Source organism: Leucopleurus acutus, assembly GCF_964270905.1.
Source record: "Leucopleurus acutus genome assembly, chromosome: 2".
NCBI classification, from domain to species: domain Eukaryota; kingdom Metazoa; phylum Chordata; class Mammalia; order Artiodactyla; family Delphinidae; genus Leucopleurus; species Leucopleurus acutus.
In genome coordinates, this window is record NC_139143.1 from 111,951,501 (window position 1) to 112,239,858 (window position 288,358).

General features: G+C 38.3%; 2 protein-coding genes and 2 pseudogenes across 13 annotated transcripts; 3 read left to right on the forward strand and 1 right to left on the reverse strand.

The window, feature by feature from the left end:
* Positions 1-13,369: 13,369 nt before the first annotated feature.
* On the forward strand, positions 13,370-221,258 carry EVI5 (ecotropic viral integration site 5). Of its 9 annotated transcripts, none has more exons than XM_082834512.1 (20): positions 13,370-13,555; positions 66,244-66,473; positions 86,291-86,480; positions 87,137-87,361; positions 88,180-88,254; positions 91,920-92,045; positions 93,957-94,100; positions 95,072-95,161; positions 95,267-95,364; positions 109,966-110,026; positions 119,900-119,953; positions 121,800-121,832; positions 122,389-122,535; positions 140,712-140,846; positions 144,312-144,452; positions 145,617-145,775; positions 153,576-153,722; positions 163,199-163,294; positions 189,742-189,837; positions 217,202-221,258. In XM_082834512.1, exons 2-20 carry the CDS (start codon positions 66,325-66,327, stop codon positions 217,511-217,513), a joined length of 2,478 nt encoding a protein of 825 aa, XP_082690638.1. In that variant the 5' UTR covers positions 13,370-13,555; positions 66,244-66,324; the 3' UTR covers positions 217,514-221,258. The 9 variants fall into 9 exon arrangements, 8 of the variants coding, with proteins under 8 accessions (XP_082690638.1, XP_082690639.1, XP_082690644.1 ...); XM_082834513.1 differs by having other exon boundaries at positions 140,754-140,846; XM_082834518.1 differs by lacking the exon at positions 217,202-221,258 and adding an exon at positions 198,463-198,602.
* On the reverse strand, positions 18,894-20,052 carry LOC309974410 (small ribosomal subunit protein mS38-like; annotated as a pseudogene). The gene has a single exon. The product of its transcript is annotated as a small ribosomal subunit protein mS38-like (transcript).
* A 23,055-nt stretch (positions 221,259-244,313) lies between the features above and the next one.
* Positions 244,314-251,387, forward strand: GFI1 (growth factor independent 1 transcriptional repressor; the record flags this gene model as incomplete). 2 transcript variants are annotated; one of them, XM_082832888.1, is made up of 6 exons in its annotated part: positions 244,314-244,437; positions 244,748-244,930; positions 246,553-247,034; positions 247,156-247,293; positions 248,338-248,503; positions 251,209-251,387. In XM_082832888.1, the coding sequence occupies 6 exons, from the start codon at positions 244,314-244,316 to the stop codon at positions 251,385-251,387; spliced, it is 1,272 nt and encodes a 423-aa protein (XP_082689014.1). The 2 variants fall into 2 exon arrangements, with proteins under 2 accessions (XP_082689014.1, XP_082689015.1); XM_082832889.1 differs by having other exon boundaries at positions 244,314-244,428.
* Positions 251,388-276,108: 24,721 nt separating this feature from the next.
* Positions 276,109-278,052, forward strand: LOC309974417 (putative RNA-binding protein Luc7-like 2; annotated as a pseudogene). The gene is made up of 3 exons: positions 276,109-276,356; positions 276,473-276,650; positions 276,820-278,052. The product of its transcript is annotated as a putative RNA-binding protein Luc7-like 2 (transcript).
* The last annotated feature ends 10,306 nt before the right edge of the window (positions 278,053-288,358 follow it).

A 288,358-nucleotide genomic window follows, 5' to 3' on the forward strand; every position in this document is an offset into this window, starting at 1 on the left:
ACAAACAGAGATGAACAATACAATAACTTAAATGAAAAATATACTAGAAGGAATCAATAGCAGAATAACTGAGGCAGAAGAATGGATAAGTGACCTGGAAGACAGAATAGTGGAATTCACTGCTGCGGAAAAGAATAAAGTCCAAAGAATGAAAAAAAATGAAGACAGCCTAAGAGACCTCTGGGACAGCATTAAATGCAACAACATTCACATTATAGGGGTCCCAGAGGGAGAAGAGAGAGAGAAAGGACCCGAGAAAATATTTGAAGAGATTATAGCCAAAAACTTCCCTAACATGGGAAAGGAAATAGCCACCCAAGTCCAGGAAGCACAGAGAGTCCCATAGAGGATAAACCCAAGGAGAAACACACTGAGACAATCAAATTGGCAAAAACTAAAGACAAAGAAAAATTATTGAAAGCAGCAAGGAAAAAATGACAACATACAAGGGAACTCCCATAAGGTTAACAGCTGATTTCTCAGCAGAAACTCTACAAGCCAGAAGGGAGTGGCATGATATATTTAAAGCGATGAAAGCGAAGAACCTACAACCATGATTGCACTACCCAGCAAGGATCTCATTCAGATTCCATGGAGAAATCAAAAGCTTTGCAGACAAGCAAAAGCTAAGACAATTCAGCACCACCAAACCAGTTCTACAACAAATGCTAAAGGAACTTCTCTAAGTGGGACACACAAGAAAAGAAAAGGACCTACAAAAACAAACCCAAAGGGACTTCCCTGGTGGTGCAGTGGTTAAGAATCTGCCTGCCAACACAGGGGACACGGGTTTGATCCCTGGTCCGGGAAGATCCCACATGCTGTGGAGCAACTAAGCCCATGCTCCACAACTACTGAGCCTGTGCTCTAGAGCCCACGAGCCACAACTACTGAGCCCACATGCTGCAACTACAGAAGCCTGCTCACTTAGAGCCCATGCTACCACAACCAGAAGCCCACGCACAGCAATGAAGAGTAGTCCCTGCTCCCCGAAACTAGAGAAAGTGCGTGCGCAGCAAAAAAGACCCAACACAGCAAAAATAAATAAATTTACTAAAAAACAAAAAAAAGAACAATTAAGAAAATGATAATAGGAACATACATATCAATAATTACCTTAAACATGAATGGATTAAATGCTCCAACCAAAAGACACAGGCTTGCTGAATGGATACAAAAATAAGACCCATCTATATGCTGTCTACAAGAGACCCACTTCAGGCCTAGGGACACATACAGACTGAAAGTGAGGGGATAGAAAAAGATATTCCATGCAAATGGAAATCAAAAGAAAGCTGGAGTAGTAATACTCATATCAGATAAAATAGACTTTAAAATAAAGAATGTTACAAGAGACAAGGAAGGACACTACATAATGATCAAGGGATCAATCCGAGAAGAAGATATAACAATTATAAATATATATGCACCCAACATAGGAGCACCTCAATACATAAGGCAACTGTTAACAGCTATAAAAGACGAAACTGAGAGTAACACAATAATAGTGGGGGACTTTAACACCTCACTTACACCAATGGACAGATCATCCAAACAGAAAATTAATAAGGAAACACAAGCTTTAGATGACACAATAGACCAGATAGATTTAATTGATGTTTACAGGACATTCCATCCAAAAAACAGCAGATTACACTTTCTTCTCAAGTGCGCACGGAACATTCTCCAGGATAGATCACATCTTGGGTCACAAATCAAGCCTCAGTAAATTTAGGAAAATTGAAATCAAATTAAGCATCTTTTCTGACCACAATGCTACGAGATTAGAAATCAATTACAGGGAAAAAAACCGTAAAAAACACAAACACATGGAGGCTAAACAATACATTACTAAATAACCAAGAGATCGCTGAAGAAATCAAAGAGGAAATCAAAAAATACCTAGAGACAAATGACAATGAAAACACGATGATCCAAAACCTATGGGATGCAGCAAAAGGAGTTCTAAGAGGGAAGTTTATAGCTATACAAGCCTACCTCAAGAAACAATAAAAATCTCAAATAAACAGCTAACCTTACACCTAAAGGAACTAGAGAAAGAAGAGCAAACAAAACGTAAAGTTAGCAGAAGGAAAGAAATCATAAAGATCAGAGCAGAAATAAATGAAATAGAAACAAAGAAAATAATAGCAAAGATCAATAAAACTAAAAGCTGGTTCTTTAAGAAGATAAACAAAATTAATAAACCATTAGCCAGACTCATCAAGAAAAAGAGGGAAAGGACTCAAATCAATAAAGTTAGAAATGAAAAAGGAGAAGTTACAACAGACACTGCAGAAATACAAAGCCTCCTTAAGAGACTACTACAAGCAACTCTATGCCAATAAAATGGACAACCTGGAAGAAATGGACAAATTCTTAGAAAAGTATAACCTTCCAAGACTGAACCAGGAAGAAATAGAAAATATGAACAGACCAATCACAAGTAATGAAATTGAAACTGTGATTAAAAATCTTCCAACAAATATAAGTCCAGGATCAGATGGCTTCACAGGTGAATTCTATCAAACATTTAGGAAGAGCTAACACCCATCCTTCTCAAACTCTTCCAAAAAAATTGCAGAGGAAGGAACACTCCCAAACTCATTCTATGAGGCCACCATCACCCTGATACCAAAACCAGACAAAGATACTACAAAAAAAGAAAATTACAGACCAATACCATTGATGAATATAGATGTAAAAATCCTTAACAAAATACTAGCAAACAGAATCCAACAACACATTAAAAGGATCATACACCATGATCAGGTGGGATTTATCCCAGGGATGCAAGGATTCTTCAATATATGCAAATCAATCAGTGTGATACACCGTATTAACAAATTGAAGAACAAAAACCATATGACCATCTCAATAGATGCAGAAAAAGCTTTTGACAAAATTCAACACCCATTTATGATAAAAACTCTCCAGAAAGTGGGCATAGAGTGAAACTACCTCAACATAATAAAGGCCATATATGACAAACCCACAGCAAACATCATTCTCAATGGTGAAAAACTGAAAGCATTTCCTCTAAGATCAGGAACAAGACAAGGATGCCCACTCTCACCACTATTATTCAAAATAGTTTTGGACGTCCTAGCCATGGCAATCAGAGAAGAAAAAGAAATAAAAGGAATACAAATTGGAAAAGAAGAAGTAAAACTGTCACTGTTTGCAGATGACATGATACTATACATAGAGAATCCTAAAGATGTCACCAGAAAACTACTAGAGCTAATCAATGAATTTGGTAAAGTAGAAGAATACAAAATTAATGCACAGAAATCTCTTGCATTCCTATACACTAATGATGAAAAATCTGAAAGAGAAATTAAGGAAACACTCCCATTTACCACTGCAAGAAAAAGAATAATATACCTAGGAATAAACCTACCTAGGGAGACAAAAGACCTGTGTGCAGAAAATTATAAGATACTGATGAAAGAAATTAAGGATGATACCAACAGATGGAGAGATATACCATGTTCTTGGATTGGAAGAATCAATATTGTGAAAATGACTATACTACCAAAAGCAATCTACAGATTCTATTGAATCCCTATCAAATTACTAATGGCATGTTTTACAGAACTAGAACAAAAAATCTTAAAGTTTGTATGGAGACACAAAAGACCCTGAATAGCCAAAGCGGTCTTGTGGGAAAAACACGGAGCTGGAGGAATCAGACTCCCTGACTTCAGACTATACTACAAAGCTACAGGAATCAAGACAATATGGTACTGGCACAAAAACAGAAATATAGATCAATGGAACAGTATAGAAAGCCCAGAGATAAACCCATGCACTTATGATCAACTAGTCTATGACAAAGGAGGCAAGGATATACAATGGAGAAAAGATAGTCTCTTCAATAAGTGGCGCTGGGAAAACTGGACAGATACATGTAAAACTATGAGATTAGAACACTCCCTAACACCATACACAAAAATAAACTCAAAATGGATTTGAGACCTAAATGTAAGACCAGACACTATAAAACTCTTAGAGGAAAACATAGGAAGAACACTCTTTGACATAAATCACAGCAAGATCTTTTTTGATCCACTTCCTAGAGTAATGGAAATAAAAACAAAAATAAACAAATGGGACCTAATGAAACTTAAAAGCTTTTGCACAGTAAAGGAAACCATAAACAAGACCAAAAGGCAACCCTCAAAATGGGAGAAAATATTTGCAAACGAATCAATGGACAAAGGATTAATCTCCAAAATATGTAAACAGCTCATGCAACTCAATATTAAAAAAACAAACAACCCAATCCAAAAATGGGCAGAAGACCTGAATAGACATTTCTCCAAAGAAGACATACAGATGGCCAAGAAGCACATGAAAAGCTGCTCAGCATCACTAATTATTAGAGAAATGCAAATCAAAACTACAATGAGGTATCACCTCACACCAGTTAGAATGGGCATCATCAGAAAATCTACAAACAACAAATACTGGAGAGGGTGTGGAGAAAAGGGAACCCTCTTGCAGTGTTGGTGGGAATGTAAATTGATACAGCCACTATGGAGAACAGTATGGAGGCTCCTTAAAAAACTAAAAATAGAATTACCATATGACCCAGCAATCCCACTACTGGGCATATACCCAGAGAAAACCATAATTCAAAAAGACACATGCGCCCCAATGTTCATTGCAGCACTATTTACAATAGCCAGGTCATGGAAGCAACATAAATGCCCATCGACAGACGAATGGATAAAGAAGATGTGGTACATATATACAATGGAATAGTAGTCAGCCATAAAAAGGAACGAAATTGGGTCATTTGTGGAGACATGGATGGATCTAGAGACTGTCATACAGAGTGAAGTAAGTCTGAAAGAGAAAAACAAATATCGTATATTGACGCATATATGTGGAACCTAGGAAAATGGTACAGATGAACCGGTTTGCAGGGCAGAAATTGAGACACAGATGCAGAGAACAAACCTATGGACACCAAGGGGGGAAAGCGGTGGGGGGTGTTGTTGTGATGAATTGGGAGATTAGGATTGACATGTATACACTGACGTGTATCAAATGGATGACTAATAAGAACCTGCTGTATAAAAAAATAAATAAAATAAAATTCAAAAAGAAAACCCAAAACAGGCCAGGCATTAAGGCAAAAAAGATTTAGAAGGGGGAAAAAAAGAAAAAGAAAAATCAGAGCAACAGAGGCTTAGGAAAGGGAGGATTGACTGGAACCAGGGATTGTATATCTTCAGGATGCTCTCCATTTCATTTTTAGTTTTCTGAGAATAGCCAGGATCTCTGGGTTCAAATCCCTAGGGCTTCATAATGAGAGGGCAAAGGGACTTTACTTTTGCAGCTCTGGTTTGAAAAATTCTAGGTGAGGACTCTCCCAGTCTTACCTCCTTGACCCAGTTACTATGGTCAGAGGGTTAAGGTAATGTGATTGGTTTAGCTTGTGTCAGGTGCCTATAATTGTTCATAGAAGATGGAAGGGGATGTGGACAAATAAAAATTGTACAACTCCCTGGCCAGGTTAGGTAACCCCCATACCGTATGTTCCCGCCATACTATATGTCCATATAATAGAACATATCAGTATTGTCCATTTATTTGTTCACATGTCTGTCTTCTACTCCAGACCATACATTCTTAAACTAAAGTCTGAACACAGGTACTACATTTTGTAACTCCAGACGACACAGGTTTTGTAGTGAAGACAGAGTTATGCTTGTATTTTTGCTTTTCATTTTTCTGTCACTGTGACTTTGGACCAGCCAGAGCTTCCTCAACTTTTAAATGGGTCTAATGATGGCTGCCTCATTTAGAAGCACATTATATTATTGCTGACATGTTGTAGGAGCTGAGAATGTTAGTTACTATCCTTCCTGTTAGGAAAGTGCCTGACACAATTGTATGTCCTTAATACCTTTATGAATGAATGATTGAATGAATAAATAAATGAAGCATTCTTAGTGATTTGCTTGGGTTCACTTGTAAATGAGGACAATAATAGGGTTATGGTGAAGATTAAGTGAGATGATAGATAAAAAGTGCTTCCATAGCCCAGTTCACGGAGAATGGAGTATCTCCATTTAGATTTCTCTCACAAGGTGCATCACTTGCCTTTGTATTTCATAGAAACTCTCAATTAATAGTCCTGAATAACACAAATGCAATACCTATTAATAGAACACAAAAGCCTGCAGTATTCCAAAACCTCAGTTAAAGAGTTAAAAAAAAACCCAAAGGGTAAGTTGTACCAAGTTAGTAATTTTGTCTAATGTCAAATTCAAGTGCTGAAACCACCTAATATATAGAAGCTTCTAACTAATGCCTCAGACTGGGCACCCCCAAACACAGTAACAATTAGTATACAATTGTCATTCTGAGACCAATCAATTCATTGAAGGAAGGAAAGTGAAAGAAAGAAAAGGGAGGGATGGAGGAATAAAAGAAGGAAAGGTGGAAGAAAAACAAAATCAATTAGCACTCATGCCCAGAAAGCTTTGTTTATTGCATTCCTAGTCCTCCACATTCTCAGCTTCCCCTAAGGATACTACCTAGCAAATGTACAGGGTGGAACTGAAAGGGTGTTAGGTGGGTGGATCCCCGTGGCAAAGTCTTGTAAACACTCCCTATGAGTCAGCTATAAATTCAATTCAAATCCCCAGTCTCCCTGTCTCTGCTTATCATGGTTACCACCAAAATGACTTCTGCCTTTAGAAACCCTAATAGGAAACAGGTAAATGTCTAACAATGTTCGATTTTACATTAAAACTTATAAAAATGTAGTTACTGTGCAGAAGATATTTTGTTACTGAGTTAGGGTTAATATACCTTCCTTAATCTTCAAATCACAGGAACAGCTGTGAACATTTCAGTTTTATTTTGAGAATGTTATCTCATTGTATTGCGGCCATTTGAGTGAGGAACAAAAATTTATGAAGGGTTAGGTTTAATTCCATACCTGTAAGAAAGATTATTTTAGTAAGTGCCTTTTGTAATTCGATACCATTTCTCTCCTTGCTGTAATTGGCAGCTGGTTATCTTTTTTGAATGTGCTTTCTCAGAGGAGACAATGTGTCTGTATGGGTTTCAAATTTCTCACGTGGAGAAAAAGATTAGCTGAGGAAAATGCTGGTTACCAGCATTTGGTCCTAATGTTGATGGCTGTATGGCCTTTCAGTGATGACTTCAGCAGTGGTTGCTTCCCAGTCCTGTTTAGGAGCACAGGACATAATAAAAACTAAATTAATTTTACCATAAAGTAGCACCTTCCTAATGTAGTTTCCCAATTTCCTTTTTGGTAGAGGTGGGGACAGAGTACTAATTAACATTAGCTAAAGTTTGTACTTTACTGTTATTAGACAATTTTCACATGAAATAATACATCCATTGTTGGCAACTCTTATCCTTATTTGTCTGATGAAGAAACTGAAGCTTACAGAGGTCAAAGGCCAAACAATTAGCAGGTGGTAGAGTCAGGAGTTTTCTACTTAAGAGTCTGTTTAAAATCTATTTAAAATTTTTTGCGTGTTGGTGCTTTGTGGCTTTGGATAATAGCAATTACCATTCTTTGAATGCTTATTTTGTGCCTTGCATATATTATTTCATTTAATTCAACACTTACATAGATACTTTTATTATCTCCAGTTTATAGACGAGAAGATTGGAGCTCAGTGAGGTTAAACACACTTTTGGCAAGCACACTTGAAATTTTAGGTCACAATCTAGTCACATGCATTAATTTGGAGGTTACTAGTTCCCAGATAATTGGATAGATTAGAATTGCTACTATAGTTGCACTAAATTTTGTCTTGCGGTAAAACAGATATTTCAGACAGTCAAGAAAAGAATAGACTTCTCCTCTGGTGGTAGCACTCTACTGATGTCCCATTTTGGTGGCACAATTTCAAAAGCTGTTGTTGGGTTGATAATGCGAATGTCTGATATCACACATAGAAATGATGTCCAACCTCTAGAGCCCGAGAGCAGGTTCTTTACCACAACTGTGGCAGATATTGTCCCTACCTGACCACAAACGCCAAGAGATGGCAATAGAGGTGTGTTCCTCTTAACAAACAATGTTTGTGTCTTGCAAACAACAGAATGCAGTGGAGGTGAAGTGGTGACGTTAAAGCCATTCTTACAAACTCGGTATAAGGAGAGGCCACAGTTTTTGCACTTGAGTGGCTTTTGGATTTGTGCTGTGGAAAGCATTGAGCCGAGTGAAATAAGCTTTCACTATTTCGTTGTGAGCCTTCAGTTTTCAAGGCAAAAAAAATCTGAATATTAGCTGGAGGTCACAATGGAGTGTTGTTTCTCCTTTTTCTAGAATAGTTCTGCCAAGAGAACTTTCTGATGGATGGACATGGTCTATGTGTGCTGCCCTAGTAACAAGCAGCCACATGTGGCTATTATTAAGCACTTGAAAGGTGTGAGCGCGACTGAGAAACTGAAATTTTAATTTAAGTTTAAATGTAAATAGTCACATGTGACCAGTGGCTGATGTATTGGACAGTGCAATCCTAGAATGTAACCGAGATGCCCTGGTTCTCTCTGGAAGCTCCAGATGCCAGCTGCTCAAAGTGAGAGTGGACAGTGAGTTTGACTCCACTGGTGAGTTCCTTTTCTGTACTCTGGGTAGTTTTTGCCTCTCAGGGGAATGCCTCCCTTGCCTTTCCTTTCTGTGAGCAATGAGGCTCACATGGCTGACTTATAAAACACTTTTGGCAGTTGAGAGCACTGTGTTCTGATACTTAACCCTTGCCTGGTTTAGAGGGGATTAGAGCTCAGACCCTCCTTCTGTTCCCCTCCTGGACAGTGAAACAAATCAATGATAAGGGTGTGTGGTATTAGAACATAGGGAATCTTGAATTGCTAACTGAATTTGCCTCATACTCAACTGTCTCTGAGGAGGGTGCCCCTGCCCACTGCCCCCATACTTCCTCTATCTCCTACTCTAGTTTCAGGGTGTGAACACCCGAGGGCAGAAAGTTGGAGCAGAGGCAGTGTTGGTGTGGAATTCACACAGTGGGATTTCACTTTCGCGAGTGCTCAAGCACTTGGGAGAAGTTAGAATTAGCTATTTCTCTGGTTAGAATTAGCTTTAATGTTAATTTTATTATTTATTTATACAAATTTTATTTATTAAAAATAAAAATTTTAATTTTTCAGTAAAATAAATGTGCAAGCTCTTTCATCAAATAAATTGGAAAGTCAGAGCTAATGGCAGAAGCTTCTCTCCTCAGGCCCATGACCTCATTAGAGATAGTACATCTCAGGCACTTAGCACAATGGTACTGATTATTTGGATTATTTAGAATATTTTTTATATATATGTACAATTTGTACCAATTAAAAATGTGTAATTTGTACCAATAAAATTAACACCAAGCTTGTTCTTTATCATTCATTCAAAATACATTGAACAGCTACTATGCAAAGTGCTGGGGCAACTGAATAGTCTAAGACAAAATATGATTTCAGTCATTGCAAAGCTCTTGATCTGGTGGGTAAGTAATATAAACCACTTCTGACATTAGACGGACTGATTTCAAAGCCCTGCCCCACCATTTTCCATTTGTATAAATGGGGGCAAGTTACATGGTATTTACTAAGTGTCAATTTTCTCATATGCAAGGGGGTTATAATGATATCTGCCTCATGAGGATAGTATGAGGCTTAAAAGAAATTATGTATGTATAGCCCTTAGCCAATACTCACACAGAGAGTGCTCAACCGTGTGTTAGCTTATTTGTTTTAAAATGAAGTATAATTGACTCAGGATATTATATTAGTTTCAGGTGTACAGCATAGCGATTTGATATTTTTGTTATGAAACGATCATCACAATAAGTCTAGTTACAGTCTGTCACCAAAGTTATCACAACATTATTGACTATATTCTCTACATTACATTCCCATGACTTATCTATTTTATAACTGGACATTTTTACCTCTTAATCCCCTTAACCTATTTTACCCAATCCTCCACCCCCTTGGTGACCACCAGTTTGTTCTCTGTATCTTTGAGTCTGTTTCTATTTTGTTATTTGTTTGTTTTGTTTTTCAGAGTCCACATGTAAGAGAAAACATATGATATTTGTTTTTCTCTGCCTGACTTATTTTACTTAGCATACATACCCTCTAGGTACTTCCATGTTGTTGCAAATGGCAAGATTTCATTCTTTTTTATGCCTAATATTCCATTGTGTATATATACACCATATATTTATCCATTCACCTTCTGATGAACTCTTAGGTTGCTTCCGTATCTTGGCTATTACAAATAATCCTGCAGTGAACTTTGGGGTACACATATCTTTTTTACCTTTTTTTTTTTTTTTGGCTGTGCCGCAAGGCTTGCAGGATCTTAGTTCCCCGACCAGGGATCGAACCCATGCTCCCTGCAGTGGAAGCACGGAGTCCTAACCACTGGACTGCCAGGGAATTCCCTGCACATATCTTTTAAAATTAGTGTTTTCATTTTCTTCAGATAAATACCCAGAAGTGAAATTGCTAGATTGTATGTAGTTCTATTTTCAATTTTTTGAGGAATCTCCATACGATTTTCCATATGGCTGCACCAATTTACATTCTCACCAATAGTGTGCTACTGATTTGAGTACTTGAACTCTCTAATCAATAGAAATTGATAAGAGGCCAGACAAGAAATTCAGGCAAGTTACTGGGGCTCCTGGTGCAGCATGAGGGAGCAAAACAAGTAACAGGTGCTCTTACTCACTCCTAGGGGTCAGGGGGCAAGCTGGTTCCCTTGGGCAGGAGGCATAACTTAGGTGGTCTGTCCACCCCCTTGGTGGTGCTATGTGCAGGGGTCCTGCATAGTACCCTGCTTCTGTTCCTGGCATCTCAGAAACAGCAGTTCGTTTGTGGCCTTTTTGTATTGTGTCCTAACTGCCCCAACTGCACATGTGCACAGTTATTTTTAGTCCCTTATAGTTTCTTTGTATTCTGTTGCTCAAGGAAACATTTGTGCAGGTGCAAGCACTTTAGTAAAGGGTCCCAGGTCCCAGCCTAGCTCAAGTGTGGGAGGATTTTATGACCCAGAAATTTCTCTCATACACCTTCCCAGCCAATTTCCGGCCAGAGGCAACCAGTTACAATTTTTTTTCGTAGAATTTCAAATAAATAGAATCATAGAGTATGCACTCTTTTGTGTCATTTATTTATTTTCAAGTAGGTAATATATTCACATGGCTTTAAGTTAAGAAGGTATACAAAAGGGCAGGCAGTCTCCTTCCCAGCCCTGACTCCCAAACATTCAATCTTCCTCCCTTGAAGCAAAAATTATTATTAGATTCATGTGGGCCCATCCCATAGCTATCATTATTAATTCAGGGCTTTACACAGGTACTTGAGAACTCAGTTTTAAAGGTTACCCAAAGGATCTTCTGACAGCCCAGCTAAAACAATATAAAATCAGTTTAAAAATAACTGGAGTTCTTTTTAGACTCTGATTCCGAATGTCAGATTGTGACATTTTACCTATCTATGACTTAGGTAACCTTCAAGCCATATCTAGTTCAAGTTCTGGCATCCTATGATTCTCATTTATTGATGAAACAAAAAAATATTGAACAAATATGGAAATACAACCATGAACCAAAGAAAACCAAGCTCCTGGCCTTATTGATGTAATTAGTCCAGTGGGGGAGGGGAAACAAAAATTCACCAAAATAATCATATAATTACAGTCTCAGTGTCATGTGATAGGAATGGACCAGGATAGGGAAGTGTGAAGATGCTTCTCAGAGGTAGAGACTAGAGGTGTGGTTAGAAGGATGAGGATTGGAAGAGCCTACTAGGCACAAAGGAAAGCATATGCAGGTCTGTGGAGGGAGAAAACTGAGGAATTGGAAGAGGCCAGTCTGGCTGGAACAGAGAAAGGATGGAATGTGGTCTGAGCAGTGAGAAGAGGTGGAGAGGTGGGCAGGCCACCAGACCATGCAGGTTAGTTAAGAGGTTTTGTCTAAGGAAGTGGGAGGCCATTGAAGTGGTACATGCTGGGAAGATAAAAGATCACACAGCCATTTGTGTGGAGAAGAGATTAGAGAGGGGCTAGAGGACATGAGGGTAAACCAATTAGAGACTAAATTTGTAGCCCTCCCAGGCCCCTGGCCCTCCCAGACAAAGGGAGTTTGGACTAGGGTGGTGATGCAGGAGATGGTAGAGGACAGATTCAAGGAAATTTTGGGATGTAAAATATATAGAATTTGCTGATAGATGGAATATAGGAAGGAAAGGTAGATTAACAAAATGTCTCTTAGCTTCCTATACAAGATGGATTCAGTTGCAATGAAACTGTTAGTTGAAATTACTTTAAATAATGGCATAATCTGAAGTTATGCAAAATTTTGCCTCAGATGCAATTTCAAGTTTTTAGCTGGGTGGAGAGCATGGCTCTACTTCCTATTTCTGGTATTTCTTAATCTTGTTTTTTAAAAAAATAGAGGATTTTTCTTTTTCTGAAATACTTATTACAGTGGAACCCCTTCTGGAGATTATAAATTTAAATTAGGTAATAACCAGGACTATCTAATTTCTAGGCAATTTTTTTTGTGCTAATTACTATCATTTTGTCACTTCTAAATGTATAATGAAAGTAATTTACATTGCCTTTGTTATTATTATTGTTATTTTTTGCCTGTTTTTCCTGGGATTAGACCGGAATTAGTAGGTTGTTTCTGTTCTTAAGTACTTTCCTTCTAAGAATTTCTTCGTTGATATTGGATGACTGCCCGGCTGGACCTCACATATTTGTGCCCATGTCCCTGCCGGACTCCGCATAAATCCAATGTGTCGAGACGACTGATGGTAGAGTGATTTGCAATCACAAGTGCCATTTACACGTTAATTATTGTTTTTGGGAGTGACCAGGTCACCTCTCGAGGAAGCACGGACGGCCTTTCGAAGGTTGCGCGTCTGCATCCCGTGGCCGCGACCTGGCGACATGCGCATAAGCAGTGCAGCAATGCGAGGCCCGCAGCCTTAAGCGCGGGGTCGCTTCGGGGCGGGGGTAGTGTCTGGTGCAGCTCTTACAGGCAAGGGGCGGTTCCAGAGACTGGGGAAGTCAGCAATTTGTGGGTCCGACCGCTGGAACTTTGAAAGAGAGGCGGAGGAACAAGCGGGAGTTCCCCGCCCCCGTTCCCCACGGTCCAATCCCTTCGGCTTGTTTTCTCAGCCGGCCCGCCCGTCCCCTAACCTGCTCGAACCCATTAAGCGCTAGGGCGGCCCGGTCTCTTTAAGGCCCTCCCGCGCCTGCGCCTTGAGCCTTCCTGACGCGGCCGGGCCGGACCCGGGAGGAGCCGGCGGCGAGCACAGTAGGGGTTGGGTGGTAGTTGAAACCGCGGCGGTGCGGGGGGAGTGGGTCAGCGTCTGAGGCGGCCCCGAGCTCCTGAGTGAGCGCGGCGCTCAAGAGGGGGCGCGAACAGCGGACGGCGGAGCCGGGAGAGAGGCCGAGGCGCTGAGACGCGGCGGCGCGGCTGCCGGCTGGATGGGAAGTTAATGTTTACGGCGGAGTCCACCCAGCGTTTCCAAGGTGAGGGGCGCCGCGCCAGGCCGGGCGGGCCGCGAGCCCGGGTTCCGCGGGGCGCACAGCCGGGCCGAGGCGCGGCGAGTGGGGGCCGCCAACCAAACTTGCGGCGCGAGCGGGGCGGGCGCGCCCAGCCCCCCGGGGCCTAAGTTCCCTGTGGTCGCTGCAACCCTCCTACCGTGGGCGCTGGGGAAGAAACTCTGCCGCGGGACTTCCAGTGGAGTCCCGGGGAGGTGGAGGGACTAGGCAGCTTCGGGAGCGCTTCCTCGTAAATTCTGTGGGGGAATACTGACTCTTCACCCCCGCCCTCGAGGCCAGGAGTCTGTTCCTTCTGGGTGACCTGATGGGGCGAGACCGTCCGCGCCTCTTGCAAAGTTGGCGTCTTTATTTGGCCTCGGGGATTCTGCGCAAAGCCGTGTCTCCAGGCAGGTGATGGGCGAGCCAGGTGTGCTAGATGACGCCCAAGGATGCACTTGGGGAGCGTTTGTAGCCATCACTGAATCACCTTATGACTAGCGGGGCAAGCCTCAAATTAACCACAGCATTTCCGGTAGGTTGGATTGTGGTGTTGGTGTTTGCTTTAGAGTTGCTGTGATTTCTTTGTGGCTTCATTTTTGTCTTTTGGGCTACACAAATCAACTCAGCTGGCATTCTCTCACCGAAGAGTTAACCAAAACTTTTGGAATGGTTTCTTCACTTTCCTATCTGTTGTTGTTAGAGGTGATTTCAAAAAGTAGCATTTTCTTGCAAAGATTTCTTTGGGTTACAGTGTAGAATAACAGACTCCTTTTATTGCTGAAAGAAATCCGGTGCTTCGTGAAGATCAAGAAAAGTTATCTGTTCATAGTTTTTACCTTTGTTCTGGGTTGAAATGTGTTAGCAGCTTTTTTTGTTTTGTTTTTTAAAAAAATTTTATTAATAAACTTTCGGCTGTTTACCAGAAGCTCCTTTTCTATTCTAAATGCTAGTGTTAATGTCTCTGAGAAATTTGTGTCAAAGAAATCTTAGAAAACTTATTGTAGTATAATATATTTTAAAAAGTGCACAATCTTGAGTATGCAGGTAAAGAATTTTTACTAAGTATACTATCACAGATCAAGAAACAGAACATTGCTAGGTTGAGGTTTATGTCTAGGAGTGGAACTCTTGGTTTATGAGGTATGTAAATGATAAAACTTTAGCATTAGATACAGTTGAACATTTTCCCAGTGTGCTACCAATTATCAGGGAATGGTATTCCATTTACCTCATATCCTTGCTAATGCTTGTCAGTTTAAAAAATTTTTGCTATTTTGGTAAAAGTGTAGTAATATATGTGTGGTCTTATTTACATTTTTCTGATGATTGTGGTTGGGTATCTTTTGTTGGCCATTTATATGTCGTCTTTTGTGAAGTGCCTGTTAAGTCTCACTATTATTTTTTTTAATTGGTCTGTAATTCTTTATTCTGGATATGAGTTCTGTGTGTGTGTGTGTGTATACACATCTGTCTTCCATGAGTCCTTTCTGGACTTAATCTTTTTCCACTCTGTATGTTGCCTTTTCACTCTTTTAATGGCCTTTTTTTGATGACTGGAAATTGTTATTTTTTTTCTTTTTTTTTTTTGCGGTACGCGGGCCTCTCACTGTTGTGGCCTCTCGCGTTGCGGAGCACAGGCTCCAGACGCGCAGGCTCAGCGGCCATGGCTCACGGGCCCAGCCGCTCCGCGGCACGTGGGATCTTCCCCGACCGGGGCACGAACCCATGCCCCTGCATCGGCAGGCGGACTCTCAACCACTGCGCCATCAGGGAAGCCCGGAAATTGTTAATTTTAATGAAATATACTTAATCCTTCCCTTTATGATTACTGCTTTTTGTGCCCTTATTTAAGAAATCTTTGCCTAGCCTAAGAATATGGAGATATTTCCCCATGTTACTGTACAGAAGTTTTATTTTGTTTTACTTTTCGTATTTAAGATGTACGATTTACAGTAAATTCCAGATGGATTGTAGGGGTCCAGCTTCACTTTATACCATATGGGTATCTATTTGACCCAGCACCATTTACTGAATATACCATCGTTGCCCTTCTGCACTGTGTGACACTTTTTCATAAATCAGGTGACTGTATAAGTGTGGATCTGTTTCTGGACAGTATTCTGTTTCATCGGTCTATTTGTTATCCTTGCACCAATATCACTATCAACTGATGTAACTTTATAATAAGCTCTGATATCTGTTGTTCATGTATATATATATATATATATATATATATATATATATTTTTTTTTTTGGCTATGCTGGGTGTTAGTTTCCTCACGCGGGCTCCTCGCTGTGGGCTTCTCTCTAGGTGTGGCGTGTGGGTTTAGTTGCCCTGTGGGATCTTAGTTCCCCCATCAGGGATCGAACCCGCATCCCCTGCATCGGAAGGTGGATTCTTAACCACTGGACCACCAGGGAGGTCCCGATGGTTGTTCCTATTTTGTTCTTTAAGATTGTCTGGGCAGTTCTTGGGTCTTAGAGTTTCCACATAAATTTCAGAATCTTGTCCATTGCTACAAATTTTGGAAATAGAGAATTGACATCTTAACAATATTGAGTTTTCCAGTTTATGAACATGGTATATTTCTCCACTTATTTATGTCTTTTAAAATTTCTCTAATATTTTGTAGTTTTCTGTATAAAAGTCTTCCACATCTTTTTTTAAAATTATTTACTTTTGGCTGTGTTGGGTCTTCATTGCTGCACATGGGCTTTCACTAGTTGCCGTGAGCAGGGGCTACTCTACGTTGCGGTGTGCAGTCTTCTCATTGAGGTGGCTTCTCTTGTTGCGGAGCACAGGCTCTAGGCGTGCGGGCTCAGTAGTTGTGGCTCATGGGCTCTAGAGCGCAGGCTCAGTAGTTGTGGCGCACGGGCTTAGTTGCTCCGCAGCATGAGGGATCTTCCCGGACCAGGGCTCGAACCCGTGTCCCCTGCATTGGCAGGTGGATTCTTAAGCACTGTGCCACCAGGGAAGTCCCACATCTTTTCTTATTTATTCTTAGGTATTTGTTTTTTAAAATATTATTGTAAGTGATATTTTAAAACATTTGTGGCCAGTATATAGAAATACAGCTGATTTAGGGGGGTGGGGAGAGTGGCTCTGGGATTATTTTGAAACAAATCCCAGATGTCATTTCATCAATAAATCCTAAATCTTTAATTGTCCCTTCAAGACCTAGTCCAAATTACACCTTGTATGCTCTAGTTTTCCAAGGTTTTAAAATCTCTTCTTGTATGTTATCTCCAGTGTCTGGGACCAATTAAAGATTTATAGAGTGTTTAACATGGAGTGTAACTGTGTTAGGCTCTGGGGATATGAAGCTGATTAAGATGCTGCCCCTGCCTTTAAGAAGTTGAGAGTCTAAGAGGAGTTGCAGAAATTCAGAAGACCTTTATCCTCCACTAGGAGAAGTGCTGTGATGAAAATTGGTTTGGCTGCATGCAAAAGGGGCATTTAAATCCAAGTGTGGGGCACGTACTGTGCCTGGCTCCCGGTGTTCTGAGAGCTGCACGGAGGAATTGGGCTGTGGGTGAGGGCTGCTGTTACCGCGCATACTTCTGCATTATTCCTTGGCTTTCAGCCTTGAGCCTCGCTCCACTCTTCTTGAGTCTGGAGTCTCTCCAAGTCACTGTTTCCAGAGAATAAATTTATGAGAGGATGTGAATAGTGGAGGAGGGAAACTGGAGGTCCATGTACAGACTTTACCAGACTTTAAACCACTCACCTGCTCTTCAGCCCCATACTTCTTCCCCACTGACTATATCCCCCGAGACTCTCAAGGGCTGAGCCTTCTGGGGCTCTGTGAGCGAGGCACATCAGCCCGTTGACCATATTCCCTTGTGCAGGCCTGTAGGTTTAGCTTCCCATCCTCTACTCAGTTACTTATTCCTCAGTTACTTACGGCATCTATGAAACAAGAAAAAGTCTCTTTTCTTGTTTCATAGATGCCATATCTCTCTTACCTACCTGAGATTGTTAAAGACAGTTTCTTTAAGCTTTCTTTTTCCTTGCATAGCTTGTTTCCTCCAAGTTACTTTTTTTCTGTTTGGTATAGTCTCAGCAGTAGACGCCCTCTTCAGAGGTCTGATAATCCTCCTTGGTTGTTTGCTTGTGACTGAGGGACCAAATACATCAGGTAGCAGTACTTTTTAAAAATTTAAGTGTGATTGCACACCGTAAAATATATAGATTTTAAGTGTATAGTTTGATGATTTTGCTGTGTGTACACCTGTGTAATGAACACAAGGTACAGAGCATAGTGAAACCCCTAGAAAATTCCTTCATATCCCTTCTATCTTCCCCACTCCTTGCCCAGAGGCAACCACTATTCTGATTTCTGTCTACATAGATTAGCACCAGTATTTTCTAAAGTTGCCCAGGTGATTCCAGTGTGTGGTCAGGATTGAAATCATTGGTTTGGGTGGGCTGTTTGAGGCTCTCTCCAGTGTCTGTCTTTCCGTTTGTCCTGGTCAGATTTCCCAGAGAGTATCCCAGTTTTCTGCTTGGAGGCCAGAGGTCTAGTTGCCGGTGGTCTGGGAACTCAGGAAAAGAGGGCTGGGTAATGAGCCATAGAGCATTTAATATGAAGGGACATACAATTTGCCTCTTTTTGTTAGGATACCTTCATCTTCCGCCATGTGTGATTTACCCTTTTTAGAGAATAAATCTCTAACCTGCTGCCTCATTGAGGTTGGGTCACTCAGCAACTTGGGAGAGGCATGGGCTCTAGGTTTCTAACTGTTCAAACAGCTTTCACCTGATCCTTTCTTTCTTTAGTCTCCCTTCCCCCTCTGTGTTCTGGCAGTTCCTGAACCCTTTGAGGATTCTGTAGCGCAGAGTGGGTTTGTTCTTAGTTGTCAGCACTGCTGTCTTATAATTTGTCTTTGACCAAATCAGTTGTCACTCATCCATCTTTCCAGCTTCCAAAATTTCGTTGCTGTTGTTTCTTCCATTCCCTCAATCCTTATGGTTTGTGTCCTAAAAACAGAACAAAACAACAGCAACATTTTCTTTATCTTGTTTTAGTAGGGTTTCGTGAGGGAGCAAAATTAGATGTGTGGGTTCAGTCTGCAGTCTTAACGTGCAAGTCCCTCATCTGCTTTCCATTCATCATACAAAAATGTGCTGCCATCTGCCCACCACTGTTTTCTCCTCCCTGTGGGGTTGTAGCTGTTAAAATTTCTTTACTGTTATCTACATAGAATGTTAGGAGGGAGAGCACTTAAATGTTGGATCAAACTGTAATTTCTCTAGAAACCTCTAAATTCTTTTGAGAAGTTTACATTGTCCCAGAATCTTACAATCTCAGGATTGGAAATGATTTTAAAGATAAGCCAGCTTAGTGAGCTATTTGATACTTTCTGTAGTGGGAAACTCGCTATAAAGAGAGAAATGACTGGAGAAACAGAGTGGGCTGTGGACCTCTGCAGTGGGTCTGGAAATCAATATGTGCGTTAAACATTTAATATTGAAAGAACAAATAATAGATCTTGCATATTTGTAACACAGAAATTATCAAAAAGTCATGGTGGTTTTGTTATTTTAATCAATAATTCTTAAATCCAGCTACTGTCATGGGTGGGAGGTAATACTTAGAATTTTTTTTGTTTTTTTTGTTTTTTGTTTTTAGCTGAGTTCTCTGAATACTTATTACAACGGGTCATCAGCAGTAATAGGGGTACGGGAGAGAGATAGGAGATGCATTTGCCCCTCAGGTAGATCTTGGGGGTCTGCCAGCCTGTGGGGGTTTCCTTCAGGCCCGCCTTCCACCAGATGCGCTTCAGGTCTCTCTTGAACTTGATTTGCTGCCGTTTCAGGCGTCCTTCCTTGACTTTCCGCGGTAGGTACTGGGTCCTCTTGACCAGCTTGCGGTACTTGCGATGATTCATCTTGTACTGGCAGATCTTGAGTGTGTTTTTGCTCTGCATCTGGGGTGCATCCCAGACCTCCTTACCCTACTGCTCGACCCCTTCTCCCACCTGGCTGGGCGGACACTCAGAGTTGGGCTGGAGACACAGTCCCTGGGACCCCAGCGTCCAGTCTGGGCAGGAGGTAGCCAGCTCTCCAGGTCAGCCAGCTCTCCAGGTCAGCCAGCTCTCCAGGGGGCTGATGGATATATTCCTGCACAGCAGCATCTCCTCAAGCTCCAGATGGACCCGTCTGCCAGGGAGGGAGGCAGCACCACTTGGGCCTGTTGGTTGCGTGCTGTAGCGAGGCCTGCAGGCATGCCTGCCCAGCACCCCTGAGACAGGCCAGGACCCACTGCAGCCTACCCGGGAACAGCCCTGAGCAGCTGGGAAGTGAGGCGCACCAGGAGCAAGGTCTGTGTGTGGCGGCGGCCCCAGGTGCTCAGTGGAGCCTCCGTGAGCCTCAGCTTCACCCTGAGGTGCCCACTGCGTGGGTGGTGTGGACTCTCAAGTCCCAGGTCCCTAGCCCAGCCGGCAGCAGCTGCCTCTGCTGTCCCTGGTGCCCGCGGCCTCATGCTGACCCTACCCAGACACTGCTGGGAGACTGACCATTCTGCTGCCCAGTATTTTTTGTTTTGAGAAAAAGATTATATTCCAGAAAAAATTGAAAAGTATTGCTAAAGTTGTAGAAATCTTATAGTTAACGTAAACTGGTAAATTAATTAGAACCACCCATTAAAGCCTCTCTGTTAAGCTCCTCTGATAACTTTGTTATGCTTTGCACTCCTTTTTTCTTTAAAACACTAAGTATGTTTCCAAATGCTCTTTGAGATAAGCGTTTTTTATCATAAAGTTCATGATGAAATGAAAATATTATTCTCAATATAATTTGTTTTTTCTTAGGCTAAATTTATAAAATTTTATGTGTTTACCTTTATATTGTGTCCATCCTTATCTGTGTTACAGTATCCTTTTACATTTAAGATTTATGCTAGATAGTGAGTGGGTTTTTTTGTTATTTTCTGTAATGCCCTTATTTAGCCCTTTGTTACTCTTCATATTAATTTTGGACAAGTTACATAAAATATAAAAGTCTTCTTGTCACTGCACACAGTTTTATATGTTTGCATATAAAATTCAAGCTATCAATTAAAGATAACATTGGCAGTTATTACTATCTGTTTTGGCGGTATGATAGTCCTTCCTCATTGGAAATATGTAGGTTAATTAATGTGTGTTTTGTGGCTAGAAGCTGTTGACTGTGGCCTCATATGTTTGCTCAGAAAGGGTCACCCAATTTCTCATAATTGTAAGTTGCCTGGTGTGTTTATTTGTTGCCATTCCCAGATGTTTATTACTGTCTCTGTACTTCATGAGAGCATTCCCTGCCTGTGCTGTTGGCAGTTTATTGTTTAAGTGGCCAGACAATGTGGGTTTAGTGCTTGTTAATTGTTCTTTGTACTAATCCAACTGCTCACAATTGTACTTTGAAAAATGTTCCCTAAAGCTGGTTAAACTGGCTATTATCTGGGTCTTCATTGTTGGTTTTGCTATTCATTGTCTTTTGGGTTCATGATTAGGGCTCTCTCCTTAAGGAACTGCTAGCTCCTGTGTTCTTGGAAGGAACCTTGATAGAGATAGGAGCAGAATGGTTTTATTATGGACCATTGCTCTTTTTGTTTTTCATAAGAAAGTGTAAGCACTGATAGGGAAGTGAAGATGGAGATTTTGTCTTACCTTTGAATTGGTATTCAAATGATTAGTTGCTGTATTTGGCTTGATACAGATCTTTTGCTATGTTAAAAATGAATCCAGCATTCTCATAAATTATGCTAGTAAGTTTGTTAGAACAATGTTAACAGATACTGGATAGGAACTTCCCTGGTGGTCCAGAGGTTAAGACTCTCTGCTCCCAGTGCAGGGGCCTGGGTTTGATCCCTGGTCAGGAAACTAGATCCCACATGCCACAACTAAAGATCCCGCACATAGCAATGAAGATCCTGCCTGCTGCAGCTAAGACCCGGCGCAGCCAAATAAATAAATAAATATTAGAAAAAAACATACTGGATAAAAGTTTCACTTGAATGAACCACTGTATAATATGATATTTGAATGAGATACATAAGAGAAAGAAGAAAAATTTAATATCTTCAAGTATACCAGAATCAGGATAGTTTAGAAGACTGAGCCAGAATTTGCTGGTGAGGAGGTAGACCTTGAAGTAAATTGAGAACGAATCTTAGGGAGTAATCTCATGAAAAGTGTAATGCCTTTAAACATTTAATTTAAAATACATGTAAGAGAGGAGCACAAAGACTCAACTTGGCTGCTTTTTTGAAAATGTGGAGAAGCTTCTTTTCTGCTGCTGGATGAACAGGGTTATAAATGTTGTCAAGCATTTAACACACGAGATCAGAAAACGGAGTCAGTAAATGATCTAGAAATTTAATGAAGTTATGAACATTGTCAGTAAGTCAGTAAGAACCACCAAAGGTAACACATATATAGCATCTCCTATGTGTCAAGCATAATGATAGGTACTGGGAAGACAACGGTGATCAATACTACATAGACAAAAATCTTTGCTTTCACAAAATTTATAAACCAGGGGAACACACAGTTGGTATAGTCTTGTTTCTTTACTTTTTTTTTTTCTGGCCATGCTGTGCAGCTTGTGGGATCTAAGTTCCTTGACCAGGGATTGAACCTGGCTCCAGCAGTGAAAGCACTGAGTCCTAACCACTAGACCACCAGGGACCACTGCAGACCAGGGTAATTAAGTGATTAATTTGTCTTAAATCTTGAGGGGTTTTTTTTGTTTAAATTGAAGTATAATTGATTTTCAATGTGTCAGTTTCAGGTGTACAGTGAAGTGATTCAGTTATACTGAATCTATTCTTTTTCTTTATAGGTTATTACAAGATATTGAATATAGTCCCCTGTACTCTACAGTAGGTCTTTATTGTTTATCTGTTTTATATACAGTAGTGTGTATCTGTTAATCCCAAACTCCTATTTATCACTCCCCCCCTTTCCTCTATGTCTGTGAGTCTGTTTCTGTTTTGTAAATAAGTTCATTTGTATCATTTTTTTGATTCCACATGTGATATTATATGATATTTGTCTTTCCTTGTCTGATTTTACTTCACATATTATGATTATCTCTAGGTCCATCCATGTTGCTGCAAGTTATTTTATTCTTTTTTATGGCTAATATTCCTTTGTATGTGTGTATACCACATCTTTATCCATCCATTTGTCGATGGACATTTAGTTTGCTTCCATATCTTGGTTATTGTAAATAGTGCTGCTGTGAACATTGGGGTGCATGTATCTTTTCAAATTAGAGTTTTCGTCTTGTCTGAATATATGCCCAGAAGTGGGATTGCTGGATCATATGGTAATTCTTTTTTTTTAATTAAATTTTTATTTATTCATTTGGTTGTGCCGGGTCTTAGTTGCAGCCCACTGGCTCCTTAGTTGTGGCTTGCCAGCTCCTTAGTTGTGGCATGCAAACTCTTATTCGTGGCATGCATATGGGATTTAGTTCCCTGACCAGGGATGGAACCTGGGCCCTCTGCATAGGGAGCATGGAGTCTTAACCACTGTGCCACCATGGAAGTCCCTCATATGATAATTCTATTTCAGTTTTTTAAGGAACCTCCATACTGTTCTCCATAGTGGCTGTACCAATTTACATTCCCACCAACAGTATAGGAGTGTTCTCTTTTCTCCACACCCTCTCCAGCATGTTATTTGTAGACTTTTTGGTGATGACCATTCTGACAGGTGTGAGGCTTTTTAAATAATTAGTATGGAAAAATGCTGAGTGAAGTAAAAGTTTTAAATTTCAATATTTGTTTTAAAAAATTTTGAGGTAAAGATTACGTATAGTGAAATGAACTTAACTCTACAATTGAATGAATTTTGTCGAATGTGTACTCCTGTGTTAATCTCTCCCTCCCCAGTAATCCCACATGGTTCCTTTAGTCAGTTCCTGTTCTGCTGTCTTTTACCACAGATTCGTTTTTCATGTTCTTGAACTTCACCTAATAGAATAGTAGAATTAGTGTGTATTCTTTTCTGGCTGGCGTCTTTTGTTCAACATAATGTTTTGAAATTCATCCATGTTAATGCTCCTTTCAGTAGTTCTTTTTAACTGGTGTATAGTAATAACATTGTATAACAATAACACAGTTTGTTTATCCCTTTTCCCATTAGGCTGTTATGAAAGCTGTTATGAACACATAGCTATTAGTCTTCTTATAGACATACATTTTCGTTTCTCTTGGATAAATAACTAGTGGTGGACTTACTGGTTCATAGAGTGGATGTATGTTTAACTTTAGAAGACATTGCCAAACAGTTTTCCCAAGGGAATATATCATGTTACATTGCAACCAGCAGTCTGTGAAAGGTCTGCTTGAGTGACAAATCAGACTTGAGTTTCAGAAAGACTGTGCTGGTACAGTGGGGTATGAGACTTGAGATAGGGAACACACACAGTTAAGTAATACAATTGAAAATTGATGTATTCTTGTTCTAAGGAATTGATAGGGAGGGAGAGACTTACAGATTCTGGAGCCTGTGGTATGTGGGGTGAGGATAAGGCAGGGGTCAGGTGATCCCCATGCATCTGCCATAGGCTGTTGGATATTGGTGTGTCAGTCATTAACAGAGAGAATACAGTGGAGGAGTAGATTTTAGAGGGAAGAGGGAGAAGTAAATCTGTTATGTTTGTAAGTAGTAATAAAAGGAAGTAGCAAAAGGAAGTAGATTAAATAACTGTGTATAGTGAGGAGAAGGCCCAGGATGGAATTGGAATTTTGGGGACCATTGACATATAAGAAATGAGCTGATGACGAGAAGTCTGCAAAGGAGCCGAAGGAGTGAGTAGCCACCACAGAAGGGAAACCAGGGAAGTGATTTAACAAACTGAAAGAATAGAACTTTGAAAAAGGAGGGAGGGGCTTGAATGTTGTTAATGTGAGTAAAAAATAAGTGTAGCCTTTCTGGAGGTTAACTTTTTTTTATTATTTGACCCAATAGTTGCACTTTGTGGAATAACTTCTAGAGAAACAGACAAATGTGGAAAGGTATCACACACACATACACAGAGTATTATATAGTTTTCTATTGCTGCTGTAACAAATTAGTACAAACTTAGTGGCTTAAAACAAAAATATAGTCTCTTATAGTTATGGAGGCCAGAAGTCTCAAATGTTTCACTGGGCTAAAGTCAAGGTATTGACCCAGCTGGTTCCTGGGGTAGAATCTATTTTCTTGCCTTTTCCAGTTGCATTCCTTGTATTCCTTGCATTGCATTCCTTGATCCCTTCCTCCATTTTCAAAGTCAACTGCATAGCATCTTCTGATGGGCCCAACCCAAATAGTTCAGGATAATCTCCTCATCACAAAATCCTTCCCTTAATCACCTCTGCCAAGTCCCTTTTACAATTTAAGGTAACATTCACAGGTTCTGTGTTTTATGATGTGCTCTTTAGGAGGCCGTTAATTAGTCTACCACATAATACTAACAAGGACAGAAGATCAAAGTACATTAAATTAAATTCTCAAAAATGTATAGTATGATCTGATTTTTTTTGGCTGCACCAGGCAGGGCATGCGGGATCTTAATTCCCTGACCGGGGATTGAACCTGTGCCCCCTGCAGTGGAAGCATGGAGTCTTAACCGCTGGACCACCAGGGAAGTCCCCAAGTATGATCTAATTTTTGTGAACTTAAAAAAAATACATATACCTGTATATTACCATATGTATAGAAATCTTAATATATACTGTACAGCTAACAGTGGCTGTCTTTGAGAGTGGGATTACAGAGTACTCAAACTTTTCCATTTTTTTCTGTGGTATTTCAATTCTTAACATGTATTTGCTAATCAGAAAAATAAAAAATAAATAACAGGAAAAGTACTGTATGGGTCACATGTTACAGAGAGGTCTGCAAGTAAGATAAGGACTATGAAGCATTTACTGGATTTAGCACGAAGAGGCTGTTGGTGAGTGACCTTGGTAAATGTGGTTTTAGTAAAATGGTATGGTAGAAGCCACATTGCAGTGAAAAAGTGGGAGGTGAAGAAGGGAAGAATGAAAGCTAAAGCTATCTGTCCAGTTGCTTAGCTATGGGGGAGGGACCATACTGTGAGACAGGGGGTACTTAGTGGGCTGTAAGGTCCAGCGAGAGAGCTAAATATGGCAGAGCAGCCTGTTTAAAAGTTGAGAGCAGAAACTGGGAAGAAGAGAGAGACCACCTGAGTTCCAGGATAATTCACAGAGCGCGAGGCCTGTCTTCTGACTTCACACAGAAGACCCACTTACCTGTGGCAGGTGAGACTAGAGAGGTGTGGATATGGGCAGTAGTTAAGTTTATAACATTTTCGTTTTCTTTAATATTATCAGATTTAAAAAAAAACACACCTCTTGTAGTCCTAAATGCTTCTTTGGCATTTTGTTAAAGTCCAAAGTTATTGTGTACCTGTGTTAATTTAGTCTTGCTAATGTACTCTCATTTTGTTGGTTTCTGATTATTCCTGTAGCCTCATAGTATATGAGTATATGAGGTTCAGGGAATGAGACCTTAGTTTTCTAGTGCAACGTTTTGAGGACTCCTCCCCCCCGTTATTATTGAAACTAATAATTGCATAAAAATCTGCTTATATGAGTTTATCAATTTTCTCTTGACTCTACAGTGTCACAACAGGAAAACATTAGAGGTACCATTCACTCCAACCTTTTTTTAAGTTCCTGACAAGGAAACAAGGTTTAAAAAATTTAAATAACTTGTGAAGGCCTTACGCACCCTGTCAAAAGAACATGGTACTTTACCTTGCTGATATGCTGAGGACCTTTCAAAAAATTATTATTTCGTTGATACTATATTTCTGCCAGGATTTCCTGAGTTTTCATGTGTCCTTCTATCCAATTCCAATTAACATACATTTTCCACCTCTTAATTTCATCACTCTTCTTTCACCAGTATCAGTGTAATTAAATTAATTAAAATGACAATTTAAAATACAGTTTTTAAGGCCTTGCCATGATCTGTGCATTATTTACCTATTTGGAGAATTATGTTGAAGATTCCTAGTGACATTTTAGGATTTTTCAGAACTGTGGCAGTTCATTTTGTTTGTTTGTTTGTTTTTGTTTTTTTTTTTGCGGTACGCGGGCCTCTCACTGTTGTGGCCTCTCCCTTTGCGGAGCACAGGCTCGGGATGCGCAGGCTCAGCGGCCATGGCTCACGGGCCCAGCCGCTCCGCGGTATGTGGGATCTTCCCGGACCGGGGCACGAACCTGTGTCCCCTGCATCGGCAGGCGGACTCTCAACTACTGCGCCACCAGGGAAGCCTGGCAGTTCATTTTTATTTCACACTGGGTATGGGGTGATGGTGCTTAACACACTTCTTGACACAGTGCTTGATGTATTGTGTATATTAAAAATTTGCATAATATGTGATATATTTTAAGAGGTACTTGTTCAGAATTTGTGCTTTTTTTGGATTAGATTAAGACCTAAGGAAACAGGTATTTTAGTACTCTTGCTGCTGCCAGGAAAAAAATTGTGTAGATATGCCTTTTTTTTTTTTTTTTAAATAATTTTCTCTTTGTAACAGTGGAAGGTTGAGGTCAGGGGACAGGCTTATTAGCTCCTTATTCATGAACTTGAACACCTGGGCTATAGCAATTTTAGGTGCAGCTCAAATTATCAAATTTTTTAATAAGTTTATTTACTTATTTTTGGCTGTGTTGGGTCTTCGTTGCTGCATGGGGGCTTTCTTTAGTTGCGGCGAGCGGGGGCTACTCTTCTTTGTGGTGCGTGGGTTTCTCATTGCAGTGGCTTCTCCTGTGGTGGAGCACGGCCTATAGGCGTGCGGGCTTCAGTAGTTGTGGCTCTTGGGCTCAAGAGTGCAGGCTCAGTAGTTGTGGTGCACGGACTTAGTTGCTCCACGACATGTAGGATCTTCCTGGACCAGGGATCGAACTCGTGTCCCCTGCATTGGCAGGTAGATTCTTAACCACTGCGTCACCAGGGAAGTCCTTCATTTTCAAATATAATTTTCATCTCATTATTTTAGTTAATTGAATTGCTTAAGTAGGTAATCAGATTGGTTTTGGGCAGGTCCTATCTGTCTGTCAGAATCCTTAGTCATGACATGTTCTGACGTTCTGTGTTTTTACTTTTGTGTTCTTCTGTTTTAGCTCACCTTCCTATCAATGATTTATACTTGTCAGGATGTTTTTGTTTTAGGGCTTAATGTTTAGTATCCTGGTTCCATGGTTTATTAGCTAATGGATTCTTGGGCAAGTTGTTTAACCTCTATAAACTTCAGTAAAATCTGTCTCAGGATTATTGTGAGGATTAAATAAGATAATGAATGTAAGTGTTGTCGAAGTGCCTGGTACATAGTAAAACTTACAGTAGATGATGGTGGTAGCAGCAGCAATAGTATATCACTGTGTACAAAGTTTTCCTTTTCTTTCTTTTTTTTTTAAAATTAAAGTGTAGTTGATTTACAATGTTGTGTTAGTTGCAAGTTTTCCTTTTCTGAAATTTTGTTCTAGAGGTAGGAAGGATCAGAGAGAGATGAATATATGCTGTATGCCTATAGAAAATAAATTAACTCAGAGAAATTTGTTGTATAGACATCTAAAGGAAGAAGACTTGTCAGCAGTGTTACCCTTATTTCCTGTTTTTTTCCCTTTCAGTGTAATGCCAGTTTGCTGTTTTTTCTATTCCTGTTGAAGCCAGTGCTCTGTATCTTTCTCTTCTTCCATCTGACAACTGTTAACTTAAAAAGTGAAAGACAGGGCTTCCCTGGTGGCACAGTGGTTGAGAGTGGTTGAGTGGCAGGCGGCACGGGTTCATGCCCCGGTCCAGGAGGATCCCACATGCCGCGGAGCGGCTAGGCCTGTGAACCATGGCCGCTGAGCCTGCGCGTCCAGAGCCTGTGCTCCGCAACGGGAGAGGCCACAACAGTGAGAGGCCTGCGTACTGGAAAAAAAAAAAAAAAAAAGTGAAAGACATAATTTGCAGTTCTTCTCTGAGGATATTTATAGACTGTATTTTAAAATCTGCATTCCATATTTATTGATAATACTCAAAACATGCAAGACACTGCTATTTATATAATAATGTTGTTTATTCCCATGTTTGCAGAGTTGGAATAACACTTCCTTATAACCTGCTTAAAAGATTGAAGATAGATATTACATTTGCCCCAAGCTTAAATCCTACTGGGACAACGTTGAGTATAAATAATTTTTTTTTTTTTTTTGCTTTCTACATGTTTATTCAGTTGTATACCAAGATTTTTATGGGTTCAAAATTTCCAACACCTTGAAGAATGTTGAAGTAACGGTGTGTACAGATAATTATTTTTTATATTTATATTGGCATAGACCATTTTGAAATTTGATCATATATTTTAGATATACTTCTAAGTTTGATACGTTTGCTATTTATTTTGGAAGCAAATAAGAAAAGCTCTCTCTGGACCCATTTGGCATTACAAACACTTAGGCAAATAGCCACTAAAAAAGTATGATGCTGTAAGTTGGTGAGTTTTCTGGGCTTGTAATCTTGTGTAATCAGTCAGAGTTGTAGTTTAAATAATGGTCCCAGAGATACAATTTCCTGTCACTCATCTACTGGCCGATTTCCCCATAAATTTATGGGTTCGTATAAAACTTCCTGTGAAACTTGAGATGCTCCTAATAATCTGTTTCAGACTAAGTATAAATAGTTAAAAAAACATGATGTAGTTGGAAGAACTCAGATACCTATAGAATTATCCATCTATTTTTTTCAGCCAACTTTTGTTGTTGAGTTTCTAGAATACACTGGGTTCTGTGCTAGGCATTAAGGAGGGCAAAGTAATACCTTCTCTTTGGTCAGAACAAAAAGAAGATGCTGTTTCAGGCTATAACTCTGCTCCCTTCTCAGTATTGCTCCTAACCTGCAATCCTGACCTTAGTAATGATTTGTTAATATGTTACTTAAGCATTGTTGCTTTCTCCCTTTTATTTCCTTCTTGTATATTTTTCAGATTAGAAATATGAAGTCTGTCATGATGAAGGACTCCAAAATTTGGAAAAATCAGAAGTATAAATAATTTAAAAACCATAAAGTTGGGACTTCCCCGGCAGTCCGGTGGTTAAGACTCTGTGCTTCCACTGCAGGGGGCACGGGTTTGATCCCTGGTGGGGGAACCAAGATCCCACATGCTGCGTGGAAAACCCATGAAGTTAATGTCTTATATTCTGTTCTATTGTGGTAATTGCTGTTGGCAGCTTCTGTTGCTGTTTTTTTTATAGTCCTTTTCTGGCTTTCCAGCCAGAGCAAACTATTAAAAGTCTATTTGGCATTTGTATGCCGGTGTTCATAGCAGCATTATTCACAGCCAAAAGTTGGAAACAACCCAAAATGTCCATCAACAGATGAATGGATAAACATCAGAGGAGTAGAGTTCTTCCTTCCTTCTTTTTTTCCTTTCTGTCTTCCAGCCTTAAATATACCAAGTTTTTCATGGGCTCAGAATTTCTAACACCTTGAAGAATGTGAGAAGTATATGTATATAATAGAATCTTATTTAGCCATAAAAAGGAATGAAGTTCTGATACATGGTGCAGTGTGGATGAGCATTGAAAACATTATGCTGAATGAAATAAGCCATGACACAAAAAGACAAATATTGTATGTATGATTTTACTTATAAATCTAGAATAGGTAAATTCATAAAAATCAGAAAGTAGTTTAGAGGTTACCTGAGGCTGTGGAGAAAGGAATGGATACAAAGTTTCTGTTTGGGGTGATGAAAATGTTTTGGAAATAGACAGTGGTGATGGTTGTACATCACTGTGAATGTAATTAATTCCAACGAATTGTACACTTAAAAATTGTTACAATGGCATGTTTTTATGTTCTATATATTTTACCCCAATTAGGAAACAGGCTGTTTGGAACCTGCAAGAGGCTTGTGGCTAGTTCACAGTTTTACTTCTAAGTGAGGCTGAGGTCTTGCTCATTCATGCTTCCCTTGTTCATGCTCCATTGTTTTTGAAAAAAAAAGACCAGCACTGATTGAGTGGTGTTTCTGGATGATTCATTTTTCTTCATGATTTTCTTTTTCTTTCCTTTTTTCCATAAATATGGATATTTATGGATATTTCCATAAATATCCATAAATATGGATCACTTATAAGGAAAATATCCATAAATAAGATTTATTTTAAGAACAAAATCAGGGGACTTCCCCGGTGGCACAGTGGTTAAGGATCCTCCTGCCAGTGCAGGGGACACAGGTTCTATCCGTGGTCTGGGAAGATCCCACATGGCGTGGAGCAACTAAGCCCGTGCGCCACAACTACTGAGCCTGCGCTCCAGAGCCTGTGAACCACAACTACTGAAGCCCGCGCGCCTAGAGCCTGTGCTCCGCCACAAGAGAAGCCACTGCAATGAGAAGCACGTGCACTGCTACGAAGAGTAGCCCCTGCTTGCCACAACTAGAGAAAGCCTGCATGCAGCAGCGAAGACCCAATGCAGCCAATAAATAAATAAATGAATGAATGAATGAATAAATAAATAAATAAATAAAAACAAAATCAAGTCAGAAAATATTTATCTTCTTTGGCTTACTATATAGTATTCTTTTCTTTCTCTTATCCTTTATCTCTTCTTGATCATCTTTCACTTTTTTTGCATGTATGTATCATTCCTTAATTTTACAGTTTTTAATATAACCAAATTGGAGATAATTGTTAAAAGAAGGGATTCTTCCCATCCCCAAATTCACTACTATAACACTGAGTTTCTTGGTTTTTAATTTTAATGTATTTTTTCTGTTCTCTTCTTGCTTATATCTTTGTTCTAATAAGAATTTATATATAATTTGAGTTTTTTTCATTTTTTGCTGCATTAGCCTTCTGCATGTGGTCTGCCTTATTATCTTCCTAACCATGTTTTTAAAACAAAGTTACAACTTCCAGTTTCTAGTCCAACATGGAAGTTGCCACTTCCTGTTAACAACAGGTAAAAAAGCTGAACAAACTGAAAAATCAACAGTTCTTAGATTCAGCAGGGAGGTGAGGTCACAGGACAAAGCACCGCCCCCTGAATTGGAAAGACTGACGGCAGATACAGAGAATTACAACTTAGTGGAGAGAAACCTGTGAGTTGAAACCGCTGTGGGAACCAGTGGTAGGGAAGGGAAACCTGAACTACTGATGAATTGCTGCAGGCTCAGTGTGGACAAGTCAGAAATAAAAACTCCAGGGGGACCCAGTTATTGGGTGCCCGCACACTTCTGTGAATTTTGCCTCCAGGAACTTGGCCACGTTCTCATAATGAATATCAGAGAAAAATCCCCTCTTGCGTCCAGCTGCGGGAAGGAAAAGGAAGTATTTTGAAATACTCCAGCGTATTCTGTTCTTAACAAGGTCTGCCCTTAGGAGAAACTACTTAACCAGAGCCTCACCTGCTGGGGTTTGATCAGAGCCTAACTGACCTGGGGGAAATAAGCAATTCTGGCCTAGTATAGCCATTTTGTGCCACAGGAGGGGAGTGGAGTGATGGGAGAGGCCGATGACTGAGAAGCACATGTAAAGTTCAGAGTTTAGAGATACAGGCTCACTGAAAGACTAAGATCTAATCATAGGACTATAAAATGCTTCCCTGCCCTCCACACCTTACTACCACATTATTAAAGGCCTATTTACAGTAGTTCCTTTACACAGTACATCATAACTATCAAAAAAAAAATTACAAGACATACTCAAAGACAAAAAACAGTTTGAAGAGAGAGTGCAAGCATCAGAACCAGACAGAGATATGGTAGGGATGTTGGAATTATGGGACAAAAGAAGAATTTTATTTATTTATTTTTTGCGGTATGCGGGCCTCTCACTGTTGTGGCCTCTTCCCTTGCGGAGCACAGGCTCCGGACACGCAAGCTCAGTGGCCATGGCTCACGGGCCCAGCCGCTCCGCGGCATGTGGGATCTTCCTGGACCGGGGCACGACCCCATGTCCCTTGCATCGGCAGGCAGACTCTCAACCACTGTGCCACCAGGGAAGCCCCAAAAGAAGAATTTAAAGCAATTATGATTAAGATGCTAAGGGCTCTAATGGATAAAATAGGTAGCTGACAAGAACAGATGGGCAATGTTAGCAGAGGGTGGAAATTCTAAGAAAGAACCAAAAAGAAATGCTAGAGATCAAAAACATTGTAACAGAAATGAAGAATGCCTTTGGTTGGGCTTATTAGTAGACTGGATATGCCTCAGGAAAGAATCTCTGAGCTTAAGAATAGCTAGATAGAAACCACCAAAACTGAAAAGCAAAGAGGAAAAAAGACTGAAAAAACAGAACAGAATATCCAAAAACTGTGGGACAACTACAGAAGGTGTAATACATGAGTAATGGGAATTCCAGAAGGAGAAGAAAGAAAAGAACAGAAGAAATAGTTGAAACATTAATGACTGAGAATTGCCCCAAATTAATGTCAGATACCAAATCATAGATCCAGGAAGCTCAGAGAGAACCAAGCAGAGTAAGTGCCCAAAAGACTGCACCTAAGCACACCATTTTCAAACTACAGAAAATCAAAGATTAAAAAAAAAATCCTGAAAGAAGCCAGAGGGAAAAAACACCTTACCTATAGAGAAGCAATTATAAGAGTTACACCCAACTTCTCAGAAGCCATGTGAGCAAGAAGAGAGTAGAGTGAAATACTTAAAGTGCTGAGAAGAGGAAAAAACACCAGCCTAGAAATCTGTGCCTTGCAGTATTATCCTTCAGAAGTGAGGGAGAAATAAAGACTTTCTCAGTCAAACAAAAATTAAGAGAATTTGTTGCCAGTAGACCTGCCTTGCAAGAAAAGTTAAAATAAATTCTTTAGAGAGAAGGGTTGTAATATAGGTCAGAAACTCATACCTTACTTCCTTACGTCAAGTAAGGAAGAGTAAGGAAATGGGAAAAAGGAATAAGTGATGGTAAAATAAAAACTTTAGTTTTTTTCTTCTCATTGATCTAATAGATAAGTTTGTTCAAGATAGTAATGTCAACTGTGATTTCATTATGTATACTTATGTATATATGTGTGCTATGCATAAGTTCAATGAATAAGACCAGTGAAACAAGGGCACAGGGGGGACGATATATGATTATTTTGTTACTATAAGGTACTTACACTACCCATGAAGTGGTGTAGTGTTATTTGAAAGTGGAATTGGATTACCTGTAATTGTATATTGCAGACTCTAAGGCAACCACTAGGAAAAGTGTAAAAAAAAGAAAAAGTATAACCAATATATAAGAAAGGAGAGAAAATAGAATCATGTAAAATCTCTTAAAACCATGGAAGGCAGAAGAAGAGTGGAAGACAAAAATAGGAACAAAGAACAAGGAAGGGCAACAAATAGGAAACAGTAACAAATTTGGTAGATGTTAGTCCAGCTATGTCAGTAGTCACTTTGAACATCAGTGGTCTAAATGCACAAATTAAAAGACAAAGACTGGTAGAGTGGATCAAAAAACAAGATTCAACTATGTTGTCTACAGGAAATCCCCTTAAAATATAAAGACACATATAGATAGGGGATTAAGAGGTACAGACTACTATGTGTACAGTAAATAAGCTACAGGCATATATTATACAGCACAGTGGATGACTACAGCCAATATTTTATAGTAACTAAGTGGAGTATAACCTTTAAAAATTGTGAATCACTGTTGTATACCTGGAACTCATATAATATTGTAAATCAACTATACCTCAATTAAAAAAAACATAGATTAAAAGGAAATGGATGGAGTGGGCTTCCCTGGTGGCACAGTGGTTAAGAATCTGCCTGCCAATGCAGGGGACACAGGTTCGAGCCCTGGTCCGGGAAGATCCCACATGCTGTGGAGCAACTAAGCCTGTGCACCACAACTACTGAGCCTGCACTCTAGAACCCGCGAGCCACAGCTACTGAAGCCTGCGCACCTAGAGCCCGTGCTCCGCAACAAGAGAAGCCGCCGCAATGAGAAGCCTGTGCACCACAACGAAGAGTAGCCCCCACTCGCTGCAACTAGAGAAAGCCCGCGCCTGGCAATGAAGACCCAACGCCAAAAAAAAAAAAAAAAAAAAAAGTAAATGGATGGAGAAATATATAAAAGGTACAACATTGCTAACATTAATTAAAGCAGGAATAGCTATATTAATTTCAGACAGATTTCAGACCAAGGAATATTTTCAGGGATAGTGAGGGGAATTACGTAATGATAGAGGGATCAGTTCATTAAGAAGACATACCAATCCTTAATATGTATGCACCTAAAGCAGGGTATCAGACTATGTGAGGCAGAAACTGATAGAATGCAGGGAGAAGTAGATGAATCCATTATCACAGCTGGAGAGTTTAATACCCCTCTATCAGAAATGGACACATTCAGCAGACAGTGAGGACACAATTGAACTCAACAGCACCATCAAATCAACTAACTAGAATGGACATCTTATACTACTTCATCCAACAACAGAGTGCATAGTCTACTGAAGGTCACATGGAACATTCATCAAGACAGACTACATTCTACATTCTAGATCATAAAACCAATTTTTTTCTTTATTGTTTTTTTGGCTGCGTTGGGTCTTCGTTGCTGCGTGTGGGCTTCCTCTAGTTGTGGCAAGCGGGGGCTACTCTTTGTTGTGGTGCGTGAGCTTCTCAATGCGGTGGCTTCTCCTGTTGCTGAGCACGGGCTCTAGGTGTGCGGGCTTCAGTAGTTGCAGCATGCAGGCTCAGTAGTTGCAGCACGTGGGCCCTAGAGTGCAGGTTTCAGTAGTTGTGGTGCGTGGGCTCAGTAGCGGTGCGCAGGCTCTAGGGTGCATGGGCTTCAGTAGTTGTGGTGTGCAGGCTTAGTAGTTGTGGCTCACAGGCTCTAGAGTGCAGGCTCAGTAGTTGTGGCGCACGGTCTTAGTTGCTCTGTGGCATGTGGGATCTTCCTGGACCAGGGTTCAAACCCGTGTCCCCTGCATTGGCAGGCGAATTCTTAACCACTGCGTCACCAGGGAAATCCTCAATTTCTTAAAAGACATGATCTGTCCAAACTCACACAAGAATAGACAATTTCTTTTTTATTATTATTTATCCTTTTTTACTTTTTTGGCCGTGCCACGCGGCATGTGGGATCTTAGTTTAGTTCTCTGACCAGAGATTGAGCCCGTGCCCCCTGCAGTGGAAGCATGGAGTCTTAACCACTGGACTGCCATGGAAGTCCCAAGAATAGACAATTTCTATTAAAGAAATTGAATCGATAATTAATAACTTTCCAGAACAGAAAGCACTAGGCCCAGACAGGTTCACTGGTGAATTCTACCAAACTCAGTATTTTAAGAAGGTCAGCTCTTCCCAACTTGATCTGTAGATTCAGTGCAATCCCAATCAAAATCCCAGCAAATTATCTTGTTGATATTGACAGACTGATTCTAAAATTTATAGGGAGAGGCAGAAGATCCAGAATAGTCAACACTGCTGAAGGAGAAGAAGAAAGCTGGAAGACTAACACTACTCAACTTCAAGATATACTATAAAGCTACAGTAATCAAGACAGTATGGTGGGGGGGGGAGGGATAAATTGGGAGATTGGGATTGACATATACACTCTACTATATATAAAATAGATAACTAATAAGGACCTACCGTATAGCACAGGGAACTCTACTCAGTACTCTGTAGTGACCTTATATGGGTAAAGAATCTAAAAAAGAGTGGATATATGTATGTGTATAACTGATTCACTTTGCTCTACAGCAGAAACTGACACACATTATAAATCAACTATACTCCAATAAAAATTTTAAAAATTTGTTTTTTCTAAAGGGAGAAAGGAAGGAGGTGATGAGGTCATACAGACAAACTCTAAATGATGACTGGGGGGAGAAAAAAAAAGACAGTATGATGGATAAACAACAAGGTCCTACTGTATAGCCCAGGAAACTATATTCAATGTCCTGTGATAAACCATAATGGAAGAGAATATGAAAAAGAGTGTATATCTGTATGTATGATTGAATCATTTTGCTGTATAGGAGAAATTAACACAACATTGTAAATCACTTAAATACTTAAAAAAAGTATGATATTGATTAAAGAATAGATATATAGCTCAATGGAATGAAATAGAGAGCCCAGAAGTAGTCACACATAAATATAGTCAATAGTCAACGATTTTTGACAAGGGAACAAAGGCAATACAATGGAGAAAAGATAGTCATTTCAACAAAAGGTGTTGGAGCAACTAGGCATCCACATGCAAAAAATAAATAAACAAATAAAAAAGACTTAGGTACAGACCTTACATTCTTCACAAAAATTAATTCAAAACGGATCACAGACCTAAATGTAAAAGGCAAAACTATAAAACTCCTAGAGGATAATATGGTAGAAAATAGGTCACCCAAGTAGGTGACCTTGGGTTTGGTGACTTTTTAGATGCAACACCAAAGGCACAATCCATGAAAAAAAGAATTCATACCTGAATTTCATTAAAATTAAAAATTTCTGCTTGTGAAAGACACTGTAAAGAGAATGAAAAGGCAAGACACAGACTGGGAGAAAATATTTTCTAAAGACATATCCGATAGTGAAACCACACTCCTACTCAGATGGGACTCAAACCTAGCCAAAACTCAAATTGGAACTTGAACCCATGGGCTGGCACTCGAACCCACTGTCTTTTAATTAAAACTGCTCACCTGGTGTCAGGACTTTCTGAAGCTCAGGTTCTTTTGTCTCTATGCAGAGAGAATTTGGCGAGAGGCAAAGTGATAGTAGAGTGAGTTTATTAGCACAGGACGCTTTTGCAAGCAAGGGAGTGCAGTCTGGAGAACAAAGAGGGCTACGTTTTTATAATCAAAGAAAAAGTGGGGAGGGAGAAGACCACCTTCTTCCTTATTCTTGGGTAAGGAATTATATCAAGGCTTATATCATTAGTTCCTCCTTTGACCCTATATGGTCTAACCAACACAGTCATGGCGCTATTTAAATCATATGTATATTAGCAGAAGGGTAGTAACATATACTAAAATATGATAATTCATCTCAGGTTTCATTATAATGTCCCCTTTCACCTATATTCTTGTCCTGGCTACATGCAGAGATGCTACTCTTCAAGGACCATTAACTCTGACTTCATGTAACGAGATTCAGACCCCTTATCTATTGTGTTTTGTTTTAACCATCAGGATTTGTGGCTTGAATGTGCCTGGTCTTCTTTCAAGGTGGTGTAGATTGTTGCTAGGTTACTGGATTCTTGAGTGGTCATTAGCTTACATGAGTCTCCCAAAACTCCCTTAAAATTCCCTGTCTTTAATCCCCTAGTGGGATTTTTATTTTTAAAAATTTATTTATTTGTTTATTTTTGGATGCACTGGGTCTTTGTTGTTGGCTCTTCGTTGCTGTGCGCAGGCTTTCTCTAGTTGCGGCGAGTGGGGGCTACTCTTCGTTGAGGTGCGTGGGCTTCTCATTGCGGTGGCTTCTCTTGTTGTGGAGCACAGGCTCTAGATGTGCAGGCTTCATTAGTTGTGGCACGTGGGCTCTAGAGCACAGGCTCAGCAGTTGTGGCGCACGGGCTTAGTTGCTCTGTGGCATGTGGGATCTTCCCCGACCAGGGCTCGAACCCGTGTACCCTGCATTGGCAGGCAGATTCTCAACCACTGCGCCACCAGGGAAGCCCCACCTAGCAGGATTTTTAAATGAGCTATTTAATTATCCTACTTTATCCCTATCATCACTAATGGACTGTTACCCCAAATATTCAGAGGATTCTTAAAACTCAACAGTAAGAATACAACACGATTAAAAAAAGGACCAAAGACCTTATCAGACACCTCACCATATGTACAGATGGCAAAAAGCATATGAAAAAAAAAACACATATGAAAAGATGCTCCACATCGTATGTCATCTGGGAAGTGCAAATTAAAACAGCTATAAAATATTACCATATTCCTATTGGAATAGCCAAAAATCTAGAACACTGACAACATCAAATGCTGTCAAGGATACGGAGCAACAGGAACTCTCATTCATTAATTGTGGGAATGCAAAATGGTACAGCCACTTTGGAATACAGTTTGTCCAGTTTTTACAAAACTTAAACATTCTCTTACCACACAGTCCAGAAGTTGTGCTCCTTAGTGTTTACCCAAAGGATTTGAAAAGTTGAAAAATGTCCACACAAAACCTGCACACAGATGTTTATAGCACCTTTATTCATAATTGCTAAAACTTGCAAACAACCAAGATACCCTTAGTAGGTGAATGGATAAGTAAACTGTGGTACATCCAGACAATGGAATATTATTCAGCATTAAAAAGAAATGAGCTATCAAGCCATGCAAAGACATGGAGGAAACTTAAATACCTATTACTGAGTAAAAGAAGCCAGTCTGAAAAGGCTACACACAGTAGGAGTCCAACTATATGACATTCTAGAAAAGGCAAAACTATGGAGACAGTAAAAGGATCAGAGGTTGCCAGGCATTGGGAGGAGGGATGAGATGAAGAGGCAGAGCACAGAGGACTTTTAGGGCAGTGCAACCACTCTGTATAATACAGTTGGACTTCTTTATCCTTGGATTTCTCATTCATGGATTTGGCCAACTACAGATCAAAAATATTCGGAAAAAATTCCGGAAAGTTCCAAAAACCAAAACTCGAATTTGCCTCAGCTCAGCAACTGTTTACATAGAATTTACATTGTATTAGGTATTATAAATAATGTAAAGATGGTAAAGTATACGGGAGGATATGTGTAGGTTATATCCAAATAGTATGCCATTTTATATAAGGGAATTGAGCATCCACGGATTTTGGTTTCCATGCGGGGTTCCTGGAACCAATCCACTGTGGATACCGAACTTATCTTTATGCATTTGTCCAAACCCATAGAGTGTACAACACCAAGAGTGTACCCTAATGTAAATGATGAGAATGACAAGAATGGGAATAATGGAGTGGGAGGAATACAGATCAGCTAGGATCTTCTGTCTGTGTGACCAAAGCCATTCAAAAATACCTTTGAACCCTTTACTTCTCCCCAAAGCTGCAGAATTAGTTGCCCCTCTTACTTGTTTCTGTGTTATCTTATATATACTTTTCTGTGGCCTTTGTCACATTGTGTTATAGTTGTTTCCATGTTTGTCTCCTCACACTCCATGGATGGTGCTACTTGAGGACAGGGCAAGACAGGAACCATATGTCATATTCCTCTCCCCCTCAGTGCCTAGCCCTATACCTATGCTTAGTAAATATTTGTTGAGTAAAATTGATAGGGTTTTTGTGGAGGTAAAGAAGTTAGAAGGAATATTAAATTCCTGAAGCTGAGATAGCCAGGTTTTTGAGTTATTGTTAACTTGTATAAAACACCCTGTTTCTTGTGAAGAGTAGTCACAGTAAGCTTCTGAACTACTGTTACTTTGGCTGTAGGAGTTTGGCACTGATTTTGAAGTCTTGGCGTTTGTCTTCTATTTTGTTATTGTTCTCTGGGGCTTGGGTTAGGAGAAAATGTTTTCTGTAGAAGATTTTGATTTCAGACTCCTTCTGGGCGTATTAACTGAAGGTAAATTTTTTCTTTTCATTTTTCAAAATATGAAAGAATTATAAAAGACCCAAAGGGGCCTTTCAGTTGAGGATTTTGCTGATGGTGTCACAGGAGGCAGTTCTTAGCTACATCCTAATGGAGTATTTTTATTTATAGATTTTGGAGACACAGTATATTACCACAGAGGGTAATATACCTAATTTTAGGACATCTGGGTTTGAGTTTCACTTTTAGTATTTATTTGTAAGTGTGAGCCTCTCTGAACTTATCTTCTTATTTGGAAAAATTCTTGATTTCATTTTCATGAACTCTAGCACCCCCTGCCAAATAACAACAAAATGCCCATTTCTCTGGTTTCAGTAAATGGTACAATCAATTGCTCAAGTCAGGATAGAATGTACTCTTGATTCTTCTTTCGCCCTCATTCTCTCTATCCACTTCATCAGGAAGTCATTTTGTTTCCACCTCCACAAAATTATTTTGCATACATCTATTTTCTTTGTCTCTGCTATCCCATAATAACTTAAATCTTAATTCTTACCTAGATTTCTGTAACAGTTTCCTGCCTAGTCTCCCTACTTCTGCTCTTGCTTCTCTATAATTTGTTTACATAGGAGAATACTTTTTTTTTTTTTTCCGGCCATGCTGTGTGGCATGAGGGATCTTAGTTCCCTGACCAGGGATAGAACCTGTGCCGCCTGCATTGGGTGCATGAAGTGTTAACCACTTGATCGCCAGGGAAGTCCCAGGAGATTACTTTTTTATAAAATAGAAAAGACCATATTATTCTTCACATGTTTAAAATCTTAAATGACTCTCAGTCATACTCCAGATAGAGTCCAAATTCCTTTCTTATAAGATCCTTACCAACTGGGCCCTGGTTGACTTTTCTAATTTCATCTTTCTGCACTTCCCGTTAAACTACTATGCATTAGGCATAATGATCTCCTCTTAGTTCTAACCTGTGCTATTCAGTATGGAGGCCACTAGCCATGTGTAACTGTTGAGCACTTGAACTGTGACTAGTCTGAATTGAGATGTGCTATATAAAGTATACACTGAATTTCAGACTTAGTATTAAAGAAAGAATGTAAAATATTTCATTAAATGTTCATTTTCTGTTGAAATAATGTTTTAGATATATTTGGGTTAAATAAAAGATATAATTTCACTTGCTTTTACTTTTTAAAGTATAGCTACTAGAAAATTTTAAATAACTAATGTGGCTTGCATTTGGCTCACCTTATATTTCTGTTGATATTTCTGTTGATAGATACCCCTTATCTAACCCACTGAGTTTTTAAATTACTCAGGGCCTTTGTACATGTCGTTGCTTTCTTTGCCTAGCCCGCTGTGTAGCTGGCTTCTTCTTGCTCATCTAGGAGATCTTAACTTAAATATTGCCTCCTAAGAAAGGCAGTCTTTAAATGCCCTATCAAATTAAGTTCTAGTTTGTTGCTCTCATGCCATATATCCTTCCCTGCATTTGTTTGTTCACTATTTGTCTGACTTCTTAACTAGTTCCATCAGGGTAAAGAACATGTCTCTCTTGTTTATGACTACATATTCATGTATATTCATCAACCAGTAAAGTGCTTTTTCAGAGTAGGTTCTAAATAATTACTTGTCAAAGGAGTAATACTGGAATACCTTCTTCTCAGATCTGTTGTAAGATCAAATCTGTGAAAATATCTTGTAAAGGGCTGTACCAGTGTTATATGTAGAGAAGCGGAAGAAATTGGTCCTTAAATGTGCTGAGATTATCAGAATACAACTCAGTATTCTAGTCAGTATACAGGTATCACTTTTGCTAACTTAAGAATAAAATTCTTTAAGAAATTACTTCCAAAGGAAGAATTCTTGTCAAAAAGAAAATTTAATTTGATTTTGTTCTTCAGTAATTTCACAGCTATGTATTTGTATTTAAGAAAATAAAGGTTAACTAACGTAGTTTGTAACATATTGATTATAAGCCCGTGAATAGCAGCAGAGATCTGGAGAAGAATGATAATTACTTTTTAAACTCTTAGAGATGGGGAAAGGAAAGGAGCAAGATTTAAGTATAATTTCAAAATAGGTAGTTAGTTTAAACCTCTGTAAAAGCTTAGGATATAGGTGGGGAGAACATCACGAGCCTTTTAAATAGCAGTAATAGCAGTGGTAGCAGCAGCAGCAGAGGCAGTAGAGGTAGCACTAATGTAGTAATAGTGGCAAAAATTTGAGTGCCTACTATGCCAGGTAGCCTTCTAAGTCTATAAAAACATAACGAAAACCATAGGAGATATGCTTATTAACCCAGTTTTTCAGATGAGGCATCAAGTGGTAAAACAAATTGCCCAAGGTCACACAGCAACACCTGGGTACAGAGTTTGTATTTGATCTAGCATAGAGTAAAAAGAGAAGTGGCCAAAGATGGATTTGTAGAGGACAACATCGGATAAAGCATAGAAAGGATCCAGGAAAAAAGATACCTGAGAAGTAGAAGGAAAAACCTAAGGACATGCCGTCATAAAAGCTATGGGAAGAGAGAGAAGAAAAAAGAAAGATTGTTAGTATGAAAATAGCTGCATTTATTGAGTGCTAGGTATATGCCAAGTGCTTTGTTTACATTTTATTTATTACTATTATCCCTATTTATAGATAAGAAGCTGAGGCTTATGTCAGTATTAAGTAGAGGAGCTGGTGTTGAACTCAGGCCTTTAACGTCAAAGCCCAGGTGCCCAATCTCTAAGCCGTCCTGCTTTGCAACAATATGAGGGTTTGTAGAAAGTAGTGATTAAATTGGGAGGAAAGGTAAAATTAGAAAGCCAGCCCAAGAAGTACAGTAACTGAGTAATAAGAGTTTAAGAGAGATATTGTCAAAGAAACAAATTAGGAAAACTTCCCAGAACAAAGGATATGAATTTCTAAATTAAAAGGGCCCATCTGGGACTTCCCTGGTGGTCCAGTGGTAAAGAATCCGCCTTGCAATGCAGGGGACGCGGGTTCGATCCCTGCTCAGGGAACTAAGATTCTACATGCTGCAGGGCAACTAAGCCTGCGTGCCACAACTACTGAGCTTGCGCGCCTCAACTAGAGCCCACAAGCCGCAAACTACAGAGCCCACATGCTCTGGAGCCTGTGCGTCACAACTAGAGAAGAGAAAACCCTCACACCACAACTAGAGAGAAGCCCACGCACCACAATGAAGATCCCGCATGCCTCAACTAAGATCCCGCATGCCGCAACTAAGACCCGATGCAGACAAAAATAAATAAATAGATTAAAAAAATAAATCTTTAAAAAAAAATTGAAAGGACCCGTCATAGTGCTAAGCACAATGGATGGAAAAAAGATTTGTGTCAAGGCATTTCATTGCAAACTTTTACAACTAAGGAGCCAAAGAAGAGTTGGAGAAGTTCCCAGAGATGAAGGGAAAATGGGTTATTAATAAAATTAGAGTGATTACAGACTCTTCAATAAGAATAGTGAAAGGTAAAAGGCAACTGAGGGCAATATCTTCAAAAATCTCGAAAAATTATTTCTAATGTAGTTTGCAGTGCAGCCAGATTTTGAAGTGTGAGAGTAGAATATATTTTTTTCATGTATGCAGTGTCTCAAATTTACCTCTCGCTCAATCCCTCTCAGGAAGCTTTTGAAGGCGTTAACCCACCAAAATGAGAGTATGTACCAAGAAAAAGGAAGACAGGATTTAGGAAACAGATTATCCAAGCCAAGTGCAAGGTGGATCACACTGAAGGGAAGTCCCTGGAGGACAATTGTATACCAGGTGTGAGAGCAAACAGTCCAGAATGGAGCAGGTCAGGTTTCAGAATGGACATGTTCAAAAATTGATAACACGTGATAAATGTGTTGTGGAGGCTTATAAAATTGGATGAATTGGGGAACAAATTAGGCATGAATTAATAATATGTACATATAAAGCTAAATAAAATTAAAGCATTTGTTAACTCAAGGGAATGTAAAAAGTTGGGCTAAGAAAGTAAAACTAATCACAGCACACTTCATAGAATAGCTGTGACTTAAGTTACATAGTCATGTTAATGTATACACAGAATCTTGATCCAACCGAAAGTATGTTTTAATTATATAGGGATGGTGAGATGTAAGGAGCGTGTGTTATGGTGGGCAAGGAATGGATGGTATGGGTGATGCGGAAGAGAACTAAATTGTCCGTTTTTTCATAGTGAGAGGTCAATAGATAAATTGTTTAAAAGTTTCTTTTTGGTCATAGGCCTCATATAACTGGTAAAAAATTTTAAGTAAGGGGAAAAGGCAGTGATGAAGCAGACATTAGCTGAAGGAAGACCCGGTATTCTTATTACTGCATCTGTGGATTACGTGAACCTTAAAGCTATTTGCAAAATTTTGTCTATATGAGCATGAAGTTCTCAAAGGGATTTGTGACCCTAAAATGTCCAAACTTATGCCTTAGTAAGAGAGGTGTAGGGGATGATACGGTGATGGTGTTATTTTTCAGCATGCTCATAAGATGTGGTTGTTTTGGTGTTGATTCTGTTTTTGAGCTGGGGCTACTCTTGGTTGCGGTGCTGTGAGCTTATTTCCATCTGGGTCGACTTTGGTGGCTTGACTGAGCATTTTTTTAAAAAAATTATTTTTATTTATTTGCTTGTGGCTGCATTGGGTCTTCATTGCTGAGTGTGGGCTTTCTCTACTTGCGCCGAGCAGGGGCTACTCATCGTTGCGGTGCGCGGGCTTCTTGTTGTGGTGGCTTCTCTTGTTGCAGAGCACGGGCTCTAGGCACGTGGGCTTCAGTAGTTGTGGCACGTGGGTTCAGTAGTTGTGGCTTGCGGGCTCTAGAGCGCAGGCTCAGTAGCTGTGGTGCCCGGGCTTAGTTGCTCCGCAGCATGTGACATCTTCCCAGACCAGGGCTCAAACCCGTGTTCCCTGCATTGGCAGGCTGATTCTTAACCACTGTGCCACCAGGGAAGTCCCCTTGATTGAGCATTTTAAGTAAAGAGACTTCAAGAGCAGTTCTGTGAACCTGAATTGGTATGGGTATTTGGAAATTTGAGGCTGTGGGCCCAGTTTTAGCAGGAGGTATATGGCATATGATAAGTTTGGATATGCATTTTAATGATAATTTGAGTGATTAGCAAACTACTTTATTTCTTAATGCTTTCATGTGCTCTAAATAGGGAGGGAGTTTTCCCCTAGTAGCTGTCTGATGTCAGCATGATTTAGCTAATTAAAATGAATAGTCATTATATGTACTAGTTATTACTCTCCCATTTATTATATATATAACTTACTCTTTACTGCACAGACATTTCTTGAATATCTTCTTTATGATAGACACAGTCTTTGGTACTAGGGCTATAGAGATATTCAAGACACAGTCTCTATTTTGGGGGAAGTCAAGTAGCAGATGAAACTGAGAAAAACCTTACTGAGAACTTATGACTGCTCAGGCTTCATTGTTCACATTATAGAATGGTTGCCTTTTAAAAAGTTGGAAATGATCGGGCTTCCCTGGTGGCGCGGTGGTTAAGAATACGCCTGCCAGTGCAGGGGACACGAGTTTGATCTGGCCCAGGAGGATCCCACATGCCGCAGAGCAACTAAGCCCGTGCGCCACACCTACTGAGCCTGTGCTCTAGAGCCCGTGAGCCACAACTACTGAGCTCACCTGCCACAACCACTGAAGCCTGTGTGCCTAGAGCCCGTGCTCTGCAACAAGAGAATCCACGACAATGAGAAGCCTGCACACTGCAACGAAAAGTAGCCCCTGCTTGCCGCAACTAGAGAAAGCCCGCGCACAGCAACGAAGACCCAACACAGCCAAAAATAAAAACAAATAAATAAATAAATTTATTTTTAAAAAATGTTAGAAATGATATGGTGTATTGGCAGGTAGAAGGGGTACCTTGTTCTGAAGTAAGAGACAAAGATGTTTTGAGGTGAGTAGAGAAGTAAATGAGGAACATAATATTAGACCACTTCTGCTTCATCAAGGTGAGGCCATTTGCTTGGGAATGTCTAAAGAACCAGATGGTGAGGCAAGCTGGGGAAAGACATGAAGATAGGAAGATAGGAGATTTGATTAGAGGTGAGGAAGGTTGTCAAGCATTGTCTGCATCATAATCTGGTCTTTTTTTTGCGGTACGCGGGCCTCTCACTGTTGTGGCCTCTCCCGTTGCGGAGCACAGGCTCCGGACGCGCAGGCCCAGCGGCCATGGCTCACGGGCCCAGCCGCTGCACGGCACGTGGGATATTCCCGGACCGGGGCACGAACCCGTATCCCCTGCATCGGCAGGCGGACTCTCAACCACTGCGCCACCAGGGAAGCCCATAATCTGGTCTTTTTTATTTTATGGAGAAATTTGTCTGACCTAAATTTTGTTGTTGTATATACAATATAATACTAATTTTTATTGAAAATACATCAACTATGGAATAAAATATATCCAGTATTAATAGTACTGACCTGAATTTTTTTTTGTGGCTGTACTGCGTGGCTTGTGGGATCTTAGTTCCCGAACCAGGGATTGAACCTGGGCCCTTGGCAGTGAGCACACAGAGTCCTAACCACTGGAATTCCAGCACCAGGGAATTCCCTGACCTGAATTTTTAAAACAACTTTCTGCATATGTAATTCACATACTATACAATTCACCCATTTAAAGTGTACAATTCAATGGCTTTTAGTGTATTCACAGGTATGTGCAACCATTGTCATAGTCAATTTTGAAACATTTTCATCACCTCAAAAAGAAACCTTGTGCCCTTTAGCTATCACTCCCTGTCCCTGCATCCTCCTTAGCACTGTGCAATCATTAATCAACTTTCTGTCTATAGGTAATGCCTAGACATCTCATATAAATGGAGTCATTATATGTGGTATTTTGTGACTGGCTTCTTTTACTTAGCATAATGTTTTCAAGATTAATTTATGTTATAGACTGTATTAGTACTTCATTCCTTTTTTAGCTGCGACCTATTTTTTTTTAATTTATTTATTTTAGTTTTGGCTGTGTTGGGTCTTCGTTTCTGTGCGAGGGCTTTCTCTAGTTGTGGCGAGCGGGGGCCACTCTTCATCGCGGTGCGCGGGCCTCTCACTGCCTGCGACCTATTTTTTTAAATGTAAATTTAATTGAAATTGCTTATGCCTGGACTTCCTGGTGGTCTAGTGGCTAAGACTCTGTGCTCCCAATGTAGGGGGCCTGGGTATGATCCCTGGTCAGGGAACTCGATTCTGCATGCTGCAGCCAAGAGTTCACATGGCGCAAGTAAAAAGATCCCGCATGCCGCAACAAAGATCGCGCACACGCCAATGAAGATCCTGTGCGCTGCAACTGAGACCCGGTGCAGCTAAGTGAATGAACGAATGAATAAATAAATAAATCTGTTGATGCCATTGAACTAAGCTCTTTTGGATTTTTTTTTTTTTTTTTTTTTTTTGTGGTACGCGGGCCTCTCACTGTTGTGGCCTCTCCCGTTACGGAGCACAGGCTCCGGACGCACAGGCTCAGCGGCCATGGCTCACGGGCCCAGCCGCTCTGTGGCATGTGGGATCTTCCCGAACTGGGGCACGAACCCGTGTCCCCAGCATTGGCAGGCGGACTCTCAACCACTGCGCCACCAGGGAAGCCCTCTTTCGGATATTTTTACTGAAAGATTTCTCTTCTATTTTAGTCACTTGTTTTAGTTAAAATATAAATATTTACAATTAAATCTTCAAACTAATTATATCCTATATTACTCAAAAAAACAAGATTCCTATTTCAAGAGAATAGCCTACTTGTTAAACAGAAGGCTTCCTTGAATATCTTATTTCTTGGCATTGCTTTAACATACTAATCAAAATGCCATTTTAATAGCAGTGAAAAAGTAATGACATGATTTCAGTGCATTTGACTATGAGGTGCAAATCAATGATACATTTTTCTAACTTAATTAAATGCTGTTCTCTCAGGCCTTTGGAGCATTAATATAATTTTCTGGTTCTACTATTTACTTATATTTTCCTAGTATACTGTCCTTGTACCTACTCACAGCATACTACAGCCATGTAAAAAGATGATTTTTCTCAATTATGTGCGTCCTCCATTCTCTCATAAACAAAAACAAGTGCAGTAAGAAGTCTTTAATAATATACTATACTGCAACTTCCTGGCTTTATTTTAAGCATTATTAAATATTTTAATTTTATTTTGTGAGTTATAGCTGTGTAACAAGCCCCCATAAAACTAGTGGCTTAGAAACAGTCATCTTAGTATGTCTGTAGATTCTTTGGGTCAGGAATTTGGACAGAGCCTTATGGAGAGAGCTTGTCTCTGCTTCATAATGCTTGTGAAGCTGAGAAGCTGGGAAGACCCTTCATCTAGGGCCTTGAATTATTTGATCATGTATCCACACTCATGTCTGGTGGTTGATGATGGGACCTCGGCGGGGCTGTTAGCCAGAATAACTACATACGGTCTTTGTGTGGGCTAGTTTAGGCTTCTCAACAGCATGGTGTCTGGGTTCCAAGACTGAGCCTCAGTAATGACTTCGTTAAATAAATAAATTTAAAAAAACATCTTTATTGGAATATAATTGATTTACAATAGTGTGTTAGTTTCTGCTTTATAACAAAGTGAATCAGCTGTACCTATACATATATCCCCATATCTCCTCCCTCTTGCATCTCCCTCCCACTCCCCCTATCCCACCCCTCTAGGTGGTCACAAAGCACCGAGCTGATCTCCCTGTGCTATGTGCCTGCTTCCCACTAGCTAGCTATTTTACATTTGGTAGTGTATATATGTCCATGCCACTCTCTCACTTCGTCCCAGCTTACCCTTGCCCCTTTCCGTGGCCTCAAGTCCATTCTCTACGTCTGTCTTTATTCCTGTCCTGCCCCTAGGTTCTTCAGAGCCTTTTTTTTTTTTAGATTCCATATATATGTGTTAGCATACGGTATTTGTTTTTCTCTTTCTGACTTACTTCACTCTGTATGACAGTCTTCCATGTCCTGGCTATTGGAAATAGAGCTGCAATGCACATTGTGGTACATGACTCTTTTTGAATTATGGTTTTCTTAGGGTATACGCCCAGTAGTGAGATTGCTGGGTCGTATGGTAGTTCTGTTTTTAGTTTTTAAGGAACCTCCATACTTTTCTCCATAGTGGCTGTATCAATTTACATTCCCACCAGCAGTGCAAGAGGGTTCCCTTTTCTCCACACCCTCTCCAGCATTTATTGTTTGTAGATTTTTTGATGATGGCCATTCTGACTGGTGTGAGTTGATACCTCATTGTAGGTTTGATTTGCATTTCTCTAATGATTAGTGATGTTGAGCATCCTTTCATGTGTTTGTTGGCAATCTGTATATCTTCTTGGGAGAAATGTCTGTTTAAGTCTTCTGCCCATTTTTGGTTTGGGTTGTTTGTTTTTTTGTTATTCAGCTGCATGAGCTGCTTGTAAAGTTTGGAGATTAATCCTTTGTCAGTTGCTTCATTTGCAAATATTTTCTCCCATTCTGAACGTTTTCTTTTTGTCTTGTTTATGGTTTTCTTTGCTGTGCAAAAGCTTTTAAGTTTCATTAAGTCCCATTGGTTTATTTTTGTTTTTATTTCCATTTCTCTAGGAGGGGGGTCAAAGAGGATCTTGCTGTGACTTATGTCATAGAGTGTTCTGCCTATATTTTTCTCTAAGAGTTTTATAGTGTTTGGCCTTACATTTAGGTCTTTAATCTATTTTGAGTTTATTTTTGTGTATGGTGTTAGGGAGTGTTCTAATTTCATTCCTTTATGTGTAGCTGTCCAGTTTTCCCAGCACCACTTACTGAAGAGGCTGTCTTTTCTCCATTGTATATTTTTGCCTCCTTTATCAAAAATAAGGTGACCATATGTGCATGGGTTTATCTCTGCACTTTCTATTCTGTTCCATTGATCTGTATTTCTGTTTTTGTGCCAGTACCATACTGTCTTGATTACTTGATTACTGTAGCTTTGTAGTATAGTCTGAAGTCCAGGAGCCTGATTCCTCCAGCTCCATTTTTCTTTCTCAAGATTGCTTTGGCTACTCAGTGTCTTTTATGTTTCCATACAAATTACGAATTTTTTTTGTTCTAGTTCTGTGAAAAATGCTGGTGGTAGTTTGATAGGGATTGCATTGAATCTGTAGATTGTTTTGGGTAGTATAGTTATTTTCACAGTGTTGATTCTTCCAATCCAAGAACATGGTATATCTCGCTATCTGTTTGTATCATCTTTAATATCTTTCATCAGTGTATTTATAGTTTTCTGCATACAGGTCTTTTGTCTCCTTAAGTAGGTTTATTCCTAGGTATTTTATTCTTTTTGTTGCAGTGGTAAATGGGAATGTTTCCTTAATTTCTCTTTTAGATATTTCATCATTAGTGTATAGGAATGTCAGAGATTTCTGTGCATTAATTTTGTATCCTGTTATTTTACCAAATTCATTCATTAGCTCTAGTAGTTTTCTGGTAGCATATTTAGGATTCTCTATGTATAGTATCATGTCATCTGCAAACAGTGACAGCTTTACTTTTTCTTTTCCAATTTGGATTCCTTTTATTCCTTTTTCCTCTCTGATTGCTGTGGCTAAAACTTCCAACACCATGTTGAATAATAGTGGTGAAAGTGGACAACCTTGTCTTGTTCCTGATCTTAGAGGAAACAGTTTCAGTTTTTCACCATTGAGAATGATGTTGGCTGTGGGTTTGTCATTATGGCCTTTATTATGTTGAGGTAAGTTCCTTCTAGCCTACTTTCTTTAGGGTTTTTATCATAAATCGGTGTTGAATTTTGTCGAAAGCTTTTTCTGCATCTGTTGAGATGATCATATGTTTTTTCTCCTTCAGTTTGTTAATAAGGTTTATCACATTGATTGATTTGCATATATTGAGGAATCCTTGCATTCCTGGGATAAACCCCACTTGATCATGGTGTATGATCCTTTTAATGTGCTGTTGGATTCTGTTTGCTAGTATTTTGTTGAGGATTTTTGCATCTCTGTTCATCAGTGATATTGGCCTGTAGTTTTCTTTCTTTGTGACATCGTTGTCTGGTTTTGGTATCAGAGTGAGGGTGGCCTCGTAGAATGAGTTTGGAAGTGTTCCTCCCTCTGCTGTAGTTTGGAAGAGTTTGAGAAGGATAGGTGTTAGCTCTTCTCTCAATGTTTGATAGAATGTGGCTGTGAAGCCTTCTGGTCCTGGGCTTCTGTTTGTTGGAAGAATTTTAATCACAGTCTCAATTCAAGTGCTTATGATTGGTCTGTTTATATTTTCTGTTTCTTCCTGGTTCAGTCTCAGAAGGTTGTGCTTTTCTAAGAATTTGTCCATTTCTTCCAGGTTGTCCATTTTATTGGTATAAAGTTGCTTGTCATAGTCTCTTAGGATGTTTTGTATTTCTGCAGTGTCGTAACTTCTTTTTCATTTCTAATTCTATTGATTTGAGTCCTCTCCCTTTTTTTCTTGATGCGTCTGGCTAATGGTTTATCAATTTTGTTTATCTTCTCAAAGAACCAGCTTTTAGTTTTATTGATCTTTGCTGTTGTTTCCTTAATTTCTTCTTCATTTATTTCTGATCTGATCTTTATGATTTCTTTCCTTCTGCCAACTTTGGGTTTTTTTTGTTCTTCTTTCTTTAATTGCTTTAGGTATAAGGTTAGGTTGCTTATTTGGGATGTTTCTTGTTTCTTGAGGTAGGATTGTATTGCTATAAATTTCCCTCTTAGAACTGCTTTTGCTGCATCCCATAGGTTTTGGGTCACTGTGTTTTCATTGTCATTTGTTTCTAGGTATTTTTTGATTTCCTCTTTGATTTCCTCAGTGATCTTTTGGTTATTTAGTAGTGTATTGTGTAGCCTCCATGTGTTTGTATTTTTTTACAAATTTTTTCCTGTAATTGATATCTAGTCTCAAAGCGTTGTGGTCGGAAAAGATACTTGATAAGATTTTAATTTTCTTAAATTTACCAAGGCTTGATTTGTGACCCAAGGTATGATCTGTCCTGGAGAATGTTCCATGAGCACTTGAGAAGAAGGTATATTCTGTTGTTTTGGGATGGAATGTCCTATAAATATCAGTTAAGTCCATCTTGTTTAATATATGATTTAAAGCTTGTGCTTTCCTTATTTATTTTCATTTTGGATGATCTGTCCATTGGTGACAGTGGGGTGTTAAAGTCCCCTGCTATGATTGTGTTACTGTCGATTTCCCCTTTTATGGCTGTTAGCATTTGCCTCATGTATTGAGGTGCTCCTATGTTGGGTGCATAAATATTTACAATTGTTATATCTTCTTCTTGGATTGATCCCTTTATCATTATGTAGGGTCCTTCTTTGTCTCTTGTAATAGTCTTTATTTTAAAGTTTGTTTTGTCTGATATGAGGATTGGTATTCCAGCTTTCTTTTGATTTCCATTTGCATGGAATATGTTTTTCCATCCCCTCACTTTCAGTCTGTATGTATCCCTAGGTCTGAAGTGGGTCTCTTGTAGACAGCATATATACAGGTCTTGTTTTTGTATCCATTTAGCCAGTCTGTGTCTTTTGGTTGGAGCATTTAATCCATTTATATTTAAGGTAGTTATTGATATGTATGTTCCTATTACCATTTTCTTAATTGTTTTGGGTTCGTTATTGTAGGTCTTTTCCTTCTCTTGTGTTTCCTGCCTAGAGAAGTTCCTTTAGCATTTGTTGTAAAGCTGGTTTGGTGGTGCTGAATTCTCTTAGCTTTTTGCTTGTCTGTAAAGGTTTCAACTTCTCCATGGAATCTGAATGAGATCCTTGCTGGGTAGAGTAATCTTGCTTGTAGGTTTTTCCCTTTCATCACTTTAAATATGCCCTGCCACTGTCTTCTGGCTTGCAGAGCTTCTGCTGAAAGATCAGCTGTTAAGCTTATGGGGATTCCCTTGTGTATTATTTGTTATTTTACCCTTGCTGCTTTTAATATTTTTCTTTGTATTTAAGTTTTGATAGTTTGATTAGTGTGTGTCTTGGTGTGTTTCTCCTTGGATTTATCCTGTATGGGACTCTCTGTGCTTCCTGGACTTGATTGACTATTTCCTTTCCCATATTAGGGAAGTTTTCAACTATAATCTCTTCAGATATTTTCTCAGTCCCTTTCTTTTTCTCTTCTTCTTCTGGGACCCCTATAATTTGAATGTTGGTGCGTTGAACGTTGTCCCAGAGGTCTCTGAGATTGTCCTCAATTCTTTTCATTCTTTTTTCTTTATTCTGCTCTGCGGTAGTTATTTCCACTATCTTATCTTCCAGGTCACTTATCCGTTCTTCTGCCTCAGGTATCTGCTATTGATTTGTTCTAGAGAATTTTTAATTTCATTTATTGTGTTGTTCATCATTGTTTGTTTGCTGTTTAGTTCTTCTGGGTTCTTGTTAAACGTTTCTTGTATTTTCTCCATTCTGTTTCCAAGATTTTGTATCATCTTTACTATCATTACTCTGAATTCTTTTTCAGGTAGACTGCCTGTTTCCTCTTCATTTGTTTGGTCTGGTCGGTTTTTACCTTGCTCCTTCATCTGCTGTGTATTTCTCTGTCTTCTCATTTTGCTTAACTCACTGTGTTTGGGGTCTCCTTTTCGCAGGCTTCAGGTTCGTAGTTCCCGTTGTTTCTGGTGTCTGCTTCCAATGGCTAAGGTTGGTTCAGTGGGTTGTGTAGGCTTCCTGGTGGGGGGGGGCTGGTGCCTGTGTTCTGGTGGATGAGGCTGGATCTTGTCTTTCTGGTGGGCAGGACCGTGTCTGGTGGTGTGTTTTGGGGTGTCTGTGATCTTATTATGATTTTAGGCAGCCTCTCTGCTAATGGGTGAGGTTGTGCTCCTGTCTTGCTAGTTGTTTGGCATGCGGTGTCCAGCACTGGAGCTTTTTGCTCATTGAGTGGAGCTGGGTCTTAGTGTTGAGATGGAGATCTCGGGGAGATCTTTTGCCATTTGATATTACATGGGGCCAGGAGGTCTCTGGTGGACCAGTGTCCTGAACTCCGCTTGGCTCTCCCACCTCAGGGGCTCAGGCCTGACACCCAGCCAGAGCACCAAGACCCTGTCAGCCACACGGCTCAGAAGAAGAGTGAGAAAAAGAAAGAAAGAAGAAATAAGTAAATAATATAACATAAGTTATTAAAATGGAAAAAATTGTTAAAATAAAAAAATTAAAAAGTAATTAAAAAAGAGAGAAGAGAGCAACCATACCAAAAAACAAATCCACCAATGATAACAAGCGCTAAAATCTATACTAAAAAAACAGAAACAAAAATGATAGTCAGAACCCTAGGACAAATGGCAAAAGCAAAGCTATACAGACAAAGCCACAGAAAGAAGCATGCACATAACACACTCACAAAAAGCGAAAAAGGAAAAAAAATATATATATATTTAAAAGAAGGCAGAGAGCAACCAAATCAGTAAACAAATATACCAGTGATAATAAGCTCTAAATACTAAACTAAAATAAACATTAAACCAGAAACAAATTATATTCAGGAAGGAAACTGCAAGCCTACAGTTGCTCCCAAAGTCCACTGCCTTAATTTTGGATGATTCATTGTCTATTCAGGTATTCCACAGATGTAGGGTACATCGAGTTGACTGTGGACATTTAATCCACTACTCTTGAGGTTGCTGGGAGAAATTTCCCTTTCTCTTCTTTGTTTGCTCAGCTCCTGTGGTTCAGCTTTGGATTTGGCCCCGCCTCTGCGTGTAGGTTGCCTCATGGCATCTGTTCCCCGCCCAGACAGGACGGGGTTAAAGGAGCAGCTGATTAGGGGGCTCTGGCTCACTCAGGCCCGGGCAAGGTCTGCGGCAGAGGGCAGCATGACGTAGCAACAGCCTGAGGCACACCGTGGATTCTCCTAGGGAAGTTGTCCCTGGATCATGGGACCCTGGCAGTGGCAGGCTGCACCCGCTCCCAGGAGGGGAGGTGTGGATAGTGACCTGTGCTTGCACACAGGCTTCCTGGTGGCTGCAGCAGACCAAGAAGCAGACGGTCTCATGCCCGTCTCTGGTGTCCACGCTGATATCCACGGCTCGCGCCCGTCTCTGGAGCTTGTTTTGGCAGTGCTCTGGATTCCCTCTCCTCGCGCACCCCGAAACGATGGTCTCTTGCCTCTTAGGCAGGTCCAGAGTTTTTCCCGGACTCCCTCCTGGCTAGCTGTGGTGCGCTAACCTCATTCAGGCTGTCTTCACGCAGCCAACCCCAGTTCTCTCCCTGGGATCTGGCCTCTGAAGCCTGAGCCTCAGCTCCCAGCCCCCACCTGCCCCGGCGGGTGAGCAGACAAGCCTCTCAGGCTGGTGAGTGCTGGTCCGCAGCGATCCTCTGTGCAGGAGTCTCTCCACTTTGTCCTTTGCACCCCTCTTGCTGTGCTCTCCTCCGTGGCTCTGAAGCTTCCCCCTTGCCCACCCCCTGTCTCTGCCAGTGAAGGGGCTTGCTAGTGTGTGGAAACTTTTCCTTTTTCACAGCTCCCTCCCCGAGGTGCAGGTCCCATCCCTAATCTTTTGTCCCTGTTTTTCCTTTTTTCTTTTGCCCTACCCTGGTAGGTGGGGAGTTTCTTGAGTTTTGGGAAGTCTGAGGTCTTCTGCCAGCATTCAGTAGGTGTTCTATAGGAGTTGTTCCACGTGTAGCTGTAGTTTTGATGTATTGTGGGGAAGAAGGTGATCTCCATGTCTTACTCCTCCGCCATCTTGAAGGCGTCCCCCAACTCAACTATTTAACAAAAAATTTTTGTTTTATTTTTTGGCCGTGCTGTGTGGCATGTAGGATCTCAGTTCACAGACCAGGGATTGAACCCGTGCCCCCTGCATGGGTTGCACGGAGTCTTATCCTCTGGTCTGCCAGGGAAGTCCCTATTTGTAGACTTTTTGATGATGTATGTCATCGTGGTTTTGATTTGCATGTCTCTAATAATTAGCAATGCTGAGCATCTTTTCATGTGCCTGTTAGCCATCTGTATGACTTCTTTGGAGAAATGTCTAATCAGATCTTCTGCTCATTTTTTGATTGGGTTGGGTTTTTTGTTTTTTCAACTTTGAGTTGTATGAAGCTATTTGTGTATTTTGGATATTAACCTCTTGTCGTTCACATCATTTGCAAATACTTTCTCCCATTCCATAGGTGTTCTTTTTGTTTGGTCAGTGGTTTCCTTTGCTGTGCAAAAGCTTCTAAAGTTTAATCAAGTTACATTTGTTTATTTTTGCTTTTATTTCTTTTGCCTTAGGAGAGTGCCACAAGAAAATACTGCTACGATTTATGTCGAAGAGTGTTTCTTCTGGGAGTTTTATGGTTTCAGGTCTTATATTTGAGTTTATTTTTGTGTATGGTATGAAGGAATGTTCTAACCTCATTGTTTGACATGTGGCTGTTCAGTTTTCCCAGGATCACTGTTGAACAAACTGTCTTTTCTCCATAGTATATTCTTGCCTCCTTTGTCATAGTTTAATTGACCGTAGGTGCATGGGTTTATTTCTGGACTCTCTATTCTATTCCATTGATCTATGTGTCTGTTTTTGTGCCAGTACCGTTCTGTTTTGATTACTGTACACATAGCTTTGTTCTTAAGTCATCAAGAGGATTCATGAAAAGTAGAGAGTAGTCTCTTTGACCTATTATACTCTTTTTGGTGACAATATGAATATATATGAAATATTCTTTTTATTTTGTAAGGAACTAAGAGGCAGTACATCTAAATGGTTAATAATGTAACAATATAAGGACAGTATGACACGTATACCATAGGGTTGGAGGTTAAATTAGGTGATATCATCAAGTATCTGAGTATAAGCACTCAGTAAATATTAACTGGTATTACTTTACTAATGAATATCAAAATATTCAGTAAAGTCGTTCTCAGTATCTTCAGGGGATTGATTCCAGGACCTCTGCGGACCAAAATTCTGGGATACTCATTGGCGCAGTATTTGCATAAAACCTATGCACATCTCTTAATACTTTCAATCGTATATAGATTATTTATAATACTTAATAAAATGTAAATTCTGTGTACATAGTTGCCAGTGAGGGGCAAATTCAAGTTTTGCTGTTTGGAACTTTCTGGAATTTTTTTTCCCCTCAATATTTTCTATCCATGGTTTGTTGAATTGGTGGATATGAGACCACCGTTTACAGAGGACTGACTATATAGACGAAATGTACCATAGAAATGAAGGGAAAGGTGAGAACACGAAGTTACAAATGCCTTAAAGAATGAATACTGTTTGGAAACAGCATTTCTCAGAATATGTTTTGCAGATAATGGTGAAAAAAGGATTTACGGGCAGTTAAGTTTGGAAAGTACATTCCTCTACCTTCTATAGTTATGTCTCTGAGAAGTTCTATAATAAAAAAAAAATTCACCTAATCTATAGGACTTCAGCTTTTAGCAGTACGGTTCACTACATAGCTTAGAAAAACTCTTCCTATATAAAACATCTAGAAATGCAAACATCTTTTTAAATGCAAAATTGTATTTCCAGGAAGGTAAGGGAAATAACCCAGGCAAAAACAGCCAGAAACTGGAAACCAGATGGCCTTCAAGCCCACCCATGTATTGTATGAATTATTTATTTACTTTTTTGTATAATCTATAGAAAGCTGGAGTAGCTATATTAATTTCAGACAAAGCAGACTTGAGAAGGAAAATGTTCAGACATTATGTATTGATAAAGGGGTCAAGTCTCCTAACAGACATGGTTTATTAGGCAAAAACTGATAGAACTTCAAGGAGAAATAGATACATTCACTGTTATGGTTGGAGACTTCAGCACCTGTCTTTCAGTAATTTATAGATACAGCAGAGGCAGAAAATCAGTAAGGATATAGCTGAACGGTACCATCAGTCAAGTGTATTTAATGATGTTTATCTGACAACCACTGAATATACATTCTTTTCAGGCTCACATGTAACAGTCTTCAAGATGCACTATATTCTGGGTCATAAAACATACCTGAACATGTGCTCTTAGACCACAATGGAATTAAGTTAGAAATAACAGAAAGTTAGTTGGAAAATCTGAAAATATTTGGAGATTAAACACCACACTTTTAAGTAACACATGGATCAAAAAAAAAGTCCAAAGAAAAATTTAAAATATTTTGAAATAAAGGAAAATGGAAAGCAGCAAAAGCAGTGCTTAGAGATTAGTTTAGAGCATGGAATGTATATGTTAGAAAAGAAGAAAGATATAAAATGAGTTTCTAAGCTTCCAGCTCAGAGCACCAGAGAAAGAGAGCAATATAAGCCTTAAGCAAGTGGAAGAAAGAAATAAAAATTAGAGCATAAATAAATAAAACCAAAAACAGGAAGACAATAACAGAAAATCAACAAAACTAAAAGCTGGTTCTTTGAAAAGATTGATAAAATTGATAGACCTCTAGCCAGTCTAACAAAGACCAGAAGAGAGAAAGACACAGATTACTAATATAAGGAATGAAAGATGTAAATTTCTTTTTTTCATTTAATTATGATAAAATACACTGTTGACCCTTGAATAACACAGGAGTTAAGGGCACCGACCCTCCCACAGTTGAAAATCCATGTATGACTTTACAGCTGGAACTCTGTATTCATGGTTCTGCATCCTCAGATTCAAACAACCGCAGATCTTGTAGTACTGTAGTACATATTTATTGCAAAAAATCTGTGTATAAGTGGACCCATGCAGTTCAAATCCATGTTGTTCAAGGACCAACTGTACATAACAAACAATTTACCATTTTAAGCATTTTAAAAAAAATAAATTTATTTTATTTATTTATTTTTGGCTGCGTTGGGTCTTTGTTGCTGCACGCAGGCTTTCTCTCATTGTGGCGGGCAGGGGCTATTCTTCGTTGTGGTGCGTGGGCTTCTCTTGTGGAGCACCAGCTCTAGGCGCGTGGACTTCAGTATAGTGGCACGCGGGGTCAGTAGTTGTGGCTCACAGGCTCTAGAGCGCAGGCTCAGTAGTTATGGCGCATGGGCTTAGTTGCTCTGCAGCATGTGGGATGTCCCTGGACCAGGGTTCAAACCTGTGACCCCTGCATTGGAAGGCGGATTCTTAACCACTGCGCCACCAGGGAAGTTCCACATTTTAAGCATTTTTAAGTGTACAGTTCAGTGGCATTAAGTACATTCACATTGTTGTACGACCGTCATCACTCCATCTCCAGAGTACCCATTAAACTCCCCACTTCCCACTTCCCTGGCAGCCAATCTACTTTCTGCCTCTATGAATTTGACTACTCTTGGTACCTCATATAAGTGGAATCATAGAATATTTGTCATTTTGTGACTGGCTTATTTCACTTAAAATAATGCCTTAAGGGTTCATTCATGTAGCATATGTCAGAATTTTCTTCCTTTTTAAGGCCAAATAATACTCTATTACACTTAACAATGTGTATATAATACTTTTTTTTTTTTGATTTGATTTATTTATTTATTTTTGGCTGTGTTGGGTCTTCATTGCTGCATGCGGGCTTTCTTAAGTTGCTGCGAGCTGGGGCTACTCTTTGTGGTGGTGTGCGGGCTTCAGTAGTTGTGGCACGTGGGCTCAGTAGTTGTGGCTCATGGGCTCTAGAGTGCAGGCTCAGTAGTGGCGCATGGGCTTAGTTGCTCCGTGGCATGTGGGATCTTCCTGGTCCAGGGCTCGAACCCGTGTCACCTGCATTGGCAGGTGGATTCTTAACCACTGCGCCACCAGGGAAGTCCCTATAGTACATTTAAAAAATCCAGTTATTCATTGATGAGCACTTGAGTTGCTTCTGCCATTGGATGTTGTGAATAATGCTGCTACGAACTTGGATATACAAATATCCCTGCTTTTAATCCTTTTGTGTACATACCCAGAAGTGGAATTGCTGGATTATATGGTAATCCTATGTTCAGTTTTTTGAGAAACCATCATATTTGTTTCCACAGCAGCTGCACCTTCTTACCACTTTACATTCCTATCAGCAATGCCAATACTTGTTATTTTACGTTTTTATTTTTTTAATTTTAATTTTTATAGTAGCTGTCCTATTCTTTTTCAAATTCCTTTTCCATTTAGGTTAATACAGAGTATTGAGCAGAGTTCCCTGTGCTGTACAGTAAGTCCTTGTTGGTTATCTATTTTAAATATAGCAGTGTGTACATGAATAGATACATGTATATGTAATCATGTGTAAGTGAATCACTCTGCTATACAACTGAAACTAACACGACATTGTTAATCAGCTATACTCCAGTATAAAATAAAAAAAACAGCTATCCTAATGTGTGTGAAGTGGTATCTTATTGTGGCTTTGGTTTGCATTCCCTAATTAGTGATGTTGAGCATCTTTTCATATGCCTGTTATGCTTATTGGCCATTTGTATATCTTTGGAGAAATGTCTTTTGCCCATTTTTTATGGGATTGTTTGAGTTGTTGATTTTAGGAGTTCCTTATCTATTCTGAATATATGTGAATATATACATATAAATGTGTATATATATATATATATATATATATATATATATACACACACATATATATATACACATATACATATATGTATATATTTGGCATGGCCAAAAAAAAAAAAAAGAGTTAATACTAGTTGTTGTGAAAAGTCCTAAAAAAATATGCTAAATTGTTGAATCAGCCTTGATTTTTGTTTTTGGCCACACCACACGGCATGTGAGATCTTAGTTCTCCGACCATGCCCCCTGAATTGGCAGCGCGGAGTCTTAACCTCTGGACCGCCAGGGAAGTCCCAGCCTTGATACTATAAAACAAAGTAACTGCAAAATGATAGAAAAAAAAAAAGAGTCTAGTTATCTGAATTGTATCAATTTTTTCTTTGTTTCATAAAATCAACTGAAGTTAGTGTGTTTGAAGGCATTTTTGGAAAGTAAGGTTTGTTACACAGTAAAATCCTGACCAACTTACTGGAACCTCCAGCCTTCAGGAATCAGACTGAATCAAGATGTCTCAAGAATAAAGGTCATAGTGATAGAAATGGGATTATTTTGCAGCTCCTAATTCTCTAAGATGGTCCTCAACCTTCTGTAATCTGGTTTCTGCTTCCTTCACTGTGGAATGGATTAATTGAGGTCATTAGTGACTACATCTCTTGCCAACTTTTGGTCTAATACACTCTTGTTTTTTTTCTTTTTTTAACCATTGAATTGTACACTTTATTTTGTTGTTGTTGTTTTAACATTTATTTATTTATTTATTTTGGGTGGCACCGGGTCTTAGTTGAGGCATTGCAGGATCTTCGTTGCAGCATGCGGGCTTGTAGTTGCAGCACACACGTTTCTTAGTTGCAGCACGCTGACTCTTAATTGTGGCATGCTACCTCTCAGTTGGGGTATGCATGCGGAATCTAGTTCCCCGACCAGGGATCAAACCCGGGTCCCCTGCACTGGGAATGTGGTGTCTTACCCACTGGACCACTGGGGAAATCACGGGTCTTATTCACTCTTGACAGTGGTTAAGAGCAGAGAATCTCAAACCAGACTGTCTACGTTCCACTCTTAATAGCTTTCTAATATAAAAGTTGTGTTACCTCTCTGGGTCATCATTTAAAAAGTGTCATCACTTTTACAATGGGGAAAGTAGTGATACCTGCTTTAGAGTATTTTAGATTTTGGATCTAAAATTGGAATCTTTAAAAACAGTCCTTTTGGGGAGTTAAGAGCATCTTTATAAGTTCTAATAAAATATAAAGTGATAAAGGAACCATGATTGTTTCTCATGGGAGATCCTATTCAAATATTATAGCAATAGCTAAGGCTTTTACTAAACTTATTTAATTTATTTTATTAGTATTTTATTTTTTAAGAGCAGTTTTTGGTTCACAGCAAAATTGAGTGGAAAGCACAGAGATTTCCCATCTACCCCTTACCCCTACACATGCAGACCCATCCCCCATTATCAACATTCACTACCAGGGTGGTACCTGTGTTACAATTGATGAGACTATGTTGACACATCATAATCATCCAGTCCATAGTTTATATTATAGTTCACGCTTGATGGTTTACATTCTGTGGGCTTGGACAAATGTATAATGACATGTATCTACCATTTTTGTATCATTCAGAGCATTTTCACTACCCTAAAAATCCTCTGTGTTCTGCTTGTTTGTCCCTTCCCTCGCCCAAATGCTGATCTTTTTACTGTCTCCATAATTTTGCCTTTTCCAGAATGTCATATAGTTGGAATTATACATTATGTAGATTTTTCAGATTGACTAAGCTCTTTTAAAATTGAGATATAATTCACATACCATAAAATTCACTCGTTTCAAGTGTACAGTTCAGTGGCATTTAGTATATTCACAGGTTCGTATAACTGTCACTGCAGTCCAATCCCAGAGCATTTTCATCACTCTAGGAAGAAACTCTGTACCCATTAGCAGTCATTCCCCATCCCCCCTCCTACAGTCCCTCCAAGCCACCCAACTTCTTTCTGTCTCTGGATTTGCCTATTCTAGACATTTTATGTAAATGGAATCATACGATGTATGGCCTTTTGTGTCAGATTACTAAGCATTTTTAATGATGGTTTTAATCTTTCCAAAGTATGTTCATGTTTAAAAATAAATGCATAACACCTCTATGAGGTAGACAGGAACTTTGTGACAACCTTTGTGACATAATTGCATTGTCAGATTTATTGTGTCCTCATGACCTCAGTTTACCATAGGATGAGGGAAAGAGGTTTAGAGGTGGCAGGTTAGAGATTTGGAAAAGTAGAGTTAAAGGAAAAATAGGACATGATGATATATGAAAAATAACTCATCCTGTGGGATTTCTAGAACCATGAGAATTAAACTTTATTAAAGTGCAACTGCAATTAAATACTCCAGTTATATTTAAGAATTTTAAATTGTAAAGATGGTTGTTGAGCCTTCAGTAGTTATAGACTGAATCTCATTTCATCAGGGTTGAAAGGATGTCAGGATTGTGCTCCGGGTTATTCCAAATTTTTTAAATGGAAGCCTGTTGCTACAGTGTGCAGAAAGGGTATGATAAATTTATTTTTAAAAACAAATTAAAGCAAATAATAGGTGTCTTTTGCTTTGCTACAGTTAGCTTGAGTAGAGAACTTTTATATAATGGAAATGTAAAGCATTAATTCTTTCTTTAAAAATTTTTTTCCGTATTTATTTCCATATACTTCAATTTTAAGATTGAAGTATAGTTGATTTATAGTGTTTCCGGTGTATAAATCAAAGTGATCCTTTGATTCTTTTTTTTTTTTTCAGATCCTTTTCCCTTATAGATTATTACAAGATACTGAATATCGTTCCCTGTGCTATATATACAGTAGGTCCTTGTTGTAAGCATTAATTTTTGAAAGTTGTGAGTATATTTGAAATTTGTCGTCAGTGTTAGTAAAGGGTAACATTTTTCTGTAAATTTTATGTGTTAGGTTTTCTGTTTTACAATATAGTGTGCTTGTGGGATGCAAATTAGTGCCATCTTCACAGTTGAATTTGTAGTTGTAACTGAGTAGAGAAAATCAATAGGATAACAAACTACAACAGGCTGTCTTGTTGTCTGCCATGGCTCTTACCGTTTCCTGGTACAAAGGAAGTTCTGGCTAAATTATTTGGTTACTATCTGGCCTTTTGCCTTAATGAACTGTGCTGCTGGTCTATTCATTGGCGAGGACTTTTTTTTTTGGCCTGGAAGCCTAAATGATCGTCCCCATACTTCTTTTCCTTGGTTCCCCTACTTCATCCTGCTTGTCTTTCTTCCTTCAACAGTAAGAGCTCCCTGATCCCTTCTATAATGCCATTCCAAGGGAAGTAAGTTCTAAAATGAAAAAGTTACTGAAAATGAAAAGAAAATGAGAGGTATCTTTAAGTTAATGAAACTCTTGCCCCTATTCACTTGTAATCAAATCTTTGTCTCAGAAGTTCCAGCCTCACATTGAGTGGCATAACTATGACCTTAGAATCCCTTTTCCCTACATTGAATTTTTCTGCTGCTGGGTGAGGTGGAGGAAGTGGGGACATGTATGTGTTGATGAAGTGAGAAGGAAAGACTTGGACAACCCATGAGGGGAGAGTAGTATCTGCTAAGATAGTCTAGGTGGCATTTTTATTTGTGTATATAAGTTGGTGTTTAATTTTTGTGTGTATAAGTTGCTGTATGTAACCAAGGTTAGCTGAGAATATGTCTATCTAGAAAACAACTTTATAGTGCTTTAGTCATTTTCTGTTGCATAAAATTTAAGATCTTCTCAAAGCACGTAAAAGCACTTCATAGTTTTTGTCTAAGAACTTCACAATCAAGAAGCTCTTTTTCTTTTTCTGACTTATCTTCACTCTGGGGCGAAGTGAGAGTAGCATCGACATATATACACTACCAAATATAAAATAGTTAGCTAGTGGGAAGCAGCCACATAGCACAGGGAGATCAGCTTGGTGCTTTGTGACGACCTAGAGGGGTGGGATAGGGAGGCTCAAGAGGGAGGGGATATGGGGTATATGTATGCATATGGCTGATTCACTTTGTTGTACAACAGAAACTAACACAGTATTGTGAAGCAGCTGTACTCCTATAAAGATCTGTTAAAAAAAAAAGAAGCTCTTTTTGTGATAGTTTCAAAAAAGTATAATCCCTTAAAAAAACTACTGTACCTTATTTTGTAAACTCAAATTAAGAATGTTTAGTTTTATATAGATATTCAAATATGGTTATTGTTCACATTGTTTTTCATTACTGAAGTGATAATGCCTGTTTGAATATTACTTATGTATATTTTGTGTTTCAAATGAATTCGCTGTAGGCATATCTGCTTAGGACTTTGGCATGATTTATGAAGAATATATAGACGTTTGTATAGTTCATTGAATCTTAGAGATGGGAGGGATTTGAAAGGCTTTTTTAGTCCTGGTTGCCCACCTAGAACAGAAACTCATCTTCAACCAACTCTTGACTTTTGACTCTTATATTATTAATTTTTTTTAACATTCTTTTTCATATTCTTTTCCATTATGGTTTATCACAGGATATTAAATATAGTTCCCTGTGCTGTACAGTAGGACCTTGTTGTTTATCCATTCTATATATACCAGTTTGCATCTGCTAATCCCAAACTCCCACTCCACTTCACCCCTCCCCTAACCCTGTCCCTCTTGGCAACCACCAGTCTATTCTCTATGTTCTTGAGTCTGTTTCATAGATATGTTCATTTGTGTCATATTTTAGATTCCACATATAAGTGATATCATATGGTATTTGTTATTCTCTTTCTGACTTCACTTAATATGATAATCTGTAGCTGCATCCATGTTGCTGCAAATGGCATTATTTCATTCTTTTTATGGCTGAGTAGTATTCCATTGTATATATGTACCACATCTTCTTTATCCAGTCATCTGTCAGGGGACATTTAGGTTTCCATGTTGACTCTTATAATGAATTTTTTAAAAAAAATTTTATTGGAGTATGGTTGCTTTACAATGTTGTGTTATGGATTCTTAATTGTAGCCATTGGTAGGAAATGTCTACTGTTTCTAGGCATCCCATTCTATTTCTGACTAGTTCTAACTATTTGAAAATTGTACCTGAAACTCTCTTACTCTGTTAAATCAATCATTTATCATAATTTTGTTCTTCTAGAGCTAAATCCTCTTTAATAAAAATACTCTTTAGTGGTTTGAAGATACATCATGAGTCTCATTTCATCTTATTTATACTAAGCCCAATTTTTGTTGAATTGTTGGTCATATAGGATTTCCCTGTCCTCATCACCTAATGGACATGTTTTAGTTCCTCGGCTTTCAAATGTTTTTGACTGTAACCCAAATAAAGAATATATTTCATATCCCAACTCAACATACATGTAGTATGTAGTTTTAATACATATATGCAACTGAGACAGAAATTTTATAAGACAATATACCTTTACATTGACACTTTCTGCTCTTTTTCATTTTTTAAAAACGGTGGTGTTACCTATTAAATTGATTTTATCACTCCCTGATGGATTTTAGCCTGTAGTTTGGAAAACATTGTTCTAATTTGTTCATGTCGCAGAACTGAAATAAGGAGTTTCCAAAAGCTGTATGTTAGGACAATCATTGCTAAAACAGGTTTTACCTTTATTAACTCAAAGAAAACATTCTGATGGTGGTTATAAAGTAAAACTAAACAGGATTATCAACTTCTTGGTAATGCATACAATACAATTGACGTATGCAACTATTATTTTTATCCTTAGGTGGCGACAGACAAGGTTGCAGAAAAGTTGAGTTCTACTCTCTCATGGGTGAAGAACACAGTGTCACATACAGTCAGTCAGATGGCCAGTCAGGTGGCAAGTCCATCTGCTTCATTACACACTACATCCTCGTCTACCACACTGTCAACGCCAGCCCTTTCACCATCTTCCCCATCACAGTTGAGTCCAGACGACTTAGAACTCCTGGCTAAACTGGAGGAACAAAATAGGTAAGTGAGGTTGCTTGGGTTTTCTTTCTTTTAATTATCATACAAAGTCAACCATTCATATATGTATATATGCCATAATCAAAATTTTAAATATTTGTTCAAATTAAGAATGTTTAGGGGAGTTCCCTGGTGGCCTAGTGGTTAGGATTCTGGGCTTTCACTGCTGTGGCCCGGGTTCTAGTCCTGGTCAGGGAATGAGGTGCCGCAAGCTGTGTGGCGTGGCCAAAGAAAAAAGAATGTTTAGTTTTTGGCTCCTTGTTTATCAAAGCTACTTAACAAAAGTATTCAAGTCTTTTTTGGAGGAGTTGGTCTTAAAACTAAAGTTGGACTAAAATTTTCTTCTGCCTTGGATAGCTGTAGAGATTTGTTTTCTTAATATAGCAAATTATCTAAATTTTTCCTGAATTTTAGAAAAGGTTTTTAAGGCAAATAAAACTACCATTTTTGTTTTTTAAACTCTCTAAATAGTCCCCTTTGGTTAAGCTGTAGAATTATTTAATTTAGGATGGATATCTGATTTATGATTTAGAGTGGGAAATCTCTTCATAAATTTATTCATGGAAGGCAAAGTATTCTTTTCTTTTAATGGTGTGATATAGAATACTTGTTTACTCTGTTATTAATGTGTACTGTGGACCCTGGGTACCCCTTCACTAATATTGCTATCAGAAGTTCTCTAGGGCATCAGCTATTAAAGAGTTATTGGAAGAGCGTCCTTTTACGTTCAGTCAAGATATATACCACCACTGGCTTTAAGGGTAATAAGAGAGATAATTTCTAACAGCTCTTTTGATATATAATGTACATAATAAAGTACACATACTTAAGGTATACAATTTGATAAGTTTTGACATATGTATATACCTGTGAAATTATCAACCAAATCAAGAAAATGAATATATCTGTTATCTGCCTTTCTATCCCCAGATAGCCGTTGATTTGCCTTTTGTCACTATAGATTAGTTTGCATTTTCTGCAGTTTTATAGAAATAGAATCATACAGTGTGTACTCTTTTTTAATGGGTTATTTCACTAGCATAATTTTTATGTTGTAGCACATATGAATACTTCATTCCTTTTTTTTGCTTAGTAGTATTCCATTGTATGGATATATCACAGTTTACCTACTCACCTGTTGTGAAATGCTATAAACATTTGTGTACAAACCTTTGTATAGATTTATGCTCTCATTTCTCCTGGGTAGATACCTAGGAATGGAATGGCTGGTTTATATGGTAGGTGTACATTTAATTGTCGACCTGTTTTCCAAAGGGCCTATAGTTTTCCACATTCTCATCATCAATGTATGAACATTTCAGTTCTTCTACATCCTTACCAATGCTTGGTACAGTCTTTTAATTTTAGCCATTCTAATAGGTATTTGTATCTTGTGGTTTTAATTTTCATTTCCCTAATGGTGTTGAGCATCTTTTTATGTGCTTATTTGCCATTGATATGTCATCTTTGATTAAATGTCTGTCTGAAATTTTTGCCCATTTAAAAACATTAGGTTGTTTGCTTTCTTACTATTGTGTTTTAAGAGTTCTTTATATATTTCAGGTGCAAGTCGTTTATCCATATATATGTTTTTCAAATATTTTTTTGCAGTCTGTGGCTTATTCTCTTAGCATTATCTTTTGAAGAGCCAAAGTTTTAAATTGTAATTAAGTCCAATTTGAAGTTGTTCTTTTGTGGACTTTGCTTTTGATGGCTCAAGTTCACACAGGTAGACTCCTATGTTAGAGAAGGTTTATATTTTTAAGTTTCAGATTTACTGTCGTACATTTGAGTTAATTTATTTGTATGAAACAGAGCATAGATCAAAGTTCAGTTTTTGAATATGCATGTTTAATTGTATTTGTTGAAAAGACTGTCCTTTCTCCACTTAATTACTTTTGCACTTTTGTCAAAAGTCAGTTGTCTGTATACGTTATGTGCTTATTTCTGGATTCTTTTTCTGTTCCACTGATCTATTTGTCTACTTTAATGTTAGTATGACACTGTCTTGATTATTGTAGCTTTCTAATAGGTCTTGAAATCAGATAGTGTTAATCCTCCATCTTTGTTCTTTTGACTATTTTTGCTGTTTATCATACCCTTGTGAATTTTACATGAAGTAATTTGTACAAAAATGCTTGCTGAGATTTTAATCAGAATGCTGTTGAATTCTTAACAGTATTGCCTTCCACCCATGAACACAATATATTTCTCATTTACTTATTACTTGTGCATGCTATTGTTTTTGTAAATTTAATTTTTGATTGTTCATTGCTACCATATAGAAATACAATCATTTTTCTTTTGTCATTCGTGTATCCTGCTGCCTTGATAAATTCACTTGTTCTGGTAGGTTTTGTTGTTTCTTTAGATTCCATTAGATTTTCTACATAGATGAGCATGTGGTCTGTGAATAAAAGCATGTTTGTGTCTTCCTTTACAATATGGATGCCTTTTATATCTTTTTCTTGCCTTATTGCAATTGACTAGTACCTCCAGTACAAATTTGAGTGTAAGCGATGAACAGATAGCCTTGTTTTCCTGATCTTAAGGGGAAAGCATTAAATATGAAGTTAATTGTAGGTTTCTGTAGATGACTTTTATCAAATTGAAGAAGTTCCTTTTTATTTCTCATTTGCTGAGAGTTTATAAGAAACAGAAGTTGGATTTTGTCAAATGCTTTTCCTGAATCTTTTGAAATGATTACATCGTTTTCCTCTTTTAGTTTAATATGGCAAATTACATTGATTTTTAAATGTTAAACCAACTTTGCGTTCCTAGGATAAACCCCACTTAGTCATTATATACTGTCTTTATAAAGTATTGTTTACTGTCTTTATAAAATACTGTTGGATATGATGTGTTAAAATTTTGTTTGGAATTTTTGCATCTATTTTCAGGAGGGAAATTGGTCTGTAGTTGTCTTCCGACGTCTTTGACCTTTATCTGTAATGTCTTGTGTCCTTGTAATGTCTTTGTGATCTTTCTTCTTTTCTAATATAAGTGTTTAGTGCTGTACGTTTTTCCTAAAGCTCTGCTTTAGCAACATCCCTTTAAATTTTATGGTCCTGAGTGTGGTCTGTTTTGATAAATATTTTATGTGCACTTGAGAAGATTGTGTATTTAGCTGTTGTTTGGTGGCGTATTCTATAAATGTTAATTGATTCAAATTGATTGATAGTGTTGTTCAAGTCTACTGTATCTTTGCTGGTTTTATGTTTACTTGTTGTATCAGATATTGATGTCAGATGTTGAGAGAAGAGTATTGAAACCTCCAACTATAATTGTGGATTTATTTCTGTTTAAATTTTATCAGTCTTTGTTTCATGTAACTTGAAGTTTTATTATTGTGTATATAAACGTTCAGAATTGTTATGTCCTGTTGTGAAATGCACTCATTATCCCTAGTAATATTGTTTGCTTAGAAATCTACTTTATCTCATCTAGTCACTGTAGCTTTCTTTTGAATAATGTTAAAATTTTATATATTTTTCCATCCTTTTATTCTATTTTTTTCTTTATCTTTAAAGTTTGTCAGTTAGCATATAGTGGCTCTTGCTTTTTAAAATACAATCTGACAATCTTTGCCTTTTAATTACGGTAATTAGATCACTTTTAAAAAAAATTATGACAAAATTTTATTTCTTGCTCACGTTAACGTTCATCCCAAACTGCAGGCTGAGTACATTTTTGCTGCACACTTCATTTCTGGAACAGTGACCAGCCCCTATGCAGGATAAACCAGACTCATGGCAAATAGTGGAAATATATCTTAAAACATCTGCTAGACAGTGATACGCATAACTTCAACTCACATTTTATTGGCCAAAGCAGATCACATACTCACACTCCTTATAGAGTGAAGTGAGGATTAGAATCTTCTTGCTGGATCTTAGAAAATACATGCTTATTATTTCAGCACCTTTTCCAGTATTTTTATTGTATTGTTATTGTGCTCTTAATTATTCACATACCATAAAATCCATCCCTTTAAAGTGTACAATTTAGTGGTATTTTTAGTACACTCACAGAGTTGTGCAAACATTACCACTATCCAATTTCAGAACGTTTTTATGACTCCCAAAAGAAACTTTGTACCCATTAGTCTCCCCTTTCCTCCCTCCTTCCAGCTGCTGGTAACCACTAATCTACTTTCTGTCTCCATGGATTTGCCTATTCTGGACATTTCATTGGTAGTCTTTTGTGACTAGCTTCTTTTACTTAACATAGTATTTTCTAGGTTTTGAGGAAAATAGATCATTTACATTTAATGTAATTCTTGATATGGTTATGTTTATATTTGTCATCTTGTTTTACTGTTCTTTATCTTTTAATTTTTCGGCCCTTTGACTGAATGAAATGTTCTTTATGATTCTGTTTTATCTTTTGTTGATTTATTGGCTATAACTGTTTTTTTTTATTTTTATAACATCTTTATTGGGGTATAATTGCTTTACAATGGTGTGTTAGTTTCTGCTTTATAACAAAGTGAATCAGTTATACATATACATATGTTCCCATATCTCTTCCCTCTTGCGGTTGCTTTATGGTTCATAGTATATATCCTTAACTAACTTAGCATGGTATGCCTTCAAGAGATCTCATACCATTTCACATGTAGTGTAAGAATTTAGAATAGTACATTTCCATTTCTCCTCTCCAATCCTTTGTGCTAGTTTTATCATGCATTTTGCTTTTGTATATGTTATAAACCCCATACTACATTATTATTTTTGCTTCAGTAGTCAATTATCTTTTAAATGAGATTGAAATAATAAGAAAAAAATCTTATATTTGCCTACATAGCTTCCATTTCTGGTGCTCTTTGGTTCTTTTTTTTTTGTGGTACGCGGGCCTCTCACTGCTGTGGCCTCTCCCGTTGCGGAGCACAGGCTCCGGACGTGCAGGCTCAGCAGCCATGGCTCACGGGCCCAGCCGTCCGCGGCATGTAGGATCTTCCCGGACCGGGGCACGAACCCGCGTCCCCTGCATCGGCAGGCGGACTCTCAACCACTGCACCACCAGGGAAGCCCTCTTTGGTTCTTTTTTAGCTCCAGATTTCCAACTGATAGAATTTTCCTTCTATCTGGGGGACTTGCTTTTATATTTCATGTAGTGTGGGTTACTCCTGTATGTCTGAGTCTTCATTTTGCCTTTGATTTTTAAAAATATTTTTTCTGAGTATAGGACTCTAGGTTGACAGGGCTTATTGTTTGTTTTTTTTGTTTGTTTTCCTTCAGTACTGTAATGATGTGTCATTGACTTCACTCTTGTATTGTTTACATCAGGAAATCTGATGCAATCCTTATCTTTGTTCCTGTGTATATAATGTGCCATTTTCCCTCTCTGTCTCCTTTTAGAGTTTTTCTTTATCCCTGGTTTTATTAATTAATTAATTAATTAATGTATTTATTTTTGGCTGCATGGGGTCTTCATTGCTGCGCACGGGCTTTCTCTAGTTGTGGTGAGCGGCAGCTACTCTTCGTTGCGGTGCATGGGCTTCTCACTGCAGTGGCTTCTCTTGTTGTGGAGCATGGGCTCTAGGCTCCTGGGCTTCAGTAGTTGCGGCATGCAGGCTCAGTAGTTGTGGGTTGCGGGCTCTAGAACGCAGGCTCAGTAGTTGTGGCACACGGGCTAAGTTGCTCTGCGGCATGTGGCATCTTCCTGGACCAGGACTCGAACCCGTGTCCCCTGCATTGGAAGGTAGACTCTTAATCACTGAGCCACACAGGGAAGTCCTTTATCCCTGGTTTTAAGCAGTGATTCTGAGGTGCCTTATTGTAGTTTTCTGCATGTTTCTTACTTTGGGGTTTTGTTGAACTTCTTGTAGACTTAATAATTTTCCTCAAATTTGGAAACTTTTCAACCATTTTATTTTTCAAATTTTTTTTGTGTGTGTGTGGTACGTGGGCCTCTCACTGTTGTGGCCTCTCCCATTGTGGAGCACAGGCTCCAGACGTGCAGGCTCAGCAGCCATGGCTCACGGGCCCAGCCGCTCCGCGGCATGTGGGATCTTCCCGGACCGGGGCACGAACCCGTGTCCCCTGCATCGGCAGGCGGACTCTCAACCACTGCGCCACCAGGGAAGCCCCTTCAAATTTTTTTTGTTCCTTTCTCTCCTCCTCCTCAGTGACTCTAATAACACAAATATTAGGCCATTCGAAGTTGTTCCACAGCTCACTGATATTGTGTTCACTTTCTGGAAAATTTTTATTGCTTTGTATTCAAGTTCTCTATATTGTGATCTGCCATGTCTAATTTGCCATTAATCCTATCCAGTGTTTTTTCCATCTCTCACATTGTTCATCTGTAGAAGGTGGAGCTGAGTGTTGTTTGTATGTCTCTACTTAAGTTTTAAATATACAAAAGTATAGTCTTAATAACTTTTAATGGCCTTGTCTGGTAGTTCTAACATTTCTATCAATACCAGTTTGCTTTTGATTAATTGCTTTTTCTTCTCATTGGTTATATTTTTCTGCTTCTTTGCATGCCTGAGAATATTTGATTGGATGTCTCACATTGTGAATTTTACCTCACTTGGTTTGGCTTTTTTCCTATAAATATTCTTGAGCTTTGTTCAAGAATGCAGTTAAGTTACTTGGAAAGAATTTGCTCTGGAGTAGTGCACAGCCTAGGGCTATTATTCCCTCCTACTGAGGCACGACCCTTTTGTGTACTTTACCCAATATGCCTTGAAACAGGTTTTCCAGTCTGGCCGGTGGGGACAGATACTATTCCTGGCCCTGTGTGAATGGTGGCCACTGTTAAATCTAATCTTTTCTGGTGTTTTTTTCCCTCTAGCTTTGGGTAGTTTCCTTACATACATGTGCTGATCAGTTCCCAGCTGAATACTTAATGGGTATCCTCTGTCAATCTCTGAAGGTCTTGTTTGTGTACTTCTTACCTCTCTGATACTCTTTTCCTTGGACTCTAGCCACTTTGGTCTCCTCATGCTCTCAGCTCTGTCTACTCAATTGAGAAAGTTCACTAGGATCTGTTGAATTTTTCCTACGCATGCCAGAATCTGGAAACTCTCACATGGGAGGTAAGATGGCAGTCATAGGTCTTACCTCACTTATCTCCTGAGTTTCAGAAATTGCTGTCCATTGTTGCCTATTGGCCAAAGTCTTATATATTCTGAATATTAACTCTGCTCAGCTTTAAAAAAATTTATTGCTGAGGTAGTTGTTGAAATTTTTGCTTTCAAATGACCTGTCCTCAGGTTCGGTCCCTTTCTGTTGATATGGAGACAGAAAATAGAGACGTGAAAGAAATTACCTGGAAATAGAATTTACAAGCTAGAGATTTTGAACCTGGCCCAAATGAACAACTAGAAGAAGACCTAATGTTAGCGCATTCAAACCTGGCAATAGAAATTGTCCCCTTCTGATGATTGTTTCCTAGAAAGTGCTTTTAAAGGGTTTTCTTTGGCTCTCAGCATTTGATGGGTAAGATAGAAAGCTTGGTGTGCCACATGATGATAACTTTATGTGGGTTTTATGTGTGTATTGGTATTAACTTTGTGCCCCTTTGCTTATTACATTTGAAAGATTTAGAGCAAAGTCTTTTGGTTGAGGTTTTAGGAGGAGGTAGTTTTCTAGCATAATATGTAGATTGGCAGAGTTTCTTGGATAAGATGAATTTGGAAGAGGCTCATGAAAGAGCAAAGTGGAGTGTTGGGTTGTGTGAAGGCAGTTATGAGTAAATAGATGCTCACAGAAAACAAAGTGGCGGGGACTCTCAAAAGGAGATGTATGGTGTGGAAAACTTAGTGGAATATAAAACCAGGGCAGGACTGGCAAAGTAAAACACTTACAGATAGTGCTAAAGGATGTAAAGAATTTATAAGTTTTGAATTGGTTCTTACATGGAAAAGTAGTTCGCACAAAAGATAACTTTGGCCCTGAGTTTGTGAGTGACCAAAGTTGAATTTATGGTTATGATCAATAATTACTGTATAACTAAAATATAGAAAACACCATATAAAAATTGTTGCAAGTGATGTGTGTATAGATGAACTTTTTCTCACGTAATTCACAATTTATTCCAGAATACTAGATGTGCTTGGCATATATCTTAACAATTAAATAATAATTGTTAGAATTGTTTAAAGATGTCTAGAAAAGAAATTTTGACAAGTAAGACTTCGAGGAAGTTAAAGAAGCAGAAGGTTTTCACCCTTTGTTCTTGTGTGGAATTACTCAAAACTTTGTACTTTTTTGAGTTCACATTTTGAGTCTCTCACTCTTTTTAAAAAAATCATTAAAACCCAGAATCCATGGGAAGGATTTATGTGTAGAGAATGGGTAAATGTAGCAATATTTTGTTTTGCCTTAGGAGAACAGTCCTGGTGGAAAAACACATCTTTCTGACTTTAATAAAGAATAAAATGACAAATACTAAGATCTAGCTCACCTTCCCCTGTTCTGCTCTAGTACCCCAGCAATGTATTAAGTCCAAGAAAAAATTGCAAGAATAATAAGCTAAATTTTCTCTGACCACGTCTGTGGTTTGTAATGTAGATATGCCAGTTATGTATCTAAAGTAAAAACTGAGACACAACTGTTACTTCTAACAGGGGAAATGCTTTTATTTAGGATGTTTTCTCTTTTGCAAATGTAGATGAATCTCTTGTGTTGTTTAACCGTCTTTGATTAAGAAAGTATAAAATACTTTGGTAGTATGTTAGAAAATTAAAATTGAAGAAACATGAAAATACCAAATTCTATAAAGAAACTGTTTTTCCTTCCCATAGTTTTGCTGCAGTTATCACTTTTTAAAAATCAGTGCATCTGGCAACCCCAGGAAGATGTGAAGAAATGGTTCAATACAATGTCAAAGATCTGTTTGATGAAAGTTAATTATTGATAGCCTTGAAGTTGAAATGGGACAGCTATTTTTTTTTCTGTGTTAAGTGTGTTTTTCATTTTAAAAATACAAAGGCTTTGGCTGAGATGAATTTAAGAAGGTAAGGTTCAAGTGTAATAGCAATGCATTTTAATTAAGGAGGGGAATAGTGCTAATTTAAATTTTAAACGGGCCATTATTTGTGTGGTTTAAAAGTTTGGCATTGCAACCATGTTTGTTTCCTTTTGCATTCTGTTATTTAGAATCAGATTTTACTTTTTAGCAGATTTTGGGGGGTGAAATATGAGGATGAGGAAATGGTTCTTCTAAACGAAAGTAAAGGTATTTTATTTATTTTTTAAAATATGGTAAGCAGGAATCTTTGAAACCTTAATTTATATATCTTTGTATCCTACCAATATCTAAGTCTACACTGTCGAATATGGAAGCCTTTAGCCATATGTGACAGTTGAGCTCCTGAAATGTTGCTGGTCTAAATTGTGGTGGGCTGTAAGAGTAAAATATACTCTAGATTTTGAAGAGCTGATTTTGGGGGGAAAAAAATCTCATTAATTAAAAAATTTTGATTACATACTAAAAATATGTAATATTTTGACTATATTTGATAAAATAAATTATTAAAATTAATTGCAACTATTTCTTTATACTTTAAACTTGGCTATTAGAATATTTTAAATTATGTAGGGGCTTGCATTATATTTCTATTGGACAGTGCTGATCTAGGTGATCTAACTTTTATGTTTATAATTTTACCACCACAGCATTACCTCAGTTTTCCTAAGGATACTCTCTATAACACAGCCATGAACATTTAAGGAAGTAGTAAAAAGCTTCTGAACAAAACATGTATTTTCAAGTCTTTGCGTTAAAAATTCATGTATTTTTAATCATAGGAGAAGCCTTTAGATCTTCACTCGAACTCTTTATTCTTTTTCTTTTCATAGGATTGTTTTAAATTTTTAATCGGTTATCTGATTTCCTGAGGAATTTGATGATATGATTAATTAAAAGAATTTATTGTACTGTTTCTGTTGCAACTAGCTTAGCTTCAGTCTGCAGTGTCTATGCTTTCTGTCTGGAGTGTCTGCATAAAGCAATTAGTAAACCATCAGTTTCTTTTTTTTTATTTTTTTTAACATCTTTATTGGATTATAATTGCTTTACAATGGTGTGTTAGTTTCTGCTTTATAACAGAGTGAATCAGCTATATATATACATATATCCCCATATCTCCTCCCTCTTGCATCTCCCTCCCAGTCTCCCTATCCCACCCTTCTAGGTGGTCACAAAGCACTGAGCTGATCTCCCTGTGCTATGGGGCTGTTTCCCACTAGCTATCTATTTTACATTTGGTAGTGTATATAAGTCCATGCCACTCTCTTATTTGGTCATAGCTTACCCTTCCCCTCCCCGTGTCCTCAAGTACATTCTCTACGTCTGCATCTTTATTCCTGTCCTGCCCCTAGGCTCTTCAGAACCTTTTTTTTTTTTTTTTAGATTCCATATATATGTGTTAGCATACAGTATTTATTTTTCTCGTTCTGACTTACTTCACTCTGTATGACAGTCTCTAGGTCCATCCACCTCACTAAAAATAACTCAATTTCATTTCGTTTTATGGCTGAGTAATATTCCATTGTATATATGTGCCACATCTTCTTTATCCATTCATCTGTCGATGGACACTTAGGTGGCTTCCATGTCCTGACTATTATAAATAGAGCTGCAGTGAACATTGTGGTACATGTTTCTTTTTGAATTATGGTTTTCTCAGGGTATATGCCCAGTAGTGGGATTGCTGGGTCGTATGGTAATTCTATTTTTAGTTTTTTAGGGAACCTCCATACTGTTCTCTAATCCATGAATTTGGGAAAGTAGCAGAATACAAAATTAATGCACAGAAATCTCTTGCATTCCTATACACTAATGATGAAAAATCTGAAAGAGAAATTAAGGAAACACTCCCATTTCCCATTGCAACAAAAAGAATAAAATACCTAGGAATAAACCTACGTAAGGAGACAAAAGACCTGTATGCAGAAAACTATGAGACACTGATGAAAGAAATGAAAGATGATACAAACAGATGGATAGATATACCATGTTCTTGGATTGGAAGAATCAACATTGTGAAAGTGACTATACTACCCAAGGCAATCTACAGATACAGAGCAATCCCTATCAAACTACCAATGGCATTTTTCACAGAACTAGAACAAAAAATTTCACAATTTGTATGGAAACACAAAATATCCTGAACAGCCAGAGCAATCTTGAGAAAGAAAAACAGAGCTGGAGGAATCGGGATCCCAGACTTCAGACTATACCACAAAGCTGCAGTAATTAAGACAGTATGGTACTGGCATAAAAACAGAAAGATAGATCAGTGGAACAGGATAGAAAGCCCAGAGGTAAACCCATGCACATATGGTCACCTTATTTTTGGTAAAGGAGGCAAGAATATACAATGGAGAAAAGACAGCCTCTTCAATAAGTGGTGCTGGGAAAACTGGACAGCTACATGTAAAAGAATGAAATTAGAACACTCCCTAACACCATACACAAAAATAAACTCAAAATGGATTAAAGACCTAAATGTAAGGCCAGACACTATCAAACTCTTAGAGGAAAACAGAGGCAGAACACTCTATGACATAAATCACAGCAAGATCCTTTTTGAACCACCTCGTAGAGAAATGGAAATAAAAACAAAAATAAACACATGGGACCTAATGAAACTTCAAAACTTTTGCACAGCAAAGGAAACCATAAACAAGAAAAAAGACAACCCTCAGAATGGGAGAAAATATTTGCAAATGAAGCAACTGACAAAGGATTAATCTCTAAAATTTACAAGCCTCTCATGCAGCTCAATATAAAAAAAACAAACAACGCAAACCAAAAATGGGTAGAAGGCCTAAATAGACATTTCTCCCAAGACCATATACAGATTGCCAACCATCAGTTTCTGATCAGAATATTTGAGAGGGGGCTGCAATACTCATGCATTCACCTTCTCTGAGATCTCATCTTAAGGAAACAAAAGCCAAAGAAAACCCCTATGCTTTCAGAACTAGAGAGATTCTTGTCGTCTAGGCACCTCCCTCCTGAGTTCTCTGAATTGTTTCCTGTGCTAATTCCTTGTCTTTTCTCTTAATTGTCCCTTCTTGTTTCTCTTGTTCTGAGACTTGTATACGTGCTTGATGATGTTGCTGTGAAAGGGTGTGACTCCTGTGAGTCAGAAGTGTATTTTGTTGCTATTGATTTGCCTTTCTTTTAGCCAGCAAGCTGCTGTCTTTCTCCATGCACTTTCATATCCTGTTTGTTTGGTGTAACATTACAAGAGTGTTTGACCCTATGTTTGAAAGGTTGCTCCCTCTGCAATAAAGTGCCAGTGTATTTAGCTTTCTAAGTGTTTTTCTTGTATAGCAGTTTTCTTCCTTAGCTTTCTTAGATCTTTCCTTAGTTCTTTATAAATTAACTTAGCAGTTTACACATTCCCAAATGGCATGTTGACCTGTCATTTTTGTATCCTGTTCTCTTATTTCTGGTATCCATAGGAAAGCATTATACTGAGTACAGTAGGATATTCAAAAAGTTTGTCAAATAATTGCCCAGTTTCCATTTGTAGACTTTTCAACTTCTGGGCTTCTTATCTACGTGGGTAAGTCCCACAAGTACTTGATATTCCAAATAACCCAAAAGAGAACCCATTCTTTATCTTCTCCTCCTTTGTATTTTTCATAGTATTGTAGAAAGTAGAGGGTTTTTTTTCTTTCATGTTTGTCAAATATGTCCTGCTATACATAAGTTACTTTATTTTTTTTCATGTACCCATCATTGAAGTGCACAGAGTACCATTTTCCTCAGATAGGTGACCGCTTGGTGAGGTGAAGGTTCAATTCTCAGTAGCAGGAATATGGTGAAGGTAATCTCTCTAAAATAAGACCCAAAGACCCTGATTATTCTCTTTGTTGGCATATTCCCTTGTTCTCACTTTAGTCCCTAGTCCTATCTATTAGGGAACTGGAAATGCTTTCTCTCTGCCAAGTATTCTAAGCTTCTGCAAGCAAACAATCCTAGACCTTTTCCATCCTTGATACTATTTGAAGTCCAACTGATAATTGGCTTTAGCACCTTTACCTCAGATAATGTGGAACTGTAGCCATTTTGAATGCTGCCCTTAGAGCTGGAGGTACAGAAATTTGGAATTGCTTAGCTAGGAGACTGAGGACTATGTATTTATTCCCCAGTCAGTAGAGATTCAACTCTGATGTCTTAGTCTGGCAGCATTCTAGGAGGATGAATAAATTTGGGCCTCTGAATTATTGTATAGCAGCAGGCCACACATACCTATGGGGAATGCCTTTGATTATAGCGTACAATATTCCTACCAGGCCAATATTCTTTTCCTTAATTTGATAAATTTCTTCTTGTATTAGTCATAAGGAAATTATGTTGGGGTGGGAAGGTAGTTTCCTTTTTTTTTTTTTTAAAAAAAATTACAGTAAATCCATGCAAGGCAGTGAACCCATGTGCTCTGGGAAGAGGAAGATAACTGAATAAGTTTTGAATAGACTTCTCACTAGCCCATGGATCATGAGTAATGTTGTTGTATTACCACTTTCTCAGTTGCCAGGCTAAAGTCTTTGGAAACTGTTGGTATTTTCAGGCATTGTGCCTCTACTGCCATGTCAAGAGTATTTTAATTGAATTTAAACTAGGTTGCAACCTGTCTAGCAGTCTTCCTGAGGTGGTTTTTTTTTTTTTTTAATCACTGCTTTTAGGAAAAAGAAATAAAAATATCTGATTCTAATTACACATTCTGTAAGGTCTACATATTCTTAATTACTATGTAAATTCTTCTGCATACCATGACTAAGTAGCTACTGGGGAGAGACTTGATAGTATCAATTCAAATGTTACTTCTTTTGGAAAATGTTAGCGTTCTCTCAGAAGGATTTCATTATATCCATAGCACTGGAAAAAAATTATAAAATTTTTCCTTAGAAAATTCTAAATTTTGGTAGAGTGACCAACAAATTTGAAAAAAGAGAAAGGAAGTCGTGTTCATACTTCCCTTTCTTTATGAAATAGATACACTTAATGTATCAAAAACAGTTACTGTTTTTTGTGATAGTAATAGTCATGGTTTTTAAAACAATTCTGAAGGGCTTCTAGTAATAAAAAGCAGTAGTTTCTCACCTAATTCTCACTACCCCTAATGTCATTAACCAGAGACAGTATTTTTAATACATTTTTATAAAGTTGATATATAATTTGCAACAGAGAAATGCACAGTTCTTAAGTGTACAGTTAGAGCTTTGATAGATGTATACACCTGTGTATAACCCACAGGCCATTAACACGGAGACAATTTCTGTCATCTTAGAATATTCATTTGTGCCCTTTTTAGCAACCCCACCACCTGAAACTTTTCATCTGATTTTTATTGCCATGGATATATTTCATTTGTTCTTTTTTCGATATAACAGCATTTGGGGGCTATAATTCATATACTGCAATTCACACATATGAAGTGTACAATTGAGTGTTTTTTCATGTATTCACAGAGTTGTGCAACCAATCACCACAATCAATTTTAGAACATTTTCATCACCCCCCAAAGAAACTTTGTATCCATTAGCAGCCACTGCCCATTCCTTCTTGTTCCCCTTACTCCCACTCCAGTCCTCAGCAGCATCTAATCTACTTTCTGAATTCTAGCTATTTCCTATAAATGGAATCATACAATATGTTTCCTTTTGTGACTGGTTCTTTCACTTAGCATAGTGTTTTCAAGGTTCATCCATGTTGTAACATGTATCACTACTTCATTTATTTTCAAGACTGAATGATATGACACCTTATGGATATACCAGTGTTTTTATTCATTCAGCACTTGATGGACATTTGGATTGTTTCCACTTTTTGGCTATTATGGATAATGCTGCCATGAACATTCGTTGTATACATATACATATGTATACATATACATTCGTTGTGGACATAGATTTTCATTTCTCTTGAATATATACCTAAGAGTGGAATGGCTGATTCGTATGGTAATTCTTTGTTTAACCATTTAAGGAATTGCCAGACTATTCCCGAAGTGGTTTTAACCACTTTATATTCCCATCAGTAGTGTCTGAGGGTTCTAGTGTCTCCATATCTTCACCAACACTTATTATTTGTCTTCTTGATTATAGCCATACTAGTGGTTGTGAAGTGGTGTGTTGTTATGGTTTTGATTGGCATATCCCTAATCATTAGTGATGTTGAGCATCTTTTTATGTGTTTATTGGCCATTTCTATATCTTTGGAGAATTGTCTTTTCTTATTCTGCGCCCGTTTTTATTTATTTTTTATTTTTTTAAATGATTGCTTTATTTTTTAAAAATTAATTAATTTTTGCCTGCCTTGGGTCTTCGTTGCCACGCACAGGCTTTCTCTAGTTGTGGCAAGCAGCGGCTACTCTTTGTTGCGGAGCATGGGCTCTAGGTTCACGGGCTTCTGTAGTTGTGGCACACAGGCTCAATAGTTGTGGATTGCGGGCTCTAGAGTGCAGGCTCAGTAGCTGCGGTGCACAGGCTTAGTTGCTCCGCAGCATGTGGGATCTTCCAGGGATCGAACCCGTGGCCCCTGCACTGGCAGGTGGATTCTCAACCACAGTGCCACCAGGGAAGTCCCTGTGCCCATTTTTAAATTGGTTTGTTTGTCTTTTTCTGATTGAGTTGTAAGAGTTATTTATGTAGTCTAGATAGAAGACTCATGGGTTACAAATATTTTTCCCATTCTGTGGGTTTTCTTTCCACTTTCTTTTTATTTTTTATTATTTTTATGTATTTATTTTTTGATTTTTTTTTTTTTTTTTTTTTTTTTTTTTTTTTTTGGTACGCGGGCCTCTCACTGTTGCGGCCTCTCCCGTCGCGGAGCACAGGCTCCAGACGCACAGGCTCAGCAGCCATGGCTCACGGGCCCAGCCGCTCCACGGCACGTGGGATCCTCCCGGACCGGGGCACGAACCCGCGTCCCCTGCATCGGCAGGCGGACCCTCAACCACTGCGCCACCAGGGAAGCCCCTATTTTTTGAATTTTTAATTTATTTTTATTTATTTCTTATTTTTGGCTGTGTTGGGTCTTCGTTGCTGCGCGCGGGCTTTCTCTAGTTGCGGCGAGCGGGGGCTACTCTTTGTTGCGGTGCCCGGGCTTCTCATTGCGGTGGCTTCTCTAGGTGCAGTGCATGGGCTCTAGGCACGCGGGCTTCAGTAGATGCAGCGCGTGGGCTCAGTAATTGTGGCTTACGGGCTCTAGAGCACAGGCTCAGCTGTTGTGGCGCACGGGCTTAGTCGCTCCACAGCATGTGGGATCCTCCCGGTCCAGGGCTTAAACCCGTGTCCCCTGCATTGGCAGGCGGATTCTTAACCACTGCACCACCAGGGAAGTCCCTCTTTTCACTTCCTTGATGGCATCCAGTGAGGTACAAAACATTTAAAATTTTGATGAGTCCAATTTATACATATTCTTTATTGTTACTTGTTCTTTTGGTGTCATGTTTAGGAAGGCTTTTCTTCTACAATATGTGAAGGCTTGTTCTTGAACTTCTTATAAGTAGAATCATATAGCATGTACTTGTTTGCATCAGGCTTCTTTCACCTAATGTTTATAAGATTCATGTATGTATCAAAGTTTGTTTCTTTTTATTGCTGAACAGTGTTGCAGTGAATATATATGCAGTGAATGAATATATCACAATTTGATTATTTTTCTGGATATTGGGGTTGTTTCTGGGCTTTGGCTAGAAATAAAGCTCTTCTGAACTTTCAATTGCAAGTCTTTTTGTGGATGTAGGTTTTCATTTCTCTTGCTGTGTCATATAAAAATGTGTTTAACTTTGTAAAGAATTGCCAAACAGTTCTTCAAAGTGGTTGAACTCTTACATACTTCTGACATGGTTATATGAAAGTCACAACTGCTCCCATCTTTAGCAACACTTGGTATGGCCAGTCTTTAGAATTGTAGCCATTCTAATGTGTACATAGTGTGGTTTTAACCTGGGTTTCCCTGGTGACTAAGGATGTTGAATGTTTTTCAGTTGCTTATTGACTACTTGACTATTTTGTTTTGGAAAGTGTCAGTTTAAGTCTCTTACTCATTTTTTAAAAAATGTGTTATTTGCCTTCTTAATTATCAATTTTAAGTGTTCTTCATGTACTCTGGATACCAGTCCTTTTTGTCAGATGCATATGTTAAGGATTTTTTTTTTTCAGTTTGTGATGTACCTTTTCATTTTCTTAAAACAGAGCTTTTTAAGTTTTGAAGTCCAATTTAGTATTTTTTTAATCAGATTTTTCCTTTATTGTTAGTGTTTCCTTGTGTCCCATTAACAAATTTTGCCTATTCCAAGGTTGTGAAGACTTTTTCCTGTTTTCTTCTAGGAGTTATATAGTTTTAGGTTTTATATTCAGGCCTATTGTCCATTTTGAGTCATTTTTTTTTAATATGTGAATTAAGGCAGAGACAATATAATGTAATGTCTTTACTTGGAATATTTCATTTGTAAATGTTTTTTCACAGTTTTGTATATTTGTTTATGTTACTTATTTCATTGTCCTCTGAAGGTGAACTGCTTAACCCTTTTCTCTAATCCACCCATGAATTCACTTGGCTTTCCTGCTTATACTTAAAGTTACAACGTGGGGATCTCTGAGACCCTTCTGACTCTTAAAAGAAAAAATAAAAGAAAACTTCTATTTGGGTACTTTTTCATCTATACTTTCATTATATCTCAAATTTATGTTTAGCTTAGGAAATACCATTATTTTCTTTTTAACTGCGTGTCTCTTTGTTAATGGTAGTGGTGCAATTTAATTATTTGGCATATAGCAAGCATTCAGTGAATAAGTGAAATGAAGAACTTAGGTTCCGGTTATTTCTGTAAAGTTTGTTTCTGTATTCCATTTATAATTCTTAAGGTTTAGAGTCATACATAAAATTACTTAAATACATACACTAATTTTTTCATAAGATATATTATGGACTTACTAAAATAACATGGGAAAAATAGTATTTAAAGCAAAACATTATCATTAATTAGTTTTTTCTTTTTTTATATAAATTTATTTTATTTATTTATTTTTGGCTGCATTGGGTCTTCGTTGCTGCACGCCGGCTTTCTCTAGTTGCGGCAAGCGGGGGCTACTCTTCCTTGCGGTGGGCGGGTTTCTCATTGTGGTGGCTTCTCTTGTTGCAGAGCATGGGCTCTAGGCGCGCGGGCTTCAGTAGTCGTGGCTCGCGGGCTGTAGAGCGCAGGCTCAGTAGTTGTGGAGCACGGACTTAATTTCTCTGCGGCATGCGGGATCTTCCTGGACCAGGGCTCAAACCCATGTCCCCTGCATTGGCAGGCAGATTCTTAACCAGTGTGCTGCCAGCGAAAAGTCCTAATTAGTTTTTTCTGATAAAGAATATTTATAGCAAAGAGTTGACCCTGAATTTGGCTGTTTTGTAAGTTTTTCTGTTCTTAGAAATATTTGGGACATTTTATTTAATTTATTGTTGCCATAAAAAATGTATTAAATTATCCCATGAATAAGGATAGAATGAGTACAGTTTATATTACTGTGTTATTGAATATGACTATCTGGTATTTGACGGTATTTTTTAATATGGGGATTTTGATTTTATTTTGATTCAGTCAGTGTTCAGTATACTTTGTATTGAGCTAAATACAAAGATGATATAAAGGGATGTAAAGTTAAGCAAGATATAAATATGGCTCACAAAGGGTGTTTTTATAATCTGCTTGGTATAATTTGACTCATATGTTTCTTTTCTTAATTATTTTTTATATGTCATAAATTAGTATTGGGAGCATTTCTTATCTAAGCAGATGATTTTCTGAAGGAGTTACTGGAAGTAAATAGTAGCCATGTTAAATACCTAAATAGATGTTTTAATAATCTATTGAATGACATGTAATTTACATCTTTATAATGATAGAGCCACATTTTTCCAGCCTTTTTTTTTAATAGCCTGTGTACATGTGAAAGAAATAATGGATTTGATGTTGTAATGAGTCATGGAATGGATCTCTGAAATTATATTAACCCATCATTCTACAGATAAGGAAGAGGCCTTAAACAGGGCCTTAAGAGTAAAGACGTTTCAGTTTAAAAGTGCAAGTCCAATGATAAATGACAGCTGTTAGTTGGCCTGAGTTTTTGGGAGATAGTAGGGATTATGGAGAGTTAGTGGATTAAAGTCCTTTCTCATTTAAAGGGAGAAGCTCCTATTCTGCTACATCCTGTTGTTTCTGTTTAGGAATGTGGGCCTAGTCCCTATCTTTTTATTTTTCAAGAGAGTCCAGAATTGTAAATAAATATAAATATATGTGTATATAAACAGATAAATGAAATCTTCTAATTTTAGTTTTAGTAATTATTCAGTTTTTTACTCAAACATTGCATGGGCCAAACAAAACACTTTTTGTTTGGGCAGGTTAGTTATGCATCGGTAAAAGCAAAATGAAAAAAGACTAGGGATTTGATTAATTTGTGTGTCTGCCTTACTTTTTTAGCCCTAGACACATTGTAAACATGATAGGGTTAGTTCTTTCATAGAATTGGTTATACCTCTTCCAAGTAGTTTTTTTTTCCTGAAGCCCTCCCAATCACTTTTCTCACCAGAAGATTTCTTTTAATTTTTAGTGGTGATGAAGGGAAATTATGAGGGGACTAATAGTAAAATATTTAACATAATTTACTATTTCAAATTTTGAAATTGTATGCTTAGTAGAAAAACTACAGCAGTTAATTTTATAGATGCTGACCAAATATTATTGAAATTATATATATTTTAAAACCATGGCTAAATTGCAGTAGTGAAGCTCTTAAGTATCATCATGTCATCTAGTGTCACAGTGAGATGTTGAGCAATTTTTAATTATGTTTTAGATTGTTAGAAACAGATAGTAAATCTTTAAGATCTGTAAATGGATCAAGAAGAAACAGTGGCTCCTCCCTTGTATCAAGTTCATCAGCCTCCAGCAACCTCAGTCACCTTGAAGAAGACTCTTGGATTCTTTGGGGAAGAATTGTTAATGAATGGGAAGATGTGCGCAAAAAGAAGGAAAAGCAAGTTAAGGTATTCATGTTCTTTGCTTAAGTCCTTCCTCTTATCCGAAAGGGCATGAGGCATCAATTAATAGAGGATTAAAAAAAATCAGATTCAATACTTCCCAAGTGCTATGATGAAGAGGTCTGCTTTATATATTTGTGCCCATAGAAGTTTTGGTTTGTAGCTATCAATTGTTATAGAGGTCTCCTAATTGTAGAAACATATAGCTGAAAATTATTTTAGATATTAAATTCTCTTATTTTATAGATTCAGAAATGGAAGTTGTGACATCCTACATCCTTCAGTTACCAGTATTTTACTTTTTTTTATTTTAAAACATAAAACAGCCCTTTGAAAGATGATGGTTACAGTGCCATCATTCACAGCTCTGCAGATTATCGGGTCCTTAATACCTTTAGAGGCCATACTCTGAGTGAAATGACAAGAATTTATCTGTGGCATCGTTGTCCCTCTGATCAGAACAGAATATACCCGTATCTTAGCCAAATCATAGACTTGGTTAAAAAGTTCCCTAGTCTTATTTTTATAAAAGTAGCTTTGTGAATTATAAATTTGAGAAAGTCATCTATTCTACTCCAACCTCCAATAAGTCTTCTTTGGCTTTCAAGATAGGAAACCTAAATAAGTCACTTAAACATTTTTATTTTTATTTTTATTTGTAGGAACTTGTTCGTAAAGGGATACCCCATCATTTTAGAGCAATAGTTTGGCAACTTTTGTGCAGTGCACAAAGTATGCCAATTAAGGATCAGTATTCAGAACTCCTGAAAATGACCTCACCTTGTGAAAAATTGATCCGAAGGGACATTGCTAGAACTTATCCTGAACACAATTTTTTTAAGGAAAAAGATAGTCTTGGACAGGAGGTTTTGTTTAATGTAATGAAGGTAAGTTCTATTTATTCATTTTTTGAGATGAAATGAATTCTCAGGAGGTTGAAATTAAACATTTCTCATAATGAAGTATGAACTCTCACCCCAGTAATCAGTTGCTTTGGCAATAAATTTGACTTTAGCATAATTTTGGCTTTAATTCTGATGCTAGATTATTGTCTAGTTTGGAGAACTCTTAGAAAATTCCTCACATTGCTTGGTATTAGTTGACTGAAATCAAATAACCTATAAATCACTATACATACCATAGAGAATATCTTCCATGAGAATGAATAATTCACCTTCTATGAGTCACAATCTGGGAGCAAATTTTTCGCTTGCTGTGACCAGCATTGCTAAGAGCTCTTAGCCCTTAAAAGTGTGTGCCATTGTAATTTTTTCTCCAATGTTGCCTTTTCCCTTTGCATAATTCCTTTTCCTTCTAGCTACCTCCGTGAAATGTTGATTTCTTGTTAAATCATTTCAATTTTGTCAGTGCTTCGCCTTCATCCTACTCTAGTTTTGATCTTTGTCAGATATATATTTTTAATGATTTTTAAGCTTTGTCACTTTCCTGAGTACAAATTCCTTTATTTTCTTGTCCTTAGGAGTTGTCAGTTCCTAATTGGGAAATCATCAAAATAAAATTTTATGTGGTAAATCATTTGCTTTTAAAATACTTACAGGATAGGATAACATCTACAACAAAGCAAGCAAGAGCTTCTCTAAAATAATGGTCTTTAATCCACCTTCTTACTGTCTTTAGGCTTTTAGAGAAGGAAGGTATGATAAATCATGTGAAAGTATTTTGAACAACATTTTTTACTTTTTAGGCATATTCTTTAGTGGATCGTGAGGTTGGTTACTGTCAAGGAAGCGCTTTTATAGTTGGATTGTTGCTTATGCAGGTAAGTTAGTATAAGTATTAAATGTCCAATTAAGTTCTTTATTAAAGTTGGAGAACTTAAATATCATCCTTGTTTTAGTAAGTGGATATTGGGTATTTCCCCCTAAACATAGTCTAAATAGGAACATTTAGTTTGCATTTTAAAATATTAAAAGTATTGAAAATAACATACAATAGATATCCTGCCACTAAATCAAATTTCACCTTATCTACATTTGGACCATAATATTCTCTAAAGCCTGTATCTACTTTTAAATCTTAACTTATATGTCAGTATTTAATGATGAATAATCTTTTCTCAGCCAAGGAGGACTGATTAAAGTGTTGGTGTGAAAATCTTATTTATGGAACTTCCCTGGCAGGTTCTATCGCTGGTTGGGGAACTAAGATCGCACGTGCTGCGCGGCGCAGCCACAAAAAAAGAAAGAAAGAAAAGAAAAGAAAAGAAAATCTTACTTATCATGTACAACGTCTTTGGAAATTTATACAGTAATTTTATTTGTCACAGAGCTGAGGGCTTGTTATGCCTGTTTTACTATAGGCTCTATAATAGAGGTACTCAGTCACTTTTACTGCCCTGGGGATATAACATGTATTTCCATTGGCAGTGACTTATTTTGGGTGGGGTGTTTTCAGAAGTCAAGGACAGGGACAATCAGTCATAACTTTGAAGGGAAATAGCACGTTGTGTTACCTCTCCAGCCTTATTGAAATTAAAAAAAAAGTCTATCATGCTCTATATTTAGTCTCAGACTAAAATATGATCTGAAAAGAAACCTTGGAGATAACTTCATTTGATCATGTGGGCTTGTTTTTGCAACTCAGTTCTGCACTGAGTTCAGAACTCAATGATTCTTATTAACTCAGTGTCATAGAGAAAGTATGTGGCAACACATTGCTGTAAGACTCAAGTGTGCAGATTTCTTTATCATAAAAGGAATGACTATAAAACAACTGGGTGATTGTTCTTCATATTTATATTTTACTTGGTGTCACACTTTTTCATTTTGTGACTATCGTTTCAATCTTTTTGAGAGGGACCCAGTGATAGTATTTTTTCTACCTCCTTTTGGTCTTTTATTCAATCATTTCAACTTATTTTTTAAAATATCACCATTTTTGAAACCTTCTCCCAATTTCTATATCAGTGCTATTGTGGAGGAGAGAGGGAATGAATTATTTGATATGTTCAGAGGAGAAGAAGTTCTTACAAGGCAAAAAAGGGAGAGAAATTGACTCATTCTCACTGTGACTGGAGTTGAGGGGTGGAGGGAGAAGTGGAAAGCGGAAGGTAGTTGTGGGAGATGAGTTTGGAGAAGTAGTAAGGGGCCACATCATGTAGGACCTTGTAAGCATTTTGACTTTTACTGAGGATATGGGGAGGCACTAGAGTGTTTTGAGCACTGGGGTGATGTGATCTGATTCATACTTTAAAAGTATCACTCTGGGATTTGAACCTCAGGTGGTGTGGCCCTAGAGCCTGCACTAGTAACTACCTGCCAGGATCATTGGAGGAAAGGAGTCAAAGATCTGCTAGGCCAGGGAATTAATCCTCATGAAAATGAATGGAGTTTGGGGTTGGGGGTTGATCCAGAGGTTTGTAGATGCTGCAAAAAAGAGGAGTAAAGGGTAATATCTGCTGGTATATGTTTCAGAGAGAAGGGGCAGTTAATGCAATGGCAGTGAGGCATTGAGGTCCAAGGAGGGACATAAACCTCTCTACCCCAGGCCTCTTCCAGTGCTCTGGGAGAGAAAACAGCCACCTCAGGAGAGAGCCAGGTTTCGGTGTTGAAGTATTCTTCGGGGGAATCAGGTTTCACTTAGAGAAAGACGGTGAAAGAACATTTGGTAAACAGATTGAGGGTATAGGTAGGATATTTTGTTGATGGCGTATTATCAGGTTCAGAAAGTACTGTTGGAAAGGTTTCGGGAATATTGGAAATGGTGTTAAATTATGGGAGCAATAGAACCAAGCACATGGGATGAGAGTTCTGGGAGGTATGGTTTCTTGCAGTAACTGATATAAAAATCAGTGGGGCTATAAACCTTGACGGGATTAATAAGGATGGTCTCCAAGGCAAAACTGTGGCTATGTGTGTTGGGAGGAAGGAAGGAAGTATGGGTTTTGCCAAGAATAACTCTTGGCTCCTGTCCATGGCTGTGTCAAGGCCAGGAAAAGTGTATTGTTAATAAAAGTAGTCTTCAGCAAGAAGAGTACCTAGAGACCCTTTGAGGTTTCGTCTTTTGAAACACACTGGTATAATGTGAGTGAATGAACATTAGAAAATTTTATTTTAAGAAAAGCCACACAGGGGAATTCCCTGGCCGTCCAGTGGTTAGGACTCCACGCTTCCACTGCAGGGGGCATGCGTTCCATCCCTGGTTGGGGAACTAAGATCCCTGCATGCCATGTGGCAGGCCAAAAAAAAAAAAAAGACCACAAAATAATTTGTATAAGTGTTATGTGCCTACATATTCTTATTACAGAGCTTTTACGTTCATTATCTTAGTTGATATGATTATCTAGTGAGTTACACATAAAATGTGAAATTGGAACCTTTAAAACTCTAATTACAGGTTTTTTTAAAACTTATTTTACAAGTTCTTTTAACACTTACGCCATATTGTTTCTGCTTGGAACCCTTGAAAGGCTTCCTATCTCACTTAAGGTAAAAGTCCACATCCTTACAGTGGCTTCTAAAATCCTATGTAATTTGGTTCCCTTTATTTCTCCTCCATAACCATACTTTCATTTGTAACATTACTACTAATTTAGTAGTCCCCTATTCGTTGTTCCTTGAGCATGCCAATTGTGATTCCATTTCAAGACCTTTATATTATTCTCCCAGGACTGTTCTTTCTTCAGTTGTTCCCTTACTTCAGTATTTTGCTCAAATGTTACCTTATCAAGAGACTTTCCCTGACCTATCTCTATATAAATAGCAGTGTAGCTCCCCGGGATTCCCTCTTGCTCTACTTTGTTTTATTTCCATAGCTCTTCTCACCATCTGACATATATATTAATTGATTTATTCCATGTATTATCTGTCTCCCCCAACTAGAAGGTTCAGTCTGCTTGAGGGTAGATACTGTTTATTTTGTTCACTGGTATATACTCAGAGAGAGAAGTATCTGGCTTTAAATGAATATTTGTTGGTTGAATTCATGAGTAGGGCAAGTGAGGCAGCTGGTCTCAGAGGCTGTAAGATTTGTCTAACTTCTCATTGTCGGTGATAGAATGGGAAATAAGAAGCTTCTGATTTCTAGTCCATTGCTCTTAATATTGTACCACATGGCACTCTGGATTGACATATATACACTACCATGTGTAAAATAGCTAGTGGGTACATGCTATAACGCACAGGAAGCTAAGATCGGTGCTCTGTGACAACCTAGATGGGGGGGGGTGATGGGGGGGGATGGGTGGGAGGGAGGTCCAAGAGGGAGGGGATATATATATACATATAGCCGATTCACTTCATTGTACAGCAGAAACTAACACAACATTGTAGAGCAATTATGCTCCAGTAGAAGAAAGAGTTAATGACAATAAAAACCAAAATAACAACATTGTTTATAGTCGGATGGGTACTTAGTTTAAATGTGTTTAGCTTATTTGCATATCACAGAACATTAACCTATGTTGCTTTTTTCCTCCTAATGCAGATGCCAGAGGAAGAAGCTTTCTGTGTATTTGTTAAATTAATGCAAGATTATAGACTTCGTGAACTTTTTAAACCAAGTATGGCAGAATTAGGCCTTTGTATGTACCAGTTTGAATGCATGATACAGGTAAAAGTGTGGTGTTAACCAAAAACATATTGCCTTTATATTTTTTGTCATCTTGGTTTGAGTGACAACTAAGCAAATTTAATGTTAAAAGCATTAAAGCAATAGGAAAAAAACAGTGTTTTAATCACATCATCATTTGTTCAGTTAATCCACAGTTTAGACCTACTTCTCAGTTAGGCACTGTCTGCAGGTAGATCACAGTCTGGAACTTGACTAGTTTTTATATTCAGACCTTAAGCATTTGTGCCAAATATGGTATATCATAACCTAGATGCATGAATTTCTTTATTATGCCATATTGTATCCTATTATTTTACGTAGACTTTGCTCTCTTACAGAAGCCCATGACATTTGGACACTAATATCAATTCATTTCCTTTGAGACTATCTCTTTTATCTCTTTCAGACCTCTCCCCTGCCTTTCCCTTTTCATCACTTTTTTTGCTAGCCTGTAATCTTTTAAAAATATATTGTTTCTATCCTTTTGTTTTACTAGTTTAAGAGTCAGAGTCTTAGTGACTATGTGAGGGTGAAGAGGAGGAAGAGAGGAATCAAAACCAAGTAAAAAATACCTTTGAAGTATTTCATCTTTCTGGATTTAATTTTATATTTATATATATAAATAAATTTACTATTTTGTCCTGTAATGTAATGGTAGAAATATTCTTCATCTACTTAAATTTCAATTAGGTAAGCAGAATTTAAGAATATAGGTTAATCATTCAGCTGGCATAAGAGCCATTTTTACAAGTCTACTTTTCCCTGGCAGCCTTACCCACAGCAATTTTAAAATTCTCTACCTTTTCTGTGTGTGATGAGACGAAGGGGATATACAAAATGTTTTTACATTTTAAAGTAAAAGACAAAGTAGGTCTTGGTGATTCTTAATTTTTTTTTCTTTTTGAACTAGTAAGCTTATTTTTATCACCCTTAAACTCCCTTGGTTTATTTTCAGTTAATGTATCATTTATGTTTTGAATTACTAGAGTGTTGAAGTATCTGTATTTTGGGTGAGAAGGTAGGAAGCTTAGGATAGGTGACCAATGGTAGATAGCACCTGAAAGTATTTCAAGATAACATTTCTTTCCCTTAAAAAATTTTTTTGGGGCTTCCCTGGTGGCGCAGTGGTTGAGAGTCCGCCTGCCGATGCAGGGGACACAGGTTCGTGCCCCAGTCCGGGAAGATCCCACATGCTGCAGAGCAGCTGGGCCCGTGAGCCGTGGCCGCTGGGCCTGCGCGTCCGGAGCCTGTGCTCTGCAGCGGGAGAGGCCACAACAGTGAGAGGCCCGCATACCGCAAATAAAAAAAAAAAGAAAAGAAAAAAAATTTTTGGAAATATTATAGTTTATAGAAAAGTATAGAAAATATCAGATACCCATGTACCCACAAATAAGATTAAAGAAACATAAAATTTTTACTTATTTATTGGTATTTTTCTTTTTATTAATAAATCATTAAAAAGTTCCAACTTTTTTTTTTTTTGCGGTACGCGGCCCTCTCACTGTTGTGGCCTCTCCCGTTGCGGAGCACAGGCTCCGGACACGCAGGCTCAGCAGCCATGGCTCACGGGCTCACGGGCCCAGCCACTCCGCGGCATGTGGGATCTTTCCGGACCGGGGCATAAACCCGTGTCCCCTGCATCGGCAGGCAGACTCTCAACCACTGCGCCACCAGGGAAGCCCCCAGTTCCAACTTTTTAAGTTCCAACTCCACATCCGTTTTCCCTTCTTTCTTTTCCAGACAATAACCACTATCCAGAATGTGTCAGTTTCTGCCTCTTAACTCTTCCGTATGAAGCCTAAATTTTATGTTTGTGTTTGCTATCAGCTACTTTAGTATGTATACAATGGTCTGGCTTAAAATACTCAGTTTTACCATGTTTTAACTAAGAAATTCTTTTCATCTCTTTAGGAGCATCTTCCAGAGCTCTTTGTGCATTTTCAGTCTCAGAGTTTTCATACCTCAATGTATGCATCATCTTGGTTTCTGACTATCTTCCTTACGACTTTTCCACTACCAATTGCAACAAGGATATTTGATATCTTTATGTCTGAGGTGAGTTAATGCGCAGACTGAGCAAAGGAATCATTGGGTTAATGAGAGCTGGGCAATGAGGCCAATGATATAGGAGACCCATGTGTTCCATGCTAAACTGCTTACCTGGATAATCTCATCTAATCCTTTAACAACCCTATCAGTACTATTCATCTCCCCATTTGATAGATGATAGATGAGAGATTAGGAAGCCAATATTTAGAGAAAGATTAAGTAGCTCGTCTATGGACACATAAGTGGTATAGTAACCAGGATTCAGATGTAGGCATTCAAAATCTGGAGCCCACACTCTTAATCAGACCTCTGTTTCACCTCCTTTTTGAATTAGTGAGAATTAGTGAGGGGTAAAATCTACCTTACAGTCAGTATTGTTGCAATGCATCTGTTACCCAAAGAGGAAGAAGTAATGAGTATAATTTTCTTCTATCCCATGAACACCTTGCAGGCAGTCCTTCTAATTGTCAGTGATATGTAGTAGTGATCCTTTGTCTTGTATATTTTGAGTGAGAAGGTAGTAAGGTAAGGATAGGTGATCAGTGATGGAGAGCACCTAAGAATATTATAAATTGTTATTAATTACATCTTGGGAAGATCAGTTTGTATAATGTAGCTAAGTTAGGTTAGTCTGGAGCCAGCAAGCTGTGATTCATATACTAATCTCTTCTGGTTTGCATGCCAAATCTGTCCTTCCACTTATTTCTGTACATAAAGTTTCTTGGAACATAGCCGTGACCATTTGTTGATGCGATGTCTGTGTCTGCTTTTGAGCTGCAGTGGCAGGGTTGATTATTTGTGACAGCAACCATAGGTAGGGCTCATAAAGCCTAAAACATTTGTTCTCCAACTCTTTACAGAAAATGTGTGCGCACCTCTGTTTAGATACCTAAATGTTTACCTTAGTATTCTTTTGAATGATTAGTTTTTGTTTTGAAAGAATAAGACAAATTTGACTTTATAATTTGATTCCTCAGGGTTTAGAAATAGTGTTTCGGGTAGGATTAGCGCTTCTTCAAATGAATCAGGCAGAACTGATGCAACTCGACATGGAAGGGATGTTACAGGTAAGCCAGGCCATGATTTCTTGAATGTCTCTAGATTTTACTATTAATTAATTGATAATAAACGGTACTAAGTCATTCTTATGTTTTTCTTCTATTGTATTTTAGCACTTTCAGAAGGTCATTCCACATCAGTTTGATGGTGGTCCAGACAAATTAATCCAGGCAGCTTACCAAGTCAAGTATAACTCAAAAAAAATGAAAAAGTAAGTATTTTATATTTTGTTTTTTTAGTTATGGGGGTTTGTTGATGCATTTAGGAAATTAAATGGAAGAAGCAAAACATTCTAGTGGTGAGTGCAGATTTCCTCCTCATTTTATAGAGCTGTAATGTTTTATTTGGTGGTATTGGTTTCAATATAACCTAAATTTAATATTGGAATTTCATAGTGCTTTAGTGGTGCATGGGATTATTGTGTATTACTTTTAAAACTCCCCTTCCCATTCCACATTGATTAGAATTAGGAACCTGGTAAGTGTATATATGTGAGTGTGCTGTTATTTTAGAAACCGCTTTTATGGTGTGGTCTAAGTCACTGACATTCTTTTCCTCTTAGTTGATCCCAGTTTATCACTTAAGTTCAAGATTAGCATAACCAGCAAGATAGGCATGAAGTATGCATTAAGTTAAAATTTTGTTTACTGTGTATTACTTTCTAGTGAAACTTTTCTTTGAATATATTTCATAAAAGTTCAAGATATGCAGTGTTGGCCTGTAAAGGTTAATTTTTGAAATATGATAAAGGTGTTAATTAAGAACAGCAGCTCTTACTCTTCTAGGTTCCAGTAATTAAATAAATCTTAGCCTGAGGTCATTGTTAGCATTCCTGACACTTGTTCTCAGTATCTCTGCTGCTGCAAGGTGAAATTACATTAACATGTACAACTATTCCCATGGAGATTCCTACTCCAGAAAGTATATTAGAATATGAGTAAGAATTATGTTATTAAAATTAGTTGGCTCTAATTTGAAAAAAGACAATTTATCATATTCAACTATTATTGTTAATAAATTACCTGTGAAATTTCTAATAATCAATCACATCACACCATCATTTTGAGACATTACTGACCGAAAAGCTGTTCTGTTCTATAATTGATAAAATCTTAGGCACCATCTCAATTTCTGCCTGTTGACCTTAATTTAAAAATACTTTATTGGGACTTCCCTGGTGGCACAGTGGTTAAGAATCCGTCTGCCAATGCAGGGGACACAGGTTCGATCCCTGGTCTGGGAAGATCCCACATGCCATGGGGAGCAACTAAGCCTGTGCGCCACAAGCTCTAGAGCCCACAAGCCACAACTACTGAGCCCGTGTGCCACAACTACTGAAGCCTGCATGCCTAGAGCCTGTGCTCCGCAACAAGAGAAGCCAACGCAATGGAAAGCCCACGCACTGCCACGAAGAGTAGCCCCTGCTCGCCGCAGCTAGAGAAAGCCCATGTGCAGCAAAGAAGACCCAGTGCAGCCAAAAATAAATCAATAAATGAATAAATAAATTTATTAGAAAAAAACTTTATTGCTAAAAATTGCTAATCATCATTTGAGCCTTCATCAAGTTGTAATCTTTTTTACAATAGTAACTTCAAAGATCACTGATTATAGATCACCGTAACAAATATGCTTCTGTTTTCTTTCCCTTCCTTCTTTTTTCTTTTGTTGGTACTTCCCTTCCTTTTCTGTTGCAGTATCTACTTCTTACTGCATTGACTACTTCTTAGTGGTTAGTAGTTGTTTATGCATATTCTGGAGAATAATACTTTATCAGTATTAAAAGATGAGTGTCATCCATTTCTACTAAGTATCACTCTCAGAATGTAATGAACTTAGACTTGGACCTGGCTCTGAAGAAGGTTCAAATTTCCTGTGGGTAGGATGGTGGCAGAACAGAATTAAATAGCCTATTACAGTCTGGTAGATGTCAATATAACATGTCATTAATATAACATGTAAGAGATGCCTAAACTATGTGTCTTTAAACTGCATACACAGTCTAGTCTGTTGGGGCCCAGGAAAATGTTCAGAGCATGGTAACTAGATTTTCATTCTTTCCTAACTTTTATCTGCCCTGATAATATTCCTGTGGTAGAGGTACTTTTACTGAGTTCAAGCTTGTAGTACTCACCACACGACAGGCCAATAAATCGAGAGACATGGTGTTGGGGCAAGGAATAGTGACTTTATTTGCAAAGCCGGAAGACCAGGAAGATGGTGGACTGGTGTCCCAGTGAACCATTTTACCCGAGTTAGGATTTAGGTCTCTTTAATACTAAAAGGGCAGAGTGTGTAGCTGGTTGTTGCAGACTTCTTGGTGCCAGAATCCTTTGTTCTTCCAGCTGTCCACCTGAGTCTAGCCACAATGTTCCTATCAACCCTCAACAAAACAAATGTTGTTCTCTGTTCTGCAACTTTTTATCTCTGTATGAATGGAAAAGTGTTATATTGATACTTTTAAAGATCAAGCCTGGGAGGCAGAGCCTTGAGAATGGGCTCTCATGTATATTTAGGCTATAGGCAACATCCTTTTACAAAGGTGCAGAGCCAGCATAACTAAAAACAGAGCTCAAAGGTTAGAGCTAAAGGAATAGATCCAATATGGAGTCAGGTTTGTTCTTCTTTGTTACAGTATCTTTGTTCTCCTTTCTAGCTCCCCTTTTACAATCTGCCTTCTACCACTTTATAAAAGTAAGGCAAACCTGTCACTCCAATTCTTACTGTGGTACATTACTTTGGGATATAAAAATCTCTGGGGTAGCAAACAAAAGGGACAATTTCAGAATGCCTTGCTACAGAAGGAGTGTGCCCTTAGAGAGCAAAGCAAGAAAAATCAAATGGGGCAGCTTATTTCATCCAGCTGACAAATGCTTGGCAAGGCTGCCTTATCTTGCCTATAGTTAGAATTGAAAAATAGAATGGTGGTTATGGGGTTATGTATTCATATATACTTATTTGAGTTGAAAAAGAACATGAACTTTAGTGATAGAGAAAGTAAATGTAAGTTGACTCATTGGTTTAGTAACAGTGACTGCCTTTGCTGCTTAGGTTATAGAGTAGACATCCATAAATCGAATAAGTCTCATTTAAAGTTTTAGTGAAAAAATTTAAGCATATATAAATCACATCCTTTGCAACTATATGCACTTAGGTAACAAAAATTTTTTAGACTTCTTTAAAGTATATAAGGGGCAACATTCTTTTAGCAGGTACATGAGAAAAAAAAGTTGAAGACCACTGACATGGCTGGATAGGAGGATGGCAGAAGATGAAGATTCAGGTTGTTTTCTTTTTTTTTTTTTAACAGAAGATGTTGGGGGTAGGTGTTTATTAATTAATTAATTAATTTTTGCTGTGTTGGGTCTTCGTTTCTGTGCGAGGGCTTTCTCTAGTTGTGGCAAGGGGGGGCCACTCTTCATTGCGGTGTGCGGGCCTCTCACTGTCGCGGCCTTGCTTGTTGCGGAGCTCAGGCTCCAGACGCGCAGGCTCAGTAGTTGTGGCTCATGGGCCCAGTTGCTCCGCAGCATGTGGGATCCTCCCAGACCAGGGCTCGAACCCGTGTCCCCTGCATTAGCAGGCAGATTCTCAACCACTGCACCACCAGGGAAGCCCTCAGGTTGTTTTCTGAAGGAGAGGGCACCAGAGTATAGTTTTTAAAAACTTATGTTTCCAGTTGCTGGGGTTAAATGATGACTACAGAGAGGGAGTTCCTCCTTTGTGGAACTTACAGAAGTGCAGAAGACTGACTTTGAGATATAAAAACCTCTGGAGTTCCAAACAAAAGGTACAATTTCAGAATGACTTGCCCCAGAAGGAGTGTGCCCTGAGAGAGCAAAGCAAGAAAAATCAAATGGAGCAGCTTCTGAACAAATATACAGTATCGTGTCCATCAGTGTCAGTGCCATGAAGGAAAAGTAAAGGAGGATGAAGGACATGGAAGTGATGGGGTGCTTTTTTTAGATAGAGAACTCAGGATAGGGCACACAGACTGATAAAGCACCATTTGAGCAGACAGCTGAAGGAAGTGAGAGAGGGAGCGATGTGATTATCTGAGCAAGTATATTTCATGCTGAGAGAGCAGTAAATGTAATGAATGAAATAAGAACGATTGATATATTTAAGAACAGTAAAAAGCCAGTGTGACTGTACTGTAGGCAAATGGGAGTGTAATAGGCAGTGAAGTTTGAAACGTGGTGGGAACCTAGGGATATTTAAAGCTGTGCTGTCCTGTATGGTAGCCACTACCTGTATGTGGCTATTTAAATAGAATTAAAGATTCATTAAATCAGTTGTATTAGCCGTGTTTCAACTGCTCACTAATCACTCACATGTGGTTTAGAGGTTTCTTTAAGATATGAATGTTGCAAGCAAGCAGTCTTAGCCTTTGGCTTCTTTTGTTGTGATTTTTATTTTGGTATACTTTTAAACTTTTCAAAAAAGTTACAAATATACTACAAGGAACTCCCTTATGCCACTTATCCAAATTCACCAATTGTTTACATTTTGCCCCATTTGTTTTATTTTCCTCCCCCCCCACATGCATATATATAAATAAAATAATATGTGTGTGTGTGTGTAAGTAAAATCCATACCCATTATTTTTGGGAGGACACATTTTAGAGTAAGTTGAGATATTGTGCCCTTTTTCCTTAAATACTTGAATATGTACTTCCTAAGAACAGAGCTTTTTTTTTTTTTTAAACCGAAGTCAGCAGTTAATCAAAATCAGGAAATTATCATAGATACAATAGTATTCTAATCCATAAAAGAAGTTCAAATTTTATCATTTGTCCCAATAATATTCCTTACAACAATCTCCTCCTCCCATCCCCAGCTTCTACCCACTCCCCACCCTTAATCCCTTACCCCCTGGGTCCTGTATCCACTCCAGACCCTACAGGAGCATGTATTGCAATTTGTTTATTTATTTATTTATTTAAAGATTTAATTTTATTTATTTTTGGCTGTGTTGGGTCTTCATTGCTGCATGCGGGCTTTCTCTAGTTGCAGCAAGTGGGGGCTACTCTTCGTTGTGGTGCGCAGACTTCTTGCGGTGGCTTCTCATGTTGTGGAGCACGGACTCTAGGCGTGCTGGCTTCAGTCGTTGCAGCACGCTGGCTCAGTAGTTGTGGTGCATGGGCTTAGTTGCTCCACGGCATGTGGGATCTTCCCAGACCAGGGCTTGAACCCATGTCCCCTGCATTGGCAGGTGGATTCTTAACCACTGTGCCACCAGGAAAGTCCTGTGTATTGCATTAGGTCTTCCATGTTTGTATTGTAAATAGTGTCATTTCAGTCTCCTTTAATCTGAAATGCTCTCTCAATGCTTTGTGTTTCTCGACCTTGATATATTTGAAGAGTACAGGCTAGTTATTTTGTAGAAAATCCCACAATTTCGGTTTATCTAACATTTCCTCATTATTAGATTCAGGTTGCGCATTTTTGGCAGGTATACCAATAATATTGTAACTTCTCATCAGTCTTGGCTTGTCTCAATATTGATGATGTTACCTTTTTTTAAAAACAATTATTTATTTATTTTTAAATTTTTATTGAAATATAGTTGATTTACAGTGTTGTGTTAGTTTCAGGTGTACAGCAAAGTGATTCAGATATATATATATATATATATATATATATATATACACGCACACACACATATATATGTATATATATATTCTTTTTTTACATTCTCTTCCATTATAGGTTATTACAAGATATTGAGTGTAGTTCCCTGTGCTATACAGTAGGTCCATGTTGGTTATCTATTTTATGTATAGTAATGTGTATATTTTAATCCCAAACTCCTAATTTATCCTCCCTGCTTTGGTAACCATAAGTTTGTTTTCTATGTCTGTGAGTCTATTTCTGTTTTATAAATAAGTTCATTTGTATCATTTTTTTATATTGCACATATAAGCAATATCATATGCTATTTGCCTTTCTCTGGCTTGCTTCAATTCACTTAGTATGATAATCTTTAGGTCCATCCATGTTGCTGCAAATGGCATTATTCCATTCTTTTTTAAGGCTGAGTAATAGTCCATAGTGTGTATATACTACATCTTCTTTATCCATTTAGCTGTTAATGGACACTTAGGTTTCTTCCATGTCTTGTATTGTAAATAGTGCTGCTGTGAACATTGGGGTGCATGTATCTTTTCAGCTTATGTTTTTCTCCAGATATATGCCCAGGAGTGGGATTGCAGGATCATATGGTAGCTCTACTTTTACTTTTTTAAGGAAGATGATGTTAGCTTTGATCACTTGGTTAATAAGGTGATGTCTGCCAGATTTTACTACTATAAAGTTATTATTTTGTCTTTTATGAGTAAGTAATTTGTGTCAAGGTACTTTGAGGTTATATAATATCCTGTTCCTTACCAAACTTTCCCTCCCCATATTTGGCTCTGTTTATGATTGTCTCACTCCCTCATTCCTTCCTTATTAATTGGCATTCTAGTATAAGGAAGAGGTTTCCCTTCTTTCTCTTTCTCTTTTTATCTCTTTGCTTGCTTGCTTGCTTATTTATTTATTTATTTATATCTGTGTGAATCCACTGAGTCTTATTATTATTTTTTTTAAATTAAGAACTACTAGGTGGTTTTCAGACTGGTTTTTGAGAAGCCCTGATTTTTTTAAATTAATTTATTTATTTGTTTTTATTTTTTGGCTGTGTTGGGTCTTTGTTGCTGCGCATGGGCTTTCTCTAGTTGAGGGAAATGGGGGCTACTCTTCGTTGTGGTGCGCAGGCTTCTCATTGTGGTGGCTTCTCTTGTTGTGGAGCACGGGCTCTAGGTGCACGGGCTTCAGTAGTTGTCGCACGTTGGCTCAGTAGTTGTGGCTCACGGGCTCTAGAGTGCGGGCTCAGTAGTTGTGGCGCATGGGCTTAGTTGCTCCACAGCATGTGGGATCTTCCCGGACCAGGGCTCGAACCCGTGTCCCCTGCATTGACAGGCCGATTCTTAACCACTGTGCCACCAGGGAAGTCCCCCCAAAATACCACTCTTGTAATAGTGTTTAGAAAAGATTGAGTTAAGAAACTGGCAAGTAGCAAGAACAATTAAAGGATTCCTCTAGTAATTTAGATAAGCCATAACAAAGGGCTAAAAATACTACCAGTGAAAGGAGAGGGAGGTAGCTTTGCAGCTACTTGGAAGTAGGTTTGCAGAAACCTGATCATACCTCAGCCAGGTGATCAAGGTCAACATCAACAGTGGTATCCTGTTGATAGTTTATACCTTTGATGAAAATGGGACTTACCTCTGTGGTCTTCCTCCCCCAAAACCCATATTACCAATATAATCATGAGCAAAGCATGAGACAAATCCCAGTTGAGGGACATTCTACAGAGCACCTGATGACCAGTACTCCTCAAACTGTCAGGGTCATCAAAAACTTGGAAAGTCTGAGGGACTGTCCTAACCATGGGACTTTAAGAAGACGTGACAGCTAAATGTAGTGTGGTATCCTGGATGGGATCCTAGAGTAGAAAAAGGACATGAGCCAAAAACTTCAGAAACCTGAATAAAGTATGGACTTTAGTTGTTAATAATATATTAATATTGGTTCATTAATTGTCATAAATGTACTATACTAATGTAAGGTTTAAACCTAGGAGAAACTGGGGATGGGGTTTATAGAAACTCTATACTCTTCTAATTATTTTGTAAATCTAAAACAGTTCTAAAAAATAAAGTTTGTTTAAAAAATTATCAATGCAGATGAAAAAGTAATATTGAATTTTAGAGCAGTGTTAAGGTGGTTGAATTGAACATGCTTGGTGACTGAATTGGGAATCAAGGATTAAATGATAACTCATAGTGTTTTGTTTTAGGTTTGTGAATGAGTAATGATGACATTTATCACAGTACATTACAAAATATCTGCTTCACAGTAGTCATTTGTGAAGGCTATAAAGTTATTTCAACAGTGCAGCCATTGCTCAAAATGTTTCGCACTTTTTTAGAATCAAAAATTTTTTGGATATCCTGTATTCTTTTAGACATACCAAAGTAAGAGACATAGCAGTGTAGCAGTTAAGGGTGTGACCTTAGGCAAGTTTCTCCTTCTTTCTAAGCCTCAAAATTGGCATATTACATAGTCACTGTGGACAGAAGATTGTGAAAAGATGGCAGAGTAGGAAGCACCAGGAATCTGTCTGCCACCTAGACAGTAGTTGCACTGGCAGAATCTGTCTGATGTTAACTGTTTTGGAACTCTGAAGTCTATTGAAGACTTGTAACTTCTAGGGGTAGGCATGGTAAATTGCAGTTAATTTGATCAGTTCAGCTCTTAGCACATTACCCATTCTCTACCCCTTAGCCACTGACAGGCAGCTGTGCTTATATTCCTAGAACAGCCTGCATGCAGCTTATGGGAGTCAGGGTGGGCAAAAAAGACCATGTCCTCCACATACTGGGGATCTGTGCTCTGATTCCTGATCACTGTTTTTGATCGGACAGGTGCAAAGAAGTTGTTGTTGCACATCTCCCCATTGATGTCGCACCTCTCTCCACTGTTGTTGCACCTCTTCCTCTGGCTGAAGAGACTGCCAAGAGATTTAAAGGGCTCGTGCCCTTTTCTCCCCTTCAATTTTTTCTTTTTCCGCTTTTGGGAGCCAGACACAAAAGACTAGGACGTTCAAAAACAACTGCATATATGGAGAAAATTAAAACGTGACTGTGTATGCCCAAGGGAGAGGCTCAGAAAAGACCTGTGGATACCGTAAGTTTACAGCTCAGGTTGGTCATCAACACAGAGACAGCCTATAACAATCAAAAAGACAAAAACAATAACAAAAAACCCCCCAGCAAATCCTGGGGAGGGGGAGAATCTGATTTTCAGAGTTACCACATTACTAGATTCAAATGTCTAGTTTTCAACAACAAAAAAATCAAGGCATGTGAAGAAACAGGAAAATATGACCCATTCAAAGGAAAAAAATAAACTGTATCTGAAGGAAACTTCATGGCATATTTGGTAGATAGAAACTTTAAAAGATGCTCAAAGAAATAAAGGAAGCTGTGGGAAAAGTAAAGAAGATGTATGAACAAAATGGAAATATCAGTAAAGGGATAGAAAGTCTAAAAAGAAACCAAAAAGAAATTCTGGATCTGAAAAGTACAATAACTGAAATGAAAAGTTCACTAGATTGATTGAAAGGCAGATTTGAGCAGGTAGAAGAATAAGTGAACCTGAAGATCGGATACTGGAAATAACTGAGTTCGAGGAATAGCAACAACAAAAAAGACCTAAGAAAAGTGAACAGAGCCTAAGGGATCTGTGGGATACCATCAAGTGGACCAACATACATATTGTGGGAATCTGAGAAGGTGGGGTGGCGGGATAGAATGTTTGAAGAAATAATGGCTGAAAACTTAACACATTTGTTGAAAGACATGAATATAAACATTTAAGAAGCTCATTAACTCCAAGTAAAGTGATGTAAGAAAGACCCCACACCAAGACACATTATAATCAGACTTGCAAAAGGCAAAGAGAGAGCAAATCTTGAAGGCAGCAAAAGAGAAGTCAATCATTATGTACAAGGGATTCTCAGTAAGATTATAAACATACTTCTCATCAGACACTTTGGAGGCCAGAAGACAAGTGGGCCTTTATATCCAAAGTGCTAAAAGGAAAAACAGTCAGGAATCCTGTATCTGGCAAAACTGTCTTTCAAAAGTGAGGGGAAAATCGAGACATTCCCAGGTAAATGAAGGCTAAGCTCGTTATCATTAGATCTGCCCTTCAGGAAATACTCATTCCTGCAGGGTGAAATGAAAGGACACTCACGAAACAGTAACTCAAAGTCATCTTACAAAATGAACTTCTTAATTAAGGCAAACACATGGGCAGTTATGAAAGCTATTATTATCATAACAGTGGATTGTAACTGCACTTTTTGTTTTCTACATGATTTAATAAATTAATACATTTTTAAAAAAGCAATTATTAGTCTAAAAGTTACTAGTATTGTAATTTTTGTTTGTAGCTCCAAATCTTGTTTTCTACATTATTTAAGAGACTAATAGATTTAAAAGAATCATTAGTTTGTGTTTTGGGGCACACAATGTATAAATACATGTTTTTGTGACCAGTAACCAAAAGGTGTGGGAAAGAAGCTATAAAAGAGCAGAGTTCTTGTATATTATTGAAGTTAAGCTGCTATAAATTCAAATTAGAGTATTATAACTTTAGAATGTTAATATAATCTCCATGGAACCACAAAGAAAATAACAATGGAATATACACAATAGGAAATTAGAAAGGAATTTAAGCATTTCACTACAAAAAAACCAACTAAACACTAAAGACAACAATAATGCAGGAAATGAGGGACAAAAAAAGCTACAAGGCATATAGCAAGCAAATAGCAAAATGACAGTAAGTCCTTCCTTATCAGTACTTACTTTAAAAGTAAATGAATTAATGGGCTTCCCTGGTGGCGCAGTGGTTGAGAGTCCGCCTGCCGATGCAGGGGACACGGGTTCGTGCCCCGGTCCGGGAAGATCCCACATGCCGCGGAGCGGCTGGGCCCGTGAGCCATGGCCGCTGAGCCTGCGCGTCCGGAGCCTGTGCTCCTCAACGGGAGAGGCCACAGCAGTGAGAGGCCCGCGTACCGCAAAAAAAAAAAAAAAAAAAAAAAAAGTAAATGAATTAAACTCTCCAAAAGACATAGATTGGCAGAATGGGGAAAAACCACATGATCCAACTACATGTTATCTACAGGTGACTCATTTTAGATCCAAAGATGCAAATAGATTGAAAGCAAAAGGGTGGGAAAAGATATTCCATGCAAATAGTAAACAAAAGAGAGCAGAGGTAGCTATAGTAATATCAGACAAAACAGACTTTAAATTTTAAAAGTCTCCAAGAGGCAAAGACAGGTAATATATATTAATGAAAGGTTCAATATAGCAATAGGTGTTACAATTATAAATATTTATACACCAATGACAGACTATCAAAATATATGAAGCAAAAATGGACAGATGAAGTGAGAAATGGACAGTTCTACAGTAGTAGTTGGAGACTTCAATATCCCACTCTCAGTAATGGATAGAACAACCAGAGAATATAAGTAAGGAAATAGAGGACTCAACACAATAAACCAACTATATCTAATAGAGATACACAGAACACTTTACCCAATAACAACACTATTAAGTCTCAGTAGATTTTAAGAGATGTACAAAATATCTTCTCCAGCTATAACAAGTTGAAGTTAGATATCAATAACAGAAGTAAAACCGGAAACAGCAATTTTTTGGAAATTAAACAACCAGTGGATCAGTGAAAAAGTTTTATTTTTCAGTAGCATCAAAATAAATACTTAGGAATTAACTTAACCAAGGAGGCAAAAGACTTGTACAATGAAAACATCAAAACATTACTGCAAGAAATTAAATATATAAACAAATGGAAACACACCCCATATTCAAGGATTGGAAGACTTAATCTTGTTAAGATGTCAGTACTACCCCAAATGATCTACAGATTCAGTGCAGTCCTTATCAAAATACTGATGACATTTTTTTTTGCAGATAGAAAACCCCATTCTAAAATTCATATGGAACCTTAAAGGACCCCAGATAGCCAAAATAATCTTGAACAAGAACAACAAAGCTGGAGGACTCACACATCCTGATTTCTAAACTTACTGCAAAGCTACAGTAATCAAAACAGGTTGGCACTGGAATAAAGACAGAAATAAGCCCTTACATACATGATCAAATGATTTTTGTCAAGGATGCTGAGACCATTCAATATGGAAAGGACTGTCTTTCAACAAATGGTGCAGAGAAAACCGGATATCCACATGCGAAAATATGAAGTTGGACCCTCACCTAACACCATATGCAAAATTTAAGTCAAAATGGATCAAAGATCTAAGGCCTAAAACTAAAACTCTTAGATGAAAACATAGGGCAAAAGCTTCATGACATTGGATTTGGCAATGATATCTTGCACATGACACCAACGGCACAGACAACAAAAGAAAAAATAGACAAACTAAAGTTCATGAAAAATTTAAAATTTGGTTATTAAGAGGTAAAAACTTTCAGTTACAAAATGAGTCCTCAGTGTGAAATGTACAGTGTGGAGAGTATGGTCAGTAGTTATGTAATAGCTTTGTTAGGTGATCCTTTTGAAATGTATAGAAATGTCAAATCACTATGTTGTGTACCAGGAACTAACATAGTGTTGTAGGTCAGTTATATTTCAGAAACAAATAAGCTCATAGAAAAAGAGATCAGATTTGTTGTTACTAGAGGTGGGAGCCAAGAGAGGGGGAATTGATAAAGGCAGTCAAAAGGCACAAACTTCCAGTTTTTAGATAAGTAAGTACTGGGGATGTAATGTATAACATGATAAAGATAGGTAACACTGCTGTACATTATGTATGAAAGTTGTTAAGAGAGTAAATTCTGAGTTCTCATCACAAGGAAAAAAAATTTTTTTTCTATTTTAAGCCCTAGAGCGGAACAACTTCAATTTAAAAATGTAACAGGTTGGGGCTTCCCTGGTGGCGCAGTGGTTAAGAATCCGCCTGCCAATGCAGGGGACAAGGGTTCAAGCCCTGGTCCGGGAAGTTCCCACATGTCACAGAGCAACAAAGCCCATGCGACACAACTACTGACCCTGCACTCTAGAGCCCGCGAGCCACAACCACGGAAGCCCACGTGCCTAGAGCCCGTGCTCCGCAACAAGAAAAGCCAACACAATGAGAAGCCTGTGCACTGCAACGAAGAGTAGCCCCCGCTTGCCGCAACTAGAGAAAGCATGCAGGCAGCAAGGAAGACCCAATGCAGCCAAAAATAAAGTAAATAAATAAATGATTTTTTAAATCTATATGCGGTAATGGATGTTCACTAAACTTATTGTAGTAGTAATTCATGATGTATATAAGTCAAATTATTATGCTGTACACCTTAAACTTATACGACGCTGTATGTCAGTTATATCTCAATAAAACTGGAAGAAAACATAAAAATAAAAAATTCAGAAAAGTTCTATCCATTAGAGGCTCATAAAATTTAAAAATAAAATATTACTGTACTTTGAGAAAATTTTTGTGTATTCTAAGGCATTCAACAGAAAAAGGCAACCCGCAGAATGGGAGAAAATGTTTGCAAATCACATATCTGATAAAAGATTAATATCTAGAATATATAGAGAACTCTTAAAACTCAACAGCCAAAAACAAAACAGCTGGATTAAAAAATGGACAATGGATTTGAATAGACATTTCTCCAAAGAGATATAAATGGTCAGTTAGCACATAAAGAGACTCTCAATGTATGGTATAATATGAGTGAACTATGGGGACATTATGCTAAGTGAAATAAGCCAGTCACAATAGGACAAATACTGTATGATTCCACTTATATGAGATACTTAGTGTTGTCAGACTCACATAGACAGAATGTAAAATGGTTGTAGCCAGGGCCTGGTGAGAGGGGGAAATGGGGTGTTATTGTTTCATAGGTACAGAGTTTCAGTTTTATAAGATGAAAAAAGCTGTGGACATGATGGTGGTGATGGCTGCACAACATTATAAATGTATTTAATACCACTGAATTGTACATTTAAAAATAGTTAAGATGGCAAAGTTTGTTATGTGTATTTTACCACAATAAAAAAAATGTTCTGTGAGATAAATGAAATTATACACAGTACATAATAGATTCTTGTCCTTTGAGGGAGAACTTGATTTTTAAAAGAAGCTATAAGTTATGTGGGACCTGGTTATTATTTGGAGGGTTTAACTTGTTATTAACATTTTTGATTGAGAGTAAGGTATAAAAATAATTTGGTAGGACTAATTTTTGGATGGCTGATAATTTTTTAAGATAATTTTGTGTTTATAGTAGAGTTGCAAAAATAGTACCTTGCATTTGTTTGTCATTTCTTAGTCTCCTAGAGTCCGTGACAGTTCTTCGGTCTTTTCTTGTTTTTTCTGACCTTGGCACTTCTGATGCGAGCTGGTCAGATATTTTTTAGAATGTCCTTCAATTGGGGTTTGATGATTTCTCTTGATTAGATTGAGGATATGCATTATTGGGAAGGATACCACAGAGGTGAGGTGCCGCCTTTTTCGGTACTTTTTAACAGGGGGTGTGTCATGTCGGTATGCGTTACCGGTGATGTTAACCTTCATCATTTGGCTCAGATGCTGTCTGCTAAGATCCTGTACTATAAATTTACTATTTTTTTCCTTTGTAATTAGTAAATATTTGGGGAGAGATACTGTGAGACTGTGCTTAAACTTTTACCCACTAATTTTAGCATTCATTCATTTTTCTTGCCTACGGCAGTTATTTACTGTGGAATTCTAATGGTGATTTTTATATTTGCCTCATTCTTTCTACATTTATTAACTGGAATTTTTTTGTTAGGAAGAGTTGTTCCTTTTCTCCCCTTACAAATTTCTAGTCAAGTTTAGTTAAGATCCAGTTGAACTTTATCAGTGTATTTTAATTTGAGAGGGAAGGGTTTGTGCTTCTTCTGTAAGTTAAGGGCTGAATAGAATCTCTAAACTCAGTTCTCTGGTGCTTTATAGCAGTTTACTTTCTAAAGTTTACTTTTGTGTGGTTCTTATATTTGTTATTTTTGAAGTAATTTTTTTTTCCTGATAGCCTGTATAACTATTGAGATGGTTTTTCTGATTTCAAGTATCTCAAGTCATAAGTTAGGGGAACATAGCAAAATTGTATTTTGTGTTAATATATGGTTTTAAATTTTATAATTTCCGTAACTAGTTTGGAATGAAAGCATACCTTTAACTTTTTTTTTTCTTTCTCAGGCTTGAAAAGGAATATACTACAATAAAAACTAAAGAAATGGAAGAACAAGTTGAAATTAAAGTAAGCATCTTAGGACTTTTAAAAGTACTGAACATAAATTCATTAAAGTCAGTTATTTGGCAGTAGATGTTATGTTGATATATTTATTACCTGTTATAAATTTAACAATGATGTTTGTATTTATTTATTGATAAATTTACCATCCCACTAGATTATAGTTAAAAACAGACATTTCAAAAACTGATCTGAAGTGGTTTTTGTTCTAGTGTGAAAGAAAGCAGCTTCCTTTTTCTGGATTTATTGGTGGGTCATCAGGAGAAAATACTTCTTTGGGGAAGATAATTATCATTTCATTTAAGCATGTTTTAAAAAGTTATAGAGAATATAATCTGTAACATGCTGAGACTAACAGCAGTATAGTATAAAGGAGACCTAATAGAGTAGATCATTGCATTAGAACTAATTACGGCTGCCTTAAAGATGCAGAAAGCTTTGACTAATTAAATTTTCTCATTGCTAACCAAAGATTATTTTTGAATTACTGTTCAGAGAAACAGGTAGATTTTCAATTTGAAGGACATGTAAATTCCCACGTGTACCTTAAAATTCTTGTTTGTATCCCTGTAGGCCAGAAATTGTTGAGGATCTTTGGCATTGTGTGAGCTGGGTGTTAAGGAAAATTGAATTGGCATTTATGCTGATATTTCAGGATGGGGCTAATGAGTAGAAGCATGAGTTAGTGAAGGAACTCAGTGACTGGCTGATCCAATTCCTTACCTTTTATTTTCCCCCCAGCTGCCTGAAAAAAAAAAAAAAAAAAAGAAAAGAAAAAAAACAAAAAAACAAATTTATTGAATGACTCCACTTTTGTATATTTGGATGTGTCTTGATTTTTTACTTCAGCCTGGCAAGACATTTGATGACCATCTTATTTACAATTCCCTACCTGTGTATTATTTTGCCTTGCTATAAAATAACACTTCATTACTCACACCCCGCATGCCTTTTTACTAGGAATGGGTTCTGTTAAATTACTATTCTTTCTTACCATAATCCTGCTCAGAAGCCTCCTGGGAGACAGTCTCTTCCCTCATCAACTCTGTCTCCCTTTTATACATGTTTTATTTCCGTTTCTGTCACCTACTCACTATCTGTTGGAAATAGATACTTATACATTTTCTTCAGAGAGAGAGAGGAGGAAAGAAGGAAAAGATCCCTGTGGATGTTTTTCCCTCTTTTTTTTTTTGTTCTGTCACCCACCTGCTGCTCTACCATTTGCTTTTCTTTTAGGTTCCATGAGTAAGGGTAATATTGAATCATACTCTCCACTTCAACCTACTGAAAGTAAAAAGTGCATCATCCTGATGAGTGGGGAGAGAGTATGGGTTATTGCATACCACAGATACTTGGAACTGCAAATCAAGAATCTGAGGATGGGGAAGCCATCCTGTTCGTTTCCTCATGCTTGTAGTTGCAAAAAATAAAAAAATAAAAATAACAGTTCTATGAACAATCCTTGCTCTTGAAGAAGTTTTTTTAAATTAAGTCACATGAATGTAGGAATAGCAAAGGTCTTTTCAAAAAGATCTAGCAGACATCAGCCTATATTTGCAGTTTTTTTCAAATTTTGATTTTTGGGGAAAGTTATAGTTCATATACCTCACAAAATACTTTTGAGTATGTCTTAGGCAAAAACAGATGGCACAAAGTTGTTTATAGAGAAGAATCTGGGGGTGGAAAGTTTAAAAAGTTAGTGGAGTGCATTGGGTAAATAAATATGCTTATCTCAGAGATAGTTCCTTTTATAAAATCTTGTTTCCACATAGTTCTTTTTTTACTCTTGTACCATTTTCATTCCTTTCTTCATTCCTCCTGCCCTCTGAAGGGCAAAGCCAAAACAATTTTTGTGTAACTCTACTTTTTTAACTTCATGTTTGCATATGTCTGATTTTTAAGCTGGACCTGGCAATTCATCTCATTCCCAACCAGAAGACCACCTTATTTACAATTAATTAGCCATGTATCATGGAGCCTCTCTCTTCTTTGGGAAATGTCTCTTCCTTATTCAATTCCCTTCCCCTCCCCCAAGGGCCCTTTTACAAGGGAATGAATTCTGTTAAACTAGTACTTTCTTGCCTTGGTTCTCCTCAAAAGCCTTCAGGGAGATAATCTTACGCTGTTCTTTACGCAAGTAGTATGATCATAATTATGTGATGTTTTGATATAGACGTAAAAATCAGCCTTTGATGCTGTGACATGTGTTTAAGGTTTGACCTTCGGGTCAGTGACCTTTACGCTAGGAATTATACCTGTCAGCTCCCTGATCAAGACGGTGACTTTCAAGTATTTTCCATTCCTTCTCTGAAAGTATTACGGGAAGATTTTGATAATAACGATTTCATATGGTAGATCTTACATTTTACTGTGCAAAATTTTTTGTTAATAGAAACACCTTTGTCAGTATCTTCTTCCAATCTCTTGATGTTCCACCTGAGGGGGAGGAGGTAAGAAATATTAAGATTCTAGCTTATATTGGGATAAACCACAGATCTTTAAAAAAGGAAGAGCCTTTATCCCCTACTCTATTTAAGATAGACATATGAATTTATGTTTAAATTTATGTTTTGGGGTATAGAGATTTAAGCCCTGTGAAGAGGAGTTAGAAATTCTGACTGGTTTTTAGTCAGAATTTGGATATTTTTTCTTATTTCAAAAATTATGGAATATTCCAGATATGCTGAAAACTAGAGCATAATATAAAAACATCTGTGTTTTCACTGCCTAACATAAAAAAACATGACAAGTATTATCTAAGTCATCCAGGAATTATATTGAACAATCAATATAAAGTACTAGTACTGACACATTTATTCAACACTTAATATATGAAGGATAATTTACATACATTATCTCCTTTTATTCTTCCAGTAACCTTATGAAAGGGTTGTTTATCTTTCTATGAAGAAACTGAGGTTCAGAAAGCTCAGATAATAAGCTAGTGGTCATACTGACAGAAAATGGTAGAAGTCAAGTTTGAACTCTGATTTGGGTTAGTCTTAGACCCATACATGTTCTTCAGTGTATACACACTACTACTTTGCAAGAGAGACTTTAATGTATTGTGATGTAGGAAGGATTTGGATGCCCATTTTTTGTGGCATTACAAACTTTTCATTAAAAAATGAATAGCTACTTAATAAAATCCAATGGGGATATAATAGCTTAATTTATCTAAGAAGTCGTTCATTTAACAGATATTTACAGTGCCTGCTACATGCCCAAACACTGTTCTAGGCACTTGATATGTGTTTATGAAACAGACCAATTCCTGCCCTTGTGGTACTATATACTCTAGTATGGAAATCAGACAATAAGTAAAATGTACAGTGTTTTAGATGGTGATAAGTGTTAAACAGAGGACAAAAATATCTTAGGGAAGGGAAAATAAAATGATAGTGTTTGGATTAAAAGTTTAGAGAAGTTGACCAGGTTACCTTTGAATAAAGACCTGAAGGAAGTGAGGGAGCTAGATATATAAGGAGAGCAGGGTCTGGTCAGGAGCATGCTGATGAGGAGTAGTGATGGGACAACATGAAGATGAGGGAAGTGAAAGGAGGTAAGGTGTTGCACATTGCAGATAATGTAGGGAGTTGCTGAACATGAGAAGACTTTAGCTTTTACTCTGGTGAGCCACTGGGGTTTTCAGTAGAGAAGGACAAGATCTGACTTAAGTTTTCAGTGCATCTTCTGGCTGCTGTGTTGAGAGTATATTGCAGGGGGTAAGAGCAGAAGCAGGGATATTAAGTAGAAAGCTGGTGAAGTAATGCAGGCAAGGGGTGGTGGTGGCTTGGACTGAAGTGTTAAGAAATTATTAGATTCTGAATAGGTTTTAAAGGTATAGCTGATTGTGGAGGTGTCAGAGGGACAGAAATCAAGGACTTTGGCCTGAGCAGTTAGAAGAATGCAGTTCCCAGTTCCTGCAATGGGAAAGTCTACAGGAGGAATACCAAGAGCCCCAGTTTTGGTTATATTAAGTATGAGATGCCCAGGAGCTGTTCAAGTAGCTCCTTGAAATACAGTAAATCCCCTGTGTATGAACGAGTTCTGTTCAGAGAGCGCATTTGTAAGCTCAGTTTGTTTGTAATGTCCAACAGAGTTAGCCTAGGTACCCAACTAACACAGTCGGCTATATAGTACTGTACTGTAATAGGTTTATAATGCTTTTCACACAAATGATACATAAAGAAACAAGCAAAAAAATAAACATTTTTAATCTTATAGTACTGTACCTTGAAAAGTACAGTAGTACAGTACCACAGCTGGCATACAGGGGCTGGCTTTGAGTGAACAGGCAAGAAGAATTACTGACTGGAGGAGGGAGAGGAGGTGGAAGATGGTAGAGCTGAAGGATTGTCAGCAATAAGAGACGGAGGGCAAGCTGCAGTTTTAAGAACGCACGTTCAAATCTTTGAAAGTTCACAACTTGAAGGTTCATATGTAGGGGACTTTATTTAAAGTTGGAGTTAAGAGAGGACAAGCTGGAAATAAAAATTTGACAGTTATTGACATGATCATATTAAAAGCCATGAGAGTAGATGAGATTACCTGGGGAATGGATGTAGATAAAACAGAAGAGTACAAGAATTAAGCCTGAGAGTAAGCCAACATTTAAAAGTTAGGAAGACCAAGAGCCAATCAGCAAAGTAGGAGAACACCAGGGAAATATAATGTCCTAGAAGCCAAGAGAAAAGAGTGTTTCAGAAAGAGAGCCATTTACTGTGTCAAATGCTAAAGAAAGGGGACTTCCCTGGTGGCACAGTGGTTAAGAATCCGCCTGCCAATGCAGGGGCCACGGGTTCGAGCCCTGGTCTGGGAAGATCCCATATGCCATGGAGCAGCTAAGCCCGTGCACCACAACTACTGAGCCTGCTCTCTAGAGCCAGTGAGCCACAACTACTGAAACCTGTGTGCCCCAACTACTGAAGCCCACGCACCTAGAGCCCATGCTCCACAACAAGACAAGCCACCGCAATGAGAAGCCTGTGCACCGCAACGAAGAGTATCCCCGGCTCAGAAAAAGAATCAATACCAAAACAACCACATTTTATGAGCACACTGCAACTAGAGAGAGCCCGCGTGCAGCAATGAAGACCCAATGCAGCCAAAAATAAATAAATATATTTTTAAAAAAGAACAAGAGAGAATGTAAAATATATGGGCAAAAATGTAGGTAAGATGTTGGTTGTGGGATGTTGTGAAGTTCTGTTGTGATTGCTTCAGTTTTTTCACTGAAATCAGAAACAAGATTATCATCTGAGAGTGACAGTAGGGTGGAGGGTTGCTGGTTTGAAGACAGAGGAGAAAGTATGAAATAGTGATCTAGGAAGGTGGGAGAAGGAATGGACTAAGGAAACACATTATTCTAGGATGCATTAAGAGTCCAACTGAATTTAGTGATTGTTAATTGAAATAAACTTTACCGCTTTATTTTTCTTTGGTCATATTTACTGGCTGAGGTGCAGACTCGAGTTGTCAGTGTGTTGACCCAGACTAGTGGTTTCCCAGGCAAGTATGCTCACTACTAAAGAGGAGAAGGGAAAGGGGGATAAAAGCAAGGGAAAGTCTGCAATGATTGGAAATTAAACTTTGTTTGGGAAGAGAGGATATCAGGCAGTGAGGGACAGTGAAAAGTTGGTAGGATCCATGGATTATCCCAATAAGAAGGAGGATTATTGAGTTTGGGTTACTTCATAAAATGAGTAAGCTGGAAAGAATAGAGTGGTTTGTTTGAAACTGAGATTCCCCTATTTTGGCATATTTAGGTTGTTTTTCGTTTTTCATCATTAAAAAATAATGCTTATGTTAACATCTTTGTATATAAAGTTTTGTGGTACCTTCTATTTCTGTAGTCAGTTGTAAAAAGTAGAATTACTGAATTATAGGATATTAGTATTTTTACAACATTGAATATGCACTAAGTAAATTTCCTAAAGAATATTTCCAGGATATGTTCTTGGCAGCGTTTCCATTTCACTAATACGTTGCATACATTAGATATTTCATTCTTGTTCTCACCCTTAGTCTCATTTTCTTTTCTAATTTGGTAGGTCAAAAAAGTCTCTCTTTTTAAGTGTATGTATCTGTTGCTCTTTCTCTTTGTGGTTTTCACTTTAAAGTTTAGAAAACACCTTTTTAATTAATTCTAGGAAATGTGATTAAAAGTAAGGATACTCAAAAATTAATGAGAGGGCATCCCTGGTGGCGCAGTGGTTGAGAGTCCGCCTGCCGATGCAGGGGACACGGGTTCGTGCCCCGATCCAGGAAGATCCCACATGCAGCGGAGCGGCTAGGCCCGTGAGCCATGGCCGCTGAGCCTGCGCATCCGGAGCCTGTGCTCCGCAATGGGAAAGGCCACAACAGTGAGAGGCCCGTGTACCGCAAAAAAAAAAAAAAAAAAAAAAAATTAATGAGAAATCAGTCAAGTGATAGGTTTTAGTCATTAACTTTCCTATATAGCAGCAATAAACATTTCAAAAGTATCTTGGAAAAAAGAAATTCAATTTGAAATAAAGATAAAAGCATATTTGGGACTTACCTGGTGACACAGTGGTTAAGAATCCACCTGCCAATGCAGGGGACATGGGTTCAAGCCCTGGTCCAGGAAAATCCCACATGGCACAGAGCAATGAAGCCCATGCCACAGAGCAATGAAGCCCATGCACCACAACTACTGAACCTGCTCTCTAGAGCCTGCGAGCCATAACTACGGAGCCTGCGTTCTAGAGCCTGCGAGCCACAACTACTGAGCCCGCGTGCCTAGACCCCATGCTCCACAACAAGAGAAGCCACCCCAATGAGAAGCCCATGCACCACAGTGAAGAGTAGCCCCTACTCACCACAACTAGAGAGAAAAGCCCTCGCGCAGCAATGAAGACCCAATTCAGCCAAAATTTAATGGGTTAATTAAACTAATTTTTTTAAAAAGCATATTTAAGAATAGCCTAAATGAAAAATAGTGTAAAACCTAACGAACACCAAAAAAACTTTGCAAAGGGTGTTTTTAAAGGATGAGTAAAAGGGAGAGACAAAAATAACTACGTGTTGTATAAAAACAATCTAAAGAATAATTATTTTAAAAAATAGACAAAAGTAATAAAATTATATTCATGCCCTAACTTTAAAAATATTATAGCAATGCTTATCATTAACCAAGTATTTGGTATATATTAGGCAGTATGCTATCTCGTTGAATTCTTGCAGCATCATTGTAGGTTTTATTAGTGTAATTTTCTAGGTGAGGAAATGGAGATTCCAGGGCACTGAATGATATCCACAGGTGTTAATTGTACAGTGAGGATTTGAACCTAAACCTACCTCATTTCAAAACCCAGTCTCTAAACTACTAGTCTACTAGTAAAGGTTTGCGGAGGATAAAAAACACAATATAAGAAGGGGGAAAATTACCTATAACAGATGTTAAAAGAGATTACAAAGCTCTAATTACCAAAATACTGTGAAGGTAACCCTGAAACAGTCTTTAATAACTGTAAAGTCTATTATATTTTTCAACTCATAATGAAGTGGGTATCACACAAATAAGGAATTGATTGTTTATTTAAAAAGTGGTATTAAGACATTTGTGTAGGTGTTTGGGGGGAAAATGAATTCAGGTTTTTATAGCAAAATTTCAGAAGATTTAAAGGGGGTGGGGAGGGAAATCCAAGTGAATGTTTTTAGTTTTAAATTTTAAGCATTATTTCTATTGAAATATTAACTTTATTCACTCAATTGTCTGGTTGAACTTAACTTCCTAAGTCTTTTAGAAAAACAAAATGCTACTTTTTTTTCATGAAATATGTTGAGAAGATTTTGAGAATCACATTTATTTCTTTGGCTTTCCAGACTTTAAGAGCATTTAATAATTGCTTATTTGTGTAGACCATTATGCTATACATAATGTGAGTAGCAAAAAAATGAGAAATATTTTCTTTTTCTCAAACTATTTTGTAGCTTGAGATCACACATAAAGTAATATCTATTTCAATTCATCCAAATATATTCTAGTGAATAGAGCAAAAATATTTAATTTGCAAACTGTCTTTGTAATAAATAAGATTTATTTGTTCCAATTTGTGGTCCACTTAATAAGACAACAATAATTCATAGTCTTTTATTTGCTTTGTTCTGAGATTTTATATGTCATATAAACTATATTTTAGTCTTTACTGGCAAAATAATAGGTTGAATTAATAGAAGAATTTTCTGAGGAAGACATTTTTAGCAGGAATTTAGAGGAAGGCAGGGTTGGAAGAAGGCTGGATTGCACTCTAGAGCAAATTGGTACAAAAAGGTCAGAGGGAGTTTGAAAGTATAATGATGGCAAAATGAAGGGATAACTTATATTGGTGAACTATACAAAAAGGAGATGATTTTTTAACGTAGAGTGTTTTGTTTTTTTCATATTATTTTCCATTATGTTGTCACAGGAAAGAACTGTAGTTCCCTGTGCTTTACAGTAGGACCTTGTTGTTTATCCATCCTATATATAGTAGTTTGCATCTTCTAATCCCAAACTGCCAATCCATCCTTCCCCAACCGCACTTTCCCCTTGGCAACTACAAGTCTGTTCTCTATATCTGTGAGTCTGTTTCTGTTTCGTAGATATGTTCATTTGTGTCATATTTTAGATTCCACATATAAGTAATATCATGGTATTTGTCTTTCTCTTTCTGACTTACTTTGCTTAGTATGATAATCTCTAGGTCCATCTGTGTTGCTGCAGATGGCATTATTTCATTCTCTTTTTATGACTGAGTAGTATTCCATTGTGTGTGTGTGTGTGTGTGTGTGTGTGTGTGTGTGTGTGTGTGTATCACATCTTCTTTATCCATTCATCTATCGATGGGCATCTAGGTTGTTTCCATGTCTTGGCTATTGTAAATAGTGCTGCTATGAACAAAGGCGTGTGTGAATCTTTTCAAATCATAGTTTTGTCTTGATATATGCCCAGGAGTGGAATTGCTAGATCATATGGCAGCTCAATTTTTAGTTTTTTTGAGAACTGCCATACTGTTTTACATAGTGGCTGCACCAGTTTATAATGTAGGGTGTTTTAGATTTAATACTTAATAGCAGTAATTTGACAGGGTTTTGGGAGTTGGGCATTGAGCAATTAGGTGAAGTGTTTTTTTTTTTTAATCTGGTTTTACTCTTTTAACTACAAGAAAATGCTAGTAATTTTCTTAAATTGAAAACAACTCATGATAAATAATTCATTCAATGAAAATAACTCATTCTTCATATTTTCAGAATGGAACTTTGAAACTTGGCATATATAACACATAAATGGAGGCTGATCTAGTTCTAAACTGACAATTTGATATTTATCCTATGAACATGCATTTTTCAGATTTCTTGTTTATTTGATAGACATTTGAATATTATTTGTGTAGTCTTTGTAGGAGATAAATGAGTTAGAATCTTTTCTATCTAATAGGGATATTAAGACATATAAGAAAATACTGGGAATTCCCTGGCGGTCCAGTGGTTAGGACTCTGCGCTTTCACTGCCGAGGGCTTGGGTTCAATCCCTGGTCGGGGAACTAAGATCCTGCAAGTGGTGAGGCGCAGCCAGGAAAAAAAGAAAAAGAAAATACTGATTATGAGTCATAATGCTAGGTACAGAAAAGGAAGGGGTTATTTTGTATGTATTCTAGCTTATATTTAAAATTCAGTCACAGCTGGAATGATGAATGTGGTCGTTTCCCTTGCCATGCATTTCTTACTCTGAGCCTTTAAGAATTTCACAGATGATAATGTAGCCATTTCTTGGACTCTTTCCTACTTATAAAAGGTGGTACATTTTATCGACTGTCATTTTTCCTTCTCAGGAATGTTTGCAAGCAAACCTTTGTTTGTTTTCTTTTTCTGCAGAGGTTACGCACAGAAAATAGACTATTAAAACAGCACATTGAAACATTAGAAAAAGTAAGTAAATTGCTACTTATGTAAACTTCAGTTGAATGCACAATAATTTTTCTATTTTAAATAAAGGCTCAAGAAATCTGGCACATGTCTCTGAAGTTGTGGTATTGACTGCTTAGCTTGCATAGCTTACTACTTAACTAAATAACTTGTCAATAAAAATTGATCATTACTAGTCCTTGAACTCTTAAGGTTAAAGTTTCAAACTGAGATTATTAGAGTAACATAGTGATGTCATTTGTTTTTGTTACATGATCTCTGAAAAGTATGTTCTTTAGGGGTAACCTAATTGAGGATCCATTCTGTGTAGTATTTTAAAGATGAATTTCAAATGTTGCCCTGTCGAGCCATATATTAAATGTGGCAGTGATTTCTTTAAGGCCTAGGATTGCTTTAAGTTTAGTCAAAATGACTGATTTCTTATATAAAAATTCACCATGATGTTTGTTGATTTTCAACACAGGAATTGTGACTAAACTTTTGGTTCTTAGAATTAGTTTGATACCGCTTGTTACCTCTTCCTCTCTGTTTCATATAAAATAACTGGGTAAATGTGTCAATCTTGCATTATTTTTCTTATTGTGCTTTTGATGTAGTGTCTTTCGTAGTCTTGTTCCTGATGCTTTAAGAATGTATTAAGTAATAGAAGTATAGCCTAAGAGTTTTGGTTTATTAAAGGAGAAACATCTGAATTCACAAACTGTTTTGGGTTTTTTTTTTTGTTTCCTTTTACCTAAAATGAAAGTTAGTAGTTTAAAAAATAGTCCTCATGATATTGCCAAGTATCTTAAAATCTTCCCTGAAAGTCTACAGGTCAATATTTAGGAATTAAATGAATGAAGATATAGATTATTTGCATGTTTATCTTTTGTTTGAAAGTATTGATGGTTTCATATTAAATAGCAAGGCAGAAGGACAGGATCTTTGTTACATGTATATTTTTGTTATATAATAATTGCAGGTACATTATATTAAGGATATATTTCTTTCATCTTATTAGAGTTGGAAGATAATTCTGCTTTTTTGGTGACTGCAAAAAGGTTGAGCTTAATTGTTTTTAAGTCATTTTGATTTTATCAATATATATTTTTTCCACTAAACACTCAGTTTATAGTAAAATGTACATCTTCCTAGGTGGTCTTTTATCTTTGGAGTAAGACATTTTCACAGAGAAAGCATTTTTATTTCATTGAACCTTAAGAATAATAAAGGTGCTGTCTGAAAGAGTTAAGTTTGGATTTTGCTTCTAGAAAATTAAGTACCTTTTTACTGGCTTAGATGGCCTAGGTGTGTTCTTTAGCACTTAGAATTCTGTACATACTTAGATACCAATTAAAGTCTGTAACTGAAATGTTTACTTATCAGTTATTGCTAGAGTTTATTATGGTTGAGCTCATTAATTTCATTTGTCATATTTTCCTTGCTTTGCTTCTTTGGAAGTTGCTGTTGCACAAATTGCTGTCACACTTCATAAGTGATATTGCTTACTCAAATTCCTTCTCCCTTTCATATAAATGATTTGACAATATGGCTGACGCTAAAAATACTTAAAGTATGCTTTAAAAAGAAGATATTAGCTTGTCCCAAATAATGAAAACCCTCTTGGAATTTGTGTTTGATCTCTTCTAGAAGCACATGATTTTCTGCAGTTTATCCTTATTTTGATATATTCTTTTTTAAGAATAGAAACACATGCAATACAAAATAGTTTTAAAATCTAAATGTCCATCTTAATTACAGTGAAACGTAGGTGGAATTTGGGTATGCGTTGTTTCTTCTTATTCCTAATTTTATCACCTTTATTTTGTTTCTTTCTCTTATATTTCTATCTGAATTTTTCCTTTTGTAGGAAAGTGCTTCCTTGGCAGATAGATTGATACAGGTATAGTTTTTTTTTTTTTCAAGCATTTTCTCTAACGTCTAAGGAAAGTCCTAAACCTAGAAATTCATATTTTAATGCATGCAATTTTACATGCATTTATCTAGAAATAATTTTTGGGGTGGTATCTATGGGTGTAAACTTAATTTTTGATAATAGTGTGTTATCTTTATTAAAATAAACCCATCTTTTGCACGTTTTAGAGCTAACCTTATTTTAAAGTTTATTCCAAAATGGCAATCAGTGGATTCTGCGAAATTAACCACTATTCATTGAAAACATTAGTCCTGCATGTACAATAATATTGCATGAATTGAATTTTTATTGACTGAAAGAAGAATTGTTCTTAAGATTATCAGATGAATTTTTCATTTGGTTTCCCAAAATTTGCTGGAGCAATAATGAGCTGCTGGCTAATAATTACTCAGGCTGTTCTGTTCTCTGAGGTGATCTTTTTTTTTTTTTTTAACATGTCAAAGTAAGTAACTAAACCTCACAAAGGCAGTCTTTCTTGAATCTATCCTAAATTGCTTTACACACAAAAAAATTATGTCCTAAGGGACAAGTGACAAGAGCCCAGGAGGCTGAGGAAAACTACCTCATAAAACGGGAGTTGGCCAACATCAAACAGCAGAGTGATGAGGCCAGTGCTAAACTGGAGCAAGCTGAAAATACCATCAGGAAGCTCCAGCACCAACAGCAATGGGTAAGGAGTCTGGTAGTGGTTTTTCTCACCTTTCTCATCCCCTTCCTTTAAACTTTTTTTTTAAAGCACAACTTGTGTGCTCTTGTTTTAAACAATTTTGTTTTCTACTTTAATTGAATTCTTAATCAATTTTAAGTTCTGTAATATTTACAGGTCTTATTGTGGCCTAAAGACTCCTTGTTCTAACATTTTTTTTTTTCTGTCTACACAGTTTTGTTAGAATTAGGTAATGTTTTCTTTCCTTACATTATATTTTAAGTCACAGCAAATAAGTGATGTATGTCAGACCTGGTTTTTAGGTTTTAGAAATCTGTTTATTTACAAAAGATATTTTTCCATGGTAATTATTAAATCTTCTGATAGTTTTTGTTAATTGTGTACACGAGATACTACCCAACATGTAGAAAATATGTAACTATCTCATTTAAGTCTTTGATAATATGGTGATTTATATCTTGCGAAATATTATAGTCTTCTTACATCAAGACATTAAATTATGGGTTCAGTTATATGCTTACATTTTTTTCAAGAAGAGAGAAGTTGTGAAAATGAAAAAAATGGACTTTTAAAATATTATGTTAACTAAGAGTACTAAACAGCTTCTGATTGTACAGCTATCCTCAGGTATCTTTTGTAACTTAGATATTATTTTCCATTGGCAAATTCAGACAAGTGTGATATTAATAAAGAATATGAGAGTTAAAAAGAAAGCCAGCTGTTTATCTTTGAAAAGATATTATTTCTTGTTTCAGTTTTCTGTTTTCAAGTAGGAGTTGGATTGTAACAGGTGGAAAAAGTTGTGGTAAACCTAGAATTCTATATAGGTCTGAAAGGCAAATAGAATGACTTCAAGGTTGGATGTTATTTTTATTCAGAAAAACTAAGAAACATTATCATCTGAGTATGAAAAGCAGAAAACTAAAAGCAAAAAGAAATTGGTATTTGAAAAAAAAATAACATAAAATTTTTCCTATTAATGTTAATTGAATATGGTTACAAAAAATGAATAGCAGAGTGGTAAGAGAATACATTCATCCCTTGTTATCTGTGGGGGACTGGTTCCAGGACCCCTGAGGATACCAAAATTCTTGTATACTCAAGTCCCTTTTGCAAAATGGCATAGTATTTGCATTTAATCTGCATATATCCTCCCATATACTTTTAAAAAATTTTTTGCACTTAGTAAATATGCTTTTATAATGAAAATTCTTGAAGTATAGCTTTGAACATATATACAAGAGTAGCACAATGTGAAACAAATTGAGATTGTGTATTTTTTCCCTTTAAATCTTGGAATTGCTATTGGTATATGAATATTTCATTATAAACATTTATATTGTATTAAATATTTAAAAATTCATATTCACACACATTGTTGCTGTAGTCTCTACTACATTAGTGCTTCATGCTGCCTCCCATATACTTTAAGTCATCTATAGGTTACTTATAATATCTAATACTGTGTAAATGCTAGGTAAATAGTTGTCTGTGTATGGCAAATTCGAATTTTGCTTTTTGGAACTTGTGGATTTTTTTTTTCCTGAATATTTTCAATCCACGGTTGGTGGAATCTGCAAATGCAGAAGCTGTGGCTGTGGAGGGCTGACTGTACTAAAGAGATGGGTTTTGTTTTGCCTTTGTATGAAATGTCAATAATATCGAAGCATAAAAATAGGAAAAGCAGAATTGGAGGGTCATGTTGAGAATTAAGCTGAACTGAGTTATCAGTGCAATGTGATTTTGTTATTGGAAAAGATAAATATTATATTTACATTCAGTATAAGCTACAGTCTTTAATACATTGGAGTCATAAATTATTAGTTTCTTTGCATAGTTTTTCATATAGTAAGACCTGTGTATAGATGTGTATCAAAGATAAAAAATGTTGGTTTATAATGAAAAAGCTAAGTGGGCAAGCAAAAACAGCCAGAATGAACTGAAGCTTTTGAAAATAGTTAAGTGTAACAAAAAGAATCTTTGTACTCTAATTCAAAGGACAAGATAGACCCATATTGTGGGGCTATGATACAACAAGTAGAAATCAAATCTCTACTTCGATTTTGCTTCCATTTTTTTTTTTCTCACTAAGCAGACATTCTCCTAAACTGAAATTAACTGTAAAGCAGACATATAAAGCAGTAATGCACAAAAATAGGTGAAGTAACAGAATCTTCGTTAAATTTCTAGTTTCAAAGTAAAGTGATATTAGATATTAAAGTAACTTGCAAGATGATCATAGGAATATTATTATTATTATTATTATTTTTTTGCGGTATGCGGGCCTCTCACTGCTGTGGCCTCTCCCGTTGCTGAGCACAGGCTCCGGACGCGCAGGCTCAGCGGCCGTGGCTCACGGGCCCAGCCACTCCACGGCATGTGGGATCTTCGCAGACCAGGGCACGAACCCGTGTCCCCTGCATCGGCAGGCGGACTCTCAACCACCGCACCACCAGGGAAGCCCAGGAATATTATTTTTTAAAAAGAATTTTAGAAAATAAGAGATGCTAAAGGCTTTGAGGTTGGCAACTGCAGTTAGGTAATAGTGGTTAGATATCTCAGAAGAGGATCAGTGACCTTGCTGATGCTTCATTAAAAATTCCTGGAACATCTGGTTTGTGAACAATTAGATAACTTTTACTTGCTAAAAGCTAATTTACTATGCATAAGTCATAACAAACTAACTTTGTTTCTATAACAAACAAAAATTTTTTACAAGTTGTTGGTAGCGTCTCTCATGATATTCTTGACAAGGTTGAGAAATACAGATGAAAATAGTAAACTTAAGTGGCTTTATAGGTGACTAACTATATCAAAATGGCTGTTCATGTTGAAGTAAAGAGGTGTCAGAGGTCTTTGTCTCCTACATGAAGTATTTCAGGAACGTAGGTAATATTTTTTATATATATAAATTTGTTTATTTTATTTATTTTATTTTTTTTGGCTGCATTGGGTCTTCATTGCTGCGCGTGGGCTTTCTCTAGTTGTGGTGAGCAGGGGCTACTCTTCCTTGTGGTGTGCGGGCTTCTCATTGCAGTGTCTTCTCTTGTTGCGGAGCACGGGCTCTAGGCGCGCGGGCTTCTGTAGTTGTGACACGCGGGCTCAGTAGTTGTGGCTTGCGGGCTGTAGAGCACAGGCTCAGTAGTTGTGGTTCATGGGCTTAGTTGCTCCATGGCATGTGGGATCTTCCCAGACCAGGGCTCGAACCCTTGTCTCCTGCATTGGCAGATGGATTCTTAACCACTCCGCCACTAGGGAAGCCCCTAGGAATGTAGGTAATATGTTAGTGGTGAGTCAAGATTTTAAAATATTTAAACAGTCTATTCAGAATAAGAAACTAAATAAAAGATTATTTCATAGAAGTAAATCTATAGCCTTGCCTCTAAGTTTAAAACTTAAAGATATATGTTAGTGATGCTTTATGTAGCAAAATTGAGAAATTGACAGCGGATCAGGAATTACTAATAATATAATGAGACTCCCTGCATTCCTTATCCCAAGTATAGTCTTCTAGAAGTATAATAATCCAGTTCAGTTCTAAGTAGCTTGTAGAAAATTTGTAGTGTTGTATCTGGTTTGAATACCAAAACTCATATGAAATGTTTACAGACTGTGTTATGGCAAGTATAGGAAGATGTGGAATCCCTGGATATTTTTAGACTCTACTAAAGAAGATTTTTATAAGAACATCACAGTTATGGTCATTTTAAAGTATTTGAGAGGTGAGGTGATCTTATGGAAAAGTGGTTAGTCTCTTTTGATATTGCTTCAGAGAGCAGAATGTGTTTAAGATCCAAAGATACAAAATCTTACCAATCGGAATTTTGACAAGTGGAGTAGTTTCTTCGCAAAGTAGTGAGCATACTACTGCTAGAAAGTTACCATCTATTGCTAATTGTCTTGATTACAGCCTTCCAATATAACAACATGAAGTCTTCAGAATTCTCTAAGGGTTTCAAGTCTATTCCAGCAGGAGGTATTGAATTACCAGTATAATCAACCACCACCACCACCCTCTACTGCCAGTAGTGTCATTTTATATGCTATAAATAGCTTTGGATTTCATATACAGAACTGAATTCTAATCCTGTTTTGCTAACATTGTGACCTTGGATACTCAAGGATTGGGTTTCTTTTTTTCTCTAAAATGATTACATAAGGCTAGATCACCTCAAGTCTTTCTTTTTGATTTTTTTTTTTTTTTTTTTTTTTTGCGGTACACGGGCGTCTCACTGTTGCAGCCTCTCCCGTTGCGGAGCACAGGCTCCGGACACGCAGGCTCAGCGGCCATGGCCCACGGGCCCAGCCGCTCCGCGGCATGTGGGATCCTCCTGGACCAGGCACGAACCCGTGTCCCCTGCATCGGCAGGCGGACTCTCAACCACTGCGCCACCAGGAAAGCCCCTCTTTTTGATATTTTAAATGAACTTTATTAAGGTATAAATTACATGTAATAGAATTCATCAAATTAAAATTAAAATGTATGGTTTGATATGTTTTGATATTAGTTGTATAACCATCACTATCACAATCAAAATGTAGAGTATTTCCATCACCCCCCATGATTTCTCTCATGTCCCTTTGCAGTTCACCTCTCTATCCCAGCAGCCTCTCTGCTTTCTGTCACTGTAGTTTTGCCTTTTCTAGAATTTCATATAAATGGAATTGTAAGGTATGAGGCTTTTGTGTCTGGCTTCATTCACTTAACATATTCACTCAATTTTTTTCTTCTTGGCAATTTTTTTTCTTTACTGTGGTAAAATAGACACAACATAAAATTTACCATTTAAGTTCACAGTTCAGTGACACTAAGTACATTTATAATACTTTGCAACAATAACCACTATATTTCTAGAACTTTGTCATCATCTCAAACAGAAGCTTTGTACCCATTTTAAAAAATAACTCTCCTTACCCCCTCCACCTTTTTGCCCCTGGTAACCTCCGTTCTACTTTGTGTCTCTATGAATTTTCCTCTTCCAGGTAACTCATATAAGAATCATACAATATTTGTCCTTTTGTGTCTGACTTATTTCGCTTAGCATAATGCTTTCAAGGCTCATCCTTGTTGTAGCATTGCATTAATATCAGAATTTCCTTAGTTTTTATTGTGGCTGAATAATATTCCATTGTATGTATATATTTTGTTTATCCACTCATCTGTTTATGGTCATTTGGGTTGTTTCTACCTTTTGGCTGTCATGAATAATACTGCTGTGATCATTAGCATACACATATCTGTTTGAGTCCCTTCTTTTGAGTATATACATGGAAGCAGAGTTGCTGGATCAAATGTTAATTTCATGTTTAACTTTTTGGAGACTCAGCAGACTATTTTCCACAGCTGCTGCACCATTTTACATTCCCACCAGTGTACAGGGTTCCAATTAATTTCTCCACATCCTCAACAACTCTTGTTCTTTTCTTTTCTTTTTTCTTTACTGTGTTTTTATTAAAACCCATCCTAGTAGCTGGTAGTAGGTGTGAAGTGGTATAAAGAAATTTAAGTAAATGGAAAGATGTCATGTTCATGTATTGGAAGACTTCATATTGTTAAGATGTCAACACTACCTAATATGATGTATAGATTTAATTCTATCAACCCTGTCAGTCTTTTACAGAAATGGGAAAGCTGATCCTGAAATTCATATGGGATTACAGGGAGCCCTAAATAGTGAAAACAATCTTGAAAAAGAACAGAGTTGGAGGACTCACATTTCCCAATTTGAAAACTGACTACAAAGATAGAATAATCAAAACAGTGTGGTACTGGCAACAGGATAGACATATAGATCAATGATATAGAAATTGAGAGTTCAGAAATAAACCCATACATGTATGGCCACCTGATTTTCAGCAAGGGTACCAAGACCATTTGATAAGGAAGAATATTCTCTTCAACAAATGGTTCTTGAAAAACAGGACATCACCATGTGAAAAAATGGGCTTTGACTCCTACCACACACCACATAAAAAAATTACTCAAAATGGATCAGTGATCTTTATGGTTTTAAAACACGTAAGGATAAATTTTCATGAGCTTAGATTTTTGGCAGTGGATTCTTAGATATGGATTCTTTGACACCAAAAGGATGAGCAACAGCAACAACAACAACAACCGAGAAACAGATAAATTGGACTTCAAAATTAAACCTTTTGGGCATCAGGACATTATCCAGAAAATGAAAGGGCAACCTGCAGAGTTGAAAATATTTGAAACTCACATATTTAAGTGTTTAGCATCCAGAATATATAAAGAACTCTTTCAACAAAAAGGCAAACAACTCAATTTAAAAATGAACAGAGAATTGCAGTATTACTTACCATAACCAAGACATGGAAACAGCGTAAGTGTCCACCAGTGGATGAATGGTTAAAGAAAATGATACACATGAATACACACACACATAGTGCACATGCTGGAATATTATTCAGCCAATAAAAAGAATGAAATCTTGCCATTTGCAAAAACATGGGTGGACCTTGAGGGCATTATGCTGGGCAAAATGAAATAAGTCAGATAGAGAAGGCACATATCACATGACCCACTTATATGTGAACCTAAAAACAAACAACAAACCCCACCGAGCTCATAGATACAGAGAACAGATTGGTGGTTGCAAAAGCTGGGAGGGTGAGTGAATTGTGGTAAAGGGGGTCAAGAGGTAGAAATTTCCAGTTATAGATAAGTCATGAGGATGTATGTACAGCATGGTTACTATAGTTAACAATAGGCAACTGTATTTCCTGTTTGAAAGTTGCTAAAGAGTAGATACTGCAAGTTCTCATCTCGAGAAAAAAGATTGTAACTACCTATGATGATGGATATTAACTAGACATTGTGGTGATCATTTCACGATATATGCAAATACTGAATCATGATTCTGTATACCTAAAAACTAATATAATGTTATATGTCAATTGTACTTCAATAAAACTTTTTTTTTAAGTAAGCAGAAGACTCCAATAGACCTTTCTCCAAAGAAATATACAAATGTCAACAAACATATGAAAAGATGCTCAACATCATTAGGCTTTAGGGAAATGCAGCTCAAAACCACTATGAGGTTTCCACAATCACTAGGATATCTGTAATAAGTAAAAACGAAAAGGAATGTTGGCAAGGAGATGGAGAAATTGGAACCCTTGTATATTGCTGGTAGAAATATAAAATGGTCAGCTACTGTGGAAAACACTCTGGTGGTTCCTCAAAAGCTTAAACATAGGATTATCATATGACCCACAATTCAATTCCTAGATGTATGCCCAAAAGAATGGAAAACTGATGTTCAGACAAGTATGTGTACACATGTTTGTGGCAACATCATTCACAAAAGAGTGGACATAGCCCAAAAGTTCATGAACAGAAGAATAGATAGGCAAATTGTGGTATATACGTACAATGAAATATTCAGCCATAAGAAGGAATGAAGTACTGATGCATGCTATGAATAATATGGATGAATCTCCAAAACATTAAGCTAGGTGAAAGAAGCCAGACACAAAAGATCACATATTGTATGATTCCATTTGTATGAAATATCCAGAATAGATAAATCCATAGAAACAGAACAGAGGTTGGTGGTTGCCAGAAGGTTGAATGGGAAAAGGGTGAGAAACTGCTTAAGAGGTTTTACTGTGGACTGATGGAAGTGTTTTAGAGCTAGATAAAAATTTGTGGTTGTACAACATTCTGAATATCCTAAATGCCACTGAATTGTTCATTTAAAAGTGTTATTTGAATTTTGCCTAATTGTCTAAAGAAGAAGGCTACAGAACTGAAGGGTATATGGCTCAAGGAAATGACGCATTTAGTTTGAGTAATTGTAGTAGAAGGTGGAAATAAGGGAGAACATATAACATCCCAGTGCTGAAACCCATTGGTTGAGGTCAGGGTAGGACCAGAAGCAAGTGAGCTAGCTTGTATGAAGAGGCTGAGAGGACTGGAAGAGCCCTCAGGCCTGGAGTTGAGCATGTCTTAATCAGCATTGTGGTTGCATTGATACTAAAAGGAGAATGCAATGTGGAGTAGCGCAGAGCAGGTCAAGGTTGGCAACTACAGAAGTGACTTACAGTACGTTGTCAGATGAATACCCTATAGGAACTGTAGCCCAAGGCAAGGGAGTTTAAGACATACAAGAGACAAGAATTTGGATTATCAGGAGTTTAGTGGGCTAATGAGAGAGCAGTTTGGGCAAGTGTTGAACATGGAGGCTATTATCCATAGCTGTGATTTACGTGATTTGGGAAGATGTGGTGTTAGGATAGGCCATCTCTGTTAATGTGCCAGAGTAGAGCAGACATATTTTTATATTTTGTTTATTTTTTTTATGTCCTTCTACTTAGGAATAAGGTTGTTCCCAGAATCTCAGTGAATCTGAGATGGTCTCACTTAAAAGGGCTGGAAGTGACAGAGGCCAAGTAGGCTATTATATGAATATTGGGAATGTGGATAGTATGATAGCTAATGAGGGTGACACTCCTACAGTGAAAAGGATCAAGGTTGTCTTCAATATACTAAATTACAACTAGAAAAAAATGTAAAAAGATAAATAAGAAATACCATGCAAACACTAAGCAAAAGAAAGCTGGAGTGACTGTATTAATATCAGATAAAGTAGACTTCAGACTTCTTGGAATAAAGAGGTACATTACATGTTGGTAATATGGTCAGTTCCATAAGAAGACATAACAATCTTAGGATTGTTATGTATTTAGGAATATATGTCTCCTAATATGTGTATGCTCCTAATGATAGGGGAGCATGAAGCTGAACTGATAGAACTGAAAAGTGACGTGGACAAATCCACAGGTACAGTTGGAGTCTTTAATACCCCAGTCTCAGTAATTGGTGAAACAAGTAGGTGGAAAATCATTATGGAATGGATATCAAAGACCAACCAGCTTGGCCTGGTTGGCATTTATGGAACACTTCACCTAATAACAGAATACATGTTACTTTTAAGGGCACATGGAACATTTACAAAGATATTTCTGGAGATAAAGATATTCTGGACCATAAAATAAATTTTGACAAATTTAAAGTAACTGAAATCATAAGAAGTATCTTCTTTGACTCTAACAGCATTCAGTTAGAAATTAATGATAGATATCTGGGAAATCCCTAAAATATTTGGAAATTAAACAACACATTTTTACCCCTGTGTCAAACAGAACATCTCAAGGGAAATTAGAATGTGTTCTGAATTAAATGAAAATGAAGACACAAAATTTGTGAGATCTGCCTAAAGCAGTGCTTAGTGGAAATACTATAGCATTGAATGCTTATATTAGGAAAGGAAATAAGTCTCAAACCAACAATCTAAGCTTCTACTTTAAGAAACTAGACATGTAAGAGGAAATTCAACCTAAAGCAAGAAGGAACAAGTAATAGAGTAGAAATTAATGAAATTGAAAACAGTATAAAACAAAAATAGAGAAAATCTGTGAAATCAAATGCTGGTTCTTATAAATCATCAGTAAAGTTGATAAAACTCTGTCTAGACTGACTAAAGATAGAAAAAACAAAAGCCAGTTTAGGGGTGACATTGACTTTTTACAGATGTAACCAAGTTGTCTTGTCTCATATCCTGGATTTGTCTGATTCCTTTCTCATGGGGTCATATTTCCTGTAAACTAGATTCAGTTAAACATTTTTAACATTTAGATTATAGATGATGCTGTGCTTTAAATCAGGAATCACATAATGTAAGTTCCCACTATTAGTGATGCTGCTGAGTTTGATCACCATGCTAAGTTTGGTTACCACACAGCCTTTCCCTTGTAAAGGTATGGTTTCTTGTTTGCAACGATTAAGTAACACATTGGGAAATACTTCTGTACCAAATAAATATCTTGCCCTCTATTCACCTTTTACCTATGGTTTTAGCATTCTCTGATTGGGTTTCCAAAATTGAGATTTTCATATTTTCTCATTTTTTTCTACACTGTTAGCTAATGTTCCTCTGTAAAAGAGACTTTTCTCTTTTTCCCCTTCAATCTCTCTCTCTTACTCACTATTAATACTTTTCTATCACTCCAGACTCATGGGCTTTTGTTTGTTTTGATGTTTCATATCATATTTAATGGTTTTAATGCTATTGGTACAATGATATATATTAAACTTCTGAGCAGCAGTTTTTAAAAGGTAAATTTTATTTTTAATAAATTTTGAGTATTGATATGCTTTAAAAAGCATTTGTGCAGTACTCAATCATTGAGTAATTGTCTTTAACACATCATTGCATTTTATGCTGGCTCTTGATACTTTGAACCTGATACTGCTGGTTTTCAAAAACAATCGTGTTAATTTTTTTTTTAATTGAGGTATAGTTGATTTACAATATTAGTTTCGGGTGTACAACATATATATTCAGAGATTACACTCCTTTAAAGTTATTACAAAGTAATGGCTATATTTCCCTGTGCTATACAATATGTTGTGTTAATTTATTATTTAGTATTTACACTAAATAAAATTTAATATTTACTTATATTTAGTAATTTTAAATTAAATAATAAATATTAAACTAAGCACAAGATAAACCAAGCATTGAGATTAAATTATCCCTTTAAGTATTTGTTATACATGTTGCATGCCAGTTTTTCTAGGAAACCCATAGAAGTAGAAATGATCCAATGATATTTCATACAGTTGCATGTCTGACTTTGTCCTTTTTGAGTGTGATGGGGCACAGATGTGTTTATATTGGATGATTTTTCCTGATGAGACCAACTGTCTGAGTCTTGCTTGATCTATTTATAAACTTTTTGCCCTATACATGACTGCTTATCATTCAGGTGTCCTGAATAAGTAATTGTTGTCCAGCAGTTTGTTGGCTAGGATCAGCATATACAAGAAGGACTGTAACACTTAAAGCTGCTGAGCGCTGAAATGACTGCCTTTTGAGGTTGTTGGGACCTTTGTACCAGGAAGTACTTAACAGGAGGCTAGACAAGATTTCTTTCGATCTTCCTTCCTCTTCCTATAATTCGAGAAGAAAATATGAAATAATTATGTGATACTTTTAAGAACCAAGGATTTGATATGAGGAATAAAAACTAATCTTACTTAGATTAAACACATGAATAAACATTAATAAACTAAAAACTATCCATTAGTGCAAGTTGTGAAATCGTCTAGATAATTTATTTTAGAAAGTGTGTTTGTTAAGCAGCATTTAGAATTGCCCCACACCTGATTTACCTAGTGGGTTTGTTTTTCTTTATGAATGTGGAAACTAATGTTTAATATTTCTTCCTGCATTATAAATACTTTTAAACTCTACTTTGGTGACATTTCAAGAAAAAGCCATTTAATTTGTAATTATTGGTAAGTTTATGTACATCTTCCTAAAAATCCAAACTAGACTGATGACTTAACACATTAAGCTTCGTAAACTCTCAGTATGCCTAGAAATCTGAACAGAAGCTTTCTTCCAAACTAATTTTGGCCTTAGTCTAAGATTAAATGTTTTATATTCATATGTAATCATCTCTTTTCAGCTTAAATAATGAGTGAACATTCATTTTAGTGGAAATAATTGTTTTCTTAACATTTTCTTCATCAAACTATCTTGCAGTTTGTGTATATAAATAATCAGAGATAATCTTCCACTTTTTAAAGGATGTGTGTAATTTTTCAGATGTTGGGAATAAATAATTTAAAAATGATATACCAATTAAAAAATAAATTTATTTATTTTTGGCTGCGTTGGGTCTTCGTTGCTGAGCACAGGCTTTCTGTAGTTGCGGAGAGCGGGAGCTACACTTCGTTGAGGTGTGTGGGCTTCTCAATGCGGTGGCTTCTCATTGCAGAGCACAGGCTCTAGGCATGCAGGCTTCAGTAGTTATGGCATGCAGGCTCAGTAGTAGTGGCTCTCAGGCTCAGTAGTTGTGGCACACGGGCTTAGTTGCTCCGCGGCATCTGGGATCTTCCTGGACCAGGGCTGGAACCTGTGTCCCCTGCATTGGCAGGTGGATTCCTAACCACTGTGCCACCAGGAAAGCCCCCAATTTCTCAAAAAAGTTTAGTGTGGCAAATCTTTAAATAGTACATCCATATTGCTTGGATTTTTAAAAAAAGACTCATTGGAACATGTGGTAGAGGGGATTACAAACATTTTTTTTGGGATCATATGCTGGGTGGGAGAGCAACTTTTTATTTAAGTTTTTTTCTCCTTTAATATTGTCTTGCATAGAATCATTCTGGACTCTTTGATAGTACAGGCATTTTCTCAGATGCTTTGGATGTAACAATGGAAATGTACCATATCCCCACACTATTACAAATTTTGTTTCGTTTTGAAACAAATAGATTTTTTTTTTTTTTTGCGGTACTCGGGCCTCTCACTGTTGTGGCCTCTCTCGGTGCGGAACACAGGCTCCGGATGCGCAGGCTCAGCGGCCATGGCTCACGGACCCAGCCGCTCCGCGGCATGTGGGATCTTCCCGGACCAGGGCACGAACCCGTTCCCCTGCATCGGCAGGCAGACTCCTCACCCACTGCGCTACCAGGGAAGCCCCCAAATAGATTCTTATAGGTTACTTTTGCAGCACTGAATTTCCACTCCCATTGTTTAATATATGGTTTATGATAGAGGGGGGCTTTGTTGTTGTTTTTTAAACCAAGAGTTGACTAGCTAATTGATTCAGCAAATAAGGTTTCTCACTATGAAAAGTACGGTTTAATTCTGGCAATATAGTGGTAAATCACACTATCCTTGGCATTGATTGTATAGTATTTATAGAGATAGATATTGTGAAAATTATTTAATTAGAGTGGCAATTAGTACGACGAGAGAAGAATACAGCAATTCAGTCACATCTTCAGGCTCCACTTCTAATTCTAGTTCTCTTGCTGTTTTCACCACATCTGCAGTTACTTCTCGCACTGACTTGAACCTCTCCACGTCATCCATGAGGGTTGGAATCAGCTTCTTCCAAGCTCCTGTTAATATTGATATTTTGACCTTTTCCCATGAATCATGAATGTTCTTTTTGTTTTGTTTTGTTTTTTGGGGGTTTTTTGGCGGTATGCGGGCCTCTCACTGCTGTGGCTTCTCCCGTTGCGGAGCACAGGCTCCAGACCCGCAGGCTCAGCGGCCATGGCTCACGGGCCCAGCCTCTCCGTGGCATGTGAGATCTTCCCAAACCGGGCACAAACCCGTGTCCCCTGCATCGGCAGGCGGACTCTCAACCACTGCACCACCAGGGAAGCCCTCATGAATGTTCTTAATGGCATCTAGAATGGTGAATCCTTTCCAGAAGGTTTTCAATTTACTTTTCCCAGATCCATCTAAGGAATTGCTATTTATGGCAGCTATTGCCTTACGAAATGTATTTCTTAAATTTTTTGAAGACTTGAAAGTTGGAATTATTCCTTGATTCATGGGCTGCAAAATGGATATTGTGTTAGCAGGCATGAAAACAGTATTAATCTCATTTTACATCTCCGTCAGAGCTTTTGGGTGACCAGGTACATTGTCAGTGAGCAGTAATATTTTGAAAGGAATCTTTTTCTGAGCATTAGGTCTCAACAGTGGGCATAAAATAGTCAATAAACCATGTTGTAAACAAATGTGCTATCGTCAAGTCTTTGTTACCATTTAGAGAGCATAAGCAGAGTAGTTTTAGCCTAATTCTTAATGGCCCTAAGATTTTCAGAATGGTAAGTGAGCATTGGCTTCAGCTTCAAGTTTCCAGCTTCATTAGCCCCTAACAAGAAAATCAGCCTGTTCTTTGAAGCTTTGAAGCCAGGCATTGACTTCTCTTCTAACTGTGAAAGTTTTAGATGGCATCTTTTTCCAATAGAAGGCTGTTTCATCTACATCAAAAATCTATTGTTTAATGTAGCTGCCTTCATTAATGACTTTAGCTAGGTCTTCTGGATAACTTGCTGCAGCTTCTACGTTAGAACTTACTGCTTCACCTTGCACATTTATGTTATGGAAAAGGCCTCTTTCCTTAAACCTCATGAACCAATCTGTTTTAGCTTCAAACTTTTCTTCTGCAGCTTCCTCACTTCTCTCAGCCTTCATAGAACTGAAGAAAGTTAGGGCCTTGGTCTGGATAAGGCTTTGGCTTAAGGGAGTGTTATGACTGGTTTGATCTTTAATCCAGACCACTAAAACTTTTTCCATTATCAGCAATAAGGCTGTTTTGCTTTCTTATCATTTGTGTGTTCAGTGGAATAGCACTTTTAATTTTCTTTAAGAGGGACTTCCCTGGTGGTCCAAAATCCGCCTTCCAATGCAGGGGACGTGGATTCGATCCCTGGTTGGGGAACTAAGATCCCACGTGCTGCAGGGCAACTAAGCCCATGCTCCAGAACTACTGAGTCCGCGCACCTCAAGTAGAGAGCCCACATGCGGCAAACTACAGAGCCCACGTGCTCTGAAGCCCGTGTGCCACAACTAACGAGAGAAAACCCACACGCCACAACTAGAGAGAAGCCCACGTGCTGCAATGAAGAGCCAGCGCACCACAACAAAAAGATCCCGCATGCCGCAACAGAGATCCCGCGTGCCGCAATGAAGGCCCAACGCAGCCAAAAATAAATAAATATTTTTTTAAAGTTAGGATCATTGTCAAAAAAAAAAAAATTTTTTTTAATTTCATTTAAGAATTTTTCCTTGGGCTTCCCTGGTGGCGCAGTGGTTGAGAGTCCGCCTGCCGATGCAGGGGACACGGGTTCGTGCCCCGGTCCGGGAAGATCCCACATGCCGCGAAGCAGCTGGGCCCGTGAGCCATGGCCGCTGAGCCTGCGCGTCCGGAGCCTGTGCTCCGCAATGGGAGAGGCCACAACAGTGAGAGGCCCGTGTACCACAAAAAAAAAAAAAAAAAATTTTTTTAAAGAAAAAAAACCACGAATTTTTCCTTTACATTCACAACTTGGCTGTTTGGTACAAGAGCCCTAGTTTTTGGCTTATCTTGGCTTTCGACATGCCTTCCTCACTAAATTTAATCATTTCTACCTTTCGATTCAGAGTGAGAGACATGCAACTCTTCTTTCTCTTGAACACTTGGAGGCCGTTGTGGTTTTATCAAATGGCCTGATTTCAGTAGTGTTGTATCTCAGGGCATAGGGAGGCCCAAGGAAAAGGATGGGGGGAATGGCCAGTCTGTGGAGCTGTCAGAACACAAACAACATTAGTAACACCGAAAGTCACTGGTCACAGATCATCCTAACAAATACAATAATAATGAAAAAGTTTGAAATATTGTGAGAATTACCAAAATGTGACACTGACTTGAAGTGAGCAAATTGTTGGAAAAATGGCACAGATAAACTTGCTTGAAGTAGGGCTGCTACAAACCTTCAATTTGTAAAAATTGTATCTGCAAAGTGCAGTAAAGCGAGGAGCAATAAAACGAGGTATGCCTCTATTAAATAATACCCACTGTAAGCACTATTAACAGATGGTGATATATAAGGCTATTGCGGTGGTTCAAAGAAAGAGATGAGAGCATAAATAAAAACAATGACTGTGAAGATGGAAAGCAGCCGACAAATTCAAGAGATGTGCAAGTTACTAAGACTTTGTGATTCATTTGGTATGGGTTGAGTATAAGAGGGGAAGTTTTGACTTGGTCAGTTGTTAGATGGTGGGATCCTTAGCATATAGTAGTAAATACATGAGGAGGAAAAGATGGGGAGTCCAGTTTTGACATGTTGAATGTGAGGTGAGTATGAGGCTAAAGAGATGAACAAAACCAGTAGGAAGTTGTGAATATGAATCTGTAGCTTAGTAGAAAGATCAGAGCTGAGAATATGGACTTGAGAGTCATCGCTTTCTATGTATCTGTATATCTGTCAATATCTATCTATGTATTTATTGTCCCTAGAGTTCCATTATTGTGTGTTCTTTCTTCCTCCCTCTTCCTGTCCCTCTTTCCCTCCTTTTTTTTTTTTTTTTTTTTTTTTTTTTTTTACTATTTACGTATACACAGTATCTGATAGTGTCTTTATACAGACTGTATTAGTGGATGAAATCACATAGGAGGAATCTACAAAATAAGAAAGTTAACAGGAAGATTGAGAAAAAACACACAATATTGGAACCCTGGGGCCTACTGATTGATACACACAGACATATACACACACAGATACACGTAGACATACATACCTATAATTAAGTAGTTCAGCTGACAGAGGAGACAGAGAAGATATGAGGTAGAACCGTGAAACAGTAATACCTCAGAATCTGAGGGAGGAGAAATTTTTGAGTTGTCAGTTGTTTTAAATTCCATAGACTATCTGGTGAAGGTAAGAGCTGAATAAAAGGGCTTTCCATTGAGTTTTTATATTGTTATTGGGTATTAATATTGTTAGCGATTAGAGCAGTTTCATCAAGGGATGAAGACTAAAGCTAGTTTGCAGTGGGTTGAGGAACAAATGGGAAATATGAGAAGAGAAATAGCATGTACACTATAGAATGTATCCCATTAACAATAGAGGATGATTAGAAGTTTTGTAAATTTTATTGATAAAAATTTGTTCCCAATATTAGTACAGTTTTTTGTTTACTTGGTTGGATCAGTTGGATTATACCAGATCAATGGTTTCATTCTCATTTTGGCTATTTGGGTTTGATGTATTCCTGGGGCTCTCCTGATAGAGTCTTGGAAAATAAGTGTGAAGTAACATAGAGGTTTAGATTAAAAGCAAAAAATTCTAGTATTACTCATAAAGTAACTATGACTAATTAAACAAAAATCATAGCACCTGCATTTTGGATGTGGTCATTCCAAAATTGCCATTCTCCTATTTGGTAAGGTAAGTATTTGCTAAGCTGTTACACCTATTGCAGATGTACTTCTGGTATTGATATATTGTTTTAATAGTATCAGAAAATTACTAGGAGAAACAACATGTAGTACACTGAATTTAAAAATTCTCATTTGCCTAATAAGTGAATGGTGCATTTTTAAAAATATCTTTTTGGGTAACTGGGGCAAGGGAGTACCATATGTTTTAATTAAGTATTTAGTAGTTTTTAAATAGAGTTTTAATTTGATGTCTGTTTTGTTACTAATGTCTTGAATAGTAAAAGGAACCATTCTTTACTTGTGCTAGTTCAGTGGGAGATTATTCCCTATGACTCTATGTTGGAATTTTGAGTTGTCGCTATTTTTTTACTATGTGAGTTAAATGTGAAGTGATAGTTTATTTTAGGAAGTCTTTTATAATGGTGAATTCAATATCTTTTTGCTTTTTTGAACAGCTTTGTGTAGAAACTAGTTTAAAAAAAGGGATTTCTAAAGTAGCTGTATTGGTATAAAGTAGGAAAGGAAATGGAAAGGTTTCATGCTTCCATGGCTAATTTCTTTATGCAGCATCTTCTTTTTCTTTGCTTCCAGCAGTCATTTCCATGAGGATATTTAAATAGGTCTACATTTCTAACAACAAATACATTTTTATTCTTTTGGGATTTAGGATGGTTCACGTTATTGTGGATGCTTTGTTTTTATTTCTATTAGGTTAAAATAGAATTTTCAGTAAATACGTACTTGTCTTCTGTAGTCTGTAATGGTGCTGTCTAATAGTAATATAATGTGAGCCAGATATGCATTTTAAAATGCCATGTTAAAAGGAGTAATTAATAATTAATGAAATTAATAAATAATAAAAATTTTATTTTATTAAATTAATATTTTGTTTAACTTGGCATTTGAAATATTATTTCAACATATAATCAGTGTACAAATTACTGAGATATTTTGCCTTTTTATTTCACACTAAACCTTCAAAATCCAGTTTGTATTTTACACTGAAAACTTTTCTTAATTTGGACTTACCACATTTCAAGTGCTCTGTAACCATATATGGCTGGTGGTTACACTGTTGTACAGTTCAGGTCTATAGAGCTGGAACAAATTCTTAGTATCTGGATGGATGGACAGATAAAAAAAGATATTTATCTCCTATAAATTGGATTCAGTTAGTGTAATAACTGATTATGAACACCCAATAATATGATCATCTTTATAGATATCAAACCTGGAATTTTTTGTTCATTGAAAGTTAATTGGAGGAGATAAGCTGGAAATATTAGGTGGATGGAACTTTTACAGTCTGGTTGCCCTCAATAGTTGTATTGTGTAATTGCACTTATTTTTATTATATATATACATGTTCATACTTATGAAAAATTTCAGTGTATGTCTATAACTTGTAGCATAAATGCAGTTCCAACTACAATGAAGATTTTGTGCTACAGCTAGAGAAGGAATTGGTCCAAGCCCGACTGAGTGAAGCTGAGTCTCAGTGTGCACTAAAGGAAATGCAGGATAAAGTTCTGGATATAGAAAAGGTAAGAACAACATAAATGCTTTCATTCCCGAATTAGAATGGGACATGTGATAGATACTTGTTAAGTACTTACTGAGTAGTGAAATTGGACTTGGTGTTTTTGCACATTAAAAATCTTACATATTATAAGAGAGGAAAGGAAAAAAATACCTGATTCCCATTTATTCTTTGTTGTTGCCATACTACTCAAAGTGCCATATTTAGGGTAAAAATGGAGATTAGAGCCCTTTTAGAGGAAAACAACCAAGATAATTTTGATATGAATAATGTTTAAATGTCAGAGAAGAGAAACTTAGGGGATAGAAATTAACCATTGTCAAGATGAATAGTACTTACAGCATTTAGACTATCACCCGAATGCAGCTGGTACAGTATCTCCCAGACTTCTCATTTCTGAAATTCTGGGGGAAGTGGGACAATTTGAACTGTAACAGTCTACAAGGTAGTAATATTGCCTCTTGGCCATTGGCCCAGTACTAACCCTTTTTGTTTTGTTTTTTAGTATATAAAATATGCTGAAAGTATTTGTCTTAAGCACATTTCAATTAATGTAATTAAACAGAAGGCAACAACTTCTAGAAGAATTAGATTTAGCTATGAAAAACTTGCCATATATTTGTTAATTTATGGAATACTTTTTGGGTCAATCCAGACCATAGTGTATTTTTTAATTTAAAGCCTGTGCTAAACACAAGTAAAAAGAACTAAAAACATAATCACATTGGTAGTTTTTTTAAAAAATGAAAATTACCATTTTTATCCCTATAGTATATAAATACATCATGTTGCTTTTATCCAAATAAAAGGTAAATTTCAAAAAAAAAATCCACTGTGAAATTTACATTCTGACTAAGCACAAAAGTACACAAATATTAGGTCTAATCAGAAATTTCAGCTGACAAGTGAACATTTTTACTTTGAAATATGTAGATCTGAGATATAGGAGTGAATATTTTGATTGAAACACATTGCAAATATACCTTGTTTTCATGTAAAAATAATGTTTTTAAAGAGAAAAAAGAAATTAACCATCATCTTCAAATATTATAATACCTTCATCTGCAAGAGGTGTAGAAATAGACCAATACATAAACATTTCAGTGAAAATTTCATCTGAGTGTAACTGTTACAGCTTTCCAAGCTGCAAAAAAACCACCTCCGAATATATAGGAAGATCTTAGCTGGAGGTGTACTTACAGAAGCTAACTTAACTTTTTTCAAAGCTATTAAAGAACAGATTAGTAGTGGAAATAGAAATGATTTTAGGTTTCTTACAACCCTCTGACTTGAGAGTCTCCAAATCACAAACTCTGAATCTCTGTTTTCTCATTTATAAAATCATAGATGATTTGGGCTCTGTGTTGCGTTTGTTTCTTTGGCCCTTGGGTAGTATCTAGCCATTGAGTCAAAAACTCATAAATAATGGACATGAAAGATACCCTCAAATTGTTCTTAACTGTTAGAATAGGGTATAAGTACAATCAATAGTGGAATAATTTTGCTAGAAATCTACTTGCTATTTTTATATTATTTTTGGAAAACTTATTCTCCTGTTTGCTGAGAAAAAAGCCGGCAAGAATGCTGTAAAAATTGCCTAATTAAGAGTATTCTGGGCTCCATGATTTAGGTAAGAATCTGGATCTTTTAGTTTTGAATATTTGGTAGAAAGAAATGTCCTTGGGTCCAATTTAAAAATAAATTTTTAAGTAGCTTTGTTGGTATTCATGATATAGAGTAGAGAGGAAATTGGAAGGTTTCATGCTTCCTATGGTTAATTTCTTCATGCAAGATACTTTTTTTAATGCATATACAGTAAATTTCTGGTTTTCAATTGAGAAAATATTTCAAGTCCATCATAAAAATGTGTAGTTGGCAAGAATAACTTTATTCCATCATCTCTGTGGGCTAAAATCTTCATGAAATATTTCAGATAGAAAATTTCATAGACTCAGGACTTGATATTTCAACAGTACTTCAGTTTACTTAAGGAGCTTTTACTAGAGCCTAATTTAGGATTCTTTGGTCATTCCCCAGAGCAGTTTAATATGGCAACCCTATATCCTATGGTGGGTCTTTCACCATGGTAGGAGATTAAATCTTGTACCCTTGAAGCAAATATTTAGGTCACCTTGGTGCTTATTTCTTGAATATTGATATAAATAGTGACTAAGGTACAGATGTTTTACACTCCCTTTTCAAAATGATAATGCTGAGAAAATATAACAAAACAGATTTTGGACTATTCCATAAATCTTTAAAACATAAATGATGTTCATGCTTTGTAGTCCTAATCAGAGGTTAGTATGTTCACTGCCATATTGAAAAACATTTTTAATCCTGTTGCTCCATAATTAGTATTTTATTAAACAAAACAGAGTTAGACTTTCTGTGTCCTCAACATTAAGTACAGTTACCCTTATACCTTCCTGGTGGGAATGTAAAACGTGCAACTGCTTTGGAAAAGTTTGACAATTTCTTAAAAGTTAAATGTAGAATTACCATCTGATCCAGCATCTCTGTTCTTTCATATATACTCAGGAGAGTTAAAAACATATATCCACACAAAAACTTTTACATAAATGTTCATAGCAGTGTTATTCATGTAACCCCAAAGTGGAAACAACCCACATTTCCATCAACTGATGAACGTGTAAATAAAACGTGGTATATCTGTACCATGGAATATTATTTGGCAATAAAAAAATGAAACTTGAAAACATGCTAAGTGAAAGAAGCTAGTCATAAAAGGCCATGTATTTTATGATTCCATTTATATGAAATATTCAGAATAGGCAAATTCATAGAGACATAGATTAGTGGTTGCCAGGGGCTGGGGGTAGGGGAAACGTAGAGTGACTGCTAATGGTATAGGGTTTCTTTTGGGGGTGATTAAAATGTTCTGAAATTAGTTTGTGATGTTGATTGCACAACCCTGTGAATACTCTTAAAACCACTGACTAGGGACTTCCCTGGTGGTGCAGTGGTTAAGAATCCACCTGCCAATGCAGGGGACATGGGTTTGAGCCCTGGTCCGGGAGGATCCCACATGCCGCAGAGCAACTAAGCCCGTGCACCACAATTACTGAGCCTGCGCGCCGCAACTACTGAAACCTGCATGCCTAGAGCCCATGCTCCGCAACAAGAGAAGCCACTGCAGTGAGAAGCCTGCGCACCGCAATGAAGAGTAGCCCCCACTTGCTGCAACTAGAGAAATCCCATGTGCAGCAATGAAGATCCAACACAGCCAAAAATAAAATAATTAATTAAAAAAACAAAACAAAACCCACTGACTAGTGTTCATTAAAAGGGTGTTTTATGGTTTGTGAATTATATCTCAATAAAATTAAATACAATGACATATGGGAGAAAACAGCTCATTATTTTGTTGTATTTTATTGTTATATATGCTGTATTTTATTCTTTAAATTAAAAAAAAAATCCCCAATTAAATTTTCTCTTGCTTTAGAGAAACAACTCGTTTCCTGATGAGAATAACATTGCAAGGCTTCAGGAGGAACTCATTGCTGTGAAACTGAGAGAGGCAGAAGCTATTACGGGTTTAAAAGAACTTAGACAACAAGTCAAAGATTTAGAGGAACACTGGCAGGTATATCAAAATATTTTGTGTGCTTTAAAAAAGGTAAAACCTGAATATCCATTTTTTGTGAATTTGAAGTAGTTAATGACGAACACTAGGATCTGAGTTTAAAGTGAGAAAGACCCTGTTTAATATACAAAACTGAGAGCATTTATAAATTGAAAGTACCTTTAGGCTTTTTCTCCCTTTCTGATTCTTATAAGTAAATAAAAGATAAAATAGAGATCAAGTCATTTTTATTGTGTTCTTATACCATTGTGATTTGTGTAACTTTTTCTAAAGAACTAAAAGAAAATACTTCTTTATATAGTATTTATTTCTTCTCCTGTTGATATTAAATTCATTGGTCAGTATGAAACATCAGAAGGGTGACACCAATATAAATTTGTTCATGAATTTGTAACTTCTTTTGAAAATGGTTTTCCCACAAAATAAAACAGACATTCAGTTATATGCCCACAAATTTATTCACCCACAAATTTATTCACATATGAGGGAAACTATTGATAAGTAGCAAAAAAACAAAACAAAACAGAATCTATAAGAGAGAAGGGAGAGAGGGAAGAAAAAATAAACTACACATCATTTCAGAATAGTGATCTTGGTATGAATTTGGGATGGGGGATGCATCTAGCAAAGACTGAAGTCAGTCCTTTAAGTTGCCATGGCTTTTTTTTTTTTAAAGAAGTATCAGATGGCATTAGAAATTAGAAACAAATGAAACAAAACTGTCCTTCACCACAGATATTTTGAGAACACTGCTCTCAACTTCTAATATTGTTTCCTTAATTCGTGAAAGGCCCAATTTTCCCCTTTTCTTGGGATTTCATTACAAAATAATGTAAAAATCTCTCAGAAAAAAATTAGGGTGAAAAATGTATTCTTTACAATAATTAATCCACAGTATAAAAAAATTGAACTATATCTGGGTTTATATCGCACATCTGCCACTTACTGGCTGTGTGACCTTTCTGAAGTTACTCACAATTTCCATTTTCACACCTCTATATTTAAAATAATAGTGTTTAACTTTTAAGATTTTCTGGGGATTAAATAAAATGATTCATATAAAGTGCCTTATACAGTACTGGGCCTGAAATAAGTGCTTCGTTAAGTTGGCTCTTACTGTAATACTGGGAATATTTGTTGCGATATAATTTTTTTGTATTTCAGCGCCACTTAGCTCGTACTACTGGGCGATGGAAAGACCCACCTAAGAAAAATGCTGTGAATGAGTTACAAGATGAACTGATGACCATTCGACTTAGAGAAGCTGAAACACAGGCAGAAATAAGAGAAATAAAACAAAGGATGATGGAAATGGAAACACAGGTATAATGGGAAAGCCTAATAGCTTTAAAAAATACTGTTAGCCCATTAAAAGTTTATGCACAAATTGTATCATCCTTAGAACAGAGCCAAAAGGTGGACATATGAAACTGTCTAGACTGCAGTTTTCTAGCCCAGATAAAAAGGGCTAAAAGTGTATTCCTTGACAGCAGAGATTTAATATCTTCTTTGACTCTTTCAACAAAGTTTAAACAAGTCATAAAACTCTATATGACTTTGTTTCATTGTTGTACAACCTGAAAGGGAATACTCATGTTGAGCAAAATTTCTTAACCTCAACAATATTAACAGTCAGGACCAGTTAATTCTTTATTGTGAGACTGGCCTGTGCAATTGTAGTATGTTTAGCAGCATCCCTGGCCTCTCTACCTACTACCGTATCCCTCTACCCTCTACTCAGCACCACGCCCCTGCCACACTGTGATGGCCGAAAGCATCTCCACACATTGCCAAATGTCCCCTGGGGGGCAAAATTGCCCCTGGTTGAAAACCACTGATGTAGAATATAATGTGAATGATGCTTCCTAAAGTTGTGTAATGTGGTGACTCTGAGCAGTCAATTCCGAAATTACACTTCTTTCTTCTCAAGTCCCATTTTCTCTAATAAATCTTATCTCAAATATGCTTGACTTAAGATCTGCAAAGTCCTTTTTATGTAACCCATTTACATTATAAAAGTACCTTTGGTACATTTGGTTTTTATGTGGTACATCTGTGTGGACTATATTCTTTATTCTCTGTAATGTCACTCAGTTTTCAAAATACTTATTCAGTCAGTAGGGGGCATAGTTAACTCATATGTCATTCTGTATACTTACTGCAAAATGATTATCCCAAACAGACTCATATATAGAGAGAACAAACTGATGTTCATCAGAGGGGTGAAGGAAGGGGGTTGGTACAAATAGGTAAAGGGGATTAAAAGGTACAAACTTCCAATTATAAAATAGTTGTCATGGGGATATAGTATACAGCATAGGGAATATTGTCAATAATATTGCAATAACTTTGGACAGTGATGTTATCAGACTTATTGTGGTGATCAATTTTCAATGTATATAAATGCCATACCATATGGCATTTATATGTCCCTACGTTGTATACCTGTAACTAATATGTCAAGTATGCCTTAATAAAAAAAATTAAAAATACATAGAAGATATTAAAAAAAATGATTATCCCAACTTGAACATGGAAATGATTATCCCAACTTGAACATGGTAATGTGGATATGTAAATCCTTTAGATTAAACGTATCTTGTTTTACATTGTTCAAAGTTATTTTCTTGTATTGTTCATTGTAATTAAAAATAACAGTAAGATTATGAAAAGTAGAAATCCAGCTTTGTGATGGTAAGTTTTATTTTTATAATCAGATTTTATCCCAGTATAGATATTAAAGATGCAAACACAACTTTTAAGCCAGTGTTCAGGATTTATTTCAGAGTGACTGTAGGTGAATGGATCAAACTCAGCAAATGTGGTTTTGGGAACTTGTGACTACAAAGCAGTATGCAGCCATCAAAGATCTTACACTTAAAAAAAAAAAGATCTTACACTTGAGAAATCAGGCAAGCACAAACTGTATTTAATATAATTCACTATGTGAGATAATCAAGGTTAACTAAATTTACTGTGGTAATCATTTCGCAATATATGTAAGTCAAGTTATTATGCTGTACACCTTAGACTTAAACATGCTATATGTTAATTATATCTCAGTAAAACTGGAAGCAATGTATAATTCAGAAATTTGTAAGTAGAGAGTTAGATAGAAATTGCTATGGAGAATAGGACAGGACAGTTAATTGCAACTTGGTGGTTTGGAGAAAGGCTTCCTAAGGAATTTGTATTTTGCACTGTGCCTGACTAATGATCGTGGCTCCTAAATGTCAGTACATGTACTGGTGATGATCCATGAAGTTTTCTCATTGCAAAGTGAGGAAAATAAAAACAGATAGTGTCGTGTGATGTTAATGCTGTATTAGTCATCTAAAGAATATTACATCAAACACCTATGTATCCAGCATCCAGATTAAGAGATAGGTCCTTGGTCCTTGTTGATACATGTAGCTCCAGTTCTTTCATTTTAATGACTTTTAGAAAAGTCCACCTGATAAGTATACCTTGGTTTATGGAGCCACTTTCCTTTTCGTACCGATTTTTGCTATTACAAACAGGGCTGCTATGAGCATTCTTGCATGTTTTCTTGTGTATATCTCTAAGAGTTTCTTTAGTACAGGGGTTCTTATCTTTTTTGTGTGCCATGAACCCCTTTGGCAGTCTGAAACCTATGGACCCCATCTCAAAATGTTTTTTAATGCATAAACTACATAGGATTTCAAAGAAAACCAGTTATATTGAGGTACAGTTATCAAAATGCTGAAGAACAAGTTTGTAATATGGAATGCAGACAGAGACATACACAACATATTCCCATTGCAGGAATCAGGTTTTTCATAATTTAGATTTTTTTGTACCTAAATTAAATTGTGCTATAATTTTCCTTTTGGGGGAGCCTTTTATCTGGTTTTGGCACCAAGGTAAGCTGGGGGAATGAGTTGGGTTGTATTTAACTTTTTCTGTTCTCAGAAGTTTTATGTAAGATTGAAATTACCCATTACTTGAATATTTGCTGGAATTCATTCCTCTTTTTTTTGGGCCAGGCGGTATGTGGGATCTTAGTTTCTCGACCAGGGATTGAACCCGTGCCCCCTGCAGTGGAAGCACGAGATCACTGGACCACCAGGGAAGTCCCTGGAATTCATTCCTTTAAACAGTCTTGTTTTTTGTTTTGTTTTGTGGGTGTAATAATTACTGATCCTAGTTGTTGAAGGATTATAGATCTTTTCAGGTTTTCTGTTTCTTCTTGAGTCTGGTGCTGTAAGATGTGCTAAACTTCTTCAAGACTTTTTAAGAAAAGAAAGAAGGCACAAATAAACACTATTAGGAATGAGAAAAAGGGACATAAATATAGATCCAGTGAAAATATTTTTTAAAAACATACTCTGAACAAGTTTAAGTGATACATTTGAAATTTGAGTATTTAGATGAAATGGGCAGTTTCCTAGGGAAATATAATTTGACTTGATGTGATTTTTGCTTTGGTTTTTTCTTGAGCTTCTGGGACCTGTGAATTTGTGACTGCCATGAAATTTGGAAATTTCTGGGTCATTATTTCGTCACGTATTTCTTCTCCCACACTCTCTTCTTCAGGGATTCCATTTACACTTATGTTAGGTTGTTTGATGTTGTCCAGCAACTCTTGGATGCTCTACTCTTTTCCCTCCCATTATTTTTTCTCTTTGTATTTCAGTTTCTATTGACTGACATATTTCTCTTGATTTATCACTAAGTTCACTGATTCTTTCCTCCAATTTGTGAGTTGTCTGATGAGCTGTTTAAGGTATTCTTTACACCTGTTAACTGTGTTTTTTACTTCTAGTATTTCTGTTTACTTCTTATAGTTTTCATTTCTTTGCTGAGATTACCTATCTGATGTTGCATATTTTTCACCTTTCCCTTAGAGCCCTTATTTTAAATTCCCTGTCAGATAATTTCAATGTCTGTGTCATATATGAGGCTGGTTCTGTTGATTGCTTTGTCTCTTGGAAGTGTTTTGTTTTTTACCTTTTCCTATGCTGTGTAATTTTTTGTTGAAAACTAGATGTGTATCTTGTGTAGAGCAGTAGACTAAGGTAAATAGTTTCTTGCCTGGAAATGGGTACATCTTTCCTTCTACTAGGTCTTTAATGTGGGGGATTTGAGTTAATATAGTCAGGAGTTGGGCTGGTTTGAGGTTTGTTGTTTCTGTGGTTACCCTCATTGCACCACGGGCTTCAAATTCCTCTAGCAATATCTTATTTTTAGATCAGGGGTTGGTTTGCCAAAGGGTTTTCTTAATATCTTTAGGTCTTCCCTTCGTACAGTACTTCAGGGGGTCAGTCCCCAGCAGTATTCCACTGTTACTTGTTACAGGAAATTGGAGGGTCAGAGAACACTTCTGCCCTATTGTTCTGATAAAGCCTCAGTCTTAGGCTGCATCATGTCCCTGGATCTGGGGTGTTTGGTCTCATTAGTGCTCCTGTCCTACCCCCAAGCTCTAGTCCTGCCCCTTCCCCAGATGCACTGATATTCCCCGTGCCCCAGAGACAACAATATTTGTTGTCCTGCTCCAAGCAGATTAAACCTTTTGTTCTGTAGAGGAGATAAGCAAGAATTAGTGCCCCTGACATATCAGCTGTTTCCTCCCTCCCTGCGGCCTGTACCATGGAGATCTCTTTCTCAGGACTCCCACCAATCTTTTTCGTGTGTACCTATTGGGGTCCATGAGGGAAAAGTGTATAAGAGTTTATGCACTCTATTCTCCCCACGGGCTCCACGCTCTCTAGCCAGCCCACACTTGAGCTCCACCAATTCAATGTTTATTCTAGCTGAATTATTCTTAACAGCTTCTAGCAGCATCTGCCCTGTCTCTTAGATTTTTGAGCTAGTTGGTTGTCCTGTGACCTCACCTCTCTGGGTTCAACATTAGTCATGAACTTAGAGTTTGGCTGGCTTTTTTTTTTTTTAATTGAAAAGGTGGAAGCAATGTTCTTTCTGATTCTCTATATCCCCAATCAGAAATCAAAAGTCTTTTTTTTTTTTAATTTTATTTATTTATTTATGGCTGTGTTGGGTCTTCATTTCTGTGCGAGGGCTGTCTCTAGTTGCGGCGAGCGGGGGCCACTCTTCATCGCGGTGCGCGGGCCTCTCACTGTCGCAGCCTCTCTTGTTGTGGAGCACAAGCTCCAGACGCGCAGGCTCAGTACTTGTGGCTCACGGGCCTAGTTGCTCCGCGGCATGTGGGATCTTCCCAGACCAGGGCTCGAACCCGTGTCCCTTGCATTGGCAGGCAGATTCTCAACCACTATGCCACCAGGGAAGCCCAAAATGTCTTTATTATGATGTATTTGAAATTATTTTATTTTGTATTCTGTTTCTTCTTTCTTTCTATGTGTTTTCTTCCTTTCTTGCTTTTTATTGGATTTAGTGTTTTCTTCCTCCTTCTATTAGTTTGACTTTTATAATTCCTTTTCTTTTCTATTAGTGTTTATTACCTAAAGGAAAGAAAAAAGGAAGAAAATGCTTGCCTGACTGAACAAAGTCTAAAGTTAGTAATTATCTCTGTCATTCTTCCAAACTATATAAGGGCCTTAGAATAACTCCATGTGTTCTTCTTACATCTTATGATTATTGTACATTTTTTTATATCTCCAAATTCCTAGGCATTATTATTGTTTTATGGAGTCAGTACTCCTGTGGATTTGTCTACCTGCATGCCAATTTTTTGCTCTCTTCTTACTTTTATCAAACAGTTTCTTTCCAGTTTTGATCATGAGTTGTAAACTCTCTCACTTTCTTAAAATAAATATACTTTTCTCTCACTCTTGTATGTTGTTAGCTGAGTATACTTTTATAGGATGAATTTTTTTAAGCACTACCAATTTTTCCTGTTGAGATGTCTGCTGGATATTTCACTTTCCGCCTTCACAGATACTCAGTTTTCCCCTTGATTTGCCTCTTCTTTTCTTCAGCATTTTTTAAGTTTTGTTATAATTGTATTTGGATGAGGCTTTATTTATGTTGATATTTATCCTGTTTGGGACTAGTTGTGCTTCCTGAGCTGTAGATTCATATGTAGTTGTTGTTGTTGTTGTTGTAAAAGATTCGCAACTATTACCATCTTCTTAGGCCATCGTGTCTCACTTTTTTTTCTGCAACACCTGTTAGGTATATTTTATCCTGAAACACCTAATAGGTGTATTTTATACCCCCTTATTCTCTTTTCTGTGTCTCAACATAATTGAATTTTTAACAGCAGTGTCTGTTAATTTTAAAAATTATATTTGGTTATTTTTCAAATTTGCTGAATGCTTTTCTGACAGTGACCTGTTCTTTGTTTATGTTTTTGCTTCCTCTTTTTATGCCTATGTCTAATAATTTTAAATATAAACTATTTTGTATAAAGCCCTTATGTGATTATTTTACTATCTAGAGTTCTTAAAAATCTATTCTTGCTATTTATTTATTTTTTTGTCTACCATTTCTCACTCATAGTCAATTCTTGGATTTTGTTTATGTGTGAGTGTTTTGTTTTGTAATTTTGGATCGTGGAATGGTATTCAGGGGTGTAGGGAGGAGTTTTGTCTGTGGGAATTCTTTGCAGCTTATGTTGAAGTTGTGTCCCTCTGTAGTATAGTTATTTGTCTTAATGGTAGGAGGTAAGACAGTAAAAAGAGGTTGTAGAACATTTTGAATACAGTACTAAGAAGTTCACTCTTAATTTTGTAGACAGACAGTGTTCATTGATTGAAAGTGAGAAAGAAGGGGGTGACATAGAGGATGGTCTTAGGAAGGAGGCATTTCTTCTGTGAGTCAGGAAGATGAGTGGTGAAGATGAAGAAACCTGGAAGTGGTAGAAAGTTTTAGAGCTTAAATCTATTGGATGATCCAGATTTTAAAATTAAAACTGGAGGCAGGATCATCTTCATAGAGTGAGATAGACTAGGTTTAATAATAGTAACAACTGAGTATTTATTAAATGTCTTAAATTTCAGGCATTAGGTGAGAACTCCTTCCATAAACTTTTCTCACATAATTCTCAAAACACAGCAGTAATATCTATGGTTCTATCAGTGTACTATAATTTGATGGCATTAGTTAACTTGACCAAGGTTGAAGAACGGTTAAATGAAGAGCCTAATTTTGCCTGTCTTTGGTTACTGTTTCTTTCAGGCCTCTAATAGAATAATTTAGCTTTGAGAGAATTCAAGCTGGATCAAGCCTGAATGTGAAAACTGCCTCGTGTCAGTAAATTCAAGATCTATAACAAGATCCTATTGTACAGCACAGGGAACTATATTCAATATGCTGTAATAAACCATAATAGAAAAGAATATGAAAAAGAATGCATATGTAAAAAACTGAGTCACTTTGCTGTACACCAGAAACTAAAACTACATTGTAAATCAACTATATACTTCAATAAAAATAAATAAAAGATCTATGTTTTTTATCATGTCCTATAGTTATAATACACTAAGCAGCTAGCATGTATTGAGTTCTTACTATATGTTAAGCTCTGTTAACATGTATTATTATCTTGTTTAATTCTAAAGATAACCAAATGAGAAATAGATAGTATTTTTATGTACATTTTTCAAATGAGCAAATAGAAACTAGATATTAACTAGTTTGCTTACTCACCAAATAGCAAGCCAGAATTCAAAACCAGTCCATCCTCCATAAAAATAGACTGTGCTATATATATTTTAGGAATGTAGAAGTTCATGTGATATATTTTGTGACATCAAAAAGTTTACAGTCCAGTAAGTGCTGATGATACCTTTTGATTAGTCTGTGTTTTCTTTCGGGAACTGGAAAAGGGAGTTAAATTCATCGTATCACATCTATTTTATACCATATTGCCTATTTCAGAAATTAATACCTACAAGTTCTGTGTAAACATCCTTATAGTTTATAGATATTTATTGTATAAATGGTAAATGGACCTCTAATGAGAATTTCTAATATGAACCTTATGCATCCTTTTGGATGATTTGATTCTTAAAGCAGTTTTATAATTTTTTTAATGTATTTAACTATTTGTTGAATAAAATAGGCCTATAACTAATAATAATATTAAGAATATTGTTGAGGCATAATATGCGTAGGTAGAAATTTATAAGTTTTTTCAGGCCTTTTATCTATACTCTGAGTTTTTATATTTTTAATTATTAGAACCAGATCAATAGTAATCATCTTCGAAGAGCAGAACAAGAGGTGATCAATCTACAGGAGAAGGTGCAGTATCTTTCTGCACAGAACAAAGGACTACTTACCCAATTAAGTGAAGCAAAGCGCAAACAAGCAGAGATTGAATGCAAGGTAAATATATCATTTAGCAAGTTTATGTTTTTGTCAATATAATAATGCTTTTTTTGTTTTTGTCTCATCATTGAGTACATTATCATAAAACCAAAAAAAAGCTAGTCTTATTTCCTACTTTTCCTGAAGTTACTTTGGCAGTTGCTTTCAGGCCAGGTTAGCTCATCTTGCTCTGGGTGGATTTCAGTCAGGAAACTTCATTTTCAACCACTTGGTTAAATGCCAGTGCAGGAAATTAAGTTAACCAAGTGGTTGAAGATTGGTATCTCTTTTTACCCATAGCCCTTTAAAACCGAAGCTTTTAATGTCTCAACCAAAAAGATAGGTAATTTAGAAAGGTTGGGGCAACTCTGCTTTTATTGGTACCTTATTGGCAGGCTGTCAATATTGATATATGTTTTCTGGCTAGAGAGCAAAAGAGGTGTGCGTGTACCAGTGGGTTGGGAAATTGTGTACATTTCACATTGCTATTTTAATCAGTTTTTAAATTTTTTGTGAAGTGTTTAGATTCGTAAAACGTGGAAAAGTTTTTGAATGCAAGTACGTTTTTTCCTTAAATAAATTTACAATATAGTAATGGTGAGAGAGAAGAGGAGGTTGGGAAATGGGGTGGAAGGAGAGGGACTGTGTGTGTGTGTGTGTGTGTGTGTGTGTGTGAAGTAACTAAAGAGAAGACTGTGGTGTGAACATTAGAATGGATTACTGAGGACAAGTAATGGGATTTTAAAAATAAACTAGACATCCATCTTTCCATGGTGAGATAGTAGGAATGATGCCCTTTAAAGATTCCAGCCTTATTATTCTATGATAAGAAATAAGACTTTCAATGGCACATATAAAGCTGTAATTCCATCAACTTGTTCTGGTGTCATTAAAAACCAAGAGTGAAGCTTGAGTGGTTTATCAGTGTCACTGAAATCCAGAGATGAAATTACATCCTAATAAATATGCATGGCTCTTACAATTTACACTGACAGAAATCTGTAGGCAGTACTGAAGTTTGTACTGACATAAGAGTAGTCCCTCTTGAAGGATGTGACTAGGCTTTTATTTTTGGCCTCATCATGCAGCTTGTGGGATCTTAGTTCCTGGACCAGGGATTGAACCTGGGCCACAGCAGTGAAAGCGCCAAGTCCTAACCACTGGACTGCCAGGGAATTCCCTAGACTAATTTAAAAATAAAATGATGTGACATGAGGTTACATCAATTTGATTTATCATACTAATATCTGTTTGAGTTTTTTGGTGCTATAGTGTCTGTGCTGACTTACTTTTAATAAAGAATTAAATTTAGCCTTTTTTATTATTGGTATAAGTTTTCCTTTAAACATGTTGCTAACACTGTTACTGGATTTAATATTGCTCCTCAAATGCCTTAGCACCTTTTAATCAAAGTACAGTATTCTTTGGAAATAAATATTTGGGGAGTTTGCTGATGAAAATAATTGTTTTCTTTGAATTTATCTAAGTAATGGGCTCAGATTCAGAATTTTCAGAACCGATATGAGATTTTATTTAGTTTTAACTTTTCATTAGTACCTTTGTAAAGTATGTTACAGATACTGACTCTGAGATCTCCCCCATGTTTAAGGTGTATATTGATTTATTCAATCTTTTTAATGCCATTTGCAGATTTCAAGAATGATCAGTGTTAATTGTCACCCTAGCATCTAGTACATTCTGGTTAAGTGTACGTATTTTATTTTGTCATGTTGAAACAATTCAGCAACAAACCTAACTTTTTCAAGGGAACTAGTCCTTCAGTTATATAAATCTGATTCATTTTCATTTAGTTTTATATGATTATGGCTTATGATTTGCTGATAAGTAATTATTAAAGCTCGTGTTATTTTCATTGATGTAAAATATGTCAGGATACTGTTTTTAATATTAGTGTTATTTTCCCTCTATAACTGAATTTGAATGTTCCCACTTAAAGATGAAACAGTACAAGTCTAAGACCCCTAATACGAAAATCCAAAACACTGAAACTTGAACATTTTCATAAATTTCACGCAAATCCATTTGGAAGCACAACCAGATTTGAATTAATTTACAGCCATTTATAACTTTTATTTATCCCACTTGGTGTGGGTATTTGTACTTCACTGCTTCATTGTGTTAAGCACTGAGTATACTCTTTCATTATGGGTGCTGCCTCAGATCCCACTGAAGAGTACTCATGTTTGGTTTATGCACCTTACTACTCTTAGAAAGTCTAAAAAATCTGAAATTCCGTAACACACCTGGCCCTCAGGATTTCAGTAATAAGATTGTAGGATTCCTACATAAATCTGAATTTGAAGACTATAGAAAGATTTTCTATTCTCTATGCATATACAAACATAAAATTGTGTAATAAATAATGTTAAGAGGAAAGCTGAGTGAAGTATTATACTATGATTATAATACTGTGCATATATGGAATAATCATAGGAAGAAAAGAAGAAATAAACCTCTTGCTTATATTTCATATACATTTTATTTGCTTATTTATTTTTTAAATATTTATTTATTTGGCTGCATTGGGTCTTTGTTGCGGCACACGGGGTCTTTGTTGCCGCATGCGGGATCTTCGCTGCGGCATGCGGGCTCTTTGGTTGCAGCATGTGGGATCTAGTTCCCTGACCAGGGTTCGAACCTGGGCCCCCTGCATTGGGAGCACAGAGTCTTAACCACTGGACCACCAGGGAAGTCCCTCATATAAATTTTAGTAGCTTAATACTTACATTTTTTCATAATGCTTTGATATTTTTAAACTAAAATATAAATGAAAGCATTTCCCTTTTAGTCTCTTCCTGACCTTACCAGATACCCTTTTACTTTTTTCCCAGGTAACTGCTTTTATTATTTGCTGATAAGTTCTTTTAGAGTTTCTTTTAGGCAGATACTAACAATTTAAAATGTATACTTTTAGAAATATACACTTTTATACAATTAAAAGTGTATACTTCTCACTTTCTTATGTGAAAGTTAGCAGACAGTAATATATTCTACTTTTTGCGCTTTATTTGGTGCTATGTTTTGTAGAGCTTTCAATTATCAGTGCTTAAAGAATCTCCTCATTAGTTACTAAGGTACATTGTTTTCCATTGCGTGCATATACTATAGTATACTTAACTAGGTCCTTATTGATGAGCACATGGGTTGTTCCCAGTGTTTTGCTACTACAAGCAGTGTATAGTGAATAACTTTGTACATACATAATTTCAGATGTATAGAAGTATATCTACACATTCCTGTAGGATAAATTGCTGTAAATTTGATTGTTTTGTCAATTGTACTTTCATAGATTTTGTCAAATTACCCCGCTTAGGGTTGTACCATTTTGTACTTTGACCTGCAGGGCATGATAGTACCAGTTTCTTCATCATGTTACTTGCAAATTGTGTAACCAAATCTTTTCATTTTAAATAGATATAATTTATATGTTCTAAGACAGTGATTTTCAAATAGGGATGGGAAGAGGTGAGATTATGAGACTTTAAAGAATGATGGCATCTATCAGTACTTACATATTTGTCAAATATTTGGGTGTCTTCTATTTGTCGGTTTTTCTTGTAGGCATTGGGGATACTATAATGGAGAAAGTGGGCATAATGTTTCGTGAGACAATAAGTAAAAAATAGGAAAGATCATTAGTAATGATGTACTATAGAGTGGGAGGTTAGGGGAAGTGGCAATTAAGATTGAATGCCAGGAGATGGTAGCAGAACTGGGACCTGAAGAATAAGAAAGAAGCAGCCATGTGAAGAGTTGGAGGAAGATCTTTGCATGAAAAGGGTCAGAGTTCAAGACCCAAAAGCAGGAAAGAACTTGGTTGCTGAGTCTCATGTATAATGCAGAGCTGAATGAGATAAAGTCAGGGAGGTAAGCTAGGACTCCACTTCTTACTGTGTAGATTTTTATAGGCCTTGGTAACAAGTTTGAGTTTTACTCTTAAATGCTGTGGGAGGCCACTGAAAGGTCTTAAGCAGGAAAGAAACATGATATATTTTTTGATTTGCTATATTTGCTTCCGTTTTTTTACTTTTAATTTTGAAGTAATTTTATGTTTACAGTGAAGTGGCAAAGATAGTACAGAGTTCCCATATACCCTTTAATCAGCCCCTCCTAATTTTAACATATTACATAACCATGATGCATTTATCAGTACTAAGAAATGCACATTGGTATAATGTTATTACTAAATTACAGACTTTATTTAGATTTCCCTATCGTGTCTCATTCTTCTTTGAGCTGCAACAGTTTCTCAGTGTTTTCTTATCCCTCATTACTTTGACTATTGAAGAATACTTGTGAGTATTTTGTAGAAATCTTTCAGTTTGGGATTGTCATATGTTTTCTCATGCTTTGACCAAGTTTATGTATTTTAGGAAAGTATACAGAGATGAAGTGTCTTTCCCAGTGCATCATATCAGGGACATACTGTCTTGATATATCTCACATCTAGTGGTGTTGACTTTGGTCATTTGATTAAGTTGGTTATCTGCCAGCTTTCTCTACTACAAAGCTTTTTCCCCCTCATATTCTGTCCTTACAAACAAGTTACTGAGCCTAGACAATGGTCTGAGTGGGGGAAAGGTCATTGAGCCACAATTCCTGAAGGAAAGAGTATCAAAGAACTTGTGGGCATGTGTTAAGACCACCAGAGTAGGACAATAATTAATAAGTATTTGGAGGAACTATTTTGAGTTTATGCAAATATCCTTAAGGTTTCAGCAACTAATTCTATTTCATTTTGTTTATTTCTTTATGGCTGCGTTGGGTCTTCGTTGCTGCATGAGGACTTTCTGTAGTTGTGGCGAGCAGGGGCTACTCTTCGTTGCGGTGCATGGGCTTCTCATTGTGGTGGCTTCTCTTGTTATGGAGCATGGGCTCTAGGCACGTGGACTTCAGTAGTTGTGGCACACAGGCTCAGTAGTTGTGGCACACGGGGTTAGTTGCTCCACGGCATGTGGGATCTTCCCGGATCAGGGATCTAACCTGTGTCCCTGGCATTGGCAGGTGGCTTCTTAACCACTGCGCCACCAGGGAAGTCCCTCAGCAACTAATTTTAGCATTTATTAGGGGATAATGCTTGTAGCGATTAATATAATTTTTTTGTTTGTTTTTAGCTTTTTAAATTTTTATTTTATTTTTGGCTGTGTTGGGTCTTCGTTTCTGTGCGAGGGCTTTCTCTAGATGCGGCGAGTGGGGGCCACTCTTCATCGCGGTGCGCGGGCCTCTCACTGTGCGGCCTCTCTTGTTGCGGAGCACAAGCTCCAGATGCGCAGACTCAGTAGTTGTGGCTCATGGGCTTAGTTGCTCTGCGGCATGTGGGATCTTCCCAGACCAGGGCCCGAACCCGTGTCCCTGCATTGGCAGGCAGATTCTCAACCACTGTGCCACCAGGGAAGCTGTAATTATTTTTTAAAAGAACACACGTGCCACTGTGTGTGGAGATGGATTTGAGGCGGGGTTGGAGAGGGATTTGATATGAGATCATCAGGTAATAGTATTGAATACAAGACAGAGTTGCTAGCCTGGGCTTAGGTGTTGGCAGTGGTACTAAAGCAGAGTAGATGAGTTCAGTATTTTTGTAGAGACTTGGTGATTGGATTGGAGAGGGGGAAGATTGGGAGAAAACTGATGCCCAAATTTTTGGTTTTTTACTTGATGGATATAATATTTTTATACAATGTTAAAATTTGTAGAGTATAAATGTATTAGTTATCTATTGCTATTTAACAAATTACCTCTAAAACTTAGTGGCTTAAAATAGCAGTAACCACTAATATCCCAGGGTTTCTGTGGATCAGAAATTCAGGAGCAGTTTAATAAGTGGTTCTGATTGAGAGTCTCATGAGGCTACAGTCATGTAAAGGCTTCGCTAAAGCTAAAGGATGAGGTTTTTTAGGTGTCCCACTCACATGGTTGCAAGGTAGTGCTGGCTGTTGGAGAGAGATCACTGTCCTCAGGGGCTTTCTCTTAGCAAAGGATATAGACAAACACACCATTACAATGCAATATGAGTAGTGCTATGATTGAGGAGGTATATAGAATACTATAATGGGCATTTAGTGTTACGGTTATGGTTCAGGCAAAGCTAACTAAGGAATGATTAAGCTGAGACCTTAAGGATATGTAGGAAGTAGTCAAGGAAAGGCAGCAGAGTTCACTAGACAAAGGGAATAGCACATGTGAAGAGCAAAAGTGAAAAGGAACAATAGGTTTTTGCTTGAACTGAGGAAGTTCATTCTAGTTGGAGGGAAGTGTGTGGTGAGTAATACTGGTGAGATATAAAGCTAGAGCAGTAAATAGGGAGCCAAATCATGTAGAATCTTGGACACCAGTAAAAGAACCTGTTATCTCAAGATCTGTGGAGTACCATTAAAGTGTTTAAAGTTAGAGAGTGACAGAAAGAGATTTGAACTTTATTAAACATAGACACAGAGATGTGCTGGAGCTGGCTAGTAAAGGCTTGCAAGAACCGATTGTTACAAGATGTTATGGAAAAACCTGAACGAACCTTTTGGCCACCCCAATAAATTTTCAGGAATTTTGTGGCACATTTGTTAAACAGCCATATTAAAAATTAAGTTAGGGCTTCCCTGGTGGCGCAGTGGTTGAGAGTCCACCTGCCGATGCAGGGGACACGGGTTCGTGCCCCGGTCTGGGAAGATCCCACATGCCGCGGAGCGTCTGGGCCCGTGAGCCATGGCCGCTGAGCCTGCGCGTCCGGAGCCTGTGCTCTGCAATGGGAGAGGCCACAACAGTGAGAGGCCCGCGTACGGCAAAAAAAAAAAAAAAAAAAATTATTCAACATGATTAGACAAATTATGGTAGTAAATACTCAAATGTCATCATTTCCTAATTATTTTTACATTTTACTATTATCTGTGCTTTTAAGATTATTTATACCTATTTGTATCTGTTTAGTGGAAATACCAGTGTGTGCTACTCATGTTATATTCATTAATGTTCACTAATGTTATGTCGACTTGAAAGGAGCCATGATGGGAGTATTTATACCACATAAATTGGCAAACTACAAATCAGGGCTTGATTTATTGTTTTGTGGATTATCAAGACCAGAAGTTGGCAAACTATAGACCATATCCCAAATCTGTCTGGCTGCCTGTTTTTGTAAATAAAGTTTTATTGGAATACAACCTTTCCCATTCATTTATATATTGTATATGGCCACTTTCACACTCCAGTGGCAGATAGAGTGGTTGTGATAGACTGTACGACCCACAAGTCTAAAATTATTTACTATCTGGCCCTTTAAGGAAAAGTTTTTGAATCCTGCTCTAGACTGTTAATGCAGATTAAAGCTTAAAAATGTGTTGTATCTTTAGTCCTTACATTATGAATAGCACAAAAATATTGAGGAAATCATCTTTCAGTGTTTGAGTACTGTTATCAGAATGATAATAATTCTGTTATCAGAATAGATAACTTGAACAAAAATTAACCAATGTTCATATCCATACTTCACTTTTTCCTCATTTTCAGTGGTAGATGACCTATGGATACAATAGTTTGGCAAAAATTAGTGAAAGGATTCTCTGAGAGTATATTGACTACATAGAATTTATAATAGCATTATATATATCTTATTAACTGTGTGTTGTATATTATACATCTTCTATTTCAGTCTGTATTAAAATATAAATGTACATACAACCACATGTGTACACACGCACACGTACACACACTTGCTTGAGAGCTGGTCGTTAAGCACTTTCCATCACAGCACTGGGTACAGAGACTACACTTTCTGGCCATGTACAAAGTGGCAAAATATTTAAAGCAGTATTTGCTTGTAGTGATGTACCAGTATCATATCTAAGATTAAAATATATATATATATATTTTGAGTGAACTATTTCTTTATTGTTACACAGTAGGGTCATTTACAACTTTTTACCATTGTAAATAGTGTTTTGATGTACTGTAATTGTGTACACTTGTCTGAATATATATATTTTTAAAATTTATTTATTTTTGGCTGCATTGGGTCTTTGTTGCTGCGTGCAGGCTTTCTTTAGTTGCGGCGAGCGGTGGCTACTCTTTGTTGCGGTGCGCGGGCTTCTCATTGAGGTGGCTTCTCTTGTTGCGGAGCACGGGCTCTAGGCGCGCGGGCTTCAGTAGTTGTGGTATGGGGGCTCAGTGGTTGTGGTGCGCGGGCTCTGGAGTGCAGGCTCAGTACTTGTGGTGCACGAGATTAGTTGCTCCGTGGCAAAAAAAAAAAAAAAAAATATATATATATATATACACACACATATATATATATTTTGTGGTATGCGGGCCTCTCACTGTTGTGGCCTCTCCCGTTGCGGAGCACAGTCTCCGGACGCACAGGCTCAGCGGCCATGGCTCACAGGCCTAGCCGCTCCGCGGCATGTGGGATCTTCCCGGACCGGGGCATAAACCCGTGTCCCCTGCATCGGCAGGTGGACTCTCAACCACTGCGCCACCAGGGAAGCCCTATTTTTTTAATTTAAAAGTTTAATTATTATATTTTTACTAAATTTAGTATTTTAAAATTTTTGATATTATATTACTGTCAGGTGCTAAATTTCTCCTGTGGTCACCATGATGCACATTTTTGATACTAAATGATTGCTAAATTTCTACTGAAGTTAATGAAGGAGCAAAATATTTTTGTATACCCCATTTTCCTCTGTCTTTCTTCATATTTTGTTACTTCTGGATCATTATTATTTAGCATGGATATTGTAGAATACAATTTTAGAGCTTTTCGTTTGTGAAATTTTGAAGTGGTAGAATTGATATTATGCTTTTCCTAGGAAGATTAAAATTATGATATAATCTAATTTCTATTACTCTCCTTTGTAGTGTAATGTAAATACTCATTAAAGTTCATTGCCTCAGAAAAAATGTAGTATAATGTAAATACTCATTAACTTTCATAGCCTCAGAAAAAATGTAATTTAAAAAATATTATCTAGCTATCATACTCTTAGTGTTTATATTCCCTGTTAATCTGTTGTCCTAGTTACGTGTTTGAAAGTTCTCAGTGATCTTGGTTAAAAAATTAACAGCTTTCACAGTCACCAGTTTTAATTAAGTTAACTTTTAGTTGAAAAGTTTGAGTAGGGCTTCCCTGGTGGCGCAGTGGTTGAGAGTCTTCCTGCCGATGCAGGGGACATGGGTTCGTGCCCCAGTGCGGGAAGATCCCACATGCCGCGGAGCAGCTGGGCCCGTGAGCCATGGCCGCTGAGCCTGCGCATCCGGAGCCTGTGCTCCACAGCGGGAGAGGCCACTACAGTGAGATGGAATGTTATTCTATACATTTGTTCTTCATTTTATACCAAGTTCAGGATATAATGGCATTTTTTCTCTCATTTAATCATGGGTTTATTTGTCACTTTCTAAATTTGAGGCATGTTACAAGTGTTTATGTTTTATTAATGGTTTGGTTTATTATATGGTTTATTTTTGGTTTGTTTTGTTTACCACCCTAGAACAAGGAAGAAGTGATGGCTGTGAGACTCCGGGAAGCAGATAGCATAGCTGCTGTGGCTGAACTACAGCAGCACATTGCTGAGCTTGAAATCCAGGTAACACATGAAAATAATAAAGTACATGTAAAAATAATGCAGTTATTTCCCCTTCCCTCTGCACCTGAATAGTGACTTATGTCTTCATCCTAATGACTATGCTTCTATTTTCAACACTTATTCATTTCCAAGTCCATTTTTTTCTATTGTGGTAAAAATACACGTATTGCTGTAAAATTTACAATTTTAATGTATACAGTCTGTGACATTAAGTGCATTCTCATTGTTGTGCAGCCAATTTCCAGAACTCTTTACCTTGCAAAACTGAAACTTTGTACCCATTAAACAACTCCCCATTCCCCTCTTCCCTCAACCCCTGGAAACCACCATTGTCCTTTCTGTCTCTGAATTTGACTGCTCTAAGTATCTTATATAAGGATTGATAAAATCATAAGATATTTGTCTTTCTGTGACTGGCTTATTTCACTTAGCATAACGTCATCAAGGTTCATTTATGTTGTAATATGTGTCAGAATTTCCTTCATTTTTGAGGCTGAATAATATTCTGTTGTGTGTGCATACTACGTTTTGTTTATCCATTCATTCATTGATGAACACTTAGATTGCTTCTACCTTTTGGCTGTTGTCAATAATGCTGCTATGAATGTGAGTGTACAAATAGCTGTTTGAATCCTTGTTTTCATTCATACCCAGAAGTGGAATTGCTGAATCAGGTGGTAATTCTATGTTTAATTTTCTGAGGAATTGTTATACTGTTTTCCACAGCAGCTGCACCATTTTACATTCCCACCAGCAATGCACAGGGACTAGTTTTTCCACAGCCTCACCAATACTTGTTAATTTTCTGTGTTTTTTTTTTTTTTAACACCCATCCTAATGTGTATGAAGTGGTATCTCATTGTGGTTTTGATTTGCGTTTCTCTAATGATTAATAATGTTGACCATCTTTTCATTGTGCTTATTTGCCATTATGTCTTCTTTAGAGAAATGGCAGTTCAAGTCCTTTGCCCAGTTTTTAAATGGGTTGTTGTTGAGTTGTGGAAGTTTCTTATATATTCTCAATGTCAATCCCATATCAGATATAAACAGATATTTTTGCAGATATTTCTTCTCATTCTGTGGGCTGCAGAATTTTCCTAGCACCACCCTCTGACTCTCTTCTTCTTTCTTGTTGAACTTTGTTTTCAGTCTTTTTTTCCTCAATTCTGAGTGTTTGTATTCCTCTGAGCATCCAAGTTTTTTGGCTTTTTAAAAACTACTCAGTGTACAACAATGAATTCTAATCTATCTCCATCCTAGCATGTTTCCCCTAATCAATAATCTTACACCTTTAAAAAAAATTATGAAGACGATAAACAGAAAAGTTCATAAAACAAAGCTACATTATAATATGTATAAAAACAGTATCCATGTAACCACTACTTGGGTCAAGATACAGAATATTGCCTATATTCCAGAAGTCTACCCAATCACACCCTTTCCCTTATCCCAAATTTTATAGCAGTCACTCCTCTGCTTTTCCTTTTAGTGGTGTCATCTTTGTATGCATCTCTCATCCACACAGTTTAGTTTTCCCTATTTCTGAATTTCGTATAGAGTCATGCTGAATACTTTCATTTGTCTCTCTCCTTTCTTTGTTCAGCACTGTTTTAATGAGTCATGATTTTTATTGTTGCAACATGTTCCATTTCATGAATATGTCACAGCGTACATATCCACTCTGATATTAGTGGTCATTTGTAAATTTCCAAATTGGGACTGTTATACACAATGCTGAGATCGTAAGCAATCTTGTACACTGTACTGACTATGTGTGCACACATTTCTGTAGCATGATGCCAGGGTGTGGAATGGCTGGGTCATAAAGCATGCAGATCTTCAGTTTTATTTTCCAAAGTGTTTGTACCACTTTAACTGCCAACCACAGCCTACGAAAGTCCTGTTGTTCCACATCCTCCCCAACACTTGGTGGTGTCAGATGCTTTAATTTGTGCCAGTCTGGTGGGTATGCAATGGTATTTCATCATGGTTTTAATTTGTATTTGCTGGATTACTAATGAGGTTGGCAGTTTGGATTTCATCTTTTATAAAGTGCCTATTAAAGTCTTTTGTGTATGTCTTTTCTTTAGGATTATCTTTTTCTTATGTACGCGTAGTTCTTTCCAAGTTGATGTTATGTTTTACAGATAGCTACTCCCACTTTGTAACTTGTCATTTGTCATTGTTGTTTTTAATTTATTGTGTCTTTTGATCAGTAGACCAGTATGTTTAATGGACAGTAGAGAACTCCTCCTGGAACTTGTACAGGACCTTCAAATTCAGCACGTTTAAAATCAAATGTGTTCCTATTCCAGCCAAAATGTTTTTATTCTTTTGTATCTCAAGGCTTGTTCAGTGGTATCATCTCGTCTTGAATTATTCAGCTTAGTAGGAACTTCACTTATGCTTTTCTTAACGTTATGCCATATTTATCAAGGCTACGTAGGCGAACTTTCAACTTTACTTGAGAGTACCAAATTATTTTTACAAAGTGCTTCTGCTAGTTAACATGCCTACCAGCGTTTCACCTGCTCACCTACTCATATAGATTTGCCTTCAGATAATTCTTAATAATTCATACAGATTAAAGTACCATGTCCGACTCTTCAATTTCTTCAAAAGATAAAAGTCGTGAGTAAATCTAAAACTAAATCAAAGGTAATTTTACTCATTTCAGAAACTTTAAAAAAAATCTTTCATGGCCTTTCTATTCCCCCCTGCCACTCCCTTCATTCATCTGCCTTCATCCCCACCTGAACGTCACAACTTCCTGTCCAGCTTCTTTTTCTCCACCCTGAGCTCTTCCACAGAGCCACCAGAATTTTCTTTCTAAAACATAAAAACCTTATCTTTTCATTATTGTCCAGACTTGCATTTCTAGCCTCTTCTTTGACCATTACCACCCCATCCTCTCTCCCCACCTCCTACATACACACACACACACACACACACACACACACACACACACACACACACACCTCTTTACAAAGTTTCTATATTCTTTTATCATTCTACATGCTATTATGTCTTCAAAAAATTGCTGTGTTTTTCTGTATCCCCTAGTCCTCTGCTTTTTAGGTATTTCTGCTTACTGAGTTCTCCATGGCTAGTTTGCCGTTAAGACATTTGATAAATGTGTTTTCAGTAAACATCTTAATGATTCAAACTTCATTCATTCATTTATTTATTATATGCAGGTTAAGATCCATAAATAGATCTTTTGTTAAAACCTGAAACTCATTTTCAATTATAAGAGTAATACATTTTAGGTTATTTTTATTCATGGAAATATCTTAGATCATTTTCAAGTTCCACTAGGGGGAGAACTCAACGTAGTCAAATATTTTTGTACTTCAGATCTCTTCAGACCAACTCTTCCAATTACTCCTGCTCTCTTGTGAATAAAACTTTTTCCCACAAACCAAATTCTTTCAAACCCTTCATTTAATAAATTACGTAATTATGTAATTAGTTGTTGATAAAATTAAAGCCTGCTTTTTTAAATGTAGTTATGAAAATTGTACTTTTGTGAATGTCTCATTTAGATGAGGAAATACTCATTTTTATACACACTATAGCATTCTGTAGTAGATATATTTATGAGGTTGAAGTTTATTAAATTTATTTTCAAAGATCCTTCAGTCAACTTGAAACTTTAAGGTCTGGTTTAAAGTTCATAATCACCACCCTCCCCATGTTAATCTGAGATAACTACATTTGTAATATACTTAATGTTCTTTATAATAATGCCTTTTCCACCATCTTTGGAGGATCTGTTTTATATTAGTGTCTCAGAGTGAATTTAACCTTTTTTAAAGTGTAGCAGCTTTCAGGTTTTAGCCATTTTCCTGAACTCTTTGTAAAAGTTATTGCTGAGGTTTCCTCCTTCTCAAACAGAATTACACTTCTTAATGGATTTTAGTCACCATCTACTGTAATACTTATTTAGAGCAGATCATACCCCTATAATAGAATTAAGAGGTTGAACTCCAAGGTGCCATGAAATATTAAAAAATATGATATGTATATCATTTTAATATTTTTTGACAATTCAGTGTTATCATTATGAACTTCAAATACTGTATAATCTCACTTCATTCAGATCTCTATTGTTTTCTTACATAAAGCTCCTTTGGCCAAATTTCTGTCTAAAATAATATTCATATCCTAATCACTGTACTCTTATGCTGCTTTATATTTCTTCAAAACAGTTATTTCTTGCCATAAATTATACATGTTTGTTGTTATTGTCCACATCCCCCCACAAGAATGGAAGCTCCGTAAGAGAGGAATTTTTGCCTGTTTTATTCAGTTGCTGTATTTCTCAGTGTTGGTATATAATGCTTAGTATATAGCCATCATTCAAATATTTGTATTTGAAGAAATTAATATAATAATTTGCTCATCTGTTGTTTTTACAATAAGTGATTTTTAATGTATGTAATTTCAGCATTCAATTTTTTTTTTTTTTGCGGTACGTGGGCCTCTCACTGCTGTGGCCTCTCCCGTTGCGGAGCACAGGCTCCGAACGTGCAGGCTCAGCGGCCATGGCTCACGGGCCCAGCCGCTCCGTGGCATGTGGGATCTTCCTGGACTGGGGCATGAACCCGTGTCCCCTGCATCAGCAGGCAGACTCTCAACCACTGAGCCACCAGGGAAGCCCCAAATTTTTTAAATTCAGAGATTATCACTGTATTCACACGCATCAATTTGCATTTTTTTTTATCATTAGGTCACTACTGGCTAGGAAGGATAAAATGAATTCAGACTCTGCCTAAGTGCATTTATCATTATACAGAAGGAATGATTGAGTCTGGGTCCCTTCTTTGCAGTATCATTGAGTAGAATTTAAACCTCTGAAAATTTATGTACATTTATTGGTGTTAATGGCTTTAATTACCTGTGAGAGGATGCCAATTGTTGTCTTTTAAAGGAGAATTTTTTTTCTTCCTACCTGTACATATACTTTACAAGCTAATTGAATGGCTCAGGCTAAGTGGAATTTCTATAAGTAGCCTGCAAAAATAAATATGACATACCCTGATCAGAATAGAAAGAGTCAATAAATTTAATTATTATTGGGAACAAGAGGATTTTAGAATCCTAAATAACTCTGTGGTCACAACTTTTATCTTTCTGTTTTCTTATAATTGCTAGAGATTTTGTTGATTGGTTGAGAGTAGATTTTGAAGACAAACTACTTATTAGCTGTCTTGTCTGACAAGTTATTTAACCTGATTTTGAATTTACTCGTTCAAAACTAAGGGTCCTAAAGTTATCTGCTTTAGAGTTGGTATTAAATGAGAAAGCATGTGTCAAGTGTTCTTTCCTCCCTAACTAGTTTCCAGCAAATCAGTTTATCAATGACCTTTTATAAAAGATCACACTCAGCATTGTAAGGGCTTCCAAAAATTACAACCAGAATGGAAAGTGCGGAAAGTCTTTTGAGTTCCCTTCAAGATAGTGTTTACCCACCCCAGATAATGAATTTATCTCTTTCCAAGAATTAGATATAGCTGCAAATTAAGAATTGTTTTGGCTGTTTTTTTTTTTGATTGAACTTGTTTCTGTCCAGTGTAGGCCCTGTTTAACTTACTCTTCATTTTTTATGTATTTACCATGTTTTACCATATTATCTGTAACTTTATTTCTTCCAGAATACTAATAATTAAAGTATTAATAGCTAGCATCATTGAATACTTAAAACATGCCAGGCAGTACTATTAGCCATTTAAATATATTCACTTATTTAATCTTTACATATGACATTATTGTTAGTATCCTCATTTTATAGTGGAGGAAACTGAAGCATAAAGAAGATTTTTAAATGAGATTTTGTTGTATGTTTAAGAACCCACTCTAACTTAAATTCTTTCCAGGATTAAAATGAAATTTTTTTTCTTTAGTATTACAGGTACTGTCATGTTAGTTATATGGATTTTCTTGGTAGATCAACTGCCTCCTATAACTTTGTTACTACTGGTTCCCTTTTCCTCACTTAAATCTTTCAGTAGCTTCCCATGGCTTTCGGGACACAGTTCAAATTTTGGCTGTACTCACGAGCCCCTTCCTGCTCTGATTCTTGCCTCCCTTTCTAGCTTCATTTCCCGCTTTTTCCAGCATATACCTGTGCTTGAGCCATAATAAACTAGTTAAGAACTCTTTAAATATGTCATAGAGATTCACTCTGTTTTTCTTCTCTCCTCCTTTGATCTTGCTTATCATTTCAAAGGTCAGATTAAGTTTGACATGCTGTGATCAGCCTTCCCTGATGATGCCAATCCAGCCAATTTTGTTGTGTCTCTGCTGTTTAACCCCCTCTGTTATAGATCTCTCTTATACCGTCTCACATTATTTTAATCATTCTCATTTAAAAGCCTAGATGTGAAGAACAGATTAAATTATTAATTTAAATGGGGTGTCAGTTTCAATTCAACAGATACTTACGGGGTACCTACTATGTGCTAGTCACTACTCTACACACTTTATAAGAATTAGTGAACAAAACACACGAAAAGTCCCTTTCCTCATCAAGCTTAATGGTAGAGGAAGAAGTAGGATGAACAAAATAAATGAATCGTATAGTGTGTAATTTAGAAGATGATGAGTACAATGGAGAGAAAAATGTAGGAAAAGGAGAGGGTTGGGGTATTGAGCGTAGGGTACCATTGCTATTTTAAATAATGTGGTCAGGCAAGCTCGCTAGAAGGGGATATTTAAACAAAGATTCATGCAGATTTGTGGTAGAAATACCCTGATAAGGGAATAGTAAGGACAAAGAACCTAAAGCCAGGGGCATCTCTGAGACCCTGAGTGGAGTAAGAGAGGAAGTTAGAGGAAGTATGAGAGGTAAATAGGGCAGATTACATAGGGCCTAAGAACTTTGGCCCTTCTCTGAGTAAGGTAGAAAGTCATGGGAGGGTTTTGAGCATAGTTAGATGACATTTAAACCTATTAAAAGGATTCATTTGAACTTGATTCAGAAAAAAATTCTTGTAGGAATTCATAGTATTTAGATGGGAGGAAATGGTGGTTAAAAATTGTTTCCTCCTCCTCTTAGTGGAATTTTCCATCTTTATTCTATTGATCCAAATGTTATTTATTAGTTGAGGACTTTATTTTTACGTTAATGCTAAATCACACTTTCTCCATTTTCCAAGTGGTGGAACAAAACACAGAAAAGTTAATTTTTGCTTAGTTAATTGAGGAAAATAGATGAAAATTGAACCCAAGCCTTGTGATATTGAACCTGGAATTGAGTTTGTGTTTTGATTTTTATAAAGATAAACATATTAATTTGTCATAACCATATTAAAAGCTTCTGTGGGCTGAGCACATCTATAAAGTTAATGCTGCTTTGTTATAAATAATGAAAAGTTTTCAGTTTAAAACAGTTTAGTTCTACGCAAATCCAACTTTGTGTTCTTTTCCTGGTACCCAGTAACATTTACCCATTTTCATTACTTTGCCCAACAGATAACCTCTAGGGATGCCTCAGATGGGCAATACCCCAACCGCTCTTGGCTTAAGAAACACCCACTCAAAATTCTGTTCTGACATAAAATGAGGGAGTTAGATTTAAATCAGTGTGCCGAGCTCAGTATGCAGTTTTGACAGAGATAGAGAGGAAGTGATAAAAATCTTTACCATTTAACAAAAAAAATTTTTTAAATGTAAAATTACAATGACATTACTAAAGGATGGAGTTTAGCATGAAGCTTTGTGATCAGTTTGTGCTTTCTAATTTCCTGAGCTCATTTGTTAATAGTTTCACAGCAGGTGGTAGTTTATATGCCACCTCTTGACTAACAAACTTCTTTTTGGAGGACTTTTTTTTCCCCCTTTAAGTACAGTGGTTTCTGTTTTGAGCAACTTATTTAAACATTTTTCATTTTTCTTTAATGATTTTTCTCAAAATTTTAAGCATTTTTAAATTAGAAAAATAACTTCTATAATCTTATCTAGTCTTAATGCTGATTCTCAACAAAGGGAGTTAGGTATACAGAATATTTTACTCAGCTTGCTATCTGGTCATTAGGTATTAAAAACTTAAAAAAATTTTTTTTTTTTTTTTTTTTTTACTGAAGTGCTCAGAGATGATTCTCTGATCTCCAACTTTAGTATGCAGTTAAATATAAAGAGATTAAGTATCTAGAGGTTTTTAAATTTGCTATATCTAAGAATGAAGGATATCATTCACTTACTCAAGACCAGTTCATAATAGTATCTAAAGAATTAGTGAAGATAGGTTAGACCCTTAAAGTACCATGCTACCAGTGATCATCTTGGTGTTATTAAAATTAGTTTAGAGAATTCCCTGGCGGTCCAGTGGTGAGGACTTGGCACTTTCACTGCTATGGCCCGGGTTCAGTCCCTGGTAGGGGAACTAAGATCCCTCAATCCATGTGGTGTGGCCAAAAACTTTTTAAAATAAAAATTAATTTATGTACACCTAGCACACAGATCTTGGTTTCTAATACCATTCTCCAATAACAGAAACCAAGGTTCCTGAGAGAAATAGCTGATTCCAGGACTAGAATAGGAAATACACAAGATGAGCCTGGAGTATCTTGCAGTGTCAGAAAGTAAGGAAGTGTTCCAAAACAAAACAAAACGAAACCCTGCATTAGCAGGAATATGTTAAAGGGACAGAGAGGAGCCAACTGAAAAAGCTCCCAGTGGCCAAAGGTGGAACAATATTTAAAATAGGAAAAAATAATTAACATAGTAGTGGATTATAATTTAAGGTATAAAATAAATATCTGTGGATCCATACTGATATCAATAATGATTGAATAAATTAATAAATGAAGAGGAAGAGATAAATCTCTATGCAGAAGAATTCCAAATAACTTTTGTAGATACTCTGCCTTCAGAAGGGAAGCATAAATTTCTATTCTTTTAAGTGTAGCCTGTGCACAGTGACTTCCTTCCAAGGGGTCCAGTATGGAAAGGGTAAGGGAAAAAAGTAACTTTTTTGGAGAAACCTGACAAACACTGCCTCACCCAGATGATCAAATCAGCATCAATAGTTGTAAATCACACTGCTAGTAATATACTCTTGATAGGATGTGACAAAATGGCACTTTACCTCTGTGGTCTTCCAGTAGCCCATAATCACATTCTTACTATGAGAAGAATATCAGACAAATTTCAATAGTAGGGCATCTGGCAAAACACCTGACCAGTACTCCTGTAAGCTGTCAGGGTCATCAAAAACATAGAAAGTCTGAGAAACTGTCCCAGCCAAGAGGAACCTAAGGAGACATGACAACTAAATGTAATGTGGTATCCTGCATGGGATCCTAGAACAGAAAAAGAACATTGGGTTTAAAAAAAAAAAAAAAACCCTAAGAAAATCTGAATAAACTTTGGAATTTAGTTAGTAACAGTGTATCGATATTAGTTCATTAATTGTAACAACATGGAAGATATTATTAACAGGGGAAACAGTGCAAGGGAGTATATAGTACTCTTATCCTCTCAATTTTTCTGTAAATCTAAAACTGTTTGAGAAAACATCTGTTATAAAAAATAGTTTATGGGAATTTCCTGGCGGCTCAGTGGCTAGGACTCCACACTTTCACTGCCAGGGGCCTGGGTTCAATCCCTGGTCGAGGAACTAAGATCCCACAAACTGTGTGGTGTGGCCAAAAAAAAAAACAACAAAATTTTTTTTAAATTAAAAATAGTTTATATAATTCCATGGTTTTTAGGAACCCCTGGAATTAGATAGAATTTTAAGTATTGGTCACAAAATTTGATCTGTTTTTTTTTTTTTTAATTTGAAGTGGGCCTCTCACTGTTGTGGCCTCTCCCGTTGTGGAGCATAGGCTCCGGACGCGCAGGCTCAGCAGCCATGGCTCATGGGCCCAGCCGCTCCGCGGCATGTGGGATCTTCCCGTACCGGGGCACGAACCCGTGTCCGCTGCATCGGCAGGCAGACTTTCAACCACTGCGCCACCAGGGAAGCCCCTGATCTGTTTTTAATTAAACTGATTTATAAGAAATATTTTCTAGCTTTTGGACCTTGTACAAATGCTGATTTTTCATGTGTGTATTTAGCTGATCCTGTAAGAAACATCACTTGAACGATGTGTGGGATGTATTTCTCTTCTGAAATGGAATTAAATCAGTCTTAGTAGTGAGAAAAAATTTTGATTTATTTCCTCCCTTCCATACTTTTCAACTTACCTTATTATTTCTTTAAAGTATTTATATGTACTTTTTTTCTAGTTACTAAAACATAAAGAATAGTCAAACCTTTTTGTCTGTGACTTGAAATTACAGGAAACTGTTTTAGAAACTTACCAATAGTACATGATATGAGTATGATTTGGTTTTAGGTGTTTCAAATGAGTCACCTTGAAGTCATGGAGAGGCTACCATTTACCACATTTACTATTCTGATTAATTTTTCTTAAGGCAAAGTACAAATCAGTAAAAACTTACTAAAGCTTAGTGATTGCTATTGATGTTTCAGTAAGGTTATGTTGATTAATCTCAGTGATTGCTTATCGACTGTCACAGACTTACTCAAATCATTGTGTTTTCTGCTACTATCGTCATCTCACATGCAGTTATAATTTGCTTAATGTAGCTTGCTTTAATTGAAAATATCAAATTAGAACTTAGAAATTGTGCTCCTGCTGCTGCAAGTTAATATGGTTGCCTCTGTGACCGTTGAACATAGTTTCATAATATAGCCTTGAAAAAAAAGCATTATTTAACCTTTAAAATAGTCAAGATAATGCCTTTTAATGGTCTCTAAAATAGTTAAACTTTTACAAAGGAGAGAGAGAGCTTGTATATATCTTTCTGTAGCATAATCTCTCTTTTCGTTACATTTTCTCATCTGTGGGTGTAATTTAAAATATTTTTTTAATGTAAGCTTTACACTTGCATTTGAGACTAAGCAACCTGCATTGTGTCATGACCCTTCTAATACCACAAACCTTCTGTAATACTACTCCCAGCGAAAAACCCACATCCTATGTATAACCTTAGATTTATTTTGAAATCTCTATGAAGAGCGCACAGAGAGATTACTAATTGTTTCTGTTATTTCCTTTAAGGGTGTGATGTCTATTTGTAAACCATGTTTTAAGTTTTACTTTGTCAGGCTTAAAATGTTAAAGTATATTAAGTACTGATTTCCTATTCTAAAGTTACTATATAAAAGTTTAATAACTAACAATAAGTTTCAGTTCAGAATTGGGTGGTATGTTAGACATCTGTAGGGTGTTCAAGAAAGGAGAAAGCAATGGTACTTGCAGTAGCCAATATTTCTAATACCACTGGCCAGCACAGTACTAGTAAACAATTGCAAATTTTAACAATAAGCAACTTTTTTTCCCATTTTATTCCTGTTCTTTTATTATTTCCTTTTGTCTGTTTTAGCTTTGGTGTGTGTTCTTTATGTAATTTCTTAAGATGGGTGCATAAATCTAACATTATTATTTAAAAACAAGGATAACTACTCATTATTAGGAGAATGGTTAAACCATAGTAGATCCATATTTGGAAAAGTCTGTATCTTTAAGAAAGAATAAAGAAAGATCTGCAAGACATAATAATGAGAAAAATTATAGAATGTAGTGATAATTCCATTTGTGTATGTTAAAAAGTATATGTGTGTATGTATTTGTTTAAGTAGATCGGAATGTCTGCTGTGATACCTATCAAAGCTCCCTCTGGGGAGCATAAAGGGCTTGATGCAAAAGAGAAAGGGAAACTTCAGTTTTTATACCATATGAATTTATATGATTACCATTATAATTTTTTAATGTACGTACATTAAAATAACTTGAGGTAACCATTGCTAGAATGGAAATAAGAATCATTGGAAAACAGCAATGTAGAAAACTTGGTCAACCTAGCAAAAATGCCACCCTCCTTCTCTGGCCTTAAAGTCTTTGAGTTGTCTGGCTCCTGCCTACTTCTCTGACTGCATCGTAAACCACACTCCCCTTCATGTCATGCTCTAGCAACACCAACTTTATTTTTGTTTCTAGAACCAAAGCTCATTCATTCCTACAGGCTTTTGCTCTTGCTCTTGCTCTTCCCTGCATTTGGAATGCTAGGCTCCTTGATCTTCCCATGGCTCGTTCCTTTTCATCATTTATATCTCAACTTAAAAGTCACCAACTCGGGCTTCCCTGGTGGCGCAGTGGTTGAGAGTCCGCCTGCCGATGCAGGGGATACGGGTTCGTGCTCCGGTCTGGGAGGATCCCATGTGCCGCGGAGCGGTTGGGCCCGTGAGCCACGGCTGCTGAGCCTTGCGCGTCCGGAGCCTGTGCTCCGCAACGGGAGAGGCCACAACAGTGAGAGGCCCGCGTACCGCAAAAAAAAAAAAAAAAGTCACCAACTCATAGAGATTTTCCCTGACCACCTTTATAAAGTAGGACCCTAATGCCGTAACTCTCTATTTCATCATTGTGTTTCATATTATTTGTAGTTCTTATTAGTGTCTGAAATTACCTTCACTTTAAAAATCAACTCACACCCACATGTAATATATTAGAACCTGGTTTGTCTTACATACTGCTGTATGCCTTGTGCCTGGCATGTAACAGGTTATCAAAAAATAATTGTTGAATGAATCTTAGGCGGCAGCCATGTACATGAGGATTTAATATTATTATGCCATAAGAACAGGCAGGTTCAAAGTACCTTTTTTTAATTGAAGTATAGTTGATGTACAATATTACATAAATATCAGGTGTAAAGATTCATTTGTTTAAATGCTGCCCCAGAGGTGGACTGAAACTGATCCCATAATTTCCTACCTCAACCGTCTAACAAAATAGTAAATTTTTTTTTTAAAGGCAAATACTTTCCCACTAAAAGCAGCCTGAGAGGAAAAGGATCTTACCCTAATGCAATAAACTTTAAAAGTGACAGTTAAGGAAAGAAATAAACTATTTAAGAGCAGAGAGGCCTAGCAGGGCTTGGCTTCTAACCTCAATTATCTCCCTCTCTCCTATGTCACCACGCTGTATATATAGGTAAGTCAGCAAAACCCCCGGAAGATTCAGTCATATCCCAAATGTGGAGAGAAGGAAAATGAGTATGTCTGACTGAGAAGTTGTAGAAACTTCTAGAAGGAACAACCCAGTGAAGGAGATTAGAAAGTGAACATCTGAATCTTAATTAAAGTGAAGGCCCTGGGACAACACACTCTATTTGGGAAATGATCTGAATCCTAAAACCCAGGTTTTGGCATGTATGCCCCCAGTTAGGTAATACAAAATATCTAACAGAATCTCAGAAGAATAAAGAGTGCCTCTGTTTAGCCAGGTTCTTCTTTTCCTCATGCTGTCCCTCAGGCCATAGAAATATGGGAACAAACTTGAGCTTGGAGGGCACAGAAAATAGATTTTAAATATGATGGAAAGAGAGTTAATAAGTAACTCATATCATTAGAGCATTTAGAATATCTAGACAGTCACCTAGCCATGAGCATGATGAGAAGAAATGGCACAACAACTTGGTTTCTATTATTATAGCAGAGAAAAGAGAAAGAAATACTATTCAGAAACATCCCAACCAAGAAGAAAGGTAATTCAAGTGTAAGAGGAATTACAATTACTTCATACTATAAAACAACTAAACATGAATTTAGTAAAATTAAGAAATCAAAAGATAAGATAATTAAAAAGTGCACTGAGGTAAGAAGGAGGGGATTGTACCACTAAGGGAATAAATTGAAGCCCAATACACCATTGCAGAAACCACAAAAGAATAGCCTATTCAATGGACAATGCTGAAAATTGGAATATTGGCATAGAAGAAAAGCTTGAGATAATAATCACAATGAATATAGAGGTTAAGAATGAAAAACAAGTATATTAGCTAATGCTTATGGATGACAGACAGATAATCTAACACTAAGAATAATTGGTATCCCACAACAAATAGAAGGAAGATATATTCAAAAATAAGCAAGAAGAGGTCCTTGAAATTAATGAAGATGCAAATTAAAAGAAAACCTTGTGTTCTAGGAAAATTTGACACAGAATGCTCCTTAAACACTTAGAGCAGATTACCTACAAAGTTGTATGGGAAGATTAAGACTTGTCCTCCAGATTTCTCACAGCATATTCAATGCCAGAAATCAGCAGAGCAATGGCTATGCTGCACTCTCCAATATGATAGCCACTAGCCAGCCAATGTGGTCATAGCCTCATTTTGCACAGTAGCTCCTAGCTAACATATTAGACAGTGCAGATGGAGAACATTTCCATCACCACAGAAAGTTATCTTAGTACTAGTCTACAACATTCTGAGTTTGGCTGACCCAAAAATGTTATAGCTAAACAATGTGTCATCCAGATATTTTGAAGAAATAGATTGTTATTTTCCAGTGTGAAAAGATTGCTAGGATACTATTCTCATAATCTTGAAAAAATTACTGGATAGTGAAATCCAGCTTAAAACAAGTCAAAATAAAGAACTATGAAATGTGGGCACTATTTGAAAAGATGGGTGGTAAATGTTGAATCTGTTTAAATACAGAACTAATACTAAACAAATATGGGAATAATGATTACAAGTGAGAGAGTTTTTTTTAAATAAACTTTGACAGTGTAAAAATAACAGCTAACAAAAATCTGGAAGTGGAGGGAGAGGGGATATGAAGGCAGGTATAAATGCACTCATATCCCAGCAAGATAGTCAATCAATACCACATACATTTAAAGCATGTAATAAAAATGCAGACTTCTAACATCTTAATGTTTTTTTGTTATCCCTTAAATTTAGAGGTTTTTTTTAAAAAAAAGGAAATTACCTCTCATATTGAAGAAACACTTGGCATTCACTGTACTTTCTTTTCCTATTAATTTTAGCTAATATTTAATGTTTAATTTTCATTTTTGTATTTTTACCACTGTCCAAGTTGCTTAAGGCAAACATATATAATTTTACAGAAACAGTTATTTTTACTAAAAAAAAATCTGGCTGCATGTATTCCAAGATGTTAACATTGATCAATTCTGAGGAGTATGAATAGAAATGATTGTTACTCTCTTTATGTTTTTTTTCAATTAAAATATTTTTCCTATTTTTTTCTACTGTATTAATCACAGCCAGGCCAGACCACCTCATTGAAATAGTTGAGAAAGGAAATTAATTTTATATGAGTTACTAATTTGAAATTTATAAAGTATTATTGATATTATCTTTACGTGGGCTGTCTTTGATTTATCTTTTTGTTTGTTTGTTTTGTTTTGTTTTTCCGCTGAGCTGCACAGCATGCAGGATCTTAGTTCCCCAACCCATACCCCCTGTAGTGGAAGGCGAATTCTTAACCACTGGACCTCCAGGGAAGTCCCCCTATCAAGTTTTAATACTCTAACAGTCTAATAAGTTGATAAAGATGCTTTTTGGCAAAATCAGCTCTGCATGGATTCTTTAAACAGGGCACAGAAAAGCATGTTTTATCCATGAGGTGAATATATAAGAGCCATGTATATGGTCATCTGATGCTAAGGAAGGTAGATGAGAAATTTTGACAGCTAAGGACTGAACTCCCCAGCTTTGGCTTACTAACACTCTGTACAGAGGGGTCCAGAAAAAGATAAATGAGTAACATAAGCAACACCAATTTTGGGAAAATAATTCTAGCACATATCCTGCTGTGATTTGTCTTACAATTAAGGCACTAGGAATGAAATCTGGTTTCTGTCCCTGGCTAGCCATGTGATCTTTGACAGGTAAGCCACTAGTCTGTCTAATCTTTTAGTGTTGTTGAGGCCAGGCTGTGCTTAGATCAAACCACCTGTGAGGACAATAATCAGGTAAAGCACCAGGCCAAAAAAGAGGGCTTATTATTAGTCTGTCAGTCTGGAGAAAATCTGGCTAAGAGAAGGAAGTGGTAATAAGAATCCAGAGGATGGAAATAACAGGCCTAGATCGTAATCATCATCAAGCTGGGAGAAGACAATCTAGAGAAATAAAAGTGATGGGCAGTAGAATGACAAAGCGAAGAAATGATGTTTGCATAGATCTAGAAAGGCTTTTTGTAACTAATTCTTCGAAAGTCTTGGTTTCCCAAGACAGTGCTCCCCAAAAGGGTTTGTCAGGTGTTTACTCAGCCTGGCATAGCAGTGTTTATCCTTAGTAAATGGGATACATTACCATATATCCTTTCTTCATAAGGAACAAGTGAGACAGAAGCTGCTTTACAGTGCATAAGAATACCTATTTGGAATTTAAGTTTGTGGTATTAGAAACAAAAAACAAAACCAAGAAACAAAAATAGAGATAAATCTTTCACTGAGATGATAACCCCCATGACATGGAATATAAGGGTATTAAAATATGACAGTTCCACCTCTCCAGAAGGTGAATCACATTTTCTTCAGTTACACAGTTTTCCAGCTGTGAGCACTATCTCAGTGAGCAAGATAAAGCTTACTGAGTGGTGGTTTTATGCTTTCTTTTATGACAAGTCTTCTCTTTCTTAGAGATTTCTTTGTGATGAACACTATGCTTTTCCCAGAATTTAAAGTCATCTACCTACTTTATAGAATATTTTTACAAAGAGTTTTGTGTGTTTAAAGTGATGTTAAATATAGAGAGTTCTGGGCTTCCCTGGTGGTGCAGTGGTTGAGAGTCCGCCTGCCGATGCAGGGGACACGGGTTCGTGCCCCGGTCCGGGAAGATCCCACATGCCGCGGAGCGGCTGGGCCCGTGAGCCGTGGCTGCTGAGCCTGCGCGTCCGGAGCCTGTAAAAAAAAATAGTGAGTTCTTTGGACCTCTTAGGAGTGAAATGTTAAACACGTTAATCTATTAATAAGAGGCAAGAAATCATAACTGCTAATATTTATAATGTTTATCTTTTACCAAATACATATAAATAATAGAGTAAATATTTACAAGGGAAATATATAAAATGCTGTATTCCTATAAATATTCTGAGTCTTTGGCTTCAGATATTTAAATTTCTGTGCCCATGTCTTCTATATTTACTCCCTTGACCCAACCAACCATTAAATATACATTATATTAGTTTTACTCTGTTACCTGTTTGATTTGAAAAAAGGAATAAAAACAGTACTTGTTTTCATTCGAATGGGAAATTTTTCTATTTCAGCTTTGACTCTTAAAATATCAACAATATCATGGGGGAAAAAGGCAAAAGTACTACTTTAGATTAAAAAAGGCTAAAGAGATATAATAACCAAATGTAACCATGAACCTTGGTTCAATTGTGGATAATAATAAAACATTTTGGGCCCTTTCAGGAAAGTCTGAATAGGAAGTACATGTTTAATGATGCTGTGAAATTACTATTAATTTAGGTGTTGTAAGGACATTTGGTTTCTTTTAGGAGATGCATGCTGAAATATATAGTAGTGAAATGTCATATCTGCAATTTACATTCAGATGTTTCAGAAAATACACAAATAGGAAAAACAAAAGCAAATGTGGCAAAACAGTAATTGGTGACTATAACTAAGGGGTATATGGGTATTGTACTATTATTTCAGCTCTTCTGTAGATTTGAAAATTTTAAAAATTAAAAAGCTAGAGAAAAATTTTGCAAGATATTAATGATAGACTAGATGCTTTTATATTTGATATAGGGTGCTTTCTGCTACCTTCATCTACACATCTAGTATATTAAATGGGTGTTAACTGGTTAAATTCTTTTAAAAAAAAACAAAAACAAAACAAAAACCCTCTGAGCAAATTATCTGGTTGTGTAGAGCATTAAAAAGCCTATGGCTTGAAACACAGCTTTTTAAAATCTGCTATCTTCCTGTCTAAGGAAGTGTCCTTCCTGTGGCAGGATAGGGGTAAGTTATAACCAGCCTTAAAAACATAGATAAAGAAACAAATAAACAAGAATGGACTCTTAGGCATGCCTATTACAACTTCTCTTTTAAAATGAGGCTAATTCATGAATTTAAACAAACCAGGGCCCCTGCCTCCTCTTTTCTCACTGCCACAATATTTTTTAATGTTGTCCACTGCTAAACCACACTTTTCTCTCAAACACTTGTTCAAAGCAACTTAACAACATATTTATCTCAGTTTTGCTGCAACATAACACGTAAAAACATGCTGCTTAGAGCTATACGGTAAACATTTCATGTTTTCTCTTCAATCTTTTAGCTTGATATGCATTACCATACTTAATTGTTCAACCTTTTTAAATAGTATGTTGGAGTACAGTAGACGTAGGTGAAGGTATTTCTAATTAAAATGTCCACTTTCTGCTGTGACTTACACAAATACATAATTCACTTATTTCCTGCTGAGCACAGCATTTATGATTTTTCAATCAACAGATTGAAAATATTCAGGTAACAGAATATTTTACATATCCTGAGCACAGTCCATCTCTACCTCATCCTTTCTGTGATTAGAGCTCCCAAAGGTTGCAGGGACAAAAACAGGTGAAAGTATATGCCGAAGGTCGTTAATCAACCGTCTAGGTAGTTGAACACCAGAATCACTGCTCTAAGTAAAATATTCCTCTATACACATTTATATGTGTTATATTAAAGCACATAGCTTTGGGGCTATAACAGTCTGTTACCTGATTTAAAAAAGTTTAGAGAATTGGACTCCATATTTCCCTTATTTATTGCCATATCTCCTCATAATATTGGTACTTTAAGTTTTAAAAGAATTATTTTGTTGGTCCCCAAATCTTTGGTTTTTCTTCATTCTTTAGAACAGTTAGTTTTCAGTCATAGGGGTCATACATGTGGAATTTTCTCAGATCCTAAACATTTTATTTAGTTCCTCATCATGCATTACCAAACTTTAAACCATATTTTCTGTTTGAGAGCTACGTTAACCAAGACAGGGATTTGAGTTCAAAATTGAACCAACCTCTGCAGACAGGGAACTGACCAGCTGAAACTATCACAGAAATAATGTGAAGTGAAACTGATAGCAGAATTGAAAGAAATTAAAGAACCCTTGACAGTTTTCCTCTATTTTTGTTTTTAAATATATTCTCTCTGGAAATGTAGCGACTATTTGTCGATAAGTTTATCGGTCTTGGTCATTTACCACATTCACCATTGTGGTAGTTGTAAAAACATCTCTTTTATTATATGTAAATTTATACTAAGTAAATTCTGTAATGAGTGTCAACTCATAAAATATTCGAGATTTTTAAGAAATAGGGTAAAAATTAAGCATTTTATAATTGGCATATAAATAGAATTTTGAATTTGTGTTTTAAAAAAATAGTTAATTTTCAAAGATGGTTCAAACCAGTGCGTTTCAAGTGTAGTTTATGTCACGCTGGTTATGTCAGAATCACCACTTGTTTAGCTTTCAAAGTATACTGATTTTCAAGCTCCATTCCCAGACATTTAGAATTCAGTAGGTCAGAAATTGGTTCTCTTAATCTATATGTTTACAAAACTCCCAAAGTGATTTTTTTTTCCATAATCATCATTTGGAATCATTGTTTTAAGCATTTCATAGATTATGTTGTTTATATCATGGTGTTTATTTACTTAGCCATATTTTTTAAAATATTTATTAGGATGTTTTTATTGCAGGCAACCCAATTCTGGATTTGTTAATGGCATAAATAATATGGCTTAAATAATAAAGGGGATTTATTGGCTTACATGCCTGAAAAGTCCAGAAGTAGGGTGTGCTTCAGGAAAAGTTTGGTTTGAGCTCCATTTTGTTGTATTTAACCATGATTCTTAAGGCTCAGCCCTCCTTGTCATTTTTATCTTCAGGAGGTTTTCCTTATTGTGCTAAAATGGCTTACCGGTGAGCTTTATACCCACATATCGTAATATCCAGAATAAGAAACTGTACCCCATACTTTCCAGCAAAACTTTTGAGTGTCACACTTTGAGAAACCCCTGAACCAATCACTGTGCAAAATAGATGTGATCATCTTGTTTGAGTTAAACCCCACCAATCAGGGCATACCTGTGGAATTAAGGATCAGGATAATTCCAATTCTGTCACCACTACATAATGAGGGAGAGAGAATGGATCTTGAGGTAACACCCATAAAATCTACTACAAAATATTATAGAGATGAACTATAATTTAGCCTGCTCCAAAATTATATTGTTTTAATGAAGTACTAATTGTATGATTTAATCATATTGCTTTTTAGTTTCTTAAGTTTTCAGTAAAATGTGAAGAAAGTAGTATCCATTCTAGAGCAAAACATGGATTTTTAAATGAAGAAACATTAAGTAACCTTTGGTAGATATGTGTCTTTTCACATATGTAAATGAAGAACAGTGTGGACCAAGTGCTTACTTTTTAGCAGGCTGGGGAGGGAGAGGAAATTAATTGCTTTTTATCGATGACTTCCTCCCCATATTTTATTATGAAAAATTTCAAACATACAGAAGTTGAAAGAATTGTATAGTGAACATCATAAACTCACCACCTCCATTCTAAAACTAATATTTTGATATATGTTTTAAATGTTGCTTTATCAGATACTTACCCATCCACCATTCTAGCTCACTTATATTTTTGATGCATGTCAGAGTAAGTTAAAGTTGTCATACTTTACCCCAGTCACTTAAGCTTGCGTATTATTAACCAGAGTTATTAATGACCTTTTGACCAAGAGGCTCATATATAAAGCTCAGTGGCTTAAGGCCTTAATATGAATTAGATTATTTTAGACTTCATAATGGTAATTCCTAAAATAATCATTCAAAGATAGATCTAAGAGTGAAATATGCATTTAAAACTTTCATAAAGTTACTTTATGCTCTCTTGATATAGTTTCTTTTGCTGTGTGAAAAAAGATATATATTTAAGGTCTGTTCACTGAAATTACTGACAATTGCCAAAATTGTTTATATGTTGGATCTCTTTAAGTTTGTTACTTACCTTATTAGTTTTGCTTAGGAAACCAGTTAACTGGCAATCTGTTTTTGTTATCAGTTGGACCAAAAGAAAACCTCAAGAAAATGCAGGTTCCTGGTAAATTTATTAGCGTAGCTGACATTTTCCCACCTGCTTATCAGAAAGAACCATGTGGACATTGCTTGAAAACAGAAAGCTATAAAAATACTTGCAAAAAAATCTTAAACATTAGAAAATTGAATGAACTGCCTCAGAAGTGAAATCAAATTGATATCCACTTATTAGAATATAATAGTTAATTGTATTTTGGGGTGTTAGAAATATACAGTTATTCAGTTTTTACATTTAAAAAGGATCCTTAAAAGGCTTTATATTAACATATTTAAATGAGACCCTATTTGTAGAACGTAAAAATCACAGACTTTTAGATAAAAGGTCATTTTTATACATTTCAATGTATTAAATAGCATTTAGGGCATCTCTCAGTTTTTACTTCTATTTTTGAAATATCAGCTATATTCCCTTAAAGCAGACTATTGAATCAAAATGCCCCAAGCAGAGCTTTCCAGCTGTTGTGTCTGTCACACTGGTGTGCTACTAATGTGTGACAAGTGTGCCAGGATGGTGATTGTCTTCTCCTGGGGTCACTGCTAGAGCCTGGAGTTGCTTAATTACCCTTCCTCTTTCTTCAGTTTAGCCAGTGTGCCTTATAGGTTGTTTATTGGGGTATCTGTCTGTCTGTCCACAGAAACAGTGGTTTGATGGGCATCAGAATCTTTTTGTTTGTAAAAATTTTGCAAAAAAAAAAAAAACCCAATAGTAACCTTTGTATTTAAATCTAAAAAGAACAACTACATGCAATTAGATTTGATCAAACATATAAAGTGTTTCTCTTTGAAATTATGCTTTTTTTCTGCAGTTAATAGAAATTCGAAGAACACCATTTTTTTAGTCATAAAATCTAAGAGGGCTTCTTTGATTTTCACAAATATCTTTCAGGAGTCTTTTTTTTTAAGCTAAAAGCATTCCATTTTTTATTGTAAAATTTCTTAACTGCCGTTTTTCACTAAACACTACCTTTCCTCCAAAGAAATCAAAGTGCTGTAACAAACTTTTTAGCCAAACCCTACAAAGACCCACCTTTGGAAGAAACAAATCTTTGGAGTCACTTGATCGCTTTAAAAAAAATTTTTTTTTAATTTATTTTATGTATTTATTTTTGGCTGCGTTGGGTCTTCGTTGCTGCGCATGGGCTATCTCTAGTTGTGACGAGCGGGGGCTACTCTTCGTTGTGGTGTGTGGGCTCCTCGCGGAGGCTTCTCTTGTTGCGCAACACAGGCTCTAGGTGCGTGGGCTTCATTAGTTGTGGCACGCGGGCTCAGTAGTTGTGCCTCACGGGCTCTAGAGCGCAGGCTCAGTAGTTGTGGCTCACAGGCTTAGTTGCTCCGCCACATGTGCGATCTTCCCGGATCAGGGAAGGAACCTGTGTGCCCTGCATTGGCAGCCGGATTCTTAACCACTGCACCACCAGGGAAGTCCCTTGATCGCTTTCTGTAAAACAGATTTAATGATTTCTATCTTGTCAAGCATTTTTTTCATGCAAGTTTTCCTGTAGGGAAGAAATGATATTATTGTTACTGGTCATTCTACAGCCATTCAGACCTAAAGCATTTCTGCGTTTTTGAGCTTCTTTCCTACAATATTAGAGCTTACCTTGGGCTTTGTCATTTTATTTGCCCTGAAAATTTTATGTTATCCCACATGATGATATTGCTATGCAGTGTTCAAAATCCTCAAGACCTTTGCCTTTACTGGGGACCTGATTTAAAATCATCTTTCTCCAAGTCTGATTCCAAACCATAAACATTTAGCTTATTTCATTCAGAAGGATTTCTCCCTAGTAGTGGATTGCACTTTCCATTTAATCAACCATTTCAAGGGAATTAATATGACATGATAGTAAAATTAGACTAAAATTTAAAGCCATCAAAAAGGACAGCTGAACACATGTTAAAATGAGTAATTCTTATCAAATTACCCTGCTTTGGAAGTATATTTACTTACTAAATTTCTGCTGCCATTTCTCATGTCACACATGGGATTTAGAAAGTACTTTCTATAAGAATAACGGCTTCATTTATTTACATCAATGACTATTCTTCCTCCAAAAATTTTTTTCCTACATTATTCCTTCTCTCATGCACTCACTACTTAATCCCTCCTGCTTAACATCATCTTTGCCATCTTTGAGATATACAGGACTAAGGCGGAGGAAGTCTAGAGCCAAGGAAAATCTTAGAATGAGATGGTTATGAAACAGGCTGAATGTGGGTGGTGGGTTCATTAGTCTTTATTATAATACTCTTTTGTTCTTATTCTGTGCCTTTGAAATATTTCATTTAAAAAGTGGAGTGATTAAAAGTAAGATGCTGGTATAAGTACATGTAAGTGGTATTGGACAACTGTAAATTGATAATATGGGTCATTAGCTTAGGGCCATAAATGCAAGTTGCTATAGTTTTTTGTTTTTATTTTTGGCTGCATTGGGTCTTTGTTGCTGCGCGCAGGCTTTCTCTAGTTGTGGGCAGCGGGGGCTACTCTTCCTTGCGGTGGGCGGGCTTCTCTTGTTGCGGAGCATGTGCTCTAGGTGCGCAGGCTTCAGTAATTGCAGCACGCGGGCTCAGTAGTTGCGGCACGTGGGCCCTAGAGCGCAGGCGCAGTAGTTGTGGCGTCCTGGCTTAGTTGCTTCGTGGCATGTGGGATCTTCCCAGACCAGGGATCAAACCTATGTTCCCTGCATTGGCAGGCGGATTCTTAACCACTGCGCCATCAGGGAAGTCCCTGCTCTAGCATTTTATCTTTAATTCTTTTGATATTGCAATTACCGTTTAAATCAGCAGAGGCTGAAATAAATACATAAAGATTTTTGTAACAAATCCAAGAAAGCTAATTTGTGTGATCCTTTGCATAGATTTCCATATATTCTCTTCTGTTTCATTATTTCTCATGTTCATAGTGCTGTAAATTTAAGGTGAAAAATGTGTCAACTGTTGCTGTGACTCTTACGCAGACAGTTCACTCAGTCTTTCATTTAAGTTTCCTTATCTAGGAAATATGAATAAAAATAATACCTATTACACAGGATTGTTGTGATGATTACATATAAAGGGCTTAGAACAATTCCTAGCTCATTGTAAGCCCCAGTCTTTCTCCCTCACAGCTCCACAAGAGAATTAAGTCCTACAGAAAACTGAGTAACTATTTTCTCGATTCTTCTAAGGATGGTACATAGCTAGTACGATTTTAGATGCATAGGAGGTAAGTTAAATCATTACATACAATGATGCTTTAGGCATTAGGGCTTAATTCCTGTGGGGAACCTCAATTGTGAAGGTCTAATAAGTGCTCAAGATATGTTAGCTTTTATTTTTTTTTTATTGCAAGGGACAAATCCATATTCGAACTGGTTTAAATAATAAAGAGACTTTATTGGTTCATATACCTGAAAAAACAGGTAAGGAAGGCTTCAGAGATGGTTTGATTAGGATCCTGACTTGGTATCCCTGCTGTTCTATTGGTTCTGCTATCATTTATCTGGCCATCATACTAATACTTATAACTAAATCTTCAAAAAAATTTTTTTCTTAAATATGGGAGTGGGGGGCTTCCCTGGTGGCACAGTGGTTGAGGGTCTGCCTGCCGATGCAGGGGACACGGGCTCGTGCCCCGGTCCGGGAAGATCCCACATGCCGCGGAGCGGCTGGGCCCATGAGCCATGGCCGCTGAGCCTGCGCATCCGGAGGCTGTGCTCCGCAACGGGAGAGGCCACAGCAGTGAGAGGCCCGCGAACCCCGCCGCACAAAAAAAAATATATATGGGAATGTGGCTGAAAACCATAAGGTATCTCTTGTATATATTTAAGAAGCCCTGCATATTTGGAATATAGTAATTGTTAAGTTAGTTCTTTGCTTAGATGATTATATGTGATATTCATGTGTTTAATTGTATAAGAAAAGTTTTAAAGCCTGTAGAAACAGTAGTTTTTCTTTTACATCTATACAAACATTGGTTACATCAAACTGCTTTAGCAGGCCAAATTCCAGTAAAAGGTTTTTAAGGCAGGTTGCCAAAAGAAAAAAATAAAATAATAAAGGTATGTATAGGAATAACTTGATGAAAGGATTTGCAGAACACGCTAAGGGTACATAAGAATGAAATCAAGGTGGCAAAGATAGTTTAACACAGAAGAGCAATCCTGTTGGCATGGTGCCCTGACTCTGCAGAGGAGCTCCCCATTCTGTTGCCGGAGCAGCTCTGTCTAGTTCTTCTTTCTGCCAAGGATGTTAGGGGAAGGTGTGTAGAAGAAAAGTAGAGGCTGGATTTGGCTGCAGTCAGAGGTCCAAACCGGATAATGTCCAAGGTCCCTTCTTACTGTGAGTGGGAAGAAACATTTTCCACATTGGAAAATGCTCTTCACTACAACCCATTACAAGGTAATTGTACAGAACCTAAGGCACCTTTTAAAACCTACTTTTAAAAAACCGATAAATATTTAGATACCACTAAGATAACTTTTACAGGAACTTCAGAGCTCTTTCAAATCAAAATGTATTATCTTTCTGCTCTATGTATACTGATATCGAATGATCTTCAAGTTGTATTCTTGAGAGATAATAGCAAGTGTAGAACAGCTTGTATAGTGTCAGTAGTATGAGTAAAAATATGTGGGTATACATGTGTGTTTGATTATATATGTAGAAAATACCATGGAAAGACTACACTAAAAAAACTGTCAACAGTGGTTGTCTCCATGGAAGGAAACTGAGTGATGACTATTGAAAGTGAATTGGTACTTTTCTGGCATGAGTAGTTTCAGTAGATGTCTCTGCATCAGAGCTTCTTAACATTTTAAGCATCAACTTCCTAAACAAATAATCTGGAGATAACAAAAACAATCCTGTTTTCACTCTTTAATAAGTTCTTTACCTTCAAAGTACATTTGTTTTCAGGTGGTATAAGAAAAAGGCAGCTCCTCCCCTTCCTAGTCTACTTCCCTGGAAAATGATCCCAGCATGATTCTAGAACTAGTTCTTAGGATTGGAGCACCTTTTAATCACATTCCTGAACTAATTAAACAGAAGAGATTCAGAGCTGTCCTCCCCTTTTAAGAGTGGTTTGGAGAACCTGTTTTTTTTCCTCCTCTGTTCCCCAGCAAAAGCAGGTTCGTAGTGTAGCTGTAGGAGGCTTAAAACCTTCTCAGCTAAGCATTGAATCTCTTATGGAACGGATAGAAAAGCATTTGCCCTCAAAATAACTGGATAAATGGCTTCTGAATTCTAGGGTAATTGTTTTCACTAGTAGACCCATTTGATTATTGATTTCTAAGAGTCTCTCAAAAGGTACATTTTATAAATTGTATTAATATAATTAATAAGCACTATTTAGAAATATTCAATATAGTTTACTATTAATTATTGTACAGAAATAGTTTGAGAATAGATTTGTTCAGAATTTAGCCAATTAAAGGATATGCCCTTATGCTGTCCTGTATCTTCAAATGTTCGAGTGTATGCTGTGAAAATTGTCTCTTGATTTTGCTCTGTTGTATTGTCACAAAACAGAAAGAAGAAGGAAAGCTTCAAGGACAGCTTAACAAGTCTGATTCTAACCAGTACATTAGGGAACTGAAAGATCAGATAGCAGAGCTGAATCATGAGGTAAGTGATAAATTTTGATCTTCACATATTTCTTTCTTCCTTCCTCTGTATTGACACAACACTTTATTATTGCTTATGACTGACTCTTTCATGGTAAATATTTTCTGTGAATCTTTGATTATGATTAATAATAATATTTTGGAAGATTACCTTCTTTTTAACATGAATTTTTCTGTTCCAATATTGAGGATTTATTTTCCTTAAACCGCTTTAATCATGATCTGAAACGATCAATTAATATTTGTATGGCAAATATTGCACTTTTTTATTGTGATCTGAAAAGGTAGTTTGTCTAGGTGTCAAAGTCACTTAAATTAAACGAAAATTTTCTTTTTACTTCTATAGTAGATTTGTGGTGTTTACCGTTGTGGATAGAGGGAAGTTTTTTTTACTCTTCTTTTTCCCAAGCGGTATTACCGAGATTGCAAAAAAGGATACTTGCCTAATATCAGTTAACAGATTTCTTAGTATCTGAATACTTTTTAAACTGGCACTGCCTTGAATCTGTGAGATTCAGCTCATGAAATTTTCAGATAGTTTTACTAGATAGTATACTAGGTAATTTAAATTATTTAAAATAATGTGTTTTGATTAGAGAGACACTTTTTATTAATGTGGCTCTAGGTCAGTTTCCTTTTTTTTTAAATGATAAATATCTGGCTAAACATGAATGGAAAAGTGTGTTTCTTACCTTGAATTATTTGTACAATAATGTTTATTCACAGTGATGAGATTTGAATGGGTAACATAAACCTCATTTGTTAAGAAAGAAACTCATTTTCTTCACTAAATTAATTTAAACCTCAAAGGAAAAAGTTTGGATATTACCCTTTCCTGGTATTACACTCTTCAGTGAAAGTCTAAGTGTTTTGGGTAATACCTCCTGGAGGCAGTCAATCTAAGTAAAATCTGAATGAAAAAACAAAACATTAACAAAAATGATAAATCTTAGATGTGGTTTAATTTAATTTGTCCTGAAATTTGGGAGGTCATGCCTATAAATATTGATTTTCAGCTCTGATAACATTTGAGGGATTCAGGATCATGTATAATCTTTACCTATTCGTGTGCATTTTTTATAATCTGTTCTGATCTGATAGCCATGAATGAAAGAACACGTTACAAATAAGCATGTTCTAGAAACCCTTATTCTTTTGAGAACCCTAAGAATTATTCCTTATGTTCAAAGATTTTCCCAAAGGAAATTATGACTAAAATAAAGCAATCTCCCATTTATAATTTTGACATCTAGTGATAAGGAATGTACCTTAACTAAAAATAATGATATTCTCGGGCATCCCTGGTGGCACAGTGGTTGAGAGTCCGCCTGCCGATGCAGGGGACACGGGTTCGTGCCCCGGTCCCGGAAGATCCCACATGCCGCGGAGAGGCTGGGCGCGTGAGCCATGGCCGCTGAGCCTGCGCGTCTGGAGCCTGTGTTCCACAATGGGAGAGGCCACAACAGTGAGAGGCCCGCATACCGCAAAAAATAAATAAATAAATAAATAATGATATTCTCCTCATCAGGAATGGCAGAAAATATAATAGTTCATGAGGTTTAACTTTAATGTAGGTAGGGTTTTTTTCTGTGGCTTGTGAAAGCAATCTTTTATCTTATGCAAACATGAAAAGAAAATTACTTAACAAGTAGAAGTTTCTTCTGTTAAAATAGAGAGCTAGATTGTGCAAATTAAAAACTAGAACAGTTTGTGATAAGATGCTAATTAGGTGATTCAGAATAGGCCAGAGTCCTGGGCTTAACCAAGTCCCAGTTAGAAAGCATAGTAGAGAGGAGAATGAGTACAGCTGGGGACCACACAAGCACACAGAGGTGAGAGTGTGTATGGGGTTGGGAGTTTAGAGGAGGCCAGATTTGATTAAGAATTAATACGGGGCTTCCCTGGTGGCGCAGTGGTTGAGGGTCCGCCTGCTGATGCAGGGGACACGGGTTCGTGCCCCGGTCCGGGAGGATCCCACATGCCGCGGAGCGGCTGGGCCCGTGGGCCATGGCCGCTGAGCCTGCGCGTCTGGAGCCTGTGCTCCGCAGCGGGAGAGGCCACAACAGTGAGAGGGTCGCGTATCACAAAAAAAAAAAAAAAAAAAAAGAATTAATACGACTAGGCTTCCCTGGTGGCTCAGTGGTTAAGAATTCACCGGCCAACACAGGGGACATGGGTTTGAGCCCTGGTCTGGGAAAAGCCCGAATGCCACGGAGCAGCTAAACCCGTGCGCCACAGCTGCTGAGCCTGCACTCTAGAGCCCATGAGCCACAACTACTGAGCTCACGTGCCACAACTACTGAAGCCCACGCTCCTAGAGCCCATGCTCTGCAACAAGAGAAGCCACCGCAGTGAGAAGCCTGCGCGCCGCAACAAAGAGTAGCCTCTGCTTACATGCCACAACTAGAGAAAGCCCGCATGCTGCAACGAAGACCCAACTCAGCCAAAAATAAATAAATAAATTTATTTAAAAAAAGAATTAATGCGACTGCGTTGTGGAAATAAGGTTAGACTGAATAGAGCCAGCTTATGGTGAATCTTCAAAGCTAGAAGAGATTAAGTTTACTATTATAATGTGAAACCACTATAGGTCTCCAGTTGGAGACTTCTTTTCATTATGTTTTCTGAGCAGATTTTAATATATGCACCTGTTCAAAGTTTTATAACTAAAGAAAGGATAAGTGAAAACAAGTGAACATTTAAACTGAGATAAATGGTTGTAGTCAACTTACTATAAAAATTACTCTTTTTTGGACCAGGTTCTTGAGAAGTTTAAACAAGTTGTCACTTCTTTAGTGTTTTTTTCATTCTTGTGTATAGCACTTCACAGTGGTAAAAAAAAAAAGATAACTGAAGTCAATCTAATTGCTCCAACTTAACTTTTGTCTGTATGCTAAAATTTGCCAGAATCTTTGGCTTTCAACATAAGAATTGACTTTTAAGTGTTAATGTTGTATTTGAGCATGTGACTGTTAATAGTCACTTTGTTAGCTGATCTTTGTACTTCTCTAAATATTGAAGGAAATAGTGAGTCAAACTTTGTAGATTCATCTTCCTGAAGATACAGCAATGTTGTACATGTTATAACAGCTATGACCACTTAGCATAGTTAGCTGGATGAAATAGTAAAGAGGATTAAGCAGGTTATTTTTTATGAATGGCTGAATATATTGTTAATCTATAAAATAACAATAATAGATACTATTCATTGGTCTGTCGGCCAAGCATTGTGTCAGATACTTCATATTTATTACTACTAATCTTCATAATAATCCCATGTGATGGTGGTATCCTCAGTTGAATGGATGTGTAAACAGACTCACAGTGATTAAGTAACTTTTCCCAAGATGATGCAAATAATAAATGGTTGAGCCAGGATCTAATCCAGTTTGGCCTGTTCTTTTCTGTGCTGCTTACAGAGAGATTAGAAAACATGTCATCGATGTTTAAAATCCTAAGAATATCAATTAATGACAATATTTTAACTGTGTTGTCCTCCTTGACACATGAATCTACATATATCCAGTAAGTAAATTCTGCAGTTGACCTAGCCACAAGGGCTCTCTCTGTTAACATTGCAATTAGAGATTTAGCTTCACTTTCTGCACCTTACTGTCATCCATCCATGTGATTTCTATGACTCCCAACCTGCGATTCCTACCCTCACCACCTAATTTTTCTCCTAATATTACCTACCTACCATAGCAATCTTTTAATTTGAAACCTTTTACCCTGCCAAGAGCTTCACAGAAGCCACTGTGGAAACTCTTGCTGCCCCAGACCTGGCAGGAGCTGTGGTTAAATCCTCCCCTTAAGCCTACATTCTGTCCTCATGGGAGACATAGAAAAGACCCAAGGTCCCAATTTAAGTGCTTTCGTTATCCCATCTTCCCACCTCCTGCCCTTTCACCCATCTATCATCACAGCACCTACTCTGTACTAGGCACTGGGTTTAGAACTGAAGATAAAGAAGATTGAAACACAATCCATAGCCTCAAGGGGCTCACAGTCTAACAAAGGATATAGGCGTACAAATAAACAAATTGTAATACATAATGAAAAGTATAGCATTATAGTAGCTACCATTCATTCAACAGCTGCTCTGTGTCAGACACTGTACTAAGTATTATACTTCCTTTATTTCTTTTAATCTTCACAACAGTCCTCTGAAATAGGTAGCATCATTATTATTCATGCTTTACTTGTCATAAAACTGAGGTTCTGGGGTATTAAATAACTCCCCATGGTCATACACTAGTCAGTGATAGAGGTAGAATGTTAGACTATATGACTTTAAGCCCATCCATGCACTTAACTACCATATGCTATATAGCCTCCTTTGAAACATACAGGGATAAGATGGCAACAGCATCTGGGCTGGGTTTTGAAAAATGAAATTTTTTCAGGCAGATTGGACATCAGAAACATTTCAGTCGGAGCCATAAAACAAAAATGTAGATTCCAGAAATGAATAAGCCATCTACTTTTTCAATGCTGATCTGTCTTCTTGCAGCTGCCGACCACTAAAGACAACGAATATTTTCTAAATGCCAGGAAAGGGAGATAGAAGGAGGTAGAAAGTTAATCTCATTTAGAAGCCAAAGGAAATGTACTCAGAACTCATTTATGTATTGACATATTGAGAAGTATAATCATATGGTTCACCCAAATTATCAGTTGACTAAGCTCCTCTGGGTTCCTTGAAGCCTTGCTACCATTTACGGTATTGTTTCACGCGAAAATGCACGCTAAACAGCTGATTTGGAAACGTTTTTGGAATACAAATTTTATGTTTTCACTTGTTCTTGATGGTAATGTGTTCCAGTGGATGTTCTAGGAATAGGTAAATTTATTCCAGACTGAAGATAGTTCACTTATACTAAAAAATATTTCCCCATTATACAGCTTTGCTCAATTTTTATGTCTTAATAAAATAGTTTTAATGTGCTTTATATCCATAAAATCTCACAAAAGTAATTCTAGTTCTATTCACTTAGTAGCTTTTCAAGGTAAAGCAAATATTCCCCATTTTTTTTAAGCTTTCTATGTGGTTGTTGCTAAACCAGGTATAGATCTTTTGGATAATTATTTTAATCTTCACAGTTATTCTGTGAAGATTATTATTCCCATATTATAGGCTCACCAAGGCTAAATAACTTGTCCAAAGTCACACCTATTCCTGATACTAAGACCAAACAACAGTTTCTTCGTGGCTCTTTTCATAAAGACCTTCTAGTATGAGTCCATCAGCTATTATCCTTAACATTCTGTAATAGTGTGGGTTCATAATCATAAAAACTGAACAGTCTAAAGAACACAAACTGTTTTCAAACTTTTCTATAGAAGTAAAACTTACAGAAAAGTGCCCAGGTGACAAGTTTGTTGCTCAGTAAATTATCACAGTAATCACACCCATGTAACCACCATCCAGGTCCAAGAAATAGACCCCAGAGCTCCATTCATATTCTTTCACAACCTCTCCTTACTCCCTCCTCCTCAAAAATAACCACAATATCAGCTTCTAATACAGTAGTTTTAAGTTTTTGAATTTTATATAAATGGCTTCTTATGGTATATATTCTTTGGTGTCTTCTTTTGCCCAAAGTTGTTTGTGCAGTTTAACCATGTTATTTTTAAATGTAGCTATAGGTTATTCATTCTCATTGCTGTGTAACTCTTCTTTGTATAAATATACCACAATTTATCTATTCTGTTCGAGAATATTTGAATTACTTCCATTTTGGCCTTTTAAGAACATTGCTGTTACTTATACTCCCATGAGCAGTAAAGATAGTTTCTATTGTTCTGCATCCTCATCAGCATGTAGGATTGTCAGTCTTTATCTAATTTTAGTCACTGACTGTGAAGAGGATTCTCATTATGGTTTTAATGTGTATTTCCCTAATTACTAATAAGATTGGGTATCTTCCCCCCAGCATCCAGAACAATATTGGCATGTGGTAGTTACTCCATGAAAACGTTTTTAATGAAGAAATGATTGTGAAAGGCTTTGCTGATAACATAACGTATAAGTTGTGATAGGAATGCTAAGAAGCTTCCTGATGTGCGAAAAACATTGGAAAGATCATGCCTGGCAGAAGAAACAACTAGCACAAAGACCCTAGACAAAAATGAAGTGGACTTTTTGAGAAACCATACTAATGTGGCTGGAGTGTAGCACAGGGCAGGAAAAAATGGTATGAGGTAAGATTAGAGAGGAAGACAGAGTCAAATCATATACAGTGTTTTGTAAGCCAGGATAAATCATTTGAATTTTATTCTTGGTTGAGTGGGAATGGATTTAAGCAAAGAGTGATGTGATTTGATTTGCCCTGCCTGCTATGTGGTGAATTGATTGTAGGAAAGTAAGAATGGAAATAGGGAAGCTCATTAGAAGGCTGTTAAAATAGTCAAGGTAAGAGCAAAGGTGACTTAGAAGGATGGCAGAAGTGGAAATCTTAGCAACGTGGATGTATTAGAGATATGTTTTAGAGGCAGAGAATTTGCAGATGGATTGTATGAGGGACATGAGAGTGCAGTCAGTGACTCCAGAGATTTTTGGCTTCATAGTTGAGTGAATGGTTGGTGCCACTTACTGAGGTTAGGGAAGGGTAGATCCAAAGCTTTGTTTTGTTTATGTTAAGATTGAGATTCCTGTTAAACATTAAAATGAAAATAGCAGGTAGACAATGGGTATGTGAGTATGAGGTTCTAAAAAAGAGGTCAGGGCGAAAAATAGGTTTACTAGTCATTGGCATATAAATGGCATTCGTAGATAAAGAGAAGGAGGTCCAGGAGCAAGTTTGTGGGCTCCTGACCTTTAAGGTCAAGAGAGCCAGCAAAGGAGGCTAAAACCACCAGTGGGATAGGAGGGGAACTGGGAAGTGTGAAGATATAGGAACCCCCCAAAAGGAGACTTTCAAGAAAGAAGCATTTCAGCATAGTTGTTTTAATTAGATTTTTAAACTTCCCTGATCCATCTGAAGAGTGAATTTATGTAAAGAGGTTTCGTCATCATTTTTTACCATTTATCAGAAAACGGTGGATGATTTATGAAAGAACTTGAGAAGGATCGATCTATGGTCTGTCACTGAACGATTACTAACACCTCCTTCTTGAAGAAATTAGAGAACTGTTAGCTATTTCAGGACAAAAAAAAAAAAAGAAAGAACTATTACAGGTTGCTCTAAACAACGTACAATCCGGGTAAGTGGAACCAACTTTCTCTCGAAGGATAGACATTGTGCTGGTTTCCAAAAGGTCTTCTGTCTTCCTGTCTCCTTTGTTGGGGAGGCAGGTTTTTTAAGTTAAGTTGTCGTATGTCACTAGAATCTTCTTTTTTTTTCTTCTAGCCAAGTATGAAATTAAGAGTTTGAGTAAATAAAAAGAAATCTAAACAAAGCCCTTACTGCAGTTTGGCTTAGGAAATATTTATACATGTAATATTTAAGTTTTTAAATTCTGATAACTCTGTTTATGTATACCTGAGCTATGGATTTAATTAAATATCTACCAAAATGTATTTTAATGTCCTAAACAGTCTTAATATGTTTAATATGTATACTCATTTTGTTATCAAACTAGAATTTTTGAAATAAGGATCTTTAAGAGTCAAATGACAGATGACCCTTTGGTACTGTTTGAGTCTTTTTTTCTTCCCTGTATTTTTCAGTTTAAAAATAGTTAATAAAACCACTTGAACTTGAATTAAAAAAAAAAAGAAGAAGAAGAAGCTTTTTAAAGACTCAATAAACATTGATTTTCATCTAGGCATTAAAACCAGAATAAAGGTAGAAAAGAACTTAGTCATTTGGCTCTGTAGGTATTGACAGCCATTTTTTCCTCTTTTTGTCCAACTGAATGATTTTGGTTTTGTTTTCTTAACGGGATGCTTATTCTATGCTACTGTTTCTACCAGTGTTTGTTTCCTTTTAAATCTTGCAAAACTCTGAGTATATTACCTAGTTTACAGAGTGGTAACCTAGAATGGAATTTACATTCTTACAAACAACTTTGATAACAACAATCTGTATCTGGAGGCAGAAATAAGAATCAAAAATAGTGTTTTCTGTTTCTACGGTTGGCTGTTGATAATTGAATTATCTTTTTTAGAAATACAACTACTTTTTAATTTATTTATTTTTGGCTGCACTGAGTCTTTGTTGCTGCGTGCGGGCTTTCTCTAGTTGCGGCGAGCAGGGGCTACTGTTCATTGCAGTGTGCGGGCTTCTCATTGTGGTCGCTTCTCTTGTTAAGGAGCATGGGCTCTAGGCACGTGGGCTTCAGTAGTTGTGGCACACGGGCTCAGTAGTTGTGGCTCGTGGGCTCTAGAACGCAGGCTCAGTACTTGTGGCACACAGGCTTAGTTGCTCCGCGGCATGTGGGATCTTCCCGGACCAGGGCTTGAACCTGTGTCCCCTGCATTGGCAGGCGGATTCTTAACCACTGTGCCACCAGGGAAGCCCTGATAATTGAAGTTTAATTTTAAGGTTATTGTTTAAGAAATTTTTCAAAATGTGGAATTTTAAGCCTTCATGTATGTTTTTACAGTGAAAAGTGCTAGGTTTCTCAGTGTAGAAGCTTCTTAATAAAAGAAATTATTTCCTTCAACTTGTTCTTTCTCTAGTTAGAACAATGTGAAGTACCATGCAGGAGCTCACACAAGCCTCAGTGCAAGTAAATTCTTTTTCTCTGCTGCCCCAAAAAAAGGTCCTATGTAGATAATGAGAGATTATAATTGTACTCCTATGAAAATTGGTTTAAGGCCCTTGAATGAAACGTTTAGCACTGGTTTTTAATCTTACAACCTCCATTTACTGATAAAAAAATTGATTCTTTTTTTTTTTTAACATCTTTATTGGGGTATAATTGCTTTACAATGGTGTGTTAGTTTCTGCTTTATAACAAAGTGAATCAGTTATACATATACATATGTTCCCATATCTCTTCCCTCTTGCGTCTCCCTCCCTCCCACCCTCCCTAAAAATTGATTCTTAATGACTTCTTTAATGAGTGTTATTACTCCTGTTTCTCTTATATGTTCCATTTTATCTTCGGTAAGCAGCTTATCTTATTTGAAGTCATAAGATTAAAAGAATTATTGTACAATATTTTATGTCTGGAATAATATCACTATGTAAAAGACTTAAAGCTGAGATTTCAGATTTATGTTTTTTTTAAACCAGCCATGTTCTTAAAGTTTATCTAGTTTTTCACTTGGTAAATGAGGAAGCTGAGGGCCCAAGACTTAAAGGGACTTACCCAAAGTTGCACAGCTCTTTGGTGGCAGAGACGGAACTACTGCCCAGGAGCTCTGGCCTCTGATTTACTACATCCCACTGCCCTACCAGTCCTGCCGACCAATTTAGCTGTCTCATGGTAGATAGAGTAGGAGTTTCATAGATGTTTAATTGAATTAAAATTAACTACCTCTCTCAGATGAGAACCCAGTGTCTAGATAGTAGAAATCTACTCTCACTTAGTATTCTTTACTTTTCCTTCAGCTTCAGGATCTGAACTTTTATTTGATCTGAGACTGGGGACTTGACCCTTCAGATTCTGCTTCAGTTTCCAGTGGTTACCACTAAAATCTTAGCTTTTAAATATTAGATGATTTTCTGAAAACAGAGGCAACTGAGATTTTTTAGCCAAATCTGACATTTCTAGAAACCAGGTAAAAATAGTCAACCCAATTTTATATATACATATTATTTAAGAAATACAAGCTTACTCAAGGACGTAAATTAGCTTAGCTATTCAATACATTCTGTTTCAAGAGTCTGTTATTTAGAGAAAGACATATATGATATCACTTATATGTGGAATCTTAAAAAATGATACAAATGAACTTACTTACAAAACAGAAATAGACTCACAGACATAGAAAACAAACTTACGGTTACCAAAGGGGAAAGGGGGAGAGAAATTAGGAGTTTGGAATTAACATATACACATTACTATATATACACTAGGTAACAACAGGGATCTACTGTATAGCGCAGGGAGCTATACTCAATATCTTGTAATAACCTATAATGGAAAATAATCTGAAAATCATATATATATGATTTTCAGAGATACATATATAGGAAAAAAATATATATATATATATATGAGTTTGATATTTAACTGGTGACCAAACTTCCAGCAATTGTTTCTAGATTAATTTTTCTTTTAATCTCCAGGGATATATGTCTTTCCATTCATTCTTTGCCTCCAAAAAGAAATACCACATTCATATAAAGAAATCTATAATAATCCCACACAGGACACCTTACTTTTATTCAAGACTTTTAGACCATTTTCTAGTTTTATGTTACATTCATAAAAAGAGTGTTTTCTACCTAATTACATGCATCTGTGTATCCTGTTCCTACTGTAGGTAAAAAGAGATTTTTTAATTTGTCAATGAAAAATGTGTTTCTAATGATGGTAATTTCATTAAGGAATTGGAGTTGAATCATGAGAATATGAAAAAAAAGGTCTGGTAGGAGAGAGTGAGATAATGGAATCACTTAGGAAAGAAAAATTAAAAATATAAAACAATTTGCTGTACACCTGAAACTAACACAACATTGTAAATCAACTATACTCCAATATAAATTAAAGAAAAAAAGAAAAGGCAGGAAAAGAAATTAGAACATAGAAAAGATGAGATACCAAGGAAAGAAGACTCTTAGGAATATTGACTGAAGTAGGACATGCCTCTAGAAGGGTTTGTAATGAGATTTCTAGGATAAACTCTGGGTGAGCAGCCAATTTAGAGAATACAGAAGCAATCTAGAACTAGGGTTTTAGATCTGAGTTAAGGACCAAGTACTCAGAATTAAGGACCAAGTAAATATCCTCAAGAGATAATATCACACTGGCCAAGGAACAGAACCCGTTAGAAGTGTAAAGTCAGACTTGGATATTAAGCTGTGTCAGGTGGAATTTTTTCTGATATTGTGCCAGACACTATAGGAAGTACAGTGTAGTCTTACTCTCAAGGAATTTACAGTCTGATGGGAAGAAGCAGAACAGTTAATTTGATAAAGACTATGTGGTTGGTACTGATAATACTTGATAGTTCAGAAATGGGAGCAAACACAGCACTTAATTTCATTTATTTTAATTAGTGGCTGTTATACTGTCCTTGATGCTCCAGGGCAAGCTAAGCTGTGCATTCCTTGATGGCAAAAGTTGTCTTATTCAGCCTTATATTTCTTAGAGTCTTTCAAAAGTCCTGACGCAGTACCATAAACTGATGGATTCAGTTAGTTCTCATGGTGTTCAGATTGTCCTGAATTTGACCAGTGGGAGCTCTTTAAGGCTAGCTTCAGTATCTTTTTTTTTCTTTACAAACCCATTAGTCTTTGAGCATTTTTGCGTTTCCTGGCACTAATAGTACTTTACATCAAATGAGTATAGCTGGATTTTCAAATGTAAGGTAGTGAAACAGTGTTTATTAGTATAGTCGGCCCTCACCATCCGCGGGTTCCATATCCGCGGATCCCGCCAACCTCAGATTGAAAATATTCGAAAAAGAAATATTCCAGAAAGTTTCAAAAAGCAAAACCTGAATTTGTCACACATGCAACTATTTACATAGTATTTACATTGTATTTACAACTATTTACATAGCATTTACATTGTATTAGGTATTATAACTAATTTAGAGATTACTTAAATTATACAGGAGGATGTGCACAGATTATATGCAAATACTACACCATTGTCTATGAGGGACTTGAGCATCTGTGGATTTTGGTATCCACAGGGTCCTGGAACCAATCTCCCTTGGACACTGAGGGACAACTGTACTGATCTGTAAATTGCTTAATAAATGGTCCCAACAATTACTCTTATGACTATTATATTGGAAACATACCTCACAAGAAACCACTTCAAGGGAAACTGCATGTCAAATACCACTTGGGTTATGAGAAATAAAGGTAGATGATAATAAGCATTTTTTTAAAGGAAATGGAGCTAACTATAAAGCCTAGAGTGACAGTTTTTATAGTTACTTACAGCAGTTCTTAAACAGATTTAATTCAATAGGGGTGGAAGAGACTTGCTTTCAGCCTTCCCACGAAGAGGCCATCTAATAGTATACTCTTAGATCTAAGACATGAGGAAAATAAGATATAAATGCCTAAAGCCATTTCAATCATATGTATGATACCAATAAGGTTTTAGCATGACTACAGTATTACTTGTTGACATTTAGAATGATACTAATAAGGTGTGCTTGAAGATTTCATTCAACCTGATATGGGGCAACCAAAATGAGCTATGATTTTTAAATCCAGTGAATTTACTCATATACTCAGGTTTCAAGACTTCAGTATTCAGTTTTTAAATTTCCTTCATTTATTTGAAAGCTGATTATCCCTACTCTTCACCTCTTACTTTCTCCTTCACTATCATGTCACTACTGCTAAACACATTCATAAAATAGAGAAGAGGGGAAAAATAAATATCCATGCAATTTATCGGGTTCTTAATAGCATTTCCGGATTTTGTTTGTTGTTCTTTGGGTTTTTTCATTTGATAAGTTCAGTTTTGTTTCTGAATTTTGTGTCTTGGCTCTCCATCTTACTGCAGGTGGTTGAGAAACTGTCATCCTGGATTGTAGGCCTAGTTCTGCCACTGATTAACTGTGTGACCTTAGGATGCCAATTTACTTCATACATTCATTCAGTGAACATTTGGACATCTTTTAGCTCCCAGGCATGCCTCAGGCTTTCCCTCAGTTTCTACATCCCAAAACAGTTATACTAAATGATCTTTAAAGTCCTTTCCATCCCAGTCCTGTGCTAGGTGTAGAAAAGTCATAGTCCCAATTGTTAAGGAATTCAGACTGGTCGGGAGAGCCAGTCAGTATGGGCAGTGCTGTGGTAGAACCGTATGGTACCACGGCCCAGAAACGTGAGGAAGCATCTGGGCGTGGGGCTGCCTAAACTCTGTATTGAAGGAAGAATAGAAGATAACCAGGAAAAGGAAAGTAGAAGGATATTTCAGGTAGAGAAGCCATCATATGCAAAGGCTTGGAGGCAAGTAGAGAGCAAGTAACGAAGGAACAGCTAAAAAAGTAGGAGGGAAATCAGTAAAGAGGGACACCTCTGAAACCAGAGAGAGCCTTCCCCTGATCAGTCTGTTTTTAGTGTGTGGTAGTGAAAAAATCATTTGTAGAGATTGATCTGATGGCTGAGGGTAAAGCTTTCTTAATCAAACAAGAGGAAATCCATAAAATACAATCTTCTTCCTTGATTATGTTATGAGTTATTTTCCTTTTAAGGCTTTGGTTCAAATGATGCATTTCAGAGCCAATTTGAATCTTTTCAATCTAATTTAGGTATTCTTGTGCTGTTATTCACCAAGCTATCCAGTACTTCACACTTGTTTTTTAGTGCTCTATTCTTAAGTATTAGTCCAGTTTCTTCAACTACACTAAGATTTTGAAATATAGTCATTTTTAAAAACTTTTTTTTTTTTTGCTTCACGTAATTCAATTTTAAAATGCTAGTTTTTAAAAGAAACAGTAACAGGGCTTCCCTGGTGGCACAGTGGTTGAGAGTCAGCCTGCCAATGCAGGGGACACGGGTTCGTGCCCCGGTCCGGGAAGATCCCACGTGCCGTGGAGCGGCTGGGCCCATGAGCCATGGCCGCTGAGCCTGCGCATCCGGAGCCTGTGCTCTGCAACGGGAGAGGCCACAACAGTGAGAGGCCTGCGTACCGCAGAAAAAAAAAAAAAGAAACAGTAACATAGTATTGACAGTTTTTCAAACTAGGAACATTTGAAAATGTGCTCCATAAATTTACTGTGTCGATTAAAGGAAAATCGATAAAAGATGAATAGCTAACTCTCTCTGATTTACAAAAACTAAAAATTTTACATTGTGGTTGGAAGTCTTTAGTGCAGTAAATCATGTGCTTTTCATGGACCATATCTCACAGATGCAGTTGGACGTGAGATAATCAGATTTTCACTCCCCACAAGCTGAACAGCTGAAAATGTCATACCAATAATACTTGTCAAAGACTCAGTGCTCCTTTCCTGCCTGTCTGATTTAAGTTGTTGTGGTCAGTGTAAGGAACCTGTGATATGATAAGATAGCATTCGTGAGGTCATGTGGTTTGCAAGTACCCAATCTTAACTAAGCAGCCTGTGAGCACCTCCGAATGAGGAAGAAAGGGATACTAGCCTTGTCTGTTTGAAAGCTTATTTTGTGTTCAGTGATAAAATAGTGTGGGTGTGTGGCCATATATATATAGAGAGAGAGAGAGAGTATATATTTAAAATTATTTTTCCATCAGGAGTTTTAGTTTCTGAAGAAAGTAAATACTATAAATGCATTCATCTCCTTTAACTTCAGTCTAAAGGATTAAACATTTTATTGCAAATATTTTCTGCCTGTTTAAAATGAAACTGTAGAAGGTAGCCATCATTTCTTTTTCTGTTGAGAAAAAACTAGATGTTAAAGGTTAATATTGTTGGTGAATTTTTTTAATCAATTAAAATTTCTGCATTTCCTAAATAGAAAATTATTTCTTTTCAGTCTGGCAATATCTCCATTGAAAACATATCCACAAAATGGCTATCTGATATATATGTAAATATATATATAGATGTAGATATTTAATATATATATATAACAGCTTTATTGAGCTTTAATTCACATACAGTACAGTTCACCCATTTAAAATGTGCAATCCAGTAGTTTTTTATATATTCACAGAGTTGTGCAGTCATCACCACAATAAATTTCAGAACATTTTTATCGCTCAAAAATTAATCACATTCCCATTAGCAGTCACTCCTCATTTCCCCCAAGTTCCCGTCTCCCAGCTCTAGGCAAACACTAATCTACTTTCTGTCCCTATTGATTTCCCTATTCTGGACATTTCATTTAATGGAATTATACAATATGTGGTCATCTGTGACTGGTTTCTGGTACTTAGCATAATGTTTTCAAAGTTCATCCATGTAAATAGTAGCATGTATCAGTACTTCATTCCTTCTTATTGCCTAATAATATTCCTTCATATGGATATACCATAATTTATTTATCTGTGCATCAGTTGATGGACATTTGGGTTGTTCCCACTTTGGGGCTATTATAAATAATGCTGCTGCAAGCATTTATGTACAGGTTTCTTTGTGAGCATATTTTCATTTGTCTTGAATGTATACTTAGTAATGAAATTGCTGGGTCATGTGGTAACTCTATGCTTAACCATTTGAGGAAATGCATACTGTTTTCCAAAGAAGCTGTACCATTGTATATTCCCGCTGGCTGTTTATGAGGGTTCTAGTTTCTTCACATCTTTGCCAATACTTGTTATTCTCTCTCTTTTTTTATAGCTATCCTAGTAAGTGTAAATGTCATATCATTTTGGGTTTGATTTGTATTCTCCTGATGGTTTATGATATTGAGCGTCTTTCCCTATGTTTATTGGCCATTTATATCTTCTTTAGAGAAATATCTACTCAGACCCTTTGCCCAGTTCAAATTGGGTAGTCTTTTTATAATTGAGTTGTAAGAATTCTTTATATATTCTAGACACTAATCCCTTATCAGATAAATGATTCAAAATTTGGTTGATTGGATGGACTGATAAAACCCATGATTTAGCTTTAGAGAAGAATAATTCCTCTTAAGAATTCAATCCAGATCGAAAAGAAATGCTTCGTTTTTATGAGGATGTTTTGCTAAAGTTTTGAATTTTTTTCAGTGCTCCAGCTAAAGGTTAAATCATATGAAATGTACGTGGTACTTTGATGTAGCTTTAAAAGTTCAGAGTGAAACAAGTGTGAAGTGATTTATTTCCTGTAATTGGTCATAAATTTACATAGAACCTCATATATTCCTAACCTCATCACCATTGACATTAGAGTACCTTCTAAATAATGTTAATGGTTTCAATTTTATCAAGATGTGTCAGCTGCCAGGAAGAGGGCAATGGCAGTTTCATTTTGTTTGCCCAAGTGTACTGGATAAATCTAAGTATGTGCTACAGAAAGATTAAGAGTTCTTTGTAAATGACTTTTATTTCTTCCCCCTCTCTCCTTCTCTGGTAACAAATGCACAGTATAAATTTCTTCAGTTCCAAACCTTACTTTTCTCCTTTTTCACTTATTAATGTGGGTATGTACTTTTTTTCTTTGCTTCTAATAATGTAGGTTTTAACTATTGCACTTTATACATTTAACATAGAATCTATATTTTTTTTAATTTTAAGTGTTTTATCAGTTTTTAAAAAATGATTTACATATATTAAAACCAAATACATTTTCAGCATTGTCTATTTTATATTATTTCAATAAAATTCTTGAATTTTTAAACTTAATCTGATTTTTAATTACTGTAGGTAATTACTGAATTTTGGCTGTTTATGTTTATCGCTAGTTTTTTGGGTGTTTTTGTTTTTAAACAAGCCTGTTTATTGAAAGGATCTGAAAACAGTAATAAGGCTTTCAACATTTAACAAATTTTCAAGATATTAACAACATAGAACATTAAGAATTGACTTCAAAAACCCAAAGTTTCCTGGGTCATTCCCTGTCACACTTAGGACTTGGTCTACACTGGCTCTGTTGTCTGAACGAGTGACCTGTGTTCTGAATGCCACTCTCTTCTGGACCTAAAGCTGGGAGTGTCGCCCCCTCAGCCTGTGGGAGGCCGGGTGGGCTGCCCGCTGTGCCCGAGCTCGCGGGCAGAGGGTGGGAGCCGACCTCCGTCCCCAGCACCAGCTGAGCTACCCAGACGGGCACATTATCGCTAGTTTTAATCTTTGTTTTGTGTATAATTGAGAATAAATGTAGTGTATTATTTCCCATTGACATTTATTTTAAATTTTGAAAATAAGGAAAACTATTAAAATTATTCTGTAAGGAATCCAACAAAATCACTGATTAAACTTTGGGAAAAAAGAGTAAAGCCTTTATAACTTAGAAACACAAATATATGTTATTGGACTTTATGTACATCTGCCCATATATATATATATATATATTATACATCACTTATAGAAATGTTACGTTTAGCTTTAAAAGCTATAGTTCTGTGTTTTACAAAGATTGATTATACAAACCCAAATGTACAAATAGGAGCTTTTATAATCTGATATGACTCAGTCTTGGAAACTTACTGCAACTGTTTTGCAGTTCACTTGGTATCACATGACTCACTTCAATGGTTTAAACCCTGTCTAGTAGCGATCAAAGTTCATTTGGTTAGGGGTTTTTTTGGTGTGTGGATGACTTTTTTCCACTTTGTTGTGGATTGATTGTCTTTCAAAATACTCAGTGCAGTCCTTCTTATTATTCTTCTGAATCTCAGAAAGTAGTAGTTGCCTGCACAATTCAACCTCCAAGCATACACACTGGGAAAAATTTTTAACTTGAAATAATATACATGGAAGCAGTTTTAACTGTAAAGCATCATATAAATATAAGTGTTTATTAACTCTGTTACCTCTACATGTTGAAAATGGAGGGAGAATAACCTGTTGTGTCTCTTTAAAATCAACTATAAAATCAACTCTAACATTTTTCAAGTTACCACTGTTCTATAATGTGCAGAAAGAAAGCAAACACATAGAGAACATGTCGTGTCCTCTGTTTACATGGTCACTAGCCCAAATGATCAAGTTTTCTTAGGACAGATTTTCCTGTTATTTATTAAGAAGTTACATTTAAAAGCTGTATGTCTCTAAAACTATCACACTTCTCTGTTTTACAAAAGAAACTTCAATCTTAACCTTTAGTTGTTTAGCGAATGAAGTAGACTAAGGAAAAATTACAGAAAATACTTCTATATCCTTAATGATTATGAAGTCCCTTGGGGCTTCAGAATATTCACCCCGGCAGGTTTTCCTTGCTTTAAAATTTTAATATAATTTTTCTGTGAAACAACTGTAATAGTTTTTAATACTCTTTTTTAGTGTTTGTACTTTTACTGTCATACAGTTAGAAACTCTGCTGTTTCCTGTCAAAACCTACGTTCATCAGACTATGAACATGACAGTTTCCTGTTTTCTTATTACCTATAGTGCATTTTGTGCTTTATTCTTTATAAGTTGTATAATATCTTAGCTTATCACTTTCCTTTTCTAATTACTAAATGCTTTCTTGGGTCAGCATTGCTTAATACATGCAGAGAAATCCTTAAGTCCAAACTCTTTGTTGATAGTGAGAGGTTAAGATTTTGTTAACTTTTTAAGTTGTAATAAGTATATCAGAGTGTCTTAAGTATTATTTAAATAAATTCTACATGTTTTTACTTTTTTTTTACTCTGTCTCTTAATGCATAACATGATGAAGCAATCCACATCAGGTAAGAAACAGTACATTATTTGGATTTTGTACATTAGCACTTTCATCTGTCTACTTATTAGTATTCTCATTCAGCATTTTAAAGGACAGGATGAATAATCAGTACCCCAGGGTTTTTTCAAGAATCCTGCTGTCTTTTCAGTGTAGTTCTTCAACATTCTTAGGTGCCTACTCTGGTCAAGTCAGAATGCTAAGTTGTAGGATACAAAAATGATTAAGAAATAATCCCCATCATCAGGAGCTAACAAGAGGTAAAATATATGTACAGCAACCAACCATTCCATATTTTTCCAGACAGTACTGATTTTAAACATTCCAGTGTTAAATCATATCATTTGGAAAAAACATATCTATTAATATAAACTCAGGGACTTCCCTGGCGGCCCAGTGGTAAAGACTCCATGCTTCTACTAGAGGGGGTGCGGGTTGGATTCCTGGTCAGGGAACTAAGATCCGTCATGCCTGTGCAGCACGGCCAATAATAATAATAATAATAATAGTAATAATAATAAAAAGTCAAATATACATGTGTGTGTGAATCACTACAATATTAAGGTATGTGTGAATATATTTATGCCTGTTGATTTATTTAAAATGTTATAAAAGTTATAAAAATGGTTTGTAAAAATGCTAATATTTTAAAGTATTAATATCAAAATAATACTGGAAAACAAAAAAAATACTTTCAAAAATAAAAGAAGCAATTTTGATTTTTTTGTTATAGGATTATTTGGGGGTTTTGTTCTGGTGAATGTAACTAATTTATTATCAAAATGGTCAAGCTACAGATAAATTTGGAAGCATATTTGAGAGGCTTTATTGATCACCTAGTCTTGGGATACAACTAAACAAATAATTGAAACTAAGAAACTTAATATGCATGGTGGATAATGTTTGTTTTTAGATGTATACCCCTCCTTGTTCCCTAAAGATTTTGAGGCAGTTTGTATGAATATATATAATACAAAAATAACCAAAAATTAGGTTAATTAAGCCAAATGAAATTGCTGATACTTGACTTTCACTTACAAAAATGGCAATATCATATGATTCAATCTAACAGTTAAAATAATTAGTTCTTGGACTTTTATTTAATAATAGACATTTTAATTTAAGTGTAAGATATATACAGAAAAATACATAAATCCTAAGTGTCCAGCTTGATGAATTATCACAAAAATGAACATGCCCATTTAACCTTCCACCAAGGTCAAGAACTAGAACCTTGCCAGCATTTCAAAAGTCTCCTTGTCACTCTTCCACTCACTGCCTAGTTTTTAACCTTATACTAATGAAATCATACAGAATGGATTATTTTGTGTTTGGCTTCCTTTGCTCAGTACTGTGAGATTTATGTTGTTCCATGTAGCAGTAATTGTTCATTCATTTTTGTTACTCTATTGTGTCAATTATATGACTATTCCATAACTTATTTACTCATTCTACTGTTATTTCCATTTGGGGTTATTATGAATAAAATTGCTATGAACCCTGTTATAAATTTTTTTAGTGTATTATATTTATTTCTGTTGTTCATATACTTAAGAATGGAATTGCTGAGTGACTTATTATTTATCGTTCAAACCAGGCCACTTTTGAGATGAAAATAGTTTGTCCCAAGCAAACTGTAATCTGTGATTATTTTAGGTGTAGGGTATGTAGATAGATGGTCAACTTTAGTAAATACTGCCAAACCATTTTCAAAAGTGCTTTTACCGATTTACACTTCTACCACCAGTTTACTTCTACCACCAGTTTACATTCCATGTCTTCGCTAATGTGATTGGACAGCTGAAAATTCAATGTTGTATTTTCTAATAAGAACCTGGAATGAATTTAATCAGTGTGATCCGTTAAGGGACCATTAATTTGCTTTAACGACCAACCTGGCAGAAGGTAAGGCAAAAGTTTTCTTGCAAAAATTAAAGAGCTTATGTTACAGCACTTTGGAAAATGGCTTGGCAATTTACTAGAGCTTAACACAATGACCCAGCAATTATATTCAAGAGAAATGAGTGCTTATATTCACCAAAAAAACATATTTAAGAATGTTTCTAGCAGCCTTGTATGCAGTAGGCTGGAGACAACCCAGAAAGCCTTTAACATTATAATGGATAGTTAAATTTTGATATGTTCACATAGTGGAATACAACATGGCACTGAAAAAGAGTGAACAACTGCTATACATGCCAACGTAGATGAATCTCACAAACATAATGTCGAGTAACAGGGGCCAGACACAAATGAGTACATACCACATGTTTCTTTATATTAAGTCTGAGAACAGGCAATACTATTTTATGGTGATAGATGTCAGAGTAGTGGCTACCTTTGAGGGAATGTAGGGTTATCACTCAGAGAAGAAGGGATACAAGGAAGCCTCCTGGGGTGTTGGAAGCATTCTGTATCTTGATCCAGATGGTAGTTACATGGGCATATACATAAGTAAAAGTTTATCAACCTGTACACTTAAAATCTGTGTGCTTTTTACTGTGTTTTATCTTTTTAAAGAACACGAGCCTAAACATTACCTTGAAACAAACATACTCTCAAAATTTTCTCAAGCAGTTTTGATATTATAGCATTGTGGTCATAGAAGAATACCACAGAACATCTCATTTTTTTAATTGATAGCTTTATTTTGGGGAACAGTCTTAGACTTACAGAAAAATTGATCAGAAAATGCAGAGGTACACCCCCTCAATGCCTTTCCACAGTTTCCCCTATGCACATCTTGTGTTAGTGTCATACATAAGCTAATATATGATATATTATTAACCAAAGTCCTTATTTACTTTAGGATGCACTCTTTGTGTTGTACAATACGTTCTGTGGGTTTTTACAAATGTATGATGACTTGTATCTACCATTACAGTATCATACAGAAGCGTTGCACTGCCAAACAATCTCTTGTGCTCTACCTATTTATTCTTCCTTCTCTCTCTTTGAACCTTTAGCAACCACTGGTCTACTTACTGTCTCCATCATTTGGCCTTTTCCAAAATGTTATATGGGTGGAATCATACAGTATTTAGCCTTTTCAGATTGACTTCTTTGACTTAGCAATTTGCACTGCCCAACACCCCTAGCAGCCTAATATTAAACTGTTTAACAGTTCTTCAGACCTCTCTCTTGCCTCCATACTTTTAGTACACGCTTCATCTCTTTAATGGGACCTTTCCAATGTGTGTGACACCATGCGATACTTTCTAACCAGAAAGAATTACTGGTATAGACTCAGTCATTTGGAGAGAAACCAGGACCCTACTCAAAGATTTGGAAGGGGTCCACTCCTAAGAAAGGTACATTTCGTGTGTGTGTGTGTGTGTGTGTGTGTGTGTGTGTGTGTGTGTGTGTGTGTTAAAGCTCCTGAGTTGTTTCCCTAGAGGCCTCTCCTCTAGAGTGTAGACCAAAGACAGGCCTGGAAAATCTTATTTTTAACAAATTTCCAAGATGGTCTTATCAGGGAAGTTTGAAAAATAATGTTTTGGGGAGAGTTTGTTTTTCTGGCTCTAGTTATTTTAAACAGGTTTATTGAGATATAATTTACATATCATAAAGTTCTTCCATTTTAAGTGTAAAATTCAGTAGCTTTTAGTATATTTATAGAGTTGTGTGACCATAACCACAATCTAATTTTGGAATATTTCTATCACCCCAGAAAGAAACCTCATGTCCATTTTCAGCCATTCCCTTTGTCCTCCCCCCACTTCCCTAGTCGCAGGCAGCCACTAATCTACTTTCTGTCTCTGTGGACTTGCCTGTTCTGGACATTTCATATAAATGGAATCATGCAATATGTCGTCTTTTATATTTGGCTTCTTTGACTCAGCTTAATGTTTTTGAGGTTCATTCATATATCACTACTTCATTCCTTTTTATTGCCAAATAGCATTCAATTGTATGGAAATAGTGTCTTATTGTGATCATTTTATCTGCGTACATTTATTCAAATGATTGTCTTCGTTTTTTCATTTTCTTGGTGTGGTCTCTTATGCATAACTCTCCTCTAATACAGTGTAAATCTCCTGTTATGTGTTAATCTTTTCTTTTCAAACAATTTACGTGTACTACTAATTTCACCTTCTTGAAGAAATCTTTCCTCTGGCCTGCTGTTCTTCAAAGAGGTCTGACTGCCTGGAGGCCTGCACAGATGTCATCTTGGGGGCTTTATTTATTATTGTAGGAATTCCTTTTGCCTCACTTTTGTATTAGACTTCCTTTTTCCTGGATCAAAAACAAAAGGATGTCTTTCTTGGTGTACTTCATTTTGGTGGAGCGTATCACCTACCTTTCGGTGTGGGGGAGGGGGAGAAAAACGATGGAAGATAAACTATAAAAAGGATTTATCTGATTCCGGTTCAAGTCCTTTAAGCTTTTAACTCATATTTTAGTCTCACATTTAATTGATAGTTTGTATGGGTATAAAAAAAATTTTTAAGGTAATTACAACTTTTTAAAATATAGGTTAGAAATGTTTTTCTCAGAATTTTGGAGGCATTGCTGTAATTGTCTGATACCATTCTGATTCTTAATCTTTTATGTAAAACTTGTTGTTTTGGGCTGGATACTTTGTCTTTTCTTTGTTCCCAGTGTCCTGAAATTTTATTGTGATGTACTGTAGTGTAGGTCTACTTTTATCCATTGTCCTGGGCACTTGACAGCTTTTTCAATTTCAAAGCACATGTCTTTCAGGTCAGAGAAATTTATGTCTAAGACCCTTTTTTAGAATATCACTTTTTTTTTTTTTTAACATGGATGCAGCATCAAGTTTTCTTCTCCACAGATAGTCTGTTAACTTCTAGTTTCTTTTTTTCTGGTTTCTCTTAGATGCTTTCCTCAAATGTCTGATAATACTTTACTCTCTACGCAAACTTTAAGACTAAAGAACTTAAGGACTTCCCTGGTGGCGCAGTGGTTAAGAATCTGCCTGCCAATGCAGGGTACACGGGTTCGAGCCCTGGCCCGGGAAGATCCCACGTGCCGCGGAGCAACTAAGCCCGTGTGCCACGACTACTTAGCCTGTGCTCTAGAGCCCATGGGCCACAACTACTGAGCCCGCGTGCCTGGAGCCCATGCTCCGCAACAAGAGAAGCCACTGAAATGAGAAGCCTGTGCACCACAACAAAGAGTAGCCCGCACTCACCACAGCTAGAGAAAGCCAGCGCGCAGCAACGAAGACGCAACGCAGCCAAAAGTAAAAAAAATAAAAAAGACTAAAGAACTTAAAAATCTGACAGGAAGTTCTAAATGCCTGGGTAGGATTCATTGACTATGACCGTCATTGTAGGATGATCCTGCTGAGATTCTTCTTTGGGGAATCCAGAGATTCCTGAATCCCTTTACATACAATTCAGAGACTCCTGGTGCCTCTTTTTCCTTGGTGAATCTCAAAAGTACTTCTAGGCACATTCATTGACTTTAAAACCTATGTCTAATTTCACCCAGAAAAATAATACATTTTTTTCTTTTCCACGATATGAGTGTATTTCACAACTGAAGTTTTTGTCATTGCTGTTCCCAGTGTCACAAAGATATTCCTATAGTCTTTAACCTAAAATTAGAAAGACAGTGGGCCTCAAAAGGGTATGCTCCATCTAGTATGTATGTATACTTTTCAAGACAAAAGGCAGTAGCTTTTGTCAGATTCTTTATCCTGTGATTGACCCAAAAAAGATGTCAAACAAAACCAAACAAAAAAAATTGCCTAAAGAGTGGTCCTTATCCTAGGATGTACATCAGAATTACTCAGCTTTTTTGAACATATACATTCGTAGACTCTACCCTTAGACCAGAAGAAAGTTTCAGGAAAAGAGGTTTCAACAGACCGCTCCTTGTTTCAACCACCAGATAGTAGAATTGGCCCAGAACAGCTTGGTTGTACTACTGAAAGATGGTGTCCATTTGTGTATACCAGACACAAACAGGTAGATGTTCATAGTTCAAGAGCACTTTTGTCCTGCATAATTGATAGTTGCATTTCAGGTAAATCAACTCCTTTCTGAGTCAGCCCCATTTGGTTTGAACATAGGATCTGCCACAGTGATTCTCTGAATACATCAAAATCTCCTGAGATGCTTGTAAAAAATATAATTTCTGGGGTTTTACTCTCCATATTTGGGATCCTTAAATCTGGGGAGCGATTCTACATTTTTAATAGGCATACTTGGTTATCCTAATGCTAATGATCAGTGGGCCATGTTTTGAGATATGCTAATCTAAGTTTGTTATTGGTAATATCCCTGAAAGTTTTTCTAGGGGGGTTGGGTTAAGAAGGTTACTTGTCTGCTTTTTGTTGTTGTTGTTTTCTTTCTTTTTTCTTTCTTTCTTTTTATTTGGCCACACCATGCGGCATGCGGGATCCTAGTTCCCCCGACCAGGGATCAAACCCATGCCCCCTGCGGTGGAAGCACAGCGTCTTAACCACTGGACCACCAGGGAAGTCTCTGTTGTTGTTTAAATATAATTAATTCCCAAGAGTCTAGTAATAAGGGTAAGCAGTACAGCTCTTAGATGCAGGCAACCAAGACAGCACTTTAGAGGGCCCAGCTCTGGTCCTCTCCCAGCCAAACCCCTTTTCACAGGATGCCCTCCCAGAGGACATCCGCACCTGAAGTCTAACCCCTCTGAGACCATACTCTGCGTACTCAGTACCCTGGAATTCCTTGCCCAGATGTCTACCTTCAGGGCCTACCACAGGCCTCTTCCCTTTCAGAACCAGTATGCACACTCCTAGGTCCAGGGGATAACTAGGATATAGCTTCAGTTTTACCGTCCCTTACCTTCACAGTTTTCTTCTTTCCACCAAAAAATTTCTCGATGTCTTCGCTGTTCTACATTAGCAGTTCTCAAAGAAGCAATAATTGCATCTCCTTTGACATTGAACAAATGACCCTTCAATCTGTAGTCCACTTTATATAATATTTGAGGTCGATTATTACATTTGTTATGAGGGTACTATGTTTTAATTGCAATAAATTTTGGTAGAGCAAAGAAAAGCATAGCTTTCCAAACAATTGGGAAGTTGTGGTTCCTCCGCCATACTCCTCCTTTATAGCCAGGAAGAAGGAAGACACGTGCTCTATATTATTTCTTCAAAAAGGGTTTGGGGACAAGAAAAAGGAAGACATCAACTGACTTAATTTTACACTTGGAGCTATAAATCATGTGTTGCAATATGGTGATAGGATGTTGCATCAGAGTGTGGCAGTTGTAGTAATGCAGTATGTATCACAACCACGGAGAGGTCTTTGTGGTGCTCTGTGCCCTTTCCCTAAAGATTCAACTCCAAGTTTATATCCAAGTTTATATCCCTTCTGCTATGCCAAAGAGGAAGGTTTTACTTAAATTACATTGTACCTCACTATGATGTTCTCTTAGCCTAGGGCACAGGAATTTCTTAATGGCTGAAGGTTTACCTGAGGCAGACATCATTGTGTTGAGTCCCAGCATCCCTCTTGTTTCCCATTGTCACATACCAACAGGGAAGTACTAGGGTTTCTTCACTTCTTCCTGGAAGAATATCAGGAAAGCTAGGAGGTGTTATGGCAAAGCTGTAATGTCTTTACTCTCAGAACCGTTAGTTTTGAAAGTGTATGTAATATTTCCTGAATATTTCACATTGTCTTTATCTCAAGATTCGAAAGATAGTGACCAGGAATTTGTCCTGGAGAAACAAAATTGCAGGTTGATAGTAATGATAAGGACAAGAGACATGGAGTATATTTTTAGCAAATTCTTGATAATAAAGGTAGATTTTGATAGTTAATGGTTTTTATTGTTTTGGATTTTTTTTAACTCTTCTACTTTATCGTAGGAGAAAATTCATGGTGTATGAGATAAACAGGTGATAATATCAAAATTAAATTTTATGTTTAAAACGTAAGCCCTTGAGGAGAAGCTGATGTCTTAATTATATGATAGTGGATGTGGTAGTATCTATGGTGGTGGGTTTGGGAATTTGTGGGAATTTAGGCAAAGAAGTGGCAGATGATGAAAAGAAATCACCCTTAATACTGATAAAACTGGTTTGGGAGAATGTGGTTTTGATGTGTGCAACAATGGGTTTTTCAATACTGAACTCTAGAATTTGTCAGACTTGCCCGCCCCCCGAGTAATAGGTGGCATTTGATCTGCATAGCCCTTCCCACACAGGGTATGGCCCTATAAAATTCCAGGGATAGAGAAACAGAACCTGGTTCCCAAAGATGGAAAGAGAGGGAAAAGAGCTGAGCAATATGTGCCATTCCTCTTCCCTACCCCTGGTGAAAGAAGTCACTCCTTCTCCCTGGGAGGAATAGGGGAGAGAAGGCAAAAATATTATACATCACTGGCCTTCCCTCTACACAGAAGGACATATCAATAGTGGGAAGAAGCATTTCTGCCCTAATTGAGTGATAGTGGTATGGTGGTCTTTAGGATATTATAACAGGATGGAGACTCCTAGCAAATTTTATTGATTTGTAAACCATTATCATCATTCACAAAATTATAGAGACATGCTCTAAGACAGTGTGTGTGATAGTTCAGAGTATTGTCTTTATTAAGTCCATATCTTCTACAGATGTACATTGAAATATTTGCAGGTGAACTGATAGGATGGCTGGGATTTACCTCAAAATAATCCAGGAACAAGAGAGGCATATTGTAACAAGATTGTCCATGATGTGTTAGATGTTGAAATTAAGTGATGGGCACATGGAGTTCATGTTATCTCTAGTATAACAAAGGTTCCATTTGAATCTAAACTTGGGTATTAGTTATGTGTCCTCAGCAAGCTACACTACCTGAGTCTCTATTTCCTAATGTCTAAAATGAAGATAATAAAATCAACCACACAGGACTGTTGTGGTGATTCAATTAAAATAACTTATCTGCTCATTGCATAACATGTGAGAGTCACTAAAAAATTGGTAGTTACTATTTATATCCATAAATGGAAAAAGATCAGGGTATCTTCTTACTTAAACATGAAATGTTTGCTTTCTTGGAGTGTGTATATTTCCCCAAGTTGAGTATATTAACTTGGATTTTGTTTCAACAGCTCAGGTGCCTAAAAGGCCAGAGGGGCTTCTCCGGCCAACCCCCTTTTGATGGAATCCACATCGTCAGCCATTTAATAGGAGATGATGAATCATTCCATTCCTCTGATGAAGAGTTCATAGGTAATTCCTTACAGGAAAGTGGCATTGGTTTTCCTTTGCACAGAAAATCTGGCCTGATGTCTTTGGACCCTACTGTGGCAGATGGTAGTGAAAGCGAAGCAGAAGACAGTGCGCTGAAGACCAGAGAGAGCAGTGAAGTGGTTCAAAAGGAGCGGCCCCTGAGAAGCGAGTCGTACTCAACCACTGTCTGACCATCACTGTGACCTAGACTGTGGATTTTTTTAAGGGATCAGTTATCATGACTAAGGGTTTTTGGAACATATCTGTTTCATATGTATATATATATATAAATATATATATTTTACAATCTTAACTGCCTTTTTATCTTTGCCAAATCTTCACCACTGACTTACCATTGCTATAAAGTAGAGTGGAATATGGTTAATGGGAAAAATAAGGTTCTAGCAGTATTACTAAATATTAATGTTTCTTGTTTAGAAAATGCAATTATATCTATATGTGGGAACGATTTTGAAGTTCAGAACTGTGGAAAATTGAATTTTCTTCAGACAAAACTGTTCTTGTGCAATACTTTATGCTCAGTGAACAAATTGTATATTTATGTTTATCAGTTTGTTTTCAGGGTGGCTGTCTACACACATTTGACCAAGACATACATCTGATTTATCTTGGTTTTTTTGTGTTTGGGGAATTTTTTTTTCCAACTAAAATTACTGCTTTATTAGTGGGTCATTGAAAATTCCCAAACGCAAAGCCTTTTTTTCACATAATTTTATAAACACAAATTAATGGTTATCTGTCTTGAGAATTCTAAATTTTGTTTTAATTTCAGATTTTTATGTGCACCTGATGCTTCTGTATGTTGCCTACCAGTCAGAGTAGTAAGTTAACTACAAATATAGTGGGGTTTTGTACATATTTATAAATGTGCACCATGCAACATTGAACATTTTATGTGGAGAATGTATCTGTTGCAAGATGACTGCCTTCAGCATTATAAAAGGACCTCTGTAAATAATAGGTTAAAAGAAAATTGAAAATAAAACCAAACACTAATATTTTAATAGCTTTAGAATTTTGCTTAGCATTCAACACTAGCAGATTCATAACTGATGCTTGTTCAAAGACACTATTGATGAAATCTTTTACTTCATGTGTATGTAACTAATAAATTTTTCATGATTAGAGAGGTAATAGCACACATTACTTAGTGCTAATATTCTACTTAATATAATTTAATCAATGGACTGAGGTCCACAATACACAGCAATTGTATCTGCAAATAATCTACGAACATTATCTTCAGATTCTCTAGTTACTAATCTATAGATAAAGCAAGCCATAAGAATCCTTTCCTACCAATTCTTTATTATCTAGACTTTTTTTCCCTAGAAAACTGAATGCCTGTCATTGATAAATTAGAGGAAACACCCAAACTACACTTGTACTATGGAAAGACTACAAAAATGTGTTGACTGGATGCTTTCTACTCCCATTTTCATCAGCAGCCTACGGAAAAAAAAAAAAATAACCTTCAAGAATAAGAGGAAGGTAGAATTCGGTAAATATGGAGGTACAGTTTTGCACACTATGTTGCATGCAGAGAAAAAAAAATTACATGACACAATGGAACAGAAGAGACAAAAATAGTTTTCTGTCTAAACCAAGGAGTTAAGCCTTACGGTGCATCGTAGGCAAGAGTTTCCCAGCAAACCCTTTAAAGCCGTTTTGCTTGAGAAACAAGATTGAAAACATGCCTATTGTCTCCATAGCTCCAGGCTAAATTCTAGTGGTTAAGTAATTTACCTGTGGTCACAAGTTAGTAAGTAATCAGAGCCAAGATTTTAATCCAAGTCGCTGGGACACCAAAGCATTTGAAAAGGCTCAGCTAATGAATTTCTCAATTCCCTGCTTTTCTGACAGTTAATGTGATTTAAATAAGTTTGATTTAAATTGTTTCCTGAATATATTATATAGATATATATCTATATGTATAGATATGCAAGTATCAACACTCATAAGCTTTACGCAGCTCATGAACATAGATACTACTCCTAGAATTGTCTGACTGGCGCCTTTGGGATTCTCTTTTGGGGTTCATTGCTGTCAGTCTAGAGGCTGTTGATGCCCAAGTGAAATGAGATGATTCATGGCCACATGATTGCTTTGACCCCCCACATCAAGAAATCCGAATGATCCAGCCCATGAGCCAGTTCCAGCCAACATCCTGTTTTCACATGACCCACAAGCTAAGAATGATTTTTACATTTTTAAAGAGTTGAGGAAAAAATCAATAATATTTTGTGTCACATGAAAATCATATGACCTTCAAATTTCAGGGTCTAAGTTTTATTGGCGCATACCCATGCTTATTCATTTGCATGTTGTCTGTGGCTGCTTTTGTGCCACAGTAGCAAAGTTGAGTAGCTTAAAATATCTATTATCTGTCCCTTTAGAGAAAGTTTGCAGACCTTAATTTAGATACTCTAAAATGTAGGTTTACCCCTTCAGTTTGTCTCAAGTAGAAGACTGAACCATTTGCTTTTGCTGTTGAGCTAATGGTTTGGAAACCTAAAATTTCCTGTTGGATTCTATACTTATAACTATTCAACATGGAGAGTGTGCCAGCTATTTTAGATTACAAAGTCTTCGAAGCCATAGACAAATTTGGAAGGGTATCTGTGCCTTTGGAAATGGAGAAAGAAAGGAAGGAATACCAGAATCCTAGCACTGTTCTTGAAAGCATGCATCATTGATTGACCTTTAGGTTTATGCTTTATGCTTCACTGAGTCAGTGTTATAATTTGACTTTAAAAGTAAGAACATCTTTCTAGAAACATGTTTCAATTCTAAACTTTGAAAGATATTCTTAAAGAATTTCCTAAGTACTGTTTCTGGTTAGGAATTAGTTGTTAAAAGAATCATGGTAAGTAAACCTTACTCTGTTGAGACTCTTGTAATTTGGATAATGAAAAACAAGAAACGACAATCTTCTCATTCAAGATCTTTGATTCAAATACTCCTTAGAAGGGTTTAAAATCTTCCTGGCCTTTAGGATGTAATAGGATAACTTACTCCCTTGGGATAGTTACTTTCTGGTGTCATTGCCATCCTGGGTTGAAATGCTGAGAGAGACTACAGGTCACCTGAATAAAATGGAAATTGCATTGAGGTGATGAAACAGACCTTAAAGATCAAGAAAATATTTCAACAGCCTTTTAAAAAATTAGTGGTAAATTTTTTCTTCCTGGAAAAATAAGTCAAAGATGTAACTTTACACAATTTCTACCCTTTTTATTGATAGATATTAAGCATTCAATGTTTGATGACTAATTGAGACCCAAGTCCTAACTAACTGGTTGGCTATTTGGGGAAGGAAAAAACAACTTTTTCTTAGCTCTGGAATGTAATGCAGCTTGTTACTCTCCAGATAGTGCCTTTGATTGAAAACAAGGTCTAGACCTTTTAAAGTATTTTATTTCTGACATCATAAGAAATGATTTGGTTCCTCATTCTTCTTTATCTTTACATAGTGCACTATAATTTTCAGATTTCAAGTAAAATGAGTGTATGAATCGTGTGTTAGTAAAGCCCTTTTATGACCAGCTTGATTTTTGTGTAAGTACCAAGTGTCAACAGCTAACATTTCATGAAATCAGTGATTTACTTTGTGAAAACAATGAGCTTTAGCCTGAAAATTATTGCTACTCTGTCGTTAATGAAACAGTAAGTTTTTTAAATTAATTTTAATTTAATTCATTCTACTGAAATTAAATTTTCTGATTAAAAATGGAGTGAATGCTATTTATAATCCAACTTTTTACATCAATCCATTGATCTACCTACCCCTTCTTTTCACTCAAAAGAGAGGATAGAATAATACATTAGATATACTATAGAGATGCAAAATTATAATGTATTTCATTTTACTGTTGGAATTTCTTATTGTAACATTGTATGATAACCTGAAATGTTTACTTGTGCCTTTGCTTTAAACAATTAAAGTTTTCCATTTTATAAGAATTTCTGTTTCCTTAAACTATTCAACTTAAAAGGGGATAGGCATCAAAAAAAAAAAACTGTTTAAAAATGTGTGGCCTAACATCAGATATTCATGAGTAAGGCTTGTGCTCCGTGGGTACAGGGACCATATCCACCTGTTCCACCTATGTGTAACTAGTGCCAAACAGAGAGCCTAGTATATATTTTTCGGTTTAATGAAAGGCCTAATACCTGGATTTGTTATTTCCTTCAGTAACATGGTAATTTTTTGAAAATAGTAATGGCAATATTTTCATCTCATGTTGTGTTTTAGGTTATTAAATTAGCAACTAATTCAATAAATATATTTAAATATATAATTTGAATATACATAGGTAATTATAAAAAGAAAGTTATGCCTTCTGCATCATCACAATGTTAATAATCATTTAATTCAGAAGCAGTAGTTCCTTGTATATATATATTATATATACAATTGTATAAAATGTAATTTATAATCCAGGGTTTCCTACCTTGGCACTATTGACAGTTGGGGCCAAGTTGTTGCAAGTGGCTCTCCTGTACATTGTAGGATGTTTATCATCATTCCTGAGCTCTACCCACTAAATGCCAGTAGCACCCTCTCTTTCAGTTAGTTGTGTCTCTAGCTGCCAAAAGTAGGGAGGACTGGAATGAAAATCACCCCTGGTTGAGAATCTCTGGTATATATTTAGAAGTGAGTCAAAAAACAAAAAGCCACTAGGGCTAAAACTAAAAATATATGCATCTATTGAAGATGGATATCAAATTTGTTTCTAGTAGCTGGTGAGAAAAGTAAAACCTGAACCACAGTGAGGTGCCTCTTCACACTTATTAGAATGGCTATTAAGATACATACACACACACACATACACACACTAACAAGTGTTGGTAAGGATATGGGAAAATTGGAACCCTTGTCCATAGCTGCAGGGAAAGTAAAATGGTGCAGCCGTTGTGGAAAAGTTTTTGCAGTTCCTCAGAAAAGGTAACCATAGACTTACCATATGATCCAGCATTGCCACTTCTAGATATATACTCAAAAGAAAACAGGGACTCAAACAGATATTTGTGCGACAATGTTCGTAATAGCATTATTCACAATAGCCAGAAGGTGGAAACAACAAATGACCATCAACAGATGAATGGGTAAATAAAATGTGGTATATACCTACAATGGAATATTATTCAAGTATAAAAAGAAGTGAAATTCTTTTTTATTTTTTGGCCGCGCCATGCGGCTTGTGGGACCTTAGTTCCCCCATCAGGGACTGAACCTGGGCCCCAGCAGTGAAAGCACTGAGTCCTAACCACTGGACTGCCAGGGAATTCCCCGGAATGAAATTCTGATACATGCTACAACATGGATGAACCTTGAAAAATGCTAAGTGAAATACACCAGACATATAGTGATTCCACTGATTTGAAGTACCTAGAATAGCAAATTTATAGACAGATATATCAACACAAGTATTTCTGTACTTCTGTACATGTCTAACACGTAGACATTAACCTTGGGATAGTGGTGTAGGAGAAAGGGAAGTTATTGTTTAATGGATACAGAGCTTATGTTTGGGATGATGAAAAAGTTCTGGAAATGGATAGTGGTGATGGTTGCACAACACTGCATAGATTTAATGCCGCCAAATTGTACACTTAAAAATGGTTGAAATAGGGACTTTGGTGGGCCAGTGGTTAAGAATCCGCCTTCCAATGCAGGGGATGCAGGTTCAATCCCTGGTCAGGGAACTAAGATCCCACGTGCAGGGCAAGTAAGCCCTCGCACCGCAACTAGAGAGAGGCCGTGTGCTGCAACAAAGAGCCTGAGCGCTGCAATGAAAGATTCCGAGTGCCCCAACTAAGACCCGACAAAGCCAAATAAATAAATTTTCTTTAAATGGTTGAAACAGTTTTTAAAAAATAGGCATGTTGAGAACTTAGAGTCAGCTTATAAATTAAATATGTTCAAGTAAAGATATATAGAAGGAAAAAAACCTAATACCTGAAGACTTATAAAATTTGCAGTGTCCATGAAATAAAAAGGTTTTTTTAGGTGTAGAATTCTGGCACTAGACTGGGACTCGAGATTTGTGTTGTTGAAACCTGGACAAATCACAGAAATTTATGGCTTCCTTGCTGCTGCTGGTACACCAGACTCCTGGGGCCTTGCCCTTCCTGGAATGGGCTTCTGCCACATTCCCACAAGACTAGCTCCCTAACTACTCCTCTTCTCTACTCAAGTATCACCTGCACAGGAGGCCTTTCCTGACCCTTTTAAAAAGCCCATTCCCAGCTTTATTTTTCTCCATTGCATTGATAACTGTCTATGCATTTTACATCATCATTTGTTTTTGTCTGCCCACACTAGAATGCAAGCTTTATGATTTTTGTCTCTCTCCCCAGTATTCAGGACAGTATCTTGGCTCACAATAAATGTTTGTTGAATGAGTGAATGAATAGTTGAATAAATCACTGTACCTCAGTTTATTCACTATTAAAATGGGATAAACAACATCTGTGAAATATGAATATCAGTGGAAAACCCAGTGGAATCTCAGTGCAGCCAGCCTGACTCCAGAGTCCTCTAATTACTGAATACTGCTTTGGCGGAAGACGCCCACCAGGCACTGTTGAGGAGGCAAAGATGAACCAGACCAACTCCTGTCCTCGCACATGGAATGAGAGATACAAAGGTATGGATACAGTGCCATCGGAATTCAGAGATCACATCCAGCTTGGTGGAAGGGCCTCCTTCGTACTGCTTCCTACTCTCTGCCCATCCAAAAGCCCCACCCTGCACCAGGGCAGGGCCCGTGATCCCTGCAACAACTGTTCTGTAAGTCCCATTGTCTCCTACCCAGTGACTTGCTCTTACCTAGGTGCTAATGTCTCCTGATCTGGGTGTATGGCTTCATCTCTTCTGCACTCTAGATTTTACCAAGGGTGTCTAGAAATGAAGCATCATAAACCAGCATGTGGGATTTCAGGCCCAGAGAATCTTTTTGTATCCTGAGTTGACTCTAACAAAGTAGCTACTACTGTGTCCACAGCAACCCTCCCCCCCCCTTTGTCACCCAGGGCTGGCCACTGTTTCAGAGACTGCAAGGGATCTTCTTCTGAGGCTGTCCTCGTTAACAGGAGAGAGCAGGGCAGGTGGAAAGAAACTGGTTGACTTTCAAGATGTTGTTTCTCTGATTTTTTTTTTTAAAGGAAATGCATACTGTACACATGAGAGACTCCAAGGCTGAGAGATGCCGTGGCAGTTGAGATGCACCTGGGAGCGCCTAACTGTTCCCTGCCTCTGCCGCAGGGGGTGGGACAGGCAGCCACTGCGTACAGCCCTCCACAGCAGACAGACCAGGGCAGCCCATCAAGTCATAGCATCTCGTCTCCTCCCCTACCAAGGACTCTTCTTTCTCTCCAGGCAAAGGCTTTCCTTGTCTCTTGTATCATCTTTGTCACTCCCATCCAGGTCTGGAGTAGGGACCCCTCCTTGGTGTTTGCTGTACTTCAGTCTTCAAGGCACAACTGTGTGTGGACCTGCCTAACCCCAACCAGGCTGATTCTTCCCCGTGGGTAGAAGAGACGACAGCTATTCCCCACAGCCCTGCATTGTCCCTTCTATTTTGCATGTCTCGAAGTCCAGCTTCTACCCTCGTGCCCTTCACTGGAGCTCAGGATTGGGCCAACTACACTCCATTTACAAAGAGAGTTTTAAAACCTTTGGTGCATGAATAAATGTTTGTCTCTGCAGCCTTCTCTCTACAGATAAGCTTCTGGTCAGGCTTAAGCTGCTCAGCTTAAAGGAGTCTCTGAGCCATTTCCCTCTCCCCTGCCTCATCAGCCCACTGAGCTGCTGCCAGAACTGCAAAAGCAATCTGCCAGGTGACGCGGTGGAAACCCCAACAGTGAGGAGTCGTGATGTTCAGCATAAATTTATAAAGAAAAGCGTCAGGCATTTCCCCCCAGTTAACTTAGTTCAGAAGCTCAGGCCAGGTCCAGCTCTGCCCTATTCTGGCGAACTGCCTTCCAGTTGTGCTCTGTGGAGGCATGTCCCTGGCAGGCAGCTCCCCAGGCCAGTGCTGGGATTTGAGTAATCACAAGCCCAAGTCGGGTGTGTGGGAAGGTGTGTTGTTTGGTCTGGCTCACAGCCCTTGACACTCTGTAGCTATTTTAAACAGATCCCACAGCCTTTCATTTGCTTCACTAATTTCTCTAAAATAGAATTATTTGTGGGTCAAAATCGGAGAAGCTTCTTATTCATCACCAAACTGCTCTTTGATGAGACTGGAGACAACACAAGGCCCAGAGCCCAGAAGGGCTTGGCACATAGTAAGTGCTCAGTCAACGTTAGCTAACAGCAAGATGGTGCGTGGCATCTCTGAATCCCCAGAACCAGTACAGGCCACTCAGTTAGTATTCATGGATTTGAATGTCCCTTCTCCTGCCCTGACTTCTCATCTGCACTCCAGTTCTCTACTTCCACTATCTACATGGTATTTCCACATAAATATGTTTGAGGTGATGGGCCAACACTCTCTTTCCTAATTTCTGCCCGTAGTGGTAATTATACTACTTGTTGTTGTTGTTATTAACACATACCTTAGAATCTCATGGCTTACAACATCGTGTCTCACTCCTGCTACACGTCCATCAAAAGTTGGCTGCTGTTCTGCTCTACATCGTTTTTACTCTGGGAACCAGGCTGATGAAGCCACTTCTATTCTTTTTTAAAATTTATTTATTTTATTTTTAGCTGTGTTGGGTCTTCATTGCTGCACGTGGGCTTTCTCTAGTTGCAGCGAGCTGGAGCTACTCTTCGTTGCGGTGTGCGGGCTTCTCATTGTGGTGGCTTCTCTTGTTGTGGAGCACAGGCTCTAGGCACGGGCTTCAGTAGTTGTGGCACACGGGCTCCGTAATTGTGACTCACGGGCTCTAGAGTGCAGGCTCAGTAGTTGCGGTGCACGGGCTTAGTTGCTCTGCGGCATGTGGGATCTTCCCAGACCAGGACTCGAACCCGTGTCCCCTGCATTGGCAGGCGGATTCTTAACCACTGCGCCACCAGGGAAGCCCACCACTTCTATTTTGAACATTGTTGATTGTTAAGGCAGAGGGAAAAGTGATATGGTGAACAATATGCTGGCTCCCAAATCTTCTGCTGGGAAGTGATATACATCATTTTCATTGATGTATATCACTTAGCCATTTCATTGGCTAAGTCACACCACTAAGACTCCTCCAAGGAGAGGCAGTAAATATTTGGAAACATAGTACGTACTTTGTGCCAATAACTATTTTTAAATAACAGCTTTATTGTGATATAATTCACACACCATAAAATTTAGTCTGGGACTTCCCTGGCGATCCAGTGGTTAAGACTTTACCTTCCAGTGCATGGGGTATGGGTTTAATCCCTGGTCCCACATGCCTCACGGCCAAAAAAATAAAAAAATAAAACAGAAGCAATATTGTAACAAATTCAATAAAGACTTAAAAAATGGTCCATATCAAAAAAAATCTTTGAAAAAAATTTAGCCTTTTAAAGTATACAATTACATAATTTTTAGTGTATACACAGTTGTTCAATCATCACCACTAGTAATAATGGTTCACACCAATTTTAGAATATTCACATCAATTTCAGAATATTTTCATCACTCCAAAAAGGAAACCCCATACCCACTAGCGGTCACTCTCTATTCTCTCCTTTCCCCAGCCCCTACTATTAGTAGGCAACTATTTTTTTCTGAATAATATTCCAGTATATGAGTATACCACATTTTGTTTATCCATTCATCAGTTGATAAACATGTGGGTTGTTACTAGCTCTTTGCTATTGTGAATTATGCTGCTTTGAATATTTGTGTACACATTTGTATGTGAACATAGGTTTCCAGTTCTCTTGGGTGTATACTTAGGAGTGGAATTTCTGGGTCATACGGTAACTCTGTTTAACATTTTGGGGAACTACCATACATATTTTACAACCCCACCAACAATGTATGAGCGTTCCAATTTCTCCACATCCTCAACACTTACTATTGTCTGTCCTTTTTATTTTAGGCATCCTAGTTGGGTGTGGAGTGATATCTAACTGTGGTTTTGATTTGCTTTTCCCTAATGATTAGTGATATTGAGCATCTTTTCATGTGCTTATTATTGACCCTTTATATATTTTCTTTGGAAGTGTCTATTTAAATCCCTTGTCCATTTTTTAATTGGGTTGTTTGTTTTTTTTATTTGTTGAATTAGTAAGAATACTTTGTATATTCTGCATACCAGTCCCGTATCAGGTATATGGTTTACAAACATTTTTTCCTATTCCATGAGCTGTCTTTTTCACTTTCTTAATGGTATCCTTTGAAGCACAAAAGTGTTTAATTTTGATGAAGTCAGTTTTGTCTGTTTTTTCTTTTGTTGCTTGTGCTTTTGGTGTCATATCTAAGAAATTATTGCCTAATTCAAGGTCACTATGATTTATAGTTTTATATAAAGGAGTTATATAGTTTTAGCTCTTACATTTTGGTTGATGATCCATTTTGAATATGGTGTGAGGTAGGGGTGAATACTTCTTTTTAAAATAAATCTTTTATTTTGGAATAATTTTAGATTTGCAGTACAGTTGCAAAGATAGTGCAGTTCCCATATACCTTTCACCCAGCTTCCCCTAATGTCTAACATAACTATAGTACATTTGTCAAAATAAGACATTTTAAATGGTACAATAGGTTTAACTAAACTACAGACTTTATTCGGATCCCACCAGTTTTTCCACTTATGTACTTAATGTACTTTTTTTCTATTCCAGGATCTAATCCAGGATAAAGCATTGCATTTAGCTAAGTACTTTTTATATATTAAGTAATTTAATCCTCACAACAATATAATTATCTTCACATTACGGAGGAAATAAAGGCATAAAGAGCTTAAGTAACTTACCCAAGGTCATATTGCTAGTAAGTGATGGAATTTTTCTCATCTTTATCATCAATCCAAAATTCTAGGTAAATTACACTACATCCTTCAGTCACCTCCCAAGGAAGGTGCATGGGAGTTAAATGTTGTGAGATGTCACTAGTCTGAAAATGTTTTTATTCTTTTTTATTCTATTTGATTGATAGTTTGGGCAATATGATACAGACTGCCTGATGTCCCCCAGTATCTTGGGGTTCTGAAATTTCACAATGATATCCTATGATATAGGGCCTTTTTTCTTTGATTGTGTTGGGCCCCCACTGGACCCTTTCAATAAGGAGACTTATGTCCTTTAGATTTGGAAACATTGTCCTGATCTCTGTGATAATTTCCTTTCTATTCTGTCAGTGGGATAGTGGGACCCCTGGATTGCTCCTCTTATTTTTCTGTCTTTTTCTCTCCTGTTTTCCTTATTTGTTTATTTAGTTAGTTAGTTATCAAACTTGGGAATATATGTACACATTGTCATGTGACCTGATTTTTTAAACTTACCTTTTCCTACATATTTTAATGGCTGTACATCACATGAACATTCTTTAATTTATTTGACCAATGTTCTGTTATTGGGCATGTGTTCCCTATTATTGCCATGAAACTGCTTAAAATAAGTTGTGACACATCTTTGCTTCCTTATGATATATTACTAAAAGTGGAATTCCCACATCAGGGAGTATGTATATTTTAAATACGTTTTTCTGACACATATTGCCAATTTATCCTCTACAAATTAACATTCTCATTAGTACTATAAAAGAATATTCATTTTCCTTATAGAGTGTACTTTTGGGAACAGGCTAATTGAAACTGAAGACATATATTCTTTGTAAATGGAAACGTGGTATTGAATAAATTTGGGGGAAATTTTCCTCTCTAATATGAGAGATTGCATCATATGTTGTAGTTATAACATTTATTATTATTATGCTGCTAACCACCCTTAGAACGAATACTCTGGATTACATATAAAATTTTCTCTTCTCTGGCTTAACTAAGAGCATCCTTGTCATAGAGCTGTAATACCTAGGAATTAGATTAAGGTGGTTGATGCACTGACAAGAGTAAGGTGGCTGAGAGCTTTCAGACACCTGGTAATTTATCATTAGGTGAATTTTACATAAACTGCTTTGGATGTAGAAAACTCATAACCAGTTTTCCTGAAAATGAAGGTATCACTTTCCTAGTACATGATTTGTCAAGAACTACTGGTTGGCCAAGAAAACCTTCATAGGATTAATGATGAAACAACCAAAATCTCGAATGTCTACCTGACACTTACTTATAAAAGCAAAGATCTATAATTTTTCTTTGCCTCAAAACTGTTGCTAAGTAGAGTCCTTATTCTTTAGAGAGATGTCCTGAAATGTTTATAGAAGAAATGATATGATATTTGGGATTTACTTCAAAATAGTCAGGTGGAGGAGGGGAGCAGTGGATGGGGAGATAAATGATAAAATGAAACAAGTATGGCCATAGATTTACTGTTGAAGCTGGGTGATGGGTACATGGGGTACATTTTACTATTCTATCTATATATGTTTGATATTTTCCATGAAAGCAAAACAAAAACAATAAAACCTTCTTTGCTATGAACTTTTGGAAGAAACTGAGACAGGCCATTAGATTTGGCACTTTGAAAATTATCTCCAAGGCAAGATGATGGAGTGGCAACCCAGATGTGAGCAGGCCCATGGGAGGCTCACTTTACCTAACTCTACAGACCATGGTCCATGGCCTGGATTTTTGTAGCTCCCAAGCCAATTTCTAACCAGAGCTCAGTAATGGTCTCCCACTTTAAGCAACTGGTTAAAAAATACAAATTCAGTATAGCACCTGAGGTCCTGAAAATAATCTAGATCTTGACTTGGGTGTATATCTATGTAAAAATTAGCCAAGCTATACTCTTAAGATTTATGCACTAATAAAGTACCCAAGACTTTATTTCTAGAGCTGTTTAACAATTGCTGTGAAATCACAAGCTCTGGTCCTTATAAACAAGAGGTATTTCTGACTTGTTCCCTCCACAGACATGACCATACCTGGCAGAAGAGCAGCATTTATTCTGTCTTTGAAAAAGCCAGCCTGATTAAAGGACCATCTAGTCTGTTTGCTTATTATAGTGGGGTAGCGTAACCAGAGTTAAAAATCTGGGCTTTAATATCAAATCCACTTAGGTTTGAATCCTGTTAACTAACTGTGTGACTTTGGGCAAAGTTACCTCTCAGCTTCAGTTTCATCACCCATAAAATAGGAATAATAACAATAACACTGCCTACCTCATAGGGTTGTTGTAGTCAATGAGATAAAATGGGGAAAGAACTCATAGTCAACAACCAAAAAAATGAGTTATTATCTTGATTGACAAATTCTGAGCCTGGGTTTTTCTGGCTAGTGTTGTACATAAGGAATAGGCAGACTTTAGACGTAGCTTGTCTATTATATGCAACATAATATTCCTTTGACATTTTCTCAGCCTTTAGGTCTGTTGGCAGGAATTGGTTATGGAGCCATCTACACAAGTTCAACACAGATACACTCTATCCTGCTGCGCCCTATTAACACATATATTAAATCTTAAAGAACCTGAGCAATAAAACAGTTTTCATAGCTGAGCTTGACAACTCCCTTCTGTTGTAAAAAAAAAAAAAAAAAAAGCAAGCACTTTTGTATATGCAGATAAAACGAGTCTTATCATCTCAAACTCAGAGCTCTTGATAAAACCCTCTTGGGTAATTGCTGCCAGAGAAGGTATATACTTGCAAAATAAATTTACACTTGGTATGTATTCAGTAGGTATTTCTCATCTTTTTTTTTTTTTTGCGGTACGCGGGCCTCTCACTGTCGTGGCCTCTCCTGTTGCGGAGCACAGGCTCCGGACGCGCAGGCTCAGCGGCCACGGCTCACGGGCCCAGCCGCTCCGCGGCATGTGGGATCTTCCCCGACCGGGGCACGAACCCGTGTCCCCTGCATCGGCGGGCAGACTCCCAACCACTGCGCCACCAGGAAAGCTTCTATTTCTCATCTTTTAACTGGTTTATAATGTTAAAACAATGTTATGTAAGTTACTTGGTTTAATTATCTCCCTGTACATCACAGATACTTTACCCAGAGGGTAGATATGGTAGGAAGTAGCCCTACTAAAAGTTATGAATTCTGGGGAGCTTAATTAAGATTATCTTTTGGTGTTAATATTTTTATTCAAATTTTATATTAAGGTTATGTTGGAGTTGAATCTAGTTAGAATTATTTGGATGTTCATTGCACTATTCTTTGAACTTTTCTGTATTGAAAATATAAAGCTAGAAAAATATCATTTTGGCCATGTTCTATGGATGTGAGCTTTCAGAGTCGAGTTTGTGTGCTACAAAGACTCAAAACAATTTCCTCAGGAAAAGTCTACACCTGACTTTGGTTTTCCCTTGTAGGTGAGAAAAGCCTTTTATCCAGCCAGCTGTCCTTAGGTACCTCAGCTTTCATAATAGGCCAGACTCTACCCTTGAATTGTCTATTAAGGCATGTGTGTCTGAATTTAGACAACTCAGGGTAGCTACATTCCAGGATTTGGCTGGGAATATAATCTCATTTTGTCATTCAATATTTATTTTTTATTTTATTTATTTTGAATTATTTTATTTTATTTTATTTTTGGCTGCGTTGGGTCTTTGTTGCTGCATGCGGGCTTTTCTCTGGTTGCAGCGAGCAGGGCTACTCTTCGTTGTGGTGCGCGGGCTTCTCATTGTGGTAGCTTCTCTTGTCGGGAGCATGGGCTCTAGGTGCATGGGCTTCAGTAGTTGTGGCACATGGGCTCAGTAGTTGTGGCTCATGGGCTCTAGAGCGCAGCCTCAGTAGTTGTGGTGCACGGGCTTAGTTGCTCCACGGCATGTGGGATCTTCCCCGATCAGGGCTCCAACCCATGTCTCCTGCATTGGCAGGCGGATTCTTAACCACTGCGCCACCAGGGAAGCCATCCAATATTTATTAAAAACTCAGTAGGGAGAAGCAATTTTCAGGGAGGATTGTTTGAAGCATACATCAGCTTATGTGCTTTTTTTTTTTTTTTTTTTTTTTGCGGTACGTGGGCCTCTCACTGCTGTGGCCTCTCCCGCTGCAGAGCACAGGCTCCAGACGCGCAGACCCAGCAGCCATGGCTCACGGGCCCAGCCGCTCCGCGGCATGTGGGATCTTCCCGGACCAGGGCACGAACCCGCATCCCCTGCATTGGCAGGCGGACTCTCAACCACTGCGCCACCAGGGAAGCCCAGCTTATGTGCTTTTTCAGACAGTCTAGTCTAAAACATATCCATGGATTAAACCAGATCATTAGACAACTGGTACCTTGCTAGACAGTGCCATAGTTTCCTAAAGTATAATTTTTACCAATTTGTGCTTTTCTGTGATATCAACACTGTGTGTTGAGTATTGCATCTATTATAAGGAAGTATGAAACATTGTTCATTTCTATCTCACAATAACCACTTTTTAGGATTCCAGAGAGAAATACAGCTGGTCTTGGTACCAAAAATAGTTAATAGTAATAGTTAATCTCAAGTTTGCTATTAGAAAGAAAGAGAGAGAGAAGAAAAAGAAAAAGAAAAAAAAAAAGAAAGAAAGAAAGAAAGAAAACATTTTGATCCACCTTCTCTGACTCTTTCCCAGAGAATCCAAGCAAAAACATGGAGAAATTTTGGCTAGACAAGCATCATGGAATATGCCAAAATCAAATAAATGCCTTTCTACAATCCAAACTACAAAATACTTCCCAAACCAGAAGGAAAAATGTCTGTGCAAAAAGTACATCACATTCTTCACAACTGGTCGAATATTTTGATGCTCCAAAATTCTAACCCCAGCCTCATGTATTTTGTTAATTTCAGATCTTTAGCAGAAACTGTGCAATGGTGCTGACTGGTTGTACTCATCATGGTTCTCCAGAGAAATAGAACCAATAGGATATATCTAGATATATATGAGGAAATTTATTATAGGAATTGGCTCACACTGTTATGGAGGCCACGAAGTGCCACGATCTGCAAGCTGGAGAACCAGGAGACCAGTGGTATAATTCAGTCTGTGTCTAAGTGCCTGAGAACCAGGGCAGCTGATTGTGTAACTCCAGTCGGAGGCTGAAGGTCTGAAAACCAGAAATTCCAATGTCCAAGGCTAAGAGAAGATGAGAGAGAAGTGGGGGGTGGGGGTGGAGAATTCACCCTTCCTCTCCACCTTTTTGTTCTATTAGGGCCGTCAATACACTGGATGATGCCAGCCCACTTTGTTAAGTGTGATCTTCTTTACTTTATCTACTGATGCAATGTTAATCTCTTTGGGAAACACCCTCACAGATACATCCAGAAATACCGTTTTACCAGCTATCTGGGTATCCCTTTGTCAAAGTGACACGAGAAATTAACTATCACACTGGTCAAAAGAAAAGTCCCTGGGGAATTCCCTGGAGGTCCAGTGGTTAAGACTCAGGCTTTCGCTGCCATGAACCCAGGTTCGATCCCTGGTCAGGGAACTAAGATCCCACAAGCCGTGCAGTGCAGCCAAAAAAGAAAAAAGGAAAAAGTCCCTGTATGCCAGGCCAAATGGCCATCTCAGAGGCCTGGGGTAGGAGGGAAATATTCTTCATTCATTAATTTTCTCTTTTATTTACCTTCTCTGCTATAGTCACTTCTTGGTGGGTAAAGGAGAGCAGAGGCCCCCATATCCATCTCTGTACCCCACATAGGGCACGGTACATGACATTCAACCAGTATTCACTAAATAGTTGTTGAATTAAACTGAATCATACTGTTGAATCCACAGACCCCATCCTCCTGTGGAACAACTGTGCCAGCACTTGACCTTCCATCCTTCAGGCCTCAGGGACTGCTTTTAAACTCAGCTGCCACACTGGTCACCCAGGTTACCATCCTGAGTCAGAGTTCATGCTGATGCTGTCCCTTGTGTTTCCTTGTTGCCACCAGGACATTCTTCTACTAGTGAACAAAGAAGCCATGCAGTGCTCAAGCAAATCCCTGATTCGCACAGAAGCCCTGTTCATTCTTTCATCAGATATGTCTGGATTGGGGGTCATGTGCAGGGGGATGTGTGTGGTGGATGCGTTTTAATTAAAGCTCAAATGAAACCTCATGACCCCTACCACTGAATTGGCCCTTACCTGACAACAGGAAGAGTTAAACAATATTTTAGAAAGGGGAACACAAAATAAGTATTTGTTTATTAATAAGAAGAGTATTTTAGGAAGAGGCAATGATCCTTTGCTACTCTCTACCAGCCCCAGCCTTGATGAACTACTCAATTTGATGGAGACACAGACCATGAGAGTTGAAAGTAATCTTGGAAAGCCCAGAACCCAAGGCCTCCTGTGGGAGATGAGGTCTGAGAGCCTCAGGTGGTCGGACTGATTGGGGATGTCAGAAATCTGTAGTAAAACGCTTCCTGGCAATTCCTGGTCATTGTCCAGGGTATGCAAGCTACTGCTCCCACACCGTGGGCCCTACCTCCAAGAGTCCACCTACAGGGTCTGCAGCCAGGCTGGCCTGGGTTTGAATCTCGGCCCTGTCCTTCTCTGGCCATGTGATCTAGGAAAGGCAAACCTCTTCAAGTCTATTTCCACAGCATGTTTATCGGGATGGTTAAAGAAAATGTATGAAAGGGCCTCGATAGTGCTTGATCTATAGTGACAGTAACTAACACTTCATAAATGCCTACTCGATGCTTCACATCTATTATCTCGTTAAATCTGTGCAGTGCAACAAACTATGAGGTAGGTGCTATTATTATAAGTATGTTCACAGGTAAAGAAATTGAGGGACTGACAGGTTGAGGAACTTGTCTAAGGCTAATAAAGGACAGAGCCAGAATTTCTAGATTGTAGAAATCTGGCTCAGAGTCCATGCCTTTAATGACTACATTCTTCTGTTCCTTGGTTACTATGGTCTTTATAATTTTTCTTGGCAGAGGTGTAATTATTATACTCATTTGGGAAAATAATTTGTCAATATGTGTTCATAAACTTTAAAAGGTCCTTATTCTTTGATGCAGTAATTCCGTTTCTGGCAATCAATAGTAAAGAAAGAATTATATATACACAAAAACCCAAATGCACTTAAAAAAAAATCATAGCATCATTCATAGTAGGGAAAAAGAAACAATCCAATTGTCCAGAAAAATGTTAATAAATAAAATCACAACACATCACTTACATGGACAATTAGACAACATGATCATAGCATGGAAAATATACATCTAGAGTTTTTTTTTTTAAGATTGAGAAAAAAACACTCCAAGATATTACTAGCTAAGGTAATGGGATACGGAAGTGTGTTTTAATATTTTCTTTTATCAACTTTACAAGTGTTCTGTCACACAGCTGTTCTACTTTCAGCAACTCACTCATTTAATGCTGTTTCTGGGCTTGTGATGAGCAGCGTGCCCGGGGCAAGGCGGAGGTGGGCTGGGGTTACAAGCTCGCAGCAGGAGGTGAGGAAATGTGTTCCCTCTCCTCTACCAATCAAACTTAGTTATCGGCTTGATCTCCCCCATCCTTATCACTCCCCAAGGCTCTAACAGGCACTTGGCTTTTGGCTCAAGGCTTTTGCTCCCTGTGCTGGATGTGGAACTATTAGTATGGTTTGGTGGAAAGAGACAAGATTGGGACTCAACAGATTTGGTTGGGTTTTAAAAAGCTGCTAGTTATCAGAACCTGGGCTTCTTAAACCACTGGTGTCCTTATGCAGAAATAGAAATGACTCTAATGTCTGCCTCTGAGAAGTCCCAGCCTTTCCCTCGCCTCCACGAGGCCAGTAAGCGGCAGAGCTAGAACACCCAGTGGGTTGCATCTGCCAACCACAGGTCCTGCTGTCCTTCTCCCAGGGAGTTGTCTCTCAGGGAGAGTCTGGGGATATCCACGAGGCCTGATCTGAGCCTCGCAGCCTGCCTGAGTTTTCCAGGAGCCTCAACTCCCACCTTGCTTCCAGGTATGGGGTCAGACATTCCCTGTAGCAGAGCTATGCTTTATAAGTAATTTTTTAAAGTTACAATATATAGGCTTTACTGTTTAAAAGTGAAGTGTCTCATCTGGGGTAAACATAGGGTAAAAGGATCACCAAACATCTTGGAGGAAATGATGAAAAAAAAAAAGAAAAATAATTTTACATTTTCTCTCTCGTTACATTTTCCATTCACCAACTAAAATCTACTTTTTTTTTCCATGAAAGTTCACACTGGGTATGTTTCTATGAAGAGTCATTTCATGCAGCCCACACATAAGATGACACTTTATTCAGTCAATCTGTTCTTAGGAACAATGTAAAAATATATATGTGGTGAGGTTAACAATTTTCTTATTTGAACTTTGAACACCAAAGCTGACAGCCCCTCCCTCTTCAGATGTTTGAAATCCTTTATGTAAATGTTTAATTTAGATTTTTATACTAATAGAACATGTTTTATAATGTGACAAGATTTAAATATATCGGTTCCAAAATGTTTATTAAAGGAAAATAGTGTTTCTCATCATGTTTGAAAAGGTTCTGAATATTAATACAAAATTGGGTCTTACTCATGGCATAAGTCTTATACTAATTTTTTTATCTCCAAATTTCTCCTTTACCCCATTTCCCAATTTTTGCATATGTTGGTAAAAAAGCATTACCCACTTTCCATAAATGATGATACCATCAAATTTTATTCTGACTTATAGTGTCATTTGAATTTTATTTTGATAGCTTGCTACTGATAAGAGTGGAAGGGAGACAAATATATTACCTTAACATTTCAAACATTTCAATTAAGGCATCACGGAATTATCACTCTGCATTTATATTCCTTGAATTCATATAATTTAGAAAATATATATATCTCTTATTTCTGTCTAACTTCACCCACCAAAACAGCTAATCCAAAGACAAAAATTAAATAGTTTTTTAATAGCAAGAGAACAAAACCACAGCAATATGACAGGGTGTGGACACTGTCTCACAAATACTTCTTGTGCATAAAATGAAAACCAGTTCTATGTCTGGTCTTTTATCAAGGTCTAACTTTTCCATAGTTGATTTTTTAAATCTTTTAACTGTTTGCTAAGTGATATGAATTTTTTTGACCTGTGCATTACACAAACATGCTATCCAAATACTTTTTCTGGCATGTATCAAGAGCCATAAAAAATATTTATTGTTGGATCCAGAAATTCCACACTTAGAAAGATATCCTAAAGAAACAATTTAAATGTGGGCAAAGCTATAGCCAGAAAACTTATCACTGCATTACTTAAAATAGTAAAAAAATGAAAACAAGCTAAATACTAAGACAGGCATGATTAAGTAAATTATAGTAACCTACTTGATAGAATTCTTTTTATAGCAATTGAGAATGATAAAAGACAATATAAAAGCAAGGAACATGATTGTTACAATTTTTATTTAAATAATTTTTACTATAAAATAGTTTTTGTTCAATTAAAGAAAATCTGAAAAAATAAAGAGAATAGAAAAAAGAAATATTATCCAGTGGAAAAAACAGAATACACACTTGTATCTGTGATATGATTACAATTACTTTTTTTTTTTAAAAAAGCAGAGCAAAAATATTAGAATGTTGTCTTGGGTTTCTTCTTTTCTTTCTTTATCAAACTGTATCTAATATAATTTATAATGAAAAAATATATTTAAAAAAGAAAGCACCACCTTCTTATAGACAAAATCTCTTGTCTGGTTTACAGAGGAGCCTCATGCCTAGTCCCATCCTGTGATTTTTTTTTTTTCTTTTTACTGTGTGTATTAAACATTGATTTTACTCTCAGTATCTCTCCCACAGCTACTCCTCAGCCAATAGCTCATGGCATTTGATACACCGGAGGCATTTCTTGTTTTAAAGATGGGTAAACTAAGTTCTGAAACAAGTTAGTTATTCATTTAACTTCCCCCAAATAATTCCATAGAATATCTAGAAATGAAAATAGATCCTTGATTCATTTTTTCCCTGACCTTTGATTTAAAAAAAAAATCCAAGTCCCTGCAAATTGCTGTCACAAAGTTTACTTATGCAAAGTTGAACAAATTGAATCAAGACATGGGACAAGGAGGTTAAACCTAGGACACCTTCACTGGGAGCATTCTTCCATTCTTGGTGCCCAGAGGGTCCTGTGAAGAGTGGAAATCAAAGGACTGCTCCATGGTCTTGCAAGATTGGTAGGTACTCTGACTTTATAGATGAGAAACTGAGGCTGCGAGAGTTGAGCCAATTTGTTCAAGGTCACAGGGCTAGTAACTGGCAGAACAGAGATAGATACCACAAATGACCATCGACAAAAAGTGTAGACTCTCTCCCCTCCTGATAGCATTGCTGTGAGGATCAAATGATGCAAACATCACAGACATGTATGCTGGAAATGGAGGCATCACCCCTCCTCAGGATCACCCATTTTTCCTATGCCTCCCACAAATAGAACAGAGATGGTAACTGTAAAGCTTTGTGAAAAAAACAAGAGACTGGTAATATCCTGTTACAATTTTCTTTTTTAAAATGTCTCAAATCTTTTGTTGTAAGGAAATTCTGATCTATGAGATGCTGCTTGAAATAAATGAGCCACTGGCCAGAACTTGGAAATGTTTGCCCTATGAAGAAGGTCATTTGGCATCTGTAGATACATTATTATTGTTATTTAATAATAATTAGTAAATTACTGACAAAATTAGTAAATTTAACATCCTCTTTTGTGAAAACCAGTATTTATAGATAATTATGCCCCAAGCCTACATTCTGCTTATCATTATATCCAGCTCCAAAGGAATATTTGGGGGGAGGGATTCTTCCTAGATTTAAAAAAGTGTACTTTTCGGGAGGGGGGGCTTACTCTCCTCACTCTCCGTTTAGTGGTAAATGAGAGGGAGTCTGGAGTAGTGGGAAGTCAAGTTCATTCTATCATCACTTCCAGTCCTGGCTCTATGCTGCCCCTTGGTAAGTTTCTTAACCTTTCTGGGTGCCCCTCTTCTTACCTTTCTCCTCTGTCCCCCCTAAGCGTGAGAATCACTTTCCAACACTATGCACCCGATAGATAACCTGATCTCAATGGCTGAATATTTTTAATGTGTATTTATTTATTTGAATTAGTAATACATCCACATGGCTCATAACATAAAGCATGTAAAGGGGAATTCGGTGCCATTCCCCTCCCACCTGCTCCTTTCTGGGTGTCCCTGTCCCAGTCCCAAGTTTTATTTTGCAAACTCAGAGGCTGTGAAGGGCAAAAAAAAAAAGTAAAACAAAAACAAAACCCAAGATGACTAGATTTACTCTGAATGAACGGGATTTATTCTAAGGTGATTATTGGTCCCCTTCAAAGTCTCCCCATGTTTTCTGAGACTTCAAACAGCGACACTAAACTACTAACTAATCACAGCACAAGAAATTTTGACTTTGAACTTGTTAATGTGCAAAGGAAATGGTTCAGCCATTTCTCTAGAACTTGGCTGATAATAAATTTTCTATGGTCCCATTTATCATGAAAAAATTTTGTTTGGTCTTTTTTTTTTGCTGTTGCATAAGACAGAAGGAAAAAAGAAAGATGTGTTTTCTACTGCTTTAAGATTTTTATACCTTAGGCCAGAACAAAGCACACAAATAAAAACTTTAACAAAATGACCTTAATTTCCCTTCAGCTAATTCAATATTTGTAGTCCTTCTGATTAAGATTGCTTACCTCTGCATTTATTTATAAAGAGTATGTTAAGCAAATGAACAGTGGCGTAAGGAGGACAGTCACACAATTAAGATGCGTGTATGGTCCCGCACCTGGCACATAGTAGGTGTGCAGTCATTGCTGTATAAAACGTCTAAATTATTAAAGCATGCTTGAAGCACGGCAATAGTAGTCAAATATTTTCCACAAACCTTTAGATTTACAATGCAAATTAAAAATCATTTTTAAAAAGCATTCCCTAAGGACTTTTTTTGCATGACAACTTTGGATTAATCTAAAAAATAGCAAGTTATTTTGCAAGAACTGAGGAACACCACCCCCTTCACCCGGTATCTGACACTGGAAATTTATTGTGCAGGAAGTAGTGATCAAAATCTAACTCAATTCATTTAGGAAAGTAAGGTAATTATAACGATATCCATCCCCCTTAAGGAAAGGGTTTAGGCTTTAAGTACACACCACAGGCCACACTCTATGGATCATGACATACAGTCCAGCGTTGGAGGTCGCTGCATTTGTTTATTTATGGGTGAGGTTTTAATTTTTCCTATTCTACTACAATTAATTAGTGCCATTCATTCATTTACTCCGTCCACAGACATTTGCTACGAGCCCACCAGGACACAAGGCTGTAGATCCACCCCTACCCTCATGGAACACACAATCCCAGCAAAGAATGACTTTTTAATAATCAGCAGGGTAGTGCTTTTATGGAGCTTTACCGCTCGTGTCCCGACTAGGTGCCTGGGTTGACCTCAGGCGGTGGCGGAGCCCGCGCCTAGGGTACGGCTCTCCCTGGTTTGCCCCGGCAGGGCGGGGTCAGCCGAGCAGCCGCCGTCGCTGCCCCCGCGCGCTCCCTTCCGCGCGGCCTTTAATTTCGCAGCTCCGACCACCGGAAATTAGCCGCCGGCCGAGCGGACCCGGCCCAGCGCGGGTGAGCGCTACGTGGGGAGGGCGCGCCCGCCAGCCCAGCCGGGCGCCCGCGGGACGCGCCGCCTGCGCCCTCTCGGCCGGGGGCTCGGCGCTCGCCCACCTCTTCCAAATTTAACCATTACCTAAATCCGAAGGGAAATGAGCAAACCTCTGGGATTGGGTGTCAAGGTATTTTCAGCCTTGTTGGGCGTATTTATCCCGAAGTGTTTCCACAACAAGCTATTTCGGGGCCGCGGGGCAGGTTTCGCTCTGCGGACGCCGCGGCCACTCGCCGGGCTCCAGGCCGGCGGCACCACTGGCGGGTGATTCACGGCCCCGACCCGGGGGCGGCGCAGCCCAAGCAGGCAGCGGGGTTGTGGGGGGGGTGTCCCGGACCAGATGGGCGGGGAGGCTTCCTCGGAGCTGGGCGCTCCCACCCCCTGCGCTCCAGTCAATCTGTGTCCTGAATCTGTGACTTCTTCTCGCTGCGGAAGTCTCCCAGGAGCCAAGAATAGTTCATTTTCTTTCGAGTCATTTCTAGTGCCTGGGTGTTTGGGCCCTCCGGGTCTCCCCATCTCCCGCCGTCCCGCAGAGAAAAAACGGGGAGGGCCGCAGGGGAGGGCGGCTAGAAAGGCCAGGCCCCCGTCCGCCTCCTATACCCTTGCGCAAAGGGGGAGCGCGCCCGCCGCCCGACTGGGGCTTGGGGGGCAGGTCTGACAGGGCTAAGCGAGCTACTCCTTAACGCTCAGGAAGTGAAGCTTGTGGTTTTGGGGGCTGAGCTCGGAAGATTAAGAGAGAGAGAGAGAGAGAGAGAGAGAGAGAGAGAGAGACAGCGAGACAGCGAGACAGCGAGACAGCGAGACAGCGCGGTCTCTCCCGAAAGCAACTCAGTTTGAAAACTCTCGGAGCGCGATACCCGCGCCCTGACCCCACAGGTAGGTCCGCTGCGCCTCCCTCCCTAGCGGGGGCGGACGCAGGAACTGGCGGGACACCGGCACTGCGGGGGCGACCAGAGGGCGCTGCTGGTTCCCACCCTATGCCGGCCGCGGTTTGGGAACCAAAAGAGCTCTATCCTCTTGGTCCCCGCGCGACCCGCACGGAGGGGCTGGGATCTGGCTCAGGGGGCGCACGCCAGGCGGTTTGGTGGTTCTGCAGAGGAGCGGGATCCACCGGGAAGGTAACATCTGGTGGGGAGGCGGCGGCATTTGGGCTCAGGAGGCTGCCCGCTCTGCGCCTCCAGCTCCCGCCTTCCCAGGCCCTGACCGTGAAGAGAGGCCCGGCTGGCCCGCGTGCGCCGAGGAGGCCGCCCCGCCCCCGGGCGCCAGCTGCTGCGAGAGGTCGCCTTCCCACGCGATCAGCCCTTGGTCCTACCACCCCTCTACCTATTCCACCCTCCCAGGAACGGACAGAGCCAGCCAGGATGAAAAGGAGGCGCAGGGCTGTGGCCTGAGTCGGGAGGTCGCTTCCGTGCCAGTCAGTACAGACTCAGTGGTGGCGGGGACAGCTCACCACCCCCTGCATTCCCGCCCCTGTCCCGCTCCGCGCCAACGCAGACCCAAACCGCAGCAGGGCCCTCGGGACATTTTCACCCCATTTTCCTTTTCCTCCGAGTTTTCATGGTTGTTTAAGAAATTGGTTTTGGATTTGTGGTGTCTAAGTATACAGCCGACGGAGCAGCTCACCCCGGGGCGCAGGGAAAACTGAATCGGCAGTGCTTCGCCCTACGGCAGCCGAGCACCTCGAGGCCTCCTGAAGCCCCGACCCTTAGGGGCCGGCCCGGTTACGGGCGGGCAACACCCTCAATCCTAGGGGCCTTCTGGCGTTTAGGACACGGGAAACGTCACTTGAGACTCAGCTATATGTCCCAGCTGTCTTTTCTCTCAAGCCTGTCCATTCCTCCTCCGGGGAAGGGGACACAGTGGGACGTGGAGCGAGAACTCGTGTTGATTCCGGAGCGCCAACCGGCAGACTTAGACTCTATCCTGCATCTTGCTCTGGGAACCGCACGGTACCTAGTCTGGCAGAATAAGTCGCGCGAAGCTCAAAGATGAGGGGTCCTTCCCGGACCCGGGATCCCCAGGGCCCTTGTTTCTGAAATAACCGAGACAACCGAGAGCTGCGGTGCCCGAAGAGCCTGCAGCTCGCACTTGAACCCGTCCCCCATCGCCTTCACCCTGAGAGAAAGGCAGATTCGTTTTCCCCAAACCTCCTAGCCCGCCAGGTCCCGCCCCCGGAGCGAGCCCCAGGAAAGGCCGTAGGCGCTGCCCCGCCTCCCCGCCGGGCTCAGGTTTCGACCCCGGGATTAGGTGAACTGATTGGGGGGTTAATGAGAGCGGCGTAGCGGGCAGCTAGCTCCCTCCCAGACCCGCGCCCCGATCCCGACTCTCTAGCTGCTGCCAGAGCAGCCTGCGCTCTCCCGCGTCCTCTAAACGGTTGGTTCTCTGCGGACTCCAGCACACCGCGCGTTTCACAGCCTAGCGCGCGAACCCGGCTCGACTTCCCCAGGGCAAGGCTTTTGGTGAGCAGAACGGAAAGTGCTTTTTCCCGGGACTTTGTTTCCGAGGTTAGGTCTCCATGGTCTGGTGTGTTTTGCGCCGACCCCTGCCTGTTCCCTCCGCACCCGCGTCTCCGGGCCAATTTATTCCCCGCGTGGGGTACAAGTGAGGGGCGATCAAGATCACCGGGAAGCGAGTTCTTCCCGGGGCCTTGATTGGTCCTTTGCCACCTGCTTCCCTACCTTCCTGCTTTCTTTCTCCGGCCTTTGCTTCCCCCAGTCCTTCTGATGCAGTTCCCCCGACCCCGCCCCTCAATCACCCGGAGGCATCTCTCCCCTGACCCCCTTTCACTACAGTCTGTAGCCGGCTCTTGGAGGGCTTGGTTCTTTGCCTCAACTCGGTCCGCGACCGTCGACACATTCCGCTCTCCCCCGCCCTAAATTGGTCCGCGCGTCTACGCCTTTCTCCCCAGCCCAAGAGCGGATCCAGACAGGCAGTGTGTGGTCGAGTTGGGGTAACTGGCCCGTTGGGGACTTCGGCTCTCGGAGAGTTTTTACCAAAACGAGTTTTGCTAGGGAAGGGGAGGGGCCGAGGAGCGTGGGCAGGGCAGAAGGAAGAGGCCTGAGTCTGAGCCCGGGGACGGGTTTTACCGCTGAGCGGCGGCGGCTGGCTTGCGCCACCTGTCCGAGTGCCACCTGGTGAGCGCGGCGCAGCGGGGCCAAGCCCCTCCTCCCGCGGGCCTTCCTCCCTCCTCCCTGGCCCGAACTCTGTCTACTCCGTTGCCCAGTCCCGGGTCTCGGAGCGTACTGACCCGCGTTTCCACCCTGTTCTCCTCTCGCAGGTCTCCGCCTGGCTGGGGCTTACGGTGGGCTGACGGAGGCTCCAGGGACCCTTGGAGCAGAGTGGGGAGCGCGCCCGACCACCATGCCGCGTTCGTTCCTGGTTAAGAGCAAAAAGGCTCACAGTTACCACCAGCCGCGCTCCCCGGGACCCGACTATTCCCTCCGCCTGGAGAATGTACTGGCGCCAGGCGGAGCAGGTGCGGGGCGTGCGCGGGCCGGGCGGGGCCGCTCCCGGGGCCACAGACTCTGTGTCCGCCACACCATCCCCCAGGAACCGGGAAGGGCGGTCCCGAAGCCCCTTTGCTGCCTTTTTTGTTACCTACCTTTCAGGTTCCTTCCGGGCTTGTCGCCTAGGTGCCAAGGCCTCTCTGCTCCTGCCCTTGGATCCGGGAGGGTTCCGGCCGGGTCTGGGGAGAGCTGAGGGAGCCCAGGTGCCACGGTCTGGGGGGCACCGCTTCAGAACCATCGGGCCCATCCAGACCCAACCTGAGCCCCTATCCTGCCTCCTCTCCGCAGACAGCACCTCGAGCACAGGCGGGGCGAAGGCGGAGCCCCGGGGCCGTTTGTCCCCCGAGTCTCAGCTGACCGAAGCCCCCGACAGAGCCTCCACGTCCCCCGGCAGCTGTGAAGGCAGCGTCTGCGATCGGAGCTCGGAGTTTGAGGACTTCTGGAGGCCTCCGTCGCCTTCTGTGTCTCCAGGTAGGGACCCGTTGGGAGCTCTGGGGCCCGGGCGGCAGAGACCCAGCGGTGAGGAATGAACCGGAGCGGCTTTGGGCACAGAAATGCCAAATGGATGGCGGAGAGTCTTTCCGAGAGGAGGGAGCTTGTTCTTGGGCCCCGCGGGGAGGCAGCGGCTTTTCTGGGACAGGGACAGCCTGCTCGCGGGGTCGGCTGCTTGGATCCCAGGCAGTGCTGGGATCCCAGAATCCAGACCCCCGAGTCTCAAACGGAGACCTGGGCAGTCTGAGAGAAAAGTGTCGTTGCCTTTAAAAATTAAGCGCGCTGCCGCGGCGTTGGGCCTGGCGGAGCTGGGCGCCAAGCGGGAGGGACCGGTCCGGGACGAAAATCTCGGCCACCCGCTAGGTCTTCGCAGGCGCGGATTGGGGGCCTATTTCATTTTTCGTTCTACCAGGTTGGCCTGGCTTTGGGGACCAGCCCGTTGGTTTCATTTCCAGCCAGCAATCGAGCTTCGCGCAAACCGACTACACGTTGGGTGGGAGCGAGTCTCGGGTTCCGGCGGTGGGGAATGGAGAGCGCAGAACAGCGGGATTCTGCCAAGGGCCGGTTATTTCCAGATTTAACTTGCTAGTTTTAAAAGATACCCCCAACCCCGTCCCAAACTCAGTGCGTCGACTTGGCTAAAGAGGGTGCGTCTGGGAGCCGGCGACCCGAGGGTCCTTCTTGGCTGTGCAGGACACCGCCGCGCAAGGACTGGGCACCGCCGGAATCTCCGACGGAAACTCGAAATGCAGCTTCTCATTGAAGCGGCTAGCCTGGACTGGAGTCTGCGGTGTGTGTGAACAGATTTGTAAATCCGTATGCATTTAGGGAAAAGTATATATTGGTATTTGGTTTTAGCAAAATTCGCATGGGTCGGGGTGCAGAAGGCCGTGAATTCGGAAAGCTGTTTGTCTGGCAGGTGGTGACTAAACCTTACATTGTAAATCATTCCTCTAAGAAATTCGTGGGAATTTTTTTTCCCTCTGTCAAATTATGACAGGACTGGGAATAGGGAGTATTTAGCAAGCCCGAGCCCCCTTCCCACTGGCCCTGCATTGGGTATTTAATAACTTTGAGAAATGTTAACGCCTTCCCGTTTTTTGATTTTTGTTTTTTCCCAGACAGATATGTCTCGGATAGGCCGGGCCGCATTTTATTGGTCCTCACTGCCTCCCTCCTTCCCGACTCCGGGAAAGAAAAAGGACGGAGTAGGAACACGTAGGGGTCGGGAGAGCGCCGGGGCTGGGCCCTCTGCCCACAGGCTCCGTCCAGGGCCGGAACGGCCGCCGCTTTCTCCTCCCGCGCAGCTCCGCTCTGCTCGGAGCATTTTTGAAGCGTGGCGCGTCTTTCTCTATGGGGCCGCCAGGTGTGCTGGTCCAGCCAGAAAAGTTTCTGTGTGCTGCCTTGTCGCCTCCACTGTCCTCGAGGCCCCAAGGACCCGGCCGGCGTTTGAACCTGGGGGCCCTGGCACGCAGCGAGAGGCCTGGCGCACCGAGTGCTGCACAAGGGCTGGGTGCCTGGCACTTCGCAGACACACCGACTGGCCGACACCGCCGGGTCTGAGGCCTGACCTAACCGGACGCCCTCTTGTTCCTCCACAGCCTCGGAGAAGTCGGTGTGCCCCTCGCTGGACGAAGTGCAGCCCTTCCCCCTGCCCTTCAAGCCGTACTCGTGGAGCGGTCTGGCGGGTTCCGACCTGCGGCACCTGGTGCAGAGCTACAGGCCGTGCGCGGCCCTGGAGCGCGGCGCCGGCCTGGGCCTCTTCTGCGAGCGCGCCCCGGAGCCAGGCCACCCCGCGGCGCTGTACGGCCGGGACCGGGCTGCTGGCGGCGCGGGGGCCGGGGCACCCGGGGGAGGCAGCGCAGGAGGCGGAGCTGCCGGCGGCGCGGGCCTGGGGCTCTACCGCGACTTTGGGCCCGCGGCGGCAGGACTGTACGAGAGGCCGGCGACCGGCGGACTGTACCCGGAGAGCGGCCACGGGCTGCACGGCGACAAGGGCACCGGCGTCAAGGTGGAGTCGGAGCTGCTGTGCACCCGCCTACTAATGGGCGGCGGCGCCTACAAGTGCATCAAGTGCAGCAAGGTGAGGCTCCCTCGCGCCTGGCTTTAGCAGTCCCGCGCCCCCGCCCCCGGCCCGCGCCCAGCCAGCGTCCGCGCCCCTCGGCCCTTCTCAGCGGCCCTCTCCCCGGCCCCACCCGCCTCAGGTGTTCTCCACACCGCACGGGCTCGAGGTGCACGTGCGCAGGTCCCACAGCGGCACGAGACCCTTTGCGTGCGAGATATGCGGCAAGACCTTCGGGCACGCGGTGAGCCTGGAGCAGCACAAAGCCGTGCACTCGCAGGTAAGCGCGGGACGCACGGCCGCGCGCCGCCCTGCTCAGGTTTTCGCGTTCCGGCATCTTCTGCTTCTTTGTGCAGCACCGACCGCTCTCCGCCTGGCACCTTTCTCCTTGGACTTGCCCCGACTGCCCCCAGTCTCCTCTGCCACGTCCCCTTGCTCAGACGTAGGCGTGCAGGGAAAGGTGCGTGGTTGCCGGCTCAGGGCTCGAGGCAGCCCTGGAGTTTGGTGTCACATCATTGTGAGACTCCAGAATGTGATCCCCATCATTACTTTGGGTTTGAGAAGGGCTTGTATGCACTCTTGCAGCGGATATGTCAGATTTATTAGCGCTGTTTCTTGGCCTCTTTCTTTTCACCAAATGGCCGTCACTTAATCTGCATTGACCCCCTCCTGACTGAAGAAGAGGAATCTCAGCTCATTTAGAGCATCTAGTATTTGTCCCTCTGTTCTTTCAGTTATTCACTTATAAATATTTGTTGCTCAACTTCCAGGTGCTAGGTACATGAGAATCCAGTAACACACCAGGTCCCTGACAGGATACCCTCACAGAGATTACAGTTTAGCTGAGAGATAGAGGCTACGTAGATAAGCAAATAAGTTCACAAGTAACTATGACAGAAGAATGCTTACTTACAGAGACCTACTTACTAAAAAGAGTATTCTCCCGTCTCCTTCAACATCCGCACTGGCTGGGGGGAGGGGGGAGGAGCCTCTCAAGTGACTGAGGTCTAAGCCTTCTGTTGAGGAGGGTGGAGAAGTGTTTGTGTCAAAAAAGCAGGGTGGGGATACGTTTTGGCCAAGGGGTGTGGAAGTTTGTGGCTGAAAAGTGTTTGGGTTGAAAAAGTGTTAAAGGGGTAGAGGATATGGGTGGGAAGGGTGGAGGTTGGAAATAAATGGGAGGAGAGAGGATAATGGGGCAGGCTATGGGGAAGGGGAGTCTGAAGGAAGGGAGAGCCCTAGCTTTGGGGATTTTAGTGTCAGGTTGGTGGTGAGGAGAATGGCAGCCTAGACCATTGCAATAGTAATCACCTCTTTCTCTCTGCAGGAACGGAGCTTTGACTGTAAGATCTGTGGCAAGAGCTTCAAGAGGTCATCTACACTGTCCACACACCTGCTCATCCACTCAGACACCCGGCCCTACCCCTGTCAGTACTGTGGCAAGAGGTTCCACCAGAAATCAGACATGAAGAAACACACCTTCATCCACACTGGTGAGCTGAAGGCCCTTGGCTTGTGGGAAACACCTGTTGAGGGGTGGAAAGGGGGGGTGGAGGTCATTGTTTTTCTCCCTGAGGCCAACATAATTCACCTTCTTTGTGATATTCTTGCCCCAGAATGAGTGGTGGAAATGGCCTTCCAGATGGAGTTAATCACTGCATGTGTGTTTTAAAAAAAACAAAACAAGAGGCACAGATTCTCTTAGGTTCATTTACATACGTGGTTCTCCCCAGAGAGGCTTTGACTGGGGGTTATATCTGAAGAACCACTCAGCAGGTCAGCTGCAAGTTTTCTATCCTTGCAAAGAATATTTTCCTCTAGTTTAGCAGCTGCTCCAACTGCTGCCTGCTCTAGGTGAAATATGAAGCTCCAGGGTCCTCTCAGAGTGTTGCTCTAAATGTTTACCTAGAGATTGAGACTTTCTCTAGGGCTATCACCCAGCCTTTTGGGGGAGGGTCTTATGTGTGAACTCTTGGCTGCATTTTTAGGAGTCTGACAGCTTATTCTGACAGAGCAAGGGAAAAAATGGTAACTATTACTAGGCTTTTTCTTCTAAGCGCTTTTAAAATGCATTATCTCATTTTATGCTCACAACAACTCAGGGAGGTAAAGACTACTCCTTATCCCCATTTTAGAGATGAGGAAAGTGAGGCACCCACCCAGGGTCATATTGCTAGCAAGTGGCAAAGCCAGGACTTGAATTCAGGTCTGTCTGCTCTCAAATGTCTATCCTGTTGACCAGTGTTTATTATATTCTATTTTCAAAGCCAAGGGGATTGGTGGATACAGAAAGCTTCTATTCACTTATTGCCCTTTTCAAAATATCAGCCAGTTTGTCATAACAATGATAAGCCTTTACCCATTATGATGCACAAAGTGCTTTATAATGTACAAAGTGCTTTCAAATCTGTCTCTTCATTTGATTCTTACTGCCGTCCCATATAGTAGAAGGAGCTGCTCTTACCATCCTGAAACTCAGAGAGATGGAATGATTTACCGAAGGTCAGATTGAGAGTAAATCATAGGGCTGTGGAATGCTCTGGCTTCCAATCCTGAACTCTTTCTCTAATATTTTGATTGTGTGTAGGTGGCAGGTTTAATGCCAGGAGCACTCTCTTAATAGTCAACAAGACATTTACACAGAATCCAGAATTTTATTTTATTTAGAAGATGAATACTGACTTAAAACAACAGTGTGTTCCAAACAATCACCGTTGATGTTTACAAATATGCTTGGGCAGAGTAGATGCCCCCATCCGAAAACCTAGAAAAATATCTTACTTTAATCATGCTCTCTTGCCTGAAATTTCCATGCAACTCGCTCCTTTTGAGTAAAGGTATTCAAGACTCTCACCAAAATGCAACTAGGATCTTGACTGAATGAAATATTAAGCCCTTATCAAACATTTACATTATAGCTAGAATTCGTTTCTCAGATTTATTTGACCCTAAGGGATAGGATAAGTTTTGATGATTGGTTCCTTATCAAGGAAACCTGAAGCACAAAGATAGAAAGGGGTACAGCAAGAGGAACAGAGGGTTCCTCAAAAACAGGCTTCATCTATTTTGCATTTTTTCCAAGGCCAAACCCCGACTATAATGCCATGCTGAGGCTATTTGGAAAATCATGCTACTTTCCCAAATGTTAAACAGCATATGAATTGGGGGGAAAACAAACCCTTTTCTGTTACTCATTTAAAGGTACTTTATTTTATTTATTTATATTTTTGGCTGCGTTGGGTCTTCGTTGCTGTGGACGGGCTTTCTCTAGTTGCAGCGAGCAGAGGCTGCTCTTCGTAGCGGTGTGTGGGCTTCTCATTGCGGTGGCTTCTCTTGTTGCGGAGCGCGGGCTCTAGGCTCCCGGGCTTCAGGAGTTGTGACTCGCGGGCTCTGGAGCGCAGGCTCAGTAGTTGTGGCGCACGGGCTTAGTTGCTCCACGGCATGTGGGATCTTCCCGGACCAGGGCTTGAACCCGTGTCCCCTGCATTGACAGGTGGATTCTTAACCACTGTGCCACCAGGGAAGCCTATATGCTATTTATTAAGCTATGGTGAAGAGTTGCTGGTATATAAAGAATCCTGTGATTAACCTCGTAAAAAGAGAGTAAAATCAAGATAGAAAGGATCAGCTGCCTTAAGAAATACTTTGTGACCCAGATGTGGATTTTTTTAAAATAAGACTTCTAGAAATGCCCATGCTTTCAAATACATCCTGTTGTCCTCCAAGAGCAAGAAAGAAGACAGGCTCACTGGTCCATACAAACCAACACCCACTTGGAAACTCAGATTTGAAAACTTCCTCTCAATTAGAGCAGAGTCACGTGGTTTGAAAGACAGCACCCCGGCCCCTTGCGCTGAACATCTGCTGTGGGAGCTCTCTACTTCTAAAGCCAAGGGAGTCCTCCCAGGGCGGATTCAGCTGCGTGTCTGGGGAGGGCACGTGGCCTTTGTTGTTTCCGTTTAGCAGGAAACGGTTTGAGGCCTCTGGCTGGGAACCCCCACCCGGAGAGTCTCCCTTTCACCTGGTGCACCCCTGGCTTCCCGGGACTTGCACTGCCACACACGGCACCCTCCAAGCTGCTCAGAGGCCCTAGACTGTGGTGCAGCCAGCCGCTGCCAAGAGCTTGCGGGTCACAGTGAGTTCCCTCTAGCTCTATCATAGACTCATGCTTCCTCCCCTCCCCCTTCCATCTCTGTAGGTGAGAAGCCCCACAAGTGCCAGGTGTGTGGCAAGGCATTCAGCCAGAGCTCCAACCTCATCACCCACAGCCGCAAGCACACAGGCTTCAAGCCCTTCGGCTGCGACCTGTGTGGAAAGGGCTTCCAGAGGAAGGTGGACCTCAGGCGGCACCGGGAGACACAGCATGGGCTCAAGTGATCGCCTTGGCCGGCTGCAGGCGCAGTTACACAGGCAACACTACGGAGGGCAGCCTCCCCACTTGCCACCAGCCACTTCCGCAGATCCCACCAGGGTGATCCCCCTTCCCTTTTCTCCCTGGAGCCGCCAGAGGGGATAAGTTACCTTTTGAAATTTCAGCCTGGAGTGGGAACCAAATGACTGCCTGGGTATGGGACTCACCCAATAGGCTCCTCTACATCTGAAGACTCCAAGTGGAGAGGCAATCAGATAAAATACCGGGCCTCACAGTCCTTCCTATTCCCAGCCCTGTTCCACAGATAGGAAGGTCCTTCAGGTTTCCTCCCTCCTCCTCCTGACCTACCCCAGATACTTGTGTGGAATAGGAGGAATCATCATTTACAAGGTAAACATATCAATGTTTTTATCTGGAATGAAGAATGAGTGTTATTTTATTGTTTTCCTTCTGGGGCGTTTTTTGACCCCTTTTTTTGTTGGGTGCTGCCTGTAAAGGTTGGAGGAATCGTTTCTTCCACTTGGAGACTGGTTCAGAAACTGATTTGGGAAAGGAATTTCGTACTTTTGAAATTACAAGATACACTGTGGATCCTGCCCCAAGAAGGAGCAGAAGAAAAGTCGGCTTGGTGAGAAGAGATTAGATGTCCTCCCTCCAGGAGGCCTGTGAAGGCTTCTTCAGAAGAGGTGGAAGCACAGAGCAATGCCTTTGGACAAGATTGTCATCCATTTATTCAGAAAATGTCTATTGACCACCAGTTACCATGGTTTCAGGCCCTATGATAGGTACTGGGGAGCCAGAAAGTAAAGTCTCTGTCTGCCTCTGCTCCGCAACTCCAAGTAGCTGGGTCTATTCTCCCTCCCCCCACAAAGGAATTCTGAGAAGGTAAAACAGAATCTTGAAACTTCCCTGCTGACTGTTTGGATTTTATCAAACGCAAATGAAAAATAGCTGAACAGATACTTCAAAGATTTTTATGTATATTCCGTTTTTTTATTGTTAAGCTGATATTTTTAAGATGTCTAAGCTAGCAGGCACATGAAGGCTCTGTCTTCAACTCTTTGAACCCTCCATGCGTACCACAGAGGAAAAGAAAAGTGGTGTTTTTACTATGATGAAGTTTGTAAATGTTTTTAGATCTTCTGGAGTGCATTATGTTTGTTAATACATATTTATTAGAGTGGTGTTTTAAGTTAATAAAGTATTAAGACTCTTACATATTGCTTTTCATTTAGGTAGGGAATTTGGGAAAGAACTTTGTTTTGGTCTCTAGGGGCAGTTGGCACTGAAGGAAACTGGAGCAGAGTATAAAAGTATAGCAGACAAGCCAACATCCAACATCCAATTGCTCTGGTTTTCATGAGCTTCTTTCTTTTCTTCTGTGCCTGAGCTCCTTCTTTCTTAGCAGAAGAACTAGGGATACAAAAGTAAGTTCCTACCTTGCCGAGTCTCTGATGTCCTACATGTATATGGGCTTTTTATTCTGAGAGGTTCAGGTTTTTTGTTTTTGTTTTTAAACAAGCCAGAAGGCTCCCAGATGAATAAAGGCGTTACGAGCCTTAGGTCTAGAGACTGAGTCTTAGTCACGACTCTGTCACCAGCATACCATGTGACTTGGGCAAATCCTTTGACCTTCCCGATACTGGTTTCCTTCACCATAAAATGAAGATATGGTTCTATCATCACAATCCAAACCTGACTACTTTGATTCTCTGGAGACAGAGGGGAAAGAAAATATCTGAGACTGATTAGCTGCCTCACCTAAGGCAAGTTATAAATCTGAAGACTGATGAGGGGCAGTAAAATTGGCATCTGGGTTATTTCTGGCTCTATCCCACCTTTGGGAATAAATCAGTCCTTTAAAAGAATGAAACCAGAATAAGGTCCTGGCCTAAATCCCAACTACCTGTACTCTTTCTAATACCCAGCCAAGGTATTGCACAGCCCATGGTGACCATCAGCAGCTTGTCCATTTCTGTTCAAATCAATTTCACCCATATTGATTGAGCGCCGAGTATGTGCCTGGCACTGTTCTAGGTGCTAGGGATACAGCAGTGAACACAGTGTCCTGTGGAGCTTTATATATTTGGTCACTGCTGAATCTTCAGCTCCCAGAACAATGCCTGGCACACAGTAGGAGATCAATAAATATTTGCTGAGGTGGTAAGTGAATAAGCAGAGAAAATAAACTCCTGCTTCATCCTGGCTGGCTCTGCTCTCCAGCACAGAGGGAAGAGAGATTGCTTGAGGGCCAAGGAAGCAAATAGAACACACAGGACTCTCCCTGGCTTTGAGCATGCTTTTCTCCGGTCTCTCCAAATCTTGGTGTTTGGCTATCCTCACTTGGTTTTCAACACCATGTCTTTACATGTCAGTTTACTCTCATTCAAAATTGAAATTTGTTCACTCTATAAGGCAGTTTAAGATAATTTTCCAGAACTGTTGGGTGAACAGTTGCAGCATCCAGGAAGCTCTTTCTAGTGTCCTGGGAAACAAAGTTCCCAGTGAATAAAGATCACAAAACGACCTTCTCACAGGATTCACTGTGCACATTGGTTGATTATTTCCAACTTGGTTTGAAAAGTAAAGAAGTTACATTGGGGGGTAAGTAGAACTGATTGAAATCTAGTTGGCTGCCCTGTACTGCTCTACCCTTGTGACTTTTAGAACTTTGGTCCATTTTCATAATTCCTATTTATGCTATAAATGTGGAATTTTAATTTTGATGTTAATAGTGTGCTTTTTTTGGAAAAAAAAATATCCTGATATCCTCAGTTCAGAATCAAAACAAATTACTGCGCCTGTTACCGTGTGAAATTTGAAGATTGCAAATATCTCTCTTAATGTTATTACTTGACTCCATTAAAAATACATGTGAATATTCCATGTCACATTATTCATGAGGCAGGCTCTATGCCTTTTGTCCACTGGAGTAACAGTAGAAAGGGTAACAAGAGACACCAGAGCACACCTTTGTTTCTTTCACTAAATTTTTAATAACACCTCCAGCTAGCCAGTTGGTGAAGCTCAGCTCTTGCATAAAAGTGGAAAAGCACAGCTATCTCAGAGAAGACCAACTCTTTCAGTAGCTAATTTGAGTTTGCGTTCATCTACACCACAGATGATTAAATTACCTATCAAGTGTGCCGAGCTATCAGGATTCAGGCCACGTAAAAGGTGAAATTCATCTGATTGATTTGAGACACGAATGGAACAATTGAGCTTTAAAAGCCCCGCCTTAATTAAAGGCATAGCAAAGTATCACTGGGTGAGTTCTTGAGTGCCATTGCCCTTGAAAATTGGGTGTCGATAGTGATTTTTTTTGTTCTATTGAAGTGTCGATAGTGATTTGACCTGTGTCATTTTGTTGTGTGCCTGCTTGTTTAACCTGATCATTTAACAGAAAGAAATGAATTGAGAGGAAGGCCGAAAAGGACTTGACTACTTTTTACTGTGCATTTCTAGAGCACTATTTAAATCTCTGCTGCTATATGATTTCTAAAGTAACAACTTTTCAGGAAGTACATAATACACTTGTTCCTTAACGTTTATTCAACATTTCATTCATTGAGTCAATTTTTTTTTTTAAAGGAATTTCATCCCAAACCCTTCTAGCTTCCAAGCTTATGTTAATTTTTTAGTGCTCATTTCCAGTCTACCCACGTGTGTGTGTATGTTTATGTATTTTTTACCCTGCTATTAATTTATGTCTAGATAGCTCTTATTTATTGATTGATAGTGTGGACACATGTTTGCTTAAAATGGAAATATTTATGTTTCACAATGAGAATTTTGACCATTTTATGGTTAAATTTTATTGAAATCTTAGTAGTTATTAGGGATTTTATCATCCATTAAGATGAAGTCTATTCTGAAGTTTTATTTTAAAGTTATTCACTTTTTAACTGAAACACATCAAGCATATGGGAAATTAAAAAGACTAATACAATAAACATCAGTTTACCCATTGTTCTGCCATATTTACTTCAGACTTTATTTTTAAAATAAAATATTACAGACATGGTTGACTAACTTCTGGAATATGTTTATCCCTTTCCTGTCTCATCAGAGGCATCCACTATACCAAAACTGGCACACTATCATCACCGTGAATATTTCTATCCCTTTACTTATACATATTCTCATAAACAACATGTAATACTGTTTAGCATATTTTAACTTAATATAAATGGTGTCATAGTGTATATATCCTTCTGCACCTTGCTTTTTTCCCCTCAATACTTTGTTTTTTGAGATTTATCCACGTTGGTACATGCAGTTTTGTTCAGTTATTTTAACTGCTGCATATAGAATTCATTGTATGAATACTTGGTGACTAATTATGTATTCTCCTGTTGGGAGAGTTTTGGATATTTCCAGTTTTTGTTGTCACAAACAATTCTGATGCAAGCAACCTTTTACATATCTCTTTGTGAAAGAGATTCTTCAGGGTATGTTCTTGGGAGTGGGAATGCTGGATATTACCAAATTGCTCTCCAAAGTTGTACCAATTTACATTCCCATCAATAGTATGAGAGAATTCCTGTTGCTCCACATCTTACCAACACTTGGTATTGTCAGACTTTAAAAATGTTTGCCAATCAGGTGGATGTAAAATGTTAATGTAATTTGCATTTCCTGATTCCTAGTGAGGTTGAGAATCTTTTCATAAGTTTATTGGCCTGACAGGTTTCCTTTTCTGTGAAATGCCTATTCATGTACTTTGCCCATTTTTTTGATTGGGTTTCTTGCTTTTTATCAATGAATTTTTCTATTGGGTTTCTTGCTTTTTATCAATGAATTTTTCTATTGGGTTGCTTGCTTTTTATCAATGAATTTTTCTGTGTTCTCACTACTCACTGTTTTGTTAGTTAAATATGTTGCACACATCTCCCAGTCTGTAGCTTGCCTTTTCATTTTGGTTGAAGAGGATTTGTTTGTTTTTGTGTTAATGTATTAAAATATATTTGTCTTTTCCCTAATGGTTTATGCTTTTTATGTCTGAATTAAGAAACCCTTCCCTAATTGGTGATCATAAGCTTATCCCCTATACTTTCTTTTAAAGCATTAAAATGCTTACTTATAACATTAGCTTTTTTTTTTTTTTTAATTGGCTGAGTTGGGTCTTTGTTGCTGCGCGCGGGCTTTCGCTAGTTGCCGCGAGTGGGGGCTACTCTTCTTTGAGTGTGCAGGCTTCTCAGTGCGGTGGCTTCTCTTGTTGCGGAGCACGGGCTCTAGGCGTGCGGGCTTCAGCAGTTGTGGCTCGCGGGCTGTAGAGTGCAGGCTCAGTAGTTGTGGTACATGGGCTTAGTTGCTCCGCGACATGTGGGATCTTCCTGGACCAGGGCTCGAAGCCGTGTCCCCTGCATTGGCAGGCAGTTTCTTAACCGCTGCCCCCGCTTTTTTTTTTTTAATTTATTTATTTAATTTTATTTATTTTATTTTTGGCTGCATTGTGTCTCCCTTGCTCTGCACAGGATTTTCTCTGGTTGTGGTGAGTGGGGGGTTACTGTTTGTGGTGGGAAACCCAACATTAGCTTTTTAATCCATTTATATGTGTATGATATGAAATAGGATCTAATTAAACATTTTTTTCCTACATGGATAACCAATTACTCCAACATTATTTATAGCAAATTACATCCTTTTCCCTCTGATTATTTTTTTTTTAATTTTTATTTTTTTTCTGTACGAGGGCCTCTCACTGTTGTGGCCTCTCCCGTTGCAGAGCACAGGCTCCAGACGCACAGGCTCAGCGGCCATGGCTCACGGGCCCAGCCGCTCCGCGGCATGTGGGATCCTCTTGGACCAGGGGAAGAACCCGTGTCCCCTGCAGCAGTAGGCGGACTCTCAACCACTGCGCCACCAGGGAAGCCCCTCCCTCTGATTTTAATGCCATTTTGCCATCATATGTCAAGTTTCTATTTCTGTATAGTTCTGCTTCTGGGCTTCCTGATCTGTTCCATTGGTCATTTTGTCGATCTCTAAGCCAAAGCTGTAGTGTCTCAATTAAACTTGTAATAAACTCTTAGTAGCTGGTAGGGAAGGCTTTCCTTTGACCTATTTCGTCCTCTTCAGGAATATCTTGGCTACCCTTGGTCCTTTGCTCTTGCTTGTGAAAAACTCTGTTGGAATTTTTATTTGTACTGCACTTATTATTTAATTGGGATGAACTGAAATCATTTTGATATTGATTCTTCCCATCCATCAATATGGTATATTGCTCATTTATTAAGGTCTTCTGTTATGTCTTTCAATAACACTTTATAATTTGGGGCATAATTTTCTGTCTTTTTTTTTGTTCACTGCTCTCATAGTTCTTTTTTTAAAATCGCGTTTTCTGGACTTCCCTGGTGGCGCAGTGGTTGAGAGTCTGCCTGCCGATGCAGGGGCCACAGGTTCGTGCCCCGGTCCGGGAAGATCCCACATGCCGCGGAGCAGCTAGGCCCGTGAGCCATGGCCGCTGAGCCTGCGCGTCCGGAGCCTGTGCTCCGCAACGGGAGAGGCCACAACAGTGAGAGGCCCGCGTACCGCCAAAAAAAAAAAAAAAAAATTGCATTTTCTAACTGCCTGCTGCTGGTGTATGGGAGCAAAATTATTATTTTTGTATGTTGATCTTGTATTTTGCAACTTTGCTGAAACTTCAGTTTGTTGCAGATTATTTTAGATTTTCAGTGTAAGGTAATCATAAAATATGCAAATGAATAGTGGTCTTTCTAATGTACTCTTCTTACTGCGGTAGCTAACACTGTATTAAATAGGGGCAGAATAGTAGGCATCCTTGTATTATTCCTAATTTCCAGGGAAATGCTTTTAATTTTTCACATTTTAGTATGATTTGGGGGGTAGGTTTTGGTAGATAACTTGAAGTATCAGGTTAAGAATTTCTATTACTATTTGATAAGAATTTCTGTTTGTGTTCATGAGTATTTAATTTTATTGTATGATTTTTAGGCATCTGTTGAGAAATGTGTGTTATTTAGTTTCTAAATCTTATGGCTCTTGTTCTTTAACTTGTCAATGTGGCAAATGACTTTCTGGGTTTTCTAATGGTAAATTATCCTTGCATTGCCGGGGGGAACAAACCCCAACTTGGTCATTTTAAAAAACTACATTGCTGATTTGGTTTGCTGAACTTTACGGAGGATTTTTGCGTTTATGCTTATTAGTGAAATTGGCTTATAATCTTTCTTTTTTATACTGTCCATATGTAGTTTTGATATCAAGGGTTAACTTCTCTCAGAATGAATAGGGTAGCATTTCCTCTTTTTCTGTTTTCTGGAACAATTTGTGAAAGATTGAGATTAGGTGTTCTTTGAGTATTTGATAGAACTCGTCTGGGCCTTTTTTTTTTTTTTTTGGAAAGGGAAGGGGAGGGTATACTTTAAGCTTTAGTGACTATAAGTCTATTTAGTTTTTCACTTTCTTCCTAAATCGGCTGTAATAGATTATATATTTCAGGAGGTGTTTTGTTTCTTCTAAGTTTTCAAATTAATTGTCACAGTATTTAAAAATCATTATGAAATACTATGAAAAATCATAGTATTCTCTGATTTAAAAAAAAAATCCCTACTGTACCTATAATTACATTCAGTATTTCATTGTAATATTGTTACTTGTGCCTTTATTTTTTTCTTGATCAATTTTGCCAAAGGTCTCTATTTTATTAGTTTTTGCAGCATGTTTTCATTTATTTCTACATCTTAGCTAAAAAGATTTCTTACTTGACAGATGTATTATTTAGAAGTGCATTTAAAATTTCTAATCATGTTTTTTCAGTAATTTTTTATGAATTATAATTTAATTACATTTTGATCAGAGAACATGACCTGCATGATATTAATTCTCTTGATATTATTTGTTGAGATCTATTTTGTAGCCTTATCCATTGTCAATTTTTATAGATAATGTATGCTTGAAAAAAATGTATGATTGCTGATGACTATAGTTATGCCAACTTTCCTTTTGTTGGTCTTTATGTTTATATGATTTACCTTTTAAAACTCTTTCAGACATGAGTAAAATATAATTTCCAATCGAAATCTTAATTTCTGATACTGTTTGTGTGTGTGTGTGTGTGTGTGTATTAAAGCATCTGATATTTTGATCACACACACACACTTGAGAGAAAAAAGTACTCAATTACTCTGTCCAAAAGACTATATATTGCTTTACTCTGCCAGTTCATTTTCTGGTATTTGAGGAAGGATCCTAATTTGCAAGGTTTTTAAAGCCTCAATTTTTTGTAACTGTAGAGGAGAAACAGCAGGAAGTTAGACTTGCTTCTTGATGCTAGTTCTACAAACTTCATTGAGAATTTTTTTATTTTTGGTAAATTAGGAAGCATAGTTTCAATTCTGTCTTTTAGCATAAATTAGACAATTTCCTAGGTTGCCCTTTCTGAGAAGTAGAACTGATTGACGTGCCTCTGTAAGATTTTGCTGCAATGGCAATTCCTTAGTTGTTCTTAGGGTAAGAAAGGCTGACTGGATATCTCCTATCAGCTGACTTTCGGAAGAGTCAGGAACCACCCTTTCATTACCTTTCGGTAGACTTGTCTATATTTTATCTCTTGGACATACCTTCCCAGAGATTTCACACAAACTTGACTTCCTCTTTCCTTGTACCGAAACTACCATTCACAGGACTCTAATAAACAAGGATGACAAGTTCTTAACCCAGCTGAGGGAGTCCTACCACAGTATCATATTTTTGCACGCCAACTTTCTGATTTATCTTTGTGTGGTCACTGGTTATATCACATGTTTAGGCACTAAAGAACATATAAAATTAAAAAATGTAAATGTAGAATCAGATGAACTTCAAAACTTTTTCAATCCAATGGTTCTCTGATTTTAAGGGGTTTTTTTCTAAGAGTTTATCTAAAATAACAACTATAGAGATATGTTTCAGGTATGTCCAACTAAGTCCTTTCACTCAGAAGAGAGTTAATATCATGAAGCTATGGAAAAGAGATCCAGATCACTTCATTTCACCAGTTGCCCGGGGATGGAAGCTTTGTGGCTAGCTATTTCAACTGATAATCTCTCTCCATCTGGTAATCTGTCTCTCCATCTGTAGTTCAGAGAAGACAGGAATAGACAATTCTAGTCAGTAGATGGTTATAAGTTTGTGTCAATGGACTGTGGTTCTGTGTTTGTACCATGTATAGATTATTACATTAAAAATCAGATTAGGGCTTCCCTGGTGGCGCAGTGGTTGAGAGTCCGCCTGCCGATGCAGGGGACATGGGTTCATGCCCCGGTCTGAGAAGATCCCACATGCCGCGGAGCGGCTGGGCCCGTGAGCCATGGCCGCTGAGCCTGCGCGTCTGGAGCCTGTGCTCCGCAACGGGAGAGGCCACAACAGTGAGAGGCCCGTGTATCTCAAAAAAAAAAAAAAAATCAGATTATAGCAAAGTCATACAATATTAAAGCTTTACTTAATTTTATTTGATGATTCACAGTTCAAGCTTCAGGTGATTATTAGGTGTGTAGCAGTACTGATCAAGGTAGAGTTCTCTGGCTGACAGACTGCTGGGCACATGTGCTCTTATTAGGCACATGAAATAGTGGACAGTAGATTAGGAGACACATTGTAGTCCAAGCACTAGTGCCAGAGGGTTAGCTGATCCCAGGGCACTCACAAGCTTATACTTTGTGCATTGCTAAGGATCCCCTTGTGTCTTCATGGAGATTTATTTTTCACTTTCACTCTTGGACCAAGACTGGGAGGTTCTAGGTATGGCAAGTGGGTATGAAGTTTCCTAGGGAATCTTCTCTGTATTTGCTTGGAGAGATATAATAGTTTAGTGAAAAACAGCATTGAATTGGGAGTCAGAAGGTCTGGCGTATAGTCTCTGTATCAGTCAGGGTTTTCCAGAGAAACAGAACCTATATATATACACACACAGAATTGACTTACATGATTAGGGGGGCTGAAAAGTCCTAAGATCAGCAGTCAGCAAGCTGGAGATCCAGGAAAGCCTGTGGTGTAGTTCCCAGTCTGATTGCAAAAGCCTAAGAACCAGGAGAGTTGATGGTATAAGTTCCAGTCCAAGAGGAGGAGAAGACCAGTGTCCTAGCACATGCCGTCATGCTGGCAAAGTTCCCTCTGAGCCTTTTGGCTCAATTCAGTTGATTTGGTCTTCAATTGATTGGGTAAGACCTACATACAGTAGGAAGGAAAATCTGCTATACTCAGTCTACCAATTCAAATGTTAATCTCATCCAAAAACACCCTCACGGACAACCCAGAGTAATGTTTGATCAATGTCTGGGTGCCCCATGGCCCAGTTAAGTTGACACTTAAAATTAACCATCACAGTCTCCAAACTGTCAGTGTATTTGTCATAGTAAAGAGCACTAGTTGTGTAACAAATCCAAAATCTCAGTGGCTTATACAATAAAGCTTCTTACACACGTCACGTTTGGTTTGGGTGTGTTCGGGTTGCTGCCTTCACAGGTGATTGAGAGATCTCAGCTCTTTCTATCTATCTAGCCAGTCTTTGCCAGAGCCCTAACCAGCTTTTAAACTTGAGCTTATCCCCTCTCTGAGCCTATTTCCTTCCTTGTAAAGTGAGGAGGATGGACTAAACGTTCTCTAAGGGACTTTCCAGCTCTGACCATCTAAGTTCTATAATTCTATCAAAACCCTGGCTGGGCGCTGTAAACACTCAGCTTGGAGATGGTCTCTCCCAGTCCAAGAGGGAAGAACAGTGCTCAGTGTGCCCCCAAGGATTTTCTGGTCTATACCTGCAGCCTCTGGGAAGTTTATTCACTTCCTAAAGTTCCCGAGATTCAAGATAACCCCCTCTCTCAGGGTATAGCCTTACCCTAGGTCATGGTGCCAGCCCCCTCTTACCCAGTATTTGTGCAAATACTAATGTGACCATGAAACGTCCTCCTTATCGCCTCTTACAATTCTCATGCTGTGAAAAGTGATGACCACTTGGGCTCCTTCCCTAAGATTCTAGAGTACCAACAGAGAGGGGTGAAGGCTATATACACCTCAGCCCCAGATAGCCTAAAAGAGGGTTTCACAAAAGACTGGGCTGTGTCAGAATGATTGTGTTCACAAGTTTTTTTTTTCTGCACTTTCTGATGATTTTTAATTTATTTGTTTATTATCTGACTCCCCATTGGATTTTAGACTCCACAAAGTCTGAGATCCTGTCTACTTTATTTACTACTGCATCTCCAGGGCCTATAATGGTGCCTGGCATCAAGTAAACATTTTTGAATGAATAAATATTACTGAAAATTTTTTAATTTAGTCTAAATTCGGCGCAATAGGATTTCTTGGGGAAATTATGTTAGTAATACATCCATATATTTGCCTACTTAGTAATGTTTTAATCTTACCTAAGTTTACTGTTAACACTTGTAATTTTAGAATAGTGAGCAAGAGACCAATAACAGACTATCCCTCATGGTTTAACCTAAACTTGGGGGTTCAGAAACGTTAAAACAGGGTGGAAGTGCTGTTTCTCCAGGCCGGGAAGCATATGCTGTCAGCATTCAGTTGAGCTGCACTTTCTCCACAAAGACTATGTGCCAAATTGTCCTTACTTTGGACAATGGTCAGTTTCAGAGTATGAGCATGCATTTCTAACCTAGAGAGTGTAGCTGTCTCTTTTTAGTCCCATGAAGTATAGAAATTAGCTGTACTTCTTATTTGTGTATCAGATAAAATCTAGTTGTCCTGCAGCTCTTCTTGTCCCTGAAAAAAGGTGTGACTGAGCTCTCCTTAGCTTATGCTTTCAGTTTCACTGTGATCATTGTCTCTTTATTCACCACCCCACCTTACAAATTAAACACAATTTGTAAGATGAGTCTGCAAACAAAAGGAGCAAAAATATCATATCATATAAGTCAAGAGTCTAGTGTGGAGTAGGAACTCAATAAATGGCCCTACTGTTGTTAATATTTGTATCATTATTGATACCTTCTCATATTAGTAACTGCCACTTATTAAGACTTTACTCTGTGCTAAGAACTGTGCTAAGTGTGCTGCAAGCATTTTCTCATTTAATCCTAACGATATTCCTATGAAATATTTTATTAGTCAAGGCTCTCCAGAGAAACAGAACTAGGCAGTCTTTCTGGCTGTCAAGGCTGATATCAGGTTATTTGCACCCTTCTTTGGGGACAGGTCATGTCACTGGTTGAGTTTATTTCTCAGTTAGAACATGACAAGTTTTTAAATATATATATTTATTTATTTATTGGTTGCATCAGGTCTTAGTTGCGGCATGTGGGATCTTTTGTTGCGATGCACAGTCTCTTCACTGAGGCGTGCGGGCTCGCTAGTTGTGGCGCGCGGGCTCCAGAGCGCGTAGGCTCTGTAGTTGCGGCCCGCGGGCTTAGTTGCCCTGAGGCATGTGAGATTCTAGTTCCCCAACCAGGGATCAAACCAGCGTGCCCTGCATTGCAAGATGGATTCTTAACCACTGGACCACCAGGGAAGTCCCATTTTAAAAATTTTAAAAGTTTTTTTAAAATTTTATTTATTTGGCTGCACTGGGTCTTAGTTGTGGCACTTGGGATCTTTGCTGCGGCATGCGGGCTTCTTGGTTGTGGCATGTGGACTTAGCTGTGGCATGCATGTGGGATATAGTTCCCCGACTAGGGGTTGAACACAGGCCCCCTGCATTGGGAGCATGGAGTCTTAGCCACAGGACCACCAGGGAAGTCCCGATTATGACAAGTTTTTATTCTAGAAACCCTAATAATTTATTATTAAATCACATACATTCAATTAAGAGAAGTATATTTCTTCTTTCAAACAATTCACAAGGGTATTTAAGAAATCAGCCACTCATTGTGGAGGGCTGCAATTTATAGACCGACTCTCGCAAGCCTGAAACCATTCCATTGCCTGATGTCCTTTGACGCTATCACCCAAGTTGTTTCCATCTGCCTGATGGAGATCAGACTTCTCTGTGACCTTGAATAAGTACAGTTGTATAAGACATCTGATCCAGAAATTTACTGATGTCCAGAGGGAAAGCTATACTCTCTTTTTTCACTAACTTACTGATTCTAAAATTAGAAAGACAAATATATTCTCCAGCAGCATTTGGGAAGTGGGATTACACATACCATCTTTGATTTTGGACAGAATCTCCTCACAGATATTGAATATTCTCTTTTTTTATTGCTATGGAACTCACCAAATTTCCAATTCATTAAAAAAATTTTATTATATAATATTTGCTATATACAGAAGAATATATGTAATGAAAGTGTAAGCTGTGAGTATAATAGTAAAACTGAACAACTGCGATTCCGGCCCAAGCTTAAAAGTGGGAACTTTATCAATACCCATTGACTCTACCTGTATACTCCTGCCCTGGCCCATTTCTCTCAGCATCACTCTTTATTACTTCTTTTATTCGTATACTTTTCTTGGTAAGACTAGAAAGACTTGAAACATTTTGTGACTTGGAAAAAAAATCAGTTCTAGTTCTCTCCACAAACTTAGAAATAATAAGCATGATTTCCATGGCAGGCACACCCCCTCCCCAAACCCTTGCTTCCCGTACACTTAAATATAGGCTACAATTATTACTTCTCTATTTAGAGATTATTGTGGTTTCAGTTTTCATTGTATCCTTGTGGGTTTTTTCTGTGTTGGTTGCCATTATAAATGTCTCTTTTATTCCCCCATGTGGTCACTTTCTTAAAAACCTTGTTTAGCACATCTTCAATGGAGTGTGGTTTGACTGCATATCTGCCAGCCTCAAGGATATTCAGATACTTTTATTCCATTCCAAGTATAGAAAACATGCAATGATAATTTAGGCTCTGTGAACTGTGAGGGAGGGGAAGAGAACATGCATCTCTTAAATGCCTATAATGTGTCAAGTTTTTTGCCAGTCTTTTCCCAATTCAAAATTCTTATTAGGTAATTGTCATTATGTGTATATGACGATGAGAAAACTGAAACTCAGAGAAGCAATTGCCCAGGGTCACACAGGTACTAAGTGGTAGAGCCAATATTTGAATCCAAGTCTTCTGTGGGTATGATGGGTGAGGGAGACAGTCCAGCCTAATGAAAATCAGGCAATCTCATTCCTAGATATCTGCCCCCCTCCTTTCTTGTGGAAATGGTAACGCCAATCCTATTCATTCACTTCACAGGGACTTTGTGGGGCTTAGTACAGTAATCCTTAGAATTTCAGAGGATAGATACTATAGCCATCAAAGACATTGTTTATATTAGTTTCTGGGGGTCAGGCAGTGAGTGGACGTTTAGTTCTGGACCATCATTTACGGAGACCAGGAAAGCTGAACACCTCTAATGCAGACATGATCCCCAAATTCAGGTCACCCCTGTGCTCACCCATTTCCATATACCAAATCTGCTCACACAGATTGATTTGTGTATCTGCCCCTCTCCTACTCCTCCAAGTCATCTCACCAAAATGATACAAAGACAGGACCCTGGGGAAGAAGGCCCAGAAGCAAGACTCCTAGCACACAAGCTCAACAATAAGCTCACAAATAATTTCATAATATTTTTAAATAGTATACACTTTATATCAATAAATATAAAAATAGGTTAGCTTATCATACTAAGGTATAGCCAGCAAGGAAACAACTTTTTTTTTTTTTTTTTTTTGCGGTACGCGGGCCTCTCACTGTTGTGGCCTCTCCCGTTGCGGAGCACAGGCTCTGGACGCGCAGGCTCAGCGGCCATGGCTCACGGGCCCAGCCGCTCCGCGGCATGTGGGATCTTCCCGGACCGGGGCACGAACCCGTGTCCCCTGCATCGGCAGGCGGACGCTCAACCACTGTGCCACCAGGGAAGCCCAGGAAACAACTTTTAAACACAGAATGATGGTCACAGCTTTGGGAGCATTTCACGAATGAAAAAGCTTGTGTATAATCAGTGGCACCCACTAATGCCATTCCTGATTCTGTTCCTTTGGTCAAAGGATCTGAATATCTAAAAATGATGATTCTCCTCCAGCTTCTCTCTGCCTCTGGTATTGGGTTGTTTTTCATCAACAACCTGCTGATTGGTCTTAGCAACGAGGAACAGTGTGTGCGTGTTAGCATTCTGAAGGTGGTTTGCAGATTTACTCCCACTGAGTTGATAAACTTCCTCCTTCTTAACGGTTTTCTAGCCTCCAATCCTAATCATTGCCTTCTTTCCAAATTCGCCACATATGTTGCTCAGGAAGCACAAGTAGTTGCAAACCACAGAGGTTGGTTCTCACCAACTGCTGAATTCAACCTGTAGAAAACTGGACAAAGCACAGCCAACACTTTCAGGAGCCTAGAGCAACTCCAAAGTGAAGAAAGTGAACTCAAGTTGTATTGTGTAAATTGCACCCCCGAACAGTCTCAGGAAGTATCACAGCTTCCTGATTGCAAACACAGATAAAGCTGAAGGCCACAGCTGCTAAGGACAAAAGCCACCAACCCAAAAAATGAAGAAAAATGACATCTAAAGGCTGCGGTTGTGAGAAAGTCCCACTAGATATATCATGGTCTAAAAGAGAATTCAGATAATGGGTTTTGTGTCTCATGCAAATAAAGATCACCTGGCACTTTGGAATTGTAGAGAAATGGGGAGATCTGAGAGTTCTGACTAGTAACGTTATGAAGTCAGTTTCTGCATGATCATTTCACTGAAGAGCATTTTGAATCTGATGAAGAAGAATGTCAGGGCTATGGGTTGAGATGATGGGAGCCTATGAGTTGGGACACTAAAATGGAAAATCTAACCCCTTAAAATCTCTTCTCTGCTCAACTTGCTTTCAGTGCCTGCTGTTAAATATAAAAGTCACTGTGTGCTCTCAGTATTAAGAAAAAAGTCTCTGGGAACTCCCTGGCTGTCCAGTGGTTAGGACTCTGTGCTTCCACTGCAGGGGGCACGGGTTCTATCCCTGGTGGGGGAACTATGATCACACACACACACAAAAAGACTCAGCAGCTTGAAAAGGAGATCAGGATTGATTGCAAAGGGCAGAGTTCAGATTCCTTTGCTGACTGGTTGTGTGACTTTGGACAATTTAATCCTAGTTGCTTCATCTGTTAAATGCAAAGAATAGTATCTACTTGTAGCGTTACTGTGAGAATTGGGGATTATACATGTAAAAATACCTGAACCAGAGCAGGCATTCAATACATAATGGTAGTTATACTGCTATTGTTAACCGATGGCTCTGAAATTTTTCATGTAGCACCCAATTTGAAACACAACAGGGCTGGAAACTTCCATTTCTGGTAGTATTATGGGAACAACCCTCCAGATGGAGGCAACTAAAATTCTGGATAAAATATTTTAAAATAATTGTAGATACATCCAAAGTAAGGAATCTGTTGATTTCAAAACCAGTAGTGAAAGTAGGAAATCTGGTCAGGAAACAAGTGCCAAGCTGGCTATCACCCTGAGGCTTTTTTCAAACTCCAGAGGGTCGTTCCTCCTTGATGCCTGCATGAAGCAGAGCATGGAATTGGGAGTTAAAGCCTGGGCTGACCAAGGTGGAGAGTCTAATAGAAAACCTACCCTATTACACCCTCAGTGCAAGGGTGAATAAGAAATCACACTGCACAGGTAGGGGCTTCCCTGGTGGCGCAGTGATTAAAGTCCGCCTGCTGATGAAGGGGACACGGGTTCGTGCCCCAGACTGGGAAGATCCCACATGCCGGGGAGCGGCTGGACCCATGGGCCATGGCCGCTGAGCCTGCGCATTGGAGCCTGTGCTCCGCAACGCGAGAGGCCACAATAGCGGGAAAAAGAAATCACACTGCACAGGCGATAATGAAGAAACGCCTATTTTCACCTTGGTGTTGGTGGAAGGGGCAGAAATCTTCCTCAAGAATTCATAAATCATGTTGGTCCTCACATGTATTTTCTGTCAGGATTCACTTTCATTTAAATGCTGAATTTTAGGTTAAAATTTTAATCTAACTATAGTCCCAGATTGGTAGCGCTCCAGGCAACTGATAGAAACTAATGGAAATTTCTCTGGAGGAACCTAACTTTAATTCAGATCTCAAAGAATTCCTGCCTGTTGAGTTCTAAGGAAAATTTTTAATTTTATATTAAATTATAATTAACATACAATATTATATGAGTTTCAGGCATATAACATAGTGATTCGATATTTTTATACATTATGAAATGTTCACCACAATAAGTCTAGTTACCATCTGTCAGGATACAAAGTTGTTATAATATTATTGACTATATTCCCTATGCTGTGTATTACATCCCTGTGACTTATTTATTTCATAGCTAGCATTTTTTTCATGATTCTTTGTTTAAGTAATTTATTTATTTATTTTGGCTGCTTTGGGTCTTAGTTGCAGGCACACGGGATCTTCGTTGAGGCATGAGGGATCTTTCTGTTGTGGTATGTGGGCTCTTCGTTGCGGCACTCAGGTTTCTCTCTAGTTGTGGCATGCGAGCTTCTCTCTAGTTGTGGCATGCAAGTTTTCTCTTCTCTGGTTGTGGCTGGTGGGCTCCAGAGCGCACAAGCTCAGTAGTTGTGGCACATGGGCTTAGTTACCCCACGGCATGTGGGATCTTAGTTCCCCAAGCAGGGATTGAACCTGTGTACCCTGCATTGGAAGGCAGATTCTTTACCACTGGACCACCAGGGAAGCCCCTAGAATTTTTTAAATTGAAATACAGTTGATTTACAATGTCATGCCAATCTCTGCCGTACAGCACAGTGACTCAGTTATACACATTTAGACGTTCTTTTTTTTTATATTCTTTTCCATTATGGTTTATCCCGGGAGATTGGATATAGTTCCCTGTGCTATACAGTAGGACCTTGTTTTCTATCCATTCTAAATGTAATAGTTTGCATCTTCCAACCCTAAACTCCCAGTCCATCCCTCTCCCTTCCCCCCTCCCCTTGGCAACCACAAGTCAGATCTCTCTGTGAGTCTGTTTCTGTTTTGTAGATAGGTTCATTTGTGCCATATTTTAGATTCCACATATAAGTAATATCATATGGTATTTGTCTGCTCTTTCTGACTTACTTTATTTAGTATGATAGTCTCTTTTTGTTTTATTTATTTATTTACTTTATTTCTTTTTTGGCTGCTGTGGGTCTTCATTGCTGTGCATGGGCTTTCTCTTCATTGCTGTGCATTGCTGTGCAAGGGCTGCTGTGTGCGGCGGAGCAGGGGCTACTCTCTGATGTAGTGCATGGGCTTCTCACCGAGGTGGCTTCTTTTGTTGCAGAGCACAGGTTCTAGGTGCGCAGGCTTCAGTAGTCGTGGCACATAGGCTCAGTAGTTGTAGCTCGTGGGCTCTAGAGCACAGGCTCAGCAGTTATGGCGCAGGGGCTTAGCTGCTCCGTGGCATGTGGGATCTTCCCAGACCAGGGATCAAACCTGTTTCTCCTGCATTGGTAGGCGAATTCTCAACCACTGCGCCACCAGGGAAGACCCAGTATGATAGTCTCTGGTTGCATCCATGTTGCTTCAAATTGCATTATTTTGTTCTTCTTATGGCTGAGTAGTATTCCATTGTATATATGTACCACATCTTTATCCATTCATCTATTGATGGACATTTAGGTTGTTTCCATGTTTTGGCTATTGTGAATAGCGCTGCTATGAACATAGGGATGCATGTATCTTTTTCAGTTATAGTTTTGTCTGGGTATATGCCCAGGACTGGGATTGCTGGACCATATGGTAATTCTATTTTTACTTTTCTGAAGAACCTCCATATTGTTTTCCATAGTGGTAGCACCAACTTACATTCCTACGAACAGTGTAGAAGAGTTCCCTTTTCTCCACACCATCTCCAGTATTTGTTATTTGTCTACTTTTTTTTTTTTTTTTTGCAGTACGCGGGCCTCTCACTGTTGTGGCCTCTCCCATTGCGGAGCACAGGCTCTATTCTGAAAGAGCCAATATTGCCAAAGCAGTCCTGAGGGAAAAAAACAAAGCAGGAGGCATAACTCTCCCAGACTTCAGACAATACAAAGCTACAGTAATCAAAACAGTGTGGTATTGGTACAGAAACAGACACACGGCTCAATGGAACAGAACAGAGAGCCCAGAAATAAACCCACACACCTACAGTCAATTAATCTTCCACAAAGGGGGCAAGAATATAAAATGGGAAAAAGACAGTCTCTTCAGCAAGTGGTTCTGGGAAAGTTGTACAGCTGCATGTAAATCAATGAAATTAGAACACACCCTCACACCATGTACAAAAATAAACTCAAACTGACTTAAAGACTTAAACATAAGACATGACACCATAAAACTCCTAGAAGAGGGCATAGGCAAAACATTCTCTGACATAAATCATACCAGTGTTTTCTTAGTTCAGTCTCTCAGGCAATAGAAATAAAAACAAAAATAAACAAATGGGACCTAATTAACCTTGCAAGCTTTTGCACAGCCAAGGAAATCATTAAAAAAAAAAAAATGAAAAGACAATCTGTGGAATGGGAGAAAATATTTGCAAACAATGTGACCGACAAGGGCTTAATCTCCAAAATATACAACAGCTCATACAGCTCAACAACAACAAAAAACAAACAACCCAATCAAAAAATGGGTAGAAGATCTTAATAGACATTTCTCCAAAGAAGACATACAGATGGCCAGTAGGTACATGAAAAGATGCTCAGCATCACTAACTATTAGAGAAATGCAAAACTACAATGAGGTACTGCATTTTATTTTAATCACAAGACAAACATTGAAAACAAGACACCATGAATGAGAACCATCAGAAACAAATTTCAGCAAATATAGACCAACAGATGTTTCAGATGTTGGAATTATTGACACAAAAAAGGAAATATCTATGTTTAATATATTTAAAGAAATTAAATGAATGTTTGAAATTACGAGCAGAGAATAATGACAATAAAGAATGACCAAGCAGATTTGAAAGCAAATAGAACTTCTAGAAATAAAAGGGGAACAAAGAACAAAGAAAACAAATAGCAAGATGTTAGACTCAAACTCAACCATATCAATAATCCCATTATATATAAACGTAAATGGTTTAAACCAGTGCTGTCCAATACAGCAGCTACTAGACACATGTGGCTGTTGAGCACTTAAAATGCAACTTGTGTGTGACTGAGGAACTGATTTTTAAATTTTAATTAATTTAAATTTAAACAGGCATATGTGGCTGGTGGCTACTGTATTGGGCAGCACAGTTCCAAACATTCCAATTAAAAGACAGAGATTGAGCAAATGAGAAAGCAAGATCTAATTACATGCCGCCTACAAAAAAGATCTATTTTAAATATAGACACAAATAGGTTAAAAGTAAGAGAATAGAAGGAGACGTATCACGATAAAACTAATTAAAAGAAAGCCGGTGAACCTGTATTAATGTCAGACCAAACTGATTTCAGAGGAAAAATTACCAGAGATAAAGAGATTCATTTCATGGGGACAGAGGGAACAATTCCTCAAGAAAATGTCACAGTCCTAAATACTATGCAACTAAATACAGAGCTCCAAAATATATGAAGCAAAGACTAAGAAAACTGCAAAGAAAAAAGATATATACATAATTACAGTCAGATTTTTCAACTCTACTCTCTAAATAATTGGTAGAACAAATAGACATAAGCAACACTATCAATAAACTTGATCAACTGACATACATAGAACATTCTATCCAACAAGAACAGAATACATATTCTTTTTTTTTAATTAATTAATTTTTGGCTGCGTTGGGTCGTCGCTGCGTGTGGGCTTTCTCTAGCTGTGGCGAACAGAAGCTACTCTTTGTTGCGGTGCACGGGCTTCTCATTGCAGTGGCTTCCCTTGTTGTGGAGCATGGGGTCTAGGTGCACAGGCATCAGTAGTTGTGGCTTCTGGGCTTCTAGAGCACAGGCTCAGTAGTTGTGGTGCACGGGCTTAGTTGCTCCGCGGCATGTGGGATCTTCCCGGGCCAGGGACGGAACCCATGTCCCCTGCATTGGCAGGTGGATTCTTAACCCCTGTGCCACCAGGGAAGTCCCTACATATTCTTTTAAGGTACATACAGAGGACTTCATATTCTTTTAAGGTACACATAGAGGACTTCCCTGGTGGCACAGTGGTTAAGAATCCACCTGCCAATGCAGGGGACACGAGTTCGGTCTCTGGCCCAGGAAGGTTCCCACATGCCGCAGAGCAACTAAGCCCGTGCACCACAACTACTGAGCCTGTGCTCTAGAGCCACAACTACTGAAGCCCGAGCACCTAGAGCCTATGCTCTGCAACAAGAGAAGCCACTGCAATGAGAAGCCCGTGCACCACAACAAAGAGTAGCCTCTGCTCACCGCAACTAGAGAAAGCCCGCGTGCAGCAACGAAGACCCAATGCAGCCAAAAATAAATAAATAAAAATAAATTTCTAAAAAAAAAAAATTAAACTACATTAAAAAATAAAAATAAAGTACACATAGAAGGACTTCCCTGGTGGTCCAGTGGGTAAGGCAAGACTCTACGCTCCCAATGCAGAGGCCCAGGTTCGATCCCTGGTCGGGGAACTAGATCCCACATGCATGCAGCAACTAAGAGTCCACATGCCGCAACTAAGAAGCCCACGTGCTGCAACAAAGATCCCATGTGCCGCAACTAAGACCTGGAGCAGCCTAAATAAATAAATATTAAAAAAAAAATAAAGTACACATAGAACACATACTCTTTTTAAAGTGAAAAAAAAAAGATTATTTACCAAGATAGACCATATTCTGAGCCACAGAAGAAATACCAATATATTTAAAGTGATTCAAATATGCAAAGTTTATTTCTGATCATAATGGAATTAAATTAGAAATCAGTTACAGAAAGATATCTTGAAATATCCAAACATTTAAAAACTAAATATCAAACGTCTGATTATCACATGAGTCAAAGAGGAAATCAAAAGGGAATTTAGAAAGTATTTTGAACTGATAAAAATAAAAATACACTTATCAAAATCTGTGGGATTCAGCAAACAGTGCTTAGAGGGAAATTTAGAGCACTGAATACCTATATTAGAAAAGAAGAAAAATCTTTATTACCCCAGCTTCCACCTTAAGAAACTAGAAAAGGAAGAAAAAAATTATACCTAAGATAAGGAGGAGAAAGGCAATAAAAAGATAAGACCAGAAATCAATGAAAGGAAAACAGAAATAATAAACCTCTAGCTAGATTTATGAGGCAACTTATGAAGTTGCCATAAGAATGAGAAAGGTGACATCACTACAGATGCTACAGATATCAAAGGATAATAAGGAAATTATGATTTTTATTTTTTATTATTTTTAATTGAACTATAGTTGATTTACAATGTTGTGTAATTTTATGTCAATAAATTCAACAACTTACAAGTGGATAAATTCATTGAAAGACACAATCCGCTAAACTTCACTCAAGAAGAAATAGATGACTTGAATTAGCCCTATATCTACTTAAGAGCTTGAACTTAAGCCTTCCCACAAAGAAAACTACTCCTGACTGGCTTCACTGGTAAATTCTACTAAATATTTATGGAAGAAATAATACAAATTCTATAAAAACTCTTCCAGATAAGTGCAGAGGAGGGAATACTTATCACATACTATGAAGCCAGTATTACCCTGATACCGAAACCAAAGAAAGACATTATAAGGAAACTGCTGACCAATATCCCTCATGAACATAGATGCAAAAATTCATAACAGTTTTAGTCAACCAAATCCAAAAATACATAAAAAGGATAATACATCATAACCAGGAGAGTTTTATTCCAGGAACACAAGCTTAGTTTAACATTTAAAAATTAACTGATATAATTCACCATACTGACAGACTAAAAACCAGAAAAACCATATGCTTATCTCAATAGATGCAGAAAAAGCATTTTTCCTGATAAAAATTCTAAGCAAACTAGTAATAGAAAAGACTTTCTTGACCTAATAAAGGATATTATAGAAAATCTACAGCTAACATCATACTTAACGGTGAAAACCTGAAAATTCTTTCCCCCTAAGATCAGTAACAAGGCATGCATGTGTGTTCTCACCATTTCTATTCAATATTGTACTGGCAGTTCTAGCCAATGCGATAAGTCAAGAAAAACAATTAAAGGTACACAGATTGGGAAGGAAGAAGAAAAACAAAAACTATATTTGCTGACATGATGATTATCTTTGTAGATAATCCTATGGATTCTACAAAAAGAATGTACTAGAACTAATAGGCAAATTTAGCATGAGTTCAGGATACATGGTCATAGTGCAAAAATCAATTGTATTTCCATATATAAGCAGTGAAAAAATAGAAATTAAAATTATAAAAGCAATACCATTTACAATAGCATAAAAATATGAAATAGAAATAAATTTGACAAAAGATGTACAATAACTATATAATGATAACTAGAAAACATTGGTGAAAGGAATTAAAGAAGACCTAGAAAGATGGAGAGATATATCATGTTCATGGAACAAAAGACCTGAGATTGTTAAAGCATCAATCCTCCTGAAATTGATTTACTATCCCAGTTAAAATCCCAACAGGTTTTAAAAAAATAAATTGATGACCTGATTCTGAAATTTCTATAGAAATGAAAAAGACTTAGAATAACTAAAACAACTTTGAAAAGAAAGCAGACAAAACCAGAAAACAAAAATAAAGTTGGAGTACTTACACTACTGGATATCAAAACTTATTATAAAACTACAGTAGTTAGGACAGTATGGTATTGATGTAAAGAGAGACAAATTAATATAACAGAATAGTCAAGAAAGAGTCGAAGTCATATAAGGTAACTTGATTTTCAACAAAGGTACCAAGGTAATTCAATGGGGGGAAAGAATAATCTTTTCAACAAATGGTGTTGGAACAATTGAGTAGCCATATGGAAAAGTATCAACCTTGATTCTGCATCCTACCAATTAAAAATTAACTCAATGTATCATTGACCAAAACATATAGAATTAAAACTATAAAATTTCTAGGTATAAATGTACAAGACAATGTTACTTACCTGGGCTTTGTCAAAGAGTTTTTTTTTTTTCTGTTTTGTTATATTCATTCATTTGTTTTAAATTTTAGAAGTTTTGTCAAAGATCTTTTTAAAATATGACACAAAAATCATAACTATAATAGAAAACATCAATAACATATTTCATCAAAATTTAAAACTTTTTCTCTTTGAAGGACACCGTTAAAAAATTAAAAGGCAAACTACAGACTGGGAAAGATATTTGCAAAATATATCTATGACACAATTCTTATATCTAAAATATGTAAAGAATTATTATAATTCAATAATAACAGAACAAACCAATTTAAAAGTAGGCAAAACATTTAAACAGACATTTCACCAAAGAAGATGTATGGATGGCAAATAAGCACATGAAAAGATGCTCAGCATCATTAATCATTAGATAATTCAAATTAAAACCACTTCAAATCAAAAGTGTGATACAATTACATATCTACTAGAATAGCTACAAGCAAAAAGCCTCATAATACCACAAGGATGTGGAGAACTGGAACTCTCATTGATTGCTGGTGGGAATGTAAAATGGTACAAACCACTTTGGAATACCCTTTGGCGGTGTCTTAAAAAAAGTTAAACATATGCATATGATATAATTCAGCTATTCCATTCCTAAATATTTACCTAAGAAATGAAAGCACATGTCCATAACAAGATGTACATGAATGTTCATAACAACTTTATTTGTAGTAGCCAAGAACTGGAAATATCCAACAAGTGACAAAATAAATAGTGTTATAGCTGTACAATGGAGTACTACGCAGAAATAAAAACAACAACAATAACAATTGACAGACCTAACAACATGGACAAATTCAGAATAATTTTGTTGAGTGAAAGAAATCAGACCCCAAAAAAGAAGTCATGTTGGCGGCGACGGTGGCGGCGAGCGGCGTCAGAGCTTGAAGGGGAACTGACGTCTTCTGGCGGGTGGCGGTGTTGGAGACGAGAGCTTGGTTGGCCAGTATTGCTTCTGTCCCAGGAACCCAACGGAGAGTGAGGGAACGAGGGTCGCTTTCAGGGGCTGCTGACTTCCACGTACGCGTCGTCGTGAGGAGCGCAGCCCGGACTCTCCTGCAACCCCTCCAGCTCCCTTTTCCCCACGCCTCGAGGCAGCGGTGGCAACCGAGACAGCGTCTCACCTTCCCCGACCCCTTCCCCTTGTCTCCCCCGCCCGAGAGGGTCCGGTCTGCGCCCCACCCCCGTCCGTCCGCCCGCTATGCCGCCGCCGTGTCTGCGCAGGCCCAGATGCGCGCGATGCTGGACCAGTTGATGGGCACCTCCCGGGACGTCTAAGAGGATTTACCAATGAACCCATGTTTACAAGTCCACGATATTATTTAGCTGAAATGACTGGATTTTCACTGCTGTGTTGGGCCAGAAGGCCCTGGTGGTGGCAACCGCCTGTGTGCCACTGAAAATCGTGCCAATGCCTGGCATACTGCATAAATGGAAGCAGGGTACCGCGAGATACTACTCATCAACGAATCAAATTCAGTGATGACAGAGTATGCAAGAGTCACCTTCTGAATTGTTGCCCCCATGATGTCCTGTCTGGAACTAGAATAGATCTTGGAGAATGTCTGAAAGTCCATGACCTGGCTTTAAGAGCAGATTATGAAATTGCACCCAAAGAACAAGATTTTTTCTTTGAACTCGATGCTATGGATCATCTGCAGTCATTCATTGCAGATTGTGATCGAAGAACAGAAGTGGCTAAGAAAAGATTAGCAGAAACTCAGGAAGAGATTAGTGCTGAAGTTGCAGCAAAGGCAGAACATGTTCATGAGTTAAATGAAATCGGTAAATTGTTGGCTAAGGTGGAACAGCTAGGAGCTGAAGGGAATGTGGAGGAATCCCAGAAAGTAATGGATGAAGTAGAGAAAGCACGCCAAAGAAAAGAGAAGCAGAGGAAGTTTATCGGAATTCTATGCCAGTTTCTGGAAGCTGGAAGCTTCCAGTTTCCAGCAGCAGAAACTTCGAGTCTGTGAAGTTTGCTCTGCCTATTTAGATCTTCATGATAATGACAGACGACTGGCTGATCATTTTGGGGGTAAACTGCACCTGGGTTTTATTGAAATAAGAGAGAAGCTTGAAGAATTAAAGAGAGTTGTAGCTAAGAAGCAGGAGAAAAGAAACCAGGAACGCCTGAGAAGAAGAGAAGAAAGGGAGAGAGAAGAAAGGGAGAAGCTGAGGAGGTCTCGATCACATAGCAAGAATCCTAAAAGATCCAGGTCCAGAGAGTATCGCAGACATAGGTCTCGCTCCATGTCACGGGAATGGAAAAGGAGAACTCGATCCAAATCCCGGGAGAAACGCCATCGCCACAGGTCCCGCTCCAGCAGCCGTAGTCGCAGCCGCAGCCACCAGAGAAGTGGGCACAGTTCTAGAGACAGGAGCAGAGAGCGATCCAGGAGGAGATCCTCAAAACAGAGATTCAGAGAACAAGACTTAGCATCACGTGACAGAGACAGGAATTCAAGAGACAGATCACCTCGTGACAGAGATCGAAAAGGTAAGAAGCGGTCCTATGAGAGCGCTAATGGCAGATCAGAAGACAGGAGGAGCTCTGAAGAGCGTGAAGCAGGGGAGATATAATTAGCTGTGTACATATCCTCAATCCTTAAGCTTCCTCTGGAGTTACATACTATTGTTTAGTTTACAGCTGTTCAGGGTGACACAGTGAGCAGTTCCAGACACCTATCCAGCTAGGCTAGGTGTATAGCATCTAACTTGATCTGAACTTGTTTTCTTTGATGAAGCCTAAAACTATATCCATAGTTTCTGGTGAACTTGTAATACACTTCTGAAAGTACAGTTTTATATAATAAGATGCTGATGTCTTTATTCTTTCTAGTAGGAGTGATAGTGAATGAATTGTGTTACTTGCTTTGGGATTTTTTTGAACATTTGTAAAATGCTGTCTTCCTTTCTCGTCCAAAAAAACAGCAACTTTGGGAATTTCTTTTTAATCCTTCTTCCTTTGACTCTGTATCCCCTGATACCTCTACCCTCTAATTGTAAGAGAAAGGGGTGCAGGGAAGCAATATAACTTCTGTTCTAAGGTTCTATTCCCATTATTAATTACTAGCTGATTACAGTTCAGAACATTTATACTGGAATGTGTGCTGGAGAAATTTAAAATACTGGGAGTTTTGTTTGTCTAATGGTGCCTATTTTAGAGTGGGAAGTTGAACAGCTGTTGCGTTACATGCTTTGCTTTTTTATCGAAATTTTGAAATCAAACATGTCTTGATTTTTCTGTTCTATTGAATAGCTATGTTCAGGATGTTTTGAGATGGGGGTGGGGGCAGGGACTCTTTCATAAGCACTTCTTGTTTTATTTTGTGTGTGTGGAGTTATAAAAATTACACCCTTATTGTAAAAAATAATAAAATGAAAATCACCACCACCATCAAAAAAAAAAAAGTCATGTTGTATAAATCCATATGTGTAAAATTCTAGAAAATGCAAATTAATCTATAAGATAGAAAGCAAATCAATGATTGTTTGACAAGGGGTAGTGGTAGGGTAGAACTAGAGAAAAGAATTACAGAGTGGCATAAGGAAACTTTTAGGGATGAAGGATTTATTTATTATACTGGCCGTGGTGATGATTTCATGAGTATATGCATATGTCCAAATTTAACAAAGTGTACACTTTGAATATGTACAGTTTATTGTATGTTGATTATGCCTCAATAAAGCTGTACCAAAACCCCTCAATGCATTTAAAAGAGGTCAGACATAGCTGAAGAAAGAATTAGAAAACTGGATCTGAAGATATTATCCACATGTATTAGATTGAGATAAAAAGAGGAACATATTATAAAGAGACTAAGGCTAGTGTAAAGGTCCAACAAACAAGAGTTCCAGGAAAATATAATAAGAATGCAAAAGAGCTGGTATTTCTTAGATCCATGAAACCCAGTGAATTTCAGTGAGCATGTATTAAAAAAAAGTCTCCCCAGACACATCATAGTGAAATCATAGTGAAACAGCAGAATACAAAAAAGTTGAAAGAGAGAAAGAGAGAGAGAGATCTTAAAGTAGCCAGAGAGAAAAAAAAAAAAATCACCTATAAAATGAGCAATGAGGGACTTCCCTTGTGGTCCAGTGGTTAAGACACCACGCTCTCAATGCAGGGGGCCCAGGTTCGATCCCTGGTTGGGGAAGTAATATCCCACATACCGCAACTAAGCAGGCGTGCTGCAACTACTGAGCCTTTGTGCTCTAGAGCCCGCGCACCGCAACTAGAGAAGCCTGTGCGCCGCAACTAGAGAAGCCTGCGCACCACACCGAGGAGTCCGCACACTGCAACGAAGAGCCAGCACAGCCATAATACATAATAAATTAATTAATTTTTAAAAATGAGCAATTACACTCATAATTCACTTTGTAAGAGCAACTACGGAAGAGAATACATTGTAAGAATTTCTTCATTGTGCTGAGAGAAGATAGCTATCAACCTAGAAGTCCATGTCCAGTGAAGCTTTATTTCAAGAAAAGGTATTATACAAAGAATATTTCTAGGAAATCAAAACAGAGAAAAGAAATAAAAACAGCCCTCCCTGCTCCCAATAACCTGAGAGAATGTATCACACAAAGACCCTCACTAAAGGAGATCCTAAAGGATGTACTTTAGCAGAATAAAAAATGAAAAGCCTGAGGTGCAAAAAGGACCACTGAATAAACATATTGGTAAATATGAGGTCATATCTCAGCAAATATGGACTATGGAAAAACATACTATAACAGTGTCTAATTTTTGGAGGGGAAATAGAATAAAAATACTGGGGTACTTTCCTGGTGGTCCAGTGGTTAAGACTCCAAGCTCCCAATGAAGGGGCACAGGTTTGATCCCTGGTCGCAGAACTAAGATCCGGCATGCCACATGGCACAGCCAAAAAACAAAACAAAACAAAGCAAAAACAAAAATACTGGGCTTGTAGTAGAATTAAAATTGTCCAAAGTTCTTGATTATTTAGAGGTAAAGACAGTTACTTCAGACTTTAAGTCAGCATGCTAAACCAGCTAGTGTAATCACTGAAATAATAAACAGTGCATATGCTTTCCAAACAATTAGAGGGAAATGGAAGTAGAAAAAAAAATCAATTCAAGAGGAGGCAAAGTAAGAAAGAGAAAAAAAAGGAACAGATAGTAACAGGATCTAGAGCATTTAGAATGGTGCCTGACGTTATCATTTTAATAATAATTATTATTCTTTTATTAAAGAATAAGATATACTTATTATATAATATAATAATTTGTTATTATTATAACTGTTATTTCTGTGTTGATAAACCTCTCTGTGGCATTCAAGACAAGGACCCTTTAACAAGCATGTTCTACTAGTTCTCATAGTTCCTTGATGTTAACAAGTCAATAATACTAATTAAAAGACAGTAATCTGTAGGGATTTAAAAGCTCTATGATTCTCAAGGTTTATAACCTTAGACCAGTCATTTCCTCATCTATAAAATAAGGCAGTCGGAGGGGTTGGAAGGCAAGTTCAAATTGGATGGTTCTGTATTTTTAAATCCTCATTAACCTAAAGAACGAGGAAATCTCCTGACTCAGACCAAAAACAAACAAACAAACAAAAGGGGGGGAGCGTGTTCAGAAATAGTTTATTTGGGTGAGTGGCCATTTCAGAACACTCATAACAGACACAAGAAGTTCAGTCCCCACAGAGTAGGAAGCAGTAGGTCTTTTTACCCCATACCAGAACCTGACAAGCTTGGAGGCCACTGACCAGGGACAAAGGAAAGCCCCCACTCAGAAGAGACTTGTCAAAGTTACCCTTCCCGGCCAGGATGGAAGGGATTCCAGAGGCTCTCAGAGGAGCCAGCAGGCTCAGAGCTCTGCACCAAAGCACTGGGGTTGGGCTGCCAGACAGCAAGAAGCTATCAAACAAACCCACTCTCCTTACCCCTAATTACAAAAGACTTTTCAAATGCACCCCTGTCGTCTGAAAGCCTTGATTGTTGAACCTCTTGAATCCCCCTACCTGTTATCCTCCTAATTCACAGATGCAAATGCCTACCCTTTATGCATTTTACATACACTGTGATATGATGATGCCCTTCAGATCTAGGTGTTGCCAAGGGAACTCAGGTATCAAAGATAACTGGCTCAGCTTCCAAAGATAAACCGGGCCTGTGTGATGGATGCTGAGGGAGGAGGGCAGAGAGCCTCTTGGGAAGTTCCCTTTAATTTAGGTGTGTTGTGATTCCTTCTGTTCCCAAGAATCGTTTTATCTAATCTGCCTTGAAACTGCTCCACTGACTGACTGCTTTATCACTAAAAAATCTACTGAACTAAAGCTCCTCCTTTGCAGCTTTTGAAGATGGAATCTGCCCTGCCTGAAAGCAGTGTCATAAGCAAAATAGTATGTGTACAAGGATGTTCACCACTGTTTAAAATTGTGGAATATCAGTAAAAACCCATCAGCAGAGTTGTGGGCAATATATTGTAAAGATAGGAATCCGACATGTAGCAAAGCAAGTCACTGAGTGGTGTATAAAGTATGATTCTATTGTGATAAAAATCAATGGTAACAATAATAATTTTAGTATATGTAGGGAAAAAATTGGAGGAATGTGGGCCAAAATGTTAACAGCGATACTTGGGGATGGGGTGAAGTGGGATGGAATTTGGGAGATTTCGCTGTATGTGTTGTGTTTACAATGTTTCAATTTTATATAACTTTGTATTCCTTTTGGATCAAAACAAGAGAAGAAGTGGGGAAGGAAGGAAAGAAGGAAGGAAAGAAAGGCAGTGTTAGAAACATTTCATTCCCTGGACCCCTGGGTCTTGATGTTGTACCCTCTCGTTAGCCAAGATGAGGATTGGTGCTGAGTTGCATTCATGGTCAAATGCTCTTTCCTCAAGACAGAGGCACTCTATTTCCATAGTTGCAGATTTTATTCCACAGCACGCAACAGCCAGCAGCTTATTGCCTTCACTCATTTGCAATGGTTCTGTTCTCAACGGGACATGTTGTACCAGTAGGCATTTATATATTACAATACTTGTAGTATTTGACCACTGAGTTTGAAATTTATTTATATATCACTTTTGGTTAAATTGATAAAGTCATTTATTTCTATTTTAGAGTTTACTTTTTAAAAAAGTACTCAATTTATGAGGATATTTATTGCAACAGAAAGAATGGAGAATTTCAAGGTGCTGAGATTAAAATCTGATGTAGGGGCTTCCCTGGCGGCACCGTGGTTAAGAATCCTCCTGCCAATGCAGGGGACATGGGTTCGAGCCCTGGTCCGGGAAGATCCCACATACCATGGAGCAGTGAAGCCTGAGAGCCACAATTACTGAGCCTGTGTGCCATAACTACTGAAGCCCACGTCTAGAGCCCGTGCTTTACAACAAGAGAAGCCATCGCAATGAGAAGCCTGTGCATCGCAATGAAGAGCAGCCCCCGCTCACTGCAACTAGAGAAAGCCTGTGTGCAGCAACGAAGACCCAATGCAGCCAAAAAAAAGAATAAATAAAATAAATTTATAAAAGCTGATGTAGACTACCCATTCAAAATTTTAAGGTTCCTATGGCTCTTTAAATTTTAAACATGTCTATACATGCACAACTGGAAATTCTGACCCCAAATATTGCCTCAGTTTACTGGATGTTTCCAGGAAAAATATATGTTCTTTTACTTCATGTCTAGAGACCCAGTCTAACAAAACTTGGCATATTTTCATAGGGTTTTTTTGTTTGCAATTTATTTCATTCATTCACTCATTCAATACATATCTATTATTATCAACATTAAAAAAGAATAGCATACACTTAATAGGTATATACTCATTTCTGGTAGTTAACACAAGCTAACATTTAATTCCCACTTATTACCTGCTGCTTTTAATGCCTTCTTTTTGCCTGGCATTGGAGAGGATACAAAGATGACCTGGACCCTGAAGGTATACAGATGATCCAAATATGGCTCTGTGCTCAAAAGGAGGGTCAGCTACTAGGTTATGCAGTTGCTAGACTAAAAAAATGACTTCCCACCAAGGAAATCGAGAAAGCTTCATGAGAGAGATGGCATTACATTTGAGTCTTTAAGCAAAGGATTTGGTTATCTGGAGAAGAGGGAGGAAGAACATTCCAGATAAGGCAGAGATGGGAATGTGCAGGCTCCTGGGTGTACTGGGGCTCAGGTTTGTGGTACATGAAGAGGAGACACAGGAAAGAAGGCTAGAGGGGCAGATGCCAAGAGTATTCCACTAATGAGGGCCAGTGAATCATTTTTCCCAACATCTTCATTTTACAGATGAAGGCACTAAAGCCCACAGAGAAAGGAAGTCTCCTCAGTTATTCAGTAGTAGGGATGGAATTAAACCTCAGGCTCTCTTGGTTCCCACATTTGTGCTTCCAGTTAGCCTGGGACAGATCAAGGAGTGCCTAGAATGGTAGGCTAAAGCTTGGTGGTCATCTCAACGCAGAGGGGAGTCGCTGAAAGTTTTGAGGAAGATGTGAGTAGCAAAGGCGAGACAGGGGCTAAGATGATTTGAAGGTTTCTAGGCTAAGAGACTGGGAATCTGGAAATTATATTTTGGTAACTCTAATTTCATATCACAGGGTTTCTGTTAACACAGAATTAGATCTAGAAAAACAGTGCTTAGTTCAATTTAAAACAATCAGTTGATCCCCCCCCAAAATCAGTTGTTTGATTGAATGTAAAGTAACTATTTGATTGAATGTAACCTCTTTTAAAAAGTCATGTCTTTAGACACAGATTCTAGTTTAAGAGTATGTTAAGGATGGTTGGAGAAAGTGGGTCCAATCTGTAATCGGTGTCAGGTACTCAATATGCCTCCTCTGAGTATTTGTTTCTTCCCTTGAGAGGTGAAGACTATCACTTGAGTCCACACCACCATATACCTTGTATTCTCTTTACATTTGAAAAATAAATCAAATATTGACTCCTTTTTTGGAATTCTTTACTAGAGGCTTATTTTAGTTACATTTAAATTTTACTTTCCTCACTAGCAGCATCTCCTAGCACCACACAGGATAGCAACAGAGATCAATAAAAGAGGTTACCTTTGGCCACAGACACACAAAGCCTCCCAGTCAGCAGCAGGAATCTCATTCCCCTCACCTGTAGAATTACAGGCCAGAGATGCACCTCACGATCACTGACGCTCTCAAGGGGAGGCAAAGAGCAGAGTCAGGCTGTCTGGGTTTCAATTCCAGCTCCGCCACTCGTGAGTCGTGAGATCTTGGGCAAGTCATACAATGTTTCTGTAGCTGATTCTCATCTGTAAAATGGAGCTAGCTAATGATAACTCATCCCAGGTCTGTGTTGGCTGTGAGAATTGCTAGGCAATGGGCCAGTGTAGTTGACCACGGTGGCAGGCATGTTGAAAGCATCTTTTCAACGTTAAGCTATATGAACTGGCTCACCCGCACCTCAGGACAGACAAACCGCTCAGAAAACAGCATTTCTGATAGGAGTTGTTGGTTCCCAAATAGTAGCACCGTGCCCTTGTTTTAGATGAACTCTAGAACTGAAAATATAACGAAACCACTTAACAGTTTATGTCTCCAGGGTCAGTTGTTTTGAGAGCATTACTAAGAGCCTTTAAGGAAGATGTAATTCCCACATCTTTGATTCATGTAAAACTATCCGCCCCAAACCAAAACTTTCTCTCTCTCTCTCCCCGCGCCCCCCCCCCCCCCCCCGCCCCCAGTCTGGCCTGCTTCCCAGCTGTTCACATTCCCTCCGGGATTGTCAGACGCTCCCCTTGCTTCGTAGGAGCCAAAGGAAAGTAAACATCTCGGTCAGGCAGGCACCCCACCCACCATTTTATTTTCTTAAATCACTCCTTTAGCTAATATTTCTGTGACAGACACGCGACGCATCTGGCTCCAACCAAATATTTTCAGTCACTCGGATTCCAAGGTAAATATTTGCCAGTTCGATTGCAGTAACATTGGTAGCTTCAAGCGGGTCGCCATCAATCAACTTCCATCAGGGCCCGCGTAGCCTTAAGGGTGTAGCGGCCCCGCCCTTTCCCGTGAGCCCCCGCGCAGCCTCTGCCCCGCGCTTCCTGTCCGGCGTGCTTGAGACCGGATCCCTTCTGAGGCCTGTGCCGGCGAAGCGCAGGGAGGAAGGGTGGCCGGTGTGCTGAGTTGCTTCCTTCTCAGAGATCGTTTCTTTTTCAGGAGGTGTTGCTTTTTACCTACAGTCCACGACTTGTCGAAGGGTGTTGGTTGTGGCCATTTGGAAGTGTCGAGACACACCAGAGAAGGGTTAGGAAGTCTTTGAGGACGCGTGGTAACAGACGTGATTTGAGGTGGAAGGGCCAGGGAAATGCCTACTAAAGCCTGTTGCTATTACTTAAATTGCTGCCTTAAGAGACTCCTAACAAGGGCCCAAGGCATTTGAGTTAAATGAATAAACTGGGTTTTGTGCCTTGTCAAGTCATTTGCACTTCAGTGAGAAGGCTTTTCTTAAAGAGGGGCATTTCATGCAGGAAGAATAATAAGGAGGAATGAGGAGACAGGAAAATGGGGGGGAGGGGCGGGTAGGGTGGGTGTGTATTAGAAGCAAACTTCCTGCCTCATTCTGTGGCTGGGCTTCCTAATCTTTTGGGGGTCCTTTTGAGACTCAGTGAAAGGTAAGGACCCTTTGCTGTGTGGTCGCTGTGTTCATCCCAGGGGGTTCCCCCAGAAGTTGGGGAGGCGGGCTTTTCCTTCCATCCCTGTGGCAAAGGGTGGCCCAGCCCTGCCCTGCTCCCGCCCCAGGGCAGCGTCTCCTGCCTGAGCCCGCCCTGCGCAGGAGCCTGCCTGAGAGCACACCCTCGCCCGTCCTTGTGTTGCCAACTTATTAACAACAAGTAAACCAATTAAATGGGAACGAAATCTTTTCCCCAGGAAATGATATGTGAACACAGTATTTTGCCTATAATCTGAGGAGATTCGTGGATCCCCAGAACCTATCCACATACTCCCTTGGGGGAGCTGTCCACCCCAGGTCAGGAAACCTTAGATTTTAGGTATAGCATGCTCTGGGCCTGAGGACAGGGACATTCCTTGTCTTGCCCAGGGGCCGGACTAGGGTGCAGAAAGTAAGGCATTCGCCATGGGCACAAAATTTAAGCGGGGGGGGGGGGGGGGGGGGAGGTGAGGGGGCGGGGCGGCATCAAAAAGGTCAGAAATAAAGATAAATCATGTTTTAATGCAATATGATAATCAAATGTGCAAACTATGGCTATGGCTTGTCACCTTCTTTTGTAAACAAAATTTTATTGGAACCAGGGTTCCAATAGGATGAGATGGGTGAGGCAGGTTTGCACAAGTGCAGGGTCCAATTCTGTCTTTATTTAAAAATTTGATATTGTGCTAAACCTCATCCTCTGGCTGCCATCCAGTTTTCTTTCCACCTCACCATAATGAGATAAGATGCCTAACTTCCTGTTTCCCTCCAGAGAATTTCCTATAAGTACTTTGAATATTCTCTCATAATGGTTTCTCCAACTCCTGTGTTTTGCTAGTTTCCTCATTATGATGCTGCTCCCCAAACAGCTCTGGAATTCACCCACTTCTGAGGGATTGGGAGCCAGAACTCTTCATCAGTGTCTTATCCTCAAGATCTTCCCTCTCCCAACCCCATCTTGGATGATTTAACTTCTATGGGGATTTTTTTTTTTAACTGCCACAAGGTATATAATCTTCGAAAGTGAATTTCCTCCTTGTTTCTTTTGAAAGATATTTTTAAACATGGAGAGAACAAGTGATGTATAACAACTCTATCAGGTAGGTACTGTTATTATTCCTGTTTTACTGATGAAGAAACTGGGGCACAAAAAGTTTCAGTAACTTGCCCAATGTCTCCCAGCTAAGTAACAGAACCAGGACTCAAATCCAGGCATCCTGACTCCAAGGTCTGTGCTTTTAAACAGCACAGTATCGTGGCCTCTCTTGTAGACCATTTCACCTCAGGTTGAACAGTTCCTGTAATGGGAAGCTTCTTGGGGATCTCCAGTCTGTTGGTGGGCAGCTTCATTAGTCAGAATGTCTTCTTCTTCTTTTTTAAAAAATATTTATTTGGTTGTTCCAGGCCTTAGTTGCAGCAGGCAGGCTCCTTAGTTGCAGCATGCATGTGGGATCTAGTTCCCTGGCCAGGGATTGAACCGGGCCTCCTGCATTGGGAACGCAGAGTCTTAACCACTGTGCCATCAGGGAAGTCCCCTAGAATGTCTTCTTTTTATTTGTTGGTATAAGCTATAGGCAGTTGTCCAAAATGGTTTTCTATTGTCTAAATAAGAAGAAAGGTAAAAAGGAGAGTGAGGACCACAAAGAATAAAATCCCTCAGTCTACCCTACTTCCACCAAACATTCCTGACCCACTTCCAGTTCTGTGGGCTTCCTAAAAAGACACAAAGTTCCCTCTTTCAGTTTTGTGTCTTTTTTTTTTCACATATTTATTGGAGTATAAATGCTTTACAATGTAGTGTTAATTTCTGCTGTACAACAAAGTGAATCAGTTACATGTATACATATATCCTCATATCTCCTCCCTCTTGCCTCCCTCCCACCCTCCCTATCCCACCCCTCTAGGTAGTCACAAAGCACCTAGCTGATCTCCCTGTGCTATGCTGCTGCTTCCCATTAGCCATCCATTTTACATTTGGTAGTGTATATGTATCAATGCTAGTCTTTCACTTCATCCCAGCTTCCTCCCACCCCACCTGTGCCCTCAAGTCCATTCTCTATGTCTGTGTCTTTATTCCTGCCCTGCCACTAGGTTCATCAGTACTGCTTTTTAAAATTCCATATATATGCGTTAGCATATGGTATTTGTTTTTCTCTTTCTGACTTACTTCACTCTATATGACAGATTCTGGGTCCATCCACCTCACTACAAATAACTCAATTTCGTTCCTTTTTACAGCTGAGTAATATTCCATTATATATATGTGCCACATCTTCTTTATCCATTCATCTGTTGATGGACATTTAGGTTGCTT

Bases quoted from the DNA above. Each gene is read 5' to 3' on its own strand.
- EVI5 (XM_082834512.1), top strand. From the start codon at position 66,325: ATGGCCAGTCAGGTGGCAAGTCCATCTGCTTCATTACACACTACATCC. The intron at 119,954-121,799 runs GTAAGTAAATTG...TTCCTTTTGTAG, and splicing joins ACATTGAAACATTAGAAAAA to GAAAGTGCTTCCTTGGCAGA. The intron at 145,776-153,575 runs GTATAATGGGAA...TTTAATTATTAG, and splicing joins TGATGGAAATGGAAACACAG to AACCAGATCAATAGTAATCA.